This window comes from Mixophyes fleayi, chromosome 2 (genome assembly GCF_038048845.1).
Source record: "Mixophyes fleayi isolate aMixFle1 chromosome 2, aMixFle1.hap1, whole genome shotgun sequence".
Lineage (NCBI taxonomy): Eukaryota > Metazoa > Chordata > Amphibia > Anura > Limnodynastidae > Mixophyes > Mixophyes fleayi.
In genome coordinates, this window is record NC_134403.1 from 273,033,852 (window position 1) to 273,322,209 (window position 288,358).

Here is a 288,358-nt window from a genome sequence, read left to right on the forward strand (position 1 = left end):
GACTCCACCAGAGGGCTCCCTGTCTGCCGGAAACCTGCCTGACCTACAATACCTAAGCCTGCCATACTGGAGGCTGCCGCTAGAGGGCCCGCTACCCGCCGCCCACCCACGCTATGTGCCCGCCGGACACGTGGAACACCCCTACCCCTACTAGGTCTAACTGAGGGGGAAGAACTGCGGGATGACCTAGCAGACACACCGCTAGAACCGGAACGTGGACCGGAGGGGACGCTGGACCTCGGGGAACCAGGAAGCGCCCGTGATGCAGGTAAGGACTCTGCATAACGGGCTGGGGCGCGAGGACTCTACTGGGCCTAGACTTGCTGCGGGGGACCTAGGGGGAGCCTAAATGTAAAACGGGGAAAACGTAGCAGGACAAGAGGGAGCAGGAGATGGAAAGAAAAATAAAATACACCTAGCAAGAACAGAGGGAGATGACAGAGGAGGGGGAGGGGGGGGGATGAAGGAGAGGGAAGGGGGATAAGAATGTAAGGGAAAAGGGATGAGAAAGAAAACAGGACAGATGTAAAAAACCTGTAAAGGGGAAAAAATAAGTTAAGCATAACACAAAAAAATAAATAAAAATAAAAATCAAACAATAAGAAATCCATAAAGCAGACAACCGAGAAAGTTACAGCAAGGGAGATCAATACAAGCCTGACTCTCTTGCTGAGAATCCGGAAGCAGGAAGGGCAGAAGCCTCTGCACACTGACTTATAACTGTGTATAAGTCCCAACCCCTTCCTGCACTCATTGGCTGAAACTTACAGGAATCCACAGATAATAGGTTCTTTGGTAAGTCACTCACCCGCATGATTTTAACTGCATTTAGTCTGAGGGACACACTTCTCTTAAGTCCATTAATAGCAAAATAACCAAATTCTCAGTTTCGAAGGGCAGGGTCTGAAAAATTAGGGGCTTTGCAACCTGTCACACAGAATTGTATGTAACTATTACCAGTGCTTTTTTTTGTAAGAGAAAAGTTGCTGGAACTCACATCACTTAGTCAATCACTGTACACACACCCACCCAAACGTCAGTTGTATAACGAAACATAACGGTCGCCGCCTGCAGTAAGCATGACCACACGACCAATCACAAGCTGAGCAGCACCACAAGCCGAGCAGTGCCATCACAACCAGTGCAGACGAAGTACGCATGCATCGCACTCGACACACAAGCAACCTGGGGTGGAGAAAAGAGGGGTGTGGCAGAGGGAGAAGAGAAAGGGGAGTGGGAAAAAGCAATATATGCGGTACAGACAATATACTTTAGTGCTAGTGAATTTAGCAGGTGATTACAGCTTATTTTGCAGTTTTTGATGTTATAGCTCATTTGCTTTTGTTTATAGCTCTGATGCATTTTACTGGTATATATACACGTAATTTCTGAACATTTGTGGTCACTCAAATACAAATATGTACCAGCAGCATCTCACTAGTATTTAGTATTCTAGTGACTGCTGAGACCACAGAGAGCACTCATGTAACTGCCATACAATAAAGAGATCTTGCCCCCTCAAAGCTGCTCTATATCTTAAATACCCCCTACAGCCATTTTCACTACCCCCTCTTACAGCCATTGCCCCCCCTACACCCATTTTCATTACTTCCCACTCTGCACTCATCCCCTCCTACAGTATCACCCCCCTGCAGCCATTTTCCTCACCCCCCCCTGCAGCCATTTTCCTCAACCCCCCTGCAGCCATTTTCTTCACCCCCCCTGCAGCCATTTTCCTCCCCCCTTTAATAAGCACTAAAGAACAGTCTAAAAAACATGAAAAATACATCTATATAGATGGAGAGAAATCCAGATTGGGGACATCCCCAGTGGTGGGATTCAAATAAATTAACAACCGGGTCTCTGCCCTAATGACCATTTTAAGTATACAAAAATATATATCGAAAGGTAATATTTCATGCATTTAATACTCTAATAAGAACAATAAAAGAGGTGCACAAAACTAGATTATGTTATAAGAAAGAGTTTTAAAATATTAATGAAAAAATATTTAATGATACCTGACAAAAAAACTATAATATAAAATATAAAGTACCAACAATGGAAGTTACATGGCAACACATACATTGAATCACAATAGGAATTAAATTTAAATATATGCAATAAAAGAGTACACATTATTAAGACATTACACAGACAATAGCAAAGTATTTTTTTTTTTTTTTTTTTTTTAAAGTACCCTGCTCCCCCCACCAAAGAAAAGGGCTCTGCAGAAAGCGGTTCGCCGAACTCAACTTAAAATTAGGTATCTGTTCTAATGAACTGGTACGAACCTGCTGAATCTCACCACTGAACGTCCCCCTAATATGTAATAAACACTTCTTGTCTGGATAGCAATACTCCTTCCAATACATGGGAAATAAATTCTCTCCTGGATAGAATAGTGATTCAGTCCATACTATAGATAAATATTACTTCAGTAGATAAATCCGATATGAAGGTTAGGAACTCATTCATAAGAAAAAATAGGACGCTGACACTTATAGTCTTATCTTCCAGTGGTTGAAAAGTTCTGTGATATCTTTACCCAGAATCTGGGCATAAAATATAGATCTTGCAACCAGCACTTGAAATTCCTGAAAGAATCTCGTCTTGTATAGGAAATTAATTTGGTAGGCTTCTCCACAGCATCGCCGCAGCTAGACTACTCCTGTTACCTGTATTTTAAAGGCAGAGCCCTAGGCAGGCAGTTTGATAGAAGGCAGAAATGTCCAAACAACTGCTGCACATGCCAATCCTGTATATGGATAACACCAGCTCGATCTAAAAAGTAATATAAAGCTTCCTCCACTGTCAATAATGACGCGTTTCATTTCTCTCAGGGATTTTTCTCAAAGCATAGTGGAGTCCTATTTATCATTTCTTAAAATGATTTTACGGAAGGATACACAGGACTGCATCAAACAAATTCTGGCTACATCTGTCTTAGTAGACCAGGTTCAAAGATTTGCTCTAAACAAAATTCTCTGGTAAAAGCTATGGTGAGTTTAAGATATAGGTGACTACCCAGTGAGCACATCATATAGATAAATCATAGTAACAAAAACAAGTAATGTGTGCTTGTCACAAATATTATACAATGTTATTAGCAGATATTAAGTTTTTTTTCAGCGGTTTTGCCTTTAATAAATCTAGGGTTTGAAATAAAACACAAAAAAAAGCTTTGGTTTCACTAAACTGCACTTTAATAAATTTCACCCCAAATGTCTGTAGGTGTAAAGCATTTTGATAACCACAATTTCTAATATTTGACACAAGCCAAATAAGACATAGCACATATTTGTGAATTTATTGGTAGAAGCAATTATTAAAGCTGTGATCTTCCCATTAGAAAAGCAATGTGTGCTGCAGCTTGGGTACTGGATACAAAGTTTGAATCACAATTTAGTGCTTTAATGCGTAATAATATAAATATATTACGTTGAGTATAAAGAAGTGGTATTAGCTAAAGACTTTTTTATATTAGTCTATTATTATTATTATTATTATTATTATTATTATTATTATTTGTAATGGTGGTATAGGAAACATTGATATTTAAAAATAGCTTTCAATCTTTTGTAGTACGGTTCTGTACTACAGCTAGTCTTTTTTTAGTAGTGTCTGCTTTTTATTCTTGAAAAAAATGGTTTCTTGTCTTCCATGAATATGCCGTGATGGATGTTTTTTTATTATAATCTTCCCATTCAAGATTTGACTAGAAAGATCACCGACCCTTAGGTAGTTTAGGCCCGAATTGTTAACATTCCTTATATATACCAATATTTAGCAGTTATACACTTAAGCACATGGTACTTGTTTTGGTCATCACATTGGTCTGTATATAAATAAAATATAAGCCATGCTTAATTGTATCTCTTAAAAAAGAAAAGAGTTAAAGACACCAGTCTACAAGTCTAGTGATGTCACACAGAATAAATATTTGGTAAACATGTAGGAGAGGAATTCATGAAATCATCAAGCTTAGAAAAGGAAAAATGAAGCTACATGCCAGGCTCCATACTCAGGCGCCGGCTGGCAGGTTTCAGCCCGGGGGGCGCACTGACTCGGCCGCATCGCGTGACAAGTGATGCGGCCGCTGGTAAAATTAACCTATTACTGCATCCGTGGGGGATGCAGTAATCCATGAAAGGAGAATACCTGGTGGTTCTGATTGGGATTACCTGTGATGTCTAATTCTGCTCCAGTCTTGTTTGAACTTCTAGAATTTGACCCTGTTCTGTCCACTGCCTCTACTGACCAGAGTCAGGACTGCTGAGCATAATCTCAGATCCTTGTACTGCCACTTCTTAACGCCCCTAATCAAGCTATGCATTCAGATTTGAAGTGTGGACCCATCAGGCTGCGTGTACAGCTTTGGCAAGCTATTGTTTATCGCAGTTACTTTGCCCAGTACTTAAAGTGGCTCAACTGGGGTCACAAATGGGGCTAGAGCCCATCTGCCCCCACCAAAATCAACCTACTCTTGGTCCTAAAGTGAGGCCTGGGTAGTTTGTACCCAACTCAGCCTGGTGCTCCTGGCCCTGTCTTTTCCTTATATGTGGCACTTCCACAGCCAACTTGTACTCCTGCTTCTACATGTACTCAGCTCTGTCTCAAGGTTCAGGTGCTATGGTTACTAATGAAGGGATAGCTACTAGTGGTGTTCCTTGAAATTTTGATCTTCTTGTTACCTGCATGCTATGTATGAGGGGCTACCACAACTGGGCTTACCACCTGTTACTCCAACTACCCTGCTGAGGCCTCTCCTGATACTATGTAAATATGTTGGGTCATACATGTGTATATACATATTAGGGATGTGCACCGGCGACTTTTGGTGTCTCGTGTTTTGTGTTTTGGATTCGGATTTTCGTGATGTTTTGGGTTCGGATTTGTTTCGCAAAACACCTGCCGAAAGGTTTTGGTTCGGATTTAATGTTTTGGATTTGGATTTTTTTAAAAAAAAAGCACAAAAAGTTCAAAAATCAAGTTTTTGGGCTTATTTTCACTCCTACGCTATTATTAACCTCAATAACATTCAATAACAAGCATTTCCACTAATTTACAGTGTATTCTGAACACCTCACAATATAGTTATTAGTCCAAAACGTTGCAACGAGGTATCTTTCTGGACTGCGTAGTGGAGTGGTCCCCACAATATAATAAGAAAACCATCAACTGGTCTTAATCGCACCAAAAAATGTACCTGGACTGCGTAGAGGAGTGGGTCACCACAATATAATTTAAAAACCCTGAACTTGTATGATTCGCACCAATAAATGTATCTGGACTGCGTAGAGGAGTGGTCACCACAATATAAATTAAAAACCCTGAACTTGTATGAATCGCACCAATAAATATATCTGGACTGCGTAGAGGTGTGGTTACCACAATATAATAAGAAAACCATCAACTGGTCTGAATCGCACCAAAAAATGTACCTGGACTGCGTAGAGGAGTGGGTCACCACAATATAATTTAAAAACCCTGAACTTGTATGATTCGCACCAATAAATGTATCTGGACTGCGTAGAGGAGTGGTCACCACAATATATATAATAAGAAAACCATCAACTGGTATGAATCGCACCGAATAATGTACCTGGATTGCGTAGAGGAGTGGGTCACCACAATATAATTTAAAAACCCTGAACTTGTATGATTCGCACCAATAAATGTATCTGGACTGCGTAGAGGAGTGGTCACCACAATATATATAATAAGAAAACCATCAACTGGTATGAATCGCACCGAATAATGTACCTGGACTGCGTAGAGGAGTGGGTCACCACAATATAAATTAAAAACCCTGAACTTGTATGATTCGCACCAATAAATGTATCTGGACTGCGTAGAGGAGTGGTCACCACAATATATATAATAAGAAAACCATCAACTGGTATGAATCGCACCGAATAATGTACCTGGACTGCGTAGAGGAGTGGGTCACCACAATATAAATTAAAAACCCTGAACTTGTATGATTCGCACCAATAAATGTATCTGGACTGCGTAGAGGAGTGGGTCACCACAATATAATAAGAAAACCATCAACTGGTCTGAATCGCACCGAATAATGTACCTGGACTGCGTACAGGAGTGGTCACCACAATATAAATTAAAAACCCTTAACTTGTATGATTCGCACCAATAAATGTATCTGGACTGCATAGAGGAGTGGTCACCACAATATATATAATAAGAAAACCATCAACTGGTATAAATCGCACCAAAAAATGTACCTGGGCTGCGTAGAGGAGTGGTCACCACAATATAAATTAAAAACCCTGAACTTGTATGATTCACACCAATAATTGTATCTGGACTGCGTAGAGGAGTGGTCACCACAATATAATTAATAAAAAACCCTCCACGGCTCTGAATTCCAAAAAAAAAAAATCTGGATACCGGGGCCACAATATAATAAATATTTACACCCTCAACTGGTCAGAATTCCACCAAACAAGTATCTGGACTGCGTAGTGGGATGGCCCCGGTACTAAATTTGATATCGGGGCCACAATACCTCCTCCAAGTTCCAAGTGTAGTGTTTATAACATATTAACACTACACTAATTCTAGCATGTCAATACCTCTTGTTTTAAATAATTACAGGGCATTTAACTTTTGATTAAATTTTTTGAATTTGTTGACATTTTCTTTTACTTTTTGAACATGGCAAACGACTGTTGAATGGTCACATAATGCCAAAAAAAGAGTTGCAAGATGGAATTGTCCTTGGGCCCTCCTACCCACCCTTATGTTGTTGAAATAGGACATGCACACTTTAACAAACCAATCATTTCAGCGACAGGGCCTACCAAACAACTGTGGCTGAAATGATTGGTTTGTTTGGGCCCCCACACCAAAAAAACAATTCATCTCTCCCTGTACAAACTAAACAGGCTCTACTGAGGAAAGATGTCGTCCTCATCCTCAACCTCTGATTCCTCTCCCCCTACAGTGTGTACTTCCTCCTCCTCACACATTATCAATTCGTCCCCGCTGGACTCCACAACCACAGGTCCCTCTGTACTATCTGGAGGGCAGTGCTGTACTTCATTGAGGAATTGATTATTCATTTTTATAAACATCATTTTTTCAAAGTTGTGAGAAAGCAACCTCCTTCTCCGCTCACTGACCAGGTTCCCCGCTGCACTAAAAACTCTTTCCGAGTACACACTGGAGGGGGGACAACTCAGGTAAAATAGAGCCAGTTTGTACAGGGGCTTCCAAACTGCCTTTTTTTCCTGCCATGAACAATATGGACTGTCTGACATGTCTATTTGGATGGTGTCAGCAAAATAATCCTCTACCATTTTTTCAATTGTGACAGCATCCAATGCAGCGACAGTAGACATGTCTGCAATGGTTGGCAGGTCCTTCAGTCTGGACCAGATGTTATCAGCATCCCCACCAGCGGCTCTTTTAGGAAAACTGAGCTTTTTCCTCGCAGCCTTAGATGTGGAAGAAAATGAGGGTGGAGCTGTTGGCATGTCACGGTCCTCTTCGGAGGACAATCTCCTGACCAGAAGGTCTTTGCACCGCTGTAAACTTGTGTTCGCTGGAAACAGAGACACAACATACGCTTTAAACCGAGGATCGAGCACAGTGGCCAGAATGTATTCCTCTGACTTTAAAAGAGTGACCACCCTCGGATCCTGGCAAAGCGTACGAAGGGCTACATCCACAAGAGCTACATGCTTGGTGGAATCGCAATGGTTTACCAGCTCCTCCCTCACTTTCTCCAGCTGCTTATGCAACAGCCTGATCAGGGGAATGACCTGACTCAAGCTGGCAGTGTCGGAACTGACTTCTCGTGTGGCAAGTTCAAACGGCTGGAGAACCTTGCACAACACGGAAATCAGTCTCCACTGCGCTTGACTCAGGCGCATCCCCACTCCTTTGCCTATGTCGTAGGTGGCTGTGTAGGCCTGAATGGCCTTTTGCTGCTCCTCCATCCTCTGCAGCATATAGAGGGTGGAGTTCCAGCGCATCACAACCTCTTGTTTGAGGTGATGGCAGGGCAGGTTCATGCTTTTTTGATGTGCATCTAGTCTGCGGTAGGCACTGGCTGAATGCCGAAAGTGTCCAGCAATTTTGCGCGCCACCGCAAGCATCTCCTGCACACCCCTGTCACTCTTGAGGTAATGCTGCACCACCAAAATAATGGTGAGGGCAAAACATGGGACGTGCTGGAAATTGCCCATATTTAATGCCCGCACAATGTTACTGGCATTGGCTGACACCACAAATCCCCATGAGAGTCTAAGTGGGGTAAGCCACTGGGAGATAATTTCCCTCAGTTTCTCTAATATGTTGTCAGCGTTGTGCCTCTTATTAAAGCCTGTAATACACACTGTTGCCTGCCTTTGCACGAGCAGCCATTTTGTAGATGCTGCTACTGATGCAGCTGTTGCTGTTGCTGCGGAAGGCGATGCATCTACCCATTGGCTGTCACAGTCATATAGTCCTTCGTTTGCCCAGAACCACTTGTCCACATGTCCGTGGTTAAGTGGACAGTGGGTACAACCACATTTTTCAGAGCACTGAGTACACTTGATCGTACTTCTCTGTACATTTTTGGTATCGCCTGCCTAGTGAAGTGGATTTGGTACCGGGGACACAATACCTCCATCAACCCTCTATATCCCACTCCACTGATGGCGGACACCGAGCGCACGTCTAACACCAACATTGCAGTTACAGCCGCAGTTATACGCTTTGCAATAGGGTGACTACTATCGTATTTTGTGGTCATGGCAAACGACTGTTGGACGGTCAATTGTTTTGTGAAAGACTTAGCGGTCTTACGACTTCCCCTCTGGGAAGATGACCGACTAACAGCAGCAACAGCAGCAGTTGCAGAAGTAGGCGTAGCGCTGCAGGATTCCTCGGATGAATCCCGTATTGGAGAGGACTCAGTCTGGCTGCTGACTATGGCTGCAGGACTGAATCTGATGGAGATCGTGGAGGAAGTTGACGAGGAGGGTGTTGCTGGTGTGTATCCAACTGGACCACGGGATTTAGGTGTCCCTGTACCGATGACGGTCCTAGCCCCAGTTCCTGAACTAACCACTGAACTATGAAGGTTATTCAGGTGACGTATAAGGGAGGATGTCCCTAGGTGGGCAAGATCCTTACCCCTGCTTATTTGAGCTTTACATAAGCTACATATGGCCATACATTGGTTGTCCGGATTTGGATAAAAATAACTCCAGACCGAAGAGGTGCATTTTTTGGTCTTCTGACCAGGCATGACGATGGGCTTTTTCATCCCATGGACATCAGCTGTTTCCCCCCCTGGTGCCTCATTTACAATAACCACATCACCATCCTCATCATCAAGTTCCTCCACAGCGCCAGCTACATCATCAATAGCCTCCTCCCGAGCCACCTCTTCCCGTACAGTGATGGGAAGGTCAGACTTGACAACCACCAACACCCTTGGACTTGCCTTGGGGATTTGTGATAATTTCTCTTTAGAAGGCAGAGTTGTTTGCTGTTTTGTTGCTGACAGCATAACTCTCTTCAATTTTTTGTAGGGGGGGAGGAGGAGGAGGGCTAAGATCCTTGGGTGAAGATGGACCACTAGTCATGAACACGGGCCAGGGCCTAAGCCGTTCCTTGCCACTACGTGTCGTAAATGGCATATTGCCAACTTTACGTTTCTCCTCAGATGATTTTAAGTTTCTCTTTTTGCTTTTTGAGAACTTGGGTTTTTTGGATTTTACATGCCCTGTACTAGGAGATTGGAAGACGACGTTGATGGCATTTCATCGTCTATGTTATGACTAGTGGCAGCAGCTTCAGCATTAGGAGGAAGTGGGTCTTGATCTTTCCCTACTTTATCCTCCAAATTTTTGCTCTCCATTATATGTAGCACAAGATACTGCAGAATGTGTGAACTTGGTAATATTGCAGTACCAATGGGCTTATACTGCAGGATTGGTTTTGCAAATTTTGTTGTAATTTAATTTTTTTAAAATTATTTTTTTGTACTTTTTTTTATAACTTTTTTAAAAAATTTTAAACACTTGAAAATATTGGGGAAATAACTATGCCCTTAGAAGCACAGAGCACAGGACACAGGACCACTGGACTGAACAGGACACAGCACACAGGACCCAGCAGCACCACTGAACTCAAAATTGACAGAGCACAGCACACAGCGCCACTGGACTGATACTGCAGAACACAGCACAGCACAGCACAGAACTAAACAGCACAGCACGAGATCTACCAGAACAGAGGACCACCTAACACACCCTCCCTCTACCCTGATCAATGCCCGAGTGAAGATGGCGGCGACTAGCGGGGAATTTATAGGTTCCGAGTATCGCGAGATCCGACAGCGGGATTATGACTCTGAGCCTCGGTTTCAATTTTTCATTTGGCGCCAATACCCGGATCTGTCTCGGATCCGACTCGGATCAGCAACGTTCGGGTGGGCTCGGATTCAGGAAATCCGAGTGCGCTCATCTCTAATACATATATATATATATATATATATATATATATATATCTGTCTATCTCTATCTATCTAGATATATAGATAGGTAGATAGATAGATAGATAGAATGCAGAAAGAGATATCAATAGACAAGAGGAATCCTTAATTGTATTTTTCATTTTCCATTTTGTTTTATTTATTTGTTTATATTTTTTGGGGGGAGGGGGGGATTTGATTTTTACTAGAGTCTTGAGTCACTTATCATACGTGAAATGTGACAAAATATCTGTGCTCATGAATAACTAAAACATATGTTATTCAATAGCAGCATCTATTGTGTATAGAACTCCCTGACTGCCACGTATAAGAATTCCTCTCTCCTGAAGCTGGTTACAAACCTGCTTCTTATGCTTAGAAAACAGGGGAGGAGGGGAATTCCAGAGTCAAAAGGGATAACTGTTAACGTCCAGATGGACATTTCATACCGGGAGTTTTTCATTATAAAACACATTGTATAGTTGTGGTAAATGAGAAGTACTTGATGAAGTGACAGGAGGCAAAAATGCTTATGCTATCTTTAAAAATAATAATGTTAACAGGAGACTCTTCCGATTAGTTTAATTCTTTTTTTTATAGGTTTGTTATCTCATTTGTATGGCTATAATTTATATATGAGGATGCATCTGCCTGAAGAGTGACACTTCCCCCACAGCACAGCACACGGGCCACCTTGTATTTCAAGGTATAGCATATAGTCTAAAAGTTTAAAAATAAAACAATACATGCAAATGTTTAAGCTAAATCTAAAATTTTAATTAGATTAAGCTATATTAAGTGAACCTGCTTATTTTGTATACATGTGGAATATTACAATAATGACAAGAGAGCAAAACATTCTACATACGTGATTTAGTTTACATATAGAACATGAAAAGTTGTACTGTGTGCTAACAACTTTTAGGGATAAGTGAAACTAAAAACGATACCACAAGTGGAGATAACATTTTCTTCTGGAGAATTCTGACTTTGCAAAGTTAGGCTAGGTACACACTAAAGAATTTTCCAACCGACATGTTATCTACAATGATTTTACTAATGACTGAAGGTCCGATCGCTCGGGCAATTCATGTGTACACACTAGACAAATTTAAAACGATTAACGAAAGACCGACCGACTGAGCAGGGACTTTTAACAGCCATATTGTCGTGTTAAAAGATTAGAATTTGGTACACACGGAAATGACATATGTGGTCACTGTAGTTATATCCCGAAGAAATTTACATAATGAGTCTAATTACAAATTGATTGACGTGCGGACACAGCACAACCTGGGAAACCTACAGGCATCAGCAATTTACATACACACGCCTCCTGCAGCTCGAGGAACTATCGGGAGCAGGTCATGGATCGATTGGAAATTTATACACATTACATGATCGTAAGGTGATTGGACCGAGATTAATAAACAGTACCAGCAACCAAATGAACCGACAATCGGCACTTTGGAGAGATCAATTAAACACAAACATAAGAAATGGCAAGAATATGTGTAAGTTTACAGTTAGTGATAACCAGTATTAAAATACTGTACAACTCACTTCCCAAGCAGGACTTTTGTACCTGCAATCATTGGCGTCACTTGTTTCTCAGATGACCTGACAATCTACAGATATAGTATCTCCTATAGTGGACAAGCATATGATATAAAATTACAAATGACACTTAAAACATCTGTTTTTTTATAGTTATACTTCTTCATGTTGGGGACAAAGGTAGTAGATGCATTTTGTATTGATTGTATATTAAACATAGAAAGTAGGGGAACAATTATCCCCCAAAGAGGAATTTTTATTTTGTGGAATAAGATTTAGCTGAGAAGATATCGGGCATATATAAAGATGCTCCTAATTTTACATGGAGCCACATAGTATTTACTCCATACAAGATGACTCATACCACCACAGAGGTCAGAAAAGGTGGTACCTACTAAAATGTTATTGGAGTCTTGTGTCATGCAAGTAAAGAACAATGTGCATATGCAGTATATGCACATGATAAAATCAATTAAAAAAAAAGAATAACCTGGTTAAAGAGGTATGTGAGGGTGTTTATTTAGAATAAATTATTTTGTTTCCTGGTGTGTGTGTGTGTGTGTGTGTGTGTGTGTGTGTGTGTGTGTGTGTTTTTAAGCATGTTTTCAAGGTGCATTACATTTCCCATTTAGTCCTTGGTTCTACAAGTGCATGCCCTGACATCCATGTGCATGTTGGCACTTTTAACACTCTATGGTGCCCAGGACATGCTGGCATCAGTAGTGCACCATGGATAAATTATATAATTTCACTTTAAATACAGGTGATTTTAGAAAAACATTATACATTTAACTATAAATAAGGCTCCAAGTCTTAAGTATTGCACTAGGAGGACAGGATGGATTTGAAATGGATAAAGTTATCCTCAGAACAGGACTTTCTCCAGAGCACTCAGCACAATAGAAGAAATATATGTTCCATGTATATGACTGTCCCATGTCTAGGATATCTGCTATGGTGTGCATGTAGATTTATTTAGTGATACACACATGTAATGCAAAAAGCTAATTCAGAGGATAAAAGGGACAGTATTTCTTGGTGAATTAGAATCTAACTTTGTGAGTGGGTAATTGATGAGATTAGTTATAATATGGTCATTAAAGGTCATTAAAGTATTTGTCTTCATGTTTGCCTCTCTTTTACACCATCATAATACTGTATGTTATTTCCTGAAGCCTCCCTTTCTGCTTGCTGTTCACCTAAGCTTCCAATAGCCACCCCACAGATGGTATGACTGCCCATAAAACTTCGAACTTCTTCAGCTGGATATATTCTGTATCAGAGCCCAAATTGACTATAACTTCAAATTGGATTTTATACATCACTTTACATACCCTGTGGGCCCCCCATCTTCTACATAGACTAGTAGGCCTGATCACAGTTTGAAAACTGCCAAATCCTTATAATTCCTGAGCTTTTGGAGTGACCTCAATGGGGCATACAACCTGGCCTGGCCTGGTTTGTACCAGATATAGTCATGAGCACAATGTCATGCCTTTGTCCTTTGAACTGACCCTGCTACTTTTAAATATCTTGTCAATTACCTGTTCAAAGAGCTGCTCAATCAGTTCATAGTTGTTTACCAGGACAACATCCTGATATACTCACAGTCAGGAATCCCATCGAAATTGTATTGGCATGTGTAGGCCAACTTAAACTGTTCAAAAGAAGATTTCTCCATTTTTGTGAGCAGATGTCATTGGAGGTCCTTGGTCATGTCGTTCCTCCATAAAGTTTGCAAATGGACACTGGCTTATACCAAGAGACAATAAAGTAGTAAAACTTTATGGGCCTTGCAAATTACCACCACTAATTCATTCAGAACTTTTAAAGATTGTAAGCTTATATCTCAGTTCTAATCAACAAAGGTTACCCTTTCCGTTAGACTACTGAGGCTTTTTTTCTTAGAGATAGATGCATAGGACAAGATCCTATTCCATTTCTGTGCCTACTACTCCCAGAGACTGTTGCCAGTGGAGCAAAATTATGGAGTAGGATACAAGGAGATCTTTGCCATTAAATCAGAACACAGAATACAAGAACATTTAATACTTTAAGGCTACTAAAATGGCTCAACTTCTGGCATTGTGCCCACTTTGCATGTTTTCAGTCCCATGGGATGTCCCACCCTGGTACTATATTTTAAAGCCGATGTTCTGTGACAACAGATTGAAACACCTCTCCCCAACTTTCCAAACCTATTCTGACTGAAGGCATTATCATTGCCAATCCTATTGAAGGCTGTTTGGTATTATAGCGGCCACCAGGAATGTCTGCAGAAAATTAATCTTTTATGTTACAAAATCTGCAAGGGAAAAACACATTGTTATATTCATGTAGTTCTTTGCTTTGGTTTGTACAGTCATAAACTACTGCATAAGTAGTCTGCACTACTGCAGCAAATAACAGTGGATTGCATCATAGCAAACAGTTTCTTTGAGCGTTATCCTATTTATAATTATGGTAAATGAGGACAAAAGGTAGGCAGTAGAGACTTCTGTGTAGGCTACACTGCAGCCATCCTTCCAACCTGTGCACATATAACGGTATAAAATATGATTTAAAAAACTCCCTTAGGCCCAAAGTATCTAATGGCATTAGTTTTCCATAATAAACTTGTATCTGTGACCAGTACACAACCAGTTATATATTCCCGGGGCACACTATGACTGTTACAGTCTTCACAGAATCAATGTACAGTAGAATCAATGTTATACTGCAGGGATCGACAAACCCCCGAGACGCGTGCTAGATATAGCACACCGACCACTTTAGTCTGGCACGCCGGGCTCCGCTGCTATTTAGCTGAAGTTGTCAAGGATGGCCAAAGCACAGCAGCTCCGTTGCTGTCATCTTCAGCTGCTTTAGTGAAGCATCTCCCATCGAATGAAGTATGTTGAGTGCAGGTAAGTATGAGGGAGAAGAGGGACTGGGGGCACAGTTATGAGGGAGAAGAGGAACTGGAGGCACAGCTATGAGAGAGAAGAGGAACTGGAGGCACAGCTTTGAGGTCGAAGAGGAACTGGAGGCACAGTTATGAGGGAGAAGAGGAACTGGAAGCACAGTTATGAGGGAGAAGAGGAACTTAGGAGACAGCTATAAGTGAGAAGAGGAACTGGAAGCACAGCTATGAGGGAGAAGAGGAACTGGAGGTACAGCTATGAGGGAGAAGAGGAACTTAGGAGACAGCTATAAGTGAGAAGAGGAACTGGAAGCACAGCTATGAGGGATAAGAGGAACTGGAGGTACAGCTATGAGGGAGAAGAGGAACTGGAGGCACAGCTATGAGAGAGAAGAGGAACTGGAGGTACAGCTTTGAGGGAGAAGAGGAACTGGAGGCACAGTTATGAGGGAGAAGAGGAACTGGAAGCACAGCTATGAGGGAGAAGAGGAACTGGAGGTACAGCTTTGAGGGAGAAGAGGAACTGGAGGCACAGTTATGAGGGAGAAGAGGAACTGGAGGTACAGTTATGAGGGAGAAGAGGAACTGGAAGCACAGCTATGAGGGAGAAGAGGAACTTAGGAGACAGCTATAAGTGAGAAGAGGAACTGGAAGCACAGCTATGAGAGAGAAGAGGAACTGGAGGCACAGCTTTGAGGGAGAAGAGGAACTGGAGGCACAGTTATGAGGGAGAAGAGGAACTGGAAGCACAGTTATGAGGGAGAAGAGGAACTTAGGAGACAGCTATAAGTGAGAAGAGGAACTGGAAGCACAGCTATGAGGGAGAAGAGGAACTGGAGGTACAGCTATGAGGGAGAAGAGGAACTTAGGAGACAGCTATAAGTGAGAAGAGGAACTGGAAGCACAGCTATGAGGGAGAAGAGGAACTGGAGGTACAGCTATGAGGGAGAAGAGGAACTGGAGGCACAGCTATGAGAGAGAAGAGGAACTGGAAGTACAGCTTTGAGGGAGAAGAGGAACTGGAGGCACAGTTATGAGGGAGAAGAGGAACTGGAAGCACAGCTATGAGGGAGAAGAGGAACTGGAGGTACAGCTTTGAGGGAGAAGAGGAACTGGAGGCACAGTTATGAGGGAGAAGAGGAACTGGAGGCACAGTTATGAGGGAGAAGAGGAACTGGAAGCACAACTATGAGGGAGAAGAGGAACTTAGGAGACAGCTATAAGTGAGAAGAGGAACTGGAAGCACAGCTATGAGGGAGAAGAGGAACTTGGGGCACAGCTATGAGGGAGAAGAGGAACTTGGGGCACAGCTATGAGGGAGAAAGGGAACTGTGGACAAGGCTATGAGGGATATCAAGAACTGGGGACAGAACTATGACATATAGCATGAACTGGGTGCACAACTATGAGGAATAATATGAATTGGGGACGCAACTATGTGGCATAAAACTGGGGAGGATACAGTTTTGAGGCATAATATGATCTGGGACACAACTATGTGGCATAATATTAACTGGGGGCACTATTGTGTGGTATAGCATGAACATTTATTTGCTGGTAAAATTACTATTAATATTATCATGATATTAGCGTGAAAAAATAAAAATAATTAAATATATATGTAAAAGAAGTGGCGGTATGGCATGCCACCATATACAGCACACTTTGACATATATATATATATATATATATATATATATATATATATATATATATATATATATTGTAACAAAAGGAGGCATTTAGCTGACAATATGCAGAGAAAGCAGGGAAGTAGAGTAAAACATTGGCACAGTTATGTACCTAGGTGGAGATTAAACCAGGTAAAAACATATGTGTAGTTTAAAATTGGTTTACTTACATGATTTAAAAGCTGCTTCCTCTCAGCAAACAGACAGGGTGGGTCTGATAGTCTAAACAGAGCCAGGGATGGGCGTTTCCTTTTAAAGAGAAGGTGGGTGTGTCACCTGTCCATCAAGCTAGGCCTGTGGGAGGAGTGTCAGGTATAAAACCCTGCTTGTTTCATTGTTCAGAGAGATCAACGCTGGGCTAGCTGGCTGATCTGGACAGAGAGCTGGACTATGTATAGTAAGCGTTGAGGGTCTCCATAATTGCTGTGCAAGTATACGGTGTCAAAACATTATTACCATCCTGACAATAAAGAACCATAAAAAGGAAGAAGTTGTACGCGTGTGCTTCTGCAGTAGCGGGCTCTTGCCACAATATATATATATACTTGTATATATATATATATATATATATATATATATATATATATATATATAAAATTATCATAAAATCATGGTTTTTATGTAATTTGTTTAAGTACTAAAACACAGTGCCATAAAATAAGAAAGCAGCATTTTTCCTGTAAGTGCAGTGCACTTTAAAGAAAATTCTACCATATACTTACAACGTAATGGCAAAGAATGTCAGTAAAAGAAGGGCTCGTCCGGGATTTGAACCCGGGACCTCTCGCACCCTAAGCGAGAATCATACCCCTAGACCAACGAGCCAGCTGCTTACTTTGCTTTACAGATGTGAAGATGTCTGCCACATCACTATGAGAATAGTGCCTGTATCATATTACAGTTTTAGCACAGACTGAACTTAAAGAAAACTGACCCCCTTTTTCTGGTTTTGGTTTTGGTTTTGGATCTGGATTAACTTTGTGTTTTGGTTTTGGCAAAACCGCCCTTGCGCATTTTGGTTTTGGTTTTGGTTTTGGATCATGTTGGGTTTTTTTTCTAAAATCTCTATTTTTTCTTGCTAAAATCACATATTTTTGCTTTTTTTTTTCCCTTACATTATTATTAACCTCAATAACACTAATTTCAAGTCATTTGCAGTCAATTTTGACCGCCTCATAGGTCACAATATTATCTTGATACACTTTCAAACAAAGACTGCAGTGACCTGGCTGGATGGTAAGCGACAGAGCAATGACTCAAACACACGGCAATTCCTAGCACATCTAGGAAACATTGCCACACAGCAGTGTCAGTAAAGTTGTGGAATTAGCAATGGAACTCTCCTCTTTGTGTTTTACCTATATAACACAGTACAATGTGACTGCAGATTTAGAGGTCAAGCCTGTCAGACCTGTTATTTGTATTTCAGCAATGACAATTAGCAATGGAGCATTGGAGCTCTCCTGAATGTCACTGGAGACTTTGAAGAACACTGCTACCCCTCCTCTTTCTATTCTACCTATGACGCTGCCCAACTGCACTACAGACTGCCAAGAACTGTGCTACTCCTTCTGTGTCCCTCTGTGAAATGGCGCTGGGTCGCCATGGAGGGTTGTACTTATAGAATCTAAAACTCGCGAGACCCGAGATCCGGCGACGTAACAATGACATTTTGCCTTGTTTTCAATTCCGAGGGCGCGCGAAGCACCCAGCCGGCCTGGCTCGGTACTCGGATCTGCTAAGTTCGGGTGTGTTAGGTTCTCAGGGAACCGAGCCTGAGCATCTCTAATGAAAAGTAAAAAGATTCATTTGTATAGAAAAAGTTGAAACAATATCATTATTTATCTATCAAAGTTTTACTTGTTACATATACTTGTATTATTGTTGTATATCAGCATAGTATTTAGAATGTTAAGAAAAAAGAAGTTAAATGCTTTTAGGAAACAAAGTTAAAAAAAATCCATTATTTTTACTGACATAAAATATACACATGGATTTATGACATTACTGTTCACTTCTAAATAACTTAAAAATACTCATAGAGTCGGTTCAACTAACGAACAGTGTTCAGAAATGATTAAATAATGCATTTTATTGATTTACAGGTATATACAGGGCTGCCAAGAGGAATTCAGGGCCCCGGTACAACAAATTCATGGGGCCCCCCTCATAGTCGAGTAAACTTAAAAAAATTGCACTGTCTTTTGGGCGCGCAAAATTTTTCAGGGGTGTAGTCATACAATTGGGGGCGTGTCAATGCACCATTGGGGCGTGGCTAGCACATCAAAATCACTAGGTCCTGAATTCGCCAGAGCGTGAAATATGTCCCAGCACTCCTGACTTTCAAGACATCTAGCACCACAGTGTAGTATAGAAAGAATGCAGTGTGTACACAAAGAGTTCAGTCTTGGGCTGCACCTTACATTGGGCACAACACTCACCAAAAAATGCCATTGTCCCTACTAGAATCACAACATTTCACACACTCTGCTGCTCTCTCCTACCTGTTCTTCTCACTTTCACCACCTGTGGCTGCTGCTTTCTTTAGTTGTGGCTTGTCTAGATCCTGGAATGTTGGAGGACCTATTTGGAAAAAAAATGGCTACATTTAGAAAATTACAGCCAGACCCAGCGTTAAATCAATAGCACCCACGATTAACCATTAGGCCTTCCTCCAGCCTCAACATTAAAATCATAGTATTCACATTTAATAAATAAACCTATTTTTCTTCCTGCAAACAGCCCCAGCAATACCTATTTCCCGCAACCATCACTGCCATTAAATAATTCATAGTCACATTTAGTAAATAGACCTCATTCTCCCTAAACTCACCCCCACATTCAATAGCCCCCAAACCACCCCATCTTAAATTAATAGTCCCCACTATTAAATTGCCTCACCATCACCCTACAAACAAAACAGCACCCATTAATTAGCCACCACCTACCTCACACACACTACTTTGCAACAAGCCCCCTGTGCCATTACACACACATTACTGTGCCCCTTCATCACAACTACACTATGCCCCCTTAAGCTCACACTGTGCCCTCCATGCTGCTCTCCCCCCTTCTTTTTCACTCTGTGGCTCTCACCCCCTTCTTTTTCACTCTGTGCCTCTCACCCCCTTCTTTTTTACTCTGTGCCTCTCACACCCTTTTTTTCACTCTGTGCCTCTCACCCCTTTTTTATACTCTGTGCCTCTCACCCCCTTTTTTACTCGGTGCCTCTCCCCCCTTCTTTATAGCACTTTCCCTTTCTCCTTTCCTCCCCTTGCCTTTCCATTACTTTACTTACCTTTTGTTAGCTTCTTTCTTTTCTTTTCTTCTGTCTTCTCTTCTTTCTTCATGCTTTGGCCTGGCTGCGGCGCTCCTCACTGACTGTCGGGTGTGACTTGATGATGTCACGCCCGACAGTCAGTGTGAATGAAGAAAAAAAAAATTAGTAGTGAGGGCCCGGGTAAAATGTACCCGCCCCCTCTCCCCTCTCTGCGGCCCTGGGTATATAATAATATTTGCTAATGTATAAATGACAAATTGACCTGGTTGTAGTAAGTCCAATAGGTTGTATGTGAAAATAAAATGTGTAAGGTGAGTGTAGGCAAGCCTCCAATAAAGCTTGGAAGGGCATGGGCATTGACAGGATGCTAATCTGTGAAAGAATTTGGGTTATATTTTTTTTTCAGAACAGGAGTAATAACTACATGCTTGATTGATGATGTCTTATCTGTGAGGAGTTTTTATGTTCTCCCAGTGTTTGCGTGGGTTTCCTCCGGGTGCTCCGGTTTTCTCCACACTCTAAAAACATACTAGTAGGTTAGGCGGCTGCTATTAAAATTGACCTTAGTCTCTCTAGGTCTGTGTGTGTATGTGTATGTTAGGGAATTTAGAATGTAAGTTTCAATGGGGCAGGGACTGATGTGAGTGAGTTCTCTGTATAGAGCTTTGGAATTAGTGGCACTATATATAAAGCTGATGGGGTTGATGATGTTAGCTAAGGCTGGGATGAGCACATGAGACAGCAATCAACTCATTTATGGGGGTATCTAGCAAGAAGACAGGTAGTTGGGAAACAGTGATTCAAATAAGTTACCAATGCCGTTTTGAAAAATATTCTAATATAGTGTAGGTGTAGGTGTTATATAGAACGTAGAAAGCAAAAATTAGTAAAGAATGGATTTTGAATTATCTAGGTAGCAACTAGTTGGTGAAAATGGAAAAACTGAATGATTTTCCTTAAGCTTGTTAATGATTTTAAGGGGTCTAGAAAAGAATCTTTGACAAAATTAAAATATACTCCCAAGACTCTCTGAAGTATTGTAATTTAATAAGATGATGTTCTGTATTGGGAATGCAGATACAACAAATGTATATAGAGAGTTCTAAAGTATACTGTGTGGACACTAGGGTTGGAACTGTAGTTCTCTAGATCCCCAGCCCTCTAGGTTCACGGATCACACAGGTAAGGAGTCGAGAAAGAGATAATAAAATCTTTATTTATCAAATATGTACATACAGATTAAATGCAACTGCTTCCCAAGGTGAAATGTATTCCCCCACCAAATATAACCAATTCCCAGTAAGTTCAGCAGTGTCAGTAAAAACCCCAACAAAGTCCACAGCAGGTTGCCTCTCAACTCAGAGCACCATCAGACAAAAATTCCCAGCAACACAGTCCACAATTGAGCAATCCAAGATGGCCAGCGGGGCAGGGGTTCTGATCCAGTCGGTGTGTCCGTATGTCTTGCTAGTGCCAGCCAACTCTCCACTAGCTTGGTGGGACTCTAGGTATCAGTCTCCCTATCGATGTAGGCTCATCAATTCCCCAGAATCTGCGAGTATCTCCCGGTGGAGTGATGACAAAACAGTCCTAGGGGTTCAGTAGCCGATCTGGCTGAGCAGGCCCTTGGTTCAAACAATCCTCTCTGGCACTGATAGAGTATACTCAACATCAGCCCAAATCCTCTCTCTCCAGATTTCCCAGCAACAACAACAACCGATCCTTGCCCTCTCCCAGGGCCAACCCCCGGATAATGTTCCATTTTCATTGGTGAGGGATTGAATCTAGGTGGTAACAGGGGTGGAGGTGGAATATTACTTCAGCAGTAGCCCACCTGCTGTTTCCCTGATATCAAGTCTGGTTTCGAATGTGCTGGGCCAATGGTCAGTCAATGGTCAAAATCCCACCACATGATCTTAGATAGAATCTAGACCCTCCTGTTCTTAATCTCTTTCATTACTTTCTGATGTCACAGGGTCTACAGCTGTTCCATACTTCCTGTGGGCTTCCTCCTCCTCCCTGGTCACCAAAACAATGCTGGATCTGGCCACCGGGCGGCATTTAATAACTGGTTGGGACAATATCGCCCAATTGGCCCACTAACTGACAGACCAGGTTGGCCTGTTTTTTCCACTGTGGTGCCCGGTCTCATCACATATACCTTTAACAAAGACATACTAGACCTTTCCTTCTGGGTCAGATAATTTTATTTAGAGAAAAAGGATTCCTTCCTTATTGTCACCCACAGGGACACATTAACCCCATAGCAAGGGAAACATGTTTATTGTCCCTATAAAGCAAGGAAGTTGCAAATAAAATGTATGGTTAAATTTAGTGGTTGCAAAAATAAAGAAGGACAGACTTATGATTAAGTGCTTTTTTACTTATTTCTGTCGATTCTGTTCTTTATAACAAAAAGTAAAATAAAAAAATATTGAACTCTACTACAAAAACAAATACCTTCCTACTCTGAAAAAAAGTTATGTAAAATTTCCTTGGGTAAATAAAGAAAAAAAAATGTAAAATTTTGCTCTGTTCACAAACACATTAAACACCTCCAGTCATTAAGCCATTAAGCAATGTTGTATCAATGGAAATGTTATATTCATGGGAGAAAAAGGACTGTTACTACTAACATGTAGTAAATATTTATATTTGCATACAAGTGCTTAATTATGTACTATGTATCCATGATTAAACTGTAAATTTGCAAGTAATGCATATATCATATTGTACCACTAGAGGGCACAATTTCTCTAGAATTTGCTTTAAAATGTAATCTACAACAGCTGTAGTATAGAGAGTATCTCTTTAAGGGTACACAGAGATGCACTAAAAATACATCTTTTTAGGAAACAACGGAGGGTGCTTATGAAGAGCAAAACACCAGCTAAACAGAGTAAATGCAGCTTTATCTGTACATCTCATTTTGTCCCAGTGGATTACTTATAGTGGAAAACAGCACAGACTTGCTAGCACTGGGACTGGTTGAGGATTCGGGTGGGAAACGCTGCCTTTTGTTAAATTATTTTTATTTATGTTTTACCTAATACACTTCGCATTGACATTATTTTACCGCTGACACTTTTGTGTGTTATATATATTACATTACTCAGAGTGCCCTTGCAGATATGCTTCTCCGCTAAATAGGTCCATTAAATGTATAGAACAAGATGTTTGCCAGCCTTCCGCAGAGCAGTGTGTTTCTAGGCACATAGTGAGCAATGTAATAACAGCCACAAACACAAAAATGACACATGTAATAATAAAATCAGTCCTGACTTATTTAAGCCATAAACAAGACAAAACTGAGCAGTATGTTAGGGAAAAGCATGAACATTTATTTATTTGAAAGGGATCGTACTAAAAGGGTAGAAGTTTAGACATTGATGTGATTTTTGTACTTTTGCATTTTTCTGCCTATTATTTTTTTTGGGGGGGAGGGGGTGGGGGTGTTTTTAGGCTGTTCCCAGATTCAGAGAGGAGGCATACAGAATGAGTGTGCAGGGTGGTTCATCAAGTTGGACTGGTGCAACATCAAGGTATTTGGCGCTGCACCTTAGTTGTGCTCAATAAAGCACACAGATGTAAAGTGACCCAAACACAATATAAAAAAAAAATCTGCAAGATGCACCCTTTTCTGTCCACTCACTGAGATACATACCTCAAAGTGTATTAAAAGCTTAGGATTGATATGACTAAACCTGATGTTCCAAAACAAATATGTGGAGTGATTCTAGACTTTCAATATTTTTTAGGGGTCAGCCAGGCATATTTGATGCAGGTAGACTGACTTATATGAACATACACTATATGGACAAAAGGATTTGGCCACACCAGTTAATTAATGATTTGAGGTGTTTCAATCAGACCTGTTGCCAGAGGTGTATAAAATGAAGCACTTAGTCATGCAGTCTCCATTTGCAAACATTTATAGTACAAAATTGATCTTTCTGAAGAGCTCAGTGACTTGAAGCGTGGTACTGTGATGCCACCTTTGCAATAAGACGGTTCGTGAAATTTGATCCCTGCTGGATATCTCACGTTTAACTGTAAGTGATAGAAAGTGGAAGCATTTAGGAACAACAGCAACTCGGAATACCACATAAAATCACAGATTTGGGTCAAGTTACAGACCAGTGAGCCGTACATCAGTAGTAGGGAAATTAATGGAAACACTCTTAAAAGAAAGAGTTGTTGAATAGCTCAAATCCAGCAACTTACAGGATCCCAAACAACATGGATTTACTGGGGGAAGATCATGTCAAACAAATATTATTGACTTTTTTGGCTTGGTGACTAAAGTAAATGATCAAGTGGGGCCATAGATGTAACTTATTTAGACTTTAGTAAGGCTTTCGACACTGTCCAACATCACAGACTGTTAAATAAACTTGAAAGCTTGAGATTTGATTCTCAGATAGTTGAATGGATACAATCTTGGTTGCAGGATAGAGAACAGAGAGTTATAGTAAATGGATTCACAGGAGGAGAAGGTTACCAGTGGAGTACCTCAAAGATTTGTACTTAGACCAGTGTTTTTTAATATCTTTATTGGAGATATTGCAAATGGTATTCAAGGGAATGTATGCCTTTTTGCAGATGACGTAAAGATATGCAACAGGGTAGATACATCAGGAGGCGTAAAAAACATGAACGATGATCTAGGTAGACTAGAGGAACGGTCAAGAGAGTGGTAACTACAGTTTAATGTCAAAATATGCAAAATCATGCACTTGGGTCTCAAAAATCTGAATATGTATTAATGGCATAATAATGAAAAAATAGTGAAGAGGAAAGTACAGATGCTCACTGACCCCCGTGTTTTGGCTTTGGTTTTGGTTTTGGATCTGGATTAGCTTCGGATTTTGGTTTTGCCAAAACCGCCCTTGCGTGTTTTGATTTTCGTTTTGGTTTTGTGTAGCTATTTTTTATTAAATTTAATTTTTTGGGGTAAAATCACATAATTGTGTTATTATTTTGTACCTACTTATTATTAACCTCACTAAGGCTAAATTCCAGTGATTACCATTCAATTTTTACCATCTCTCAGATCACAGTATGCTTTTCATACACTTTCAGCCAAATACTGCAGCGATCTGGCTGGATGGTAAGCGACAGAGCAATGGAACAAACACACGGCAGTTCCTACCACATCTAGGGCACATTGGCACACTACAGTGGCAGAAAAGAAAAGTGGGGCAAGATGGTCCTTGGATCATGAAACCAGTTATGGTTCATTGGATTGCTCTACCTGTTTCTTGGATAAGTGAGGTAATTCTACAACTAATACATGGCAACGATCGCTGTCCACCTGTTTCTTGGATAAGTTAGGTAATTCTACAGCTAATACATGGCAACGATCGCTCCACCTGTTTCTTGTATAACTGAGGTAATTCTACAGCTAATACATGGCAACGAGCGCTGACCCCCCCGGGATGCGTGCTTCTATCAGACACACACCAATCCAGGGTGCCAGACAATGCACTAAAAAGAGCCATTGAAATTCATAGCAAAAAGCCAGTTCATCAGTGAGCTTTGAATCAGCCCCAATTCCCACAAAATTATAATCTAGTTAGGTACCTTTCATGTAAAGTGCTGATTACAAACACAACAAAACACATGTAGGAGAATGTGGCCTATAAAAGGGTGACTACTAGACACAGACATTGTAGGGATGGTTATATAGGCATGTCTGCCTCTCAGGACATTCATGCACTCCCGGAATCTGTGCAGATATGTCCACTGCCCCTTCTGTATCACCAGAAGGGAAACATCACAGCGTTTTTTTGGGGACTGCCCCACTGCACAGGCACTGTTGGATGTGTGGGACATGAACATAAGGACAGTGTGCCCAGAACTTGCCTTTCATACCATTCGGTATTTTATGGATTATTTCCTGGGACCCACATCATTGGGGCAATCTAGGAGGCCTGGAGCCTAATGAACTGCTTTAAGGATGCTATTTGGCTTGCCAGGAATCGTCTCATCTTGAAAAGGGAGAAGATGACCATCCAGGACTGCCGCAGAGACTATAGCACCATTGACAGTCCTGAGGAAGAGGAAGATGATTAATTTTCTGTCTCCCTCTTCACCTTCTCCCCCTATGTGTCTGTTTATTCAATGTCACACTGTTGAATTTGCCTGCAAATTTTACAGACAAGCCTGCTTGTCTTCCTCTTCATCATTGACTGTTAGCAATGGAGCACTCGTCTTTGGGTTTATATTAGACCATACACTTTGTAGTGCAAATTCAGAAAAATACTGTGCTACATTAGGAGTTCAGCACTCAGGCAATTCAGTTTTTTTAGAAGGGGGTATATGACACCCCAAACACTTTGCAGTGCAAATTCAGAAAAATGCCTGCTCTATACTGCTCTATTCCTGCTCTATACTGTGACCTAACCCTTCTCTGTCCCTCTCTCAAATGGCGCTAGATCGCCGTGGGCGCGGGTATCTATTGATTCTAAAACTCGCGAGAACCAAGATCCAATGACATCAGAAGGACGTTTTACCTTGTTTTGGAATCCAAAAAGGCGCGAGAGTAGTATTCGAATCCACAAAGTTCGGGTGGGTTCGGTTTCAAGGAAACCGAACCCGCCCATCTCTAGAGGAAAGGGATCTAGGAGTCACTATTTCAGGTGAATTAAAGGCAGGTAAACAATGTAACAAAGCAATGAGGAAGGCAAGTCAGATGCTTGGTTGAATAGGGATAATAATCAGTAACAGAAAGAAAGAAGTAATAATGCCACTGTACACGCCATTGGTACGGCCTCATCTAGAATACTGTGTTCAATTCTGGAGGCCATATCTCCAGAAGGATATAAATATACTAGAGACTGTACAAAGAGGGGCAACTAAAATGCTGCATGGCCTATAGCACAAAACTTACCCGGAAAGACTCAAAGATCTTAATATATATAGTTTGGAGCAGAGAAGGAAAAGGGGGGACATAATAGAAACTTTCAAATATATCAAGGGTTTGAACAAGGTACAGGGAAATATTCTTCAAAGGAACAGAAGTGCTAGAACACGAGGACATGCACTGAAACTGGAGTTAAGTAGGTTCAGAGGAAATTTGAGGAAAAACTACTTCACAGAAATGGTAGTGAATAAATGGAATAGCCTTCCATCAGAGATGGTAGAGGCTATTACAGTAGAGCAGTTTAAATATGCTTAAGATAGACAAAAGAATATCCTTATAAAGAATATATGATCAAATATAGTTTAAGGTACCATAGGTTAATAACAAAAATGGGCAGACTAGATGGGCAAAGTGGTTCTTATCTGCTGTCAATAAAGATTCTAAGGCGCATGGTGCGTAAAAGTTGCCAATGCTCTGCTGATTCCATTGCTCAAGAGTTCTGAACTTCCACTGACATTAATGTAAGCGCAGAAACTGTGCAACGGGAGCTTAATGGAATGGGTTTCCATGGTTGAGCAGCTGCATGCAAGCCTCATATCACCAGCACCAATGCCAAGCATCGGATGGAGTGGTTTAAAGCACACCGACAGTGGACTGTGGAGGAGTGGAAACATGTTCTGTGGAGTGACGAATCACACTTCTCTGTTTGGCAGTCACATGGGTGAGTTTGGAACGTTACCTACCTAACTGCATTATGCCAACTGTGAAGTTTGGTGGAGGAGGGATAATGGTATGAGGCTGTTTTTCAGGGTTTGGCGTAGGTCCCTTATCTCCAGTGAAGGGCAATCTTAATGCTTCAGCATACCAAGTTATTTTGTACAATGCTTTGCTTCCAACTTTGTGGCAACTGTTTGGGGAAGGCCCTTTTCTATTCCAACATGACTGTACCGCGGTGCACAAAGCAAGGACTACAAAGACATGATTTGATGAGTTCGGTGCAGAAGAACTTGACTGGCCCTCACAGAGCCCTGACCTCTACCTCATTGAACACCTTTTGGATGCACTGGAACGGAGATTTCGAGCCAGGCCTTCTCGTCCAACATCAGTGCCTGACCTCATAAATGCTCTATAGAATGAATGGGCACAAATTCCCACAGAAACGCTCCAACATCTTATGGAAAGCCTTCCAAGAAGAGTGGAAGCTCTTATCATTGCAAAATGGGACCAACTCCATTTTAAAGTATATGTATTTGAATACAATGTCATTACACTCCCTGTTGGTGTAATGGTCAAGCATCCAAATACTTTTGTGTACGTAGTAGAAATACCCATGTAAGAAAATATTTAAATACGCAAAATTGACACGTTAGGGGAATTCCTGCAGCGAGGTGAGTACTTTGCCTCAGGCAGCATATTGTAGGAGGCACCAGTAGGGGGCAATAATGCTAAATACTAAAATCACATAATTTGGCTCTTTTTATGTTCCTACATTATTATTGACCTCAATAACATTATTTTCAGTCAGTTCCAGTCAATTTTTTGTCCACTGCTACCCCTCCTGTTTCTGTAATAGCAAGGCACTGAGCAAAGGGATTGGAGACTGGAGAGTGACAAAGAACACTGCTACCCCTTTTTCTCTGTGAGCAATGGCGCTGAAACTCCTGGGGAGGGAGGTACCTATGGAATCCAGAATCCGCGAGATCCGACGATGTAACGATAACGTTTTGCCTCCATTCAGATCCAAGAAAGCGGGAAAGTACAGAGCCGGCCTTGCTCGGTACTCGTATTGGCGACGTTCGAGGGGGTTCGGTTTTCGGAAAACCGAGCCTAAGCATCTCTATTTATAACAGGGGAAATTTCCTCAGGATGCTTTACTTTTGGCATCACATAGGACTGATGGTAGCGCTCACCTATGCTTCTCCGGACAAGCGTTTTTCCAGATGCCCCAAACAATCTGAAAGGGGATTCATCAGAGAAAATGACTTTACCCCAAATCCTCAGCAGTCCAATCCCTGTACCTTTTGCAGAATATCAGTCTGTCCCTGATGTTTTTCCTTGAGAGAAGTGACTTCTTTGCTGGCCTTCTTGACACCAGGCCATCCTCCAAAAGTCTTCGCCTCACTGTACATGCAGATGCACTCACACCTGTCTGCTGCCATTACTGAGCAAGCTCTGCACTGGTGGTGCCCCGATCCCACAGCTTAATCAACTTTAGGAGATGGTCCTGGTGCTTGCTAGACATTCTTGGGTGCCCTGAATCCTTCTTCACAACTATTGAACCTCTCTTTTTGAAGTTCTTGATGATCCGATAAATGGTTGATTTAGGCGCAATCTTACTAGCAACATTATCCTTGCCTGTGAAGCGCTTTTTGTGCAAAGCAATGATGACTGCATGTGTTTCCTTGCAGATAACCATGATTAACAGAGGAAGAACAATGATTTAAAGCACCACCCTTCTTTTAAAGCTTCCAGTCTGTTGTTCTAACTTAATCAGCATGACAGAGTGATCTCCAGCCATGTCCTCGTCAACACTCTTACCTGTGTTTAACAAGAGAATCACTGACCTGATGTCAGCTGGTCATTTTGTGGCAGGGCTGAAATGCAGTGGGAATGTTTTTGGGATAAAGTTCATTGTCGTGGCAAAGAGGGACTTTGAAATTAATTGCAATTCATCTGATCACTCTTCATGACATTCTGGAGTATATGCAAATTCTCCCCTATACCATGCTGCTACTGTGTACCAGACCTCTGCTTACTCACTCTGACTATGGCTCCGGATTCTCCGTTATACCATGCTGCTACTGTGTACCAGACCTGTTTCCATCCTAACTACGACTTTGGATAGTCTCTTGCACCACCTCTGCTTGGCTACATTTGCATATAGTGATTCCACTTCACTCATCATCTGCCACGGCCTACCATCTTTTCATCTATCACGTCAGAAGGCTGACCTATGGACCGCAACCTGCGAACTCCCGGCAGCAAAATTCTTCCCACCTTGCGGAGGTTCTTGGTGAAGACCAGGGGGTTCATTAGACTCCGTATCTTGGGAAGGCATGTGCTAACTTTGACTGATCACATAAGCACATCTTACGTGATCCCTTAGGCATATTTGTATTCCTAATAGGTACTTTTAACTCAACTCTTTTGATTCTTCTGTGGATTTATATCCCGACCCCCTTACAACAGTGAAATACTGAGACTCCAGTGCTTTGCTTTGAGGACTGTAATATTGTCTTAGATGCAAGTGTAGACAGATGGTAGTCAGAAGGCTCTCTTATTCAGGGGAAGACAAATTTTGCCTGTTTAGTGGATGAGAAAGGGCTGGAGGATGTGTGGCATTTGCAGCACCCAGGGGAGGTGCGATTCTCCTGTTTCTCAACGTCTAACCATGCTTTTTTTCCAGGACTGATTTGGGTCTGGTGTCTAGAAGGTTGGTGCCCGCTGTTGTTGATGTTACTTACCTGTCTAGCTCCCAGAGGACAAATATTTTGGAAATTTAACCTCACCTCGCTAACCTTCTGGGTGAATGCTCTGCTCTGCTGTCCCAATTTTGAAACTAATACAGCCATGGTATGCTTTTAAAGCTTTTTCTTAGGAGGTCTCTCATCTCTAGTGTTTACTCTTGTAAAATGGAGTCCAGATTGCACGGGGATAGTTTGGAGCAGGAAGCCCAGCGCCTAGAGGAGGAATATATCATCTCACGATTGGCGGTTGATAGGCGGGCTTGGCTGGTTGCTCAAAGGGAGTGGTTAGACTATCTTCCAGACAAATCTAGGCATAAACTTTTGTTTGTTAAACATGCTCAATACTTTGAGACTGACAAGTGTGGCAGGTTTCTGGTATATTTGGCTAGTTCTGAAAGAGCGGTGACTTCGATTGCAGGCATTGTAGATACTTTGGGTTGCATTAGGACTTTGGCTGCGGAGATTGCTAAGGTGTTTTATGATTATTTTAAAAGATGCATATGCATCCTAATGGGAGTGCTCCAAGTGTAGACAAGGTCCCTATTGAGTTGTATAACAAGCATCTGGGGATTTTTGTCCCCCATCTGTTAGATGCATTTAAGAGCTTGTATGACTTGGGCTTCTGGTCAATTTGGATAAGTCTTATATATCTCCGCTCAAGGACCCTGCTCAACTGGCAGATTGGCTACTTGAAAAGTCAAATGCATGCCTGAAAGCAGTTGCCTCTTGCGGTCACAGGCCAAGTCAATCTGGTAAAAATGATCTTACAGCTAAAGATCTTGTATGTCTTACAGCATGCACTGGTGTATTTTCTGCAATCTGTTTTTCGAACAATTGATCACTACATTTCATTCCTTGTTAGGGCGGATAAGTGGGCCCAAGTTAGGTTTACTGCATTATGTAGAACTCGGAGGATGGGGGGAATTGCTTTACTAAACCTCTGCCTTTGTTATTATGCCGCTCAGTTGACTCATATTAGGATATGGCTGCTGTCTCGGGGAGATACTGACCTGCATGATTTTTTTGTGCTTGAGATGGGTTCCCTGTCTTCTCGGACTCGGTTTCTCCAGCTGGTAGACATACCACATGTGATCCTCCTTTGGTGTCTCAGGCTGTCAAAATTTGTCAATGTTTGGTAAAAGTCACTGCTGGCACTGGGTATAACCCTGAACCCTCCCCTAATTTTTGGCATATGCTGTGGGACTGTCCATTGGTGTTTTGCTCTTGGGGTGAGATTATGGACTGTGTGGTACAACTGGGGTTGGGAGCGTCATCCATAAGTCCTAGACTGTATCTTTTTGGCTTGGACTTGGCGAGAAGGACACAAACTCTGAAGACAGCTTTTCACCACGCTGTTTATGCTAGCAATAGTTATTATCACCAGGAAATGGATGGCCTCGGAGCGTACGGTTGTGGGTGATTGGATTTGTCTTGTCAATGACTTTGTTCTGGAGTGGCATGTGGGGAGTGGATCCCTTGGTATAATTTATCCCGCGCAGTTACCCAGCCACTATTTATTTATTTCTTCCTGACTGCATTCGGGCCTCATCTTCCTGTATTGCTTGCATTTTTTTATCATTTCATATCTATATGCTGTTTTGTGTGGTGCCCTAGTCGGGTTGGCAGTGCTCTTTTCAGCTACAATGTTGTTTTGTATTTTTCCATTTACTGCATACTGTCACGGGCACTAGGAGTCTTTGCCCAGGATATCACCAGATGATGTTCTTACCAGAGGAATATAGCTGGTACTATGGTCCTCTGGTAGCAGGGTGACAACGGAACAGGAGAATCAGCAGATGGTGAGAGAATGCTCAAGGAAAGTCTATGACTAGCAACTGGTAATGACTTAGATGTATGTACACGAGGAACCAGATGGACAAGTAAACGTGAGGAGAGTCAGTGGTCTGCGTATAGCAAGTTGTACCACTGCTATAGTGAGGAGGAATGTCCAGGAGTAGAGAGGAGGTACTGAAAGTCAATGGTCTACGTATAGCAAGTTGTACCACTGTCTATAGTGAAGGAATGGATTCCAGGTGCAAGTAGGTAACGGGGAAGTCAGTGGTCTGCGTACCGCAAGTTGTACCACTGCTTATGTGAGAGGATACTTCAAACTGGTGCCAATGGGAAACAGGAGTCAGTGGTCTGCGTTCAGCAAGTTGTACCACTTCTATATATATGTGAGGAGCGGCACGAGGAGATGAATGGAATACAGAGGATACACGGGGCACACGGAACTTGATCCCACGATGATAACCACAATACAATAATAAGTGACAAGCGCTGCTTGAAGTATACAAAGTCACTATAGAGATCCAGGTAATAGGAAACAAAGTCAATAGTAACAATAGCTTCAGTAGATGGAAGACTCCGGAGATGAACACAACACAGTCCAGACGGATATGCAATATAATAGCAAAGTCAATGGAAAATATGCATACCGCGGTTCAGGAGAGCAGGCTGTCAAGGAGACGTGCAGGGATACCTGAATGGCTGAACGCCGGCAGGAGGAGAGACCACTGGAGGATGGAAGCGATAATCAGGTTGGTGCAGCGCACGGAAGGTAACCGGTAATCAACGGAGCAATACTAAGGAAGCAGTAGTAAGTAAAACTGGAAACATGATGAACACGGGAGAGTTGAGGCTGTCTGGTATCCGGCAGTAGTAGCGGAGGCAGCGGAGGGAAGGCACGCTGAACACGGGAGAGTAGAGGCAGTCTGGAATCCGGCAGTAGTAGCGAAGGCAGCGGAGGGGAGACACGCTGAACACAGGAGAGTAGAGATGGTCTGGAATCCGGCAGCAGTAGCAGATAGGAATCAGTGGAGAGCTGACACGATGAACACAGGAGAGTTGAGACGGTCTGGAACCCGGCAGTAGTAACGGAGGCAGCGAAGAGCAGACACGCTGAACACAGGAGAGTTGAGGCGGACTGGAATCCGGCAGCAGTAGCATATAAGAATCAGCTGAGTGCAGACACGATGAACACAGGAGAGTTGAAGTGGTCTGGAAACCACAATCGTAGTAGACAGGAATCAGCTGGAGCTGAATACACGAGGAAACACAGGAACACCTTCAGAGGCTCATGGGGAATGAGACTCCAAGATCAGGCAACTAGTTAATGATCACAGGTGGTTTAAATAGGGAGGGTTGCCTGATCATCCAATCAATTAAAAGCAACAGGTACTGAAGATTTCATAAGGGCTGCACATGCGCAGACCCTCAGGATGGCGGACGGCCACGGTTCCTGAACACAGGAGAAATGGCACTCACAGTCCGGTGAGTGACACATACTTAATTGTTTATACTTTTTGCACTAATTTGTTTATTGTTGATCTTCATGACAGTTGTTGTTGCCAATGCAAGGGCTTAGTTTAGTATTAATATTATGTGTTAAAAATTGAAAACTCTCAATAAAAACTTTTCTAATTTAAAAATATATATATGAAAGATTTTTTTCAATAGGTTTGTACCATATTCTATAGTTTCAAAATCCTGGGAAGTCAGTGTGTTGAGTCAATAAGTACAATTGTCCTTTTTTGCAGTGGTTTTTTTTTATTGGCAATATTGATTTCCTTTAAAAATTGTATATACAAACTCTGATTGTTTATATTTTCATAAACTTTTATATCTTGCCATTACCTTTCAGAGCATAGTTTCTACACTTTATGAGGACAAGAACAAGTATTTGTTCTCTAAAAGTACTGCACAAATATGTTTGCTTGGTCTCGCTGTATATATATTAGGTCACACAGAGCTAAATGAAAACATTGCAGCCAGACCTCAGATAGACTCCTCCATGACAAGAATTGTGATGCCAATCTCTCCACATGCATACAGAGGGAAGGAAAGCAAGAGCATGGAGTTAAAAGAATAACTACGTTATCAGACTTCCGCTACCCACCACTTAAAGAATAAATGGAGACTACGAGCAAGATATTGCAACTATTGCAACTTTAGGCGGTCGTCAATTAACAGGCAAAGGTACTACAGAAGTGAATCCGTAGTTTATATTTTCTGGTATACTTATGCCTTCAGACTATATATCAGCTTCATGGTTGCCATGGCCATAGTAATGATGGAATGCATGGAATTCGCTGTTTGTTATTTTTTGTGTTTAGGTTGCTGGAATTATTTCCATGGTGTATGTTTTAAGGATGTGTTACAGAAATAAATTGGATGGAGATGTTATTCTTCTGTTTTCTGCTGAGTCTGAATACTCATCCAGGCCAGAGCCGTAACTAGATTTTTAATGCTCCGGACAAGAGAAAACACTACCTATTTTTAGCAGAGGGGCGCCAGACATGCTAGCACCAGCCCTGTGTCAAGCCCTCTCTCCTATACATTTTTTCCAGTCCTCTCTCCCTTATCCCTCTGCCCTCTTCTCTCCAGCGTCCTGTCCCCTCTCCACCCCCCCTGTTCTCTCCAGATCTGTTTTATTTTGCACTGTTCTCTCCATCCTCTTCTCCCCTTATCCCACAATACTTCTTTGCCTTCTTCCTGGCTCCTCTCCACTGACAGTGTTGTGACACGCCGTTTCCTCTGTCACTGAGCAGGTGCTGAATGTGGTGCTACAATGTGGCAGCATTGCATTCATATATACCTGGGGTCTGCATCTTGGGCAAACAGTAGGCGGCTGTGTCGTCTCCTCAGGCTTATGCCCTGGGCGGACACACCATCATCATTATGGTCCTGTTTTAGACCTTACTGCATCTGTTTTAATCTTCTTTCCTGTATGTCTACCTGTCCAGGATAAGGTACTAGAACTTCCTAACTTGCCAGCATTTGCTCTATCTTCCTATGTGTGTTTCCTATGTGTGTTTCCTCACCAAGATGTGTTTTATTCGTAATTCATTATTCTTGCTCTTGTTTAGGAGTGTCACTATCCGGACTCCTGGACCACTTTGCAGGTATTGTTGAGTAAACTTTTAGGAACAAGGTAACAATTATCAGGAAATCTCACTGCTGATCAAGGTGTGATTATCCAATAATAGTAAAACAAACACATGAAAGAAAAATGTAGTAAGGTTTTAATCTTGATTTATTACCATGGTAAAGGCTGAAAAGAATGACTCATAATTGGGCAGGTTCTTGAGAATGAGCAAGACAGACACAGGCTTGATAGCCCCCTCCACCTTCAACCTCAGCTCGTTTATTGCTCCGTTCTGCTATAGAGTTCGGATTACATGAAAATTAAATAGTGAAAAGACTGCCGTGACCCTTTCAAACAGCCAAGTGGAGCTGAGCTTAGAAAATAGAAGACCTTAAACATTGGGGAAGGAGGAGGGGTGAAGGAAGCCTGATTTTAAATTATGGACGAGTTCATTTTTACCTACTGCGTATTTACCTGCTGTAGAAGGGGAGGGGGTGCTGCAAATGAATTAGCCTACGGCAGCCTGAACCCTTAATCAGGCCCTGCTGCTGAGGTAATGTTCCAACACACTAGATGTAATCCCAATCCATCCAGGTTATCAGTAACCATGGTTCCACTTCTTACCATTGGCTCTGTCTGTTTATAGTGCTGAGCTTCAGTAAAAATGCAGTGGAATCTTTCTGGGCACAACACATCTTTCTAGTTACATTAATGTACGTGTGAAGATACCGGGTTTTCTGGCCCAGTGCTACCCACTTCACGCTGGCTGGCCACCCACGGGTGCCTTCCTATGCCAGGGAACTCTACCCAGTACTTTATAGCATATATATAGTTACTCAGGCAAATGCAGTTAGAATAGTACAACAGTACATTCATTGTCATACAAACAACACTAGATTATTATGTACACACAGTAAATAAATGCCAGGCAGGTTTAACACAACATCTGTCCATTACCCCACTAGCTTAAGGAGGCACAGTCACCTGGCTGTCCTGACTTGACGACCCATGGATCTCTCTCAGCTGCATATGTAGAGGACGACAACTCAAAACCAGATCTTGCACCTTTCATGAATGAAATTCCAGAATGAACACCACCTCCACCCCTGGAGTGGCTCCTTATATCTAGGGTCAAATTTCCACAGTGCTCTCCCCTCCCTCTGCAAACCCCTGTGTCTCTCTCTTTAAAACATTGGTAGGTCCTGGATCAGGGGGTTGGAGGGGGGAGTGGTGATGAGCTGTGCTTCCACAGAAGCCCCCTGCTGGGATGCAGACAAAACATCTGGACTAGTCCTATGGAGAACAATTCATACTAATTGGCTTCCCCCACTTCCAAAGATAAGGTAGCAGTCAGCCCCTCCTAAAATTAATCCCTTACACTACTTTGTGATGTCACAGGGTCCCCAGCTGTTCCATGATTCCTGTAAAGGATGGGGGAGAATGAATGCAGCTTTAGCCCCCTCACCTGTATCCTGGAAACCACCTGATCATTTTGTCTTTCATAAAAGTTTGCCATTTTACAGTCTTGTCCTCTGCATTGATCAGGGATACCTGTCCCTGTTTATAGAGAAACTCAGTCACTGTTACTGCAGATTTGAGCAGAAGAATTGCATTTTATTCCAAACATTTTCTCTGTTTTAAGCCTAGATCAACTAAGAAAATGCTTACATTACCAGACAACAAGTGGTACTATGTTAAAATGACAGGTTCATGTGAATCCTTTTTAACAGATGGGCTGTAGAATATCAAAATATATGTAGTAGCAAATAGAGAAACTGCAAAATTGTGTCAATAATGTCAGCGGTACAGTGCATTTGGAACAGGTGTAGCATGTTCAGGATCAATAGGAAACATAACTGTGTGGCCAAAGTGGACATAGATACAATCACTCTGGTCAAGATGCCAGATGTGACCTTCTTAAAAATATTTTTTTTCTCTGTTTTCAAAATAAATAGACATGTTAAGAAATGTGCAGCAGAAGTTATTTAAGTACCTTACTCATCTAACTCATGATGTAGTACAGATAAATCTAAGCAAGATTAAGGTTGATAGAGCTCCTATTGTGTTTCCCCGATAATAAGACACTGTCTTATTTTTTTTGAAGGGCCAAAAAAATTTATAGGGCTTATTTTCGGAGTGGGTCTTATTTTAATTAACATTGACAGCAATTTCAATAAACAGGTAAGTGTGAACAAAAACACCTACCTTTATTAAAAAATGGTCATGTCATCTTCTTCAACAACATGATCATAAGTGTCCATACCCCGAATTCCGGCCTGGATTTCTTGCACCTCCATTTCCTGCAGAAGAAGTGGACCCAATCTGTCATGTCCAGCAATATAGCTCTCCTTAAATGAGCAAGTCTTGTGAAGGTAGCCTGCTCGTAGTGCAATGGCGACACAGCTGTCAGTAATTTTATCCCATGACTTCTTCACCCAAGTCACGACCTCTTGCAGGCTTTGCTTCACAAAGTTTCCACGCTGATTTCTTTCCATTCTATTTGCAATGTAGTCATTAACTTCCATGCGCAAATGGTCCTTGAATGGCTTGTTTATTGCAATATCAAGAGTCAGGAGATAGGCAGTCATTCCTGTGGGAATCATTACTTGATCTATTCTACTCTCTGCAACAAAGATCTTCATGTCTTTAGCGCAGTGAGTGCTGGCTGAATCCCAAACTAGCAGACCTCTTTGGTCACCTCGCAAAACAAGTGGTAGTATTAAATCCAGCAACTTCCTTATAACTGCTTGTGTGCACCAGGCTTTTTCGGTTTCAAGAACGTAAATGCCTGAAACATGTTCAAACTTATCTTTCTTGCCCTTACTGATGGTTAGAGGTGTGGCTTTCTTTCCATCCAGACGAATTGCCAAAACACAGGTAACCCGTGCACCTTTGTAGCCAGTGGTGGGAATGTAGATTGACGTGGCACCCCTATGATTAGCTGTCATTTGAGATCCTTGAGCCATAAACACTGCAGTTTCATCCATAGCAATCATATTGCAGGTTTGGTATTTAGAAAAGTCAATCCCATCAACAAAGGACTTGAATGCAAGTGCACGTTTAATAACTTCAACATCTTACAGCTTAAACAGTGTTGTTGATCTTCTTAGAGACAGTTCATATCGCTGAAGGAAACCGTCCAACCAGTGTTGTGTTGCTTTCAATCCTTCTGGGACAATTTCGAACTATGGTGCCATTGCAAGGGCGAATGCTTGAATATCAGCCCTGCGCACAACCAACGCCTTTGCTCTCCTGGCAGCAATCCATTCACCAATGATGTCTTCCAGCTCAGGATATAAGGATTGCCGACCTGATCCAGACCTGCGCTTCTTAGCTTTTCCCTCATCCACCTGTTGACTGAGCTTATTGTACTCCGCTCGCCATTTTCGGACCATTCGGAGATCCAACATCTTTTCTTTACAGAGAGCTGAAAGATTCTTGCCCTGTGAGTCCTCCACAATTGCTTTCTTATACTCAATGGTATAGCTCTTCCTTTTTGCACTCATGTCTGGGGGTCAAAACAGGATAAGAAATAAAATGATGACTGTTATGCTCCCCCAGTCCTGCTTTTTCCAACATCATGTCCCCTCAGTCCTGCTTTTTCCAACATCATGTCCCCTCAGTCCTGCTTTTTCCAACATCATGTCCCCTCAGTCCTGCTTTTTCCAACATCATGTCCCCTCAGTCCTGCTTTTTCCAATATCATGCCCCCTCAGTCCTGCTTTTTAATACTTTATTTACTGTTTCTTCACTTTCCTCCTTTTCTGTACTCTCCTCCGCGGCGCTGCTGTAAATTATGCTGGCACGCACGGGGGTGGGTGCGCGCTCACTGTGAGACAGTGAGCGCTGCAGCTGTGATTAGATGCCACTGTTAAATGTTTAACAGCGGCATCCATTTCATGCGGGGGGGGGGGGCGGAGCTGGGTGCATTAGATTGAAGCGCAGGGACCGGACTAAATGGGGATTTAGGTAGGGATTATTTTCGGGGTAGGGCTTAATTTTGGAGCGTATGGGGAAAGTAGGTGTAGGTCTTATTATCGGGGTAGGTCTAATTATTGGGGTAACACAGAAGGTGGTTTATCCCCATGAGTGCTAGGGGATCTTTTAGTAATAGAAATACCATTATGTTTTAACTTTATGGACTCCTTTGTAAAGTGTCAATACTACAATACTGGTAAATAGTAGATTTGGTTCCAATATTTAAGAAAGTAACAAAGTTAAGGTTTGTAAGGTGTGTGTGAGCCCAACAATAGTACTGACTAAAATATTCCAAGGGATTTTAAGAGCTGGAGTAGAAATTCTCATCTACCTATTGTTGTAGAATATTCTACTCCCATGATACAAGGAAAATATTATGTATTAATAACCTTGAATATTTATTTAAAATAGAAAATGCATGTCAGAGTATCAATCCAGAAATGTTTCCCTTGACTGCATCTTATATAGACACATTGTACACTGTGGCATCACATACAGCCAATGATAAACAAGTAGCAATCTAATTGGGCTTATTTAGAGTTGAATATATTTGTTTTCCGACTAAATTTAGGAAAAGAAACATGCAAGTAAAAGTGTACTTACATGTATATGTTGAGTTAGACACATCTCAAGATATATCCAACTTAAAACAGTAGAATACAGAACCTTCTTTCTTTCAGCCTACCCGTGTCTTCTGCACTCCTCTGGCTCCTAAATCCATGTGCGCCTAATGAGCACTGTTTGCTGTGTAACTTTTCCCGCTCATACTGTGTCATCTCTCCTCTATTTATCTCAACTCTGCCTCTTCTCAATAGATTGTAAGCACTCACAAGCATTAACTGCCCTTCCGTCTGTCGGCTCCAACTCATCTACCATGTATGTTTTTGTATCTTGTTCTATGTTCATTCTGTTTCCTATATTGTTAGTATTATGGCACCCTATAACAATCTAGGTAGACTAGAGGAATGGTCAAGAATGTAGCAACTATAGCTTAATGGCAGAAAATGCTAAATCGTGCACTTGGGTCTCAATACCCCAAAGTTTGGATATGTTGAGAGGGACCGCGCTAGCTCACTAAGTGTAAGTTGCAGCCTTTGGGAGAAGTGTGGGGATATGTCCCAATCCCCGATGCGATCGTGATATATAAAGTTACTCCCTGGCGCAGAAGTGTAAATGTTACTTGACAATTTGTGTGATCAGTGTACCTTGTACATATGCTTTTCCTATAAATTTCAGATAGGACAGTAAAGCGTTTATGCAGCACATTTAATGGTACAACATATTTCCAGCGCACTGGATACAAATAAAAACATGAGCAAAGCAAAACAATTGGTTACAGGGTCCCCTTATAACCGTTAAAGCATTTAAAAGGGCAAGCCTTGCTTCGTAAATTAGTACATTGCTTCTCCTAGAATGAGTCCATATATACAGTATGTACTATCAACACATATATAGCCACATTGTCAGATGAACAAGGGTTAATCTCCTTTAGGTAAATACCTCTGAGAATAAACCCGCAGTTGTCTTCCAGAAACAAACGGGGGGGGAGTTGTGGCCACCGCTATAAAGATCAGCCTGTTCAGTATGATAAGCGATTTAATCCACCACAAATGGCTGTTCAATACAATGTTGCTTTCGTCTGTGTAATAAGTAGGCAAAGTCCGTTTATAGTATCCTTAATTATGTAATGGTAGTTCCTTAGGAGCTGCTGGAGAGACTAACCTTAGCTTCGGTGATTACCCAGGGTCCCAGTCCTCTGGTCTCAGTCTCTTACCCTATTCCAGCTGTTGCCCTGACGTCCTCTCAGTGGTTAAGGTCCTGTACGGCCGTACACAGGTCCTTACAGTGGGGCGTCCAATGTCTGAAGATGTTCTGCGTGTGCGCGCGCCCTTGGCAGCGTCTTTCCGTGCAGTGCTGGAGATTGTAGATTTAATTAAATATAGTGCAAAGTTTGTTCCAAATGTGTTGACCCTACGCGTTTCGCCTGTCAAGGCTTCATCAGGGAACAGTCTGTAATGATTAACTATATGTCTTGCCACCTACACCTATATAGGGTGAAGTGACGCCCATATTACTTTTCATTGGCTATTCGTTTTTGATTGGCATCTCTTAGGGCAGGTTTCTGTTAGTAATCCCTTGTTGCCTTTCCTTCTTTTTGTATAGTAACAAAAATGATATAACATAGTTCAATAAAATTCAACTCATAATGGACATCCTTAAGTTTTTGAGACCCCAGTTTCCTAACTGTTAGATTGTCTCATAAACATGTTTCTTTTTCTTGTAAAGATGGTAAGGACAGTTGACATTCGTACTGCTGGAGTGACAAAAATTTTCTAATTTTTCCTATGAGAATTTTGCTGGGCTTAATTGATTTCATAATCTTAGTCCGCATACTTCCAGTATGTATAATGTCAGACCAGCTTGGCTCTTTCAGGGAAGAGCCCTGAAACTAATAGTGTAAGTTGAATGAATCTTCTAAAACCTTTATTGCTTAGATAGTGTGAAGTTTTATTGATTCATATGTATAATGCAGTCATAAATACGATCAATCCATATAGAAGGGGGCAGATATTTCAAATGAAACAGTTAATATCGAAATCAATATTGAGACCTTTAGGTGAAAGAGTTTTTAGATTATAGATCCACTTTGTCTTATTTGGGAAATATATTTGATGTGGTCTCCTCCCCTCCATTGTTGATTTAACTTGCAGATTCCAAGGAATCTGAGTAGTGAGGGATCATTGTTATGATGTGTAAGAAAATGTACTGGGATGCTGTGTGTAGTGACCTGGTTTTTAATGTTTCTCAGATGTTCGCAAATTCTAGTAGAAAGTTTTCTGACAGTCCTTCCTATATATTGGTAGCCACAAGGGCATTGCAAAAGATAAATGACCCCTGTCGAGTCACAAGTGATTTTGTCCTTTATTTTAAAGGTTTCACCGGTAGTATGTGACTGGAAGCTTGTTATAGGTTTGGTGCTTCTTTGTGTACTTATTTTACATGCTTGGCACCTGTTACAGGAATAAAAACCGGTGTTTTATCATTGAGCCATGTACTGCTCAAATTGTTCTTTCTCTCCGGGGAAATAGTACTGTGGGTCAGGCTGTTCTTAAGGTTCGATGCCTTTTTATAAACAAATTTCGGCTTTGATGGAAGTATTTTGTTTAAATCTTGGTCACCCAACAGAATATGCCAGTGTTTGTTGATAATGCTCTCAACTCTTATAATCCCTATTGAATGTAGTGACAAAGGGAAGGATGGTTGGATTGGGATCCTGGTTATCTTTTGAAAAATGTTTGCTCTGAAAGAGTTGCTCTCTCTCTTTCTGCCTAAGCTCTATATATGCATTTTCTACTTGTTTGCTTTCATAGTTTTTTTCAATGAATCTGTTCTTTAGGATGGTAGCCTGTTCGTCATACTGTGCTAGTTCTGAACAGTTTCATCTTAAGCGAGTAAATTGTCCCTTAGGGATGTTGTTTAACCATTTTTTGTGATGATTACTTGAAGTGGGTATGTAAGAGTTGCAATCTACCTGTTTGAAGTGAGTCTTCGTAGAGAGGTGGTTATCTTCAATAAAGATTTCTAAATCCAAAAAAACTATTCGCTGTTCACTAATCTCACCGGTAAATTGGATGTTTAAGTTATTGTCATTGATGTGTTGAATGAAGTCTGATAGTTGTTCCTTGCTCCCTGCCCAAATACAGAAGATATCGTCGATTTACCGATACCATTTTATGATCTGATTTTGGAAGGGATTGTTGCTCCAAATGGTGATGTTCTCCCAGTGGGCCACAAACAGGTTGGCGTAAATGGGCGCAAATTTTGCGCCCATAGCAGTTCCGCGAACCTGTCTGTAATATTGCCCACTGGACCAAAAATAATTGTGGTTAAGCACAAAGTCTATGCTTTGTACAAGGAATTCTATTTGTTCTGGTGGGAGCTTAGATGAATGTTCTAGAATGGTTTTAACATGATTGCATCCTGCCTGATGGTCTATAATTGTGTACAAAGACACAACATCACAGGTCATGAGTATGTATGTAAGTATGTAAGTATTCGGGTTTCCATTTGAAGTCTTTGAGAAATTCCAACAGATGTCCTGTATCCCTTAAGTAGCTAGGTTGTTGGGTGACTAAAGGTTGAAGAAACCAGTCTATATACTGAGATAGGCTAGTAGTCAAGGATCCTATGCCCAAGACTATAGGTCTACCCGGTGGGTTGCTGGTTGACTTGTGTACTTTTGGAATCTGGTAGATTACGGGTAATCTGGGTTGTTTAATCAACAGGAAACCATACTCTTGTTTATTGATGATACCTAGCGAGAATGCTTTGTTTAGATGGCATTCAAGTTCCTGCAGGTAGATTTTCGTTGGATCTCCTTTAAGTAATTCATATGTATTTGCATCATTTAATTGTCTTTCTAATTCCTTTAAGTAGTTCTCCTTGTTTAGAACAGCTATACCTCCTCCCTTGTCGGCAGGTTTTATAATGATTTGTCAATTCTTTTCCAATTGCTTGAGTGCCGTTTGTTCCGATTGACTTATATTGGTAAGTGTATATTTCTTTTTAATCATGAGTTGTTCAAGGTCATTCTCTACTAATTTTTGGAATGCATTTATAAAGGGACCTTAAGAAAATGTGGGGTAAAATTTGGATGGGGCCTTGAGCGAAGTGTGTTGGAATTTGTCTGTGACATTACTCTGATGATTATTTATGATTGCTTTTGAAGGATCTGCGTAATATTTCTTTAGAGTAAGTTTCCTTGTGAATCTCTGTATGTCTAGGAAGGTATTAAATTTGTTGAGGCCTTTGTCTGGGGAAAACTTAAGACCTTTCTCAAGAACGCCCATTTGTGGGGCAGTTAACTTGAGGTTGCTAAGATTAAATATCCCGATGGTTTTAGGGTTTACTTTCTTATTTTTGGTCTTGCCCCTAGATTTAATTCCTCCTCTTGTTCCCCTATATCCCATAGTTCCCTTCTTCTCTTCAGACTCAGTAGTTGGACTCTTGGCCTGTTGTTCTAGGGGTGGGGGAGACGAGTTTCTTGCTAGCTCTAAAAAAAAATCTAGATTCTGCTCAACTTCCTGAGTATTCGGTCCTTCTAGTACTTCTGTTATTGCTGAAGTGTTCTTATGGAAACCTATTTTATCAATGAAACTTTGTTTTGTCTTATTGATATTTGCAAGGGCTATTTTGCTCCCTTTTTGATATTGCTGCCTTGCTAGCGCCGTATATTGACCTTTCCTTTCCTTTCTTGGAAGCTTCGTAGTGTAGATGTTTCTAGGATCCAATGGTTTGTACGTTCTGTAATGGCTATTTCTTGTAGGAGTTTGCTTAATGAGGGGAGATCTAGTGTGATATTGTTGTGTTGGTTTTGTATTAAAGGATTGCTGTTTTGGGCCTTGGTAGGGATGTTTTGATTTTTGTTGAAAGTCTCCCTTTCTAATTCTATTATTCTTGATATGTGGTTGTAAATTATATTTTGGAGGTTTCTTAATTGGACTCTCCTGCTGGTGTTTATAATCCCTTATGTCTCTGAGAAATTTTTTCTCTTTGGTTTTAATAGTTTCTTCTTCTATTTTTTGCAACTTCGTCTTGGTAATGTCTTCTAGGTTTTTGTAATCTTCGAACTGGTTTATTGGTTTGAATTTGCTTTCTAAGAGGAGTATTTCCTCCTCTATTCTTTTGAGCGATTTCTCTCTGTCATTAATGATCAATCTCATTAAGGAAAATGAACATTCGTTTAGGATATTGTTCCAGTTGTCCTGGAACTCCCTATTGTCTAAATTGATAGTAGGTTGTTTTACAATTCTGAGCCCTCTTGGAATGATCTTATTTTCAATATATTTAGATAAGGTGGTTTTTTCGCACCCTTGTTTTATTTCGGAGGTTAATAACCTTTCATAACGTAAAAAGTTTGCACAGAATGTGTCTTCATTTACATCGGGTTCTAATACTCTTTCTTCTGTGGAAAAAATCTCCCCTAGCCTATGAATCCTATCTTTTCTCTGAGAAAGTAACATAGCTGGGTGACTCCTACAGGAAGGGTAGAAATGTACAGTATATGTGTATATGGTGTATATAGTATAGCTTGCAGCGGTGCCCAAGGGACTTAAGATAGAAGTTTGGATATGTTGAGAGGGACCACGCTAGCTCACTAAGTGTAAGTTGCAGCCTTTGGGAGAAGTGTGGGGATATGTCCCAATCCCCGATGAGATCGTGATATATAAAGTTACTCCCTGGCGCAGAAGTGTAAATGTTACTTGACAATTTGTGTGATCAGTGTACTGTCCTATCTGAAATTTATAGGAAAAGCATATGTACAAGGTACACTGATCACACAAATTCTCAAAACCCCAAAGGCTAAATATAGTATTAACGGCACTTTAGTGGAAACTACTGAGGACGAAAGGGATCTAGGAGTGACTATTTCAGGTTACTTAAAGACAGGTAAACAATGTAACAAAGAAATGAGAAAGGCAAGTCAGATGCTTGGTTGCATAAGGAGAGAGGAATTAGTAGCTGAAAGAAATAAGTAATAATGCCACTGTATAGATCATTGGTATGACCTCATCTAGAATATTGTGTTCAAGTCTGGAGAGGGATCTCCAGAGGGATATAAATACACTAGAGTCTGTACTAAGAAGGGCAACTGAAATGTTGCATGGCCTAAATCCCAAAACTTACCTAGAAAGACTGAAAAATCTTAATATATATAGTTTAAAGCACTGAAGAGAAAGGAGGGACATGATAGAAACTTTTAAATATATTAAGGGTTTTAATAAGGTACAGGGAAACATTCTTCAAAGGAAGAGAAGTATTAGAACAAGTGGACATGCACTGAAACTGGAGGGAAGTAGGTTTCTCAAATTTGAAGAAAAACTACTCCACAGAAAGGTGGATAAGTGGAATAGCCTAATATCAGATGTGGTAGAGGCTAATTCAGTAGTGAATTTAAACATGCTTGGGATAAACATAAGGATATCCTTACAAAGAATGAAGGCTCAAATAGGGTTTGAGGTTACCGTAGGTAATAAAAATGGGCAGAAAAGATGGGAAAAGCGGTTCTTATCTATCTTAATATTGATAGGTGCATGTGCCATTCCACCTCTGGCCCTTATGAGTTTCTGTATAAAAATTCCAAGATATTTTAGTCTTTAAATAATCAATGGTTCAATATATATCTAAAATCTCCCTGGACAGAGTGACAATAGAAACTCAGGAGAATATGAATCCATTTGACTAGCACTAAAAAATAGTTATGACTTCAGTTATACAGTGGGAGCAGTAGTCAAAGTGGAAACTTAGAAGTGGCGGTATGGAAATTTGGAAGTGGTGGTATTAAAAAATGTAATGGGAATGTAAGTGAATGAAATTTGATAGTTTTACAATGAAGGCAGTAGGAGAAGTGACGGTATGGCATACCTTCATAAATACACCCCCACTTTGACAACTGAGTGGGAGTACAGTCTTTTTGCATCTACTCAGTATTATAATAGTCAAGGTGAGAAGAGCAGGCAACTATCAGACACCTAGCATGAGAGAGGTCATTTCACTTATGGCCGTGGAGATTGTTTGACTGTATCTTTGTTTAGATAAGCAATTAGCTGAGTAGATGCATGAGCTGGCTGGTAACATAAGACTATGGACCCCTTTATATTTTGTATGTGTTGCAGAATTTGGCTAAATTGTTATTTGTAGAAGTGCAGGAGCAGGTAAAAGGAGAGGCAGCAGCTTGGGAAGCTTGTTGGTAGTACGGGTCAGGTTCTTCAGACTGTGCAGCTGCTGCAACTCATACTTTTTATTAAAATGAGGTCTGGAAGACTGATTGCAGATTTTGTTAACACGTTTTGGACAATAGATCAGTCCACATACTCTCAGGCTACCAACCCTTCTGGCGACTGCCAGAACTGCAGTATTTCCAGTATGTGTCTGTGTGGTACACTGGCTTGTCTAAAAAAGAACAGTCTGTAAGGGAGAAAAAGGCAAACAGGAGGACATTAGGGAAGTGAGGACCAAGGGAAATGAACTGAGTAAGAGGAAGCAGTAAAATTAATTGAGATTAGGAGAGAGACTATACGCTATAAAGCGAAGGAGTGTTTTGCTGGTGGAAACTAATTGAAGAGATGTGGGACCCAATGAAAATGAGTTGATAAAAGGTCATATGAATCAATATTGGTGAATTTAAAGGACGAGGTAGTGGAGTAAAGGGAGTGTGGACTAAATGTAAACTACAGACAGATGAAAGGAGTCAAGCAAAATGGGGAAATGAATGCATGGAAGGGCATTAATAAAGCAAATGGCTTTCGGTGGCCAGAAGAGTCAATGCAGCCTAACTATGGATGTCTAGTCATATGCAGTAAATGGTTATACAATTATTTTTCCTCATAATTCAAATAACTTGGAATTTGGATTACAAAAAGTAATCATGCTGAAGGTCATTCATGAATATGCAAATTTGAGCACCTGCAGTACAATTACTTTTTTATAATGTTTTCCTGTTATGTTTGTGCAAATACGCAAGTTATTATGGGAAACACATGGATCTGCTCATCAATATGGTGCCATCTGTGTGTGATACAACATTTTGCAATATCTGTTGGAAACTGATCAGGGTTGAAATTGGGCATGAATGTGAATGTGTGTTTTGGTCCAACATGTAAAAACAATATTTTCTTTTGTTCTACACAATATGTAAATGCGATTTGAGGGATTGATAGGGTGTATTTACCTGGGCATTGTCTGTCTTGTGAGCAGATACAGTGGGCCTCATTAAAGTAAGTTGCTTTTTTAAAACGAGCACAGAACTAGTGCATATATCTGACTGTATTCAAATCCAAGCATATCTCAAGTTTTAATTTGAATCTTGCTAAAAAGTACTTGCTGTACGTAGACAGACATGACAGACTGCAATATCCGCACATCTGTAAGTACAATAGATGGTCACATCAGTCCATGCAAAGCTTTTATTTTATTATAAAATGACAACTCTTAAGACTATAATCATTTATGCAAATATTTCTTTTGAAATATACTAATTTTTTTAATAATTATTTTTTACATAAGCAAACAATACCGGCAAGCATATGTGTAATTTTTAAATCAAAGACTATGCCATGTCAGTCATCACTATTAGTTGACAAGTTTTGCCTTTAAACACATTGCCGTTTTAAATTTTGCTGACAAAGTTGCTGAATATCTGCGATTTGCTAAAATCGGAGCTTAATACATTTACCCTCTGATGTCCAATCGCTCTCTTGATTTAAGATATAAATGAGACTGAGGCAAGCAGCATTTTAGCAGAATTGTTTTTTTAAAAAAAAATAAGATGAATGAATTGTGTGGTCCTATGGTGGTAGTGGGTCAGATGTAGAAGTGATGTCTTTACTCTTACTACCACATGCATTTCCAGCAGGACCTGCAAATTGCGAATGTAGGTGTAAACTGATAGGGGTCAGTTCCAAAAACTATAATGTTGGTGTATTCCTGTGTATGCATGATGTGATTAGGCAAATGCACAAATAGAAATGTATTGTGAGGGGCGCATGTCTGCACTTTCATTCATTGAGTTATTTTATTGGCAGGACCAGAAGCCTGGAATTTCCTGGTAAAGCTGCGATACATGTGGGAAATGTAAACCATGTATATATTACATTTTGAGTAGACTATCGGGTAGTTGACTTTAAATGGTGCCCTGAGTGTAAGTCTCTACATGAATGCACATATTTATTGATTCTGAAAATCTAACATTTTCCTAGACACATCTTCAGAATGAGTTTTAATAACAGATGTATCAATGAATCATTATTCTTATACAGCATAGTGAGTCACATTGTCTATAATACGTTGGCAATTCCATTTTGCATGTGACTTTCCGTGATGCTTTGTATAGAGATATAAGCTAACTAACCAGGTTTAGAGATGCTAAATGGAAAAAGAACTAGATAAAACGTGTCTGCTTCCTCTCCATTTTGGTTTAGCTGAATCTTATGGGACACATCACAAAAACACAGACCTTGTTTGGTAATGATAGGGGTTGTAGTTAGCAATATTTGTATATTTCATATCAGCATTATGATAAATTATCTATCGAGTGATGTAAATAGACACTAAATGACTTGTATACATAGAGTTGATGCAAAATTAAACAAATTACAGTTATCTGTAATACATTTGGCTCTGATTTCTTATACAGAAAACAGCAAAGACATTCTACTTAGGTACATGGGTTTGAACATGTATACAGACTTCCGCTATAAGCCATGGCTTTCTCAGTGGATAGCCCTCTTGCATACAAATAAAGACACATAGAACAACTCCAGTGGAGATCTTGTATGTTATGTGGCTCATTCCATCCTCCTCTGTAAACGCTGCTTAGTAACCATCCAGTGGAGAGAAAAACACAGCCCTCCTCCCCTCTAAACCCTGATTCTTGCAAACAGTACCAGGTCTGTATCGATAGACTCAGCTGGAACTGTACATCTGAGCAGTATCATCCTATCTACAGATCTCTAGGTAAGGACCATTAAACTCAGATTGTATTTGCATCCTGTATACAGTGCATGTACTGTCATTATCATTTATTTGTAAAGCTACAACATATTCTTCAGCAAAGTGATTTGAGTGAGTACGTGAAATATGTTGCATTCTCTGCATTTGTGTTTAAGTTTGCTGCAGGGGAATGTTGTCCTTGTGCTACTACTTCTGTGTCTCTATTCCCTAACAATTGAAGCTAAAGCATCATTTAGAGTAAATGCTGTTTCCACTAACACTGGCGTTATAAGATTGACCAATAATGTAGCTGTCACTAGATTGCAGGACTTGATTTTCCAGTCACATAAAAATGCTCTGTCTCACAGCTTGACTGCAGTGGGAAGCAGAGGAACAGTTTATCTATGGAAGGGTTAACAGCAATGAAACAAGCATGCACCTTGCTGGCAAGTTCAGAGAGTATTCTGGTGCAGAGTTCAAAACAGCTGCAGTGATAAGTTCTGTATCCCCATCTTGGCTGGAGGGGGGAAAGATGCATTGGGTTCCTAGGCAATAACAGGACAGGTGTGCCCATGATTAAAAACAGAACAGTATAACAATGATTGACAGGGTACACTCTAGCAATGCAAGTATTTATAAACCATACATACAAAACAAGACATATATAAAATCCCATACTGCTGGGATTTTTTAGGCAGTTTCATGCTCAAGGGCATCTGCACAATGTATTGTTCATAAAGAACCTCATTTTTCTAAAGCAAAGATACTTTAATAGAGCGATGCTAAAACTACTACTTAATTGCACCGTGATATCATTGCAATTTCTATATATTAATAATTTAGTTTCAATGGTTACGCTGAAGGGACCTACTACAAATATATTTCATATAAAAAGGATTAGCTATAAAGTTACATTAAAGGATGAAACAATTCTTTCCCCAGACTACAACATCATTAAAGTTTAATTCTCCTTGTACTTACCTGTACTGAGGACCTCTTGTGGAGAGCTTCACAAATAAGGTAGAACCAGGGGAGAGCAGAGATACAACTCCCTGAGAGCTCCTGTTTGGGTAATTGCTGCTACCATCCAATCCAGGGCCAGTGCAAGGTTGCTTGGCGCCCTGGGCAAAACTTAAACTGTCTGCCCCTTCTCCTCCCCAAAAATCTCACTTCCCAGTCCCTAACACACTTGACATTTCTAAAATAAAATTAATAACTCTTACCTCCTCCTGGCAAGCAGGTAAGGCTCCAGTACAGATGCACTGATGCCCAGATACACTGAAGCCTAGATGAACTGATGTCTAACGCAGAATGCTGTCCAGACTTCACTGCTGCCCAGGAGCAAACACAGGATATCTAGAGGGGAAGCTCCAAATGTCAGATTTCAGAACAAAACAAAAAAAAAACTTGACATCACTCACACACTGAGTGATGTTACACACTGACATGTCCCCGTATGTCCCACAACTTTTCTCACACATGCCCATCTGCCCACTAACTATTCTCACATATGCCACCCTTGCCCATCAGCTTTTGTCACTACCCACATAACACCAACTTCACTCACATACCCCCCTGCCCACCAGCTTACCTCTCACATACAGCACCCTAGCCAGCTTTTTGCTCACCAGTTTTTCTTTAAAATGCCCTCCTTGTCCACCTGCTTTGCCAAACTGCTTTCCTCTCGCATACCCCTTGCAAACCAGATTTTTTTACACAAACCATGTTGTCTACAAACATTTAATAAACATCTTAATGCTTAATGGTTGAGCAACAATTTTTTTTTTTAGTATTTGCTCACTACTTGGCTCTCTTCTGTTGCTGTCTATTAATGTATTCTGTAGATATGATATTAAATATACAAACACATGCAAATAAAAAAAGAAAGGTAATGTAAATGATATAGATAATCTAGACCGTTCTATAATTATTTGCATTTGTTAATGTATTCTGTAGATGTAAAATTAATTATACTAATAGAAAGCAACAAAGGAGAGCCAAATAGAGGGCAAATAGTAAAAAACATAAATAGTTCCTCAACTATTCTAGAGTAGCCTCGGCTTGGTGAATAACAGCAGTGCTTCATTATGCATCGCTGCAATTTGTCACCGCACTATTATTGTACATAGACCCTATAGTCTCTAACTTTTCTGTAGCATCCTTTCTCCCTCCCTCTTTCTATAGCATCCATCCCCACTCTTCTATAGCATCCACCCCCCCTTTCTATAGCATTCACCCCCCCTTTCTATAGCATCCATCCTCCCCCTTTCTATAGCATCCATCCTCCCCCTTTATATAGCATCCATTCTCCCCCTTTCTATAGCATCCATTCACCCCTTTCTATAGCCTCCATTTCCCCCCTTTCTATAGCCTCCACTCCCCTTTATATAGCATCCATCCTCCCCACTTTTTATAGCCTCCATTATCCCCCCTTTCTGTAGCCCTCATTCTCCCACTTTCTGCAGCCTCCATTCTCCCCCCTTTCTGCAGCCTCCATTCTCCCCCCTTTCTGTAGCCTCCGTTCTCTCACTCCTCCCTGTTTTCTGTAGCCTCCTCTTTTCTATATCATCCATTCTCCCCCTTTCTGTAGCCTCCGTTCTTCCCCCCTTTCTGCAGCCTCCATTCTCCCCCCTTTCTGCAGCCTCCATTCTCCCCCCTTTCTCTAGCCTCCATTCTCTCACCCTTCCCTGTTTTCTGTAGCCTCCTCTTTTCTGTACTCACCTTAGCTTCTTCATTTTTCTTCCTTGTCAGTCTCTACTTTCTAGATTCTTGCTCCTTTCTTTTTTCTGCTGTCTCTGTCCGACTCCTGTCGGCTCCTTTACGTTGTGACATCACATTTCAAAAGACTAAAGAAAGACGCTATATTTCATATAGTCCCATAGTCCAAGGAATGTGTTTTTATTGGTTGATAACAACGTATCTCTATACATTGCTAAGCCTCATTAGCTAAACTCACCAGCAACCATCACTGATTTCATAATCGACATATACATTTAATATAATTGTCTTTTGCATCCACATTAGCGTGGGTCAGCATGGTGAACACAGCACCAACCCAAAGACTATTATTTAAAGATTTATTAACCCTATATTAACATGCTGTTTTCTGCCAGGGTGCTATAACAAAGTGGACAGCTGAACGCAGATTAGAGTGCCATTTTTACAAAACACCACAAGCATATGACTCTCACCTTTAGGCAGTTTTGTGACAGATATTTCTGCTCATTCTTGCATCATGCCACACTGCTGACTTTTTCGAAGACACTTCGGGCTAGATTTACTAGGCTGCGGGTTTGAAAAAGTGGGGATGTTGCCTATAGCAACCAATCAGATTCTACCTGTCATTTTGTAGAATGTACTAAATAGATGTAAGCTAGAATCTGATTGGTTGCTACAGGCAACATCCCCACTTTTTCAAACCCGCAGCTTAGTAAATCTAGCCCTTCGCGTTTATATTTTTGCTGAAATTGCTGCTCATTTTTCGTCGCACACTATGGAGGTGCGAGGGAAAATGAGCGTGTATTTGTACCGTAGTAATGGTAAAAATGCATAGCCGCAATGTTCTTAGGAACATCGCGGCTGATTGAATTCTCCCCAAAGAGCTGCCAATTATGTGCATTGTGTAAAGGTGAGTTAGAGTCAACAAAGGTCATTAATTGAATGGCAAATGCACCTGGCTCTGCTCATGGGGACCCCGCCAGAATTAGCTCTTCCTAGCCAAGGGCTTTGCCCTTGTGCCCAACGGCCTATGCGTGAGCCGAAAGCCCTTTAATAAAGCTTGCTGACACATACACACCAAATGCACATGAAAATTAGCAGTTTGGTGCAATGAAGCACTGTGTGAAATTACTTAATTAGGGGTCTACTGGAGTTGCTCTCCATGGTGGTGTGGTAAATTATTCATTCCAGAGGGTAGAGGTGGAATGGAATGGAAATATTAGTAAAGATGCATAATATTACTATTTATTTATATTTATTTACAAGGAGCCACAGATTCCGTAGCACCAGACCATCCTACAAATACAGATAGGAGATAATTAATACAGAAAGCAAATCAGAGGGTAGCACAGATGAGTGTGAGTAAAAGTGTGGGACTGTCAGACAGGGCCGGAATGGGACTAAAAATCAGCCCTGGCATTTAAAGCACACAGGCCCACGTGTTGTGGGCTCCATGCACTATAGTTGCACACTGATGCTGGCGCAGTGTGCGTTGCTGGTGCAGTACAACATGATGTAGTATGAGTGTGTGTGGGGGGGGTAATTATTCCTCTTAATGACCCTCAACGTTACATTGTTAGCACCCATATTACATCAATAAATACCATGACAATACATTATTAGTACCCAAATTACAGCAATAAATAACCCCCCACACATACTCCTACTACATCGATACCCACCCACATTACAGCAACCGGCATCACCCCCACATTACAGCAATCAACATCATCCCCCACATTACAGTATCCAGCATCACGCCCATTCCAACAACCAGCATCACCCCCACATTACAGCAACCGGCATCACCCCCTCCCCTCCACATTACAGCAACCGGCATCAACTCCCCCCCCCCGCACACATTACAGCAACCAGCATCTCCCCCACATTCCAGCAACCAGCATCACCCCCCACATTACAGCAACCGACATCATCCTCACATTACAGCAATACCCTATCATACTTATTAGCAATACTAAGCCCCAAACACACTACAACATTGCCACCACCACGCCACCCCATACTACAGCAATACCACCAATTATACAGGCGCCACTGTAGGAAACCAATGTTTTGCTTTTTTCAAATCTCCCACAAAATAGCAACAACAGAATACTTACACACATATATAGGTAACAGGTATCCTTTTCCCTCAATTAAATAGTAATGGCAGAATTTTTATGAATCATTCCACATGAAGTAAAACTCTAACAAATATATCAGAAAAAACATAACTATTGAATGATCATTTGAACCCACGCGGCCGCATTAAAAATATTTCCATCTACAGAAAAATGTCAGAGAAAAATATTTTTTTATACTACAGTAACTGGTTATGCGCCCTTTCTATTCATTTTAAATAACACAGTATATTAATTAAGGGGGATAGAGGAGGTGGGTGAGAGATAATTGGATGTGATCCATCAGTTTGATTAGATAGGAAACATTTAGATTATTTACCTGGAGACATCTACCCTCTTGACTCACAGGCAGGGCTGACAAGAGGAATTTTGGGACCCAGTACAGCAACTTCTTTGGGCCCCCGTCATATTCAACAATGAGAGACTTGCCTTTGGCAGAAGTTCATATTATGTCACACCGTAGTGCCCCAAGTTCATATTATGCCACACCGTAGTGCCCCCCGGTCATATTATGCCACATAATATTACCCCAAATAACATTATGCCATACAGTAGTGCCCCCAAATAACATTATGCCATACAGTATTGCCCAGACAAAAAACTCATTCACAAATAAAAATTGGTACAGCATATCAGATACTAGAGTGTGAGTCCCAGGAGCAGCTTAATACACCATTTACAATGCAAACAAAAATAGATACATTGACACAATCCCCAAAAAAATTTTTATGACAAGCAGTGTTTTTTCCTCTTAATTAAAAGTCTCTGTACAGATAAATATGCAAGAAAATTACAGCGCAATAATGAGCAATGCATAGTGTTTTAAACATCATTGGATACACACTAGTGCCTCCAGTTCAACAAAGGATGGTTAAAAACACATTGCTCATGAGAAAATATATGAACTTACCTGATTATGGTATCCTGTGTTCTGTATTCTTACTGGGCATGCTGGGCAATGAGGGATCTGCAGCTGTCAGCTCACACAGCCAGTCGGGAGCAGGGACCGAGGGCAGTGGTCAAAGTGGAACTTTAGAAGTGGGGGTATGGAAAATATAAGTGAATGGAGTAGGAAGGCTTGATTTTTTATTTTCTTTTAACACTTGTCCCCTCTGTGCATTCCCATTCTTCATTACTACTTGTGTTTTATGATGGCTGCTTGTCTGACATTCCCATTCTTAAGATGTCTCTCCCTTTACACTTTCTTTTACCTATGCCCCTGCACCATCTTCTCCTTTGTCCCTGTCACTTTACTCCCTGCACCCTCTTCCCCCCTGGCTATCACCCCTCTTCCTGCACCCCCTTCCCCCCTGGCTCTCTCACCCCTATTCCAGCACCCCCTTCCCCCTGGCTCTTTCACCCCTCTACCAGCACCCCCTTCCCCCCTGGCTCTCACCCTTTTCCAGCACCCCCTTCCTCCCTGGTTCTCACCCTCTTCCTTCCCCCCTGGCTCTCACCCTCTTCCAGCACCTCCTTCCTCCATGGTTGTCACCCTCTTCCTTCCCCCTGGCTCTCACCCTCTTCCAGCACCCCCTTCCTCCATCGTTCTCACCCTCTTCCTTCCCCCCTGGCTCTCACCCTCTTCAAGCACCCCCTTCCTCCACGGTTCTCCCCCACTTCCAGCACCCGCTCCCCCCTCTGGCTTTCCCACACTGGTGAAAACCCTGCCCCCCCGTGTGAAAATCTGCATACCCCCGCAAAAAACGCAAAAATCACGACACCCCTGCGACGTCCGTGCGAAAATCTGAGCACCCCCCTCCCGCAAAAATCGTGGCACCCCCCTCCCGTAAAAATCGCGGCACCCCCCTCCTGCGAAAGTCACGGCACCCCCCCCTCCCCGCGATTCCCTCCCTAGTCAGAAAAAAAAATAAAAACTGTGTCCACATTGCAGGGCACAGTGCACAAGATAAGGAGGGAGCAGAGGAGCCCTCATCCGTCGCGCAGCAGAGATGCAGGAATCCAAGAAGTGTCGGCCGGTCCATCTAGCCATCGGCCCTGCTGTCAAAGTTTACATTTTAGAGGGAGGGGTGACGAGAGACAGTAGGAGTAAAATGGAGATGGTGGGCAAAGAGGAGGTGATGAATATTAAATATTGCAAACATGTAAGAAATTAAAAATGAAACACATACACACAAAACAACAAATATAATGAAAGTGGGTTTTAAATATATAAGAAATTCATTTTAAGGTCTAATAGAAAAATTAAAAAATGTGAAATATTAAAAATACAAATAATAAAAAAATGTAAACTAAAAGAAATAAAAAATAAAAAATATTAAAAGTAAACAGGGAAAAAGGGGAATGAAAATAAAATGTAATATATAAAAATATATACTATTGTATAAGAAATTATAAAATATAAATTTTAAATATATAAACAAATATGTTTAAGATGTATGAAATGTTATAAATGGATGAGTGCAGCTCAGATATGATGTATAAATGGAATGACTTATGTGATTAATGATAAGTGTATATATGTAACGTAATCAAAAATAATAGTGTAAATCAATTAATAATGCATTAAATAAATCAATTAGAAAGTGCACATAAGTAAATAATGCGAATAAAAAATGCAATATAGGCAGACCTTATTTTGGTAATCAATTGCATTTCACCATTATAGTGTAGTTTCCCCTGTGGTTTCAATTCAGACTGGCAGAATGAAAAATTGGTTAATTTGAAATCTTGGGCAGCTTTCACATACCTATTTGTTATGGTGTCCTTGCTCGCAGCGTTTAGGGGAACATAGCAATATATAGCAAATATTACTAGGTAAACCTATGTAGTATTCACACGTTTCAAAATTTCAGGGAGTGGTTGTTTTTGGCGCATCTGTTTGTAGGATGCATGTGCAACTTCCCTTAATATTGGTGGTATGCACCAGATGAGCATATCCAAGGGGATATATATAAGAATGTATCTTGCTACTGCTAGTTGGGAACTGGTACCTTTATGTAAATAAGAATATCTTGGACCAGTTGTGTTATTGAATGGTGATGATATTTACAAGGTGTTATCGCAGTGAAAGCAGAATGTCTTTATTATTGAACACGGATCACACATATAATAAATGGTTGCAGTCAATGGTTAACAATGGTTAACAGTAGGCATAGTCCATAGTCCATAGTCTCTGGAACAGACTGGAGGGACAGGGCCCTCTCTAGAAATAGGCTGGAGTGACAGGACCCTCTCTGGAGCAGGCTGGAGGGACTGGGACCTCTCTGGATCAGGCTGGGGCGATGGTACCTCTCTGGAGCAAGCTGGAGGAACAGGATCTCTTTGCAGCAAGCTGGAGGGACAGGGACCTCTCTGGAGCAAGCTTGAGGGACAAGGACCTCTCTGGAGCAGGCTAAAGGGACAAGGATATCTCTGGAGCAGGCTGGAGGGACAGGGACCTCTCTGGAGCAGGCTGATGGGACAGGGACCTCTCTGGAGCAGACTGGAGGGCAGCTGTCTTCAAAGTAGGTTTAGAAAGCAATCCCAAAGTACATTTGTTTTCTGAGTCCAAAGAACCCTCGGGGGCCTGATTCATTAAGGATCTTAAATGAAGAGGTATCTTATTTCAGTCTGCTGGACAAAACCATGTTACAATGCAAGTGGTGCAAACTAGTTTTCTTTTTTGCACATAAGTTAAATACTGACTGTTTTTTCATGTAGCACACAAATATCAACTTTAAATTTCAGTGTACAAATAAGCTATCAAGTATTTGTGTGCTACATGAAAAAACAGTCAGTATTTAACTTATGTGCAAAACAGAAAACTAGTTTGCACCCCTTGCATTGTAACATGGTTTTGTCCAGGAGACTTAAATAAGATACCTCTTCATTTAAAATCCTTAATGAATCAGGCCCCTGAAGGTGATTTGGATCTACGTAATGGGCATTGCACCAGGAGTGCTCAGAACTGGCACAATAAAAACATATGTGGTTAAGCCTTTAGTTCATGTATTCCTCCTCGGACAAAGTGGGACATAGGTGGCCTGCAGGCTTGGAAGTCTCAGTGTTAAGGGCCATATGCAATTGAGCAGGTGCAGGACAACCATTTTTTTATAGCAACTGCACGGAACATAAATAGGAAACTGTTTGAGCAACTTGAATAATAATCTAAAGACTTGTGAAATTTGAGAACTTTGTAGTATATCAATTTGAAACTGAGGGATGCCAGACACGGTCTTTATTATTGAACACGGATCACACATATATTAAATAGGTGCACTCAATGGTTGAGTACTTATAATCCATAGAAGAAGCAGGTACAAGAAAGCAGGATTATGAGGTATAGCTTGGAAACTGCAGGTGCTAGATACACAATGGTTGAAATGCAGGATTATCAGGTTAGCTGGGAAGCTGAAGCAGGAAATACTGGTGTCCAGCTATACAGATGAAGTGCACGAACAAGGAGACTGGATTACCAGGTTTAGCCACAGGAGCAGGAAACACTGGTGTCCAGGTATACCAGATGAAGTACAGGCAGAAGGAGACTGAATTACTAGGTTAGCCAGGAGGCACAAGGCACTTGACGATCCATGGGAGAATTAGCAAAGCAGGGTCAGGTAAGCCAGGGGTCAGAAGCTGAAAGATCAACAACATTCCACAGAGTAAACAGGAGCAAGGTTAAAGATCCTGGGATCTGGGTCACATGAGGAGGTGCAAATTTTAGGAACAAGCAAAGCAGGAGTTAAATACTAAGAAGCAAGTCAGGATTTAAAAAGGAGGTTCACAGAGAAACTAGCAGCATATAAGAACAATTGATAAACTGGCTCAGATTGCTGAGAAAGCAGTCTCTTAAAGGCCCGACACAGGTGTTTAGGTAATGAAGGCTTAACCCCTTGCAGGCAGGATCAGACGAAGGCAGTGCAGCATCTAGGGAGGAGATACTGAACTGCAGTCTGAGGCAGATTGTGACAAAAGATCTATGTATGTCTGTGTTTAAGATGTTCAGTGTGAGAGTTTTCTGTTTAGATACCCAAGATGGAATGGTCCTATGTCTGAGCTGAATTCAAAGCAGGCAGAAATCCAGGATTGAGCAATGTTGAGATGTAGACAGGCAGAAATCCAGAAATGGGCAATGTCCAGGAGTTAGGCGACTTCCAGTGAATAGTCAAACGTAAAGATCAGAGCAGGCAGCATCCAGAGCACTGGTAGTCAGTTTAACGATACTGACTTCCCCTACAGCACTACAACGACATGGCAATTCCGAGTACTCGACATGAAAAAAATTACTTACCGTGACACAGATGAAGTGATGTGACGACCCTATGTGTTGTCGACTAAGGAAAATGACGTTAAGTCAAAACGCAACTCCTTTTAAAACGACGATTGCTGGAACTGTAAGTATTATTTTAGGGGTTAGGGTTAGGAGTTAGGGTTAGGATTTAAGGTTAGGGTTAGGAGTTAGAGATAACCTTTACAAGCCGTGTCCGTCCACAGGTGCTTTAAGAGGAGTTGCGTTTTGACATGATGTAATTTTCCTCAGTCAGCAACACATTGGGTCGTCACATCACTTCATCTGTGTCATGGCAAGTTGATTTTTTTTTCATGTCAGGGTAGTATTCTTCGGAATTGCCATGTCGTTGTAGTCGCTGTCGTGGTAGTAAGTATCCTTAAATGGTACTACACCCATAGCCAGATTTGTATAAAAAAGTTCAGGACAGTCAGCAATCCAGAGAACAGTTCAATAAAGATACAGAAATACAGAAATGTCAGAGCAGCCAGTGATCCAAATAATAGTCAGAGTTTAATGCAAAAAGATCAAGCAGGATGCAATCCAGAGAATACACAGAATCCAATGCAGAATTGTAAAATATCGAAATAGAAAACAAATTGCAAGAGTCCCACATAAACAGTGTAACTGCACCTATCACAGACAGTGTACGTCACAGACCGTGACGGCATCCTACACTATAAAGCTCAGGCAAGCAATGAGAAGACAATCAGAGAGCAAACCCCAGTGTGCACATGATCATATTGCACTAGCTGCCTGTCTGCTCCAAGGCATCCAGAGCAACTAAGCAGCTGGAGGAGGAAGGCTTTTGAGTGGCGCACATTTGCACGCAGAGATCCTCACACTATACCTGTGAAATTAAAGAAGTCAATATTACTATTATGCTTTGTTTTGAAGTGTTCAATCAGGTTTTGTGTTTGTTTACTTTTGTATGGTGTTCGCCTGTTCTAGCATTCGTTTGTGTTGTGGTCAGGCTGTGCAGCCTACATATTTAGTATGTTACTAGGTATGCTATATTAGTTTGGTTGGTTAATAGGGCTACTATGATGTGATTAGTGACTGACCTGTTTAGTTTGGGTAAGAAGTAAAGAAATTGGAGTTTCCTTTGTTTAGTATATACTTGCCAACTTTGGCAGCAATCTCTCTGGGAAGGAGGACCGTTCTGGGGGCGTGACTATGCAAATAATGTCTCTTTAGGCCACAACCCTCTGCTAAACATTCCCAATTTTGGCCTGTTACAGCAGCACCTCCACCAACTTCACCAAATTAGAGAGCAGGCTGCGGGAGGTTGCCCTGGTCTCCCGGGAGTCTGAGAGAACTCCCAAAAATTTGGGAGTCTCGCGGACATTCCAGGAGAGTTGGCAACTATGGATTACTCTCTAAGGGGAATATTCAATTGTTCGGCTTGATGGCCGAAAAACTCGTGCTCTAAAACTATTACCGTTAATACGGTAAAATTGCGCTTAAAAACCATTCATACGGTAATTTACTCGCTGAATTTCAGCTCACAGTCAAATTCAGCGAGTAATTACCGTATTAACGGTAATAGTTTTAGAGCGCGAGTTTTCCGGAGGTCCGGACGAACAATTGAATACCCCCCTAAGTATTCATATTCGTGTTAGTTTGCTTTTAATTTCTAATATGTTAAAGTAATACACTTGTGCATGAGCTTTCTTATTTAGGCTATTGCAACCTGCTATCTGTTTTGTCTGCTTCTCATCTTTCTCCTTTACAGAATATTCTTAGTTCTTCTGCGGATTGTTTTACCCTCCCCTTAATTTCTTCCTACTTGCAGCCTTCTGAAATTACTTTCGTAGCTTCCTGTTAGCCACTGCATAACCTAGAATGCCCTTATTCTCACCTTCAAAACACTACACTCAGCTGCATCTTCTTACATCTCCATTTATTCCTGTGTGTGCTCTTCACTTCTCTGAAAGATTCTTGCGTTCTATACCATATTCCAGGACTGCTAACTGAGACCATGCAACATTCTCCATAACTGTTCCTAATTTATAGAACTCCCCCCCCCTTGTCAACTATGTCTGAGTGAAATCATTCCTCCTACATCAGCAGGTATTTACCTGTAACTTTTTCTTAAAGTCTACCACTAGTTAACTGTATTCTAAAATCTACCAGTATAACTTGTCGTTTGTTCCTGTACAGGGTTCTATTTCTACTTGTGTAGTGTTATTCTTAATATTATTTTTGATTTTGTGAGCTGAAACAATATTCAGACAATCAATACTAGCAACTTGTAATATTTGTCATTCCTTGTGATTTAATAAACTGCTTTCTAATGAAGACTGAATCAGACCACAAAATGACTTTCTCTACTGCGTGTAATTCACCGCAGCACTTTTATAGCATTCACAGTGCATCTTGTTTTTTTATGTTTATAGTTAAATTTTGATTGCTACAGTTGATATTGTGCAAAAATGTTGCTTTATAACAAAACGGTTGTTCATTTCTTTAAGTAATTGTTATAGCTTAAATCCAGGTCAACAAAAAAAGAGGTTTCACCTACATACTAGTAATAATAATAATAATTTTGTAATATATTAGAAGTAGTAGTTGTAGTAGTAGTTGTAGTAGTATTTTGTTACACTTTAGCATCCAAATCAAGCTCTTGAACCCAGGTGCAGCTCTTAGAACATTTTCTCACAATGGGCCTGAGTCATTAAGGAGAACAAGGATAAATAAAAGGAGTAACTTTGAACCATGGCAAAACCATGTTGCATTGGAGGGGAAGGTAAATTTAAAATTGGGGACAGATTTATAGTTGGGGTAGGGCATGTCCTAGATCGACTTTAAATCTCAGTATAAAAATAAAGTTATCAAGTATTTGTGTGCTACATGACAAAAAAGACAGTATATTCTTTATGTGTAGAAGAATAAACTAATTTGCACCTCTTGCATTGTAACATGGTTTGTTCAGGATCAAATGTACTCCTTTTTATGCCTTGCACTCCTTAATGACTCAACGTGTCTAATGATTTTTTTTATTGACATCTGCAATCTGAAAATTATTGTAAATTTCCAGCTACTCTTCTTAATAAATATAAGCAATTAATGATATAAATATATATATATATATATATATATATATATATATATATACATATATATATATATATATATATATATATATATATATATATATATATTATGCTAACTTATTAATGTTTTTCTAATGAACACTTAAAATGGGTGTGTAAGAGGGAAGACTACGGGTATGATTCATATAGGCACGCATCCTGAATGCAACCTGCGTTTGGTTTAAAACGCGCATATTCCAGCTTTGCGCACACCCGAATTCAGCAAGGCACGGATCTCAGGATAAAACAGTAAAAAGATTGTGGGGAGGGGGAGGTTAATATTTTTTGCTGCGTTAAATGCATTTATTAGGATGTTCTTAATGTCTACTTAACATAGAATACATTTTTGCAGTTTCTTCTGATTGCATACACATGTTATAGCATGCATATAAGACTGTCATCACTAGTGATCATAACTTAGACTAGCCCTGCAACTGGAGCAAGAGACACAGCAGAAAAATAAGTAACTTTGCGATGCCCAGAGCTTGCTTCGGACATGGTTGTGTGCGCTTGAGTTTGGTATGCCCTTACTGTAAATTGGCTACAGCCAAAGGCCCCTTCTCTGCCAAGTTCATTCGGAGGCTGTAATTAGTGTCCTTTGCATACAAAGACAGGGCAGACATGTTTGCGTTTACTGGCGTATGTCCTGGTTATGGGCATGCGCAAAGTGATTTTGCGCATGATATGCTCAAAATCGTCAGATATGTGCCTTGATGAATCAGGCTCTACATGTTTACAATGTTTTAGTAAGACAAAAAAATATAAACTAGTGACACATTTATATGATAAATATATACATACAGAAACAATAGTTGTGTTCGCTCAGAGATACTTCTCATTGACTTTTACATACGTCTCTCAGAGCATCTGGTCTCAAGTAGTTTCCCATTGCTAAACTTATAAACCTTAGAGACCCTCAGATATATATTCACACTAATAATTTACCATGTATAGATTTCAGCATTGTATCACTGATGCTAGCCAGACGCCTTACATAAAAATGCTACATCTTAAATCAGAGACTAAATACTTCAAAGGCTTTGTCTCTGTTCCTGGCAGCTCAGATTCCCATAAACTCATCTAACTCACATTGCAAATAGGTCATTAAAAAGAAATCCACACACTCGCTGTACATACCAGACATAGAAATATTTACTGGTCTCTTTAGAAACAACATAAAAGATTTAACTTAACTGATAGCCAAGATACTCTCATACCTTGGTTACAAAAACAATAACAAACAGCCAATAAACCAAGTACCTCTTACCAACATAATATGGAATGTGCAACACATAGAGGATAAAATTGAAACATTTAACACAACACATAATATTTTCCACATTTGTTAATATTCTATGCCTAAATAGGCAAGAGTTATTTTAAATGATCTTTGTTTGTGGATATGCACACACATAGAATGTCTCAATAAGGGTATGTATGCAATTGCATTTCTCCTACAGCTATGGCACTATACTATATTTTTCTTTTATTGCACATGTGGAACAGATTTATGTGTTCACAGCTAACCATTCTTATTACAGAATACTAACATTGCAAATTTCCCCAAACATTTTATATTTCACCATCAAGGCACCACATTGGGTACACTCAAGTATTCTAACAGGTTAAAACATGGTTTAAATACTGAACTAATTCAATTCATTTAGCAAGGCTACTCATTGTATCCTACATCTATCTGGGTTTAATAGTTCTAGCAGACAGCACAGGAAAATCCTATTTTTTGCAATGTTATTAAATACTTGACTCTACTATTCTTGTTGAGTCGATAATTATTCATCTACAATTACTGAATAACATGAATTGAATAACAGTCTGATATCTCTTTGAGCGTCGCTTATATTTTAGAGTGTTCTAAAGTCTTATTTTGGTGTGCCATCAACATCATCTGTAAACCACACAATGACTTTATTTGCTGCAGATTCCATTACCATGTGTCAGGGTGAGGGCCTTTATAAAATATGAGATGACAGGTTTAGGGCCCAAATAAAATATTAAACTGATCATTTTGAATGTACATGATTTCCCCTCAGAGAACTTTGAATAGTTGGTTTCCGGGAGTCTGTCATGGGAGGTGGGCATGATGGGGATGGGGCTCCAAAATGTGCGTCATTTTGGACCCGGCCCCGTGACATCATGATTCACCTGGAATCTCAGCGTTTGAGAGCTAATTCTGCCCACTTCACTAGGAAGTGGGGCACTTCCTAGTGAAGTGGACAGAATTCGGGAGATTGCCACACTCACCCGGGAGTCCGGGAGACTCTCGCAAAATGCGGGAGTCTCCCGGACATTCCGGGAGAGTTGGCAAGTATGATAAAGGGGTGATACTGAGGCGATACTAGGTTAGACATTGAGGTGACATTTTGATTGTTCCCACCTTGCACATTTTGCTGGACATTCATCAACCCTCAAACTATCTGTAGATTGATTTTATGAGAATGTTTTTAAATCCACAAAGTGTGTGTGCCCCTTGAAATGCACTTGGCAGACAAGTGGGAACATTTGCATACATAGAGAAGCATTGCAATCTGCAATTTTTGAGATTCGTACATGTTCCTTAATGTGAACTGAGAATGTGATTACCATAGAAATCAGTGGTCTTAATGTTCAGGCTGCATTCACTACCTGAACAGACCCAAACACAGGAAATACCTATGTGACCCTTAAGTCTGTGTCACACTCAAGAGGTACTCTCAACAAAAAGCTGTCAGTTTAATCGCTCACTCTGATATGCTGTGAGTGGTTCGCATTGATTTTGATTGGGCAGCATTTTCTCCTAGCATTTTCTCTATGCTACACACTGTGGTATTAGAAATATCAGCTACAAAATCACTGGTGTGACGGCCTGAAGCATGAAATCATCGATTTCAATGGAACATTATTTGGCTGGACAACAACTGTGATTAAAACACTAAGAGAAAATTGCCAGTGTCACACAATTGTTAATGTGACAGTGCATTTGTGTGCGACCTGTTTTGTGGTAGATCTAAGGAAGCTGTTTCAGGTGTAGGGCATATCTTAGCTTTAAAATACATTTTTGGTGATTACAGTACATTATCATGCATTGCAGCTGTTATTCCTGCTTATATTATACAAAGTGATTTACACTACAATGTATGATTATACTCTCTGGCCCTAGGAGACTTCATATATCTGTCAGGGATTTGTAAATATACATATTTACCATGATGTTGCTATTATAATTTATATAGAGCCCAGAGTCAAGGAAAATATTGGAAATTGTTCAGTAAATATCTACTTCATTTTGCATTTGGCTACAAAATTTTGCACATTTTCAAGCAGAATTTCCCTTTCATGTTCCCAGACCTAGCCCAAACACACCACGCACCAGAATTTATATGCAACTTCCCTCATTTCTAATAGACACTAAAGGGTTGATTCATTAAGGAATGCAAATGCTGATACGTGTAGTATTTTGTGCAAAAAATGCACTGTGCATACAAATCTCAAAAACAATCACCATAAATTGAAACCACTGAAATCACCTTCTTTTCAGTGATAAGTAAAGAACAGGTGATTCTATAAAAGATCAGTTTAATAAATTGCTGAGGAAATCACAACTCTTGCAGGGTGTCTAAATATCATACTATTCTGTATTCTATCCCATTTAACTAGTGATGGGAAACTATGTAATGGAGCATTTCCTATTCATTTTAAACTGCCCATTCGTTTTAGTGGGATTTCTACATGTAGTGCACCTGCTGGAAATACCATTAATATGTCCATTGAAATGAATGGGAAATGCTGGGAGTTTTTTTACAGGTGAAATAATTTATTTTTCTTTAAATCTACAGAAATGAAAAAAAAAATCCTTGTTGTTTAGACTAGATTGTTGGAACAAAGTTATGCTGTTTCTGGTTTCAAACTGCCTCTCTCAGTGGACTTCCTCTTCCACAGACCGCTGTGCCCACTCCCTTGATGATTGTTGAGGTCTCCAACCTCAACAATTCACCTTCTCCTCTCTTTGACCACCATCTACTGTCTTTTAGGATCTCTTCACCCCTCTCACTTTCCCCATTGTCTAAGGTTATTCTCACCAGGTGTAATCTTGACACCATTGATCCTACCATGTTCTCCTCCTCCCTGGTTTCAAACATTTTCCCCATCACCACTCTTTCTTGCCCTGATGAGGCTGTCTCCTTCTATAATCACACCTTTACCACCGCACTTAACTCTGTCGCAACGGCAGTCACCATCAAGCTTCGTCAGTCTTGCCCCAACCGTGGTACTCAAAACTTACCCACTATCTTCAAAAATGCTCATGGAGTACATAACGGTTATGGAGAAAGTCACGCATTCATGCTGACTTCCTTCACTACAAGTTCATACATGCCTCTTAGTTCAGCCCTATCACTTTCTAAATAATTTTTTTTAAGGCTCTTATTTCCTCCTAATCCTCCAAACCCCATCACTTTTTTGTCACCTTCAACTCTCTCCTCTCTCCTCCCCCTCCCATTCCCCTCCTCGCATTCTGCTATTGAATTTGCTACCCACTTATCCTCCAAAATTTAGTTAATATGTCATGACATGCCATCCCACGAGACCCTTCTTGCCCCAACCTCTCCCCACTCCCTACCCACTTTGTCACCCCTCCCACCCTCATTTGTGGATGATATCTCCTTCCCCTCCTCCCTTGTTGCTAGCCCACTCTCCTTCTCTGCCTTCACTTTGGTATCTGTAGATTAAGTCCACATCCTTCTCTCCTCCTCATCCCCTCCACCTGCCCACAGGACCCCATCTCCTCCCATCTTAATCTTTCCTTTGTTGAATGAATATTATGATAAGAATATGTTTATACTATAGTATTTTTTAGATTTATTTTGCCCGGAATTGAAAAAAAAAATATAGAAAATTGGGTGACTTCTCTCCCTCATTTTAAATTGGCACTCTTGGGTTTAAATATAGAGTGTGTATTGTGTATCTCCCATACCTTGAAAGTGATTGCTATTACCAGTTGAAATGCGTTGGTGGGAGATTTTAGCTTGAAAAGACTGAGGATCCAATTCCAGTATAAAGCATTCCAGAAGAAACCTATGGTGTAACCTATCTGTATGGTTGAATTCTGGGAAAGTAACATCTAAAATCTGCAAATAAAATGCTCATATTATTCTCTGCTCTGGTAGGAGTACCTCTGTATACTTTCATGTATTTAAATTACACGTTTTGTTTAGAATTTGATAAATATATTTTTAAGAAAAACAATATCACGCTAGGAATCTGCATCTTTTTATTTTGTGGGTAAAATATGGATTATAACCCTGGACTATAACACCACTGATACAACCTATTGGAGAAAAACTACATAAAGAAACCAATGCTGGCTTTTTGTCAAGATATTCTCTAGTAAGTCTATGACCATAAGAGTGCTACATGTGAATTCAACATTTTTTACTTATACAAGTTTCAAGGCTGATAACCAAAGAAAACTTCTATTAAGTCTTCACTTCAAAGGGATTTTCTTGTGGATAATCACAAACTATTTATTTATATAGAAGTGTGAGATTTCTATACACTGTTGCAATGTTTTGTTTTTTGGTTTTCTTTTATATGTTTGGTGGGACTATGAATCTATGAATGAAGCTTACAATACACATTTTTATTAATTATGCATCACAACTGATATAGCAATATCTGTACTTTAGGACAAGACTATTGCTGAACTTTCTCTGAAACCATATATAATGTCACTAATGACCTTCTCTTCGATAATTCCAAACGACACTTCCCCTTTCTTATCCTTCTCAATCTCTCTGTTGCCTTCAATAAACTCCCTCCTTTTGCAAACTCTCAAGTCTATTGGCCTCTGTGACACTGTCCTCTTCTGGTTTTCCTCTTACCTCACCAACTGCTTCTTTTCAGCCTCTACACATGACTCCACATTTCTCCCTCTTCCCTTACCTGTCGGAGTTCCCTAAGGTTCCATTCTTGGCCCCCTGCTCTTCTCCCTCTACACCTCCTCCCTTGGTGTCCTCATCTGCTCCTTTGACCTCCAGTACCAATGCTGATGATACCGAAATCTATCTATCATCCCCTGACCTCTCCCCTTCCCTTATGTCTCGTGTCTCCTGCTGTCACTCAGCCACCTCATCTTGGATGTCCCAGCGTTTTCTTAATTTAATATTTCCAAGACTGAACTAATCATCTCCCCCCCCCCCTTCCAGGGCTTTCCCACCTAAACCCTCCCCCCACTCTATTTCTGTTAGTAATAGTACCCTCCTTTCTGTCCCTCAAGATTGATGCCTTGGGGTCATTCTTGAGTCCTTCCTGTCCTTCAAAGCTCTCATTCTGTTCCTATCAAAAGTCTGCTACTTCCACCTCCAGAATATATCCAAGATACGGCCCTTTCTCACCACGGATGCTGCTAAAACTCTTATTCACTCTCTTGTAATCTCCCGCCTTGACTACTGTAACCTCCTTCTCTCTGGCCTACCCGACTCTCACCTTGCCCCTTGCAAGTCTATTCTAAATGCTGCTGCCTGCCTCATTTTTCTGTACTGTCGCTCTATCTCAGCTGTCCCCCTACACCAGTGCCTACATTGGCTCCCCATGGCCTACATAATTAAATTTAAACTCCTCACCCTCACCTTCAAAGCTCTCAAACAATCCTCCTCCGCTTACATCTCCAACCTCATCTCTACCTACACTCATCGCTGCCCCCTCCGCTCTGCTAATGACTGCCATCTCTCTACTTCACTGATCACTTCTCCCCACTTCCGCCTCCAGGACTTCCCACGCTCCTCCTCAGCTATGATCTGCCATGCTCCATCAGGTTCACCTCTACTTTCAAAGGCTTTATGTGTGCCCTTAAGACTCATTTATATATTCAAGCCTATCAGCCTTCCTCCTCACTTCCTTTACCTGGCTTCTTTCCACATTCCACCAGTCGGTACCACCCCATTTGTGTCTCCCCCTTTCCTTTAGGATGTAAGCTCTCATGAGCAGAGCCCTCATTCCTTGTGTATCCTTGTCTTCTTTTAAATTTCTATCACCCGCTGTACCTCTTGGCCTGCTTCCCTAGCCCTGTCCTCTTAAACATAGGTCTACTTCCTGCTGATTATACCATCACTCTCACTCACTGTCCCTCATATAATTTGATCTACATTACTGTGTTACCTGTATTTTTATTCATTCAGTATGTCGGGTCTTGGTATTTTGTTTTTTATGTATCGTGTTATGTGCTATGGATCACTGCTTTCTGTAGATGTCATGTGCAGCACTGCAGACCCTTTGTGGTGTCTTATAAATAAAAGATAACAATAATTTAAAAAGGTTGGAAAATCAAATTCCATCAAAAATATTCGGTTAATTCTAGCTGTGATCCTGAGGAAGACAACACAAAACAGCTTCCAATTAATCAAAGGACTTGATAAATGGTAGACACATTTATGTCATTGCTCAATTAGTCAAAATATATTTCTAAACACTATTACTTGCGAGAAAACTATTTAATCCTTTATTAACCCCTTGGCATTTAAGGGAGAGTGGAACTTTCACTATGCATGCAACACAAAACTGCATAGGGTGAGATGCATTTGCCCTGTAGTTCCAAGCTTACAAGAAAACCCCAAGGATCACTGCCAACTGTGTCACCATCGGATCACATGAACGTGCCTATTGTGATGTCACAACGTTCTCGCGCAGGCACTCCTTACACAAACAGTAGTGAACATACTATTTCAGAGCGTTATCTCTCTATCCCTGGTTCAGAAAAACATGGGGAACCCTCACTTGGAAGGAGAAAGTCCCTTCTTTCACAAGAGGGTGCTTCCATTTTATAATTGCTGGGTAATCTTCTTTGATAATCAGGCAATAAATTACATTAAATTATATGGGAGGGCAGCTCTAAAAGAACTTCAGTCTCACCCCCAAAACGTTGATATCCCAGCTCCAAAAGGGGAGTCCCCTCTTTTATACAAGGTTTGTTATGTTTAATTTTTTCCTGCTGATCGCTTTGGATCAGCCATCAATAAAAAAAAACATTGAGGTAGAAAAGAGAATAGTGGCAGCAGAGATCTTACGCCTATGGCTCCAAAATAAACAGGGATGGACTGATTTGAATGAGTTCCCTCATTAAAATACATTAAAATAATCTTTTTTTATTTTTTGCCTAAATAAAACAATATGTTTTTTTTTAAAAACGTGAGCAATTCACTTACAAACTACAATGCCCCTATTTGTCTCTTGTTTCGTTATCAATCATGATAACAAATTATTTATTTATTTTTTTTAAAAAAAAAGCACAATATTTGTGTCAATACTGGGGTACGACTTTTTTAGAAACAAAATTTCTGCGCCCTCTTGTTGTGGAATATGCAGAGGCACCCACTTTTAAAAGAATGGAGCTCCCTTATTCAAACCAAGAAAACTCTTTTATTTGTTGTAGAGATGAGCGCACTCGGATTCATGAAATCCGAGCCCACCCGAACGTTGCCGATCCGAGTCGGATCCGAGACAGATCCAGGTATTGACGCCAAATTCAAATCTGAAACTGAGGCTCTGACTCATAATCCCGTTGTCGGATCTCGCGATACTCGGATCCTATAAATTCCCCGCTAGTCGCCGCCATCTTCACTCGGGCATTGATCAGGGTAGAGGGAGGGTGTGTTAGGTGGTCCTCTGTCCTGCTATATCTCGTGCTGTTCAGTGCTGTGCTGTGCTGTGCTGTGCTCAGTCCAGTGGTGCTGTGTCCTGTGCTTTGTCCTTCTGAGGTCAGTGGTGTTGCTGGGTCCTGTGCTGTGTCCTGTTCAGTCCAGTGGTGCTGTGTCCTGTGCTCTGTGCTTCTAAGGGCATAGTTATTTCCCCAATATTCCCCTGTGTTTAAAAAAATAAAAAAAAGTTATTTAAAAAAATACCAAAAACCAATTAAATTTTTTTTTAATTACCACAAAATTTGCACAACCAATCCTGCAGTATAAGCCCATTGGTACTGCAATATTACCAAGTTCACACATTCAGCAGTAAAAGTCCAGTGGTACTGCAATATTACAAAGTTCACACATTCTGCAGTATCAGTCCAGTGGTGCTGTGTCCTGTGCTCTGTCCTGCTGAGTTCAGTAGTGCTGCTGGGTCCTGTGCTGTGTCCTGTTCAGTCCAGTGGTGCTGTGTCCTGTGCTCTGTGCTTCTAAGGGCATAGTTATTTCCCCAATATTCCCCTGTGTTTAAAAAAATAAAAAAAAGTTATTTAAAAAAATACCAAAAACTAATTAATTTTTTTTTTAATTACCACAAAATTTGCAAAACCAATCCTGCAGTATAAGCCCATTGGTACTGCAATATTACCAAGTTCACACATTCAGCAGTAAAAGTCCAGTGGTACTGCAATATTACAAAGTTCACACATTCTGCAGTATCAGTCCAGTGGTGCTGTGTCCTGTGCTCTGTCCTGCTGAGTTCAGTGGTGCTGCTGGGTCCTGTGCTGTGTCCTGTTCAGTCCAGTGGTGTTGTGTCCTGTGCTCTGTGCTTCTAAGGGCATAGTTATTTCCCCATTATTCCCAAGTTTTTAAAAAATAAAAAAAAAGTTATAAAAAATATTAAAATATTTTTTTTTTTAAAAAAAAGTAATTATAACCAAATTTGCAAAACCAATCCAGCAGTATAAGTCCATTGGTACTGCAATATTACCAAGTTCACACATTCTGCAGTATCTTGTGCTACATATAATGGAGACCAAAAATTTGGAGGATAAAGTAGGGAAAGATCAAGACCCACTTCCTCCTAATGCTGAAGCTGCTGCCACTAGTCATGACATAGACGATGAAATGCCATCAACGTCGTCTTCCAAGCCCGATGCCCAATCTCGTAGTACCGGGCATGTAAAATCCAAAAAGCCCAAGTTAAGAAAAAGTAGCAAAAAGAGAAACTTAAAATCATCTGAGGAGAAACGTAAAATTGCCAATATGCCATTTACGACACGGAGTGGCAAGGAACGGCTTAGGCCCTGGCCCGTGTTCATGACTAGTGGTTCAGCTTCACCCACGGATCTTAGCCCTCCTCCTCCTCCCCCCCCTACAAAAAATTGAAGAGAGTTATGCTGTCAGCAACAAAACAGCAAACAACTCTGCCTTCTAAAGAGAAATTATCACAAATCCCCAAGGCGAGTCCAAGGATGTTGGTGGTTGTCAAGCCTGACCTTCCCATCACTGTACGGGAAGAGGTGGCTCGGGAGGAGCCTATTGATGATGTAGCTGGCGCTGTGGAGGAACTTGATGATGAGGATGGTGATGTGGTTATTGTAAATGAGGCACCAGGGGGGGAAACAGCTGATGTCCATGGGATGAAAAAGCCCATCGTCATGCCTGGTCAGAAGACCAAAAAATGCACCTCTTCGGTCTGGAGTTATTTTTATCCAAATCCAGACAACCAATGTATGGCCATATGTAGCTTATGTAAAGCTCAAATAAGCAGGGGTAAGGATCTTGCCCACCTAGGAACATCCTCCCTTAGACGTCACCTGAATAACCTTCATAGTTCAGTGGTTAGTTCAGGAACTGGGGCTAGGACCCTCATCGGTACAGGGACACCTAAATCCCGTGGTCCAGTTGGATACACACCAGCAACACCCTCCTCGTCAACTTACTCCACAATCTCCATCAGATTCAGTCCTGCAGCCCAAGTCAGCAGCCAGACTGAGTCCTCCTCAATACGGGATTCATCCGAGGAATCCTGCAGCGGTACGCCTACTACTGCCACTGCTGCTGTTGCTGCTGTTAGTCGGTCATCTTCCCAGAGGCGAAGTCGTAAGATTGCTAAGTCTTTCACAAAACAATTGACCCTCCAACAGTCGTTTGCCATGACCACAAAATACGATAGTAGTCACCCTATTGCAAAGCGTATAACTGCGGCTGTAACTGCAATGTTGGTGTTAGACGTGCGCCCGGTGTCCGCCATCAGTGGAGTGGGATTTAGAGGGTTGATGGAGGTATTGTGTCCCCGGTACCAAATCCCGTCGAGATTCCACTTCACTAGGCAGGCGATACCAAAAATGTACAGAGAAGTACCATCAATTGTCCTCAGTGCTCTAAAAAATGCGGTTGTACCCACTGTCCACTTAACCACGGACATGTGGACAAGTGGTTCTGGGCAAACGAAGGACTATATGACTGTGACAGCCCACTGGGTAGATGCATCCCCTTCTGCAGCAACAGCAACAGCTGCATCAGTAGCAGCAACTACAAAATGGCTGCTCGTGCAAAGGCAGGCAACATTGTGTATTACAGGCTTTAATAAGAGGCACAACACTGACAACATATTAGAGAAACTGAGGGAAATTATCTCCCAGTGGCTTACCCCACTTAGACTCTCATGGGGATTTGTGGTGTCAGACAATGCCAGTAACATTGTGCGGGCATTAAATATGGGAAATTTCCAGCACGTCCCATGTTTTGCCCACACCATTAATTTGGTGGTGCAGCATTACCTCAAGAGTGACAGGGGTGTGCAGGAGATGCTTGCGGTGGCGCGCAAAATTGCTGGACACTTTCGGCATTCAGCCAGTGCCTACCGCAGACTAGAGGCACATCAAAAAAGCATGAACCTGCCCTGCCATCACCTCAAACAAGAGGTTGTGACGCGCTGGAACTCCACCCTCTATATGCTGCAGAGGATGGAGGAGCAGCAAAAGGCCATTCAGGCCTACACAGCCACCTACGACATAGGCAAAGGAGTGGGGATGCGCCTGAGTCAAGCGCAGTGGAGACTGATTTCTGTGTTGTGCAAGGTTCTCCAGCCGTTTGAACTTGCCACACGAGAAGTCAGTTCCAACACTACCAGCTTGAGTCAGGTGATTCCCCTGATCAGGCTGTTGCAGAAACAGCTGGAGAAAGTGAGGGAGGAGCTGGTAAACCATTGCGATTCCACAAAGCATGTAGCTCTTGTGGATGAAGCCCTTTGCACGCTTTGCCAGGATCCGAGGGTGGTCACTCTTTTAAAGTCAGAGGAATACATTCTGGCCACCGTGCTCGATCCTCGGTTTAAAGCGTATGTTGGGTCTCTGTTTCCGGCGGACACAAGTCTACAGCGGTGCAAAGACCTGCTGGCCAGGAGATTGTCCTCTGAAAAGGACCGTGACATGCCAACAGCTCCACCCTCATTTTCTTCCACATCTATGGCTGCGAGGAAAAAGCTCAGTTTTCCCAAAAGAGGCGCTGGCGGGGATGCTGATAACATCTGGTCCGGACTGAAGGACCTGCCAACCATTGCAGACATGTCTACTCTCGCTGCATTGGATGCTGTCACAATAGAAAAAATTGTGGATGATTACTTTGCTGACACCATCCAAGTAGACATGTCAGACAGTCCATATTGTTACTGGCAGGAAAAAAAGGCAGTTTGGAAGCCCCTGTACAAACTGGCTCTATTTTACCTGAGTTGTCCCCCCTCCAGTGTGTACTCGGAAAGAGTTTTTAGTGCAGCGGGGAACCTGGTCAGTGAGCGGCGAAGGAGGTTGCTTCCTCATAACGTTGAAAAAATGATGTTTATAAAAATGAATAATCAATTCCTCAATGAAGTACAGCACTGCCCTCCAGATACTACAGAGGGACCTGTGGTTGTGGAGTCCAGCGGGGACGAATTGATAATGTGTGATGAGGAGGAAGTACACACTGTAGGGGGAGAGGAATCAGAGGTTGAGGATGAGGACGACATCTTGCCTCAGTAGAGCCTGTTTAGTCTGTACAGGGAGAGATGAATAGCTTTTTTGGTGTGGGGGCCCAAGCAAACCAATCATTTCAGCCAAAGTTGTTTGGTAGGCCCTGTCGCGGAAATGATTGGTTTGTTAAAGTGTGCATGTCCTATTTCAACAACATAAGGGTGGGTGTGAGGGCCCAAGGACAATTCCATCTTGGAACTTTTTTTTTTGCATTATATGACCAATCAACAGTCGTTTGCCATGTTCAAAAAATAAAACCAAATTTAAACAAATTCAAGAAATTAAACCAAAAGTAAAATGCCCTGTCATAATTTAAAACAAGAGGTATTGACGTGCTCTAAAACTACTGTATTGTTGTTTATATTTTATAAACACTACACTTGAAAGCTTGAGTCTTTCAATAAAAAAGTAACTGTCCATTGCACGAATATTTGCAACAGGGACAATTTTAGGGTTAAGAAAATCAACTAATAACACTTCAACGCTGTCTGTCTTTATAAACACTACACTTGGAAGTTGGAGGAGGTATTGTGGCCCCGGCACCAAATTTACTACCGGGGCCACTCCACTGTGCAGTCCATATTTAGGTGTATCAGATATTAAACAACGGTGACAGTTGATGCCCAATTTTTTAATTATATTGTGGCCTCGGTACCAAATTGTGTACCGGGGCCACCACACTACGCAGTCCATACCCTTTTTTGGTGGAATTCTGACCCGTAAAGGGTTTTTTAATTATATTGTGGCCTCGGTACCAAATTGTGTACCGGGGCCACCACACTACGCAGTCAAGATAGATAGATGCGTATCATAGATAAAGTACATTCAGTGGTGTGGGGCAAATTGAAAAATATTCAAAATGCACTGACATTATCAAAAACAAGAGGTTTTCACACGCTGAAACTCCAACATGTATATGATGGAGAGGATGGAGGAGCAGCCGTATGTGCAGTGTAATGCAGACCTGTTGAAGGTTTTTTATATATTTTATTCTGGTGCCCAGTGCCCACTACTCTACGCAGTCCAGATACTATTTTTGGGTGTAATTCTGACCTGTTGAAGGTTTTCTATATATTATATTGTGGTGGCCAGTGGCCAGTCCTCTATGCAGTCCAGATACTATTTTTGGGTGTAATTTTGACCTGTTGAAGGTTTTCTATATATTTTTTATTGTGGTGCCCAGTGCCCACTACTCTACGCAGTCCAGATACTATTTTTGGGTGTAATGCAGACCTGTTGAAGGTTTTCTATATATTTTTTATTGTGGTGCCCAGTGTCCACTACTCTACGCAGTCCAGATACTATTTTTGGGTGTAATTCTGACCTGTTGAAGGTTTACTATATATTATATTGTGGTGGCCAGTGGCCAGTCCTCTATGCAGCCCAGATACTATTTTTGGGTGTAATTCAGACCTGTTGAAGGTTTTCTATATATTATATTGTGGTGGCCAGCAGCCAGTCCTCTATGCAGTCCAGATACTATTTTTGGGTGTAATTCAGACCTTTTGAAGGTTTTCTATATATTTTTTATTGTGGTGCCCAGTGCCCACTCCTCTACGCAGTCTAGGTACATTTATTGGTGCGAATCATACAAGTTGAAGGTTTTCTTATTATATATATATTGTGGTGACCCACTCCTCTACGCAGTCCAGGTACATTTATTGCTGCGAATCATACAAGTTCAGGGTTTTTAATATATATTGTGGTGACCCACTCCTCTACGCAGTCCAGGTACATTTATTGCTGCGAATCATACAAGTTCAGGGTTTTTAATATATATTGTGGTGACCCACTCCTCTACGCAGTCCAGGTACATTTATTGCTGTGAATCATACAAGTTCAGGGTTTTTAATATATATTGTGGTGACCCACACCTCTACGCAGTCCAGGTACATTTATTGGTGCGAATCATACAAGTTGATGGTTTTCTTATTATATATATTGTGGTGACCCACTCCTCTACGCAGTCCAGGTACATTTATTGGTGCGAATCATACAAGTTGATGGTTTTCTTATTATATATATTGTGGTGACCCACTCCTCTACGCAGTCCAGGTACATTTATTGCTGAGAATCATACAAGTTCAGGGTTTTTAATATATATTGTGGTGACCCACTCCTCTACGCAGTCCAGGTACATTTATTGCTGCGAATCATACAAGTTCAGGGTTTTTAATATATATTGTGGTGACCCACTCCTCTACGCAGTCCAGGTACATTTATTGGTGCGAATCATACAATTTAAGGGTTTTTAATATATATTGTGGTGACCCACTCCTCTACGCAGTCCAGGTACATTTATTGGTGCGAATCATACAAGTTGATGGTTTTCTTATTATATATATTGTGGTGACCCACTCCTCTACGCAGTCCAGGTACATTTATTACTGCGAATCATACAAGTTGATGGTTTTCTTATTATATATATTGTGGTGACCCACTCCTCTACGCAGTCCAGGTACATTTATTGGTGCGAATCATACAAGTTGATGGTTTTCTTATTATATATATTGTGGTGACCCACTCCTCTACGCAGCCCAGGTACATTTATTGCTGCGAATCATACAAGTTCAGGGTTTTTAATATATATTGTGGTGACCCACTCCTCTACGCAGTCCAGATACATTTATTGCTGCGAATCATACAAGTTCAGGGTTTTTAATATATATTGTGGTGACCCACTCCTCTACGCAGTCCAGGTACATTTATTGGTGCGAATCATACAAGTTGATGGTTTTCTTATTATATATATTGTGGTGACCCACTCCTCTACGCAGTCCAGAAAGATACCTCGTTGCAACGTTTTGGACTAATAACTATATTGTGAGGTGTTCAGAATACACTGTAAATTAGTGGAAATGCTTGTTATTGAATGTTATTGAGGTTAATAATAGCGTAGGAGTGAAAATAAGCCCAAAAACTTGATTTTTAAACTTTTTATGTTTTTTTCAAAAAAAATCCGAATCCAAAACCTTAAATCCGAACCAAGACCTTTCGTCAAGTGTTTTGCGAGACAAATCCGAACCCCAAAAATAATGAAAATCCGGATCCAAAACACAAAACACGAGACCTCAAAAGTCGCCGGTGCACATCCCTAATTTGTTGTCTATTGGTCAATTGTTATCAGCAAAAAATCATATTTATGTAAATTGAAATAGTAGCTTCCTATTTGTACTCCTGGCAATGCACAAAATTAACTGATACAAGTAGGGTACAATTCTTGTCAGGAGACCAGCAGCTATTCTGAAAGGTATAACAATCCCTCTTTTCCAACGGCTTGCTAAATTTTAATTCAGTAAGTATATGAAAAATGTACAAATGTTTCCCCTATTGAGCCACCTTCTTAAACTATTTCAGGCTTTGTTGAGCAAGGTAATTTCCCACTGTTGCTCCAGTTCTGCTTTTGCTTCGCCATTAAGTGGAATGTCATTCTGGACTGTATATATAAGTTAATATTTTGTGGCATAAATAGAGCTTGGGTAATCACGGTAGGACTGAGAGCACTTAAGCCTAAAATCCAAGAAAATCAATGAAATTTCACAACCAAATGCGGAATGATGAAAATATTTAACAGAATAGTCCAGAAACACTATTAGTTATGTTCCAGTTCTGGTGCTCACGTGCACATTATAGGCACTTTTGGCGTGACATCCCCATATGCAGCCAGCTGCGTATGGGGATGCACTGTGTGTTCTGATACCTTTCTATCATAGCCAGCATTATCTTTTGAAGCAGTTTGTGCTACAATATCTCTTCTGTAGGATTGTACCAGACGGGCTAGACTTTGTTTCCTACGCACATCAATGAGTCTTGGGAGCCCATGACCCTGCCGCTGGTTCATCGGTTGTCCTTCTTTGGCCACTTTGGTAAGTACTAAACACTCATACCGTGAACACACCACAAGAAATGCCATTTTGGAGATGCTCTGACCCAGTCGTCTAGCCATCACAATTCCAATTCCAATCTCTCAGATCCTTACGTTTGCCCCTTTTCAAAAACAGACTGTTCCTAATATATCCCACCACTTTACAGGTGCCATTGTAACAAGATAATCAATGTCATCTACTTCTCTTATTAGTGGGTTTAATGTTGTGGCTGATTGGTGCATGTCTTCATTAATGATTGTGGGCTAATTTTGCTCCTTTATGCAAAAGAAAATAAAAATGTTGATTTTCAAGCTGAAATGAGATTCAAGGGGTGAAGAATTTGTATTTTGGGGGGTGTTCCTACTTAGTGAAGGGCTATAAAACATTTTTCCCTCCAATCTGATTTATTTTGTCCATGTTCTTGGAAATCGTGGAATCCAGGCATCTGCCTGTACTTTCAATGAGTTTCCGTTTCTGCTATTTCCTAAAATCAGAATGATGACACCTTTGTCTGCACAAGGCAAGTCTTGTAGTCTCATACATGACTTTTAATGCGCCTTAAAAATAATAATTATATAATATTTACACGTAAAAAAGTAGAGTGACTAAAAAATCTGATTATCTGCCTCATTATCTGCCTCATCGGGAGTGCTTATACACAGGAAAATTCTGACTGTGCGGGAATCTATTTTCAGACTAGCGATATTTCTTCAAGAGATTCTGGGGATTTTATAATTAGCTGAGATTGGGATGATACATTGAAAAATGATAAAGGCAGTGTATGAGTTTCTACATAAATGAAAGGGTAATTAAAAATGAATTAGTATGTTGGTTATTGTGCTTTACACATTCATGATACAAGAAGAAAGATGAAGCTGCTGCTGACACACTCAGTGATTCTGGAATAATGCAGATTGCAGAGATCTGTGTGGGCGGACAAAGTATTGTGAGTGAAAGTGTTTATTGTAGGTGCAAGAAAATGATCTTTTCTATTAAAGAAAGCATATCATTAAAATGTTTTCTGTATTGGCTCCATAAAGAATATTTTGCCTTTCTTGCATCATTATAGTACAAGTCATTTGAGTGTATGAATTTTTTTACACGGAGAGAGATCCTGAACTATCTTAAGTTGGCACTACCCACGCCCAGGTCACGGAGTCTAATGTGATGCAGGTGTTCACCAGTGAGCCTCACAGGAGGTATGGGCTTTATTATGTGCGATACTCAGATCGCGGCCTCTAGTGTGTAGTTCGTGTAACAGCACTGAGCAATGGAGGACCGGCCACCAGGAGGAATATGAAGTCACATGAACAGTGTAACACAGAAAAATCAATAGTAAAAGCCAAGAACAGCATACAAACATAATGTGTTAGGAACATGTTTTAAACACATGGGAGCAAGAAATACTGTAGTGACAGGCACTAAATAGAGATATATTCCCTCTGGCAAATTATTTAGTGTGCCAAAAACTTAAGGTGTGGGGTGGAGGCCTATGCAGTCATGTGACCGCGTCTATGAAAAGCTGAAATGCGGATAGTGCTAAAGGAGTCTCACTGAAAGAATAGGATAGCTCCTCATTACTGACACCTTCAGAGCACCCATAAAAAAGCACTATCTACCCTTGAAACTAAGTTAAATATTTAATTTTACAAAAGGAAATAATTGTGTCACAATACGAGTTACATTGCTGCATTCATCTGCATTCAGCAAGGAACACTCCAATCCAGCCAGCTCCTTCCATCTGTGGGATCTAAGTTTTGTACTCCCTGCATTCACCACCATCTTTTTTTTACAGTTCCCGTAATAACATTCACAGAAAAATAAGCCACATGGCCTCACAAAACATTTTTGAAAAAACACACTTTGTTTCTGCCTTTCATTTGACACTTTATTAACACAATACGTATTAAATAAGATTTAAAGTATCTGAAATAAAACTGTGAAATTCATCATAGTTTTATATACCTATTTCACAGGTTCCAAAACTGCAGAGGATATTTGTATATAAAATGTTATGTTACATTGCTCAAGCAATTTTTTTTATTACTTTCATGAAAATTGTTTTGTTTGCAATAAAGAAAACAGCTCTTTGCTGTCCTTTGAGGCAGCTACAGTAAATACTCTGTATAATTGTATTATATGTTTCCAGGAAGAAAGGATTACACAGGTTCAAAGTGAAGATGATGATAAACAGATAGAGGACTGGGATCTTGAGATAAAGGGGTTCAATGGACAGAGGCATCTAAGTGCATAAAGGCCAAGATGAATGAGCCTTTGGGAGCACATAAAATTGTTATCTCACAATAACAGCTCTGCAAAGATACATCTATATTATATTATGGTCAGACAAATTTACAGGGGTAGCATCTTATTTGTACACTCAATAAAGTCTGCCCTTGATACAGATGTTCCTGTCCTTTATATAAAGCCATGCTGCAGCCATTTTAAAATGGTGGAAAAAGAGTGCTATATAATTCATAAGAGATTTCGTCAATCTGTCGACGCTGAAACTGTCGACAGTCAGACAGTTGACACCAAAATGTCATAAATATCGACAGGTTCAGTGTGTCTACTTGGTTAAAATTGCTGGTGCTGATATTGCTGTTTGAATGTCAACATTGTGACTGTAAGCTTTACTACCTGTAGAGTGTCACAATGGGCCTGATTCATTAAGGAAAGTTAAGCAGAAGTAAGTAAGTAAGGCAAAACCATGTTGCATTGAAGGGGAGGTAAATTTAAAATGTGATGGCAGATTTATATTTGGGGTAGGGCATGTCCTAGATCAACTTTAAATTTCAGTCTACAAATAAGATATCAAGTATCTGTGTCCTACATTAAAAAAACCACCAGTATTTTCTTTATATGCAAAATAATAAGCTAATTTACACCCCTTGCTTTGCAACATGGCTTTGTCCAGAAAACTTGAGTAAGAAAATTTACTCAATTTTTTGCTTAACTTTCCTTAATGAATCAGGCCTGTAGACACACTGAACCTGTCAACATTTCTGACTGTTGATATTTTGGTGTCAACAGTCTGACAAGTTCAGTGTCAACAGAAGGTGCATTTAAGCGCACAATACTGCACGCATGATACTGTCTCAGTGTATTCTTAGATAACTGCAATAGCCATTATGAATGCTTACTTTATATTTTAAATACACTTCCCTAATAAATGTTATTATTATTATTGTTGATTTGTAAGGCGCCCCAGTGCCAGACAGTGGGGATGGGGCATTTAATATAACAAAATAAATGTGGACTTGAAAACAAAGGGTAAGAAGGGCCCTACTCATGAATGGACACTGACACACAATCTAGTGGGAACAGGAGACAAGAGAAGAGAGTGTGGTTCAGAGTATATATTATAACAGCTGTAAAGGTGTACCAGTCTGTGAGTAGTATAGATGGGTGTAGGGTGAGCTCTAATAAAGTTGTAAGTTTTCAGAGAGTGTTTAAATATATCAAGGTTGGGGGACAGTCTGAAAGGGTATGGTGGGAATTCCATAAGTGGGTTTCAGCACTGGAGAAATCTTTTAGGCAGTAAGAGGTTATCAGACACACAGGTCAGTGGGAGATCTCAGAGGGCATGAGGTAGAATGTTTTGAGATGAGGTTGAAGATGTATAAAGGGCTGGTGCCATTGAGAGCTTTGTAGGTGCAGTTAACAATAGGATTCTGGAGGATATAGATAATATGGAGAGGAAAATTAGTTTTGCAATGACATAGAGAATGGATTGAAGAGAGACTATAGGGGTAATGAGAATGGCAAATAGGAGGACGCAGTACATGATGATAGAATGGATGAGTTTGGATTGCATCTTAGGTAAGAAAAGGGTGTATTCTAGCAATATACTCAATATGGAGGTAAAAAGGACTGGGAGAAGGACTGTATGTGAAAAGTAAAGCAGAGGGTAAAAGCCAAGTGTTACACCAAAGCAGCGGGCTTAGGCACCTGAGGAAATAATAGTGTTGTTGAAGGAGAGGGGTGACAAGGACTCTGTGAGGAGAGAAGATGATAAGCTCTGTTTGGGACATGTTGAGCTTTAGGTAGTGGTGGAACATCATGTTGAAATAGCAGAGTGACAGTTAGTCAGATAAGCAGGTAGAGAAGTGGAGAGGTCATGGGTGTCAGCAGCATAGGGTCAGGTAACGAATAAAATATCATAATCTTTATTGCAAACACACAAGTATAAATAAGGTTATTGCTGGAGAGGCAAATACAGGTAGCACACAGGCAACATGTGTCAGGATTCAGTATTTTGTATAAATAGTATTGTGTCTTTATTCCAACGAATAGCAAGGTAATAGTTAACCCTGAACAGTGCACTGATTACAAGTATGCATACACAGTATTGAGTCCTTTTTGCTAGAGAAGCAAATACAGGTAGCACACAGATGGCATAGTATTCAAGGTGTGTAGATACACAGTATAGCCAGATCTAGATACTTTGTAAATACACAGTATTGTCAGGTCAAAATCAGAGTCACAGATGTACAGGACTGTCAGGAGCAGGTTACAAGGTTAGCAGAGAAACTGGATATCTGGGAATGTAGCAGAGTGACACCATAAGCTCCCTCATGGTTCCATGATCTGGCTCAGACTGCTGGGAGAGCTAGGATTGTAATAACCAGCCACATTTGCAGTTTAGCTGAGCATTGCAACAGAGTGACTTAACTGCTGCATTGCTGGAACAGCAAGAAACCAAAATGCAGCATCACCACTGGTTAGAGTATGGTACTGCATCATTGTTTTCAATCCACAGAAACCAGGACTTTGGTCCCGACTGGTGGTAATGGAGTATGACTGATCTAATTAGTTCACCAAGAGAAGATAGGGTTTTTGAGTCTGGTACTAGGGAGGGGGAGTGTGGCAGTTAGGGTGTCTGACAGCAGGAAAGTGGAGTGTGGCAGATGGGGTGACTGGCAGAAAAAGGCTGTAAATTGGCAGATGGCGTTTCTGGCAGCAGTGAGGGGGAAGAGTGGCATTGAGGGTGGCTAGTAGCAGGGAGTGTGGCAGATGGGGTGTATGGAAGCAGGGAGGGAAGTTATGGCAGATAGGATACCTGGAAGCAGGAAATAAGAGTGTGGCAGATGGAATGTTTTGCAGCAGGGAGTATGGTAGATGGGATGTCTGGCAGTAGGGAGGGGGGAGTGTGGTAGATGAACTGTCTGGCAGCAAGGTTGGGGGAGTGTGTTAGATGGGATGTGTGTCAGCGGGGTGGGGGTCAATGTCACAGAGGAGGTTCCTGAAAGCAGGGAGAGGGGAGTGTGGTACATGGGGTGTCTGGCAGCAGGGAGGGGGGAATGTGACAGAGGAAATGCCTTGAAGCAGGGAGGGGGCGTATTATGCATAGCTTGCCTCACACACACACACACACACACACACACCTTCTATTATACACACACACTTTATATACACACTCACACTTCCTCTCTCATACACTCATTTCTCATATACACTGGCTTGCACTCTCTTGGTCACACAAACACTGGCACACAAACTCCTTTACAGTTACCTCGTCCTACTTATGCTAACTCCAGCTTCCCCTGGGGTTTGGACCATGTCTATGCTCTAATTGACTGAGTGACTGTGTGTGGCCAATAAGCCAATCGGAGCACAGCAGAGATTGCTGAGGAGATTTTGTTTGAGCAGGAAAATCCTCAGTTCTACAGAGCGGCACAGGCTGCTCCTCCATTTCCTCTGCCAGGGTGAAGTGCGCCATCTTTGCCCTGTCCCTTAGCGAAAGGGGGCTATACTGTCAGCCATTGGTGCCCACCAGGGATTTCACTGGTGCCCTGGTGGGCCAGTCCTACACTGTAAAAAATGCAAACTCTTAGTAAATTTATATGAAATTGTTAAAATAATTTAATGATTGGTAACACTCATGTGGATATCATTTTTATGTTCACTGTGTTGTGGCACATTGGGTATAATATGTAAATGTAAAGGTAATAATAGTGAAAGTGGTTTATGGCATGTGGGCAAGTATTGTTTTGCCTACGTCAACTACAACCCTAATGCCAGACACTCCAAAATCACCCAGTACAATATACTCTACTCCTGATCTTGCCAATTAATTTACTATTGAAATTATCTGGGTCGAACTGATATTCAAAAACCCATCCTTCTCATTAATTAATTCAGCCCAGATAACGGCAATTAGAGAGTAAGTGGGGTGGTCAGGAACAGAGCATTTTGTACAGTTAGAAAGGATCATTGTCTAAATACAACAGCAATAGTTTAATGGGCAATGTTGTTCAAAACAGTTCAAGAGCAGTTAATCAGCTCTCTTCTTTGTGTTATAAGTCCAGGTAGTAGTAAATTAATTTATTCACATTATTAATATTGTTCCTCATTTTCCTTCATTCCAATTATTCTCGTTGTTAGTTTTAGAATCATTTTTAAATGCTCTCTAGAAGTAACTCTTATAAATTAACATGTACAGGTCTCCATTAGGTACAGTAGACTGATGTTTCCTACTGCATATATGGGTCCTATTATATCTGCATTCAATTTAGATTTGTTTCTTAGAAGCCAATCTGTGTATATAGCATACTGCCTTGTGACTACTCTACATGTTGTTCTATGTTTACTATATATTATTTTGTTTGTGTGCTTATGCAATTATGTGCTTTACTTTAAAACAAATACTATCCTATAAAATACTATATATAGTGTTGTAATATCATATTGCCATCAGATGTTAGTAGATAGTTTGGTTGGCAAGAAGCAAGATTAGGGGCCATGTATTCATTGCTGCCCAGGGCCCACTTTATTCTTACTATGCCTCTAGCTGAATATGATTTTCTAGTGTCCTTTTTCGTAGGTAACCGGCACTACTGAATTTGTATTTTTCTTGAATATAATCCAATAATGCAATTAATAATAATAATGCAATCTTCATCATGCTTTCATTTAGCTCCATGATTTCAAGTGCACCGAGACAGGCACTGGACTAGCCAAGAAACAATTAGTCCTACCACAGTGGACTAGCTGACTTCTCCAATGATGTAGGGTTACGATCCGCTACCTAGATCATTATTATTATTATTATTATTATTATTAATTTTTATTTATAGGGTGCCACAAAGTATCCGTAGCGCCGTACAAGGACAAACAATGGCACAGTACAAGGTGAAACAGCACAGTACAAGTAACAGTAAGCACTATAACTCTGGGGGCTCAGGCACAGCATGAAAGAGAGGGAGGGAGGGGAAAAGTGAGTACAGGCAGGTAACTATGGCCCAAGAGGGTGGGCACGGATGACAGGTTGAGAGTCACTGAGGGGAGCGGAGAGAAGCGAGAAGAGACAGAGGGCAGAGGGACTGAGAGGAGGTGAGCTGAGTAGCTGGAGAGCGCAGTTAAAAGTGATGGAAACAGAAGGTAGGAGAAGGTAGGAGAAGGTAGGAGAGCCCTGCTCAAAGGAGTGAACAATCTAAAGGCAGGCTTAAAGACCACCACCTTTCAGAGCATCAAAGGTGGTGGTCTTTAAGCCTGCCACTCCACTTTTGGAAAGAAGCAAGCAATTGGGTTACAAGTCCACAATAAATATCAGCGGCCCTCTGAACTTTTGCCTGTGAACCTGATGTTAAAACACTGCAGCAGGGCGCTTTGATAGCCTCCTAATTTCTATTCATTTCAGGAGGAAGGTCTGCATGGCTTTAGCTCTCTGACCAGGATTTAAGTCATCTTGGGGGAGTCCATACTGACAGCAGGTCTTTTCAAATGCCAGCAAAAAAGTGTCCAAATCCCCATCCTTCTCAATAACAGGGAAATGCACTGGACAGGGTCTGCAGATACCAGTCTCTCTGGTTTCTGGCTGGAGTTGGAGTTTGTCAAGCTCCAGCTGGTATCTCCTTTCTGCCTATAGTTCTGTAGCTTCTCTTTCTGCTTGGCGTTCTGCGGCCTCCATGGAAGAGCTAGTCTCTCTGCAGCCTTTATAACAGTGTGTCTCTCTGCAGTGCGCTATGCAGCCTGGTGCTTCTGCTCTGCAGCTTTTCTCTCCAGAATTTTTTTATAAACTGCATTTTGTCTGTAATGTCCGCTGGCTCCAAATATGGACTGATCACTGTTGTTGACCTATTAATGTCTTAAATAATAATAATTGTATTTATATGGGCATGGTTTATGAGCAAGTATTGTTTTTCCTACTTCAACTACAACCCTAATGCTAGACCCTCCAAAATATATAGCGTGTTTCTTCCCATAGCAGCACTTTACATCTGCAGATTAAAACAAAAAAAAACATGATACAATTTTATAAAAGATTAATTGGTGTACAGAACTGAGAGCTAGTTAGGCACGTGTGTTTTTTACATAGAGGCATCAATGAAATGTTTGAGTAAACAGATAAGACTTTAGTCTGTGTTTGTAGATTTCTTGAGTAGGGACTTCAGGGACCACATGAGACAGCGAGTCCCAGAGAGTAGGAGCTGCAAAGCTAATAGCTTGAGCCCTAAAGTAGGTATAGGAGATTCAAGGTACTGTTTGCAGTTCTTCATCTGCGGATCAAAGTGAAAATACACAGAATCAGAAGCTGCTTTAAGTACCCAGGCTTTGTATGTCAATAAGTCAATCTTGAAACACATTTGCCATCTTCCAGGCAGCCAGTGAAGGGAATTGAGAACAGGCGTTCTGTGGCAGGAACAGGGCTGATTAGTTAACAACCCAAGTAGAGTACATTGCAGTAGTCCAAGCGTAAAAATATTATCATTCATTCATACAAGACATAAAAATTATTGATGTTTCAGATAAAGTTGTTATCATGGGGAATCATGATATTTGTTTTATACATACAGCAGACTCTCTATGTGTTATTTGCAAACATCAAAAAATACTGGGCACTGCTTTTTTATTTGCGCAGATGTGTCTAATTGCCTGATATGCATATTTCAATATGTTTACACTAGGGATGAGCGCACTCGGATTTATGAAATCCGAGCCCACCCGAACGTTGCGGATCCGAGTCGGATCCGAGACAGATCCGGGTATTGGCGCCAAATTCAAAAGTGAAACTGAGGCTCTGACTCATAATCCCATTGTCGGATCTCGCGATACTCGGATCCTATAAATTCCCCGCTAGTCGCCGCCATCTTCACTCGGGCATTGATTAGGGTAGAGGGAGGGTGTGTTAGGTGGTCCTCTGTGCTGTTTAGTTCTGTGCTGTTTAGTTCTGTGCTGTTTAGTTCTGTGCTGTGCTGTGCTGTGCTGTGCTGTGCTGTGCTGTGCTGTGTTCTGCAGTATCAGTCCAGTGGTGCTGTGTGCTGTGCTCTGTCCTTCTGAGGTCAGTGGTGCTGCTGGGTCCTGTGCTGTGTCCTGTTCAGTCCAGTGGTGCTGTGTCCTGTGCTCTGTGCTTCTAAGGGCATAGTTATTTCCCCAATATTCCCCTGTGTTTAAAAAAATAAAAAAAAGTTTTTTTAAAAAATACCAAAAACTACTTTAATTTTTTTTAATTACCACAAAATTTGCACAACCAATCCTGCAGTATAAGCCCATTGGTACTGCAATATTACCAAGTTCACACATTCTGCAGTAAAAGTCCAGTGGTACTGCAATATTACAAAGTTTACACATTCTGCAGTATCAGTCCAGTGGTGCTGTGTCCTGTGCTCTGTGCTTCTAAGGGCATAGTTATTTCCCCACTATTCCCAAGTTTTTTAAAAATAAAAAAAAAGTAAAAAAAAATAAAAATTAAAAAAAAAAAAAAATATAATAATTATAACCAAATTTGCAAAACCAATCCAGCAGTATAAGTCCATTGGTACTGCAATATTACCAAGTTCACACATTCTGCAGTATCTTGTGCTACATATAATGGAGACCAAAAATTTGGAGGATAAAGTAGGGAAAGATCAAGACCCACTTCCTCCTAATGCTGAAGCTGCTGCCACTAGTCATGACATAGACGATGAAATGCCATCAACGTCGTCTTCCAAGCCCGATGCCCAATCTCGTAGTACCGGGCATGTAAAATCCAAAAAGCCCAAGTTAAGAAAAAGTAGCAAAAAGAGAAACTTTAAATCATCTGAGGAGAAACGTAAAGTTGCCAATATGCCATTTACGACACGGAGTGGCAAGGAACGGCTTAGGCCCTGGCCCGTGTTCATGACTAGTGGTTCAGCTTCACCCACGGATCTTAGCCCTCCTCCTCCTCCCCCCCCTACAAAAAATTGAAGAGAGTTATGCTGTCAGCAACAAAACAGCAAACAACTCTGCCTTCTAAAGAGAAATTATCACAAATCCACAAGGCGAGTCCAAGGATGTTGGTGGTTGTCAAGCCTGACCTTCCCATCACTGTACGGGAAGAGGTGGCTCGGGAGGAGGCTATTGATGATGTAGCTGGCGCTGTGGAGGAACTTGATGATGAGGATGGTGATGTGGTTATTGTAAATGAGGCACCAGGGGGGGAAACAGCTGATGTCCATGGGATGAAAAAGCCCATCGTCATGCCTGGTCAGAAGACCAAAAAATGCACCTCTTCGGTCTGGAGTTATTTTTATCCAAATCCAGACAACCAATGTATGGCCATATGTAGCTTATGTAAAGCTCAAATAAGCAGGGGTAAGGATCTTGCCCACCTAGGAACATCCTCCCTTATACGTCACCTGAATAACCTTCATAGTTCAGTGGTTAGTTCAGGAACTGGGGCTAGGACCCTCATCGGTACAGGGACACCTAAATCCCGTGGTCCAGTTGGATACACACCAGCAACACCCTCCTCGTCAACTTCCTCCACAATCTCCATCAGATTCAGTCCTGCAGCCCAAGTCAGCAGCCAGACTGAGTCCTCCTCAATACGGGATTCATCCGAGGAATCCTGCAGCGGTACGCCTACTACTGCCACTGCTGCTGTTGCTGCTGTTAGTCGGTCATCTTCCCAGAGGGGAAGTCGTAAGACCGCTAAGTCTTTCACAAAACAATTGACCGTCCAACAGTCGTTTGCCATGACCACAAAATACGATAGTAGTCACCCTATTGCAAAGCGTATAACTGCGGCTGTAACTGCAATGTTGGTGTTAGACGTGCGCCCGGTGTCCGCCATCAGTGGAGTGGGATTTAGAGGGTTGATGGAGCTATTGTGGCCCCGGCACCAAATTTACTACCGGGGCCACTCCACTGTGCAGTTCATATTTAGGTGTATCAGATATTAAACAACGGTGACAGTTGATGCCCAATTTTTTAATTATATTGTGGCCTCGGTACCAAATTGTGTACCGGGGCCACCACACTACGCAGTCCAGATACTTGTTTGGTGGAATTCAGACTAGTTGAGGGTTTTATTATTATTATATTGTGTGGACCACTCTATCTATACCACACTACAACTCTATATACCACTCTATTTCATACTTTAATTCTATTTCATACTTTAATTCTATTTAATACTTTAATTCTATTTCATACTTTAATTCTATTTCATACTTTAATTCTATTACTAATTACCATAAAGAGGAACAAAATAAACCAATTTTACCAAAAGTATAATATGACTTAGACTTACAAACACTACACTTGAAAGATCGTGCCTTTAAATGAAAAAGTCAGTCTTCATTGTACGACTATGTGCAACAGGGACAGTTTTTTGGGTTTACAAAGTCAAACAATAACACTTTGACCCTGTCTGTCTGGGATCTCAATGACGAATTGTCTGTACCATGTTTGGAGGAGGTATTGTGGCCCCGGTATCAAATTGGGTACCGGGGCCACCCCACTATGCAGTCCAGATACTTGTTTGGTGGAATTCTGACACGTGGAGGGTTTTTTAATTATATTGTGGCCTCGGTACCAAATTGTGTACCGGGGCCACCACACTACGCAGTCAAGATAGATAGATGCGTATCATAGATAAAGTACATTCAGTGGTGTGGGGCAAATTGAAAAATATTCAAAATGCACTGACATTATCAAAAACAAGAGGTTGTCACACGCTAAAACTCCAACATGTATATGATGGAGAGGATGGAGGAGCAGCCGTATGTGTAGTGTAATGCAGATCTGTTGAAGGTTTTTTATATATTTTATTGTGGTGCCCAGTGCCCACTCCTCTATGCAGTCCACGTACATTTATTGGTGCGATTCATAAAAGTTCAGGGTTTTTAATATATATTGTGGTGACCCACTCCTCTACGCAGTCCAGGTACAATTATTGGTGCGAATCATAAAAGTTCAGGGTTTTTAATATATTGTGGTGACCCACTCCTCTACGCAGTCCAGGTACATTTATTGGTGCGATTCATAAAAGTTCTGGGTTTTTAAGATATTGTGGTGACCCACTCCTCTACGCAGTCCAGGTACATTTATTGGTGCGATTCATAAAAGTTCAGGGTTTTTAATATATATTGTGGTGACCCACTCCTCTACGCAGTCCAGGTACAATTATTGGTGCGAATCATAAAAGTTCAGGGTTTTTAATATATTGTGGTGACCCACTCCTCTACGCAGTCCAGGTACATTTATTGGTGCGATTCATAAAAGTTCTGGGTTTTTAAGATATTGTGGTGACCCACTCCTCTACGCAGTCCAGGTACATTTATTGGTGCGAATCATAAAAGTTCAGGGTTTTTAATATATATTGTGGTGACCCACTCCTCTACGCAGTCCAGGTACATTTATTGGTGCGAATCATAAAAGTTCAGGGTTTTTAATATATATTGTGGTGACCCACTCCTCTACGCAGTCCAGAAAGATACCTTGTTGCAACGTTTTGGACTAATAACTATATTGTGAGGTGTTCAGAATACACTGTAAATTAGTGGAAATGCTTGTTATTGAATGTTATTGAGGTTAATAATAGCCTAGGAGTGAAAATAAGCCCAAAAACTTGATTTTTAAACTTTTTATGTTTTTTTCAAAAAAAATCCGAATCCAAAACCTTAAATCCGAACCGAGACCTTTCGTCAAGTGTTTTGCGAGACAAATCCGAACCTCAAAAATAACGAAAATCCGGATCCAAAACACAAAACACGAGACCTCAAAAGTCGCCGGTGCACATCCCTATTTTACACCCACTTCTCAATCAGTTGAAACACCCCAGTAAAAAGAGATGTTTGTGGATACCATTGGCTGCTTTATTATTGGCAACTGATAATGATTCTGAAAATAGTCACACGGAAAACGAGCATGGTAGAAATAGTAAAAGCGTCACTACAAAGTCCAGCCTGCTTCCACTTTAGGATTAGTTCCTTCATTAATTTTCACCTTTTCAGTTTTCTGCCTAAAATGTGGGTCGATGTATGTTCATTTATGTTTTAAACTAATCTGAGTGAGGGAACATTGTGACTGTCTTTGTTATAGGTGGCATTTATGTATGATTGAATGAGTGTAAATGGACAAGGTTTGGTTTTCACTTCCTCTGACCAACCAGAGACTTCAAGTCACTTTAATAAGGGATGCCACCCTAAGTGCCCCTTCTTCACCCTGGTAGCTCATATTAATCCCCACAGCAAAATTAAATCACATTTTTTAACTTCACTGGAAGGAAGGTGCACTTATATTGACATAGCCAGGGGGAGCAGGGGGAACACCAGTCTTATCTACAATAGTTTATTGTAAATGAGAGCCTTTTACCATTATGCTTAGTTGAATACAAGGACAAAAAACACTGCAGTTTCTGTCTAGGTACACACTGGAGATTTTTCCGCCAACTATTGGGCTAACCACCCGATAAACGACCGCTCGGCCACATATTGCGTTAGTGTGTATACTGTAGAGATGCTCACTGACCCCCTTATTTTGGTTTTGGTTTTGGATCTGGATTACCTTCGGGTTTTGGTTTTGCCAAAACCGCCCTTGCGTGTTTTGGTTTTGTTTAGCTATTTTTTACTAATTTTTTTGGGGTAAAATCACATAATGTTGGTATTATTTTGTACCTAAATTATTATTAACCTCACTAACACTAATTTCCAGTCATTTCCATTCAATTTTAAGAGAGGTAGCATGCACAATTTATAAAGCCAAGCAGTTCCACAAGGAGTGGCACTTTTGTGGCTGAAGTGCAAGGCCAACATGGCCCTCCCTAAACAAGCTAACAATGGGCTTGTTAGAGTAATGGCAGAAACACACATCAGTGCCAGGAAAGATTAATGGTGCAAGATGGAATTGTCCTTAGGCCCTCCCACCCGCCCATATGTTGGATCTTTCAAAGGACATACACACATTAACAAACCAAGCACTTCAGCGACGAGGGCTGCCACTTTTGTGGCTGAAATGCTTTGTTTGTTGGGCCCCCACTAAACCAGCTATTAATGTCCTAAAGGCATGGTAGACCCACAGTGCTGTGAAGTAAATTCTACACTGTCAAGATGATGTCGTCATCATCTTCAGCATCATCCTCACCCTCATCAGGGCGTACATCATCATCACAGACTATTAATTCATCTCTGCTGGAATCCGCCATTAGAGAAGTGTCAGTACTTGGATGTATTTGCCGGTAAAGGCTTTCCTCATGGAAGATGTAGTTCATTTTGATGAACATCATCTTTTCCACATTTTTAGAAAGTAACCTCCTACGTCGATCACTGACATGGTTCCCGGCTGTGCTGAAAACTCTTTCTGAGTACACACTGGAGGGTGGGCAGCTTAGGTATTGCAAAGCAAGTTTGTACATAGGTTTCCAAATGGCTTGTTTTTCCTCCCAGTATGGAAAGGGACTGTCTGACATTTCCATTTCAATTAACTCTTGAAAATAATCCTCCACCACCCTTTGCATGTTAATAGTAGGATCGGATGGAATTATGGCCGAGGTCACACTATTTTTGGTAAACCAGCCCAATGTCAAACTGTTGTGGTCTGGCACCTGCATCATCCCTGCTTCTCTTTGGAAAGTGCAATTTTTTACGAGCAGCAGCTGCCTGAGAAACTGAAGGAGGAGATGTCGTCAAGCCAAGGACGAGTTCAGCGGTCAACTTGCTGACCAAGAGCTCCTTGCATCTGTTCAGATCTCGGTCATTCGGAAGTAAAGAATCGATGTAGGTCTTAAACCTAGGAGCAAGCACAGTCGCCAGAACATAGTGATCCAACTTCAAGATTTTAATAATTCTTGGATCATTGCGAAGCAAATTAAGTACTTGACCTACAAGGACAACATACTTTGCGGAGTTGCCTTCTTTCATCTCCTCCTTCAGTTTGTCAAGCTGCTTTTCCAAAAGTCGAATTAAGAGAATGACTTAACTCAAGCTAGCAGAGTCTGCACTCACTTCACATGCCACAACTTCAAATGGTTTCAGTACCTTGCACAGCACAGAAAGGATTCTCCACTGTGCAAGACTGAAATACATTGCCCCTCCTTTCCAAATGTCATGGCTTGTGCAATACACTTGTATGGCTTTGCGCTGTTCCTCCATCCTCTGAAGCATGTACAGGGTGGAATTCCACCTTCTTAACACCTCTTGCTTAAGTTGGTGGCAGGGCAAATTAAATTGTTCTTGGAGCTGCTGCAATCTCCTACATGCTGTGGCAGAATGCCGGAAATGCCCCGAAATTTTACAGGCCACCGAAAGCATCTCCTGCACCTCACTGTTATTTTTCAAGAAGCTCTGCACCACCAAGTTTATTGTCTGAGCAAAACAGGGAATGTGATGGAATTCACCCAGATGTAATGCTCGCACAATATTGTTGGTGTTATCAGAAATAACATATCTTGGGGAGAGTCCAAGTGGTATAACCCATGTATTAATGACATCCCTCAGTTTTCGTAACAAATTATCAGCTGTATGCCTGTTAGTGAAGCTGGTGATACAAAGAGTAGCCTGCCTGTGAGAAATGTTACGTAGTGGTGTACATGCTGCTGCTGTTCCTGCTTGTGAAGGCGAATGACCAACCCAGTGGGCTGTCACAGTCATATAATCTTTGGTTTGACCACTTCCACTTGTCCACATATCTGTGGTTAAGTGTACAGTGGGTAGAATGGCATTTTTGAGCCCAATTAGTACATTTTTAGGAACGTTCTGGTACAGTTGATGAATGTAACGGGGACACAAAACATCAATTAACTGTGAAAAACCAGCTGCGTTTATAGTGAATATTGGAAGCAGATCTAACACTAGCATAGTCGCCATGGCGTCCGTGATCCGCTTCGCAACTGGGTGACTGCTGTCATACTTGCTTTCTCTAGCAAAAGATTGTTTCACAGTTAATTGTTGTAAAGTACTAGTGCCCTTTTTCTTGGATGCTTATAGGAGGAAGATTCACCCCCAGCAGCAGCAATAGCAGCAGCAGTGGGACTAATGCTCAAGAATTTTTCAGAGGAATCAATTATAGTGCAGTCATCGAGCCTTACTAAGTTGGATGCAGGGCAAACTCCGATCGCTAATGAGGATATTGATGAGGACGGTGTTATGGGTGTAGATTGCAGGCGTCGGGATGTAGGTGAGAGAAGGGTCCTAGCTGAGGATGGACTTGCTTGTTGTTATTTTTTTACCATAACTTTCAGCTTTTCCCAACACCTTGCCATGAACTTACGTCAAATGGCGTAACATGGATTAGGTTCCAAGATGGTTAAGGTCCCTCCCTCGACTGACTGTGGCTTTTCATACACTACAAATGGCTAGACAACTGTTGTCAGGATTTGGGTAGAAATAATTCCACACATAAGAAGTGGCTTTTTGGTCTTATGTCCAGGCATGACAATGGCCTTCTTCTTGTCACGTGCCAGAACTGCTTCCACTGGTGCAGGACTTACACAAACAACCTCATCCTCATCAACATCCTCATTAGCACCCTTGTCGGCTACACAAATATCCCCCTCATCCTCTTCTAATTCCAAAGTGGCATCCTCAATTGGTGTATCACCGGCTATACTCAGGTTGTTCAGGCACACATCAGCAGAAATGCTGAATGGACCCTTCTTCATTGGTACACTATCAGAATGGTCCCGATTACACATACCACTCGTGGATGGACTTTCCTCAGAGATTGGTGTCATTTCTGATTCTGAGCATACATTTTCCTCTAATGCCTTACTGTTTTCTTCCAGCTCGGCTTTCACACGTAACAGTAGTTTTGCACCATTTTTGGTCTCCGAATTACTCGGTCTTGCTTGTTTACAAGTGACCTTACAAGAAGAAGCCTCAGTAACATTTTTAGATCTCACTCATAGAGAAAGGCGAAGGCCTCATTCTTTCTTTGCCACTGTGTGTGTAGAATGGCATGTTGGCAATTTTTTTTATCGGCAGTTAACTTTTCCTGTATTACAGCTCTTTTTCTCTTCAACACGGTAAAAGGTGTTTTTTTGTTTGATTTTTTTCCCTGATTTCAAAAGACTATGTACTTTTACATAGGCTTTGCCAGATGATGTACAGGGAAAACTGCCATCAGGACTGGTGGCAACAGCTGCTTGCTGCTCCTGCTCATCTGTATACTGCTGTGAATTCATTTTAATAAGACCCTACACTTTGTAGTGCAAATTCAGAAAAATACAGTGCTATATTAGGATTTCAGCACTCAGAAAATACAGCTTTTTTATAAGGGGGTATATGAGACCCTAAACACTTTGTAGTACAAATTCAGAAAAATACAGTGCTATATTAGGATTTTAGCACTCTAAAAATACAGCTTTTTTATAAGGGGTTATATGAGACCCCAAACACTTTGTAGTGCAAATTCAGAAAAATACAGTGCTATATTAGGATTTCAGCACTCTGAAAATACAGCTTTTTTATAAGGGGTTATATGAGACCCCAAACACTTTGTAGTGCAAATTCAGAAAAATACAGTGCTATATTAGGATTTCAGCACTCAGAAAATACAGCTTTTTTATAAGAGTGTTATGAGACCCCAAACACTTTGTAGTGCAAATTCCCAAAAATATCCACCCTCCTATTTCTACTGTATCACTTTGCCTGCTCTATACTGTGACCTAATCCTTCTCTGTCCCTCTCTCAAATGGCAATAGATCACCATGGAGGCGGGTATTTACTGATTCCAAAACTCCCGAGATCCGACGACGTCACAATGATGTTTTGCCTAGTTTTGGAATCCGAATAGGCGCGAGAGTACCGAGTCGACTCGGCTCGGTACTCGGATCCCCGAAGTTCGGGTGGGTTTTGGTTTCAAGAAAACCAAACCCGCCCATCTCTAGTATATTTACACGATGAACGACAGTCATTCCAAGAAACGACGATTGTCGTTTTCATTCGGCTGGTCGTACTGTTTAATAATCTCGTTCCAATCACCTTCCATTCATGTAGTGTGAATGCACTCACGATCACTCATGATCTCCATAGAGTTTACATAGTCATGGCAACATATTAACTAAAATGTGGGTTTAATAAAGTGGAGATGTTGCCTATAGAAACCAATCAGATTCTAGTTGTCATTTTGTAGAATGTATTAAATAAATGTTAACTAGAATCTGATTGTTTGCTATAGGCAACATCTCCACTTTATCAAACCCACAGTTTAGTAAATATTCCCCATGGTCTTTTCAGCCGATGCTGGCAATGTACATATCATGGTGACTAAATGTAGAGAGTGCTGTAGATGGAATTATTTGCTAATTCGTTCTATGAAATTCGTTATGACATGTGTATAGCTATAACAAGGCTTTTAATGAGTGTGACAGGAATGGATGAATGTATGCATATTGTGCTGTCATTCTCTAAACGACTATATGACCAGATGAAGAGCACAGATCTGAAGGTAAATTTTGTGTAGGGATGTGCACCGGCCACTTTTGGTGTCTCGTGTTTTGTGTTTTGGATTCGGATTTGCTTGAGGTTTTGGGTTCGGATTTGTTTCGCAAAACACCTGACGAAAGGTTTTGGTTCGGATTTAAGGTTTTGGATTCGGATTTATTTTGAAAAAAACATAAAAAGTGTTAAAATCAAGTTTTTGGGTTTATTTTCACTCCTACGCTATTATTAACCTCAATAACATTCAATAACAATCATTTACACTAATTCCCAGTCTATTCTGAACACCTCACACCTCACAATATTGTTTTTAGTCCAAAACGTTTCACCGAGGTAGCTTTCTGGACTGCATAGTGCAGTGGTCCCGGTACACAATTTGGTACCGGGGCCACAATACCTCCGCCTTCAAATGGTCTGAATTCCACTGCACAGCTGCCTGCTCCTACATCCTCTGCAGCATATACAGGGTGTAGTTCGAGCGTGTCAATACCTCTTGTTTTTGACGATGACAGGTCATTTTCATTCATTTATGATTTGGCAGCAACAGTCAACGTTGTTTAATATCTGATACGCCTCTATCTGGACTGCATAGTGGAGTGGCCCCGGTACCCAATTTGGTACCGGGGCCACAATACCTCCTCCAACTTTCAAGTGTAGTGTTTATAATTTATAAAAACTACAGTAGTTATAGCACGTCAATAACTCTTGTTTTAGACGACCATGGTACAGAGCATTCATCTTTGAGATCCCATCAAGTATGTGAAAGACAGACAGCGTCAAAGTGTTATTTGTTGACTTTGTTAACCAAAAAATTGTCCCTGTTGCAAATATTCGTGCAATGAAGAGTGACTTTTTCATTTAAAGGCTCAGCTACATCAATAGCCTCCTCCCGGTGTACAACATTGACACCTTGATTATCCAAATCTGGATCTACACTGTGGGTGATCCTTCCAACATATGCAGAGGGTGTGCTGCATATGCTGGATGGAGTCACCTCTTCCCATACAGTGATGGGAAGGTCAGGCTTCACAACCACCAACACCCTTGGACTCGCCTTGGGGATTTGTGATGTTATCTGTTTAGAAGGCAGAGTTCTTTGCTGTTTTGTTGTTGTTGCTGACAGCATAACTTTCTTAAATTTTTTGTAGGGGGGGGAGGAGAAGGGCTTAGATCCTTGGGTGAAGCTGGACCACTAGTCATGAACACGGGCCAGGGCCTAAGCCGTTACTTGCCACTACGTGTCGTAAATGGCATATTGCCAACTTTACGTTTCTCCTCAGATGATTTTAAGTTTCTCTTTTTGCTACTTTTTGAGAACTTGGGCTTTTTGGATTTTACATGCCCTGTACTAGGAGATTGGGCATCGGGCTTGCCAGACGACGTTGATGGCATTTCATCGTCTATGTCATGACTAGTGGCAGCAGCTTCAGCATTAGGAGGAAGTGGGTCTTGATCTTTCCCTACTTTATCCTCCAAATTTTTGTTTTCCATTATATGTAGCACAAGAGAGCGTACCCCTAAGCCACACACACTCGGCAAAGCCTTTAAAAATTATATGCGGCACAGGAGAGTACCACTGGACTTATACTGCTGAATCGGTGAACTTTGTAATATAGCAGTACCACTGGACTTATACTGCTGAATCAGTGAACTTTGTAATATTGCAGTACCAATGGACTTATACTGCAGAATCAGTGAACTTTGTAATATTGCAGTACCACTGAACTTATACTGCTGAATCAGTGAACTTTGTAATATTGCAGTACCACTGGACTTATACTGCTGAATCAGTGAACTTTGTAATATTGCAGTACCACTGGACTTATGCTGCTGAATCAGTGAACTTTGTAATATAGCAGTACCACTGGACTTATACTGCTGAATCAGTGAACTTTGTAATATTGCAGTACCAATGGATTTATACTGCAGAATCAGTGAACTTTGTAATATTGCAGTACCAATGGACTTATACTGGATATTTTTTTTTAATTTCTTTTTTTATAAAAAAAATTTTTTTTTTTTATAACTTTTTTTAAAAAAAATTATAACTTGGGAATAGTGGGGAAATAACAATGCCCTTAGAAGGACAGAGCACAGGACACAGCACCACTGGACTGAGCAGAACACAGCACAGCACAGCACAGCACAGCACAGCACAGAACTGAACAGCACAGCACAGCACGAGATATAGCAGGACAGAGGACCACCTAACACAACCTCCCTCTACCCTGATCAATGCCCGAGTGAAGATGGCAGCGGCTAGCGGGGAATTTATAGAATACGAGTATCGCGAGATCCGACAGCGGGATTATGACTCAGAGCCTCGGTTTCAGTTTTGCAATTGGTGGGAATACCCGGATCTGTCTCGGATCCGGCTCGGTTCGGCAACGTTCGGGTGGGCTCGGATTTCAGATATCCGAGCCCGCTCATCTCTAATTTTGTGTAGTGTGTATGCAGGATTCGCTCGTCCGGTCAGACCTTCAGTCGTAGGTAAAATCGTTGCAGATAACAGATTGGCCGGAAAATTCTCCAGTGTGTACCTAGCTTTAGGGTCTGATACTGAATTAAGAGCAAAGCAAAAACAATGAGAAAATGTGCTCCTGGACAAAGCATGTTACAATCCAAGGGCTGCAAATTAATGTTTTTTTAGCACGCAAGGAAAATACTGGCTGCTTTTTCATGTAGCACACAAATACTTGATAGCTTTATTATAACAATGAAAATTAAAATTGATCTAGGACATGCCCTACCCCAACTATAAAACTGTCCCCATATTTTAAATGTACCTCCCTATCTCCAATGCAACATGATTTTGCCAAGGTGCAAATTTACTCCTTTCTTATGCTTTGCTCCTAACTCGGCATCAGGTCCTTAGCTTCAAAATCTATGCGCTTACCCATAAACTTGAATTTGTGCAAAAGGAGACATGTGACATCGCAAAAAAGCATTTGCATATTAGGAAATCACTCTTTCTATTAATAGAGAACAATAGTCTACACTCACTTGCACCACGCATATAAACATATCACATTTTGTCAAAGCATGGGAATATTAGCAATACCATTTATAAGTTATTAGTAGCTCTTTTAGAAAATTAATTTTTTTATTTTATAACAGCCTTGGTTGCAGCAATGATTTATGTGGTGTTATAAAATTATACAATCCTATTTAGTATCACCTAAATACTATGATCTACAAAGGCCAGGTAATGCTGTCACACTCTTGGTATAATGCCTCTTCTGATTAATAAAGAATTTTCATGGAACAGTTTGTTCTTCTCAGTCTGGATCAGACTGGAGGTGAATTTGCAGGTAGGGCACTGTATCTTAGCATCAGATTGAAATGCCACTCCTGAGTCAGCAAAGGAACAGTGCTCACAGTGTCATCGTGACTTCAAATAAGCAGCTTTTCCATTTGCTCCTGACTGCACGTGTATAGAAATAGTTCCAGGAGTCAGTGAGGACAAATATAAAACCTGAGACACCAATATAAGGGAGGACACGCATGCAGCACAAAGCAGTTTTCTCTATGTCCAACTATTAAAGTGCTAACTGCTGCTTTTTTATCTGTGTAAATTATAACTGATACATAGTAAACTCAATCTTAGCAGATCAGTAGCTTGTTTACAAACTTGCTTGTTTTCTGTTAGAAAAGTTCCAAGAAACATCTAAGAAATGAATTACAATTTTGATATTAAAAACTAAAAGTCAACTTTATGAGATAAAAAACCCTGTCTATGAAAATTCAACTTTTTACATCATAAGTAAAATATTCTATTGAACCTCTTATAGAGAATAACTGTAGACAGCACTGATACAGTCACTAAGGGCCTTATGTGAGTCTGATGCAATTTACATTTACAGTGTGAGTGTAAATTTAATTCTACTATTTAATATTATTAATATTAAGTCCAATCATTTAAATATATGTGTGACTTGGAATGGTACGCAAATTGCATACTCTTCATAAGATACACTTATCTACATTATGGGGCTGTTGCAACTGATACATTTTAAGTGCCCCTTCCCCCGAGCATCTTAACCAACCCTAGTGCTGCCAACCTAGGCTGGTATTAGCATAATCGGGGAGACAGAAAGCATAGGGCCCCCCCCCCCCCCCCCCAATTTACTAGTACCAGCACTATGCTTTTCCTGTCAGGGCTGGTGGCACTATAGCAGGGAAACTTGCAGTGCTGGGTCCCCCTTCCATAATGCCAAACAAACCTAGGCCAGTAAAACTGGGGCCCCCATAGGTTAAACCAGCCCCGGGCTGAAAAGCACAAGGGCTCTTCCAAAACCCCTGGGATGGTGGGTGTGGGCTAATAATGATTAAATAAATATAAAAATCAATTTTGTCCATGGTGCACTATAGGTCCAAGGATGCGCAGGTTGCCGTTAAGTGTTTGGGCATGCTAGTGCTTTTAGTACAAACATTTTTTATTTTATTTTTTTTATTTTTATTTATTACACTTCTTGTTTGTCACTTTCACTTTTATGTTGATTGCTTCACGGATTTTTAGGGCTGCAGGTAGGCCCTTTTGGGCTCTGTGTCCCCTAAGATCTAGGGGAGGCTGTGCAGCCTTTTGGTTCCTGCCCCCCTGAACCCCATCGTTTGCTCATCCTTTCCGGGGGTGAGCCAGTTGTCGAGCCCTGGGTGAAGCCTCGGTGGATCCCAGGGCTGAAAGGGACCCCCCTAGCCTTGCGGCGAAGGGGGTCTGAAGACCCTTGCCCCCTAAGGGTCCATTAGGATCCGGGGGTCGGGGACTAGGGCCTATCCTTTTTTGAGGAGGGCCAAGAACCGCACCCTAGTACACGTTTTTTAAGTTTAGCACTTTTTTACGTTTATTAGGGCACGAAAGCACTGTTCCCAGGCTTTCAATAAAAAATAAAAAATGGGCGTCTGTGGGGGTTGAGGTGATCAAGAGGAGGAGATTCCTAAATTTGCCCCTTTATGGAAACACCATTGTTATTAAAGTAGTAAAAATGAAAACATGACATTGTTTAATATAAAGCAAATTCACCTGCCAAAGTATGCCTTATTGCCATTTAGACTTTAATCCCATAGGTATGTTGTGCATCCATTTTTACGGGGTCACTTTATGTTCAGCTGAGTAAAAATTAGATAGAAATTCATGAAAAAAAGGCATGCTTGTAAACTATAATTGTAACTATGCACATAATCGTTTCAAGAAGTCAGAAATGCCTATGAATTAAAATTGAATTGCTATTTATATGTATTCAGTCAGGTAGCATGTATATATGCCAAAGATGCAGGGCTCTAGAATAATTACTGGCACAGCGGAAGTTAGGGAACATGTGAGTTTGAGACCTGTTTCTCAAATCCAAGACTGTCAAATTCATTGACCTTCTCTTTCTCTCCAAGCACAGGACACCTAAGGAGATTTTAATTGTACAGCTTTGTATTTTAAGATCACATGTGCCGCTCTAGTCCCTGCTCCCTCACATAATCTGATAAGACACTCCCCTCATCTGCTTCTCCAGCAAACCTTGTCTAAAGCAACATTAGTTCAGTATTGTGATTGCCGGCCTTCAGGAGCAGCTTGTCTCTCGGGACTTCAGGTAGGAATGATCTCATACCAGTTTCCCTGGCAGCTTGCATCTTGGTCATATACTATACCTATAACACACGCTGATTGCTTTAGTCATATATATTTGTACAGATATATTCTTACCGGAGGACAAGATATGGAGTGATACTGACAGTGATGTTCCATCCTTGTTTGTATCTAGTGTCATCTATACCAAGTAAATGTTATCTGACTGTGGCTGAGTCACAAAAGTGTAATTGGAAGGTCTCAAGTAGACATTTTCAAACTTGTTCCATAAAATATTTTTTCTTTATTTGGCTATTAAATTTTACATGTTTTGCCAGTGGAATTTGGCCTTAAATGTCCCCAGTCCTTCCCCAATTACACCACACAGCAGAATGAATTGACCACTGTCACCCCAGCTCTCACGGAATGTATAAATACGATGAAGAATGACATTTGGTGTAATGCCACAACAGCGGAACTCGAAGATCGAATCGTTGGAACTTTACACCTTTACAAAAGGGCAGGTGCCGCGGGAAAATTCGATTTATGCAACATTTCACCACAACTTTTCTTATTTCAAGTTGCAAGTGTAGGCTGAAAAACAAACCAGAGTGCAGATCCCTTGACAATGCTACTGTAGTTTGGTGACATAAATAGAGAGTATATGCAAACATTATTAAATTAACATATGTGCCACGTAAAGTATAGATTTATTCATACCATGCTAATAAAACTATTATCTATGCTTGCTTAGCATGTAAAGTCACATACTACTTTATTTTCTTTTAAAAGTTTCCTCTTTATCTCTTTGAAGAGCTGGTAATGCTACATTCATGATATGAGGAGATATTTATATGCGTTTATTTAACAACTTTCGATGTTTCTGGGTGTTAGAGTAGGTGTAAAGTATTTTGCAAAGTGGTCACAAGTTTGTAAGACATGTCTTGCCTGTTTCTCCATAGTAATATATCAGATTTGATTTAAGAATGCATTTTTCTGGAGTAGACTTGTACTTAGACATGTCATGTAATTTGCAATTATTTTTGTTCGTCTTCTATAACAGCATTTTAGTGTTATGCTCGGGCACTTCTGAAATGTGCTTTTAAGCGTAATTATCAAAGTGGCTTAATTATCTTTATAAATGTACTTTGAAGTCTTTGTATAGTTATATTGTTTAACATCCTATAAAACCTTTATATATGCGCAATTTCCCTTTATTATTGTATTATTATTTTTAATCTGTTAGGAGAGCCCTGTTTGAAACTTGTGTGAAATGTCAGAATCCATTTTGCCATTTGCAGTGTAAACGTTTGCATCCATGTATAAATATGTGTAAAAAATTTATTAAAAACAATGAAAATTTCATGCTAGAACCTTTTCTGAAGTCATTTGGAGATATTCCATTTATGTTGGATTATATTGTCTGTTATATATAATTTGAATAAATACATTTGTTTTTTTTAAATCAAGTAATCTTTATTGTAGAGTTTAGACAAAAGACATAGTATAATAGTATAATGAAATAAAGCAAATTAAATAAAAAAAACAAAGGAAAGTAAAGGCCCCGCTCGCTCACCAAGAAAACCAACTAAAGTGCTATGTTCTGTGGCATATAACCAGTCTTGTAAATGTGATAATTGAGCTGCTATATAATAAAATTTATGATTGGGTAACACCAGGCCACCCTCCTCTTTAGATGTACAAAGAGTATTCAGTTTAATTCTGTGCTGGCTTATCACTCCAGATGAATGAGGAGAGTAAAGAATTAATGAATAAATACAATTTTGGAGGCAAAAAACACTGTCGTATTTAAGGAAAAGCAAGTGTTCTTATTTAAATGCTGATGTCTTGGTAGCATATTGGTTTATGGAGCTTACAATACATTGGCATAGCAGCAATATTTTTGACCATTGACAATAAGACTGGATCACTGCTATTTATGGTCTTTGATGAAAGCTTTGGTAAAGAAGTAAAATCTTTCCATGTATTTAATTAAACTTTACAAACTATTCTCTATAGATAGCCTTCTTTCTAATGATAACTGGAATTTGTGACAGGGATGATGTGATTAATATTTGATTATATAAAAGCAAAATCACATCTACATTTTAACATATGCACTAAAAATATATGATTTCAGTTTGGGCTGCCATTTTTTAACAGAAAGTACTCTCTCTCGCGCGCGCTCTCTCTCCTCTCTTTTTCTCTCCCGGCTTCTCTCTCCCTTTTCTCTTTCCCACTCTTCCCTCTCTCTCTCCCTTCTCTCTTTCTTCTCTCTCTCACTCTCTCTCTCTGTCTCTCTCTCTCGTTCTCTCTCTCTCACTTCACTCTCTTTTCTCGTCTCCCTCTTGACTCTTTCTCTCTTCTCTCTTCTCTCTCTCCCCTCTCTCACTTTTCTTTCTCTCTTCTCTCTCTCTCTTCTCTTCCTCCCCTCTCTCTTCTCTATCTTCTCTCTCTCTCTTCTCTCCTCTCTCTCTCTCCCCCCTCTTGCTTCTCTCTTTCTCTCTCTCTCACTCTCTCTCTTCCCTCTCGCTTCCCTCTTTCTTTCTCTCTCACTATCTCTCTTTTCTCTCTTCTCTCTCTCTCTTCTCTATCTTATCTCTTTCTCTCTCTCTCTCTGCTCTCTCTTCTCTCTCTTCTATCTCTTCTATCTCTCTCTATTATCTTCTGTAAAAGTTTAAGGGTTTAATAATTTCTGTTCTTTGAAAATCAGGATCACATGCTTTGTTTAAATCCCCCCTAAACAACCATCAGGACCAGCATCAGACTTTGACAACTATTTAAAACTGATCTATTAAAATACAGTTCTCCTGCAGGCATTAGATGGTCAACACATTTAAATAAATTGCACATGTTTTGTTGTCATATCATTTTGACTTGTATCTAAAATATTTTTTCCTCTGAAAGACCAGTGACCACCACAAATTCTTGTGAAACCTTTACATGAAATTATAAGACTGGTCCTTTCCCTGGACCAGTTGTAGCCATGTATTTTACATAGTGCCCGCCAGTGGACATAGGGTGTTATCAGATATATTAATGCAGTTTATCATGTCTGGGGAATCTGTTTATTGGTTAGGCAACACAACAGGTATAATTTTGCATCACCTGGATATATCACAGCAGACTCTTGTTCTTGATTGCATTACAATGACAGATGTGCATTCATTATAATATGGGAATGCTGACTATTACAATGCACATTTTTTTCTAAATACATGTGAAACACAGTGTGTTTGTGCACATGTGAAAGGGCTCTGAGTCCTGAAAGTGTAATCCTTGACAGCTGAATTCATCTTCTCCTAGCTTAGTAGGGCCTCAGTTGCTGCTCAGTGCCTCAAGTTAATCCTGAAAGGCTATTGTAGAGTTCTTTTAGCATGAGATGAGCCTCTTAAACATTAAACATAGAAAGCCTGGCCAGAGTATTCCCCATCCCAGCAGCCACCTACCTATGATTTACTGTAAGAACACCTGCATTAAATAAAAATGTATACTAGTCTGAGCTGGGTGGACTACACAGTCAAGCTATGCAGTGCCCATAGCAGTGTTAATGCATGACCATTAAGCACTGTCACTTAAGCAAAGTCATTAATATCTATAGAGTGTCACAAATGGTCCTTATCAGGGGAGGGCTGGCAAATTTTAGTCCGGGGGGCAAGTTTCAACTCAGCAGCCTATTTTAAAAGAAAATAATGCAGGTGGCCCAATGACCAGTCTAAAGTAGCCCACTTTGGGACCGAGCCGGGGGGCAGATGCCCCCCCAGCCCAGCCTGCCCCTGGCCATCATGCATGTAAGAGCTCACAATCTGAAATAATAGACAAACTCTGTGAGACATGAGGACAGTTTAGGGTGGTTGGAGAGATGAGGTTGAGAAGGAATAAGGGACAGAGAGAATATGGTTCTCTAAAGAGTTGCAATTTTTAACACAGAGCATTTGAAGTGTTCTATAGCTAGGAAAGAAGCTGGTATAGATTCAGACTGCTAACTATGATCCCTTCCATCCTGCACAAAATGATCTGCTCCTGAATTACACACATATTTCTCATTTGAATGAGTTATTAACCAAATTAATGAATATGGTGTTGCTTGGTGTTTCATTCAGCCCAGGTGAGTGCAGTAAGAAATGAAGTGGGAAGAATGGATCATGTTGCTCCAAATTAAACAGTTATTGTCAGAGAGTCTGAGTCCCACAGCACATTTATGAAATATACTAAAGTCATTCCCAAGTCAGTACACAATTAATATTATTAATATATTAATGAAATTACTAGGTAATTTACTGCTAATGTAGGTATCCTAGAGGTAAAAGGTCAGACCGTTCAGTGAATTCATATACACAGTGGGCCTGAGTCATTAAAGAGAGGAAAGCAAAACAAGGAGTAAGTTTGCTCCTGGACAAACCATATTACAATACAAGGGGTGCAAATGAGTTTATTATTTTGCAAATCAGTTAAATACTGGCTGTTTTTTCATGTAGCACACAAATACTTGATAGATTCATTATTACACTGAAATTTAAAGTTGATCTAGGACATACCCTACCCCAACTATAAATCTGTCCCCACATTTTGAATTTACCTCCCCCTCCAATGCAACATGGTTTTGCCCAAGTGTAAAGTTACTCCTTTTTATGCTTTGCTCTCCTTTAAGACTTAGGCCCAGTATTTTAAAAAAAAAGTTGTTCACTGGCTTTGTTTATACACGTATCTCTAAAATATCAACATTTAAATGGAATTGTAATATTATATTAATCCTGTTATTGTAATTAACAGTTTCTTAATTATTGTAATGTATAATAGCTCTTATTAAAATTATACAGATTTGATTGCACTGAAAAGCAGACATTTTTCTAATATGAAACCTAATCTTACAGCGAGTAACTCTACCTAAAATATGGTTTTATCCTTTGCAGATTTTACCCTGCTCATGTCCTGAATTGGAACATTATAAACAAATGTGTGTTTTCATTTTTAAATAGTATGTTTTCTTTTATTCATTTCAGGTTGGCTCTTACAGCAGTTAAAATGCCAAGTGCCAAGCTGGCTGCATTCTCCCCAGTTGGTGAGTCAATTTTGTTTTAAGTAGATTTTAATAAGCCTACTGAACGCTAATTCCCAGAGCCTGGAGAGCATAAAAATTCAGCAGTTAGCACACTCGGGATCAAGTTTAGAAGCCATGACCCTTTTGAGAGTACATGAGTGTAATCATACACTCAAAGATCTCTCTGATTCATGCCTTTTATTCAGTGTAGTGATAGCGTCACGGTAGATATCACAGCCAGTGACTCCAAGCCACCTATTTAGAAAGTAAGCCGTTTTCTTTACTTTCTATTTAAACTCAGATGGTTCATGTTGTTGATTTACAATGACAATCACAAAAAGTGTGCAAATTGTATTGAAATATCATGGTGACATCACCTAACAGAAATTTAGCATTGTGCCTTTACAATTCATAAGGTTTTTATTTACTCAAGTTATAACCTTGCCATACTGTACTCTTTATTTATATAGAGCCAGTTATATTCTGCAGCACTGTATAGAGAATATGTAATCATTCATATTAGTCCCTGTTTCTTTGAAGCTTACATTCTAAATTACCTACCAACATACACACATAAGCCAGTTAACCTACTAGTATGTTTTTGGACTGTGGGAGGAAACCGGAGTTCCCAGTGGAAACCCATGCAAATATAGGGAGAATGTTAAAATTCCAGGTAGGGCCATGGTTGGAATTGAGACCATGCTACCAGCACTGTGAGACAGCAACGCTATCCACTCTGCCACCATAGGACTTCTATTACAATGTTTGCCATACTTTCTGACTTTTCACTCTTTTCCTCCGGGAGATCCTGAAGGGGAGGTGAAATGTGAGGATGGACAGGGGCGGATCGTGGTTGATCATGCAATTTTGTCCCTAGGGCGCAATAATATGACCTTGTCATTTTGCCATGGGGGACAGGGCCAAAATGAAGCGATTCGCCGAGAATCGCTTCATCGAAGCCACATCCTGCCCAAGTCACTAGAAATAAACGTTTTTGTGGAGAGATTCTTTCTCTGCACACTCTGGTAGCAGACATATTTGTGGCTCCTTGGACATTGGCCTCTGTGTTAACCTTACCACTACACATTCAGCACAGCTTCAATCACTGCATATGTATATGGTATGTATACACAAAGGTGCTACACCAGTACTATTGAGTCAGAAAGGGTAGAGGGTGAATAGCAGACATATATATTTATAGATCCACTAGATATATTCTATAAGAAAGCTTTATTAAAATGTTACCTTTAAATGTTTTGTTAGAGTACAAATTAAATTTTTAGTAGAGATACTGTTGTTTTATAGCAATACTCCTGTCTTGTTCCAGTAGAAAGTCCAGTTCAAAATATTATTTATGTAAAATAGGTATCTAAACAAACTTGTATAAATTTGAGAACACATACAATCATTTTAAGCAGAGCTGGCAAATAGAATGGGTGTTAAGAAATGCATCCAACATGCAGAATTTGAGGAAATTTATAGTACATTTGGTCAGTTCTGAAAATAGTGACATGTCTAGCGGCAATCATTTTCATGGCAAATCTGGAAATTAGGGAAGTTATAAAAACTTTATAAATACAACAGGTATATTTTCAAATACAGTTTATGAAAGTGGTTTTACTCATAAAATGAGTTTGTGTTTCAGGACTGGCACAAGCATTTGATACCACCTAGGGAGCACCACAACTGTCAGAAGCGACACATTGCCTTTTGACATTGCGTCACCCACTCTAGTGTTACACCCAGGGGCGCAGAGTTAGGGTGGAGCAGGTACAAAGTAGTAGGGCCCAGAGTTGTCTGTGTAGAAGGAGGACCCACCCACCTGGTGTGGACATGCTTTATATTTGGGCTTTGGAAGTGTCCCCAAGAAGTTGCTGTACCGGCCTGAAATTCATCTAGGCGGCACTGGTTGCATCCCCACTGCTTACCTTAGCAGGTGGGAGGTATGGGTGGCATCCTTTCTTCCTGGGATTTAGAGTTTGGTGCCTGGCTGTGGTATCATAGGCAAGATTCACATTCCCATCATAGCAATGACATGAAGGAACAGCAGTCAGCAGCTTCCCACGGCTGTGTCTCCTTCGTGTCAGTGGTTGGTGCTCTGTGTTGGGGTGCCAGTGGGGCATAAAAAACACTAGATGAGTGACATTATGTCACTCATTCAGTGTTGTATGTGCACTCTAACCAATGGTGTCCTAGACAACCACCTAGGTCCAACTAATTGTAGTGCCGGCCCTGGTGTGCGTGTGTAATAGGTCTTAAATAAAACATATATAGCTTTGATTTTGTGTATAGCACATTTTTATCTCCGTCTCCAACTGCAACTTTATCTCACACCTACAGAATTCACTGTGTCCACTATTGATAAAATGGGTCGTAAGACGGAGGAAGATGGTTGTATTTGGAAGAAGCAAACAAACAACATACGTGACACCTTTGTATTCATGGAGGTTCTAGGATCGTAAGTAGAAGAGTTTATTGTTATTGTCAAAGCAACACACATTGATTGAAATGTATTGTGGGTACATCGTACAGCTGTGTGTCTTCTGCTGTGCAGTGGTGGCAGAGATCACTATTATATTCAGTTTTGCTCTGTCCCTTGTTAGTAAATACAATATAATACAGTTACCAGTCTCTGAATTACTTGGAGATTACTAGTTATATATTGCCACCATAATTAACTAATGTGTCCATTAATTTATGTACTTATTTAATTTATGTTTACAAACCATCGTGGTATTATATATACCATGTGTTTTATATACCAAATGCGTCCAGCTCTGCTTCTCTACCATATGCGTGAGTGCGATAAAACTTTGTAAATCATTTATTTTCATAGGGAAAAATGCATTTACAACTAGGCTGGTGCAAATAATACAACTGTCTAAGGCGTATCCACTTCTACATTCAGGTTGGCATCAGCTCACAATTCCGTGAACACGCTCTTACTCTACCATACCTCCCAGTGGTCCCTATTTAGGAGTGACATCCTGATTTGCGGTGGGGCTTAACAGGAAATTGTGCAGAGTTTTACCCAAAGGTCTCTATATGTGGGCGGAGTTGTGCAGGAAAGGGCTGGGCTTAGTTTGTCCCACTTTCTGGATTCTAAATGTTGGGAGGTATACTGTACACAGCCTATGTTAGAATGCCCCGTTACTCCTCGTTCATGCTTCTCCAACCGCAAGCGAGGCACAAGTGTGGATATGTGCACCTCTGCATAGGCATAGGTACTTGCAGGTTTTTTCATGGGCGTATGCAGAGTAAAATCACGCAATTAACACTATGAAAATGGGCATACATTCTCTCTGCATCAGGCCCACGGGATCCTTTTGTTTCATCTACCTTATTCCACCACCCCCAAAAAGATCTGAATAGATGTAAGGTGAGTATATGGCCATTATACACCAAGCCATTAAGATGTCATTAGTAGGCCAGATATATATCTTAGTTTAACTATTTTTTCAGAACATAAATAAGGCCCATGGATTCATATAAACTATAATGAGGATGATAAAGACCCTAGTTTGTGCAAAAGTGTTTGTAATAGCCACAAGTATACCCTCAGTAGAGGTTCATACGGTAAATATAGTTAGATAATGTACAAGCCTTTAAGATTCAAAGTGAGCTATAATAACTTTATGTCAAGATATTTGGCTGCTAAGAAGTACACACCTTTAGTTTTTTTTGCTTTTGTTACCAACATCCAATTATATACACGTTCTGTAGAATTTAGACTTTATGTGAGATGTTATCATGACTATGTGGACTGGTTCAGTTCATCCTAGTGCAGTCTTCTCTGCTAAAATCATTGAACATCTGACTGCCATCTGTTATTAGAAATCCCAACAATCCTATTACACAGTGACGTATTAAGTTAAGTGTCTTAAAATGCTAAATTGCTGACGAGCAGCCTAGATGTTGTTCCTAGAAGTATTTGGCGAGGATTCTAAGCTTCAAGGAACTGTCATCAAACACATACACCTGATTAGGCGTGGTTAGCTGGCTAAAATGTTTTAATAAATAATCATATGACATTTTAGTGTTAAGGAAAGAATACAAACTCCTGTCTTAGTAATAGTGCAAATACTCGGCAAGCGATGTCATTAAAAATTGTAAGCTAATGACTAACAGTAACATTATATTTGTTGATTATTATTATTTTATTTTTTTATTATTATTTATTTATTTATAGGGCGCCACTAGGTATCCGTAGCGCCGTACAGGGACAGACAGAAATATGGTACAGGTTGAGACATCACGGAACAGTTAACAAAAAGCACAGTAACTCGGAAGCTCAAAGTACAGCTAGATGACAGGCGAGAGCCCCAGCGGGGTAGCTAGAGGGGTAGAAGGGCCTCACGGAAGAGACAAGGAGCTGGAGAGCAGAGTTAAGGTGGTGGAGAACAGGAGGAGAAGAGGCCCTGCTCGAAGGAGCGTACAATCTAAGGGGAGGGTAGGACGGAGAGAAACGCAAGGGTAGGAGGAGGAAAGGGGGAGAGCGGAGGCAAAGACGGAGGGGGGGAAAGGAGAGCGACGAGGAGGGAGGTAGGTGGGAGACTGGAAGGAGGGCAGTTAAGTGGGGGACTGGAAGGCTATAAGGAAGAGGTGAGGTTTGATTCAGTCTTTTTTTAAAAAATATTTTACAAGGTAACTGAAGGTGCTATTTCTGTACAATATATTCACAGTTAGACGAACCACAAAAAAATACAGACCCACACTGCTACATACTGGTCCACGTAAAGCATTTAAAGGTACACACCCACTTCGCAGTCTTTGGAATCACCCTCGGAAATGGGGAACATGCCTGAATTTGCTTATTTCAAGAAACTCTGGAAAATGAGTGTGGTGGAAATTGTTATAACATCCCAAAACCCAACCTACTTCCACGTTAGGACCATCCCATTATTAATTTAAGCTTTTTAGTGTTTTTCCTAAAATACTGCTTGGTTAAAATTCATTTATGTCTAAAATTATGTCTGAAGTAAATCCTGAGTGTGAGAGGAAATCAATCCTGCAAAGCAAAATCTAATTTTTCCATTTGGGTACAAAACTAGGCGCATTTGTGTCCCTAATTCATATTGAGGAAGGCACATCCCAATCCACCCAACTCTTCCTACCAGCAAATGCAATCATTTGCAAATGTTAAGCTGCTTTCAAAGCATGTCTATGTGAGCTGTTTACATGTTTTCATTCGCATGTTTTATCTTCCCAATGGAAATGTTTACTAAGGATTTTGTGCTATCACATTAGAAAACCAAATAGGTTCTGACACTAATTTTCAGTTAACCTGCTACGTAATATTCTTATTTCCAAGTACCTTAAGTCATCACAAATGTATTTATGTATGTACTTTACACTGGATTCAGCTTCCCACTACCCGTGTACTACCTGCTATAATTTCACTTTATGAAGAAGACAGTGGTTGCCTTATTTCTGCTCCGGATAGCGATGTTCTAACATTGAAGTAAAATGTAAAAACAAAAATACTAAAAAAGAATATAAAGTTTATTTTGGGTGTGTATTACAATATTAGAAAGAGCAAAGTCTTATTTATACGTAGTCTATTGCTATCCATATCTGTTGGTTCCACTCAAAGGTTCCAGTGGTCTGCAATCTACTGTCCCATTATTGCTTGTCTGCTTAAAACATACAGCGGTGTTGACAATGCCATTCCCCTGTGAACTTCTAATTCATGAGACGGAGAGTTCTAAGGGTAAGAGGCATTGAAAACACTTTTGATCATTTAAAAGAGACCAGCTGTAGTAGGAGACAGATCGCTAAGTGGCACTATGCCATCTCTAAGGTGGGTATAACTTTGTACTTTAGTTTATATTAGTGAACACAATTCAAAACTACATTTTTCGTTTTGGATGAAGTTAATGTTATCCTTTAAAGCCACCATAACAGTATTTTTTTTATTTTCCTCTTGTATTTGTATTTTAGAGATAAATCTAAGAACATAAAACAGTCCAGTCCCATTATTATTTGCCTAGTTTTTTTGTTCATTCATTATTAGAGAACTTTTTTTTATTAAAAGTTGTTGCCTTTGTTCTGTTGTAGACCACAATTTTATCTTATTACAATACAGAAACTTTTCATCATCTGACTTAACCTGTTTTCTATGACAGTGTTCCTAAGAGTGCAAACTCTAGGGCAGTGTAGGTGAAGAACAAAGTTTAAAATCATTGTAGGACACTCTTCATACGTAAAAGAAACAAAGTGCAATACACAGATATATATAGTTATATAGCAGGTTGAAAAGGACACGGTTATCCTTTTCTAAACTCTAGCTGTGTTGATCCAGAGGAACGTCAACAAAAACCGTAGCAAGGGAGATTTATTTCAAATTCCTTCCTAAAAACATAATGGCAATTCAATTGGATCAATCACCCCAGCCATATAATTAACTTATTATAGCTACTGATAGAGTTCATTGTAAGAAATGCTTGTAATACATTGTTACATCCATCTAGTGAATCTGATATCACCACCTTGCTAGGGGATTCTACAGCCTGATTACCCTTACATTGATAAACCACATTCTATTTTGATGGTGAAAACATTTTTCCTCCAGTTGTAGTGTATGTGTTCTTATCACATGTCATGTACAAACCTGTAGAAAAATATGTGGATTGTAATTTGTATATGTTAAATATGAAGAATCACTTTTCTATGGCTTCCAACCATCAGTAAATTTACAGTACTGAAAAAGTTTGGTAAAATTTGTCTCGTAATAATAATAAGAACACTTGTCACAATTTGTCAATAAATATTTTCAAAGTTTGACTACAACTCATTATTCCAGCATCGACTTGAATTCCCAAGACAGACAAGCAGCCTGATGCTTTCCAGCTAAAAGCTATAAACTGAGTTGCAAGCACGTGTTAGAAAGAGTCAGCGTGCACATAGCATAGCTTGATACTATTAAAGCCAAGATCATTGCTATGCTTAGATCGCACAACCTTGGATACACAGATACTGAAGCTTTGACGATGGTCGCTTCATATCACCCAGAGAGAATGACTCTGGTATCCAGGCAACACAAGGACTATTATCATTACTGGAAACTGTGCTGCATTCATTTCAGAGCAGTGTAATTTAAAGGGGAGGGGGGAATCAGACGGCGGGGGTTGTAATTATCAGCTTTGCTAACTCTCATCTGCTGGGTAACTGCTACTTAACATCCACCACCAGGAAAACAAACATTGAGCAAATTATCATTTGAAAGAATAGCACTTATCTAGTCTTCTAATAGCAAACAACCCCAAGCTCAATGATTACTTCATTTTTAAGTCACTTTTGTTACTTGCATCACATTTCCTTGATAGCCACTTTACTTATTGCCGCATATGTCTGAATTTCACAGGTTTGGATCCAATCACCCCTGTCCTTTTAAACCTGTCATTCTTTTGAATCTTATGTATTGATCTGTATGGATTAAGCGCTCCTTTAGGACTTATTTCCGGCTGGACTGTGTACTGATATTTTACTAACCTTATTTAGCACAACAGCGCTCTGCGTTTTATTGATTAGTACTGGCTCTCCTTTATCTATTATTGTTTGTCTTTTTTTATAAATGCCTTGTATTTGGTGTTTTGTTCCAATTGTTTGGAAAATTGGAAAAAAAAGACTGTGAGTCTGATTTGCCCTGTGCATCTAGATGAACAAATAGCAACATGTTGAAAGTAGTGGTTAAAGTATGTGTTAAAATGTTTGCAGCGAAATTGACCTAATTGTCTAAGAGGAGCTATTGTCTAAGCAGAAAGTATGGAACACCTTCAAGTTTCTCCACCCTTGTAGCTCATTTAACTATCTAACATACAAATGTTTTCATTTTTGTCATTTTTGCAGTTAGGCTTGTGCAAAATTTGCAATTAAATTATTATCCATGTAGAACGTTCCAATCTTTCCATCATCTAAATCAGGTGATTGCCCTATTACCAGGAGCATAACATGCAATCGCTGGACTCCATAGCCACAGTTTGGTGGGATTAGTGATGCTGGTACATCTGCTCAAGTGTTCTGCCACTGATAGGCTAAAGGTGGTTGACTGCATGTGTAGAGCATGTAAGGGGGGTGCTGAATTGGATGGACCAGCATTGTGGACTCTCCTCACTGTCAGGCCACATAGCGGCCGCGTGAGACCACCACTGCCCTTAACAAAAGACACAATCTTGCTGCCATGGAGCAACTTATAACCAGGCAAAATTCCAGAGCCAAAAAATCAATTCATACATACTGACTTTTATCTCCCAATAGAAGTTGTGTATGTGTTATGAAATAACAAGGCAGACACACTGCACTCCTAAGTTGTAACTGAATTAACTTAATCAATTCTTACATATTAAGGAAAAAGGCATTCTTTTTTATAAAGTGTCCCTCTTTAGGCACTGGAAATTTTGTGAGGTGTACTGTAAACAGTGTCACTTCTACTCTTGGCCAAACTGCTTTTGACACCTGTGAGAGAAGCAAATATCGTACATTGTTGAATTATTGTTGAATACTGTAACTTTTTGTGGAATTAGAGTTTCTTGGCGTCTAGGGGTGGTTCCATATTTATTGAGTCAACTGATGGTTACTACTAATATAGAAATCTAGTGAAAAGTGGATGAGGTGAGGGGACATTCAAATGACGAGATATTACATTATAAAAAAGTAGTTTGAGGTAAGAAATAAACTTTGAAACTAAAAGGATTATCATTATATAATTAGCTTCATCGTTATTATATTTGAAACACATGTTTTATTATCTTGAGTGATATGTTATCTTCTTCGAAGAAACAGCTTGGGATCTTCAGGCCGACTGGCAATATATTTATACAACATTTTATTAATGGTGCACAGAGAAAATAGCATTTGTGTAGTAAGATCCAATGGGGCAAACAGAACTATGCCGATTTACCGTATTAATTACATCAGGATATATATATATATATATATATATATATATATATATACCTTACGTTAATTTAAATCTCAGTAGTGCTACGATTAAGCCAATCAAGCTAGAACAATATTTTTTTATGCTAATTATGCTGTTGAATAGATTCAAGGAATTAGCAATAGTGTATAGCAAAGTACGTTAACCATTAAACATTTACCATCAACTTCTGGACTGCCTATCAAGCTAGAGGGACATTTTTAAGACATAAACTTAAGGAGATATGTAGTATAAGTGCTGGGTCACTATTGCATCTGTTAATGCAGAAATGTATCCCACAACCACATAGAAATTGAATATTTTTTTATAAATATTGGTGAAAACTCCCTGAACATGAGACACCATGTATTTCCCAGACTCTGCTCATTTATTGGGGAAGACATAACTGTTTAAACAGATGATTGCAAACTGAGTACATAAGCTAACCGAGTTGACAAAGAAATGATTGGGTAAAAGTAGGGCAGGGGAATGCAGTTAATTTGTTGATGAGGCTTTACCAGGGCAATCCAGCTTTGTAGATGCTAAAGGTCTCTTGCATAACTCTTCCTTGTATAATTAGGATTTCAGCTTTAACTTCTGATACACTGAAGTACTTTACCGAAAATTACCTTTAAATCCAGGGCTTAGAAAATGATGCAGTGGACACATTTACTTCATTGACCTTCTCATATTGTTAGTGTTAGATAACAATTCCAAAATCCGTTCCATGAAGCCTTTAAATGTTAAACAACATCTGCTCAAATAGCATGCAGTAACTATGAACCATATATACTATATCTGTGGTGAATTGTAGGCCTTTTAAACTATGTGATATTTAAAGTAGGGAGGATCCTGAAAGTCAAATGAAGAATATATTAATTTTATGAGGGGAAAAAATGAAGTCCCATAGACTATACCCTTTATAGTGTGTTTACAGATAAATGGTGGCTCCTAGAATCCTTTGATGCTTATAGTACAGTTTTGAGTGTTTTTATTACATATTTAATTAAAGAAAAATGCCTAAGAATGTTAGGTGACCTAGAACATAAATAGTACTAAATAGACTAAATAGACCATTGGTTCCCGGTCTTTTTTAGCTTGGAAAACACCTCTTGTTCTAATTAATTTACCGGCCTTTTCATTATTTTTTTTGCCTGAAACACCTGGGGCCTGATTCATTAAGGATCTTAACTTGAGAAACTTCTTATTTCAGTCTCCTGGACAAAACCATGTTACAATGCAAGGGGTGCAAATTAGTATTCTGTTTTGCACATAAGTTAAATACTGACTGTTTTGTCATGTAGCACACAAATACTTGATAGCTTATTTGAACACTGAAATTTAAAGTTGATATTTGTGTGCTACATGAAAAAATAGGCAGCATTTAACTTATGTGCAAACCAGAATACTAATTTGCACCCCTTGCATTGTAACATGGTTTTGTCCAGGATACTGAAATAAGAAGTTTCTCAAGTTAAGATCCTTAATGAATCAGGCCCCTGAATATTATTTAAAAAATGTTAGAAATAGAACTGGAATGAAAAAAATATCCAGAGTTAATCTTAGCTATTTCTATTTAACCTTAAATTAAAAAATATCTCACATATTATCTATATATTCTTTTTCAAATACAATTCACCTGTCATACCTAAATCCTGGTGACAAAACTGGCCAAGCATTGTGAAATACAAATATGTCCTGAGACTCTGGTTCGAAACGGCTGCTTGAGACAGTCACACAGGAAAATTTGCAAAAATAAAGCACAAGCAAGTCAAATAAATCTATATTTGGGTAGTTTAAAGTAGGAGTATGCAGAATATATAACTATGTCAAAGAGTGATTAGAACAGGACAATGTTAGCTTCCTAAGAGGTTATAAAATTATTAATCTACCGATTGTTAGTTAGAAAGCTAAATGGTGGCTGTAAAAGTGGATGTATTAGGTTTTGGATGAGATCATTTTAATACGTCAATATGTTTTGTAGCTATTTGCTCTTCTCTGTGCAACCCTGGAAATATACACATTATGTAATGGTCTCCAATGTATTCTGCCCTTTTCTGAAGTAGTGAATAGAATTGTCTCTGCCTCAATTAATCTTTTCTTTTATAGAGATGGTGTTTTGGTGCTGCATTAGATTGCTTTTCCACAGCTATCCACAATTTCAATTACCTCCGTCCATAGGGAAATCGCTTTTGTGTTATGAAATACATCTATACCAGGGCAGACGTATTGCACTTACAGAGTGCAGAGAAAGGCTTTCAGACTAGGCTTTTTAACAATGTCATCTTTTGTGAGAGGCAGTCACATTGCTTCCTCAATAAAGTTATCAGAGATTACATATAGAATGCACAAAAACATCTAAAAGGCAAACAAGTATAACAGTGATATAGCATATTGAATTACTGTATAAGTCCACGAGCAATAAGGTCTGATGCTGAACACTGGAAAAATGGGAAGTACCCGTTAGCCACATGTTGTTCAGTAGCAGCTTTTTCCCCCAACATCCCATGCACTTCTAAATGAATAGGTACTATGGGGCAGGAAATACCCCTTCCAGAAACACCAGTGGCCTGTCCTTGGTGTACTAGATGATTGGCAGAATGGCCAGATCTGGGGAAAACCCTGTCTCCTAACAGCAGATGTTAGGGAACTGATGTTTTAGAATCTTCATGGAGGGGAGAATCTGATAGTTTAGGAAGAATGCATTTAAATAATACAAATGTAACCCATCTCGTATTGTGTACTTTAAAGTAATAATAAACCATTTAAATTGACTTCCTGAGCTTAGAATTAAAACATATAAAGTAGGTACCCAGGTAAAATATCTCCATGATAATAGAATAATCTGCTATTATTTAATCATGCCAGTGGCCAAACAGAGGGCCTGAATCATTAAGGAGAGCAAATCATAAAAAAGGAGTAACTATGTACTTGGGCAAAACCATGTTGCATTGGAGGGGGAAGTAAATTTAAAATATGATGGCATATTAATAGTTAGTCCTAAATCAGCTTTAAATTTCAGTATAAAAATAAAGCTATAAAGTATTTGTGTGCTACATGAAAAAACGGCCTGTATTTTTCTTATGTGCAAAACAATAAACTAATTTGCACCCCTTGCATTGTAACATGGTTTGTCCCGGAGAACATTTACTCTTTTTTTTGCCTTACTTTCCTTAATGACTCAGGCACAGAGAGTTTAGCAATCTGTCAAATCCCTAGCCAGAGAGAAAATATACCCCATTCACAAGTAGAGTATATTTTTTCGTTTGCATTGATTTGAGTTTGAGTGAGAGCTGCCTTACCAAATACAATATAGATGGGACACTTATTTTCAATAAGTATTGTTGCAGGTATATAACTTTCGGGCAGCAAGAGTTCTAGAATTAAATATAGACAAATGTGATTAAATTAGAAAGTAGCGGAGATCACCTAAACAGATATGTTTTATGGGAATTAGTGAATGCTTGAGGTTAGGGGAAAGTCGTGTTGCACATCAGAAGGAATCTAATAGAGTGGAAGCAGGAAGAGATGAGTGAAATGGTGGCAGAAATTTGTGACAATTAAATTTTGCGGTGGAACAGGCCAGTTTTACAGAGGTGCACATTGCCTAAGATAGTATTCGACTTTTGCTACGCTACTCTTTACTGTATTTATACATTTTATATTCCGCTTTTATCAAAATTTATAGTCTATAATATCCGGCGATGTGTTGCGTGGACATCACACCGGGAACATTGCCGGCAATTACGGTAGAAACCTCCGCTCACTTTTCCTTGCACTTCTATGAGATTTCTGTTAAATCTCCACCACTCACGGGTGTTCCGGAGACACTTTGCAGCTAATTGAATTCCTCCCTATAAATAGAGTAAGAATCACGATTATGTCCATTCATTCTTCCCTGGTGTTGTTTGAATTCTGGGTGCGACAAAAATGATGTGGGAGAATTCTGAATGTGGAATGAGGAAACTATTATAACATTTTACTCGTCTCTAGATACAACTAATATTATTCAGGCAATAGTTTGCTTTAGTCCATGTGAATATTCTTCTAATGCTTACATGTCTTCTTTACTTCAGAAAAGTCATTGATGTAATGGAAAAATAATTGCCTAGCTTGAACGTAATGTGTTCACCTGTCACACTTCACAGAAACATTATGAATGGATCTCTATATTTTTAAGTGAAAAGACATGAAGATGTAATATGACATGTGCTTTGTACGCCAGCTCTGAGATGTATTGTACAATAAACAAAGGATCTACACGTGTCCTTACAATGCTTATCTTCCTTGTCACATGCAAAGAAATACTCTGATCTACAGTTTGTAAATAAGGTGCTGCTTAATTTTGAATATCTAAGGTAACTTATGAATACTGCAGAAGCAATGTACCATACAAGGCAGCACTTGGAGAAACATAAGCAAGGGGTCAATGGTGGACATCAGGTGGCCCATGGACTGCAAGTGGAGAGCCTTCATCTGAGGTCCCCAGTCCACTGCTCCTGATCAGACGTATTTTCTGCTTTGCTATAAAGCAAAGAATGAGAGCAGTGACTTCCGCATCACATAATCTCCTCTGCACAGTCCAGGGATGTGACGCAGCCCATAAGCAGAGGAGGTAGAGGGAGTGCAGTGTGCATTGGGATTAGTGATGCAGGTGTGTAGGCCATTTCTGGCCCTTTTTTTTTGCGACTATTGAAGTAAATCAGGTTGCCCATCATCAGGGCTGTACAGAGAACTCACATCAGCCCCTGCTCCTTTGGAGCTTACAGTCTATATTCCTTAACATACACACAAAGATTATGGTTGGAGCACCCGGTGGAAACCCACACAAACATGGGGAGACTATACAAACTCCAAGGCCATTAATTAGAGAGGTATTGTCTGTTCACTGCTGCTGTGAACGGGTACCGTGCACACTAGTGCGCATAGCATTGGAGTTGTTGAATGGGAGGGAAGGGGAGGAGTTAAGAGGGAAATCTAGTGCTTCAGAAGCATTAGGCACGCACCCAGGACGTGACAACACCAACATCATGACACGGCCACACCCCTATCATCACTTGCCTAATTAGGAAGTCCTGTTGAAGAGTGCTATGGTTAAGAAACATATAAAAGTCTCTGCTGTAACAGACACAGCAGACACCAACAATGAAAGTGTCCCAGACTGTCTATGATTTATTTAAAATAAACTAATGACCTTTCTATACCAATCATTAAATAATACACTATCTACATAAATGTTTATCGACAAATTTACCACATGTTTAATATCTAAATCACTTTCATGCAAATATTTGTATATATCAATACAGTAAAGTTGCATTGACCAGGGTTAGAGCACTTAGTTGTCTTTATCTTCATTTCCTACTTTTCCACTATGTCACCAGTTTTCAAGTTGGTAGCGCATCTTGCAGCCAATCAAGTCATCAGAATCCTCACAGCAGCACACGATACTTCCGGTGGTAATCTAAAACGGTACTTTATGAGTTGAGTGTGCTGATCATGTGGGAGGCAGTGTCCTTTCCACTCATGTGATTATATTAATGACGACAGAAATGCAGGTGACAGGAACAGTATAATGAGTGAGCATGGGAATGGAGGAAAGCATAAAGCTACAGACTGACAGTTAGATGGTAATAAGGAGCTGGATGCCCAACAGCACAAAATAGTGATGTGAGGGTCTGTCAAACTAATGTGGAGGATTGCAGTGTCAAATGCACTTCAAAGTTCATACAGCTGACTTGTTTTTCGTTTCTTGCAGAGGGGCCTTCTCAGAGGTTTACCTAGTAAAGCACAGATCTACTGGACAACACTTTGCCCTGAAGTGTATCAAGAAAGTAAACAGTTCAAGAGATCGGAGCTTGGAGAATGAAATTGCTGTGCTAAAAAAGTAAGACTTTCCTATATGCATGTTTATGTATTATACTGATTTAATGTTTTTGCAGACAATTGACATTGATGTTTAGCCATCTTTTGTTTGTTTAGTAAGTAAAGGCAACCAGTGTATCTTAATCTGTTGCAGAACTTTAACTCCAGACATTTGCCAACCTAACTTTTGTAAAGGGTAACATTATCTCCAGTAAATCTTGGTCATTAAAAAGAGAAATGTATTGACTACAAATGTTGTAAATCAGTTTTCCAGTTTGAGCATTCTACTTCAAAATAACCCACAATACACTGCGTGTGTTCAAAAAATAAATAGTCAGGATTTATAAAATTTTGACTAGACTAGATGGAAAATCTAGCCAATAGAACAATTTTCGCCCTGGCTAGCCTTGGAATGCCCAAATAGCATGTGATGTGGATAAACCACAAATAAAAACTAAGGAAATATTAGGATAACAGAGCTAAAAGCATAGTGATCAATAGAGCATCATTTTTTGTGTGTTTATGGCAGTCCCATGTATTTCAGCACTATCCATGTTGACAACACATATGGGGCGACATAGGATCCATAGTCATATTTTATTTGCAGTTTTCCAAACAGTAGAGGATACAAGTAGATTCTGAAAATTAATTCATCTGGATAAGCTCTTACATTTACTTGTGTACAACGTTATTTTAAATAATTGAAGTTATTTTTTTTTCACCTCTAGTTGAATATATCCTTGATCTATTGTCAGAAATTCATGACAAATTGATTTTCTCTCACGTGTACAATACACTCACCTTATTCATTTCTACTTTGTGCTAAATCAAACAAGCTGAACAAATGTTTTGTCCTGTTCTCTTCAGGATTAAGCACGATAACATTGTGACACTTGAAGATGTCTACGAGAGCTCTTCACACTTCTACCTCGTCATGCAGCTGTAAGTGGTGTGGTGACATGAACTGGGGAAATAATTGTTTCATGTTTCAGAACTCACTACAAATGTTCGGGACATATAAAAATGCTTGATGAATCCCAGCTTAATGTAAATATTCTTAGTTATTATAAGTTCCTGGAAGATTTGTGTGTGTTTCTGTGTAGGTTTTTGTGTATGTTTGTGAATATTGTACATGCCTCAGTGATGTCAGGGGTTCCTAGTGAATTGCTAAGCTATAATCTTATGAATATTGGTTAAGCCCAATCAAATTACCTTCTCTGCTGTGTCCAGGGGGTTGCATTAAAATTGATAGCACTGAATATTATGTTTGATACTTCTGAGAACAAATATTCAATTACTTTGCAAGTAGTGAAAATTCTATTTGCCATTGGCAATCAGATCAACAGCTGTGAGGATTTAAGACCCACAATACAGTACTTAGAGGTAGTCCATTTTCTGTCCAAAACTAAATATGTATTAAAACAAGTAATATACTGTACATTGCAAAGATAATGTATCCCATTTAGCTTTTAGTGCACACGATACCACACCAATATGCACCAAATCATGGACCAAATCCACATTTTGGTTGGTCCACACCCGCTTTCCTGTAGACCATGACCCATCTAGTCACCAAAAACTGGGACTGTCAAAGGGAAATTGGGAGTTTTGGCAGGTATGCCATATTCTGTACATTACATACAGAATCCTGATGCATTGACAATCATAGGTGGGTATTGCTGTAGATTCCATTGGCACATAGGTGACACATAAACATGTGGGAGAAACTTGTGATTACAGCATAATGTATACTAATGTAATTTACTTATAGCATATAATTGTGTCCTGTAGGGTATCCGGAGGAGAACTATTTGATCGTATATTGGAACGTGGAGTGTACACTGAGAAAGATGCCAGCAATGTAATACGTCAGGTTCTTTCAGCTGTTCAATATCTCCATGACAACGGAATTGTCCACAGGGACTTAAAGGTAAAAAGATGTAAAAATTATCTTTATAGTCACAGAACTATATGCTATTGAATACTGCTACATCCACGCAGTCTAAACTTGCTTAATATGAATTCAATAGACATACCTTAAGTGGGTTGTCCAAATGCCCAAAACACCTCCATTAGTATAACTTGTACCCCCCATGGTAAATATGGGGTTCCCCCTCTCCCCCTTCCCTCAAACACCAACTTAACTTGAATCCGGGAATCCAATTGCGCCATAGCCTACATTGCTGGAGAGCTCAGAGGATTGTCATACTGGGCAGTGAGCTGCTCCTGCCTTTAAGTAACTGTGGGTTTCTGGTAAAAGGTCCCCCTGTTTGTTACATAGAAGGGGGAGACGATTATATTACGGATGGACTGTCCGAAAGAGCACAACCTATTTAAATGAAGAGGTTGCAAGTTTATCAAGCTACATATTTGTAGAAAGCTACTGTAGGTCCTTAATACACTTTTAGAGTCTGACGTACAGTTGGATGCAATTTACATTTAAATTGTAAGGGTAAATTGCATCCCGTAATTTGCATAGGTCCGTGCAACTTTGAATACTATGCAAATTGTACAGACACACCTCTTTATCTGCCTTACGGGCCACTTGAGTGTATCAGTCCCAGCGGCCCAAAAGGCAGATAAATTATTAAATAAATGTCCCCCAGCCCCCAACCAAAGAGTATAACCGACCTTAGTACTGGCAGTCTAGGCTGGTAGTAGCAAAATCAGGGGTACAAGTAAATGTGGAGTCCCCCAATTTTACTATTATTAGCATTAGGCCAGTCAGGACTGGTGGCACTATGGCAAGAAAACCCGCAGAGTGAGGTCCCCCTGCCATAATGACAAACCAGCCCTAGGCTCTAGGGAGATGATAGCACTAGGGTCCTACCCACTCCCCTGGCTGGGTGTGGGGTAATAACAATATAGTCATTGTTAATATGAATTTTATCCCTGGTGCACTACAGGTCCCAGCATGCTCAGGCTGCCTTTAATTGTTTTAGCCAAAAGCGTTTTTTTCTGATTTTTCACTTATGTTTCTCCATAAAAAAAATAACAGTGCTACAGATGTTCATGTATATGACAAACATGTGAAGTGAAAATTACATTATAATGACTACACCTGCAATAACATAAACACAAACACAAACAAGGCTGTTTTAGTTTAGTGCCACAATTCAGATTTTTGTGTGTCTCATGCAAACGCAATGATATGGTGGGTGGTTTATTAACTGCTACAGATACATACTGCAAAGGAGAATGTGAGACAATGATACCGCAGCTGCCTTGCCCTACATCATCCTAATTAGTACAACAATCACCTACATTTTTATAGATACAAAGTATAATATGTGAGAGGACAATCTGATCAGCTAAAAAATATTTTATTTCAACACCGTTTACACTGTAGGGATTACACTTTCTAAACTTTTGTGACTTGCAGCCAGAAAACCTTCTTTACCTCACTCCTGATGAAAACGCCAAGATTATGATAACTGATTTTGGGCTTTCAAAAATGGAGGAAACCGGGATCATGTCCACTGCCTGTGGCACTCCAGGATATGTTGGTGAGCATAATATTTCTTTTTAAAGGATGTTTTAAAGCACAATCATGTTGATAAATAAACACTCAAAACTACACCATTCATGTGGCTCCAACATATTTTATGTATATCAGTTTTAAATGTAATGTAATACAAAATACAAAATCAAGACTACATTGTTACACCTTACGTCAAAAAGGGTGAAATGATAAAACAGGTCTCCTGCATCATAAATATTCTAAATCTGTTATATCTACACACCTAGACAATGGATGCTCTTTATCTCTGATTAAATTTTCTGTTCCTGTAAGTTTTAGAAAAGTTTTTTAGCTATGCATTTGTTTCAGATGAAGGACTGGTCATGTGATCTATGTTCTAATATAAGATTTGTCCATGTTCTTTTTCTAGCTCCAGAAGTCCTTGCACAAAAGCCATATAGTAAAGCAGTGGACTGCTGGTCTATTGGAGTCATAACCTACATTCTGTAAGTACTCTGTTGACATCTGAAAGAATTTGCATGTGGGTTAGATATTCTGTTTTTTTCATTTTTCATTTTAAAACAAGCAAAATGAAGGTCATTCAATGACTTAGGATTTAGGCAAAGTCTGACAATGCGAGGGTAATGACACCCAGTCACACTACCAAATTGATGAACAACACAAGATCTGTGGCCAAATTGATCACAAGCATGGATAGAGAAGATGTACAGATGTGATTGTTTGTCGGTTGGGCCCAGTGTCCGGATTTTAAGGGGTCCCTTTATTTTCATTAACTTTGACACGCACATAGTGATGCAATCTCCAGCCAAATGGAAAAACAAACCTGCCCAATCAAATACGATTGACTTGTGACTAGCACAGCTGTCATTACACTATGATTCCTGGCTGACAATCACAAATTATGATATTGATAGATTAATAATTACTATGTTTTATGGCCAGTTTAAGGATTCCAGGAGGTAAATATATCCAGCTGCCAGTTTCCGGCAGGTTTGAAAAGTGGAAACGTTGCCTATAGCAACCAATCGGATTCTGGTTACCATTTATTTAGTACATTCTACAAAATGATAGCTAGAATTTGATTGGTTATTATCGGCAAAATCTCCACTTTTCAAACCCGCTGGAAACTTAGCTTGATACATTTACTCCCAGATGTCATAGAGTACAAACTTCTTTACCTTGAAGCAAAGGTCGCTGACTGACTTCTCTCTTCAACCTATCCACTTCCATCCAATACAATGGCTCTGCATATTTTCTTGTTCTTTTTAAGTATGTGTCACTAATGTATGCAGTTTTTGCTTTGTTCCTCTTGCATACCTGTGTTTAAGCAATTCAGTAGTGGTAGTGACCAGTGCAACGTGAGCACTAAAACATTCATAACACACAATTAACAGAGCTATGTGCACGTTTATGAATGCCAGTCTGCTTCAGAATGCAGTGAGATGAAGAAGAGAGTGAATGACACTACTCCTGGAGGTGGGAAAATTAGTAGGAGAGGGAGAAGGTATGAATGATGGCAGTAGTAGATTAATCAGAGAGGGATCTGTGCCTCTATGTGAAACAAGGTTCATACATCTAACTAATTTCTATTTTCACTTAGGCTTTGCGGATACCCCCCATTCTATGAGGAAACGGAATCTAAACTCTTTGAGAAAATTAGAGACGGCACATATGAATTTGAATCCCCATTTTGGGATGATATTTCCAAATCTGGTATGTATATATTTTATCATATTTACTGTCTCTTTCACTTTAAGGTTGAATAATTCAATTTATAGAGCAATTATGGTGAGATTTTCTTTATTCACTCGTGAAAACAAAGCATGTGTACACCTAAGTAGTGAAATATTCAGCATCTGGAACACACCCAATCTATTACATTTATTGGGTAAATAAATACGCCATTCTCCACCAACAATCTGGTTGTCTATGAGTGACATTTTTATCAGTCTGTAAACTGGGTTAAATCTTCATTATATTAACCATAATCTTATATCTCATCTTCCAGCAAAAGATTTTATAAGCTGTCTGTTGGAAAAAGATCCCAAGAAACGGTATAACTGCGAAAGGGCCCTCAAGCATCCATGGTAAGATTTTGATTCCCTGATCCCACTGGCAGAGCAACATGATTTTATTGTGAAATTGGTTTAACAACATGAACAGCTGTTAACAGAGAAAAGAGTGGCACTTCTCATATCAATGCTACATATCTATTCTAAGTGCCATATTAAAAAAAACCCTGCTCTGCCAGACCAGAAATAAATTAGTCTATAAATGCAGTCTAGCAATTTAGAAACATCTCAGTATTATAGTCGTGTCTAATAATTATGATCATCTAATTAGTGTTTGGCAGTGGGAATTAAAAACAGTTAATAAATGGTTTTCTTGTAAACTGCTTTCCAAAAATGTTTTGCGTGTTAATTTGCCTGTTGACATAGATAGCACTGGGTGTGCAAGTTTTTTTTTGTCCAAGCACAGACATAAAGTTATTCTTATGGCTTATTAACTTAATTTACATGCATATATCTTTCCATTCTCTATGCTATTATAAAGAGGTCATTTACTACCTTGTACTTGATTTAGTCTCAATTCTTCAAGCATACATTAATGTCTGAGAAAGACATAGTTCAGGGGCGCACCCAGGATTTTTAAGGGGGGGGTTAAAAAAAATTATATAGAGAGCTGGTGCATGCGCAGCAGCTCCATTTCGGCGGCACTGCACTGAACGGCTGTCAAAGAAACGTCCGCGGCAGTGCTGTATTGTAGTGCAATACAGCACTGCCGCGGATGCTTCTTTGGCAGCGCCATGGCTGCTGTATAGTACAGTGTCGCTATGTAGGAGCACTGCTGTTCGCGGAGGGGATTCATGTGAAATGTTGATCTTACAAATCAGAGAACCAGAATCCCCCTCTGCGTGCGCCCCTGTAGTGGGATAGTAGACTGTAGAGATGTATCAATCTCTGTAAGCCATGACCCATTTCCTAAACAGCCTGACAGGGCAAGCAGGGTGTTACATAAAAATATTTTCATCCTCTGCAGGATTGCAGGAAATACGGCATCTCATAGGGACATCTACCGCTCTGTGAGCATCCAAATCAAGAAGAACTTTGCTAAAAGCAAATGGAGGGTGAGTTGATGCAACTCTTAAGTGAACTTTACTTGCAAATATTGCATATATCTGTAGCCTAACCTATTAAAAAAAAAATATTATACACTAGTCTTTGAAGGTTGAGGTGAGCTGACTTTCCTATGAGTGAAGGGGTGACATGGGAACATCTTTAAGTCATTTGCTGCCACTTGGAAGGTATTAGAAAGCCAGGGCAGAGGGACAACATTCTGGCTAGGTGAGCCTTAAACCCTAAGATTATGTAGCCCATATTAGCACCAGTTTACTGCATAATATTTAACATGAAATAGTTTCTTAATTCTAACCTTGGTAGATATAAAAAAAATAATGTTAAAAAAGATGTTTATTCTGGTTGAATCACATTATTTAAAGCAATCATCGCAGAGAATGGGGCTGTACTTAGCCAAAGAGTGATTTGGCCTGAGGAATCCATGAGCCTTTATACATAATGGGCCTCATTTCATCATCAGCTATTTATATAGCGCAACTAGTTCCGCAGCGCTGTACAGAGAATTCACTCACATCAGCGCCTGCCCCATTGGAGCTTACAGTCTAAATTCTTAAACATACACACAAACAGACCGAGAGTGACTAAGGTCAATTTAATAGCAGCCAATTAACCTACGAACTTTTTTGTGAGTGTGGGAGGAAACCTGAGCACCTGGAGGAAACCCATGCAAACACAGGGCGAACATACAAACTCAAAAAAGGCCATGGTCAGGAATCGAACTCATGACCCCAGTGCTGGTAGGCAGAAGTGATATCCACTAAGCCAGTGTGCTTCCCATTTGAAGTTACGAGCAAAGCAAAAAAAAAGGATTAGCAAGATCCACGTACACTGCCAACCCATCTGCCAGCACATATTAAATTTGTTTCCCTCCTAGTAATTCAGCATTGTTTTGCCAACATGCACATTTGCTCTTTGTTTTGCTTTGCTCCAAACTCTAAATGAATTCCAATGTATTTTTCCATAGCATTAACAACTCATCAGTGAATAGAAATTAGTGGGTCTAGTCTATCTTGTTGTCTGTTGTTGACAGCAATATTCATTGAAATGCAGATTGGCTTTGCCAGTTAGTATTACTTAGTAGTTACTAAACTATGGGAGTCAGGGATGGGTTTGGAAAAATTAATTAATGTGAAATGTGGATCTTGTTAATCAGAGAACAGTAACAATGATTTTGAAGCGCTAAATGGTTACCCGAATTGCATATTGTACACACAAGATGTCTTACTCATATTTTAAAAAAATAGAGTACTATATTATACATAATAGACATTTATATCTCTTGCAGCAAGCATTTAATGCAGCAACAGTAGTTTATCACATGAAAAAAATGCATATGCACAACAATCAGAACAGCTCTGGATCTGGATCCGAGGTAAATATTCGAATACCTACCATCAAAGTGTCTGATGCCACAAGACCATCTACCCCCAACACCAGCAGCACAGAGGAAGAAAACACAAATGAAAATGATAACTTGCCATTACACATATCCAGCAAAATGTGTGGAGCTTTTGTTGAAACTAACCCTGGTATAAAAAAAGCAACAATGAAGCAACCTTGTGCTACTCTCCTGAAAGATACCAGTCCAATGAATCAAAGCCACCATCAAACGGAGCAAAGTACTGAGTCTTATATGAATTCAACTGGCCAAAAACCAACTGAAGGGCAACTTGTTCTCAAGCCAAGTCAAGCAGTCCAGAATAATCCTTCAAGTTTTAGGAAATCACTCAAGAGCGTAACTCAGAATATTGCTACACAAACCAGCCCTGTGCACAATATCCCTGCTGAGTTAAATCAAACATGCACCATGAAGGATGGACACTCGCAAACAAACCCTAAGACACAGACCAGTCATGCTTCCAAGGCTAGCACTGTGAGTAAACCAACGCAAGTTGACACAAATCTGAAGGAGGTTCGGCAACATAACCTGAAACCTAAAAACATTTCTCAATCTCTTGATCTTCCCTCGCCACCAGTTCAAAAAATTGAAGGACATAGAAATTCATTACAAAAAACACCTTCTACCAATACTTCTTCCAAAAACTCAATATCACCAACTACTTTTAAAGCAAACACCGTCCAAAAGCCTGCTCCACAACTAGGTCTAAATCTACCTTCTCAGAAAACCTCTGAACAAGAAGCCAGTTCTTCAAAGACTCCTTCCAAGAAAGTCAATACCCAATCTTCTGTTCAAGAACATACAACCAAGAAGTACAGCACACCAGAGAAGTCAAACTTGGATTACAATATCTTGTGCATGGAGATCCCTCAGTGCAGACCCTTAGACTTATCAAACAGTACTGTTAAGAATGATAAGATTTCAGTTCCCACTAGCCTATTTGTGGCTGCTGGACATTCAGGGGAAACTTATGAGAAAGGAAAACCAATTTCCTGCTCGGAAACTACCGTGACAAAGAAAGGTCACAAGAAACAGTAAGTCATTCAACATAATTTGCCAAATTACCATGATAGAGCTTTATATATACATAACCCACCAATACTAAACATTTTATATTAAACTTGCTCCTATCTCTAGCAGAGTGGCTAGAGTCAATGCTAAGAACCTGTACCATTTGGAAGGAACTCCTCTCCAGAAGCCTCGTAATTGCTCATTCTCCGGTGACGGCTGGCAATAGAATTTTGAATTTCTTTACTGCTACTCTGGTGCCATCTAATGAGAACTTTCAATCCAAAATGTATCAGCAGCAGAGAAATCCAAAATGACCCAAAATGATCAGAGAATGGACACCTTTGGTTCTGCTAGTTGGGGATAGGTGTCTCTATTATTAAATATTTGATATGGGTGGAAATATCCTTTTTATGCTTTAGCTCAAACAATATCCATGTTTCCCATAGTAAAAGCATTTTCTAAAAACTCTTTACATGACTGCCATAAAATACTTTTTTTTAACTATCCAACAAATCACTGGGCATCATTTATGCTGTGCACAGCAATGGTACTGCCATGCACCATCAAGCTCACATGTTTACCAGGCAGGATGGTGGGGTTTGTGGAGAGGCGGACGTTGGCACTGGCTGATGGCAGAGTAATGGCGTCTCTTGAAAAGGACAAAGTACGTACACCAATGCACCTAGTTTTGTAGCGCAGTTTAAAAAAGTTTTCATTTTGCAGAGCGTGATTAATAAAATGAGATAAAGGGGTGGTAAGGACACATTTTTTGGGTGTTCCATTTTAGCACAAGCTATGAGACACTTTTCATTTAATGGGGCACATTTCATCTTTTAAGCGGGGAAGCTTAAGGTACACTTTGCCCAATGTATTCAAAAACAAAAAAATGTGCCACATATAATAAAGACAGCCCCATGTCCTCTCACTATCATAATTAATTTAAGCTATAATTGTGACTAAACCAAGCATTATTTTGGATGAACGCAGAAAGGGGTGAATCTAAAGCAATAGAAGTTTGGATTTTTGATGGGACATTTACACTTGTGCACAAAGCTCCTTTTCCCATTGCACCTTGATGTACAGAGGGTAGACTGTCTATGTGCACCAAGGCAAAACCAAGGCGCACATGAGGTTCAAAGTGAGATCGGTTATTTGTGCACATGTAGCAAAATATTTTAACCCTAAATTTAAAAAAAAGGTAATTCTCATAAGTTTTACAAGGAATTCCAAAATAATTAAAAACACAGACAAAGATGACAAAAGTATTAACCAAGAGAGCCCTGTAGATCTTTTATGAACTAATACTGTGATGCTGTTTGCATCTATTCTACTGCATTTTATGCTGGGTTTTATGGATTGTTCTAGAATTCATGCAGCAATATGACACCTTATGCCGGATGTACATATACTTGTTCAGGCAATTGAGAGGACCTGGCTGGATTATAGTATTCCTTAGGGATAGGCAAAATAATTTGACAGAGCATGTGCAAAAATGAGACTTATTTTTATCAGGATTGAATACCTTAATAAGATAATATGGGTAGGATTGTACACTTATTTCATTGGGAAACCTGGACACCTCTTAGTTGCATAGTAATTTGAAAGCACGTTAATAGCTGCCCATAAATGTAATGTAAAAATGCAATTATAAACTCAATGTAGAAACTTAGGACACTTGAAAGATAACCAGTTCCCCTTGGTACATGCTAGGTGTTGTAAAATAGGCACAGATGAATGTAGGAAAACTCACTGCTCTCTGCATTGTATCATACACATTTCACTCTTTTATTCTATATGAAATATTCATCTTGCTTGTAAAAATGATATTAAGTTATTAACAGCACACTTTCTCTTACATTATTGTTTCTAAATCATCTGATCTGTACTAATATTCACTGAAGTAAAGCTGCTTAACGTAGTCATAGAAACTGTCTCTTTCAAAGTTATATCCAGACAGTCATTTATTCTCACATTCTAAAATTGCTCTGTACAATAAATTAGTCTGTACCTCTACCTGCCGTATCTGAGCGCCCTTACAATCCCGTTAAAATGAATGGAGAGCTGTTTCAGGAGGTTGTCTAAGCATCAAAATACTTCAAATATGCTTAAACAAAGTCCATCTGGATGTACCCAATCTTTCACAGATTAGCATCACAGATCACCACTAGTTATTATGTAATGACAATAAGGGTTAGTATTATTTTAGGGTGTAATTAGTACCTACATAGAGCCTGATTTTGAGCTAGGAGCAAAGCAAAGAAAAGGAGCAAATTTGCACCTTGGTAAAACCATGTTGCATTAGAGGGGGAGGTAAATTTAAAATGTGGGGACAGATTTATAGTTGGGATACAGCATGTCATAGATCAACATTAATTTAATAAAATAAATCCATTTGTACCCTCAACATTGTAACATGGTTTGTCCAGGTGCAAATTTGCTCCTTTTCTTTGCTTTGCAAAACCAGGCCCATAGTCTTCATTTTCAGAGAATAAACTGAGGTTACTTAAACTCATTAAATTTAAGTGACAATGAAGAACAAAGAATAAAAAGATTGAAAATAAACCCACAGATATACCACATTTAAATAGCCATGAATATCAGTCATGAATGTTATCACTCAGCTGTAAGATGCATAACTGAAGGTCAGAGTGTATTTAATAATGTGCTGTAACATCATCCAGCTATACAATTACTGCTGGAATATAGAAATTCTCTCTGGAATGGAGATATGCTCAATACAAAAGTCCTTTTCAATAAATAAGCCTTCAACAAGCATTTGAACAAATGCTCCCTTTTCAAGCTGAGTTTCAGGGACAGATAGTGGATGACAGTGATGTAACATTTATTAGAACCATACAGCTAACCAGGATAACCACATCATGTCCATAGACAAAGCAATATATATATATATCCACACAAACATGAATACTTGCGGTAAACGAACCTGCTGAAACTTACCACACACCACAAGTTTCCTGATAAATATTAAGGACTGAACAAATTCCAGGAGCATCCAGTCTCCAAAATCTACTGAAGTTGCCTTGTTTAGCTGCTCTAAGAGATGCACTACAAAACAAGTATCTTGGGTGCAACTTTATGCAACCCATGGTAGTGGTGGTGTTATTGCTGTCTATAGAAAATATATGCCTATGAATAGCCTGAATTTTCAAGAACTGGTTGTTAGTGTCTGACTGATGTCAATCATTGCTCACAACCAGGATAACTTTGTCAATTCTAAACACAGATACTTTACATACATAGCAATAACTGATAGACATAGGGTCATTCAGTTTCTAAACCAGAAAAAGACAGTAACAAACATCACACAATCACACATCACACATCATTAAGCATAAACAGGAGTTCTTGGGGTTATCCTGGCAGATAATAAACTAATGTATATTGTGCTTTCTTTAATACAAAATTCCTTGTACTTATGCTTTGGTTGTCACTCTGCAGGCCTTTCATGAACGGCATTACAGCTCCAGTGAAAGCCACAAACTACACGCACTGCGGCAGTGGACAGACAGGGGTCTGCTCAATCATGTGACCAGCATGACAGTGCATTGACTCACTACATTTCATTGTAAGTTGAGCCGGTTTATGTGCAAAGTCAAAGCCAATCACAAGCTTTTATACTCATGTACAGTAATTGACAGTTTTTGGCCTACTGACAGTATGTTGCATTGTTGTTTATTTATTTTTATTTCAACCCAATACCAACAAGTGCTATTTTAAACAAATATTTGGACAGTTTATGATATTTACAGATGAACTGTATTCAAGCAGAGAGAAGTTCTTGCCAGTTATTGATCTTATTTCGACAGTAAGGCATGAACTGATCTATCCATAGCTGTTACTAAATATGTAACAATAAATATGTTCACTCCTCTGGTCAAATTTACATATTGCAAATATTTACATTATTGGCAATGCGCAATGCAGTTGGACAGTGACTGCAGGTATATGTGCATAGTCATTTGCTGAAGAGGTAAATTCTGTCTAAATTAGCTACCCTGCTGACTTGTGCCTATTGCTAGTTGCCCGGATCAAGTCACAGGATTGGTTCTTGTGTGGCCAGCTTAATGGTGGAATGGTTTGCATACATGTCATAATATTTATTAGACCATTTTATTTGTAATCAAAGGAAGCAATTGGATCTGCACAGTCTTACTTTGTGCAGTAATCTTAAATCCTGGTATTTTGTCTGAATTCTTTAAAGATTTAAAGTTAATGAATTATTTCAAGATTTCAAGTAATTATCATAATCATTCTTAACTTTAACAAAGGAATCTGTTTCTTATCCACAGAAGGGCTACACAGTTACTGGTGTATTAAAGCCAAACATTGATCACGCTTCTAAGGGAAGCAGGAAGCTTCTTTCGTTTCCTCTTTGGGAACATCATCTGGATAACGAGGGCGTTTTCTGAGAGACAAAGCAGTGGTTTTTGTCAAGCAGGGGCTGATCACTCATCAAGGAGATATCATTACCTCTGCAATATCTCCGTGGCTAGGCTTGATAACCATCTACAAGCAATCATGGAAACCACAGGGAGAAGAAACCTATGTGTTTGATCAAGACACTTCCTTGTAAAACATATTTACAACTGTAAATCTTACTGGCAACATTGCCTTGTATATTATGTGTTTGAAGGTGTGGCATTTTATTATTTTTGTGCTTTGAGTTTATTGAGTTACAGTGACAATCATGAGTTATTAACAGCTTCACATTGCAATGTAATTTGACACCTAAAATTGAGAATTTGGAGTTCAAAAAGTTCTGTTTTGAACATTAAACTGTAATTTCCATTTTAGAGTATATTTTGCAAATGACAAAAAGCATCTATTGTACATGCTCATTTCTATATATTTGTGCTTATATGGTAACACCCACTTGTGTCACAGAACTTATCAATAATTTTTTTAATTCAGTGGCAGTCAGTAAAACTTACCTAGAGACAGTGATGAAACTACCACGGAGTAGCCCATCCGGCTGCTATAGGCATAGTGATTGGGCAAGGAGGTTCATCCGCTCCAGAGCAGAAAGCCCAAACATGGCTTAACTGCACATGCTCAGCCTCTGTCCTCAGCCCAAAAATTTTGCTATGTGTCGTCCCTGCCTAATGAGGATAATTTTAACGCTTTTGCTTGAACAAGCAATATTTATCAATAGACAAGGAGAAATACATATTAATATATGTGTTCAAAGCATATGAATGAAAGAAAGTCTGTAATATTAAAAAAAAAAAATCAAAATATAATATTTTAATTTCTGTAGTACTTTTGAAATTGTACTGTACGTGTAAGACTGTACCAGCAAATATTTTGGTACTAATACTAACACAAAACATATCTCTCTGTAACAGGCAACATAGTTGTGTTATCAATAGTAATGGCAGCTTAGCTCCAACTTGTGCCAAGAACTAAGCATTGCTCTTCTGTAGTATTATAGCTCAGGCTTGGAAGCAAATAATGAAAAACACAGTACAAAATTGAGTTGGGTAACTCATCAGCAAAAAGACTAACTAGCTGCTTTTATGCCTGTTTTCTTTATAGCTATCAAACAATTTTATTAAACATTGCTATGTATGCCTTTGTAAATATAAATGCAATGGTTCTGCTTCTGTAATATGTATTAATGAATAAATATGACTTTTTTTATGTGAAAATTTGCTGTTTCATTCAGTATCTATTTATAGATGTTACTACCACTATATAAGGAATACAAAGCACTGTCAACTTTATTTTTTGTAATCCCTCCCCCAGCCAATTCATTAAATGGAACTGTTCTTGATTTATTCTTAAAATATTCCTGAAAGACTATGATTTCTATTGATATATTTTTCTCCCATCATCAACAAAAATTACACAAGAGTGACCACCTTTCCCCATCCTTCCTGACAAAGCCATGCCTAGTATGCCAGGTAGGTGCACATGGGCACGACAGTGGTGAAACTACCATTGGTGCAGCAGGTGTGGTGCCTGGATCCCATGAAGATCATTGGGCCTGCTGCATGGGGAACTGGCTAGCTGTGGGCTCCGGTTCCCTCCTCTCCATTTCCCTGCATCGGGGCCCATAGCTCGCTAGTTCCAACTCTTGGCACAGATGCACACATGTAGGCAATTTATACCACAACCGGGACAGAATAAGTTGTATGCATGAACTGATTTTCATATAAAGGTGCATTTCACATCACAATCTGCAATTCTGTTTAACAGAGTGTTCACATCACTACTGTGTTGATGGTATGCCCTCCTCTTTCCACTATCTCTCAGTCTGTGCACCCTGCTTGCCTCTATTCTGCTTCTAGCATCATGACGCTGCCCCTGTCCATTGCAGACAACTTCACAATCACATTAATGGAAAAGTCATTGCTTCCAACACTCATCTCCAGAAATGTTGCTGTGAACATTCTGATGATCTGATTGGTAACGGTTTGTTCTATCCTTGCCCAATTCAAAACTGGGAACATATGGATATGCAGGAAATTAAGAATGATAATAAAAAGGTGGTCTATCCCTAGCCAAAGACATATTAAAATGACTGAACTCAATTGTTTAACAATATTTAATAGAGAAGTTCCAATGATCTGTGCTCAAAGATGATTTTACTCTCATGGGTAACTCTCAGTGGGAGCTGCTTGAGTATAAAGATATCCAAGCGCTATAAAGTAATGGATTCCGGAAAGGATGCCAGAATTTCCAGTGAACCATGACCACGGACGAATACCATGCATGCGCACATGACAGAATACTCTGTACAACAGTAAGCGGTGTTGCAGATTGGGCCGTTCTTCATGTAGGCAAAAAGAGTGTGAAATTGTATGTTATCCAACGCATTTAGTTCCGATCATGTGACATCCTTAGAGAGTATGTAGTGTAGCAGATCACAGTCTCCTTAAATAGGATATCGGTGCTGTCAGATAATTGATTGCACATGGGTTTCATTGAGAGAGTCTCAGAAATTGTGGCTTGTAATTAAAGACACCTGTGTCAGCAGTCTTGTGATTGGTGGTAGTAGCCCTGTAAATTTGATATGGTAGGGACGAAAAGCACTTAAGCTTCAGAAAGTATAACCATGCAGTATCTTTGCAATGAACTTTTGGAAAAACAGGGTTCTTGGTAGATAATTGTAACAAAAATTGATACAACTGGAAATCAAGAAGGATAACAGTAGGCAGTAATTGGTCAGAAGTAACATAAATACCTAGGTTGTTAAATATTGAAGAAAAATAATTCAGAAAGAGTTAACTTAGCATTATGGGTTATGAATTATTAGCCAATGGGTTAAGGGAGGGGCTATGCTAGGGAAGGCTTATAAGGGCTCTCGCACTGCTGAACGCCTCTGGAGGAAATCTCGTTCCCTGGCCTACTTCCTTCCCTATAAATTCATCCTCTCCTCTTTCTGCTCCGCCCTCTCCCTCGCTAAACAATTCTTTTTCAAGTACCTCATTTCTTCCCAGTCCTCCAACCCCCGCCGCCTCTTCGCCACTTTCAACTCCCTCCTCTCTCCCCCCCCTTCTGTCCCGCTCTCCCTCTCTGCTACTGACTTTGCCACCTTTTTCTCTTCCAAAATTGAGGCCATCCGACTTAGGACCTCCTCCTCCCCCTCTCCCGCCACCCACACTGCCTCTCCTCCCTCCAACAACCAACTCTGGAGCTACTTTCGTCCCACAACTGGGGAAGAAGTTCGCTCCCTCATCCTCTCCTCTCCTCCCTCTACCTGTCCTCTTGATTCCATCCCCTCCCACCTCCTTCGCTTTCTTTCTCCCACTGTCTGCTCCTACCTCGCTCACCTCTTCTACTTATCTCTCTCCTCTGGTGTGTAGTCCCCTCCTCCTTTAAACACGCCCTTATCTCTCCCATCCTTAAAAAACCTAATCTTGACCCCACCTCTCTCGCCAATTATCGCCCTATCTCACTCCTCCCCTTTGCCTCCAAACTACTTGAGCGGATTGTCTGCAGCCGCCTCGCCAGTCACCTCTCCGACTTTTCCCTCCTTGACCCCCTCCAATCCGCCTACCGTCCTCTCCACTCCACCGAAACTGCCCTGGCCAAGGTTATTAACGACCTCCTATCGGCCAAATCCAAGGGTCACTTCTCCCTTCTTATCCTCCTCGACCTCTCTGCAGCCTTTGACACTGTGGACCACCCCCTCCTGCTGCAAACTCTTCTCTCTCTTGGCCTCTCCGGATCTGTCCATACCTGGTCCACCTCTTACATCGCTAACCGCTCCTTCTCTGTATCCACTTCCGGCTCTTCCTCCCCCCCTACCCTCTCCCTGTTGGTGTCCCGCAGGGCTGTGTTCTTGACCCTCTACTTTTTTCGCTCTACACTTCCTCCCTTGGTGCTCTCATCTCCTCCTTCGGTCTTCAGTATCACCTGTATGCTGACGACATTCAACTCTACATCTCTTCTCCTGACCTTTCTTCCGCTGTCCTCTCTCGCGTGTCTGACTGTCTCACCGCCATCTCCTCCTGGATGTCCGCACGCTTTCTCAAAATCAATATCTCGAAAACGGAACTCATTATCTTTCCTCCGTCCAGACTCCCTTCCCACCATGACCTCTCTATTGTCATCAACAACACCACCGTCTCCTCTGTCACCCAACTCCGCTGCCTGGGGGTCACCCTTGACTCCTCTCTCTCTTTCGCCCCCCACATTCACTCACTTGCCCAAGCCTGTCGCTTCCAACTACGCAACATTGCCCGCATCCGTCCCTTTCTCTCTCAGGATGCCACCAAGACCATCATACACGCACTCATCATCTCCCGCCTGGATTACTGCAACCTCCTCCTCACCGGCCTCCCCTACTCCCATCTCTCCCCCCTCCGCTTTGTACTCAACGAGGCCGCTAGACTCATCTTTCTCTCACGCCGCTCCTCATCTGCCTCCCCTCTCTGCCTTGCCTTACACTGGCTCCCCTTCCCCTACAGAATCCTTTTCAAACTCCTCACCACCACTTACAAGGCTCTCTCCCACTCTACTGTCCCCTATATCTCTAACTTCCTCTCCATTCACACTCCTGCTCGCTCCCTGCGCTCAGCCAATGTTCGCCGACTCTCCTCCACTCTTATCACCTCTTCCCACTCCAGAATCCAAGACTTTTCCCGTGCTGCCCCCCTTCACTGGAATGACCTCCCTCGTTTCATCCGCCTCTCTCCTACTCTGTGCTCCTTCAAACTTGCACTGAAAACCCACCTCTTCCTTAAAGCCTACCAACCATCCACTTAACCCCTTCACCTCCACTCGCTCTCCCCTCTGCCTCTTCTGGCTCCCCTTGTGTCTTTCTGTTTTCTCTCCCTTAGGATGTAAGCTCAAATGAGCAGGGCCGTCTTCCCTCCTGTCTCCTCACCTGTTCTTCTGCTCCATGTTTATTGCTGAACTTGCCTGGAGTTTCTGAAGTACTGGTATTTTTGTTTATTGTTTTGTGCTGTTTCACCCTGTATAGTGTACTGTTTGTATGGTGTACGGCACCGCGGAAACCTTGTGGCGCCTAACAAAAAAAAAAAAAAGGGCTATATTGGTTAAGTTGAAGCCGGTTCAATCCCTTCTCAACCATTTAAATTTTGCATGTTGGGTTAATCCAATGGACAGGGTTTTTTGCCATAAACTTAAAGAGCTACTGCTGGTGTTGTTAGAAGTCACCATTTCGTTAGGCTTTCTGGGAAGATAAGGGAGGATTCGGCTATGTTGCATCTTTTCTTACAGCAATTCAATGGGATTCGCTTGTGGGCTCCTCCTGCCTCTGAAGAGAATATTCAGTTGTTTACTGATGCTGGGGGCTAATCTGAATAGTGAGTGGTGCGCCGCTCCTTGGCAACTTTCGTGGCATCAGGAGGGACTCACAAGGAATCTTCTTTTGTTGGAATTGTTTCCGATTGTTATAGTGGTCGAATTGTGGGGTGATTGCTTGCGGGACAAGAGCATTATTGTTTTAGTGTGATAATTTAGGGGCGGTTCAAGCCATTAATAATCAAAAGGCCACTTCTCTTCCCGTGCTAAGGCTGCTAAGGCATCTGATATATAAATGTTTGTGCTTCAATATTGTTTTGTTTTTACAGTGAGGCACGTGGCGGGTTCATATAATGTTGCAGTGGCGAAGTTCCATTCTTTAGCACCAGCAACTAATGCTTTGGGAGTCCCATGCCCCAATTCTTTTTGGCAAATTTCCAGGCCCGAATAGAAGATCTTGTTGGGCATGCAGTGGCCCGTCTACTTTGAGGAAGTATAGGGAAGTCTGGTCATGTTGGAAGAGTTTCAATTCCTCAAGTGATTTCAGAGGTAAGACAAAAGAGCACCGTGTTTTGGATTTTGTTTGGAATGGTTTTGCTTCTGGTAGATCTAAGGCCTTCATGGTGTCGGCCCTGGCGGGCATTTATTTATTTTTACATATGAAGGGGTACCGGGATGTTTTCAAATCTTTTCTGGTTTGCAAAGCCTTAAAAGGTTGGACCAGGCTCTCTCCCCAGCTGGGAAGGATATGAGGAGGCCCATTGATGGGGGCTTTTGGTTCACTTCTTGGGGATTGTTTCAGGTATACCTATTGATACTTATTTGATACTTATTTGAGACTTCTTTGAGACTTCTTTGTTTTATTAGGAGCTTTTAGAATTGAGGAATTTGTTGCCTCTTCAAAGTCCGCATCCAGTTTACTTCTCAAGTATGTGGTTGCCGGTGGTGATTGTTTAGTTTGAAAATTGCACAGGTCTAAAACGGACCCGCTCAGCAAAGGGTGTTGGATCACTTGGCAATGCAGGGACAATGTCTCAGTTTGATCGGTGCTGTTAACTTCGGTTTATCTAGGTATGGATCCCTCCACGGCAGTAATTAACTGCAGCATCATGATGTATCTCCCCTAAATTCCAATTTAAGGTGGTTTTTTAAGAAATGTGTAATTAAACTTGGTTTGAAGGATGCTGATTTCACTACTCACTCTTTTAGGATAGGTGCCGCTACAGTTGCAGCTTCCGAAGGTTGTTCGGTTCAGACTATTATGGCTTTGGCGTATGTTGGGGCACAACAAAAAAGGTGGAAATCAGCTTGTTTTAAGAGATATATTAGTGCCTTAGGGATAGTTTTTGCGCTGAGAGAGGCTGACCCATGGCACGCATCCCTTGTCTAGTTCAAAGGAGGCATGTAAAGATTTGTCTACTTTTTCCCCTAAGAACAGTGTGGCTAGTGGGCCATTTCTTTATATTTTGGGCCAGTAAGAGTGTTCCTGCTTGCAGCTCGAGCCTTTTCCCTGTGGTTAGTTTAATCAGGTGGTTGGGTTTTAGGGGGCTTCGCTGGGCTGTCCTTTTAGATATTCTCTTTGCTAATGAGGCCAAATTCGAGTCTCCTGATATGTTTGTAATTCACTTGGGGGGTAATGACCTGGATAAATGAAGAGACCTCATTAAGCACGTTAAGTTGGATGTTGAGGTGATTAGATCCTGATGGCCCTTAGCTCATTTAGTATGGTCATATATTATCCCCATGTTACAGTGAAGAGGTGCTGATAATCTGGTCTCAACAAGACTGGGTCTAAATTTAATAGAGTCATTGGGAATTTTTTTTATAGGTTTAAGGGGTTCAGTGGTTATCCGGCCATTAGAGCTAAATTTACGCAATTCTATATGGCAGATGGGGTTCATTTGCCTGAGGATGTCTGGCTTATTCCGTTGAGCAATTTTTTGGGGTTTCTTGTTTGGCTTTGAGAGGTCAATTAAACACAGGATCCCAGGCACAATGAAATTCTCATACCATGTGAGATGTGTACAAATAACTTCTGGACTGAGCAGACAAATACAATAGCTGTGAATTATATTCCTAAATCAATTCAGCATATATATCAATTGTACAAGACTATGCTATCCACAAGGATAATGTAGCAAAATAATAGTATATGACTATAATTAGGTATTTGAAATAGCAGTGTATTAAAATCATACATATGAAATTACAGTGAAAAAAATCATCAGTGCACTGATAAAAGCAATATTGGTTCTCACAAGTTTATTCGCACAAATTGTGCATAAGCAGTTTATGCCCTTTGACTCAGAACTGGAAAAAAATAGTGCGACCCAGGTACACCTATCTACTGTTCGGAGAAGTCTGGCCAGAAGTGGTCTTCATGGAAGATTTGCGGCCAAATGCCAACCTTCGACGTGGAAACAAGGCCAAGTGACTCAAATATGCACAAAAGCATAGCAACTGGGTGCAGAAAAATGGCAGCAGGTGCTCTTCACTGATAAGGCAAAATTTGAAATATTTGGCTGTAACAGAAGGCAGTTTGTTCGCCGAAGGGCTGGAGAGCGGTACAATAATGAGTGTCTGCAGTCAACAGTGAAGCATGGTTGAGGGGCTGCATTTCAGCAAATGTACTTGGGGATTTGGTCAGGATTAAGGGTGTCCTCAATGCTGAGAAATACAGGCAGGTACTTATCCATCATGCAATACCATCAGGGAGGCGACTGATTGGCTCCAACTTCATTCTGCAGCAGGACAATGACCCCAAACATACAGCCAATGTCATTAAGAACTATCTTCATCGTAAAGAACAACTAGGAGTCCTGGAAGTGATGAAAGTAGATGGACAAAGGAATGAAAAAGGTGAATTGGGAGGGAGTGTTATTTTACTTATGACTGTAATTTTAAATCTACATTTAAGCCATCAGGTTGGGGGTCTTAAGATGATATATCCATTTGGTCTCTCCCGTGCTTCTCAAAACCTCTTTTGATGTTTCTCATAAGTTCATATATTCTGATTTTAAGAGGGTGGATTGTCCTTCCTATGTGTCTATCGATTGTAAGCTTACGAGCAGGGCCCCCTTACCTCTTTTTCTGTTTTACCCAGTATTGTTTATTACTGTTTGTCCCCATTAGCTGGCTGACTGATCACATGATCATCTTGCATCCAAACCTAGCACACCAGGTATGTCCTGTTTCTTCCAAATCCACCAGCCAAATCACAATGAATATTGTGATGTTGTGGTTTACATCATCTTTAAAGGGGTGTTGAAGTGGAAAAATATTATGTTTGAGCTCTCAATGAATATTATATTACATTCCTTACACACCAATTTGCTACAAACTATTTCCTTACACAAGAATGCTTCTGATACATAAGTGTAACGAGCAGTGTAGAAATAGGAAAAAAAATAGCTATACTGACGCAAAGTCAGAAGCATAAATACTTTTTCCCTGTATTTGTATAGAATAATGCTAAAGTTAACTGAATAATGCTACGATTAGCGAGACACGCTTGGGGAATGTAATGTACAAAATTATGCAATTTAAGGGGGAATTTCAATCCAAAATAACTTAAACAGGGGTATTATGGTTGTGTGAAGCTATTAAACTAAGCTTTGCTTTAATGCCCTGCATGCATTAAAACACTGACTATAATAATACATGCGCAAAAATACATGCTTTTACTAGTGTTTACATGTGCTAGTATGCAGTGTCCAAATAGCTGAGTATGCAGGTTAAGAAGTGGCTACAGAGCCCGGAGGTAATGGGGGGGCCAGTAACCACTGCACTCCCCACAACAACTGTAGTTCTGCCTTCACTTGCACTCACTATTAATTCAGAGCATGCGCAGTGAAGCCCAAGGGACCACAATGCAGTGCTGAGTCCCTGCGAATATGGGAATGGAACCCACTGGTTCCTATGACCACATAACCACTAGTATTGGCACTTTGTGTAAGGAGCATTTACATAGCAGCCCTGATTTTTGTACACTGCATACTAAATTGACTTGCATTCATTGCAAATAAACACATGGGGGTCAATGTGTATCCTCCATTAATTCCCCATGACCACATGTCAAAGGTATGTTTGACATGTGGTGTCACTGGCATTTAATGCAATACCAGTGTGCAAATAACGTAAGGCATGTCAACTTACCAAAGATTATATAGAAGCCTTTAATGTCCAGTGACAGTCCCTGCTTTCTAAAAAAGATTATCTACTTCTCCTTACCTTTTCTTATTCTTTAGGCTTTGTAAGGTAAAAAGAGGGATTTGTTTATGTACAATTGTATTACATTACAACCATATACAGTGAGAACTGTACTAACACACACCATTTAAACACTAAGCAATTCAGCACTCATTTGACCAGCACACAACAAATGGTTGTTAGAATGTAATGAAACATTTTTGACCATTAATATTTGCTTTTTAAGCAATAATTGGGACCAATCGGCAATAATCAGAACTAGTAACTAGTAGCAAACATTTCATCTGTAATCAGCACAAATTTCATGACTGAATTTTTTTATTATGCCACATTCTCCTATTCACAGCACCCACCATAATGCAGCATCACTTTGACCAGTAGACAGCACATATTTCATTAATTGTAATGGACCTGGAAGTGTCCAGTATTTTTATTAATCTTGAGCAACCAGTACAATAAATGGTTTCAATAAAGGACACTGGTTCATGATCTCCAGCTGTGTTAATCAAATGCCAAATATTAGCGAGAAAAGCAATATGTGAGGCACAGAAAAGAGCAGGTAGGGAGGGAGAGAGGCTGATACCTGGAATGAAGATAGGGACATATAGGAACAGAGAAAGGAAATATATGAAGGAAAGATAATGGATAACATGGAAGATATAATGGAGATATTTTGGATAGTTTTAATATAATATGGACATATGAGGGAAAAGTACACAAAGGAGACATGAGGGACACAGATGAAAGGTAATTTGACACAGGAGAGGTGGGGGACACAGGGCGATAACCTTGCATCATTTAATATGTTTTATATTATGCTATATAGTGTTAAAATGCATCTAAAGTTAATTTCACTCTGTCAAAATTCCAATATCCCGGCCAATTATTTCAAAGTGAGAGTTCCATACCAGCATTTCTAAATTTCCACTTTGACCACCGGGTATGGCAACCACATTTTTTTGTGGGCGTACATATGTCCTGATTGTGATTCTGGTGACCACACTTGAGAACTGAAGCCTACACAATTTAGCTGTCCAACTGCAGAGTGTTATTGAAAATTGTTTTCAATTGCTGGAAAATAGGGGAGTTTAAACATTGCATTTAATTTTAACTGCACTTATATTTTGATCTTTTTGTAAAAATGTTGGTATGTATTGCAGTAGCAAATCATTTATCTACAACGTACCTTAATGACTATTTACAAAAAGGTTGTTGCAAGATAAGGCAAGATCTCACGTAATTACTTAGTAGGATTCATTACACAAAATTTTCAATACCTCACTAAACGGTAATTACAATTTAAAAGACAAGGTGGTGCCACATTTTCATGAGTCAGACCACTATCCTGTAATTTTCAGGTTTCATTAAAGCTAACGAAGATGTAACCCATTGTAACTAGCTAAATATGCATCACATATGACATGTACATGCTCTGCATTTATGTTTGGCACAGAGTATAACAAGAGTATATTACTGTAGGATGTGCTCCAGTTGCCACACTTGTTGCCGTCAGAACGTTCAAGGTCTTCTCGGAAGCATCTCACATATATGCATAATTAGTGGAGACAAAGCCGTAGAAGTCTCTGAAATACTGCATATAGCTTTTCTAATTCATAGTTATGTAACAAAGATGACTTCAATATAAAAAAACAAGGTCAGACGCACTACAATAATAGTGCCGGCATGACTGTAAAAAGTGTTTACACAATATAGTTGTTAAAATTTTAAAGTGCTACGAAATACCCTGGTGCTATATAATTTTATGTTGATGAATATACCCGTAACACACTGTTATTGTGTATGTGGCCCTGGGATGCATGTGTGGGTAATACATCTGCTCACCTTTACTATCTTCTCTACCCTATCTAGATTTTAGGTGTGGGCATAAGTGACCAGAGGTCTCGCATATCTAGGCTTCACAGAAATGTCTGTTAAGTGTGGACACAGATATTGTTGTGTGGTGGTGCCAGGTAACAGATTTCACAGTAAGCTTGGTGCCAGACCATCTCTATATTGCAAAACTGAACTCTTTGCCTCCAGCACAATATTTGGATTGCAGATAATAAAGTAACTATACAGCTAATGCGTCCTCCTGCACATTTTCGTCCTCCTGCACATTTTTTAGGTGGTTGACAGCTTTTATTTAGAAAATATACTTCTACTTATTCCTGCCACAGTACCTAAGGGGTGACATGGTTTTAATATTAGAAAGTCACATGTACAGTGGTGCTTAGCCGGATCTATTCTCTCTCAGCAGTGTTTCACTCACCCCATCTCTGTGTGGGTTGTCACTCGATTCTGGCACTGTCTATGATGCCCTCTCAGCCCTGCTCACCCCTCTTCTGCAGGGGTGAAACTTCACATGTTTGGGCTCTGACACTCACTTGATAGTGTACTCGCAGCCCCTTCAATGAACACTGTACAGCATCTCTGCTTCCAGCAAGATGTCTCTGGGTTACTCACTCAGATGTTGTGTCTCTCAGTCATACTGTTGTATCCTGTATTAATGCTCTCCCCTCTGTCACACTGCTACATTCTATCCCATTTCTCTTGTTTGTGAAATGGGACAGGGTTGTGGGGATGCTATATATAACATATTTCATCTGTCAATGCATGGACTTCTTCAGGGATTAGTCATCCACTCCTTACCACCCCCCTTCCCCTCCACACACCAACATTTCTATTCCCCTCATACACACTCTCTACCCCCCTGCTTTTACCACCTCCTACACTGACCCCCTTGACCTGTCCCAACTCTCTCTCCACAGGAAAACAAGGAAACACTCAGTGACAGAGAGGGCAGACTCAGAGACAGAGCGGTCAGACTCAGAGACAGAGCGGTCAGACTCAGAGACAGAGCGGTCAGACTCAGAGACAGAGAGGTCAGACTCAGAGACAGAGAGGTCAGACTCAGAGACAGAGAGGTCAGACTCAGAGACAGAGAGGTCAGACTCAGAGACAGAGAGGTCAGACTCAGAGACAGAGACAGAGAGGTCTACAAGGACAACAAGTACAAGAATAATTGATATCGCTATAAGGAAAACTGCTACACTCTTCCTTCCCATCCTGACTCTCTCCAACAACACCAACTCACCACAGAAATCACAAAAAACTGATCGCACCTAACAAAACAGGCGAAACAAACCCAGGTTTTGCACCATATGGGTAAGTCACTCCCATCCGTACCCCTTTTAGTCTTTTCTCAGATCCACCAACACACAAACATTGAGCCACAGAAGCCCTAAGTACTACAAAGCAACTACGAAGTCTCCAAAGTGAAAGGAAGCTCCTGTCACCACCACCCCTAGTGTCCTAATGTCAGGTCCACATGTTACCAGGAGATGTGAATAACCACAGAGGGTGTGTAACATATAAAGGTCCCATCCACTTAGATAACAATGACACTGCATATAGACTTAAAGGAAAATTAAAGGACCACTCAACATGATTTTTTTTCCTTCATATCAGCCATGAAGGTAATTTACATTGTTTAGTGTTAACCTGACATTCCACTCCACTTTATTTAATTGAAGCTCCTTTAGGACATTGTTTGATGGGATCTGGTACAGATCAAAATATGGAGAATGCAGTCATCTGAGTTACTGTGACATCACTGACCTTGCACCTGTGTTTTAACCAATCAATACAGTGCATTTCTGCACAGCAACTCCACAAAGCTGTCACTAAATCTTTGTTTGCTTAATTAGAGAAGAGCCTCCCTTCTACCATGGTAACCTACTGCAATGGAATGAAAAATATCATAGAGGATATATTTAGTTAAAAACAAACTAAAACCTAATGAACTGTGATACAAAGGTAGTAAACTATTAAATAAACATATCTGCTTCACAGTAAAAGCCAAGGCTGTATAATTCCCTTGTGGCTAGTAACACTTTAACACTTATGTATCACAGGATGTTACAGTTTAGATGTAACTGTTTTCAATGTCTTTGTTTTCACTTTATTTTACAATAAAGGTTATATTTTATGTTATGAATAAGGAACAAGGTTTTCACATTTTTTGGTAATTGTGTAACAAACATATATATTTTAATAATTGCAATATATTAGAAAAGACCCCAAATGATGAATGATCACTTTATTTTTTATGAAATACATACACCTTGTGATATAAATAAATATATAAAATATTTAAAACATTGACCATACAGTTTTAAACAATCTTTCAAAACAGTACACGTTGTATGGAAAATAACATAAAAAAGTGACTTCTAATACATATATATAGGTGACATCCTGTAACAGTAGTAACATTGCTTAACGTTGTTGGATACAATGTCAGATATACAAATTAAGAGGACATAAACATGTTCTTTTCTTATTTTCCCCACTTGTTTTTACTGAACTGATCAAAACTATTAAGACCTCAAACTAGTACTTTACTGGTTAAATCAACATGGAAAGTTGCGACCAAGGCAAATTGGAAACAAAAAGTTGGTGATGTAAAATGTGGTTTTATTACAAGTATTGCTCTAATTGTATCACATATAAACTGTGCAAGCTACAATGGAAGCACAGTTGAAACATAAAAGAAATCAGACTTTTTGCTATTTGCAACAAAAGTATAATATATTTGCAGAGTTCTTTTTATAAATAAATATTTACATGTTTTAAATGTTTTTTTTAGTGTTCTTTATTCTGTCTTTTGTTATTTTGCATGACTTTTTATAAATATCAAATAAGCTTTTTCACTAAAAGTAGCACCATATTTTAGAAAGTCTTTGTATGCAATTCAATATACTTACACTATCATAAAAACCACGTTAGCTTAGATTGGAAACCAAAGTAGTAGTAGTAGTAGTAGTAGTAGTAGTAGTAGTAGTAGTAGTTGTAGTAGTAGTAGTAGTAGTAGTAGTAGTAGTAGTAGTTGTAGTAGTAGTAGTAGTAGTAGTAGCAGTAGTTGTAGTAGTAGTAGTAGTAGTAGTAGTAGTAGTAGTAGTAGATTTCATATGGCAAATATATGGGATGGTTTACAATTTATAGTACAAATAAAATATGAGAACATTAAAAGCCACTTAGGAGTTCATCCAAATACAAACTGAAACAAGGTGGAGTGCATTTATACAGGACACACAACTTAAAGGGAACATGTGATATTCTGATGTGCATTAGGAAGTATGCTATACCTTATAACACGAGAGTTGTAACATTGTAACCTTTGAATACTGAAGTGATGTTGTCACAGTTGTCTGCTATTTACTAAACACTTTGTGTTTTTATGCTAACAATGTAATGTAATATTATGGATATATTATACATGTAATATATTATATATGTATAATATATAATATTTTATATATTACACAAGCAATATACGGTGTAAACATGACCACTATATTCAATCCCAGCTAACACTAGCCCACGGGAACTATCTATTTGGACTTGGTATTCCCATCTCTTATATTGTCCACCTCCAAACATTGAGCATGTTTCAGCCTTCACGTCTGACTCACAAAAGTCATTAAAGTAACCTCATCATATCTTCTTTTATTGGATATTGGCCACACAACAAGAGTGTTTCTGTAGAATTTGTGTTACTAGAATTTCTCCACATATCCTTTGAGGGAACATAGGGATGATACGTGTGGCTAGATTTACTAAGCTGCGGCTTTGAAAAGTGGGGATGTTGCCTATAGCAACCAATCAGATTCTACCTGTCATTTTGTAGAAAGTACTAAATAAATGAGAGCTAGAATCTGATTGGTTGCTATAGGCAACATCCCCACTTTTTCAAACCTTAGTAAATCTAGCCCTAGGTGTTTATTACTTCAGAAGTTTGGTAAACAATTTGCTCAATTGATGCAACCCCTACACCAATAAATATCTTTATATCTTTATGTTGCCTGTTATGTACTAACATGGTGCAAAAGGTACAAATAGACAGTCACCTATAGTAAGCAATCAGTCATGTGCTATTATTGTCTAACTTAGTGCTTTTGCTAATTGCCGATTGGTTGCTGGGTTGACTGCACATTTGCATATGGGCATGAAAGCTAGAAATATGAATTGTTTGGGCCTTCCATACCAGCAGTGACATGAAGAAAACTAGACCTAAAGATTTATCAGAGCAGACACAGGACATTGGAAATGTAACATTATTTTTAATCCCTGCAGGTTGCATAGAAGACAGCTCTGGTACTGATGTAATCACGGATGTCCCTGACCTCATCTTCCAAGCCCTCAAGCTCTGAAAATTTGTCCATCACAGATTGCCGCCCCTCTAGCAGTTCGCTTTCAATTTCTGAAAGGAAGAAAAAAATAGCCTTAGAAAGAGGCATCGCTATGATTTTGGAGGTTAACCAACAGCATCAGGGATCATCTGCTTAAATGTAATTAAACGCACATAAGTCTGAGAATCAAATTGCTTTGTCACTAATTACAATAACCAGAATTCCTCGCATAATAAAAGGACTTATTCAAAATTTGGGAAAGCAAATATAATTAAATAATAGTATACAAAATGCAGCCATCAGTCAAAAAATTATATTCCTTTTTTTTTAATATGTGTCGCTATATAGAGACAAAATGTTGCCAGTAATTGTTTATCTCTCTATGGACTCAATAATATAATTAGCTTTTTTACTTCTGCGCATAACCACAAAGCACTAGTTACGTTTACGACCATATGTCGACTGAGCTCACGCCTGCTTGCCCTCCCTTACGATTATAAAGGCAGGGTGGGGGAAGGAGGATGAATGTAAGGGTGTGTTGGAGCAAATGTGACTTATGTAGACTGAGACTCAGATGCCTGTCAGGTGAAGGACAAACTTGCAGGTGCTCGATCGCTGATGTAAGTTACAATTTGATAGTGATGACCATCTACTTAGCTGCCACCCTTCCACATAAGTGTAATGTGTAATGCTAAGGTTACAAACACCTGTGCTGAGTCATGATTCAGAATGACCCTTATCCAGTGTAGCACACACCACATACTTCATATGTTTTAAACTCAAGATAATCAGTCTGTGTTCTTAGCATGCTTTACTTGGGAATATGTCTCCTGGAATCACCAAACCCAAGCCACCTTTAATAGATAATATTAGTGAACAGGATGTGCCGTGGGTGCTTCCAGTAGAGAATGGGCTGTTATGGCTGTAGGTAGTTACACCATTGTGAATGTAGCATTGCAGGTGCTTGGACACCAATGAGTCATTTGTCAATTTACTTTCCTATTTTACCATGCATAAAAATATTTACTTTCCTTTTAATGAGAAAATAACACAGAATTCTATGATGGTCGGAGAACATTATCTTCCATCTGAGTATTCGATCTTAATGTAGGAGAGCAACCATATTGCTCATTCTGGTGGGGATTGCCCTCTGTAGGCTCATTCTGTCCATGAAGAAGAGCACATCTCTTTTTTCTATTTTTGCATTAAAAATATATATATAGCTGGTGTGCTTTAATTAATACATTTGGGAGCTGTATACATCCCTCAATTCTTGGTGGTCTGTTTACTTAGCAGAAGAAGGTTAACAAAATTCAAAGGCCTTTTCATCACAGACTGGGCAGCTTCAGAGTAAACAGAAGGAGCCTATGACTATCTTAGAAGGAGCAAATTGCTCACTGTCTCAGATTCTTACACAAAATGTGTGGGAAGCTGGCTGCTGAGAGTGAAAACAGGAAGACGTCAGACACTGTCATTCAATATGTTGCTCTCATAATAAGCTGCTATTCATAAATTGACCTAAAATATTAACCATTTTGCTTTTCACAGAGGAAAGTATCATATTAACAATAATAAAACCAGTTAGTGTTTGTCACAGTTTAGGAAGAATGTTGCTCTATGGGTCCAGCAGACATTAATACAGATAGAGTTGTAATACCTTTCATCCTCCTGATCATTCCCTCTGACTCTTGGAAAAGACGGTCTGCCTCAATCTTGATGTTTGCAACCTTCTCACCCTGAGCTCCGAGGTTGGACGTTTGACCTAAGCGGCTTTTAAACAGGGCATATTTCTCCTTCACAGCTTCTAGACCCTGTGTGACAGATATTAAATGTAATTATCATATAACAGTTTCACATAATCAAAACTAGTGTTTAACACCCACATTATATATAATTCACTTCTTCTAAACTGCACTAGAGAAAGGACGTTTAGAATTGGTTGCTATGGGAAAAAAACAAAAGATTTTCTATGCAACAGTTTTCACGTTGAGTCCTTCACACCAATGAGGTTTATGTTTCAAAGAAAAATGCATCAAAAACACATGTTTAAAGAAAAAACATTATTTTTTTAACCACATGTTTTCCATGCATCCTGCAGGACTTTATTCAATTATAAGAATGAAAAAAGCTGTGTAAATAGATGAAAACTGCGACCTGAAGTGTTTTTTGTAATTGTTTATTGACAATAATGGTTGCGTGGTTTCCAGGCGATAACTAGAAGTTAAATCACCACAGTGTTTACTCAGTGTTTATTTAATCCACTTACTTTACAGTAATCACTGCCCATTCTACTTAATACTATATATATATATATATGTATATATATATATATATATATATATATATATATTTATTTATATACCCACATATACATATATATATATATATATATATATATATATATACACATACATACACATACATACACACACATAAATATATTAATATATACATATATATATATATATATATATATATATATACATAAAACAAAAAGATAGTTGCTATCAGCGCTTATCCTTAGCACTGCATATCTGTATATACAACAAACAATGTGTAGAAATTTGCAGGCTGGATTATTGTCTGATGCTACACCAGGTGCAACATGGAAAATCGAAGGTTTTACTTTTCTAGTGTTTAACAGCTGTCATCCACCAGCCTTTCATGCTGCTCTTTCTGCCAGTGTTTTGTGGTTCTACATGAAGATCCAACTGTGTTGGCCCAGAGGGATGTGTTGATTCATGTTTTCAATTCTCTGTGTAAGTTTTCGTATATACAGTAAAACAGAGTATTGTTTCTGATGTCATTCAGTGCAATTAACTGACTCGTACAAGGCAATTCATGCAAGGAATGGTGCCAGTACCTTTTGCGCATCCATAGCCTTTCCGTGGGCTCCCTCCGCTGCCTGCTTGGCCTGACCAGCCTGCCGTAGACTTTCTGCAGTTCTCTCACGCAGTTTCTCTACTCGCTGTGTGAAGACCTGAAGCTGAGCATGCACGTCTGTCAGCCCACTCTCTGCAGGGCCAAGAACTTGCTCAATCTGTAAAGATAATTCATTCTGGTCAGTTTGGTGCAGTACTAGAGAAAATAAACTGTTCCACAGAACATTTAAAAATATATGACACACTTTCACTCTTCAGTGGCTGTAAATGTATGCTTTTTAGTTATTTTGTGTTGTTAGAGTAAATAATAAAACATGTCTTAAAATACATTTACTATTCTCAGCTTTCATACACTAAAATATATAACAACATAGGGCCTGATTCATTAAGGATCTTAACTTGAGAAACTTCTTATTTTAGTGTCCTGGACAAAACCATGTTACAATGCAAGGGGTGCAAATTAGCATTCTGTTTTGCACATAAGTTAAATACTGACTGTTTTTTCATGTAGCACACAAATATCAACTTTAAATTTCAGTGTACAAATAAGCTATCAAGTATTTGGGTGCTACGTGAAAAAACAGTCAGTATTTAACTTATGTGCAAACCAGCATGCTTATTTGCACCCCTTGCATTGTAACATGGTTTTGTCCAGGATACTGAAATAAGAAGTTTCTCAAGTTAAGATCCTTAATGAATCAGGCCCATTGTTCTGTTATGTGCACAATTGGTGGAAAGTTACATAATTACAGATAGGAATTATTTAAAAACACTGCTCAAAAGTGCAAGTCTGAACTAAAAATGCGGCAGTCAATCAGCAATTTGTTTGACTTTCTACAGCAAGTTAGACAATGAAAGCAAATATATGATTGGTTACTATAGTTTCATTGCAGATTTACACCTTTAAGATATAGTAACCCTAGGTCACATACAGGTACAAGTTCGCTTCATCTGACTCTTCTCATAATCGCTTACAATTTATGAACATTTCTCTTTGTACCCCAGATATACTAGCTCTAAATGGTTTAATTGCGTTTATGCATCCACAGAACTACAAAAGCATTTCCTCCTCAGAGCAAGTGGCCAAGGATGATTTGAAACACTGGTCCCCACATAAAGCTGCCACACATATTATTTAAAATGGTAAAGATATTGTATTTTAAGTGTCTACAGCAAAACCTAATTTTACCAATTTAGCTATTGACATAACAGGACTATACTAGTAAAGGAAAAAAATCCCATGTTTTTATTTTATTTACACAATCCCACAAATCTATCCCCAGGCAATGCCAGCTTAGGATAGCTTTGTTGATTTGTAGATCGAAACTTTATTGTTCTTGGAGTAATGACTGAAACGTCACTTCAGTACACAACCTACTTTTTGACCACAACTTTATTTATTTAAACATTTACTTTTTTCTCTAAAAGGGATATCGAAACTATCTTCTATGTACCACAGTGCACCTGGAAATGCACAATTCCACACAAGTGTAACTGCAAAGTGAAAAAGTGCATCCCATTAAAAGTATAGGACAAGAAGACCTGGGGCTAGATTTACTAAGCTGCAGGTTTGAAAAAGTGGGGATGTTGTCTATAGCAACCAATCAGATTCTAGCTTTCATTTATTTACTACTTTCTACAAAATGATAGCTAGAATCTGATTGGTTGCTGTAGGCAACATCCCCACTTTTTCAAACCTGCAGCTTAGTAAATCTAGCCCCTGAAGTCTGCTGCTTCTGAGGTGAGAGAATAGTAAAGTGCTTTTGTGGAAGAAAAAGGCTGTGTGTCCTCTCACAAAGGAGCAAATGCTTCTGTATATGCACCCTATCCATCCCTTTGTCTCATTTGAGCACTCTTGTACATTGGTGCAAAAAGTAGACACACTCATGCACCTATTTCATACTCATCAAGGAATGTCTGTGATCTGTCCAACTCCTCAGATGATGCAAATGTTTGCACCCGACAGACACCGCCATCTTGGCTCACAAATGACTCACACTCCCCATAAAATGAGCACTTTTGTGGTTTGTAAATGACCCTCAACATGTTTTATAGAAAATAGTTGTTTCATCTGCTTGTGGTCTAACAGAGTAACCTGACAGACTAGCTATTGTCAGCATTTACGTCACCCAAGCAAATAATGACTTGTGTAATAGTACAGTTCTAAAGTAAAAGATTAAAGGTTACCATTACTAGAGTAATGCTCAAGGCCTACAATTATCTTAATTATGGTTTACATCTGCCTTGTACTGTCTCACCTCCTGCATACGATCCTGGATTTGCTGCAAAGAGGAGCTTGACCCGCGGATTTTGTCCTCAGCCTCCTGGAGGGCTTTCTTTGATTGTTTTATATTCTCTACCACACCATCCACATTATCTTCAACATCTTTTGCTTTCTTACTAAGGGTTAGGAAAGAATAGAGAAAAAAGTATTGATTCACGTTGCACTTATATTAATCAGGTTTGCATATACCTGGTTGATATGTGATATACAGCAAGCCAGCACCATCATATTAAGCAGTGAAAAAGAAATATTCAGTGAGCGCAGCCATAAAATAAGACATACATACAATGTATAGGGAAATCAATAAAAATCTGCATTTGTTTACGCAGTGTCACGTGCAGTAAGCTACAGTTGTCAAGACGACGGTGGCTTAGATTCCGAAGGCACACTATCATTCCTATTTAGGGTGAATATAAAGATATTTTCGCTTTTCATTAAATTTAGAATTGCTATCTCTGGTCTAAGTAATACCACAGATAGCAGGCTGGAGATGACTTTATTCCTGTCAGATGTGTGACAAGAAATGCACATGTTTTTATATAGATTTATGTCCAATAGTTCACTTGAATTGCTGTATAAAACTCAGTGTGTTGTATTTGCAGTCTTTTTTTGGGTCCTCTGGTTTCCATCCCACAGTCCAAAAACATACTAATAAGTCAAATTGCTTCTGACAAAATGGACCCTAATGTGTGTGTCTCTGAGTTAGGGAATTTAGTCTGTAAGCACCAATGGGGCAGGGAATGGTATAAACTATTCAATATTCTCTAGAAAGCACTGCAAATTACGCTGGGGCTTTACAAATAAGCAATAAATAATATGGGGCAGCACATGGCTAACTGGTTAGCAGTTCTGCCTCACAGCGCTGGAGTCTTGAGTTCAATTCCTGACCATGGCCTTATCTGTGTGGAGTTTGTATGTTCTCCCTGTGTTTGCATGGGTTTCCTCCGGGTGATCCGGTTTCCTCCCACACTCTAAAAACATACTAGTAGGTTCATTGGCTGCTATCAAAATTGACCCTATTCTGTCTCTCTCTCTCGGTCTGTCTGTGTGTATGTTTGGGAAATTAGACTGTAAGCTCCAATGGGGCAGGGACTGATGTGAATGAGTTCTCTGTACAGCGCTGCGGAATCAGTGGTGCTATATAAATAAATGGTGATGATGATGATGATGATGATGATAATATTAGCATGGCTCATGTTTCCATTATATTTCCTCTCACAACGATGTATGTACCTTGCTTCCTCAGCCTCACTCTGCAATTTCTTAGCTCTGGCAATATCCTCCTTTGTCTTTGACAACACCGCATCTATATTCGGTAACTTTCCTGCTATGCTGCGGATTTCATTCAACTTTCTCTGGAGAGAGGATGCATCAACTGGTAGTTTGAGAGACAGAACATACTCGCTGACCTCTTGGATGGTGGCAGGATCAGTTGACGGCTCTGAGGACAGAAACATTGAAAATGACCCATTAGTTTTCACACTTTACCTATTGAAGAAAGAGGGTGAGGAGCAAGACTGAGTTCAAATGTAGTCATTATGATAAGACAGACAGACAATCCTTAGCCAGTCTAAAGAATTATTTAATTTAACAGTTATTTATATAACACCTACATACTACACACTTTACAGGGAATATTTAATAATTCATATCAGTCCCTGTCCCAGAGGTCTTTATAATCTATATTCCCTACCACACAGACATACACTAGGATTCATTTTGTCAGAAGCAAATTAACCTACCAGAATGTCTTTGGAGTCTGGGGGGGAAACTGGAATACTGATCACTTCTTACCATGTTTGCTACCTTGCGAAACTATGTTCAAGATTTCAAGTCCTTACATAGACATAGAGTTGTTCTAAAAGAGAATGTTTATGGGCCTGATTCATTAAGGATCTTAACTTAAGAAACTTCTTATTTAAGTCTCCTGGACAAAACCATGTTACAATGCAAGGGGTGCAAATTAGCATTCTATTTTGCACACAAGTTAAACACTGACTGTTTTTTCATGTAACACACAAATACTTGATAGCTTATTTGTACACTGAAATTTAAAGTTGATATTTGTGTGCTACATGAAAAAACAATCAGTATTTAACTTATGTGCAAAACAGAATACTAATTTGCACCCCTTGCATTGTAACATGGTTTTGTCCAGGACAACTGAAATTAGAAGTTTCTTAAGTTAAGATCCTTAATGAATCAGGCCCTATGTTCTCATTTCCCAAATACTCATAGACATCTAATATAAGGCTATTTCTGAGTTTGAATATTCAATATAATATAGAGCAAGCACCTCAACCTAAGTTAGCTTTATAGCTCGCCAAGGGCATGATATGGACACTTGATGTGGCACAGGGCAACAGCATCAATTGTCCCTATCTTAATTTGACACTGTGTAAAAGTGACATTAAAAGGTGAATTATAAATGTGTAAAAATAGTATGACTGCAATATATTTTTTATTTATGCTAATGTGCCATGGGCCTCATTAACAAAGAACTCGGAATTGTGAAGATGTGACCCATAAGTAAATCCTAGACGCAGTGAGGCGCAGACGCAACACAGTCAAAAAGGGCTAAAACTGTGCGGCAGGAATTAGGTGGCGCAAGTAGTTAGCTAGCTGCATGAAATGCTCGCAGCTCGGTAGGGTATTACGAGTGGGATGCAACTGGGGTTGCATGCTATTCGTTATACCCTCCCAAGTTGCGGCACACTCCCACTCCTACACTTCTTAGACAGACTTTCTGTCCGACTCTAAATGAGGCCCACAATGTGTAATCTTATCCGCCCTTCTACTTTCCAATTCACCTTCACACCAATGTCCTCTAGGATCATTGTGTACTAGAGAAGCTGTCAGTGACAGTATTTAAAGCTCATCTGAAGATCGCATGATCTGACAGTAATACCTGGCACACCTCTGATCTGCCCCTGCCAAATTATCTGCAGTCCCAAGCAGGTGAATGCAACTAACCCACTCAATCAGACTTTTATAAACTGTCTGATTTATTAAAAGGTCATTAATGCTAGCCAAGTGCTAAGCTACTTTATTTATAAGAAGGATGACAATTGATACACCTCATGTGTAATCTAGAGCTCCCTCCATATGAATATGAATATATATAAGGTATGGCATGTCTTGTGATACCAGCTAGAGAGCAGATTTCAAGAATATATCCCGGCACCAGCATTTAGTAAAATCCTGGTATATACTGTGTGCAACTCTGCACTATTATTCAAAGAAACACAAGTTTACATTTTACCAAGTTTCAAATACATCTACTTTTATTTTGCTTTAAATATGCCCAAGAAAATGTGTGACTTCGCTTGTGTGATTTGTATCAGTTCTGCACTAGCTTCACTTTATTCAATAATCCTCCCAGCCCATTATAACAAGTACAATGTGCTACCTTTAAAAGATCTGTTGTAAGAACAGAACTAAGAACTAGCATGTTGCACAATTCTTTTTCAAAATTGCAATTTCTCTAAGGATATAAGCCTATAAGCCTTCTTCCCTCTAAATTGAGAAATCTGGAAAAGTAGGAGTTAAAAAGGTTAATTCTGTGAGGATGCCACCTGAAGGGTTCAATTTGCAGTGTGCAGGATTATTTCTAGCACGTTCCTTAACACTATCATTTCCAGATTGCTAAGCTTAGAGGGGACAGTTCCTGTAGATCATGTAGATCATATAGATCATGTGAAGCAGAAGACCAGGACCCCCATAGGACACCTATTTTGGCCAATCCTTTTAGGTTCTCGGTTGCAATAAAACAGCTTTAACATCATATTACATTTGTTCTATTAATCTAAATATATCTAAATATATCAGAAATGTAATAGTTTTCATGTAGTAGAACTAGGGTTATGGGAAAACACAAGAGACCTAAATAATAATAATTCAAAATATTTATAAATGATCTTTTCAGGGCATGGGTTAAACAATACTGGGTAGAGATTTCCTTTCTAAGCTCCACTAAGCCCCTGTTACTATTCTGAATATTTCTAATGGTTCTTTTTTTTATATATAAAATAAATTCCATTTTAAGTTTGGTGGTCCTCCAGTGTGACCACCTGTTATCTCAATACAAGTACCTTTACATATATATACTGCACATTTTTAATGTAAAGGAAAAAAGCAAATTCAATCTACTGCACACTATATAGCATTTACAAATACACACATTTTGCAGGGGGTAAATACTTGATTCAAAACTTTAGCATGCAGCCCAAGCTTAGATCACCTATATGTTAGAACTATGTGTTGGCAGGCTGAATACTTAAAAAAATGATGTCAACCTGTGGAGACTATCAGGGATTTTTTAGTGGGTTGGGGGCACAAACAAGCCTTGGAGGACAGCATCTGACCCAGCGGCCACCAATTTATTTTACGCCAAATAATTTAGAGAAAAATAAGTAACTGTCCTATTGTTACGAGATCTAGTTCAGCAAAGTAATCCCACAAAGGATACCCTGTTATTAATATGATAAGCTGACATTGTAAAAGTCAGCAGCTTGGCTTAGTGTTCAGACATGTAGTCTGATTAAGCAGTCTGCACAGGTAGCACCTGAACCTGGCGCACGTGGCTTAGATAGATTATTATGTCTGCAGGACATCTAGTGCATTGCATAGTGTCTGCTTAGTGTAGTGTAATAGGTGCAAAGGAATACTGTCTGTAACTGAAAAATAAATTAGCAGTGAATAGTTAGTATTATTTTTCGCTTGGGCATTTCTAATTAATTTGGAAATGTAATTATGTTGTTAGGATGCTCCATAGGTATTCTTTATATTGTGATAAAGCCTTGTAAATACTATTTTAAATTGGAATGTTTTCATCATTAGGCAGTTTTATCATGAACACTTCAGTCACTGGAGCACTGGCTACAATATAAGTGTTTTCATAAATGTACCTGTCTCTTAACCATAATGGGCCTCATTAACAAAGCACAAAATTGTTCCCAGTGCAGCTCTGCAGATTTCTCTTCCCCCCCCCCTAACTAGGTACACTTGTAGGCTGCAGACATATGTTGTCAGTGTAGAGTAGGAGTGCACCTTGCTATGTGTTAGACAGTCTATCTAGGTACAATGCTGTAAAAGCAAAGGTTTTCTGCGCTGCACCTCCAGTGCACTTCATAAATGAGGTCCAGTGGTGACAGCTAATTTATGGGCTGAAATGTTACATATCTCTCTACTGTTCTAATTTAGGGTTTCGGGAATCTCCCCAAAGACCTGACAGTCAGGACCTTTGTTCCAATTGTCGGTAATGTCGGGAGGTGTGTCCCTCTCATCATGGTGAGCAGAAGCTGTGTGCACCTGTGTGCACCTGTCACTGGTGAGCTTGGCAATACAATGGTCTATTTCAGGCAGAGTGCTTGGGGGCAGTCTAGAGATTCAGAAGGGACAAACAGCCCCCCAATGTGAGATACTTTGCGTGTGTGCTGTCACACTGGGATAATATTAGGTGGTATGCCAGCATTCAGCCTATCAATTCATTATGTGCTGGTGACATCAATTTGGTAGTGCCTCATTAATAACTTGTCTCCAGTGAACTAAAAGCCAACAATATGGCTGCCCCAGCATGAGTAGCATAAGCGATGGATACAATTTAAGGGCCAATACAGATGCAGAATACGACATAACAATTCAGACAACCTTGTACTTTCAATGTATAGATTGATACCACACTACAACATGGTTAAATTGAGTCATCTGAATAAGACTATAAGGGGGGTATTCAATTGTTTGTTTTAACGCGCTAAAACCAAAAAAAAACGAGCGCTCTAAAAAAACTTCATATTATACGGTAATTTTGCGCGCGTAAACAATTAATACGGTACTTACTCGCTGTCAGCGGGCTGAATTTCAGCTCGCTGCTCAGGGAGCTGCGAGATGAAATTTAGCGAGTAATTACCGTATTAACGGTAATATTTTTAGAGCGCTCATTTTTTTTGGGTTTAGCGCGTTAAAACAAACAATTGAATACCCCCCTAAGACTATAAGACAGATTCCTCCACCTTATGTATCAAATCTTCCCCACACATGGGCAGAACTCTGCATTTCTGTCCCCCCCACTCTGCTCTGAAAAGCATTGCTGGGCACCCCTCACTTCTAGGCCCCCTAGTGGCTGCATCCCTTGCATGCACTGTAGTTACGCCACTGTCTCCATGCCTTCTAGATTGTCAGGTAATTTAGGCAGGGCCATGCTTACTTACTGTTTCATGTCATTGTAATTTGTAACTTGTGATTGTAATTTGATTGTGTTGTCATCCCTTAAATGTACATCACTGCATAATATGTCAGCATTTTATAAATAAAAATAATACTGATAACAATAATAATAAGTACATTGCATACAACATTTGTAAAGCGCTGTATATTATGCTAGCACTACATAAATACATGTTATTAGTAACATACAGAAAGGCATGTGTATGAAAGCGTTGAGCAGTTTATAGATACTGTACCCTTCTCCTGAATCTCACCTGTCAGGAAGTCTCTAACTTGCTGTATGAACTGTCGGGTGCTTCCTATATCCTGTTCCATGCGATTCCTGGTCCGGGTTACTTGCTCTGTCAGATGTTGGGCATTATCTTTCATCTGATTAGCCGCTTTTTCTGCTTCCCGTATCTATTAAACAGATATTATATTATATGACTGCACAATTTTTTTCAACTTTAGGCACCTAAACAATTGTTAGGGGGAGAATTAATTAGCCATATGGAATCTTTGCTCGCACCTTTGCAATGTTTTCTGCACCATAATTGCGGTAAATATGCGTAGAAACACAAAGGGGGAATTCAATTGGCCGAGTTACTATAAAAAGGCCTGTACACTAATACTGTTATTACGGTAATAGTGCGCTGAAATGCCGTTATTACGGTAGATTCAACGCCGGCTTTTTGCTTGCAGCTCCCTGAGCCGCAAGCAGAAAGCCGGGTTAAAGTTACCGTAGTAACGGTAGTAGGTTTAATGCTGCACTACTTTGGGGGAAATTGAATTCCCTCCAAAGTGTGAGGTTCTTATGGAGTCTCACAGCTAATTGAATTGTAAATCATGACGTACGGTGTTTTGTGGTATTTATTCACTTACAGAACAGGTGCCTTTTAAAATACCTTGGATTGTTTTTTGAATTGTTAGAAATATCTGTTTTTTTACAAATAAGCTAACATTTTCACTGAAAAAAACAGTGTGCTAAATATTATTTTTACAAATGTTTAATTCAAGAGTACAGCTTCTAATCTCAGAAATAATGTTCTACTTGACTTCTGCCCATCTTAAACGAGAACCCTGACTAGCCTACCAAAAAATTTAGAAAAACACCCTTTTCCTTACCTAGTAACTCCCGACTACCTGAGAATCCCTATTATTGGGTTAATACCCATCTTCTGGGTGTGTAACTATCACAATTTTCAAAGCATCTAGTGCAACCAGCAAGCCCATTACCCTGCCTCTAGCGATACTTAATTTACATATGTCTCCAGGCTCTGTAACCTGAAGTATATCATGAGTGGCAAAAATCCATAGGTATGTACTTGCCAAACGGCAATATCCAAAGTGGCAAGCCCTCACAGTTTTACTATTTGATTGACGGTGGGTTTGATTTCAAAATATTTTTTAGATTTAATTTCTCCTTTAAACATGGAAGTAAGAATCAATTGCTACTTTCAGTTAGTAAGCTGTGTTGCAGTAGTAGGTAAATATACATAAGATCCAGGGTATCATGTACCATCTGTGTGTTCTTCAGGAGTTGGCTGTTGAGGTTTTGGAGATCCTGGGCAGTTTTCTCTGTGTTCCTCAGTGCATTCATGGACATAGGCAATGCACCTCTGCAAAGGGATCCCACCTTGCACAATGTAGCATTGTTCCTTTGACATACAGTTCCAGGGCAATTCTCGGGTGTACAGGGATCTGTTCTCATACCCTCGCAGATCTATAAGAATGAAAGTTGTTAAAATGAGATTGATTCTCATACAGTACCCATAGTTATTGTGTTGCCTCAGCATGCTCTCATGAATCATATTTTGTACAGAACACATAAAGTGATGCAATGGAGGTAATACAATAGCACTACAAAGCCTTTGCACAACATTTTCTTGGGCACTTTGGTATTGATGCCTTGTTCTGGCTGTGTTATATATTGAGTATATAAGAGCAAAATAAAATCATGCAAATGTAGAAGATGGCTTTGGATTTTATAATGATCAAATCCATAACAAAACCACAACCACAAAAAAATACCCATTTCAAACTATATGTATTTCCTTTAAATAATTGCTATATATAGGTATGAGATCTCTTATTCAGAAGGTTCTGCTGGAAACCCAAAAAATAATCATTGCTGCTCCTCAGTGACAAGGTCCTACTCACAGAAATGATCACATCTGCCTCCTCCTACAGTCCTTGATAGGCACACTGCTAAAAAATGTACTGAGCGGGGCAATGCCAAGGGCAGCGTGGACAAGGACAAGGGTATTTTTAAATGTAATGTGGCATATTTTTGGCATAGTAAATGGAAACCTCTGAGTCCCAAGCATTATGGTTATTAAATCCCATACCTATATTTAAAAGCTGTGATATAACCACAATGGAAAGATTACCATAACATTATTTTACTTCCCCATTCTCTTGCTAACAGACAAAATATAACATACTTCTAGGGTGCAAGTGTTTCATAGATAGTATGTACACTTGATAAATGTATGTTCTGGTTGTCATATGTTACTCATGATGGATGAGAACTAACAGATATATTTACATGCATCTAATATACAGATTTAATAAAATGTTGCATCTACCCTGAGACATTACCCTGTTGATGGTTGGTGTGAGATTTGGGTAGGACAGCTCCTCCTTCAGTGTTTCCAGGTCAGACAGTGCCTCTTGGGTGTTCCCTTCCAGCCCATTTACCCCTCTTCTACTCTCCCTGGATTGGGCTACAGTTGCCCCAGCTGCTGTCACTCTCTCTGCAGACTCCAATGATGACTGGTAAGCCGCACTAACAGTCTTAAATAAACCTAGGAAGAAAGCAAATTCATGATTCATGTAGAATTGTTATGCTCTGTGAAAAGTAATTTTCATCCATTATAACACACTGGAGTCATGCCCATGCTGGGACAGTAAAGCAGGTGACACACAGGACAACAATGTACCTGAGGCGTCGGTGGACATGCTGTTTCCTTGCTCAGTCGTTTTACTTGCGTAAAGCCCGTTAACATTGTTGACCTTAACCCTCAAGGAATTCAAGTCATCTGAAAGAGAACCAAAACCTTCCACAACAGGCAGGTCAGGGTTCACCTGCCTGACGTCACCTCTGCAAAAGACAAGAAAGAAAAACTTCTATTTCTCTTCTCGCAGTCGACCACTGGGCATTATGAGTTATCTATAAATAGTACTTTAAATGAATTCAAATCAAGGTCATATACATTGAAATATAACAAGCATTTCAGCATCTGTAATATTTATCATCTTGGAACAAAATCTTAAAGTGTTTGTTTATAAGAATTTGTAGACTGTTAAGTAATCCTGTTATATACTATAGGGGGTAATTCAATTCCCCCAAAGTACCGCCGCGTTAAACGTATTACCGTTATTATGGTAATATTAACCTGGCTTTCTGCTCGCAGCTCAGGGAGCAGCGAGCAAAAAGCCGGCGTTAAACTACCGTAATAACAGTAGTATTACCGTAGTAATGATAATAGCATGAATTACCCCCATAGATTGTATGACTAAAACACATTATATAACAGTATGGGATGTGTATTTTTGTACATCTTATGTATAAATTGGAGAAAAAAATCTATGTACTAGCAATTGGTCTCAGTTTTTTACCTCATTTTTGTCAGTTGGTTATCCATGCGTAAGATCTCACTGTCGGAAATACTCGATTCACTGGACAGCTTCTGGACACGCTTAAGTTCAGTTTCAATACTAGCTATCTTCGGCCCAAAGTCGACATCAAACTGCCCTACATGTCCGACACTAGTGTTTCGTAGCGTTTGCATCTGGGTACCAAGAACTGTAAGCTCATGGTCATAAAACTGGAAGCAGGAGTGGCAGGGCCTGCAGTTGGGGAATGTGTCAGTGTATCCTCTCTGGCAGGAGTCACACCTGGCTCCCACAAATCCTGACCGACACAAACATTTCCCGGTTGCCTTATCGCAGCCATTCTCAAGTGTTCCTTGGAAGTCACAGTTGCATCCTGAATTTAAACAAGAAGAAAATGGTTGGCTTTCAAGATTCAGCAAAAGTACTATCCAAGAATGTCTCTGATATTACTGACTGTTACTACTGGTTTTAGTCCACTAGCTTCCAAAACAACCTCATATATAGATACATTTGCTATTACAGGAAGATGAATGCAGACAGGTAGAGAAAAGTTGAAAGACTATGAGTGGGAACAGTGCCGTGAAGATACAGTTTAAGAATATTGTACCGTTACAGTATGGTCCCCATATACCCTCACTCTTAACCAAGCAGTATTTCATGAGAAAACAGAAAGTTTAATTAATGAAGACTTTGAAGTGATGTTTTGACTCTTTCCATTTTCAGATGGATCAAGAAATATGGAAAACTAGGACAGACTGGTTTTCTGGGGTATTATCATCATTACCATTTATTTATATAGCGCCACTGATTCCGCAGCGCTGTACAGAGAACTCATTCACATCAGTCCCTGCCCCATTGGAGCTTACAGTCTAAATTCCCTAACATACACACAGACAGACAGACAGACAGACAGAGAGAGAGAGACTAGGGTAAAAAAATTTTATAGCAGCCAATTAACCTACTAGTATGTTTTTGGAGTGTGGGAGGAAACCGGAGCACCTGAAGGAAACCCATGCAAACACAGGGAGAACATACAAACTCCACACAGATAAGGCCATGGAATTGAACTCATGACCCCAATGCTGTGAGGCAGAAGTGCTAACCACGTAGCCACCGTGCAGAAATATAAATACATTGGTGTAAATAAAGAAGCAGTGTGCTTGTGCAATTTTTACGGTTTGTAATTGTGCCTTAGCGGCTTATCCCTATGCCAGCAATGTACTACTTATAATTTTGGGGTGAGTAAAATAGATTCAAATGCTATGGGACTCAATAGTATAATTTACTGCCTGTATTATACATATAGGTAGTTGTTCAGTTATACTTTGTCTTGTGATACTATACTGCTCCCTGCGTTGTTCCGTGTTACATATTATATTTACCACATCTGTTTTAATTAATAAAAATGCTTGTATGTGAGTGTGACAGTACACTTTGGTATATTTGTCATTTCACATACATTATTTGCCCAAATATAATAAAAAAAATCTATTATTTCTTTTTTTCCTATTCTACTGCATAAACAGGTTCTAATGGCTGACACCAACCTCGGCATCCAGACTGTAGGGTTCCATACATCTTGTCTGGGCACTCAGTACACAGCCGGCCGCCAAAGCCATTTCTGCACAGACATTGGCCAGTGACCTGAACAGAATAGAATAGGAGCGTGTAAGCTGTTAGCTGCACAAAATCTGTCACATATCAGGCAATAAACATCTGTTATTATGTGTAAAGATCTGTGTATCATAAAGCGGTTCTAGTAAGATACAAAACACTGCTTCTGATTTCCTTACATATGTCAGGATTACATTTTGGATAATGACTTAATAGGTCTGCTAAACGTATACATGGCACAATGGTGACCTTAATAAAATCCAGCTTGTGTCACAGAACCATGTACTATGTTTGATATAACTAGAAGCTACTACTATTCATTTGCCCCATATTATATGTATTTATGTAGGTTTTGAAGATCAACTATGTAAAAGTGCTGTGCAACAGGCAGCCTGCGGTCACATGTGTTACACAAGAGGCTCACCTCTGGCCCAACTCTTGTATTTTTCAAACCCTGATATCTGATGCGCTCAGGATTATTTTTGCAATGCTATTCACTTTAGACAGTGAAGGAGGACCCCATGGAAACACTAGGGGCTAGATTTACCGAGCTGCGGGTTTGAAAAAGTGGGGATGTTGCCTATAGCAACCAATCAGATTCTGGCTATCATTTATTTAGTGCTTTCTAAAAAATAACAGCTAGAATCTGATTGGTTGCTATAGGCAACTTCCCCACTTTTTCAAACCCGCAGCTTAGTAAATCTAGCCCTAGAGCTTTGCTGCAGTGTGGTGAATAATTGACTATGACTTTAGTTTTATGTTTTATATGAGAGGGCATATAGCATTTTGCAAACATTATGAGGTATATTTACTAAACTAGGGGTTTGAAAAAGTAGAGCTGTTGCCCATAGCAACCAATCAGATTCTAACTATCATTTTGTAGAATGCACTAAATAAATGAAAGCTAGAATCTGATTGGTTGCTATAGGCAACATCTCCACTTTTCCAAACCCGCAGTTTAGTAAATATACCCCTATGTGGTTAAAAGTGACAAAGGGTGCAGACTTACCCCTTATATGTCAGTTTACCACAATGAGCATATATTAATCATGTCTACATATTTATAAGTATTTATACATGCAGATGTATATCCATATTTAAATTAATGTTAATCAGTTTTATAGCCAAATTCTGCAGGTTCATTAGCCCATGTTCTTTATGCCAAGTATACTTGTGTGAGCTCTCCCATTAATCCAAGTGGTCACGTTTAAAAAACACTGTGCAGGGCATTAAAATACATCTTACCTTACCTTGCTACTTTACACTCACAATAAAAACACACAATACAGCAACCTCTATACTATCTCTGGATTAGCAGAGTTCAAATATACATTTGCTTCGCTAATTTTAAAGCAGCAATCCCATGAAAAATTAGGTGTGTTGTATTAGCATAAATCACTGTGGCAGGCTATAAGTGGAATCTGGATGTTTACCACTTCTCATTGGTTTGCTTTTTCAGGCTGTTTAATGATTAATAGTTCTACAGAGTGTTATGGACTACCACTACTATGGCAACCACAGTTACATGATGTAGCGAGCAGAGAGACTTACTACATCATGACTCCCTGCCCCTCTGAGCTCTATCTGCAGTGTGACATCCTCCCCCTCCTTTTCTCCCCTTGTCAACACATGACGTGCTGAGAGCTGTGTGAACCAGTGCCTGTTTTTGGTAGCCATAACTGTTTTCAAGAGAAATTTTAAAAGGAGAGAGCTGCTTTTACAGTGCACCCCCTTACACACACACACATTTTATTATGGCAGTCCTTCATATGCTCTGAGAGATCTGTTGTAAAGCAGACGGCTGATGGAGGAAAGACAGTAATGCCCAACATCCTGGGCATGCAATTTAACTGACCATCTCCCTGATAAAAGAGTTGCATATCTTAAGCATCTGTACCCATGTACACAGGTTTATATAAAGATTTCACTGAGTATAAATATCAACATGACTTATGAATGAATGGCATTGTATTCTGATACCATATTGTCATCCATAAGAGGTGGGAATCCTTTGTATAAACGGCTGTGAATAATATCCTTATTTTTGACAATCCATGCAAGAGAGTGACAAATTGTATATACTTAAATTCACACATTTGTTTATATACTGTCTGTGAAAAATACATACATGCTCTATCCATCATTGCTGTATGTCTCCTGCAAATGTTCCTCAGTTAGACAATACGGTGAAAAAAGTACAGAGCACTACCCTGACCCTGGACCTGCCCCATGCAGCAGCCTGTCAGTCACACATAGAATGTTCGCCCATGACAAAGCTGTGTACATAATTAAATAAGAAAACGAACCCAGTGGTAATTAAAACAATGGCAATTAAAACACTAAACTGTTTTTACTTTCCTTGTCATAAAACTACTACTAATGTATATTTTGGAATAATGCGCCCCTTAATGTGAGATATAAGGATAATAGAAGCCACCATGGAGTTAAGTCAGCTGTATAAAAGTACTCATGCTTTTTTATGGTCATGTAATTTATTGGTGACTTCTAATATTCTTATATAGTACTGCAGAGGGATGTATTATCCCCTATATTATCAATTCTGCACATGTGAAATACTAACAATGGTTGATGTCACCCCTCACCTGATTACACTGGAGACTGTAAGAGTTCCTGGGATGACAGCCACACATCTGACAGCCCCTCCCACTGGCAATGTTCCAGTGGTGGGAGGAGCACTGGTCACATCGCCGACCTGTGACATTGGGGAGACACTGACACTGTCCTGTTTCACTGTTACATGGCTGGTCTCTTTCAGTTCCTTGTAGGTTACAGTCACACTCTGAAATAGAATGTAAGATATAGTTCACAACAGGGCTAGACTAACATTTGTAGAAATTAGAGTGGTCTATAATAAAATTTGAGTTAAGTTTATGATTAGGCTTAGAATAGGTTTCCCTCTTGAGTAGGGATACAACTCAATGTATTTTTAAATTTAGAACTTCCTGAGCAGCACAGTGGTTAGCATTTCTGCCTCACAGTGCTGGGGTCTTGGTTTGGTTCCGACCAGAGTCCATATATGTGCAGTGCTTGGTGTGTGTATAAGCTGAATGACTAACTATCCTCTATATAAATACGGTTTAATATTTTGGTTATAAGTTGATGCTAGTATTTAGTTTAGTTTTTTCTTTTTACTACACACTTTTATATATTTTGCACAAAATCAGCGTTTCAAAATTAAAGTTTAAGGGGTAGATTTTTAACACGGATTTCTGCTCGTGGCTCAGGGAGCTGCAAGCAAAAATCAGCATTCACATTACCGTACTAACGGTAAAAATGCACATCAACTAGCGTTGCTCTTTAGAATTAAATCTCCCCCTAAAAATAGGAATTTAAATTAACAGTATATAGAGCTTTACCTTACCAAGTATATAGAGCATCTACATACTGTGCTGTATTCAGGTAAAATAGAATATGTTTAAAGATGTTTACTGCCCTCTGGTGGATATCCACTAATCACAGTAATGTAGAAGAACTGGAGGGAATTTGTAGATTTAACATAATTGTAAGCCCAACATTTTAAAATTATTGTTACACTGGGGGAATAACTTGCATAGTTTGTTAAATACAATTCTGAAAGAGGTTAGACCACAAAAATAGAAAGATTCTGGCAAGGCCTCTCCGCATCACTTACTGGTACAGCCTTGTGGGTTGTCAGCGCTCAGGAGGTAATAACCTGGCTTGCACTGGTCACATCGCTCTCCACCAACATTTTCTTTGCAGATGCATCGTCCATTCGTAGGGTCACAGCTACCGCTACCTACACTGCCCTCTGGATCACAATCACAGGCTGGAAAGAAATGAATTGCCCACAGTTCAAATGAGAATTAACTGTATATATTAAATATATGCAATAAAGAGGAAGACAGTAACATGCTATATTTAGTCCATAGTGCAAGAGATGTGATGATAGAGTTGTAGAAGTGTCAGCAGGGTTATTATACTGTAAGACAGGGAACTCACAGATACAGGCATCCCGGTGACTGATGTCCCGATGTGGATTCCTGTAGTAGTCGGATCTACAGCTTTCGCAGTTCCTTCCTGTAGTACCATCAGCACAATCCTTACACACACCCCCACTCACTCTGCCGCTGGCTTCATATACGGCGGGGTCAAAGTGGCACTTGTCAGAGTGATTGTTACAGTTGCACCCTGAGATGGAAAAAGTGATGATTATTTTAAGAGTAAAACCCTAACACAGAATCACCAGGTAGATCATCCATCTACTGTCAGCCCTGTACTAATTCCTTACATTAGTGAATACCTATAGACAATAGTGCAGTATCATAGATTATATATCATACAGCAGGCAGTTCAATGGAATTCTTATAAGAGTAATATGCTGTTCAATACAAGGGTAGTAACAGTGTTGTATGATTCACCATCCAAAACTACAAGCATGCCTGTAAAAATGTATGCACTGCACTGTCTCTGGAGTCCCTGGAAATGATTGTTAAGCTGGGTACACACTACAGAATTTTCCACCAACTTTTTATGCCGATCGATTTTACATGCGATCGATGGTCCGATCGCTCGGTCCATGGACTGCATACACACTAGCCTTGTTTTAGAAGATAAAGGGTAGAGCGGACTTCCCTTTAGCGACTTTTTACAGCCATGTTGTCGTGAGCAATGATTGCAATTTCGTACACATCAGTCGGAAGTTTATACACACTACACAACGGAAACGAGATTGGAACAAAAATATTAAACGGTACGACCAACCAAATGAGGCGACAATCGTCCATTTGGGCAGACTTTTGACCATTGTGTCACTACACACACTGACCCGACTTTTGAACGAGCGGTCGTATGTCGGCTGATTGAGCCGATTATTGGACGAAAACCGTGTAGTGTGTACCTAGCTTAAGACAGTTGCAAATGTTGGCATTTAACAACCATATTTGGGGGTAAATGTATCATCCTCCGATTTTTTCAACTCGCCGGAAATCGGCGACTTTGCATTGATAATTTAAAGCGGCAATGGCTTGTAAAGGCAAACTTGCCTTTACAAGCCATCGCCGCTTTAAATTTTACCGGCAAAGTCGCCGATTTCCGGCGAATTGAAAAAAACGGAGGATGATACATTTACCCCTTGGTGTTTATTCCATTTTAGGTGAATTTTTAGATCAAATATTCATGAGATTAGATTCTAGCGAATAGAAAGGCCGCACCGGCATTCCTAGGAACACGATAGGCTGCATTTTCATGATTGTTGGTTCAGACCACAACATGGTTAATTCTACTGTGTCAAAGTAATGGAGGACATTTCCAAAATCAGTCACACAAATTCATAATCCATCAGAAAGAACATTATATAGAATATGCAATGGAAAATATAAAAAATTGTACAGCGCAGCCATAGACCATATGCTAAGTTCTCAGCCTGTGGTATCTGTGCCATAATGAATACCTCAGCTCAATTCAAAGAGTACTTTAGTCTGTTAAATATAAAACAAAATAATATTAAATTGATTAGGAAATCATAAAACATGGAAAACTAATCAGAAGGGGGATTTTTCAAATGTTTATATGTACAGGGAGTGGTTTGGTATAAAAGTAATCAGAGGATCAGTGAGTACTTTGGATACATTTGTACAGGGGGTGTTTAGTATAAATAAACTCACTAGGGGGAACTACGTGTCAAAAAACAGGAGAGGATTTTGTTGCATACCATTTAATCCACAGTGTAATTCACACAATTGCCACAAGATGGCGATAAAATACTGACTTCAAATAGTTAATTACCATGGCCGCAGTTCTATTTTTAAGAGTAAAAGTGACATTGTTAGCTATTTAAAGGTCAATGGGTACTTATAATCTACCATGCCAGAGCACATCTGATTAGAGAATGTTATATCAGATGTTAAACTTCTTCCAGTTATTAGATAAAGACACAATGTCACTTACAGCAAGGTGGCCAACGCTATCAGTTTATCAGTGATTCATCTAACAGCTAGGGTTGTTTTTAGATTTGAATGAGCCATGAGCAAAAGCAAAGGATAACTCCCATTTTCGTCGGAAATAGGGATTTTTGTATAGCACTAAGGGCTAGATTTACTAAGCTGCGGGTTTGAAAAAGTGGGGATGTTGCCTATAGCAACCAATCAGATTCTAGCTTTCATTTATTTAGTACCTTCTACAAAATGATAGCTAGAATCTGATAGGTTGCTATAGGCAACATCCCCACTTTTTTAAACCCGCAGCTTAGTAAATCTAGCCCTAAATCTTAAGTGTCCCAGACATTGCAATCCCCCAATGTCCAGTTTTCATGAGCAATTTGATACTCCAGGTGCTGGACTGCAACATGCATCTCACGTCTGCTCTTTACTCTACTTTCAGGTCGGCCAATGACCTCACACACAACTGATGTAGGTCAGCAACTATATTTTTCATGCTGCCAAATCAAACCTGATCTGATTGGATCTGATTTTAATATGGCAGAACTAGGCCATACACTTTGAATTGGATGACCTCCAAATATTTCACTATACCATACACCTCGAAGGTCACAATTTCAGTGGTACAGGATAGATTTTTGATGCCTAATACTTGCTCACACTGTGATGCTTCAATGCTGGGAGGTATGCTATAGGAGTTCAGAAATGCACACACTCCAGGCCACAACTGTGACACTAATAAGCTATTGCTTAAATGTTATTTTTAGTAATTGAATTACACTGGATAGCCACAAAGTAAGATACAAATAAACAGCTAGGCAGCTGAGAAACAGGGATATTACAGCTGTGTGAAACAGGAAAAGGTGCTTAAAGTAATAAAACGGAAGTGAATCACGGTTGGCAGAAGAGAGCTCAGATTTTGGATAAAATGAACACACCGCTGCTAGTAAAAAGGTAGTGTATATAGTTACCTAGTCCATAAATGTATACACCCCCGTAGAATACTGTCTACTTATGTACAGCTGTATGGGAGACTTACGTTTGCACACGTTTGGGTTGCTTTCATCAGCCTGCCTCCAGGGCAGATCATTGTACTGATCAGCACAGCGCTCACAGTTTGTTCCAGCAGTATTATGTTGGCACACACATGTATCATGCACCTAAAGGAATAAAATACAGAACATACATTCATTTGTAAGTGGACTGGGGCCCAGAAAGTTCTGTATTTTGAAACCATGCAGATTCACATATATTCATCATTAAAATCCAGCACCAAACACAGATTCTTAATTCTAAAGATTATAATTTAACACATGGAAAAACCATAAATATAGAAATAATTCCATTATGAAGAATGTTATAATACAAGTTTTAATGAACAGTAAAAATCTTTTATGAACCACAGAATATGTGGATGCACAATGCATTAAGTTACACACAAATGTGTCTATATGTCTGCCTAGTGTATATATAGGTGCACTACCTGGTTTGGAAACTACCCCCAGCTGAGGACATAGCTTCAAGACGTGCCTAATATCACTGTAGGATCAACTGCTGAATTTCAATGTATGAAATACTGCTACTTCAAGCAATTGTTGTCTTAAATAAATCATGAGATGAAGTTAATATAAAGCTTTATATGGTCTTTGGTCCAACTCCCAATGTCTGGCACTTCTGAAGATGTGTAAAAATCAGACAAAGCCTCTGAGGACACGGTGTACAGAGGAAATCACCCCCCAACCCCCACCACAATTGTGCACTCTCCTCGCCTTGAAGCTCATTTTTGTGCATACGTGACAATAGTCAGATGGTTTCTTGCCTCTATCCCCCATTTACTAAAGGACGTCCTGACCCACCCTGTTGCAGGTAAATATTGTATTCTGCATTCCTTGACATGTCAACATGCTAAGCTATACAAATGGACACATTCACCCAAAAAGAGGCACATTACATCACAAAAACCATTTGCACTGTCAGCCTTATTTTTGTAGCTGTGTAATTGACCCTTAGTATATTGAGCAATCTTTGTAAGAGATCCTTTGTTAGTAGGGTATTCTTTCTATGACTTTAAGTATCATGGCCCCTGGGAGCACTGTTCCAATGGACTCTGCTCTATATTAAATATGCAGAGAAATATTGTTAACTGTGCAGAATAAAATATGCCCAGAGGATTTACCGAGTATCAATTGGAAAAGTTAAAATAAACTAGGGATGTGCACCGGCGACTTTTGAGGTCTCGTGTTTTGTGTTTTGGATCCGGATTTTCGTTATTTTTGAGGTTCGGATTTGTCTCGCAAAACACTTGACGAAAGGTCTCGGTTCGGATTTAAGGTTTTGGATTCGGATTTTTTTGCAAAAAAACATAAAAAGTTTAAAAATCAAGTTTTTGGGCTTATTTTCACTCCTAGGCTATTATTAACCTCAATAACATTCAATAACAAGCATTTCCACTAATTTACAGTGTATTCTGAACACCTCACAATATAGTTATTAGTCCAAAACGTTGCAACAAGGTATCTTTCTGGACTGCGTAGAGGAGTGGGTCACCACAATATATATTAAAAATGCTGAACTTTTATGAATCGCACCAATAAATGTACCTGGACTGCGTAGAGGAGTGGGTCACCACAATATTAAAAACCCTGAACTTTTATGAATCGCACCAATAAATGTACCTGGACTGCGTAGAGGAGTGGGTCACTACAATATCTTAAAAACCCAGAACTTTTATGAATCGCACCAATAAATGTACCTGGACTGCCTAGAGGAGTGGGTCACCACAATATATATTAAAAACCCTGAACTTTTATGATTCGCACCAATAATTGTACCTGGACTGCGTAGAGGAGTGGGTCACCACAATATATATTAAAAACCCTGAACTTTTATGAATCGCACCAATAAATGTACCTGGACTGCGTAGAGGAGTGGGTCACCACAATATATATTAAAAACCCTGAACTTTTATGAATCGCACCAATAAATGTACCTGGACTGCGTAGAGGAGTGGGCACTCCTCTCCATCATATACATGTTGGAGTTTTAGCGTGTGACAACCTCTTGTTTTTGATAATGTCAGTGCATTTTGAATATTTTTCAATTTGCCCCACACCACTGAATGTACTTTATCTATGATACGCATCTATCTATCTTGACTGCGTAGTGTGGTGGCCCCGGTACACAATTTGGTACCGAGGCCACAATATAATTAAAAAACCCTCCACGTGTCAGAATTCCACCAAACAAGTATCTGGACTGCATAGTGGGGTGACCCGGTACCCAATTTGATACCGGGGCCACAATACCTCCTCCAAACATGGTACAGACAATTCGTCATTGAGATCCCAGACAGACAGGGTCAAAGTGTTATTGTTTGACTTTGTAAACCCAAAAAACTGTCCCTGTTGCACATAGTCGTGCAATGAAGACTGACTTTTTCATTTAAAGGCACGATCTTTCAAGTGTAGTGTTTGTAAGTCTAAGTCATATTATACTTTTGGTAAAATTGGTTTATTTTGTTCCTCTTTATGGTAATTAGTAATAGAATTAAAGTATGAAATAGAATTAAAGTATGAAATAGAATTAAAGTATTAAATAGAATTAAAGTATGAAATAGAATTAAAGTATGAAATAGAGTGGTATATAGAGTTGTAGTGTGGTATAGATAGAGTGGTCCACACAATATAATAATAATAAAACCCTCAACTGGTCTGAATTCCACCAAACAAGTATCTGGACTGCGTAGTGTGGTGGCCCCGGTACACAATTTGGTACCGAGGCCACAATATAATTAAAAAATTGGGCATCAACTGTCACCGTTGTTTAATATCTGATACACCTAAATATGGACTGCACAGTGGAGTCCCCAAGTGTTATTAGTTGACTTTCTTAACCCTAAAATTGTCCCTGTTGCAAATATTCGTGCAATGGACAGTTACTTTTTTATTGAAAGACTCAAGCTTTCAAGTGTAGTGTTTATAAAATATAAACAACAATACAGTAGTTTTAGAGCACGTCAATACCTCTTGTTTTAAATTATGACACGGCATTTTACTTTTGGTTTAATTTCTTGTATTTTTTTAAATTTGGTTTTACTTTTTGAACATGGCAAACGACTGTTGATTGGTCATATAATGCAAAAAAAAAAGGTCCAAGATGGAATTGTCCTTGGGCCCTCACACCCATCCTTATGTTGTTGAAATAGGACATGCACACTTTAACAAACCAATCATTTCAGCGACAGGGCCTACCAAACAACTTTGGCTGAAATGATTGGTTTGTTTGGGCCCCCACACCAAAAAAGCTATTCATCTCTCCCTGTACAGACTAAACAGGCTCTACTGAGGCAAGATGTCGTCCTCATCCTCAACCTCTGATTCCTCTCCCCCTACAGTGTGTACTTCCTCCTCATCACACATTATCAATTCGTCCCCGCTGGACTCCACAACCACAGGTCCCTCTGTACTGTCTGGAGGGCAGTGCTGTACTTCATTGAGGAATTGATTATTCATTTTTATAAACATCATTTTTTCAACGTTCTGAGGAAGCAACCTCCTTCGCCGCTCACTGACCAGGTTCCCCGCTGCACTAAAAACTCTTTCCGAGTACACACTGGAGGGGGGACAACTCAGGTAAAATAGAGCCAGTTTGTACAGGGGCTTCCAAACTGCCTTTTTTTCCTGCCAGTAACAATATGGACTGTCTGACATGTCTACTTGGATGGTGTCAGCAAAGTAATCATCCACAATTTTTTCTATTGTGACAGCATCCAATGCAGCGAGAGTAGACATGTCTGCAATGGTTGGCAGGTCCTTTAGTCCGGACCAGATGTTATCAGCATCCCCGCCAGTGCCTCTTTTGGGAAAACTGAGCTTTTTCCTCGCAGCCATAGATGTGGAAGAAAATGAGGGTGGAGCTGTTGGCATGTCACGGTCTTCTTCAGAGGACAATCTCCTGACCAGCAGGTCTTTGCACCGCTGTAGACTTGTGTCCGCCGGAAACAGAGACACAACATACGCTTTAAACCGAGGATCGAGCACGGTGGCCAGAATGTATTCCTCTGACTTTAAAAGAGTGACCACCCTCGGATCCTGGCAAAGCGTACGAAGGGCTACATCCACAAGAGCTACATGCTTGGTGTAATCGCAATGGCTTACCAGCTCCTCCCTCACTTTCTCCAGCTGCTTCTGCAACAGCCTGATCAGGGGAATGACCTGACTCAAGCTGGCAGTGTCGGAACTGACTTCTCGTGTGGCAAGTTCAAATGGCTGCAGAACCTTGCACAACACGGAAATCAGTCTCCACTGCGCTTGACTTAGGCGCATCCCCACTCCTTTGCCTATGTCGTAGGTGGCTGTGTAGGCCTGAATGGCCTTTTGCTGCTCCTCCATCCTCTGCAGCATATAGAGGGTGGAGTTCCAGCGCGTCACAACCTCTTGTTTGAGGTGATGGCAGGGCAGGTTCATGCTTTTTTGATGTGCCTCTAGTCTGCGGTAGGCACTGGCTGAATGCCGAAAGTGTCCAGCAATTTTGCGCGCCACCGCAAGCATCTCCTGCACACCCCTGTCACTCTTGAGGTAATGCTGCACCACCAAATTAATGGTGTGGGCAAAACATGGGACGTGCTGGAAATTGCCCATATTTAATGCCCGCACAATGTTACTGGCATTGTCTGACACCACAAATCCCCATGAGAGTCTAAGTGGGGTAAGCCACTGGGAGATAATTTCCCTCATTTTCTCTAATATGTTGTCAGCATTGTGCCTCTTATTAAAGCCTGTAATGCACAATGTTGCCTGCCTTTGCACGAGCCGCCATTTTGTAGTTGCTGCTACTGATGCAGCTGTTGCTGTTGCTGCGGAAGGGGATGCATCTACCCAGTGGGCTGTCACAGTCATATAGTCCTTCGTTTGCCCAGAACCACTTGTCCACATGTCCGTGGTTAAGTGGACAGTGGGTACAACCGCATTTTTTAGAGCACTCAGGACACTTGATCGTACTTCTCTGTACATTTTTGGTATCGCCTGCCTAGTGAAGTGGAATCTCGACGGGATTTGGTACCGGGGACACAATACCTCCATCAACCCTCTAAATCCCACTCCACTGATGGCGGACACCGGGCGCACGTCTAACACCAACATTGCAGTTACAGCCGCAGTTATACGCTTTGCAATAGGGTGACTACTATCGTATTTTGTGGTCATGGCAAACGACTGTTGGACGGTCAATTGTTTGGTGAAAGACTTAGCGGTCTTACGACTTCCCCTCTGGGAAGATGACCGACTAACAGCAGCAACAGCAGCAGTGGCAGTAGTAGGCGTACCACTGCAGGATTCCTCGGATGAATCCCGTATTGAGGAGGACTCAGTCTGGCTGCTGACTTGGGCTGCAGGACTGAATCTGATGGAGATTGTGGAGGAAGTTGACGAGGAGGGTGTTGCTGGTGTGTATCCAACTGGACCACGGGATTTAGGTGTCCCTGTACCGATGAGGGTCCTAGCCCCAGTTCCTGAACTAACCACTGAACTATGAAGGTTATTCAGGTGACGTATAAGGGAGGATGTTCCTAGGTGGGCAAGATCCTTACCCCTGCTTATTTGAGCTTTACATAAGCTACATATGGCCATACATTGGTTGTCTGGATTTGGATAAAAATAACTCCAGACCGAAGAGGTGCATTTTTTGGTCTTCTGACCAGGCATGACGATGGGCTTTTTCATCCCATGGACATCAGCTGTTTCCCCCCCTGGTGCCTCATTTACAATAACCACATCACCATCCTCATCATCAAGTTCCTCCACAGCGCCAGCTGCATCATCAAAAGCCTCCTCCCGAGCCACCTCTTCCCGCACAGTGATGGGAAGGTCAGGCTTGACAACCACCAACATCCTTGGACTCGCCTTGTGGATTTGTGATAATTTCTCTTTAGAAGGCAGAGTTGTTTGCTGTTTTGTTGCTGACAGCATAACTCTCTTCAATTTTTTGTAGGGGGGGGGAGGAGGAGGAGGGCTAAGATCCGTGGGTGAAGCTGAACCACTAGTCATGAACACGGGCCAGGGCCTAAGCCGTTCCTTGCCACTCCGTGTCGTAAATGGCATATTGGCAACTTTACGTTTCTCCTCAGATGATTTAAAGTTTCTCTTTTTGCTACTTTTTCTTAACTTGGGCTTTTTGGATTTTACATGCCCGGTACTACGAGATTGGGCATCGGGCTTGGAAGACGACGTTGATGGCATTTCATCGTCTATGTCATGACTAGTGGCAGCAGCTTCAGCATTAGGAGGAAGTGGGTCTTGATCTTTCCCTACTTTATCCTCCAAATTTTTGGTCTCCATTATATGTAGCACAAGATACTGCAGAATGTGTGAACTTGGTAATATTGCAGTACCAATGGACTTATACTGCTGGATTGGTTTTGCAAATTTGGTTATAACTATTATATATTTTTTTTTTTTTAAATTTTTTATTTTTTTTTACTTTTTTTTTATTTTTAAAAAACTTGGGAATAGTGGGGAAATAACTATGCCCTTAGAAGCACAGAGCACAGGACACAGCACCACTGGACTGAACAGCACACGGCACAGGACCCAGCAGCACTACGGAACTCAGCAGGACAGAGCACAGGACACAGCACCACTGGACTGATACTGCAGAATGTGTGAACTTTGTAATATTGCAGTACCAATGGACTTATACTGCTGGATTGGTTTTGCAAATTTGGTTATAATTATTATATTTTTTTATTTTTTTTTTTTACTTTTTTATTTTTTTTTACTTTTTTTTATTTTTTAAAAACTTGGGAATAATGGGGAAATAACTATGCCCTTAGAAGCACAGAGCACAGGACACAGCACCACTGGACTGAACAGGACACGGCACAGGACCCAGCAGCACTACGGACCTCAGCAGGACAGAGCACAGGACACAGCACCACTGGACTGATACTGCAGAATGTGTGAACTTTGTAATATTGCAGTACCAATGGACTTATACTGCTGGATTGGTTTTGCAAATTTGGTTATAATTATTATATTTTTTTATTTATTTTTTTTACTTTTTTATTTTTTTTTACTTTTTTTTATTTTTTAAAAACTTGGGAATAATGGGGAAATAACTATGCCCTTAGAAGCACAGAGCACAGGACACAGCACCACTGGACTGAACAGGACACGGCACAGGACCCAGCAGCACTACGGACCTCAGCAGGACAGAGCACAGGACACAGCACCACTGGACTGATACTGCAGAATGTGTGAACTTTGTAATATTGCAGTACCAATGGACTTATACTGCTGGATTGGTTTTGCAAATTTGGTTATAATTATTATATATTTTTTTTTTTTTTTAAATTTTTTATTTTTTTTTACTTTTTTTTTATTTTTTAAAAACTTGGGAATAATGGGGAAATAACTATGCCCTTAGAAGCACAGAGCACAGGACACAGCACCACTGGACTGAACAGGACACGGCACAGGACCCAGCAGCACTACGGAACTCAGCAGGACAGAGCACAGGACACAGCACCACTGGACTGATACTGCAGAATGTGTAAACTTTGTAATATTGCAGTACCACTGGACTTTTACTGCTGAATGTGTGAACTTGGTAATATTGCAGTACCAATGGGCTTATACTGCAGGATTGGTTGTGCAAATTTTGTGGTAATTAAAAAAAATTAAAGTAGTTTTTGGTATTTTTTAAAAAAACTTTTTTTTATTTTTTTAAACACAGGGGAATATTGGGGAAATAACTATGCCCTTAGAAGCACAGAGCACAGGACACAGCACCACTGGACTGAACAGGACACAGCACAGGACCCAGCAGCACCACTGACCTCAGAAGGACAGAGCACAGCACACAGCACCACTGGACTGATACTGCAGAACACAGCACAGCACAGCACAGCACAGCACAGCACAGCACAGCACAGCACAGAACTAAACAGCACAGAACTAAACAGCACAGAACTAAACAGCACAGAACTAAACAGCACAGAGGACCACCTAACACACCCTCCCTCTACCCTGATCAATGCCCGAGTGAAGATGGCGGCGACTAGCGGGGAATTTATAGGATCCGAGTATCGCGAGATCCGACAACGGGATTATGAGTCAGAGCCTCAGTTTCACATTTGAATTTGGCGCCAATACCCGGATCTGTCTCGGATCCGACTCGGATCTGCAACGTTCGGGTGGGCTCGGATTTCATAAATCCGAGTGCGCTCATCCCTAAAATAAACCATCTGTATATTTCCCTTTTATTGGTGTCAAGAATAGGTTTGGGGCATTTTTTGAGAACCGATGTACAGAAGAAAAACAGGCGTGTTTCCTAAATGTCTTCGTGCAGGATGGTATTTTCATTTACCTGAATATCTCCAAATTCATCTCTTCCTAGCTCGCTGCCTGGTACACATCGGTCGGCATGGCCATAACAGAAGCAGCTGCCATGAACGCGCATATTATCGATTGCGTAGAAGGCGCTGGGCTCTCGAAATCTCCGGGGTGGCAGGTGCGTTAGCTGAGTGAAATTAATTCTCAAATTGGTGAGCTCTCCAAGCTCTGAAAAAAGATTTAGGGAGACATTTGTTTAGACTTAGTAAGTTGTGCTAATATATTTAGTGTAAACATGTAACACATCATGGAATGAAAATATAGACCTATGATTTTATACAGCAGACTAAATTAGAGCTTGTTTGGACAAGTGGAATCTTAAATGCCACTTTAAACGCAACACGAGAATACTACCGGCATGGGATCATTCAACTCTGTGTCTGCACACGTCTTCTGTTCACATGCCAAAATGCTAGCACATACCGTATGCACACATTTCAAGTGTTTTGGGGTGGGTCATAGTTAACATGCGAACAGCAGATGTGAGCAGTCAACTCGGTCATTGACGTCTGAGAGTGGTCATATTTTGATAGAACTCAGGCTGATTAAAAGTATTAGTGTTAATCAGATCAAATAATTATTTTACTGCAATTGGAAACAAAACAGAACCAAAGAGTGGATTTAGGGTCTTGACCAAGCGTATATGACAAAATGGGAGCAGCACGGTGGCTAAGTGGTTAGCACTTCTGCCTTGCAGCACTGGGGTCTTGAGTTTAATTCCCGACCATGGCCTTATCTGTGAGGAGTTTGTATGTTCTCCCCGTGTTTGTGTGGGTTTCCTCCAGGTGCTCTGGTTTCCTCCCACACTCCAAAAACATACTGGTAGGTTAATTGGCTGCTAACAAAATTGACCCTAGTCTGTGTGTCTGTCTATCTGTGTGTGTCTGTCTGTGTCTCTGTCCGTCTGTCTGTCCGTCCGTCTGTCTGTGTGTATGTTAGGGAATTTAGACTGTAAGCCCCAAAGGGGCAGGGACTGATGTGAGTGAGTTTTCTGTACAGCGCTGCGGAATTAGTGGCGCTATATAAATAAATGATAATAATAATAATAATAACTTAATTAATTGTGTGTATACAGCCTGGTTGCATAAAGGTTGTTGAATTTCTTGTAAAAGGAACCATCTGTGGCCTATGATCATAATGGCCTACAGCAATAAAGTAGAATGGATGCCCAATGAGGGTTAGATAATATTTTTTGGGCGATAACATGAGCCTTGTGTTAGTATGTCCAGTATCTTTGACCTTTTTACTTGCCAGTCTTTTTATTGTGTTTCTGTACTGAGTGTATGTTGTGGTAAAAGGTTCATGGTAATTTAGATTGTAAGCTTGCGAGCAGGGCTCTCTTACCGCTCTGTCTGTGTGTCTTACCCAGTATTGTTTTATTAATGTTTGTTCCCAATTGTAAAGAGCTACGGAATTTGCTGGCGCTATATAAATAAATGTTGATGATGATGATGAATTTAAACACTACCATCATCGTATGAGAAAAGAAATACTTTGAATTCTTACGGTAGATTTGTTGACTTTTAGATACAGGAACTGAGAAAGTCATTGCCATTGGGCTAAATCGTATCTAGAAAAAGGAAATCAGAGAGACTATTAATATACAAGTAGATTTACAGCCTTCCACTATCCACATGAACTCTGCTAAGAAACAAATGGCACCCAAGCAGATTATTAGCTGAGTCTGACCTTTCCTGCTGTGGTGAAAGTGCAAACTAATGTGAGATGAGATATATCATACTGGTTAATTAACTGTTCACACCTAGTTTGACGAGGACTGCAATAACCATGTACATATAATGCAAATTAATGAGCACTATGCATTTCACCTCATATTACGAGAGCCAATACAATGCCTAAGGAATTTGCATTTTGAATGTAACTGCTTGTAAATGGCATTGCAAAATGTTTATTTCAATATTTGTAAATGAATTTTTTAAAACACTGTTACACCAGACCAGTGGTCATGTTTACAATGTTTACAATAACTGCCAAATACAATGTTAGATACCATCATAGCTGCACTGACAAAAGTGAAAATGCTATTATCTCCAGCACAGAAGAAGAAATTTGACACAGTTGAAGAGATTTTTTTCTCTCAGTATTACCTTTCCCCCATGTGTTGGGTTCCCCTGCAACTCCTGACACCGCACATCCTCTAGATTATGGGGACGGTCTCGTCTTATATGTGGGAAGGAGGCAGCACAGTCATAGGCTAAGTACTGATACACCTGCCATGACTTTCCAGAGTCTGAAGACCGCTCAATCAGCATACCAGCTGGCCGGGGGCTCTGTAAGGAATGAGTGAGAGGAGGAGGGACAGTTAATGAGGAAAGGCAAGCACCAAGATTGAGAATAGAAAAAGAGCAAACTAGCTTATGTAAAGCTGGATATAGCGCATTTTTGTAACCCATAGCAGCCTATCCCATCCTATCAAACATTTGCTTTCATTTGCCTGGGGTTCTCAAGGATTGGGATCCATCATTTCTGTGAAAGAGCTTCACCATCCATGATTTTTAATTTCTTTATAGTTGTTATTATTAATAGGTATAATGAATCAGGATTTTGACTCTCATAGAAACTAATCATATTAAAACATGTTTAGTAACTTTAAGTTAGTTTTATATAATAAGTTCTCAAAGACAGGATCATAGGATATATCCTTTAACAAACAGTGTTATGGCTACTAACACAAATGTTAAAGTAAATTGGCACTATACTAAAGTCAGTGGTATACTCTTGCAGTTATCTGTTAGTAGATGAACAGATCGTATGGTGTTCAGTGGATTTACTTGATTGGCAACTTTTGCAAGGCAGAAGAGAGTTAACTACACCAGTCCTTCCACATAAAACCACCTATGTCCTGGGACTATTAAACCTTCTACCATGGCCTGTGAGTACATACCTTCCTACAATCTCAACATGAAAATCAGGACAATGTAGGCCATCTAACCAAACTACCCCTCTATTGCTAGTACAAGACTATTTTTTTGAAACTGTAAACTGGAATTGTTGGATGGTCTGTCAGTAACCTACATCACACATGGGAAGGACTTGGTGGCAGGAAGGATGGACCTACACAAGTTGCCAGGGAAATGTTCTTTGTTACAGCTAACAGCAGGTAACTATGTTTTCAATAAGAAATATTAGCTAAATACGGTTCCTTGTAACATTACTTTAGTTTAGCATAATATAAACCATGATATGTACTTTCATTCGAGCCAAAACGTGTGTGTGCGGTAAGTAAAAAAACAAAACTTTCAACTGTGTTTTTTGTCTATTTTACTCCCATTCAATGGGTTACAAAAAAAACCCAATCAAATAAATTGAAAACTCAAGAGAAAAATAGTAGACACAGTAACAAAAAATAAAATACACATAAATTTGCTGCACGTTCTTGACACAAGCGCTAACACTATAACTCTGATGTCTGCATTACATTTACTAGTTCCTTTGGGCTACAAGTACAACATACTTGTTAGATGTGATTATTGCTAAGCCTCTCTATGAATACTGAAGGAGAGTAAGTTCATTGTATGGTGGATTTTTTTTAAAAGGAGCAAGCTTAATAAGACGATACCATATATACTTTAATTCACTATTTGTATACAACCGGTAGTCCTGGTGGCACTGCAAACAGAATAACATTTTGAAGAAAACATGAAAACATGTAGTTATTTTCAGCCTAATTAATCCTTTTTTTGGCTGCAGGGATTTTTGATGCTAGCATTAAGCAGTAATAATCTTTTGAGGGTGCTTCAAAAAAAATGAGACACAGGTATTGCCCCGTCTTGTGTGTGATCACATGTCTTCCGTGGAGACTGAAAACAAACATGGCACTTACCCTGAAATCCAAAGTGACATCACTGAGCTGAAACTTCCTATCCAGGTCAAACTGCAAGGAAACCGGATCAACTCCTGTGGAAAGCATAGTACACATTTATCGGATTACTCCAAATACCAAACTAAGACTGTGGATTACACAAATAAAGGATGTTTTTGCATTTTTTTTATGAATCACTTTTAAGCCATTTGACCAGTTCTGCTTTTTCAGTATAAAAGTTTGGTTCTTTACATATTTAACTATTTAACTTCTAGGGCTTTGCATTAGCAACATCGTTATTTCAGAAGTCCACTTACACTGCCTGTGACCAATAAGTGTCTGTATCCAAAATGTTATTTCTAAAAACTAGCTTGCTTGGTGGTAAGCTATATTAGAGATTCAAACCCTATATCTAAAGTGAAATTATGTGATTTTGGCAGAAGAAAACCCTGAAAAATACATTTTAACCTCTCAAATGGCCACAGAGGGTTATTAAAAGAAACAAGTTGAATGTATCAATTTTTTTCTTATAAACCTGTGTTTGATCCCATAACCTTCCTGCATAAGTTTGACAAGAATCTCGCACCACTATCCTGTGTGTTGTAGGATCTTGCTCTTTAAACTATTCAACTCTCAAAGTTTCCCGCATCGGATACAGATACAAGCGGGAAATAATGACCAATAATAAAAAGGTGCTCTGACTCCTACCAAAGCACTTTCAAAAGTTTTGTATGCATCCATAGACATGACCATGCAAATTAACAGGATTTTGGAGGCATGGGGAGTTCATTCCATAAAAAGGACTCCAAAAAAGGGATAAGGTGACCAGAGTTTATCTTAGTTTAACCTTATCAATAGGACCGTATGTTGGCCACACATACAGCAATATTGGCATATCAGCAAACTGGCCTACTATCACTGTGCCTGAGAGAGCAAATGGAATATTCAAGAATGAGTTGAAGACAGTCATTTTTGAGAAAATCAGAACATCCATTCAGTCAATGACTTCTGATAGCTGTGAGTGCAGTCATCTGCCGACCCCATAAACTGGTTTTCATGTGATAGAGCCGGTTGGTCAGAGTGCCAAACTACCGAATTGTCCAATTGGGCAACTATATTCAAAGGCAAACTGATAGAACATCCTTTAACTTGACACGGAAGCTGATTGACAGGATTGGCTGATATGTGGACAAACATTACTCTTTGCTATCAATAATCTGCAAATCCTTGCATGAGTTTCTCTGTTGACTGTACTCTAAATATCTGCATGTGAATACTGTATTTTAGAAGGAACAGACATGTTGGGAAAATGTAATGAAAACATTCCATACACCATCATGTACAGGAGAGTAGTGGAAAGGAAATATTTATCTCCAAGGTTCTTTTAAAATATTCTCCATAAATATGACTGAGTTTAGCACCTTATACTTCAATAGGGATTTACTTTCTTTTAGAACATACCATTTTCAGATTGCCACCAACGGAGGTGACCGATTGGAGAAACTACATTAAGGATCCGGTGACTGAGTGCTGAAAACGGCTCTCTTGAATCGCAGCGACAACATTGCAATCCGGCCTGAAAGAGACATGAAAATGTAACCTTTATTGTAAGATCTGAACAGTCATGTCTTGGGCTATTTACAGAAGGAACAGAAAACAAGAAAGGAATAATGTTGTATAATATTGTACAATACAATTGTTCATTGTAACAATATAATCTAGAACTTCCCTCAGGCATAAAGTTAACTTCAAATTGGATATCATCTACAATGTAAGATGTACACTATTAGTAGTTGAACTGGGAATTTAGAAGTGGTGGTATGGAAAATGTAATGGGAATGTAAGTGAGTTAATAGTGTTACAATGAAGGCAGTAGGAGAAGTGGAGGTATGGCATACCACTGTATACACCCCCACTCCCACTCCTGTACATACACCATCTAGCCTATTTTATTTGGAGTCACTCACATGGTAAACGGAGAATGCAAACATTTTACAAAAATCTACAATCACACATCTGATGGATTTCAATATATTCATTTAGTCTGTAGGCAACAGCTTTTAGTTAATGGCTAAATGTATCTCATACTTGCCAACTCTCCCGGAATGTCCGGGAGACTCCCGCATTTCGGGTGAGTCTCACGGACTCCCGGGAGAGTATGGCAATCTCCCACATCTGCCCACTTCCTAGTGAAGTGGGCAGAATTAGGGCCAAAATACTGTGATTCTCCCAGAATCGCAACATTTAGCCCCGTCACCACTGTAATTTGCGTCATTACATCACAGGGCTGGTCCAAAAGGAAGCGATTTTGGAGCCCCGCCCCCTGCACGCCCACCTCCCCCTCTGCAGCTCCCGGAAGGCATAGACAAAAAGTTGGCAAGTATGAAGTATCTCATAGACATCACTAATGGCATTGGCATATTTATATGCATTATACTGACATATTGGACATGATAACAAAACAGTACTAATATTACAACTGTGAATGACAAAATTACAAAGTATTTCAATTTTATCAATGCGTTAAAATATTTTTCTCTCTTGTTTCTCATTAAATCATGTGGCTAAGACAGCCTATATTAAATGTTATGATATCCTGTTTAATGGAATAAAGTTGAGAAAATCTGGATTTTGTCCCTTTCCACTTCAAAATATGCCAGCTCACACACAGACAGTATTGGACAGAAATCCAACCTCCGACACCATTCACTATTTGTTTACCCAGTAGACACCCTTACTCTATCACTCATTCATTCATGAGAATCATGTGCCCAGTTCATCACTGAGACCATTGTGTTCAGGGCAATGTCACAGTCAACTTTACACATAGAGCCATGCCTTTGTGCATAGTTTCCAAACAAGCCAAAATGGAAAACAAAACAAATCTTTATAAACAAGGTATAGACAACTATAATAATATAGGAATGCACTCAAAATGGCATAATACTAAATAGTTTTTTTAAAAGCCACTTTCTTGCATTGATGAATTAAAAAAGTGCAGAGAAATATCATGAAGTTACTCTGATCGAATTGGGCCTCATTTAGAGTTATTTAGACTCTGAATGAGGCCTGTTATATGTATTTTCCTGGCAATGCCATAAACGTCTGAACAGTTTTTTCATGATGATGTAGCCAAAGAACACCACTATTCTCTCTAATTAATGATATTCAGTACATTTGGAGTGCAGATATGAGCTTACAGATATTTCCAGATATAGACAAAAATCCTTTCCTTAAAGCAGTCCATGGCTGGCTAGTTCTGATATTAAAGCTTAATGTACATTTTATAACAAATGGCTATGGCTCAGCCAGTAAAAATAGCTATGTAAAGATGCATTTTTACCAAAACACTGAAAAAAGTGACATATTTTATTATGTACACCAATACACATTTGTATTACTTCATACATTCCATTTAATAGACAATACCGTAACATAGTTTTTATTTATAACAGTAATCATACTAATGTGGTATTTCAAACAATAACACTTGCAGTATTGCAAAAAAGAAATAATAATCCACATTTTAGGCAAAAAAATGTAAATCAATACAGCATGAACATTTTTTGTACATTTGAAACAAAATTACAAAATGTAATAACTGTAAAATCTATTTAATAAAATGCATCTAAAAATAATTTTACATACATATCACTCAATGCAATTTCTGTGGTATAAGCTGAGTTTATTTCAGAGGAAGAACATGTGTATCAATAGGCTTCTAGGTCTTTAGAGTGACAGGGTGAAAGTTATCCAGGGTAATGAAATGAAATTTATCAAGGCCCACAAACAAACCTTTGTAGTGGCTTTTGTCTGCATCCATTACTTCAACTAGGTGAAAGGTTACTGGGTAAAAAGTCAGTCTGTACAAGGAGCAGCCTTGTCTGCAATTGCAGTGAGCTGCTTGCTAATAATTCCCACAGACACAGCTGGTTTAGCAATGTACCGATTTAGATTTCTCAAAAAAAGAGTTTTGACATTTGAAATATTTGTGCCATTATGCTGTAAACTCTGTGCATGTTGTGCAGGTTAAAATGAAAAAACGGAATTTCACCACATTCTTTTTGCAAATATATGTGTCATTTCCTGCAAGTTCCATAATGTGAGCATTAGGGCTAATCAGGGCTGCCAGTAGAAACTCTGGGGCCCAGTACTAATTAATCTGGCAGCTCCCCTCTCCCCTGCATACATGCCTCATTCCACTTCGTCATACATGCACACCCACCTGCTCCCTCTTTGCGATACATGCGTCCTCCTCATCACAGTACCCTCTGCCTGATTACAGTACATGCCTCCCCCCACTCCTTCTTCAAAGTAAATGTAACCCCTCCCCCCAATCACAGTAAATGTTCCCCTTCACCCACATTCCATCAAGTAAATGTTGCCCTACCTCCCCCCATCTCATCCCATAACAGTAAATGTTCCCCTCTCCCTCATCCCATCACAGTAAATGTCCTCCTCTCCCCTCTCCCCAATCACAACCCAGTAAATGTCTCATTCTCCCCTCCTCCCAATCCCATTACAGTAAATGTTCCCCTCTCCTCTCCTCCCAATCCCATCCCAGTAAATGTCCCCCTCTCCCTTCCCCTCAATCACATCCCAGTAAATGTCCCCCTCTCCCTTCCCCTCAATCACATCCCAGTAAATGTCACCCTCTCACCTCCTCCCAATCACATCACAGTAAATGTCCCCCTCTCACCTCCCCGCAATAACAGTATATGTTTCCCTCTCCTATCTCCCCCTACCCTCCTCTATCAAAATAACAACTAATTAACTTACCTCCTCCTCGATGCTGCAGCTTCTGGTCACTGATAGACAGGGAGCACAGCAATTATGTCACAGCACAGCAAACTCCCAGCCTATCAGAGCCTGGGAGCCGCAGCATTGCGGAGCAATCCAGGGGGTCCGGAGAGACGGAGAAGTCTTTTCGGGCCCTTCACAGATGTATCGGCCGTACCCCCCCCCCCCCTCATGGTGGTCCTGGGGCTAATAGAATTGTGAATTACTGCAGGGCAGCTGAGAGGGGGGACACAAAGTACCTGGGCCCTTGGTAGTGGTGATTAGGTGGAAGAGCAAATAGTGGGATGGGGAGAGTGACTGCATGGACTGATAGTGTCTTATTGCTTTGCGTGTCATACTGCCGAAGCTGCACTCACTGCCTGGGGATTGATGGGTAACCTTCTTGGAAGCCATGGTTATTTGCACTCAAACATTTACATAAGTACCAGCCGGGTATAGTTGCGTGGGAAATATGGTGGCAGAAAAATGTGCTAAGATTCCCTTTCATAGCCCCAGGGTCTCGTGTACTTATATTTAAATGTTTCCAACTATGCATTAATTGAAAATATATAACCTGGTATATTCAATTTTCACTGCTGCACATTGCAGAGAGACAGCTATACTAAGTCAGTACATGTTTACCTTATATTTCTACACTACATAGGGATCTATTTATCAAGCTCAGAATAGCCCTAGATATAAAATGCTACTGTAGTGCAATCATCGGCAGTAGTCCCCATTAAAAAGATTTGGCAGAGAAAAGTTTCCCCATACTTTGCTAGGATAGCGGCAGTATGTAAGAGAGAGAAAAAGAGAGAGCGTTTACAGCACTTTTGTAAATACTCAGCAGTAGCAGATAGTATATACAATGAAGTGCATTATTACCTCTCACCTTGCTTCTACTCAATGCCAATGATATTGGAGGAAGTCAGGTAGTATGAAGGGTCAGCAATTGATTGAAGCACTTGTGGGGGAAGGGCAAATATATCCGATAATAATGCAGTATGTCCTGATAGCATTATATGCATTATTATAGTATATCAACATTTAATTATAATGCACCACCAATTCCGCTGTGCTGAACAGAGGATATTTTTGTCATTTCCATCAGTCTCTGCCCCATTGAAGCTCACAGTCAATATTCCCTACATAGGCAAAACGAGGGGGGGGGTTCCTAGTGCCTGAAAACCCCCCTTCAAGCCTGCGGCACTGTATAATTGAGGTGGCTGGACCCTGCCCCTGCTTCACATGGCTCTGCTTGAAAAGGGAGAGATGTGTGCACCTAACAGTAGTCCACGCAGCATTGCCCATGTATATTATGGGGATAGGAAGGGTTGGAGAGCAGCCAAGCACTGTCTAAAATTATAGCTACGCCCCCATGCATGCTGGTCACGCCCACTGGTGGCGTGGTGTGGAAACCTTCCTCTACAAATCCTGCGTTTGCCCCTGCCCTAGCACACAGACTAGGTTTAATTTTGCTAGCAGCCAATTAATCAGAGTGTGGGAAGAAACCAGGGCACATTAATATTATTACTAGTATTATTATTATTATATATGGTTCTACATTCTGGAAATTAGCAATTAAAATTGTGGCTATTACATCTCATCTAATAAAGAATTTTACTATTTTCATTTCTATAACAACATGTATGAACTATTGTGGCTCTAAAATTATGAATCAAGTCATATTCCAGACAAGGAGACATTGATGGTGCCGATTCCAAGACAGCATTCCTTTCCTCTGCCTCATTTACTAGAATATCATCACATAGACAACAAATATATCAATGACCCAGCAGGATTGACCTCAATCAGCTGGCTGCTACATAATGCTATTTTCACCATATCCCCATAATAGTAAGAGAGAAAACTGAATCACTCATATTGCAGTAACTTCCATAATAGTATAACCTTTATCCTAATATTTAGAATTTTTATTACTTCCAAACAGTTTGTACTGTACTAGTACAAATTGCAACAAGAGGTGTTTGTAATACCATAATTTGTCTTTGTGATAATATTCAAAACAGATTGTTTAATTATTAATTTGCATTCTAAAAGGTTAAACATGATATTTTATAGCCAAACTAAAACTGACAGGCCTGTGATTAACAGGGGCCTGTTACCTAGACACATGAATTGCATTGCCACATTATCGGCAGCATCAAACTATTGTTTTGTTTTTGGAGTTCACCAAAAAACAGAAATGCTAAAACTAAACCCAAATATAATCATGTCATGTCAGTAGTCCATAATTTACATGCATTTATGCCATACTTCCCCACTGTACTGGGAATTAAAAAATATATGTAAAAAAAAAAGGGTTGTTCAAAAACGGTAGAAGGTTGCACAGTGCACCCTGGAAATGTTTACAACATTGACACTTCTAGAGCTCAAAAAAAGTATTTCTTTGTAATCGGGGGCAGTATGTATATCTATATTATCTATATGGATATATATATATATATATATATATATATATATATATATATTTTATCAAAGGCATAATTTACATCTTCACTATCAGGGACAGTATGCACTGGTGCCAATGTGCATTCTAGTGCTTGTAGTTCTACAAGTGCCAGCATGCAAAACCACTCATGGCCTGTCAGTGTATGCTATCACCACCAACGGCGAGGGGTACTCGGAGGGTCCCAGTGCTAGCATTGGACACGTACTTTCTTGGTGCGGGGGCCGGATGCAATGTAGGCTGTAAGGGGGCGGGTTTAACATTTATTTATTTTTACACTCTCTGACAGGCACGATTGTTCAATCAGCATGTGTTTTATGCAATCTCACCTGTCAGTTGCAACTTTTTTAACAATAAGCATTGGTTTGCTATGAGGTTTGGTAATCCGAAGCTTAATAGATGGAACGGTTTGCAAACCATCCATAGGTGAGAATCAGGAGTGTGATTTGTGACCTTTCGGTTTCAAATACGGTAATACGCTTTGATGTGCCATTTGGCCTCTGTAAATCGCATGTTTTACAAGCTGCACATCAAAGTGCATGAAAGACCTTACCACCAGTGCTTTAGTTAGAGCGATAATGTACTCATTTTAAAATTATGTGGACATTTTTTGTTTACATGTATCTGGTCAGGGTTCCAAGCAGTTAAGTATATAAACTAAAGCTCTGATTAACTTTTGCCCTGACAAAATCCTTTTGCCCTTTGTAGCTTAACGCAGTGTCAATCAAAACTGTGACTCGCATGTTAGCTGCTGTGAGTTTGTGATGGTCCACATAATGAGATGACAACTCTTTCTCATAGCCGCAAGAATCACAAGATGACAATGAGTCACATTGAACTTCTGTATACCAGTATATGCCAATAAAATTCTAAATCATCATATTAGGCTTGTGAATGCATAACTTGTTCTTTGTATCTTACAACCCCTCTCACAAAATATTTGTTTTTCATGCTTTGATCACTTCCCATAACATAGCATTGTATACTTGCTCCTACTGTTATCCCATTCCATTCTCCGCTTGTCCCAACTGTTATCCCATTCCATTTTCTGCTTGATCCAACTGTTATCCCATTCCATTCTCTGCTTGACCCAACTGTTATCCCATTCCATTCTCTGCTTGACCCAACTGTTATCCCATTCCATTTTCTGCTTGATCCAACTGTTATCCAATTCCATTTTCTATTTGATCAAACTGTTATCCCATTACATTTTCTGTTTGATCCAACTGTTATCCCATTCCATTCTCTGCTTGATCCAACTGTTATCCCATCCCATTCTCTGCTTGATCCACTGTTATCCCATTCCATTTTCTGTTTGATCCAACTGTTATCCCATTACATTCTCTGCTTGATCCAACCTTTATCCCATTCCATTCTCTGCTTGATCCAACTGTTATCCCATTCCATTCACTGCTTGATCCAACTGTTATCCCATTCCATTCACTGCTTGATCCAACTGTTATCCCATTCCATTCTCTGCTTGATCCAACTGTTATCCCATTCCATTTTCTGCTTGATCCAACTGTTATCCCATTCCATTCCCTGCTTGATCCAACTGTTATCCCATTCCATTCTCTGCTTGATCCAACTGTTATCCCATTCCATTTTCTGCTTGATCCAACTGTTATCCCATTCCATTCCCTGCTTGATCCAACTGTTATCCCATTCCATTCTCTGCTTGATCCAACCATTATCCCATTCCATTTTCTGCTTGATCCAACTGTTATCCCATTCCATTCCCTGCTTGATCCAACTGTTATCCCATTCCATTCTCTGCTTGATCCAACCATTATCCCATTCCATTTTCTGCTTGATCCAACTGTTATCTCATTCCATTATCTGCTTGATCCAACTGTTATCCCAGTCCATGCTCTGCTTGATCCAACTGCTATTCCATTTCATTCACTGCTTGATCCAACTGTTATCCCATTCCATTCTCTGCTTTCTCCAGCTCTTATTCATTTCCAATATCTGCTTGCTCTAGCTGTTGTCCCATTCCATTCCCTGTTGCCCTAGATTTTTTCCATTTTGCTTTATAAACTTTACTTTTCCTCATTCTATCGATTTCCAGTAACTTTTTGCATATAATTTGGCAAGACAGATAATATATTATTGGAATTCAACAAAATAGTTGCAGAACACAATCATTGGAACTTATTTTAAAAATACCAACCCGTGACCACCCAACTCCCAAGCTTTGGCAAAGCAAAGAAACTTTGTTCCCCAGACCTCCTGGTGCAAGACGGTTTTTAAGACACAGTATTCCTACTGATAATCCAAAGCAGAAAACATAACTATTCTCTATACTGAATCTATGATAAGAATAGGATTAAAAATTATGACAGTATTTATGCATACACTTACTGCAAAACTGTTATCGATTCTAATGTTAAAGACAAAAAAATACTTAGACTGTACTTCACCTTTCTCAATTCAGAAAAGTTAATTGAAAATATACTTGTCACTGTGACCCAGGAGAGGGCTGGCAAATTTTAGCCAAGGGGACAAAACTTGACTCAGCAGCCTGTTAGGAATATATTAAAGGAAAAATAATGCAGGTGGCCCAGTGATCCAGCCCAAGGTAGCCCAATATGGGACCATCCCGGGGGGCAGATGCCCCCTGCCCCTCTGCCCCCTAGCCCAGTCTGCCCTTGCTGTTAGCATATATACCTTTCACCCTTTTATTTCAGTTGTGCCAAAGTGGAAAAAAATGTCCTTCCAACATATCAGGATAACTACTATCCAAGCTGTATTAAACACACAATGAGGATTGAAATAAGGACATCGAACTCCAGATGTCTGCTGGCAACTATGTGCATATTGCAAAATGTAAATAGTACATATAAAATCAATATAGATAAAAGCAGTGGAAACAAGCCATTACAGCAAATTTCAATTCAATTTCAAAGACTTTTCAAAGTCTTTATATAATATAAGATTTTGCTGTTGTTGCTGTCTTTCAGTATAATCCATATCTGTTGTAATCCATACACTGAATACAGTGGCAGTGTATCCCATGACAATGAATAGAAGCGATTCGGCCTAGATGATATAAAGACTTTGGTAAAAAAACATAAAATGAAGCTAGAAAGATAAACCAATGCATTATGCGCATTCTGCAAATTGCCGATACTCAGCGACTTTGCAGGTCAGATTTTAAACGGCAATAAATTTACAGGCAAACCTTGCCTGTAAAGACATTACTGTTTTAATCTGGGCGACTTGCAGAATGCGCAGAATTATACATTTACCCCCTGGGAGGCAATTACAAATTAAGAAATTAAATTTATCTGAAGTGTAACTATTTTAAAATGTAAATATAAATAAATAAATAAATAAATAAATAAATAAATAATCTCTGGCGAGTATAGCCAAGGATTCAAATACACTCTCCAAACAGTCACTGTGTGACCCAGACAGCAAAATTAAAATAACTGAGCGAGGAGGCAGAGATCTGTTCATTGTGTGGTGTACATGATGCTGGCACAAGCCACACACGATTCGGAAGCAGGGCCCCCTCCTACGATCACGTTGCGCCCCCAACCACCTGCTTTTCTTCACAGTCGGTATGTGGGGCGGCATTGTTTCTTGCTGTAACATCATAGCCAAGTGCCACACTGCCAGAGTAACACTGATATGGAGGAGCAGCAGACATCAGCTTCACGTGAAAAATACAGTTGATAATAAATATCAGCTGAATAAAGTAGTATGTGAGGCACTCCTGTCTAGAAAGACTATCACTATAAAATCAACTTTATTGATAATTGTTATTAAAAAGATTGTTGTTTAAATATCCAAATGTCGTATAGATTGGCGAATATAAAAGATAGAAGTGAAAAAGATTGAATTGTGGTGTTTAAAGAATTAAAATTGACCCATAGGGAGATACGGTTATCCTTGGTAAGTATTAGGTCCGTATTAAAAATACAATACGTGAGAGCTGATGCGTTCTCTATTCACCTTTATAATTAGTATAAGGACCCCATACAATTGATATCTTGTGTCAAATTACAGTAACGGTTCATAATACTTGCAGCTGCCCTTGTTGTTATAAAAGGGTTATTTTGGCCTCATATAAATTGGGTGCTTTTAAATATACACTCACATATATAATTTGGAATATTCTCATATATTCTAGAGATATGCCATATGTTGCGGGCGGAGTTTAATATAGATGGTATTGGTAAAGGGGGGGTTGGTAGATCTAAACAATTGTTCCACACATAATATCATAGCTATTTATTATTAACCTCATGTGTATAAAGATGGATACATATACATCTTATATGGTGTATCCTAGGTTTATTTCACATCCTTTATCCAGGAAAAATATTTGCACCAGGCTTATTATATAATTGATAGTGAGTATTTTATGTAGTTGTTTTCATATAAACACTGTGTGTTAAACCAAAGATGCCTATATGATGTATATAGAGGGGTGTCCTCTAATGAAGGCAATCTCTCTATAATATAGCTCAGCTATGGGATCTCCACATATAAATAATCGTGGATGCTTTTCAATATCTATTGTCTCACATGGGCCCTGTGTACTATGGAGAAATGCCTGTAAATATCATAGCAATAATGGTATCCACAAATGAGGGCAATTTCTCTCAGTAGTAGCCCAATAGTGAGATAGCTTCACATGTAAGAAGCTGCTGGCTGCTACTCATTCTTGCCAGCGTCAACACTCCATGTGGAGGCGCCGCAGAGGCATTAAAAACAATGGATGATTGGCATTATGTCACTGTAACCAATGGAAGCAAGTTCATACTAACCACACTATAAGAGCAATTGCTGTATGCTACAAAAAAAAAATCAATTTTTAATGGCTATTAAATCATTTTAAACATGTTGATAACCACTGTTCATGTATTATGCCTCATAGCTACATTTTTTAGCATATAAAGGTACCGGTATGTTAGTTCTGACATACATCCAGCTTTCTCAGGAATTTTAGTGAGATAGATTTAGATGCAGAACTGTTTTAATTTGCAAGCTGAAGCCCTTTGTGCTATTTCAACCAAGTCAAAGAAATACCAATATGAAAATTGCTTTTGCATGAGTTACTACAATACCAATGGGAGGGAAGAAAAGGAGCTAAACACTAGTAGTAAAATTGCACATTCTGAAGTATTAGTGAAAACACCAAAGACGACAAATATTGTTTTCAAATGGCTGTTATTATTATTATTATTATTATTATTATTATTATTTTTATTATTATAGAGAACTATATTATATTATATTATAAAATAGAGACTGCATTCCATTTTTACATGGTTAATAGCAAAGTATTTATGCTCTACTTTTCCTCTCCAACATGACTTATTCTACAGGTCTGTTTTTCATCACCCTGCACACAATACTTTGATTATGGTATTCTGTTGTTCCAGTCAGTTTGCAAAATTAAATGTTGGGGAATATTTCATGTCAGCTGGTTATTCATTTAAAACTGTACACTATGCTTCTGATTATAGTCATGTTTAAGTAGCACCTACATTTACAGTGATCAAATGAACATTATAGTTGTAAGTAAACACAGCTTTATATATTATTGCACACAGTGCTGTCGAAGTCACCCCCCACCCCTGAGCTATTGGATCAATGTCTAATTTGAACACACACAAGAGGTCCTGTCGTTCTTATCCTGGGACCCGATAGAGTAGTCGGAGGAAACCACAAACTCAGGCCAATAGCTGTGATTTTCCGACTGCATTTATCAACATGTCCAATAGTGAATTGGTCAAGTTACAGCTTTTTGGGGACCACAGATGCTGCAATATTCTACCATGATATTACCGCAGATAAGGCAAAGTATATAGCCAGCATAACATTTGATAACAGAACAGATCAGTAACAGATTGACTGAATAAAAGTTTAGGTGAATCCTTCTGCTCAAAATGAAATGCTTACAAGCAAGAACTTAAACCTACTTCAGATATCATTTTATACCATATTTGCCACAAATTGCTGCATGTGTGGTCCCAAAATCAACAACAATCCCAATCAACATCTGAACAGATATCAAATAGGACTGGTTAGAAATCGGTCAAAGTTGACTGAGAGCTCCGTACTGGGCCACATAGGGTCATCATCTATCACTCTGTACTTGTCAAAGATATATTCAGTTTGGTCCCCTACATTTCTATGTGTATGGACATCATAACGTGTGAGGGTCTCAGAGCCAACAAAACAAGTTTTAGATTAGTTAGTTCGTTCACATTGTCATTTTAGGGCTAAACTACACTAGCAAAATTTGTTGCATGACCAACCACATCAGAAAGATCACATGGAGTGTAGTCCATACATGCAGATTCAAGGAATACTGCAGTCTGTTTAATATAAGTGACAATGTATTAGCAAGGAATAAAACATATATAAAATTAATCCGAAGGGGTATTATTAAACAGCATAATCCATAAGGAGTGGCTTGGTATAAATTTACTCAGATTTACTAAATTTACTCAGAATTAGGGGGGTACTTTGAACACATTTTCACACATTAGGCGGCACTTAGTATAAAAATACAAACCTTACTTGGTGAACATCTACCATAACACAGGGGCACATGTTAGAGAAGTTTGGGAGACCCTCTTGTAAACAATGGTTCCCATTTGGATCTGCTAAAACTGCACTAGCCCAACAGAATTGCAGCATCTTCCGTCACAAAGGGGCATATTCAATCGTCGCAGGTTTCTGTGGCATTAAAACTACTACCGTTATTACAGTAGTAGTTAGCTGGATTTCAGCTCGCGGCTCAGGGAACTGCAAGCTGAAATCCAGCGAGAAAACTACCGTAATAACGCACTTTTCCACGCACTTGTACCGTAATAACGGTAATAGTTCGCGGAGCGCGAGATTTTTCGGCGTTTCCGCAGACAATTGAATATACCCCAAAGTGTTACAAATTATTATTCAGATGTAACAAACACATTATTGAAGACAAAAAGAAATCCGGAAAAAACCTGTTATAAGCATAACATAAACCAGTGTACCCCAATTTTAATGTTTTGCTTTGCTTATATCACGGTGGGTAAAATTTACTGAATTATGGAATGTTTAAATCTAACTCCTTTTCTTCATTCTTAATTTTGTTATTATTATTTATTCTGTTTAGTCGTACTCAATTAATTTTCACCCATATGATCTCAATATGTGAATAAGTCACTTAATCACATCAGCTGAACTTTCCTGAACTAACAGAAAGAGATTATCCAGAAATGTAATGAAATGGTATCAAATTAGCTACATGTAGTGTCGGAGGAAGCACAGTCATCGACTCTAAAATTGTGAGCTTTGCTAATTTAAGATTACTTAACTGTAATTAGTTAATAACTCATTTCAATTGCTAATATTATTTTAGGTCTATATTTAAAAAATAGTTTATTAGCTCAAAATGGAAAACAAAAACCAACATACTCACCATCAACATAGATGTCATCCAGCATGTCATTAATTCCAGCACTAAAACCTTCAAAAAGTCTCTGTAGTCTAGAAACAATGTCATGGTAAAAGTTTCTATCCTGTAATCCATACATTGTTGGTGAAGTATCAGTGAGATTATTATCCACAGCAGTTAATGTTCTCCCTTTGTATTACTTCACTCATCTCTGCCTCTGGTCTGTATAGGTTTGGAGCCACAGCCCACACTGATTGGCTTAAACTTGACCACAATATCCAGGTGGCGTTATCAGAGGGTGGGGTGAGTATAGATACTAATAAACCACAGTCTACCTATTAACTTCTGTACTTTTAAACGAGTCATAGCATTTGATCTGTTTCCAAGGCTTGAGCTCCTCTCAATTATTGCCAGTCTGTGATGGGTATTGTTTAATTGCTTGCATTTATAAGATTTTATCCAGAGGAGCCCACAGTTTGCTATCACAAATGCAGTCATTTTCTCTAACCAGTCAAGTCATCAGGAGATGGAAGATTGTGCTGACTTGTAGGGCATACTCATCCTAACATACTAACCCTGTCTCTCCGTATATACACTTCTCCCCAATATTTATCTTAGGTGTACCTCAGCATACATTGACCATATATTACGTACGGAAAACTGTCTACGATCATTGTGCAGAATAGCCTTGTGCAGCGGTACTGAAGTCTGGATTGTGGTATAATGAATGCAGTGGAGACACAGGAATGTGAACAATGGTTTCTCCTCGTTGCACTGGGCGCTAGATTTAGTTACAGTCCAATTACTATCTGAACAGATATCAAATAGGACTGGTTAGAAATCGGGCAAAGTTGACTGTGAGCTCTGATGATAAATTACCTGACTTAGTACAATGCCTGGGAAAATGGTGCACATTCAGGGATACAGTTCTCTACGTATGGGGGGTAGAGTGGTTAGCATTGCTGCTTGGCAACTCTCGGTCCTTAGGAATAATTATGACCAGGGTACTATCTGTGTTTGTATGTTCTCCTTGCATGGGTGTGTTCTGGTTTCCTTCCACAGCCCAATAACATGCTGGTAGGTTAGCAGGTTTCTAACTAAATAGGCTGTAGTGCGTGTTTGTGGTACAAAGGTGCATTTTTGGTAACACCTGACCACTCCAATGTTCAATGAGAATACTTTTTTAATATCTAATACCTCTCCTTTTTTGATAGTAACAAGATCGATATTATTCAGTTTAGTACTATTGAAAGTACATTGCCTGCTAGCATGACAAAATAGAATTAAGAACAGTTAAAACTAGAGATGGGCGGGTCCGGTTCTCCGAGAACCGAACCCACCCGAACTTTGGGTATCCGAGTACCGAGCTGAGCAGCTCGGTACTCTCCCGCCCATTCCGAATCCAAATCGAGGCCGAACGTCATTGTGACGTCGTCGGATCTCGGAGCTCGGTTCTCGCGATACTTCAACTTTATAAATACAGGCCTCCACAGCAATCCATCGCCATTTGACAGAGGGAGAGAGCAGGGTGTAGTCATAGGCTAATTAGAGCAGGGACAGAGAATACAATATTGTTCTTGCAATTGCTCTAACCAAAATCGCTAGTGCAGAGAGGAGGATAGAGGTTTATTATTTTTTCTTCATATTTGGCACTCCCCAGCGCTTTTGGGGTGTCCCCCATAATTGTGCATAAATATTTCTGGCTGTCAAAAGTCATATCTGTCAGCAGTATCTACTAAATAATTTTTAGCACTCCTCAGTGCTTTTGGGGTGTCCTCCCTAATTGTGCATTAATATTTCTGGCTGTCAAAAGTCATATCTGTCAGCAGTATCTACTAAATAATTTTTAGCACTCCTCAGTGCTTTTGGGGTGTCCTCCCTAATTGTGCATTAATATTTCTGGCTGTCAAAAGTCATTTCTGTCAGCAGTATCTACTAAATAATTTTTAGCACACCTCAGTGCTTTTGGGGTGTCCTCCCTAATTGTGCATTAATATTTCTGGCTGTCAAAAGTCATATCTGTCAGCAGTATCTACTAAATAATTTTTAGCACTCCTCAGTGCTTTTGGGGTGTCCTCCCTAATTGTGCATTAATATTTCTGGCTGTCAAAAGTCATATCTGTCAGCAGTATCTACCAAATAATTTTTAGCACTCCTCAGTGCTTTTGGGGTGTCCTCCCTAATTGTGCATTAATATTTCTGGCTGTCAAAAGTCATTTCTGTCAGCAGTATCTACTAAATAATTTTTAGCACTCCTCAGTGCTTTTGGGGTGTCCTCCCTAATTGTGCATTAATATTTCTGGCTGTCAAAAGTCATATCTGTCAGCAGTATCTACCAAATAATTTTTAGCACTCCTCAGTGCTTTTGGGGTGTCCTCCCTAATTGTGCATTAATATTTCTGGCTGTCAAAAGTCATATCTGTCAGCAGTATCTACCAAATAATTTTTAGCACTCCTCAGTGCTTTTGGGGTGTCCTCCCTAATTGTGCATTAATATTTCTGGCTGTCAAAAGTCATATCTGTCAGCAGTATCTACTAAATAATTTTTAGCACTCCTCAGTGCTTTTGGGTGTCCTCCCTAATTGTGCATTAATATTTCTGGCTGTCAAAAGTCATTTCTGTCAGCAGTATCTACTAAATAATTTTTAGCACTCTTCAGTGCTTTTGGGGTGTCCTCCCTAATTGTGCATTAATATTTCTGGCTGTCAAAAGTCATATCTGTCAGCAGTATCTACTAAATAATTTTTAGCACTCCTCAGTGCTTTTGGGGTGTCCTCCCTAATTGTGCATTAATATTTCTGACTGTCAAAAGTCATATCTGTCAGCAGTATCTACTAAATAATTTTTAGCACTCCTCAGTGCTTTTGGGGTGTCCTCCCTAATTGTGCATTAATATTTCTGGCTGTCAAAAGTCATATCTGTCAGCAGTATCTACCAAATAATTTTTAGCACTCCTCAGTGCTTTTGGGGTGTCCTCCCTAATTGTGCATTAATATTTCTGGCTGTCAAAAGTCATTTCTGTCAGCAGTATCTACTAAATAATTTTTAGCACACCTCAGTGCTTTTGGGGTGTCCTCCCTAATTGTGCATTAATATTTCTGGCTGTCAAAAGTCATAACTGTCAGCAGAATCTACTAAATAATTTTTAGCACTCCCCAGTGGTTTGCGCTCAGAATGGATTCAAAGCAGTCCACATATGATCTGAATGAGCAACCAGGTTCTGTCACCAGTCCTGATGTTAGTGTTCCCAGTACGTCATCTGGCCAAGGCGATGTCAAACAACAGAGTGTTTTCAAATTAGTGCAAAAAACAAAAACCCAAAAAAAATTTACTGTATTGAAGCGAAAAAGAAGTGTAACTGAGCAAAAGTTAAGTGACGATAAAAAAAAAATTGCAAGCATGCCATTCTACACACGCAGTGGCAAAGAGAGAATGAGGCCTTCACCTTTGGCTATTAGTGGCAGATCCCAAAAAGTTACCTAGCCTACAATTGGTGCACAACTACTGTTACGCGTCAAAGCCGAGCTGCAAGATAACAGTGAGGCATTACAGGAGAATATTTGCTCTGATTCACAAATGACAACAATCCCTGTGGAGAGTCCATCCAATAGTGGGATGTCTAATCGTGAGCATTCTGCTGATGTGTGCCTTAATAGCCCGAGTGTAGCCGGTGATACCCAAATTGAGGATGCCACTTTGGAATTAGAAGAGGATGAGGGGGAGATTTGTGTAGGCGACGAGGGCGCTAATGAGGATGTTGATGAGGATGAGGTTGTTTGTGTAAGTCCTGCACCAGTGGCAGCAGTTCTGGCACGTGACAAGAAAAAGGCCATTGTCATGCCTGGGCATAAAACAAAAAAATCCACTTCTTATGTGTGGAATTATTTCTACCCAAATCCAGACAACAATTGTATAGCCATTTGTAGTGTATGTGAAGCCACAGTCAGTCGAGGGAGGGACCTTAACCATCTTGGAACCTCGTCTATGTTACGCCATTTAACGAGAGTTCATGGCAAAGTGTTGGGAAAAGCTGAAAGTTCTTCCCAAAAGAATACAAGCACTCCCTCATCAGCTAAGACCCTCCGCTCACCGACATACCGACGGCTACAAAATACACCCACCACACCATCCTCATCAATATCCTCAGTAGTGCTCAGAGTTAGCCCGGCATCCCACTTAAGGCTGGATGACTCCGGCACTATTATTGATTCCTCTGAAGAAAGCGTTAGTCCTGCTGCTGCTGTTGCTGCTGCTGGGGGTGAATCGTCATCCCAGAGGCAGGTGAATAAAATGAGCAGTCCTACATTTCAGCAATTAACTGTGAAACAATCATTTGCGAGGGGAAGCAAATATGACAGCAGTCACCCAGTCGCCAAGCGAATCACAGACGCCATGGCTGCAATGTTAGTGTTAGATCTGCGTCCAATCTCCACAATAAACGCAGCTGGTTTTTCACAGTTAATTGAGGTTTTGTGTCCGCGTTACAGAATTCCATCGCGACACCATTTCTCCCGTAAAGCTATTCCACAACTATACCAAAAAGTGTGTAAAAATGTAGAGATTGCGCTGAAAAATGCCATTCTGCCCACTGTTCACTTAACCACAGATATGTGGACAAGTGGAAGTGGCCAAACCAAAGACTATATGACTGTGACAGCCCACTGGGTTGGTCATTCACCTTCACCAGCAGGAACAGCAGCAGCATGTACACCACTACGTAACATTTGTCACAGGCAGGCCACTCTTTGTATCACCGGCTTCACTAACAGGCATACGGCTGACAATTTGTTACACAAACTGAGAGATGTGATTGATGCATGGCTTATACCACTCGGACTCTCCCCAGGGTATGTCATTTCAGATAACGCCAACAATATAGTGCGAGCATTACAGCTGGGTGATTTCCAACATATTCCCTGTTTTGCTCACACCATCAACTTGGTGGTGCAGAGCTTCCTACGAAATAACCGTGAGGTGCAGGAGATGCTTTCGGTGGCCCGTAAAATTTCAGGCCATTTCAGGCATTCAGCCACAGCATGTAGGAGATTACAGCAGCTCCAAGAGCAGTTTAACTTGCCCTGCCACCAACTTAAGCAAGAGGTGGTAACTCGGTGGAATTCCACCCTGTACATGCTTCAGAGGATGGAGGAACAGCGCAAAGCCATCCAAGCATATTGCACAAGTCATGACATTGGGAAAGGAGGGGGGATGTATTTCACTCTTGCACAGTGGGGAATCCTTTCAGTGCTGTGCAAGGTGCTGAAACCATTTGAAGTTGTGACATGTGAGGTTAGTGCAGACTCTGCTAGTTTGAGCCAAGTCATTCCTTTAATTAGACTATTGGAAAAGCAGCTTGAGAAAATGAAGGAGGAGCTGAAAGCAAGCAATTCAGCAAAGTATGTTGGCCTTGTCGATCAAGTACTTAATTCGCTTCACAATGATCCTCGAGTTATTAAGATCTTGAACTCGGATCAGTACGTTTTGGCCACTGTGCTTGATCCAAGGTTTAAAACCTACATTGAGTCTTTACTTGTAAATGAGCGAGATGTGAACTTTTGCAAGGAGCTATTGCTCAGCAAGTTGGCCGCTGAACTGGGCCTCGGCTTGACGACGTGTCCTCCTTCACTTTCTCAAGCTGTTGCTCGTAAAAAATTAAATTTCCAAAAAAGAAGCAGGGAAGACACAGGGGGCAGACCAGAACAATTTAACATCTGGGCTGGTTTGAAGGATTTTTCAAAAAAATGTGTCACTTTGCCCATAACTCCATCCAATATGAGTATAAACATGCAAAGGATGGTGGAGGATTACTTTCAAGAGGTAGTTGATATGGAAATGTCAGACAGTCCCTTTCCTTACTGGGAAGAAAAGCAGGCCATTTGGAAACCCATGTACAAACTTGCTTTGCAATACCTAAGCTGCCCACCCTCCAGTGTGTACTCTGAACGAGTGTTCAGCACAGCAGGGAACTTAGTCAGTGATCGCCGTAGAAGGTTACTTCCCAAAAATGTGGAGAAAATGATGTTTATAAAAATGAACTACATCTTCCACGAGGAAGGCCTTCACCATCCAAGACATCCAAGCACTGACTGTTCTCTAATGGCGGATTCAAGCGGCGATGAATTGATAGTCTGTGATGATGACGTACACACTGATGAGGGTGAGGATTAAGCTGAAGATGATGCTGATAACATCTTTTTAAAACTTTCTATGTAAGTGTAGGGTGCAATCTACCCCCAAAGAGGAAAGGGACTTGTGGCATTTCCATATCACATACCATCTTGAAAGGCTGCTGTTAGGGCAATTTATCCTTAAGGGTAGGGTGTCATAGACAGAGTGACCCTAAACTGGCTTTGTCCATTTTTCATAATATTGTACAGTCTATAATGGCTGAATTTTTGGGTATTTTATACAAATGGAGGGGGGCCTAGAGAGACAGAAACCAAACTGGCTTTTTCCATGTCAATTAATATTGTACAGTCTATAATGGCTGAATTTTTTGGTATTTTATACAAGTGGAGGGGGGCCTAGAGAGACAGAGTGACCCCAAACTGTCTTTCTCCATGTCAATTAATATTGTACAGTCTATAATGGCTGAATTTTTTAGTATTTTATACAAGTGGAGGGGGGCCTAGAGAGACAGAAACCAAACTGGCTTTCTCCATGTCAATTAATATTGTACAGTCTATAATGGCTGAATTTTTTGGTATTTTATACAAGTGGAGGGGGGCCTAGAGAGACAGAGTGACCCCAAACTGTCTTTCTCCATGTCAATTAATATTGTACAGTCTATAATGGCTGAATTTTTTGGTATTTTATACAAGTGGAGGGGGGCCTTGAGAGACAGAAACCAAACTGGCTTTTTCCATTTCTTTACATATTTAACTATAAGTGTAGGGTGTAATATACATTCAAAGAGGATGGCTGCATTGCCAATATGCATAGATGGAGAGGAAGACAATCTGTTTTGTGTGTAGAATAGGCCTACCAACGAAGAATTAAACTGTTTTTTTGGATGATTTATTACCTCAACAATTAGATTACTTGTCTCTAAAACAGTTGGAGCACTAAATTGGGTTAATTTAGGCCCAAAACATGGATTTTCCAAAAAAATAGCAAAACAAAACCAAACAAAACCAAAACCAAAACCAAAACACGCAATGGCGGTTTTGCAAAACCAAAACCAAAACCAAAACATGACGGTAATCCAGATCCAAAAACGAATCCAAAACCAAAACACGGGGGTCAGTGACCATCTCTAGTTAAAACACACTTAATAGAGGCTACGTATGAAGCACAAAACATCCACTACACAGTGCAAAATGGGGTCACTGTGCACTTTGGTTTGTGCAAGTGCTTCTAGATATCAACAGAGGCACATGGGAGTAAGATTACGCTGTTGTGATGGCGCAGTAGTTTGCACAGGACTATACAGGCGATCCTACAAATCACAAATTTTACACAGCAGCACAGAAAGCTGTTCTTTTGCAGAGTGAGACTACTGAGACACACCTGGCTGTGTGGAGGGGTGTTCTGCTAATTCTACTAGCAAAATGACTCATCCTGTTCTTTTAACAAGGCCCATTTTGTGCATTTATAAGATCTCCGAGCAGTGTAATAAAAAGCTTCACACAGTCAGATTTGTAACACAATCCGCTCCATATACCCTCTGTTCTCTTATATTTTAATTAAAACATAAATGAGGCTATCCTGGTCAGTATTTTAGGAGCAAAGTGGAAAAGTTTATTTGAGTGAAAATGGCCGTACTAAAGTACACCTCGAGGTCTGCTGGCAATCCATCCAGGTGCACTGGTGCAAAATGAAAACAGCTGGCAGCTCAGATTAGGTCATACTTGCCAACTCTCCCGGAATGTCCGGGAGACTCCCGAAATTCAGGCCAGTCTCACAGACTCTGGGAGAGCTGGCAAATCTTCTGCATCCGCTACTGCCGTCGCACAAGGATGTTGCGATGAATCGCGTCATTTAGGCCCTGCCCCCTGCGACAAACTACATGTTTGTCCCGGGGGCGGGGCCAAAATGACGCGTTTGAAAATGTCAGTTGTCTGCTTTAAAAAAATAAGTTTATTTTTTAACATGTACAGTTTGAATTTTAGGAATGTCTAATTTTAGGACAGATTTGCAGCACAACACGTCACTTGTGATGAAATCGTCTCAGACATAGTACAAATCTGCTGCAATCCTGGAATCATCACGTTTTGTACCTAACAGCTGGGAACAAGTGAGTCATAAAAAAAAAAATCAATGTTGAATTCATAATAAAAAAAAAGCAGCCTGACAAAATACAACATTCCTCACACGGCAGTTACAATGCTAAGTCTGTTTTTTATTATATTCTATACTTTTTATTAGTTATGGTAACTGTGAAGACGACTTAATGGTTTAATTTTAGTTTACTTTTTATTTCAGGATGTATGTTAAAGCTTTTGACATTTTACAGCTTTATGGCTCTACAAAATTATTTCTAATATCCATAATAACTTACAGCAAAGGGTGCATTATTCCTATACACAAGTCTTTCTAAGATACACAGAAGTGATGACCTCAGAACTCACAATTTATACAGATTTTAATTACAGGGGCCTATACATATATCAGGATCACTGGTGTATTATAGAGCGATAATTGACCAGGTTCTGTAGCTCCAGGCCCGAGAACAAAATAGATAGATTTAGAATTTTTGAGCATAAAATCCATTAAAAAACAACAAAAAATGTATATTACTTGATGACATTATCCATGGCTAATGGTATGAAAATACTATATATTTTGTTATTTTATTCATATCAAAACTAATTTTATATTTTCCATATACATAACTCAGACATAGGGGTATATTTACTAAACTGCGAGTTTGAAAAAGTGGAGATGTTGCCTATAGCAACCAATCAGATTCTAGTTACCATTAATTTAGTACATTTTACAGAATGACAGCTAGAATCTGATTGGTTGCTATAGGCAACATCTCCACTTTTTCAAACCCACAGTTTAATAAATATACCCCATATTGTTTAAAATGTAAATGGTACTGATGTTCGGCAGCACGGTGGCTCAGTGGTTAGCACTTCCGCCTCACAGCACTGGGGTCATGAGTTCAATTCCCGACCATGGCCTTATCTGTGTGGAGTTTGTATATTCTTCCCGTGTTTGCGTGGGTTTCCTCCGGGTGCTCCGGTTTCCTCCCACACTCCAAAAATATACTAATAGGTTAATTGGCTGCTATCAAAATTGACCCTAGTCTCTCTGTGTCTGTGTGTGTCTGTCTGTTAGGGAATTTAGACTGTAAGCTCCAGTGGGGCAGGGACTGATGTGAGTGAGTTCTCTGTACAGCACTGCGGAATCAGTGGCGCTATATAAATAAATGGTGATGATGATGATGATGATGATGTTTGCTATAAAATAAAAACTTTATCTTGGTGTAGAAAGCATGTATATACTTTTTACTTTTCTCGTTTTATTGTATGCCAAATTTAGTTATTATTAAACTGCAGATAACTGTAGCTCAATAATACTGTCATGCTGGTTCAATGTGACTATTTCAATCCATAACAGAGTCAGCTGTGTTTGGCTCTAAGCAACTCCTTTCTGAAGCCAGGAGTCTAAGCACGTACCCACATCCAGCGCTAAAGCTGCAGACTGAGGTTGTGAAATTCAAACTTCAAAACAACATGATGAGATTAACACATTTTACCAATACTTAGAACAACACACCATATCAAATCTGCCAGGACCATGTTTTATCAAAGTACCCTGTCTCCTATATAGGTAGGGGTGAAAGATTCTGAGTAAAAAAGAGAAACGTCAAGATATTGTCATATTTGTACACAAATGTATACATTAACCTATCTGCTATGGGACTATGGGGCATATTTATCAACAGGCAAAGATTCTTATTGTCAGCAAAAGCTGGTGAGAAGATCGTTATAACATCACCCAATATAGGAAAATAGTAAACACCGGCAATAGCATTGCTAAGTATTTTTATAGCGAACCCTATTAAACAAACTGATGGAAAACACAGAACAAAACCATTTAAGAAATGCTTTATTATTTGAATAAAACATTTCTAATGTATAAATTTTTTAAGATATTTTTTAAATACATTTTATCTATTTTTAAACTATTCTTATTTTTTTTTAGAACTCAAAGCCCAAATGTAGCTCAGCATGCGCAAAGCAGCAACAAAGACTGACTCAGAGAAGCAGTAAGTTAACCCTTATCGCTCCAGGCAGTATTGACAGGTCAGCTGGGTATCGCTCAGCTTCTTCTGCAATATATTTTTTGTTAAATCGTGGCAATAACTGACATTTTATCGCTGTGATAAACAGGGATTAAAAAAATAGGATATATTTCCACAATACCTAAATAGGTCTCTATGCTTTGTCTTGAACAAATGAACATTGCTGAAGATCAATAATACTCTTCATCTCTCTGGGATTGTTAGTTTTCATAAATCGGATAATGATACTAGAGGGCTATCAGGAAGTTGACATGTTATAAACAGTATCCCGGTAGTTGACAAAAATATACCCTAAAAAAGTAATAGGTAAGAACAGTATTAAAAAGTAAATGTGGATATATGACCTTTGTTTCAAATAGAGGTGTGTCTGACACTCCAATATTCCGTATGAGTTTGAGCATATCACTTCTCTGGAGACCCTTCTCCTCCACTATTAAAGTTTGTGGCTTTGCTTGCCTCCATCCCCTGTGCAATCAATTTCAATTGGATAGTTTTACACAGTAGTCTTGTTTTTTTAGCCATATCCTCTGTGACATTTGGTCAACTGCCCAATATCACTGCCAATATCGCAGCATATATGTCCAGCTTTACGACATAGAAATTTAAGGGGCTGCAATATTAACTAGAAATTATATTACAAAGACAGTCACTATGCATTACATTTATTGTGTGGCAGAATCATGGATAACACAGTATGTAATAAAAGCTTATTTATAATAGAATTGCACCAAATCTTGACGCTATTGCTTTTGAAAACGAAAGTTAAAGATAAAATGCAATCATTTACGTCCCTCCTGAATGGTATTAATAAGCATTACTGTTTGGATTCGGTTTGATATTCAGCAGAATCTTTTGTAAAATGATGTAGTACTAAGTTGATTCCTATAAAATAGATTGATTATATTCTTACATTAAAATAACATTAATACTCTCACAGATCCAACAAGCATCAATCTGCAATGTAGAACATGCCACTTTCATAAAAGTCTCTGAACCTTAGTTTTGCAATCATTGTACACATTTCAAGGATTCAACAGTGTAATAGAAGAAAAGAAAAGCGCCTATCTGAATTGAAGACCTTACATCTTGGACTAGTGGTTATAAGGAACTTGGTCTCCCATATGTCATTGTAGGGATTGCCTACTAAGTAGGTATCCAAAACTGTTCATTGGACATCACCAGAAGAGCCATTTTGCAGATCCAGTGAAATGTGGCATTCATGCTTTTTATACTTCACATAAAAATAGTAATTGTAAGGCCAATTGTCATGACTATGGTGATAGCATCTGGGTCAAGGGTTATAGGAGGAATAACTACGTGTTTACATATGGTGCTCGGTTGTAGAACTAATCTCCTGTATGGAAATAGCTATGATCATTGCTCCAAGTAATCACACACCGTGGCTTCACCAACAAAATGTTACCCACCTACCGTCTACCTAATTATGTAGTTTACAATTTGCCCTCCAAATTGAGACCATAACTCCAAGTTAAGAGTCATATGGTTGCAAAGAGCAGATCGTCTAACCCCATATGTCTTCAGTTTCCTCTGGTTCAAGTCACATCCCAGCTAAATAACATGAGCAAAAGTAATCAAACACATCTGTGATTCACAAGGCCTTGATATTGCTGACAGCTGGTGACAGGTAGAAACCAACTCCTACCAGGCCAATAAACTGATGAATTATTAAAATACCATATCCTTTCCAAGAATTGCCAAGCATCACAACTATGGACATATCATATGTCAGTATATTTATATCAAGACACACAACCTCATTGCTGACTCTGGGCATTTGTTGCTAAATTTGGAATAGATGGCTTTGCCTACATGACTTCTTTGATTGTGTTTTGGCGTTTTGACAATAAGGCTGTCTTCAAGCATATTCCACGGTCACCTTGTTTTATATACCTGTAGTCAAACTGAATTTTTTCCTAGGTTCATGATATTCATTCTTCAAAGAAATAGGGAACCAAATGGTTTTCTGCCCCTAGTACTGCTTTTAAAGTGCATTGCTCATATTTCTTGTACAAGATCACAATCACAAATGGAGGCCAACTGGAACATCCACCTGCTTTATGCTTTTAATAATTGATCCCCTGGTGTGTTCCATTTGGTTAGTCTCCAATATTACAGATGCAGATGTGTGCCTTAACCTTTGTAAATAGTCTTTCTTTGAGGATGACCTGATGCCCGTTTTTCATCATCATCATCACCACCATTCATTTATATAGCGCCACTAATTCCGCAGCGCTGTACAGAGAACTCAATCACATCAGTCCCTGCCCCATTGGAGCTTACAGTCTAAATTCCCTAAGATACAGACACACAGACAGAGAGAGACTAGGGTCAATTTGTTAGCAGCCAATTAACCTAGTAGTATGCTTTTGGAGTGTGGGAGGAAACCGGAGCACCCGGAGGAAACCCACGCAAACACGGGGAGAACATACAAACTTCTCACATATTATTTTTATTAGCCATTCTATTAAAATTATTATTATAAAGTGCCGACATATTAGATAGTGCTATACATCAGTAACCAAGGTTAAAGCAACCATTTGTTGCATGTTTGTGCTCTTCCATTGGTGTGGTATGGTTGGAATACGGAGAGATAGTAGAAGGTGGAGACATGAAACCTAAAGTTGTGGCAGCAGCTCAGGAGGCCACCAAAGGAGCTCAGCTGGCCATCAGTGGGGCCCAGAGAAGGAGGTATCACACTTGTCTTACACAGATTGGGGCTCTTGCAATTAAACTCTGAAGGATATACAAGGGTAACATAAAATAAAAGAGCTCTGCCTGATAATACAAACAAATGTCTGAATAACACACAAGGAAGCCACAAAGATAAAGCAATGTATTTTGTAAAAGATACAGAAGAGCCTAACTAGTCCTCTGATTGTCGACAACCCATAAAAATATGTGCAGTTATATTTTGACATTGTAAGTTTTAGTTGTCACATATACTAAAGCTCATCCAAATGTTTCACAACATCTTTGTTTCAATAGTACGTTCCCTTCTAAACACAATTACTTCTTGTAGCATTGGCAGTGTTAACAATACAATTGAAATGCCTTTATTCCTAATGTCCTTGGTTTTCAAAGCACATTCCTTTCAAAAATGTATCCCTGACAAAATGTTCTTGATTTTTAATTGATCACTATGTAATGCTATTTATCTCTTTTTTTATATTGTTCCCATCATTTACATTGTAACTATGTTACATCAATAACCAACACAGAAGTTCAGGAAATTCAAATCTTAGTGGAGGACAGTTACAAAGCACAAAAAGGCCAAGGTGCAGCTCAAAATCCTCTTCGGTGCTTTAAGCCTCTCTTTGCATAGGTACACACCGATATCCACCAAAGCACATAGGAACAATATGGAGGTAATGGCAGAGGAGCAGAACATTGCAGTGGCTTATGGGGGTGGGCAGAGTGTGGGTGTTACTTGCTGAGAAGCTGCACCATAGTAGAGGAAAAATTAGATTTCATTATGTGGAGTGAGATAATCTAAATGAGATCTAGATGTGGAGCAAGCACATTTTTAAATGTTTTCCTTGCTTTGCAGAAAGGTGCAGACACAGTTCTACTGTGCAAAACATTTCTCCTTAGCTCGCTTAGAGCTAGCAGAGTTTGGGTCTCACTTTATAGTTTTAATGATATGCACTTTCCACCTTCCAGATGCACTTCGGTTGAGAATTGCATTACTTACCATTATTTGCTTAATATAAAGAAAACCCTCAAACACCCAAAAGTACAGCATATAATAAAGTCTCCATAGTCAATCACTCTTGGTATAAATTTATGCCATAGATTAGGCTAAACCGAGATGTATTTTAGGAAAACAAATAAAATACTTTAATGAAATTGGTAGGAGGTTGAACTTTGTGCCTTTTGAGCTTTTTCCACCTATACCAAATCTTTGGCACTTTTATGGTTTGCAGAGGCCTATCGCAAAACAGTAGAGTAGTTTGCAGGGTACCTCCACTGCCTCATTTACACTTAGCTAGAAGTTTACACCTTGTTATAACCATGTTGTTCTCTAGGGCGGAGGGCAAATTTAACATATGTGAATAGACTAAGAGTTTGGAGGAAGCGCATCTTATCGTAACTCTGAATTGCATTGTAAAAATAAAGTTGCCCAGTACTTGTGCGCTATATTCAAAAGCAGGCATACAGCATGGAAAAAAACGTATTTGCTCACAATGTACCCTTTAGCTGGATTTGCTCCTCACGTTAAATAAGGCGCTCAGTGTGTCAAGTAAATGTTACATATGCTTTAATTTTTCCTATATTTTATCTTTTTAACAGTTTAAAATAAACATCTTTTTTGCAAACACTTTTAGTATATGTGGCGCTGTCAGTTTTGTAACATCAACATTTACTTTTACACTTCCAGCTACTGTACAATCAGAGCCATATTTGGAGATGACCATGTCCTAAGTATTGTCCTTTAATATCCTCTAGAGCCTAGACTATGGGTTCCCAAACTGTGCGCCTAGGCTACCTCGGGTGCCTCTGCGATCTCACAGGGGTGCCTCAGCCAAGGCCAGTGGTAAGCAAGGCGGGGGAATACTTGGTAATTATTTTGGCTTAGGGGTGCCTTGAAAAAATTATGGAGACCCTAAGGGTGCCTTGAGCTGAAAAAGTTTGGGATCAACTGGCTTAGAATGTAAGCTGTCACATGTAGGGCACTCTCTAGCCTCTGTCTCATGTCTGAACCTATTTTGTCACACCCCCCCCCCCTATGTATTTGTTCTGTTTTATGTATATATTTGTATTTTATATGATTTGTCAATCTGAGTATCTAGCGCTGCAGAGTTTTGTGGTGCCTTAAACAATGATGTCGATGAGGAATATATCCTAATTTAGTGACTGTGCATCCCATATGATCCTAACCCTCTTTCAAACAAACTAACAAAAATACAAACCCTTTTTTATTATTTTCCTGCAGGGAAATAGGCAGTTGGTAAAACAAGAGACGCAAAAAGAACATAAAAGAGGAATAAAATAAATACAATTAATAAAAAAGTAAAATAAAATGTTATAATTCTCCATGAACTGTGCATTCTCTGCAATTTTGGCATGCTACAGGAGCAAATTAATACTTTTGGTGGTTTCACATACTGAAAGCAGCCATGCAGTATTACAATGCAAATTACTAAAACAGATAAAATATGTTTGATATCAAAATCATGCTCTGTTACTACATTACTCAGTTCGATGTGTAGTAACATGACATTTTATAAAACAAGCAAATATTGGGTTAAGTATTTATTGGCTCTGATTAGAAAATAACATCAAGCATTTTCAAGCCCAACCCTAGGCCTCAGGCGTGTGTAAGCTTTCAACTTGCAGCTTCTCATGAGAAGGGAGTTTTATAAAACAGACGTTATAGAGCATTAATATGTGCGTGCAGAATAATCTCATCTTCTTTTTCATGTTATGGAACATGTGGTAGGTCGGTTTGTGCTTTAAAGTAGGTCTATCATATAAAATGAACACAAAATCTATTATAAAAAACTAAAACAAAAAGAAATAAAGAAATTAAGTGATCTAAGCCCAGGCCTGGCCAACCTGCGGCTCTCCAGGTTTTGTGAAACTATAAATCCCAGGATGCCCTGCCAGCTATTGCCTGCTATCTACTGGTAAAGCAAGCTGGGTCTTGAAGTCTCACAACACCTGGAGAGCCTGGCATAGTCGTTTGCTAACTCATAAGACAGAAACCAGACCTATGGTATTTGCAAAACGCACATAATGGACCTCATTTAGAGTCGGACGCAAAGTCCGTTTAAGGTGCATCCAACAAAAAAACACTATCATGCATGTGCAGCAAGCACCATATCCGCCTGCATCTTGGCCGCAATTAACACTTGCAACAGCTTGTGACTCACTTCGAGAGAATGGGCGGAATGCAGAATTGTGAAGGCATGACCATGTAAATACATCCTAGTCGCAGTGAGGCGCAGACGCAACACATGTCAAAAAAGGGCTAAAGCTGTGCGTCAGGAATTAGGTGGCGCAAGCGGTTAGCTAGCTGCAGAAGCTGCTTGCAGCTCGATAGGGTATTAAGAGTGGGACACAACTGGGGTTACTTGCCACTCGTGATACCCTACCAAGCTGCGGCACACTCCCACTCCTACACTTCTTAGAAGGACTTTCCGTCCGACTTTAAATGAGGTCCAATATGTGCAACTGGGTAATATTTGTTACAATACATGTGTAAATGGATAATGAGTTTGCCCTCAGTTGCTATCGCCATCTTCACACTACAAGCATAACACGGACATGGAAAAGTAGCCTGTTGGCTTTTTCTCCTTTATGTTAACGGCCAGTGGTCCATGTGGGATCACCGCAGGAGTGTTAAAAGCACTGGATAAGTGACATTAAGTCACTCATTCAGTGCTTTCGGTGCCCCATAACCATTGGCACCCTTGGAAAATTGCCTAAAGGTAGCGCCAACCCTGGATGTTTCCAGTAAGTGTAGATGATTAGAGAAACTTGAAACTGGAACAATGTCTGCTGAGTCTGCTGCAGCTTGCAAAACAGCACCCTTCCATACAATATATTTTGGCACAGTATCCAGACAGCACACATGGAGGACGTGGGCTTGTGTGGCAAACATTGACCTCTGTGTCTGTTACAAAACTGAACTGCACATGCAGGGCCAAGTGGCTACATGCCAAGAGATTATTGACCATTTATAGATGAGTAGAGTCCTAAACTTAAGTAATGTATTCAAATGATTAAAACCCACTAACTCTATTTATAGACAACACAGTTTGAAGAAAATAGTCAGCAAAACTTGCAATGAAATAGGTCAAAACTTTAATTTTAAAATATAATGAGAAACATAACTCTTAACAGCAAACAAAATTGATTCTGAGGATACAATAAATAGACTTAATAAAACCTAGATATATCTAGTGTGATGATAGCAAGCAGGGTCTAATCTTATCCTAGCTTAAATACACCTTGTTAAAAATCAAAATGTATTGGAATATTGTCTCCACCTTCTATAGTAAGCAGCAAGACAGACCCCCCAAGTATGCAGCCAATGATTATAAGGTGACTGATATGGAATAATAAGCTCATGTAGCAAAGGATAAGATGTTCTTATTCTCCTTCAAATTTATCATCCCCATGTACAATGTGGGTCCAATATTTATGAGACTGCAAGGCAATCATTAGATCTAGATAACTTTAGGTCCTGTGCATTGCATTTCCCCGTAGCAGGGGGTAGATGTATCAAGCTGCAGGTTTGCAAAGTGGAGATGTTGCCTATAACAACCAATCAGATTCTAGCTATCATTTATCTAGTACATTCTACAAAATGATAGCTAGATTCTGATTGGTTGCTATAGGCAACATCTCCACTTTTCAAACCTGCCGGAAACTCGCAGCTTGATACATTTACCCCCAGAATGCTAAATGGAGAAAAATAATCCCAATAACATGTCAAACTGGTTTTTATATTAAATAAAGAATGACGCAGCAAGATCTAGCTTAGCAAAAAAAAATGTTATTACCAATATCTCACGTTTGTCCTTTCACCAAAACCCTATTTTTATTATGAGTTCACTTGCAGATACCCATCGATTAATAAATGAATTAAAAATGTCAATAAGAGTGTGCAGCAATATCAACAAATGCTTAGAACAACCTTTTCTCCTTTTGTTAAAATACCCAAAATTGGATTAGTCTGCTGAAAGAATGCAATATATGAAGGTGTTATTGTCCAGATATAAGTTGTTACCTTATGTGAAGCAATAACTGAAGTATGACTATTTAACCTCTTTCTAAAACCAATATTTCCGTTCTTTTACAGAGCTATATAAAATCAGCATTTTCATTTTTGACCCCCCAACAAATCATGATGCCTGGCTATGTACCTTTAAGCTAAGCAATCTGGAAACAAAAGCATTAAAAGTTCAATGTCATTAAGGCAATAATAGTCTACTGTTTGGAGCAGCCTTGCTTTACAGACTTTTTAAGTTCCGTTTTTAATTTAGCTTGCCAACTGAAACACAAGGCAATCACGTTAACTGAATAGACCAGACGCGTTTTACAAAATAAGTCTGCCATTACTCCCTTGTAACTCTGTGCAAGGGGCAGTGTCCTTTGAGCTATTTTTTGTGAAATGTCCAGTCCTATTTGTAAAGAGGTCTGAAAACCAATCCCCTAGTCATACAACCCATATTAAATCTTTATCAAGTGTAAGTTATGCAACTATACAAAAGGTTACACATTAAAAATAGATAGCTATATTTAAAAATTTCAAGGAAGACAGTCTAGCTCAACAGTACTCAACTTTATTAGAGGCTGTATTACCTGAGCAATCTCAACGCACAGATTACAAATGCTAGAATTGACACATATAACACATAAAGGATAAAAGTATATTTTTGATTGTGCAATTCTGAAGTATGACATTAGAATAGTATATATGCAGCCATTTTAATGTAAATACTTAGGGATTGATTCATCAAGGAACTTATATGCAATTTTTGTGCGTATCGCACGCAAAATTAATCTGCACATGCCCAAAACCGACCATAAACAACTAAACACAGCAAAGTTGAATTAATTTTAGAAAGCAAAGGACACTTACTACAGCCTGTGTTTTCTGGGAGGGAACGAGGCGTTTGCCTGTAATCAATGTACAGTAAGGGCATGCCAGACTTGAGCACCTCCAATTCAAGCTTTGGATATCTCAAAGTTACTTGTTTTTATACTTTATCTCTTGCTCCAGCTACAGGTCTAGTCTAAGTCCAGATTACTAGTGATGACAGTCTCATATGCACGTGTTTGCAATTAGGAGCAAGTGTAAAAATATATTTTATGTTCAGTAGACATCCTAATAAATATATTTCATGGGGAAAAAATATAAAAAAAAATTTTTTTTCTTTAAACTGTTTTGTCATTAATGTCTATCATCATCATCATAATTTATTTATATAGTGCCACTAATTCTGCAGCGTTGTACAGAGAACTCACTCACATCAGTCCCTGCCCCATTGGAGCTTACAGTCTAAATTCCTTAACATACACACACACACAGACAGAAACACAGACTAGGGTCAATTTTGATAGCAGCCAATTAACCTATTAGTATGTTTTTTGGAGTGTGGGAGGAAACCGGAGCACCCGGAGGAAACCCACGCAAACATGGGGAGAACATACAAACTCCACACAGATAAGGCCATGGTCGGGAATCAAACTCATGACCCCAGTGCTGTGAGGCAGAAGTGCTAACCACTAAGCCACCGTGCTGCCCTATATTATTAACAGTTTGCATTAAATAAATAGTTTGTTTTGTACGTTCCTTTGCGCATTTATATTCCACATAGGCATTGGACGTACCCTGAAGCGTATTGTGTAGAACAGCAAAGCAGACCTACACCCAAATTCATCAGCGCAAGTATCTTCAGATCCATTCCTTATTGAATTCAGGAGTACGCAGAGCTGGTTTATGTGCATTGTAATACAAACGCGCCTTGCACTCAGTATGCATGCCTTGATGAATCAGGCCCTTAGACTGCACTGTTTTAAATGAATCAAGAACAATCAACAAAAAAGATTCTCAAGTATAAGAAAAAGGCATATGTTTCAGAGTACAAACAAAGTCCAGTCACTTACACTACACACATTAACTCGCTTTAGTCCAAAACACTTCGGGGCATGTTGGCGCCATATAAATAAGTGATGATTATCATAAGAACTATAATTTAGCCAGCAATCTTGGGACAGAGCCAACAGCAAAATAGTTTTTGGGAGATTCTAGGAACAGCCCCATACAAACATTTTCTGATTAATCTGATAGGTATATATATACAACATTAGTAGTAAGTATGTATTTCTGTTTGCCTGTTCATTACCATAAACAGCAGGTCAAGTTATGCTCAACAAAATTAAGATCAGCCTTGAAAAGCCTCCTTGTAAATGCATAGCTTTCTCTCTACCTACCTCGCCATAGGGAGTGCAGTAGGATTCTAGACCTTTCATTCCGCAGGTTGACGAAGCTCTCAAATAATTTGTTCTTCCAATAAGAAGATCTCCCACTGCAGGGTAACATGCTCCACGGGAGCAGTCTTGCTGGGCATTCACAAGGAATAGACAACCTATAAAAGATTCAACATCAGCTCTAGTACAATAGCGTAAATCCATAACAAACATCCAATAAAAGCAAGTTCAATATAATTATTAATAGAATAGAAGACAATTAATTATCAGAAGACCTCCTGGGATACTAGAAAAACCAAGACTAATGTGATACAATCTCTCTCCGATAAGACATATTGGCCAGTGTATAAGATACTTCATAATAGTTATTACAATGCACCAGATTGATTCTACATTGCTACAAGTCATTTTCTTATCTGTAGATATATAAAATGATATATTTAATAATTATAATAAAAAATAAGAACTTCATTGCCCACATTTTCATCATTCGAAAACTCATATGGTTGACTTTTAATAAAATGCTGAATAATAGTAATAAAAGGAAATACTTTTACAAAAATAATGTCACATTTAGCAATTTCATGAGCATTGAAACAAATACTGTACTTCCAGTTTGGCAATATGAAAAGACCGTCACCTGCAATCTACAGTATATTTTTCCAATAACGCTCACACCTTCCAGTAACACAAATGCCCAGAATAATATAGTTTAGGAGTTATTAACTCCCACTGATGTCTGTATCAGTCAGATCTTCTAGGCTGAAACTAAATTAATTGTTTTGCTGTCATTGTTGGTGATAGGACAAGTTACGATAGCCATTTGCGGATTTTGCGCTAGTTAAAAATGCAACTTGCATAAAGTATTTTTGCACTGCGCATGCGCAATCCATATTTTGAGTTGCATTTATCTTGCACTTGGGGAAGCAGGTCAAGTGCTGTGACATTCACTTTCATAGCAACCCAAGTCTTGTTGTAATAAAGACTGATTAAAATTGTATTCAGCATCCATCAGTGCTTGTATATTTTTATAAAAGGTAAATGTACTGTCTTGTCTAACAACGATACCTCGGTGGCGCATGCAGGGGGGGTTTCTGGGTCTCCAAACCCCCCCCTCCACTAAAAGTGCCCTACATATCGGCACTGTAGTATACAGCAGCCGCGGTGCTGTCTAAGAAGCGTCCGTGGCGGTGCTGTATTGTATACAGCACCGCCGCGGACGTTTCTTTGACAGCGCCGCGGCTGCTGTTTGCTACAGTGCAGCCGAAACGGAGCTGCCGCGCATGTGCGGGCACATGCGTGGCAGGTCTCTAGGAAACCCCCCCCCCTGAAAAATCCTCTGTGCGCCCCTGTACCCATATGTAGATGGTATCAGATTCTGCCTTCCCTTTGACCAAGAGAAATGATCAGGGTGGTCAAGTATGGGTGACAGCTTGGCTCCATTTTACAATTATTTCTGAGGCAATTCAGCACTTTCATATATTAAATCAACTTTAATCAACAAGCACTGAAGAAAATAATCTATGGCTGGCTGGCACTTTAATGGCAACGGTCCAAAAAGGACAGATCTAGCTAAAACATTAATTAAACAGTCAAGAGAAAGAAGCCTGAGCTTAAACATTTGCATAAGAATGTTAGCGGGGATTCCAAGGTCTTCTGAATTCACCCATAAATGGCAACAATACCTATACTAATAAACAATAACAAAAAACATATAATTCAACTGACTGAGGAAACAACCAGTAGTGGACATAAATATTAAATAAATTAAATATCATATAAAATGTTCTGTGAGAAACATTGCCTAATCTCAAAAGTGTAAACCATTTCCTGTAAGCAATATAAGCACGAAATCCAACTATGTATTATTAGTAGAAAATGATCCGCCCTGGAGGGATAGAAAACAAAGCATAAAGTCTTACCTAAAAGTATAATGCTTAGCCACATCCTTTGTCCTTGAACTCTACACACCTGTGGATGAAAGGCAAAAGAATACGTTAATTGAATGAAGAATTCTCTGAATTCTCTTTTCTAAAAAGAAGACTGTATTTTCATAATAGTCTTATAATATACAAGTGATGGCAATACATGTTTATACTCTTATAAATAATATCCATATAAATTGTAGCAAAGTATATACAGGTAAAAAGTAGAGCAACACCATGGCTTTGCTTAGTATAGCACAAGCTGAATGTGGTCAGACTTAAAGGTGATCCCTTGGAGAATAATATCTGAGGTTGTACATGTTAGGCCACACTAACCCCACTCATTAGGCCCACCTAAAGCTTTGCCAAACGCAGCCTGTGGACAGAATCTGCACTCTCTCTGCTGTGTATGAGGGTGTGGGAGGATAAGGTAACATCTGCCACTAATCTTGAAATGCTGCAAGAGAGAGAAACCTTTGGCTAAGGATTATTATTATTATTATCCTTTATTTAAAAGTCTCCCGTATTACACAGCGCTGTTCATTGAGGGGGATCATGATACAAATAAATATCATACAATGCAATTGAACAGAAGGTAATGATGGGCCTGCACAAATAAGCTAGAGGTACGGGGGAACAATTCATACATAAAGTAGCAGAATAACAATTGTAGCTGGTGCGGCTACTATAAGGCATAAGCATTATCAGTCACCAATATTAAACAAACCAATGGTGACTGGTTCTTTACGATGAAGTCTGTGACATTTTTAAAAACATTTTTAAACAAAACATTAAAAAAACTAAGACATGTTATATAATTGTAGAGTGCCACTGGTACTTTACTCAAGTGTCTGTGAAAAATGTTGCCCCCTATCAATATGAGCTTATACGTCTATTATCATAGGAGATATCCACTAAGCTGCAAATGATTTCAAACAACAGACCTTAGTTGTCATGGAAACACGAACTAGGCTTTTACTTACTTTCTTATTTAACAACTATAGTTTTCTACAAAAAAAAAGTCCTGCATCAAATCACACAACCATAAGTATCCTCAACATAGTCTTTTACATTGTATCTATCTACATTTCTAGGATCCGACAATATATATCCATTGTTTGTCTCCATAAGCTTGCCTGGAAACTCCCTGCACAGGAGAACATGTCTCCGTAAACACCCAGTGGATCAGTTTTCTCTTTATACAAAAATGCAGCCTCAGGTTAATGAAAAAAAAAATGCAGAGAAGAACTATGTATAACTTGTAGCACTGTTGTAAGACTCACCTGGACTTTCACTTTTCTCTGATATGCAAGTCTGGGAGCTTGTTTTTTTCCTCCACCCCAAATACAAACTGCTGTTCTCTTCCGTGGGCTCCCTTTTTAAACTGTGGCTCACCTACAAGCCTCCGCAGTGTATGTGATAAGGGAGTGTGTCATTATCCTCATCAGACGCACACACCCAAATATGGTTACTCATCACATACCATATCCTAGACACAGCATGTCTGTATCACAGTCCACAGGTACAGCACTATGCCCAGGACTGAGGCACACTGCTAAACATCAGCCTGAGAATAGACTGCCAGCATTTCTGGCATTGTGACAATTAATCGTTATGTGTCTACCACTCGCTCACAGGTGTGAACAAAGCTATAACACTTAGGAGCTAACCATAAGTTAGAGGAGTTGGAATGTACAGTATGTTTCTTTAACATCTAGAAATTACATAGGGCTACAAAGTTAGGGACTTGGTGTGAATTTTCAGTTCTGGCTGAGGCTCTACTGCATTAACTTTTCCCATGTATAAAAGGGCAACAATAGCCTTGAATGTGAATTATGCTTAAGAATATCTAACCTTTATTTCTGGAGAATTGCTCAGTAAAACAGATAGCAATTTTGCAGAAAACAGCAGAGATTGATGATGACACATTTCTTTTAGGGAATAAGGATAGCTACCTGCTTTTGCAATAACTGGCGGGTAGACAACAGCCTCCCAAACAACTGTCTAGCAATCACAAGACCAAGATCCAAGACCAAGAGAAGTTAATACACTTTTATTCAGATTCCCTTTTTACTGGAAAATGAAAACAGTCCAGACTCCAATTAATTTTACGGTGCAAAGTATTGTTGAAGTTGGAGGTCTATGAAGGAAGGTAGAGTCCTCTTGTTATTACTCCTCTTACCCTTTTGTCCATGATTAGACACTTATAAAATTTGTGCTCTAAGGAAGATGTAGGAAGACCAGGCACATTCACCTGAACTATACTTTCTGTCGTTAGCTCATCTGGAGTTATGATCTCCTGTACACTGGGACTTGGTAAGGCAGAACTACTTATGGTTCTAGCTCTGAGATGATTAATAGATTATTCTGTGTGCTCTGGAAGGATGACCCTCAGAATTAATAACATTTTTCAAAATAAAGGTATTGCTTTTTAAAAGCTGAGAATGCATCCCTGGCTTTGAACCGAACCTTCATCTCTTTGATGAAGACTGGGCCTGAAAGATGCAAGCATACAAAATTAGAGTGTTCATTAGTTCTAGGTGGTAAGAGTGCAATGCCAACTGAGTGACTCTACAAACCACTAAGGATTGACTCATTATCAGGACAGCTGTAGAAGAGGCTGGTATTAGGTTCATTTGCAAATTCCTGTTCTTTCCTCTGTCTGAGGTATTGCAAGATTGAGTAGATTGCTCCCAATACACTAACAATATATTAGTTTTAACCTCTTAAAGTTCAGAATCTGAGTTAGTATCTGATACACTGTTCTCCAACAAGCACTTTTTAAATTATATCTATTTTTATTTAAAAGCCCAAATGGTTATGCCATTCAGGTGTTTTTAAATCAGACTTATTAGAATAGCTTTCCTGCGGGGAACAGTTACAACTGTCCTTTACTTTTACACATTTTTACTTTGTGGAATAATTAGCTCCTCCTTCTCAGAAGAGGTGTGAGAAATGGCAAGAAAGTCCTCTATTGCAGCTGAGAGAAAAGAGTACATTTTGCACTTTCCAGATGGACTTTGGGGGAGAAGACAATTTTCAGGTGCACTTTGCCCCATGTAAAAAAAAGCTTCAAACACACATTTAAGGAAAGGGTTGGTTCTAAAGTGTAGGCAAGTTTGACTTTGATATGACGTTTACATTTTTGCATAGTGCACTTCTGCTTGCCCACAAACTTAGGTGCGCTTAAATACACCTCTGGAAAGTGCATTGGGAAGACCATCAATCTAGGTGCATCGGTGCAAAAGCAAAGGGTCCAACTAGTCCACTGATGGAATATAAAATATCCTTTCACTAGATGTTCTTATATTCGATATCATGACCAATTAACAGGGATATTCTAGCACCTAAATTTGACTTGTGTTTTCTGTGGATAAGGAATAGATGGAAACTAGACATGACACCAAACTTACCTGTCCAGATCCTAACATATGCTGTTGATAATCAATAAATACAATATAATTTTTTGCAGTTGACTTGACATAATCTGAAAACTAATGAAGCGTCCCATCACAACTAACTCAATTTTGCAGCAAGTGACCCAAGTGACGACAATGCCAGATAATGATTATACCAGAATCTTATTATTATTATCGAGTAGTTTAGAAAATGTAGCCATAAAATTGGTCCATTGGCCTGTGTGTGCTGTCATCTTCTGACCATACTAACAAATCACAATAAATCTGTAAACGGTTGCTTGAACTGAGACAAACGGTTGGATTTCATCTGATTTGGATACCCATATGTGAGGCCAAATTGAACAATGTGCCTGTTGCTTGACTCTCAGATCGAACAGCAGAATTCACACGACCACTTTTTCAAAAAGTGTCTCAAGAAGCCAAAAGAAACCTACTGTAAACTTGCAACCTTAAACGTGGAATAAATGAAAACTGTAAATGTATTGATTATTATCTATCAAAGTCCAGCAAACATGAAATAAAAGCCTACTACCATATTGTCAACTTTAAAAGATTTAGGCAAATACAATTTTACATACATAAGGATAATAATATGAATGTCTGAAAAAAGGAATATATCTTTTTTACTAGATAAAATATGCTTTCTAATCAGGTATAAGCATAGTATTTTAATTAAAACATGGCACAATAATAACTATAACAAAAATGGACACTTAACAAGCACCTATTCTGTTCATATGATACTATACAGACCAATAATCTTTATTCTGTAGCTCTAAATCTCAATGGGCCTAATTTTGGGAATAAAATAGTTAATGTTACATTTATTCTAAGGCATAGCAGCGCCCTAATGACATACTGTAAATAATGTGCCCTCAAGGTATAAAAGATCTCATGGTCTGACTGTCTGATTTCCTGTACTGCTCAATGTGTAATATCCATATTACAGCACCTCCCAGGGTGTGTCAGTTGTCTGTACTCAGGTATAAAAAAAAACTCTACTTTAGTTCACATAGTTTACAGTAAAGTCACTTCCCTGAGTAACCGCAAAACAAACAATTCCATGGAAACAAACACAGTTTAGCTAAAGATTTCCCCAGAAAGAGAATAAACTAAAATCATACCAGTGTTATTTATACCTTAATTATTATATTAATGAGCATCATAAAATAACAGGATTATATGTAGCATTCCCAGTCAAATGTTAATGTTTAACTGAGTTGCTTCTCTACCCTTGTGGAGCTAAAGGCATGTGCTCTGGGCACCCCAGGTAAGAAGTTAGTGGCTTCTGCCAGTGCTCCATGCCAGAGGCCGATGCATAGTGAGGCAGTGCCACAGTGAAATTAAAGTGAATGAGTGAAATTTACATTACTCATTAGGTATTTTAGGCAACCACCTAGGATCAAGTAGTGGCAGTGCTGGCCCTGGCACCAAGAACTGCACACTGACAAAATTTTGTAGTATAGCATCAGCAAAAGCCTCTATTATATGTGCAGACTGCATGCATGTGACCTTACTGACCAATCTGAAGCCACAATATGGAGCTTGTAGCTTCCTATGGTTCCATTGGGTCAGACTCTCTTAAAATCAACAGATTTGGTTGGTTAATACTTTAAACCAGCTGAATAAGTTGGGACCTATCTCACAGAAATTGAGGAAACACATAGAAAGAACTGTTGCAGCATGCCCGGGGCTTTGTTAAACGGAAGTAGCAGCTTAGTTAAACTTTAGCATTTAACAGGGAGTGCATCATACTGAGATGGTTGCTCTTTTGTGTTGATATTATGCGAGAAAAAAAGCAGCAAGAGTACTGTAGGCAGTTCAGTGTGCAATGCCATGATCTCAGCTTATAACTGAAAATGAGCAACAGACGACTTATCTTTGTAGTCAGCTGATCAGAAAGCCTGTCATCCTACTCTTCTGCCCGCCTGCTCTACAAGGAAAGATGTAGTAAGGCGAGTGCACCGAGGGGTGGCCTGACCAATCGAAGCTCATGGAGGGAGAGAAGCATTGCAGCCATGGCCACTAAACTCGCCAGGGAGAAACAGAGTCACCAAAAGAGTGAGTACAGTAGAGATGGGTGCTGCAGAGAGAGACAACATCAGAGGGGGCAATGCCATTACTGGGAAACTGAAAGTGACAGGGATGTCTGTAAAGAGCTGCCAGTCTTACAGAGAGAGTTGTCTGTCTTACATAATGTGTTACATAATGCACTGGACCATACATTAGGCTTAGTATCAGTACAGCAGCCTACCTCAGCTAGCCATGGAGCCTTGAACTGCCTAACACTGCTAGGACTGCTCCTTACCTTGTTGCTATGACTATTACCCACATCATCAACTTTTTAAAGTGAGAGAAACTTTTCTTCAGTACTCTTATTATCATTGTGTTCATATTACAGTTATTGTAGTGACCTTCACCACTGAATGTTGCTACCTCAACCTGTTCTGACTCAGAGAACGGGATTAAAACCAAAGATTAATTATTTTGATCCAAGTGCTCTTCCATTTCATCCTGTGTAATTATTGAGATTTTAGCCAGTTTAGAGTGAGAGATGGTAACATGAACTATTAGGGGCCATGGTAAGTGGCATGGTGAAAAAGACTTTAATTTCCTGCTTTTGTAGAGTAGTGGAGCCCAAACTTGCTGGTTACTCAGGACAGGAAGGACGAGGTCCCAGGCTCCCCCAGCATTTGTTCAGGAAGTGAGTGCATGGCAAGAGGCCATGAGGATCAGGTTAATGTTTAAGGGAAAGAAGCCTTATATCTGGAGAGAAGGGAGAGGATTACAGGAAGCAGTGTGGAGCTAGTAAGTTGGATTATCAGCACCCAGGTCCATGACCAGAGGCCGCATGGAGACAAGTGTAACTAGTGTAAGCCATTTGTAAAGAGTTCATGTAAAGCCCTGAACTTGGAGTCAAGTAACCCTAACGTGGGGGGAGGGTTGTGTATAGCAGTGTGGCGGCAATAAGCGAGTCCCTGGGAATTGGGCTGTGTGGTTGAGAGAGAGAGAGAGAGAGAGAGAGTTCCTGGAATATTGGGATGGTTATTATAGCAGTAGCATAAAGTCCTCCTATACAGAGAGGGAGGTCACTGTGTCTTGACAAGTGTGGCTACATGGAGTGGAGGAGTCCCTGGATTAATGGATAGCAGCAAGGTGTATAGAGTTTGTGATTGCAAGCAAAGAGCAGTGTTATGAGTAGATGTGTGTATTATGCTTGTGTGCAGGGGAAGATGAGTGTAAATAAAAATATTCACTGTTTATCATGAGATGTTCTGGCACTCAACATTTCTATTAACTTCTGCACTGCACTAAACATGATATCATCTGTGTCCGCTGCACAGAATTATGTGTTATGGGGTGGGCCCTCTGCTCCTTCATTGTCCTCACTCACCAGCTAGTCAGGTCAAAGAAATTACGCAGTACTAGGGGGTCTTCACAATGTTATTGGCCTTCCAGTTATGAGGATGTTTAATAAACGTGACAAGTGTTTTTTCCCTTTTACCAGATATGTGTGTCATCACCAGTCATTTAAGTAGGGCAGAATTTTCCAGAGTTAACCACTGGTAGACCTCTGCAACCTTGAACAGAGAATATGACTCAGGTGGAGGTACTACATTAGTGTAGAGGTAAGACGAACCTAACTCTGAAATTTACCACCTCTCTATGTACGTGGAAAAGGGGCTAAACTTGGAATACTTATTTTAACACAATCCTGCAATTGCAGGTTTAGAGCTAATCTTTAGATTGCAAGCTCTAACAGGCGGGGCACTCTGTCCTGTTTTTCCCTGCCTACGCCTATCCTGTCCACCTGTGCACCCTGTCAGTCACCTCTGAGTTTCATTCTCTGTATGTTGTGCCTAAATTCCTCTAGATTGACTGTATGTAAACAAGCATGTCCTTTAAAGAAACTGTTACAGCATCCTTTAACTGAAAGCTTTAACCAACAAGGGCCTGATGCATAGAGATGCATATGAATAAAAAAAAATGCTCATACAGATGTAAATATCGTGTATTAAGGTTCATATACTCAGTTGGCTGCATCTCATGATATGTGCAGCTTTGCACCAGTAGCATTTGTTCCAGATTCATGTCCGACATGCACTTATACCAAATTATTCCAGATTCATGTCCGACATGCACTTATACCAAAATCAACACGTTTGTGCATTGCATTGGTCTTTAACTGCACCACTAATATCTCAAATTTTGCTTGAGAAGAATGCCTCTATTAGATTAAACTTATGCAATGTATGAAAAAAACTCTGATTAAAATAACATTTATTTGCATCAAGTGTGTATACTAGTATTCTATCATTCTATCAGATATGCTGAAAAATAAAGTATTAAAGTATTACTGTTATCATTTAATTATGATGAGGTTCCACAAAAAGAAACAGTGCTGCACAGTCATTCCAGACCTAGTGCTTCCCCTGTCCTACTTAAAAGAGCGCATCCACCCGACACCTAAAGAATTTGAACCTCCCCTCAATGTCATTATATGCTTTCTAAGTGTAAAAGGAACGCTTCCTTGAAGTCAACTGCTGTCTTCCCCACTTCACCTTTGATATTTTTTTCAAACTCTGGCTCCGATCAATATTAAAAGCTGTATGCTCCCGGATGTGACTAAAGGGGTATAAGATATAGGTGGGGAAGCCCTTTAAAATTAATAGGAGACCTAGGTGGTCAAATTGTTAACATCCAAGATCCAAGAGATAGAAGTGACCTATTGAAACAACTGCAAGAATTGTGCACTCCACTTAAATCACCTTCATCCCCATGGAGTATTACATTACTGATAGCTGTATCGTAACATCCAAATCAAACAGTGGACTGAACTCATTGTTTCAAACTCACTACTATACAGATATTTATTGCAAGCCACCAGGGGTTTTAATCAACAAGAGTCTCATTAGCCCAGTCCCAACTATTTTACACTATAACATTTCTATTTTCTGTACAGAGGCAGTTTTACCTATGGTCCCACTGTTTCACTTTCTTTAGGATCTATTTTTATATCCAATGTAAATCTGATTTGCTTGATTGTTAATTGTCAACCACTATTAAAACCTAGCCCCTTCAACACTTTTGAGACATTTTGCAACACAGGGGCCCTTTTGTGTGCAATCAATACTTATGTTGTGGTTTAATATTAGACAGTAGTCCTCAACTTGCAAGAAGAAGCTTCCTTCCCCGACTACAGAACCCTTTCCCTAAGATCCTTAAGGACTGCACCTACTTACCCATCTGTGTATATAAAGCTCATAGTCTGATCAACCACCATACTCATCATACCAGCATGGATTATCCCCTAGTACACAGCCTTCTGGGATTAAACAAAAATGTATACATATACCACTATTATAAATGATCTGCTATTATTATAAGCACCATAATTGTATTTATTTCTGTGCATACCGCTTAATATTCATTATCTGTCTATATATAAACAGATAGCCTTTACTTATTAGGTGCTCTGTTTATACTAGGTTGTTTCAAGTACCATAAACCTAATACATTGCTATATGGATAACAAACAGGTTCAGCACTATAACAATAAGCCTCTTAGTGGCAATTTAACTAAATGTCAAAATTGATTTAGCTTAATGCTTAAAAACTCTCTCTACCTTGAAAATGCTGTCTCACGTAGCACGTTTATTCATTTATGCTTCTGATTGGTTCTCTACAGCATGTGGCAGTGTGTACATGTACTTGCATCTCTCCAGTCATATCACACTGGAATATAGCTAATTAAGCACACTTACTATTTAGCCTGATTAATCCAAAATGTGGCCTAGCACCCACAAGTAGTAGCCAAACTTATATTTTAACAAAATCTTATTCACACATATTCCTTACTTGACTTTCTAGCACAACCCAGGATGCTCACATAGCTACATGTTGTTACACCTGTTTCCCCCTATTTTTCACACAGGGCTATCTACTTTACTATTGCACTTCCTGTTATTACTGTTATTACTAGTAATAACTTGCCCTTTAAAGAAGCCCAAGCAGATTATTACCTAATGTTTAAGTCCTTGTTACATCCGTAGTATCATTTAAAATAAAGATTCTCTGATGCGATCGCTGTGGTTCCAAAGCACATAGTTTTTATTCACAATGTAGCACAAGGCAAAATTTGGCATACATACGCTTGCGCTGTTAGCACTATCACAAGCTTCAATAAGAATGCTCTGGTCTCCAAAGCCAGAGGTGAACAATTTATACACTGTACAGTTGTAAAAAGCAGTGACATCACAAAGAAACACAGTTACATAATTAAATTCCACATTCATTGGTCGATGGGTCATGACCTTCCAAGAACTCAATGTGCCATTGGCTGATTCCTCTGGTCGTTGTTACTTGAAGTGGCTAGGTCAGGGCCGTAACTAGGGCTGTGCGACAGGGGCGACCGCCCAGGGCGCAACGCTGAAGGGGGGAACTGAATTGGAAACGTTCTAATACAATTCCGAACAGAATGATACCAAACTCAATGTAATTTAAATGTTGGAAACATCAATTAGCCTCTTCACCACTTTATTTTATATTAAAAGATAGAAATACATCAAACTTATTTAAATGCTTTTACAATAATAATTATGTTGTGTATTAATCGCATTGCGACAGATTGTTGTATACAGAACTTATTTATTACAACCTTCATCCAATTTTTAAACTTTGCATCCTATTAATATAACTTTCTCAACCATCCACTGGAAAACCAACTCATCCCATGCTACCTACTCCTACTTAAATTACCACTCAGACCATTTTTACCTCTAAGCAGTGGTGGAACTATCATGAGTGCAGGGTTGTCTGGCAGTGCCAGGTGCCACCCCCCCCCCCCCCCTTCTAAGGAGGCTGCACCACACCCAGCATTGAGAAGAGACAGTTTTCCTATGGGGCACTAGACGCACTGCTCCGCTCTTGTCTAAGTTATACTAGTTCTGCACAGAAAACTTGTCATGTTTATACATGCTACAATCTACCACTTCACCTTTGTCGGGCAGTCTCTGTCACCTGTACTCTCCCATTATCCTGGCCATTAACAATACAAATTTGATTGGAGTGAGGACTTAAAGACATATTTTGAACCAATCCCCCTCTCCCCTTGTTTAATAAAAGCGACCAAGATTTCACCAACTGGAACAAACATTTAAACTCCTGGATAGGCAAATTAAAATGGTAAAAATGAATATACGACTTTGTGATATCTACCTTTCTCAGCCCTTGCCAGTCAGCACGCAAATTCAGGTAATTAGTAGTCTCTAGAAGGCCTGTAACAAATGTATTTGAAACAACAAAAAACAAAATTAAGAAGGGCAATATGACTGAACTTCACCTGCCTAAGTAGATTTCTAAGTTGACACCACCTACTGAACACCAAAATATGAGTGGATATTGAAAATGCTTTCATAAGAGTCTGCTCCCTGGAATTCATCCATTGGCTCAAGAAGAAGCAAAAACTTCATGTTTGTTTGTAATGTTGCCAGTGAATTCATACCAGTGAGGAAAACACCCTTAGCTGGGATGGTGGTTACCCTCCGAGGGATTAAACTCACTCAGGCAGACCAGAATATATACAAAATTAAGGCTTTATTATGACAGCACAACACTATAAGACGTTCACAGGGTACATATTAAATGGTAGCGTGTACCCCCCAGCAGCCTCTTGCAGTCAGCACTCCAAAGCAACAATCTCAGTATCCTTCAGAGTCTTATCCTCTTACAGTCAAGTTAGACAGTTTCTATGTTGTTCAGCCTGGGATACTGGCTCACACAGACCCTATTTTGGTAGGGTTTCCTCTGGTGACACCACAATGCCTGGCCAAGAGTCCTTTTTGCTGGTGTTACATAGGATCCTCCAAGATAGAATGAAACCATTGACATACTGCTTTCAACATGTCCCAATCCCCCCCCCCCCTTTTTAGCAGAGGTCTACAGGGGGAGGCAAATTTAAAATGTGGGGACAGATTTGTAGTTGGGGTAGGGGGCATGTCCTAGATCAACTTTTCAGTGTAAAAATATAGTCAGTGTCTTCCTTATGTGCAAAATGATAAACTAATTTGCACTCCTTGCATTCTAATATGGTTTGTCCAGGAGAAAATGTACTCTTTTTTTCCTCTTACTGTCCTTAATGAATCAGGCCCATGTCTCTGTTACCGAGATTAAACAATAGAATAGCTTGACTGAATTAACAAAGGGGTGCAATATTAAATCAGGGAATGACACTTCACGCTTGGGTGAAACATTAAGACATTTGACACATTGGACCTGATTCATTAAGGAAAGTAAGGCAAAAAAATGAGTAACTTTGCACCTTGGCAAAACCATGTTGCATTGGAGGGGGAGGATATTTAAATTGTGATGGTAGATTTATAGTTGGGGAAAGGCATGTCCAAGATCAACTTTAAATTTCAGTGTAAAAATAAAGCTATCAAGTATTTGTGTGCTACATTAGAAAACAGCCAGTATTTAAGTTATGTGCAAAATAACAATCTAATTTGAACCACTTGCATTGTAACATGGTTTGTCCAGGAGAAAATATACTCCTTTTTTACCTTACTTTTCTTAATAAGTCAGGCCCATTGTATCTGCAGCATTACAAAGTCTGAGTATGTGATACATTTTGATACAATAACATTTATATTGATACATATTAATACGTTTTCCAATACTATTATAGCCAGTATGGTACTGTGGAGGCACATTGCACTTCATCTGTAAATTCTAACTTAATTACCTCTTAGATTACCTATTGACCTAGATAACTAACTTGGGCTGCCAGCTAGCTATATTAACAGTCACTCAGACACTGTTCTGATTACTAAAAGCCCATGCTACACCTCACAACAATGGACATTTGAGACAAATGGTAATTACCTTAATTAATTCAAATACCTTAGTTAATACAGCTTTCCATCCTGTCATGAAATATGGATTCTGCTTTTCACACCACATGGCAACAGTCTTTATATTTCTAATACATACAATATTGCAAGTAATAACAAGGGCAAAATGTACCTAATAACAAGAAATATCAATACACATAATACACCAATGCACTGTTCTATATACTTAGACTGGGCCAAGGCTTAAAAAGTACAATGAACTGTGAGAAACGGGTGATGAATGAAGACTGAGATGAAGTCCTCAGTCAAGTGGATCCCATTTCGTAACAATAACTTTGCACTTTGTAGAAAAATAAGAGAGAACCTCAATCCCTTACACCAGATTATATCTGTTTATGCTGCTGAATTTAAGCCGGACTCCATTGAGGACAGAAACGATGTGAGCTTACTTTCCCAATAAAATAGGAACAATCTCTCTGTGCTTATCCATGCAATTACATCCCTGGATACTACTGTACTAGAAGAATACGAAGTTAACTGTGAAGCGGATCTATAGATCTCTCAAGTGGAAGAGACCTGTCCATAGAATCTATAGATAAGAATATTGATAAAATAGCACAGTGGCTTAGTGGTTAGCACTTCTGCCTCACAGCGCTGGGGTTATGAGTTCAATTCTCGACCATGGCCTTATCTGTATGGAGTTTTTATGTTCTCCCCGTGTTTGCGTGGGTTTCCTCCGGGTGCTCCGGTTTCCTCCCACACTCCCAAAAACATACTAGCAGGTTAATTGGCTGCTATCAAAGTTTACCCTAGTCTCTTTGTATGTTAGGGAATTTAGACTGTAAGCTCCAATGGGGCAGGGACTGATGTGAATGAGTTCTCTGTACAGCGCTGCAGAATCAGTGGCGCTATATAAATAAATGAATGAAATATATAAATAAATGATGATGATGATGATCTGCTGTGTAACCGCATAGCAGACTGCAAGTAATTGGAGAAAAGTAACAAGAAGCTGCTCTAACAGACGCAATACACTGCACATGTCCAATATTTATGTGGAATATAAAATCACAGCAGAATGCACAGAAAAAAATGCAATTATCCTCACCCATTAATAATATAGTCATTATTGAAAAAAAACTTTAAAAAAAAGGGGGTTTTTGTCTCCATTTTTTTTTGCACAAAACATATTTATCAGGGTGCTATTAATGTCTTCTGTACACAAAATGCATTTCAAAGTTGTTCTTGATTGCAAACACATGTTCTAGCATGCATACGTGACCGTCATCACTATCACTCATAGCTTTCACCTGACCTGTATCTGGTGCAAGTGATAAGACTAGGGTTGGATTAACCAAAGCTCTAACTGGGCCAGAGCCCAGGGGCCTCGGGCATCTGTGGAGCCCTTGAAACTACTTTTTTTTCTTTTTTTTTTATAGCTGTAGTAGTGCGGCCGGCAGCATTATTCATCGGGCCGGGGGTGTCCCGACCCCGGCTCCGACTGTCAGCTGGTCAAGGAGGGCAGGCAGCTAATAGCAAATGTTATGCTGTTAGCTGCCTGCTGTCACTGTAGTGTCACTGTAGTGCGGCGTGCAGTAATCTTACTGAGAAGATCTTGTGAGAGTGAGACTCATAGTCTCACTCTCACGAGATCTCAGTAAGATTACTGCGTGCCGCAGAAGCACTACAGGGAGTGATGGTAGAACGCCTGCAGCCTGGAATAGGAGGTAAGTGGAGGAGGGGCTCATATCGGGGGGGGGGGGGGGTCAGTGGAGAGGGTCTCACAATATCCCTAGCCAGGGAGCCTCCATTCCCTTAATCTGGCCCTGGATACGACTGAAAAACACGTATCTGAGAGATGCCCGGGTGTTGCTGCGTGCATTCAAGCTTTGCACACCCTCTTTGTACATTGACTACATGAATATGCCCATACCCCTCTCTGTTCCACCCATGAAGTCATAGACTGTTGTAAGTGTGCTTTACGTTTGAACATGAATTGGATGTTCTTGTGGTAACAATTTCTTGGCATGTGCAGAGCGAGTTTGCACAAAATACAGCATGTATCGGCATTTATGTTCCATAATGAATCAGGCCCTTAGTAATGCTAGAATTTGTGACTTATGTTTTTTTAGGGAGAGGTACAGTAAGTACCAACATGCTCACAAAAACAAAGCTCCTAGAAAGATTTTTCGTAGCTGGTCAATAAGATATGGCAAAATTTAAATGGGCAATAAACAGATACCTGTACTGCTTGATAAGGGTTTAACATGTTCTGCTTTTTCTATGTACCCTGGACTTTAATGATCAGTTATACAATGTTCTGGCACTTTCCAACCAATCTCCATTCTTCAAAAATTAATCTCATCACTAACTGCTCCCTATTCCAAATGTCCTATTTTGCCTCTAAAGATGAGAATTAATGATGAGCAAAGTGTTCAAAACTGTTCCTAGGAATATTTTCCTCATTCTGCATTTCAGCACTGAATTGTGCATGGTTCGCCAAGGCAATTTGGCCTTAAGTGTTCCGAGTGGAATTTTCCTTCTCATTTTAATTCCAATTAGAATAACGAAACAGAGCAGAATAAATTGACACCATGGTCGTTCCAGTTTTATTCATAGACTGTATGTTCTACAAAATAAAGAATCAACAAAATAGCCATTACATGGAATGCAAAGTAAAAGCGAAACTGGACGATTATATGTTAGTGTCCAGAACTCTTTCTTCTAAACAGCCACGCAAATATCCTACCGCAACTTTGCTCATCTCTACCGAGAATTTATCAGAAAACAAGGATGATATTTATAATGCCTTTTTGATCTTTTAAGGTTATTGTCTATTCTTACCCTTTCTAATCTGTATGATCTGTGTCAAATTATGAGCACCACACAAATGTAATTAAGAAAAGACAGTGCCACCCTAATGACACTAAACAAATCAAAAAGTAATGGCAAGGTGTTTATTTTTGATTGTGACTTTGCTTTGACCCCGATAATCAACACATGTTCATAAGTCACAATAACTTTCATAAAAAACTTGTTACGTAAACATGTTTCTAAATTGTAATTAGCATAATCTAGCATAGCTCTTCCTGGCAAGGGCCTTATCTGTGTGGAGTTTGTATGTTCTAGGTGCTCCGGTCTCCTCCCACACTCCAGAAACATAATGGTAGGTTAATTGGCTGCTGACAATGAATTTAGACTGTAAGCTCCAATGGGGCAGGGACTGATGTGAATGACAAATATCCTTTGTACAGCGCTGAAGAATTGTTATGGCTAATCATAAAGGTGACAGCAGATATTCTCGCCAGTATTTTTTATTTCATTCCAAAATATAACCATATTCCCAGTCAATTAGAGGGTTGTGCAATTTCTACAGTGGAACCCTTAAAATGACTGTGTATTTAGAAGAGTTGATTAAAGAAAAAGGTATAGTCTCAGAATAAAGACAAATAAAACCCTTAAACAAATTTTTGAAATAAAAGAAATTGACCCTTAATATAAAGGTTGTCCATTCTAAAAGGAAAGGTAAGGCTAGGTACACACTGAAGAATTTTCCCGACCCACGTGTTATCACAAACGATTGAACCTACGACTGAAAGTCCGATCAGTCTGAAGATTCATGTGTACACACGGATACGATTTACCTTCAGATCTGTGCTCTTCATCTGGTCCTCTAGTTTTCAGAGCAAGACAGCACAATATTCATTTATTAATTATTGTCCCATTGTCACACTGATTAAAACCGCCTTGTTATAGTTATCCACATGTCCTAACGAATTTCGTTAGCTTCTGTGACTCTGAAACGAAACATTCTGTCTCAGAACGAACAAATGATTTATTCCTTCTACAGCATTCTCTACATTTATTCACTGGGACATTCATCGCTAGCATTGACTGAAATAAACACGACTCTGTAAGCTCTATGGAGATGGTGAGCATGAGTGCATACATACTACATGATCAGTCGGTGATTGGTCGGAAAATATTAAACAGTACGACCAACCAAATGAAACGATGATCGGCACTTTGGGACTACTTTAGATCATCGCGTCACTATACACACTCACACAATATCTGAACAAACGGTCGGATGTCGGCCGATTGGAGGTTTTTCGTGCAGTCATTGGGCCAGTGTGTACCTAGCCCAAGGCGGCAGTTTCTAGTCTCTTGTCTATAATCACATTAAAAAATGACTTGACAACCCTAAATCAAGTAAGTCAGATACAAGGAGCAGAAGTTGAGGTAGCGGAACTCTGGCTGGTTTTTCCTTTTTCAGAGGTGACTCTCTGGAAAAAAAATCCTGGATAACTTGAGTTATCTCCTCTTATTTTTTCTGTCCTGTGATATCTAGGCCCACAGCCCTTTCAGAGCTAGGGTGGTCTTAGCTTATAGCAGCTCTTCTTTTCTTTAAAGCTCAATATGCTTAGCTGGTCCCTGAACTTTTTCACAGGCATTCACAAAAAAGGGCAGATATAATCCAGACATCAGACAAATTGATAGGCAGCAGATCAACTGGCATGATTATAACTATGACTATCCAGAAACAGGGAAGTCTAAAGCAAGGGTCAGAAATAATCAGTAAAGGTATTTTTCCTGTGTAACTGGCAAACGTTTTTGATTTTGTAAAATAACTCTAGAACAAATTTTTGAACGTTTATATAGATCAGGGGTCAGGTAACTTTTTTACCTTTTACCCCCAAATATATTTAGATACGCAGACATTACCCCCTTGATTTGAAAGGAAGGAAATCATATATTATTAATTATCGGAATTCCAAATTTTATTGAATCAATTAAAAATGTCTTTGAAAGCTTCAACTTCAAAACTTCAGGTTTTGGAGAAATGATGTTGCTTCATTTTTGATACGAGAACATCAATATTGGGGCATTGTGATGTCAGAGCTATACAGTCTTCAGCGTCCAATCGATTTCTCTGCTTTGCTTTGCTTTTATGTTCGTTAGAGTGGAAAATCCTTGTTTGCAAAGGTAGGTTGTTGCAAAAGGCAGCAACTTTATGACTGCCTCCTCATGTGCAATTTTGAATGTTTTTGCAGCTGTTGACATCCAAAGATATGACAGATCTGCTTTGTTTTCAAATGCAAAACGTGCTTCATTATTGCATCGAAGCTCAAGAAGTGCCTCTGCCAACCCTTGAGGCTCTTCTGGTACAACAGCAATTTCACATTTAAAAGGGTCTACAATCCAACTGACAGCATGTGAATCGGCAGCATTACCCCCAGGAATTTAATTTTTACCTCATTTGGGGTAATTTACCCCTGTTCCCTGACCACTGATATAGATGATAGGTGTCGCAGAAGGTGTCATTTGCACCTCTGTAAAACCATATTGCACTGCAGGGAAAGAAGGGAAAAGATTCTTAATTCTAAATTGCATTGTGTAACTAAATCTGCCCAGTATTTCAGTAGTCTGTCTGCATCTTGGCTTCTAGCAAACCTGTTGAGAAACAGAGTTCTCTCAGAATCTTTGTTAAAGGGTGAAGGGCCTGTTCTCACACACTAATACTCTCTTTGTTCTCTCACTGACAGCCTTGCTCCTTCTCTCTCTTGGGCAAACTGATTCGATTGTTCCAGTAAGACTGGGTACAAACTACAGAAAATTTCTCCCTATGCGATATAGTTAGCGGATTTACTAACAACTGGAAAAAAAGTCCTGATCAACATGCCAAATCATGTATACTAACTAAACATGTTTTACAAGATTTCCTTTCAGATCTGTGATCTTCATCTGTGATAATAATCGGCTGAAAAGATTGTGACTCTGCACACTCAATAGAGATCTATGGACAATGCTGATCGTGAATGTGTACACACTGCAGGATCGGAATGACATTGTTCCATCGTTGAACAAGAATTTTAGTCCAGTTTAAAAATCAAATCGAATGATATGATGAGCTTTGGAACAATGGTCAAAGTGTGCTGGTATACAACGGTATACCATACCGTCACTTCTGCCACTGATTTTAATTTAGCATCTGATGTGCCGCTTGTCACATCTATATAATGTGCGGCCGCTCCCCCCCCCCCCCAGCAGTACGGCCACAGATTACATAGACGTGACAGGCTGCACATTCACCGTATGTATCTTTTACCTATGTTACCTCTGCTGCGTAGGTACTCAGCAGCAGAGGAAAGTGAAAGTATGCGTGGCACCTGTCACCGACTGAACAGAAACATCAGCAGAAGTAAGAAAATTGGTGACGCAGAAGTAGGAAAATAAATAAGAGAGAGAAGAAAGCTTCAGGAGCATAGGTAAGTTGAACAGAGGAGAAGGAGGTGCAGGGAGACATATGCGAGGGACAGGGGAGAAGAAGGTGCAGGGAGACAGGGAAGAAGAAGGTGCAGGGAGACATATTAAAGGGGCAGCGTAAAGGATAGTACAGGGGGATGTGTGCCAGGGACAGTGGAGAAGACGGTGCAGGTGACATATGACAGGGACAGGGGAGAAGAAGGTCCAGGGAGACATATGAGAGGGATAGGGGAGAGGATAGTACAGGGGGATGTGTGACAAGGACAGGGGAGAAGAAAGTGCAGGGAGATATGTGAGAGAGACAGGGGAGAAGATGGTACAGGGGGATAGTAAGAGGAACGAGGCAAAAGATGGTGCAAGGGCATAGGTAAAAATCTGTAGTGTGTACTCAGCCTAACTTACTGTCACAAAGAATCATGAGTGATATAATTCTACTGTTAGTGTAATGCAGCCAGACTGTTCAACATTGCATTTCAGAGGCCATTTTGACTAAGAGCAGAAACAAACAGCAGCAGTGCCTAAAGGTAATGTGTGCCTTACAGACAAAGATAATAGTCCATATCATTAGATATTTCACACACTATTAGTATATAGGCAGTCATGCCAGTTAGTAAGTGTTACTTCCAGGTAGTACTATTATCCATGCAGTTCCAAAATCCATATTACATTACCATTGATTAATTCTGTTTAACCTGTGAGTTTACTCTGTACTCTATACCTACTCTAAAAACACAATAGCTTGTAAATATCATAGGACAGCCAATGGCCTAAATTTCCCAGTCTCGTCTCTTTCATTGCAGCAACATGCTGGCCAATATAGCAGATGCTAGAATCTATCAGCAACAAGACATTGCGCACACCTAGAACTTCAGCTACACCATGTTACTTGTTCCCTGGACCCTATACCAGTGACCAGTGATCGAGAGAACCACCATCAAAGGTTCTTATATATTAGACATCACAAAGAACAGAAAACTGCACACAGAACTGTGATGAAAACTCCACCAAGGCAGTGTTTATTTCAGTATATAGTGGCTGATTTATCAACAGGCAAAAAGCAATATTACAGCCGGAAATGATGATGACAACACTGCACTGGAAAGTTCTAATTTGCACAACTACAGAGATGGGTTTGGTGAAGCAGTAAGTTAAACTTCACAGCACTGAGACATTTTTTCCTCCTTAAATTGCGGCAATAAGTGATTGAAAAATCATTCATATCACTGCAATTGGTGTTCTAGTGATAAATAGACCCCATAAACTCATTCCTGGTGAGTTTTCATTCCAGTCCTGTGTGCAGTTTGAGATATAAGTCTATCTGGGACATATATAGGGTCCATACACACATTCGTCTTTGGGAACTACCCTGTAAAATCTCTCTGCGCCCCCAGGGAAAGAGCTTGACGGAAAAAGTAATACTTACCTACTACCACTTTGGGATCACCCCTTCGTTAATTTCATTTTTTTTAATTTTTTTTTTAAATATTGCTTAGTGGGGATTGATTTATGTATTATAGAACTCATGACAGTGAGTGGCTATTGGGACTGTGAATATTACAGTGGCATATATTTATTGCTTTGTTTATCACAATACTCCTAGACATACACCTATAATGCTCTTTCCTGTGTAAAGTGTGTCTGGGAGATGCAAATAGAGTCTCATTAAAAGTGTAGGCTAAGATCTGACTTCCATCACCTTCAAAAATGTGTCAAATTCAAATCCTTTTGCAAGAGTAAAAACGATCTGTGGTCCCCGCTAGCCACAAAATGCTGAAATATTAAAGATATATGTTACAGATATAAACCATCAAGGTAAAGTACATTATTCTGTGGTACCTTGATAATTCACTGCAACGTTGTTAAAAAGTAAATAATTACCTCTCCTTTCCACTACAGACAGCTGAGGCTCCTTTCACAGCTTTAGAATAGTGTTCTGATGGGATCTCATACAGGTTGAAACAAATGATTCTGCAAGTATTTGATCTACTTTGACATCACATACTATTCTCACTATACACCTCTTCTCTGGGTGCACTCATCAGCTCCTTCGGCCTCAAGTACCACCTTTATGCTGATGACACTCAACTCTACCTTTCCTCTCCTGATCTCTCTCCCTCCCTTCTTTCCAGGGTATCCGCATGCCTCTCTGCCATCTCCTCCTGGATGTCCTCTAGATTTCTTAAACTCAATCTTGCTAAAACTAAACTCATTGTCCTTCCTCCCTCTCGTACCTCCTTCCCTTCTGACCTCTCCATCACTGTTGACAACTCATCTATCTCCCCTGTTCCCCAACTCCGCTGCCTAGGTGTCATCCTCGACTCCTCTCTCTCCTTTGCCCTTCACATTCACTCTCTCGCCAAATCCAGCCGTTTCCAGCTTCGCAACATTGGCCGCATTCGGCCCTTCCTCTCCCAGGATGCCACCAAATCTCTCATCCACTCTCTGATTATCTCCCGCTTGGACTACTGCAAACTTCTCCTTATCGGCCTCCCCCTCTCTCATCTCGCTCCCCTTAGATCTGTACTTAACGCCGCTGCTAGGCTTATTTTCCTCTCTCGCCGTTCCACCTCTGTATCCCCACTCTACCAAGCCCTTCACTGGCTCCCCTTCCCCTACAGAATCCTTTTCAAGCTCCTCACTCTGACTTACAAGGCCCTCGCCAACTCCACTGCTCCCTACATCTCTAACCTGATCTCTATTCACACTCCCTCCCGCTCACTGCGATCGTCCAACGATCGTCGCCTCTCTTCCCCTCTGATTACCTCCTCTCACGCACGTATCCATGACTTCTCCCGCGCCGCTCCCCTCCATTGGAACAAGCTCCCCCGCTCCATCAGAACTTCCCCTAATCTGTCCTCTTTCAAATGAACATTAAAAACCCACATTTTTTCTTAAAGCCTTCCAGTCTCATGCCTAAACTCCCACCGGTCGGCTACCTCTCTTTCTCATCCCTTCTTCCCTTCTCCCCCTTCCTCCCGTCTCTCCGTCTCATCCATGTGTCTGTCTGCCTTCCCCTCCCTTCAGATTGTTTGCTCCTTTGAGCAGGGCTCTCCTACCTTCTGTTTCCATCACTTTTAACTGCGCTCTCCAGCTACTCAGCTCACCTCCTCTCAGTCCCTCTGCCCTCTGTCTCCTCTCGCTTCTCTCCGCTCCCCTCAGTGACTCTCAACCTGTCATCCGTGCCCACCCTCTTGGGCCATAGTTACCTGCCTGTACTCACTTTTCCCCTCCCTCCCTCTCTTTCATGCTGTGCCTGAGCCCCCAGAGTTATAGTGCTTACTGTTACTTGTACTGTGCTGTTTCACCTTGTACTGTGCCATTGTTTGTCCTTGTACGATGCTACGGATACTTTGTGGCGCCCTATAAATAAAAATTAATAATAATAATAATCACTTCATCTGGTTCTGTATGTCCACAAAGCTGTCACTGAAACTCCTTCCCCTAACATGGCAACCTTCTCACGTCCAGCAAAAGCACTGCAAAAGCACTGCTGGAAGGGCAGTACATTATGTCACTCATTCAGTGCTTTAGGTGCACTCTACATACTGGTGCCCTAGGTAACAACCTAGGTTTGCTTAATAGTAGTGCTGATCCTGAGCTTACTGCAGATTAATAAAAGTGAGCATGGTGGTCAGATTTAAAGAAGTATAAATACTCTAGTTATGTATATTACACAGCTCAGTGATAAACAACCTTTGCTATATGTTGATGTCAAAAAGGGGCTTTACTTGCTCTTTAAATATATAGGAACTGATTTAGTTGGACACAATTCGCATCATCGTTTTTCATGTTACTTAAACATTTGTCACACTGGGCGAGCACACTTGCCTATTCTCCCAGGATGTTGGGGAGTTCTCCTAGACTTCAGTTGGAGTAGGCCATCCTCCTGGATCCCAACTTCCCCTCTTGTAAAGAGGTCGGGGCCTAGATAATGCATTTCGGGTCATTAGGCCTCACAGAACGGGCCCTGATGATGCAATTTTCACCCTCACAGTGGCACCTTATGTTGCACGATTGTGTCATTGCACATGGGGGGCAGGGTTATGATGGCGCAAATCGTGTCATCAAGCCCCCCTTGCCTGTTACAGCTTGTATTCCTAAGGATCAATTGTGATCCCAAAACATTACTGTAAAATTCACATTAAACATATTGTAAATAAAAGGAGTTAAAATAAGCCAACCTAGTGTAATGTAAGACAGCAGCTTAAGTAGCAACAAGTGTTAATGCACACAGCGGTCATAAATTGATTATATGTTGGGAAATAATATACTAGACAGTTAGTTATTACCATGATAAAGTTCAACCCAAACAGTCTGCGTTGCTGAAGTATCTTAAAAGTGAAAAGGAAGAGACAGTTCTTTTACTCATTGAACCTTATAATACTTATTATAAAAAATAATCATATAAGAATATTACTCAGTGCTGAACTAAGTACACGTGTGTTTTGATTACGTCCACAAATTAACAACATATGCATCCCTCCACACAAAGTAAATTAGTATACAATGCTAACGTTCATATTCTTAACCAGAAGAGCTACAGTGAAAAGTAGAACGTTCGTATTTAAGTCGTAAGGTGCCTATATACATACTATGATTTGGACAAACAATTAGGCTGTTCTAGATGTACCTAGCTGCAAACTGCAGCGTGTATGGTCCCTAAAAGCTTGCTGATCCCATTGGGATCTAATGAAAGGTGACCGATAGAAGCAGTTAGTTTTGCCTTTTTGGACCTGGAAGTTCAGCCCAAGCTCAGTATGGAGGAATATTTCTTAAGATCAAATAAACAGATAACAGGCAACTTGGTGTTTAGGCGGAGCCCTGGATTGTCCAGTATATTGGCACGTTAAAGTACTGTAGACTAAATGAGAGTTGTAAGGAGTAGATCTGTTGGTAGATAAGAGTGGCAGACTAGGTGTTGTCTTAACAGGCAAACATGGGAGTGTTAGTTATGTAGGGCCTGACCATTAAGAGATGTAAACAGCAATTTTGTGTGTATAATTTGCACAAGTATTCATACCCAGAACCCGACAATGCTCCACAGAATGCAACAACATTCAACTAATCTTCCAGCGCAAAGCACACTCACTACAATCTACGATTTCAGGGATGGAATGGGGTGGGGAAGGGATGAATGTCATTAGTCAATATACAGTAAGGGCATTCCAAACTCAAGCAGTGTCCAAATCAAGGCATCTCTCAGGAACTTTTATTTCAGCCATATCTCTTGCTCCAACTACAGGCCTAGTCTAAGTGCTGATGACCAGTGATGGCGGCTGTGTATTCATGCTGTGACAGGTTTGCAATCAGGAGTAACTATAAAAATGTATTTAATGTGACCTGTCCTAGAGCCAGCGGGACACCTTCTGGCATCAGCTGTGGGATTGCCCTCGTGTGGCTACATTATGGAGGGGTCATGCACTGTATAATGAAACTCTAATTCCATCTATTAGTCTGGGGATGTGTATATTTGGTTTAGGCCTAGCTGAAAAGATACATAAACTAATTTGACAGCTTTTGTCCACTCTCTTTATATTGGCTAAAGTTGCTATTGTCAGGAAATGGATGGCTCCAAAACATACCTTGGAGACGTTCCTTGGAGACTGGATTGATCTGGTCAATGATATAGTTGGCCACGAAAGATACATGTATTTTATATTTATATTTATCTGGACATTGTTCATCCATTTTCACTTATTAGTGGATATCAAGACAATTCATTCAGCTATATTAGGAACATTTGTCTACTGTGAAGGTATCACTATACCAATATTTAACAGGTTTTAAATCAGTGGACCAAAAAATCTATGATGTGGTGAATCATTGGACATTTATCTAGATTTAATTTTGATTGAGACCGGCCTCTTTTTTACGTGTTATAATTCAAGTTATTTATGTGTGTGTGTGTCATTTTTATTAACATGTATTATTAAATATTCAGATATACCATTCCTAGTTTTGTTTTGAATATTTCTGCCATAGCGAGATAGTAGCTCCAATTTATTGAAGCGCTGTTATGTGTTTTTGATCATTTTCCTTTTAATAGGGGTTGGCACCATACTCTTTCTTTATCTACATGTATACGAGCCGTAACAAAATAGATAAATATGAGTAAATCTTGTAAATCACCATTTGTTATTGAGAAACCTCAAGAGTTGGAATGCTCCTAATAGAGTGTACTGTCTGGGGGGGTTATTCAGAACATCATATGTAGATATATCTTATGTTTCATTACGCTCTGTTCTTTATGGCAAATAGAATTAACACCACAGAATCAATATGGTTATAAAGTTTTATTCATTCTTCATTAACTATAAGATATTATCGCTGATATCTTTGTACTGTACAATTTCTTATATGTACACTACTAGACTTAATGATACCTGTATGATCCGCTATGTGGGTGATAACATGTGACTATTACTGTTTGTCAGAAAACAAATAAAATTTGTTTGACTTATAAAAAAAAACATTTAGGAGCAACTGTAAAAATGTTTTATGTTCAGTAACATCAAAATTAATGTATTTTTTGGGGGGGAAAACCGCCACCTTTTTTTTTTTTAATGTTTTATCATTAATGCCTATATTATTAACAAGTGACATTAACTGAAGATTTTTTTCTTGTGCGTTCTTGTGAGTTTATACTCCACATATTTAAAATAACAGTACATTTGATAAACAGATCTATTTCCTACCAATTAGCCCTGACATTAAATTAATAGCATGCACATTTTGGATCGAGAAAGGGTTCAGAGAAGGTCGACAAAATTGATAAAGGGTATAGAGTCTTTAAGTTATGAGAAAAGGTTAGCCAATTTAGGCGTGTTTATGTTAGAAAAGAGGCATCTAAGAGGGGATATGATTACTATGTACAAATACATTAAGGGTCAATACAGAGAATTTTCATGGGAACTTTTTACCCCAAGGACTGTATACACTACACTCGGTCACCCCCTCAGGTTATAGGAGTGGAAGTTTCACAACCAGGGTGTTCTTTACAGTAAGGGCAGACAAGATATGGAATTCACTGCCAGGGAAGGTTGTGATGGCAGATTCAATTGATATGTTCCAGAATGGGTTAGACATATTTTTAACTGAAAAGAATATCCAGGGTTATGACCGTTAATTAAAATGAAGAATATTGGATCCAGGAAGAAATAGGACTGCAATATTGGGTCATGAGTGATTTTTCCCAATTAAACAGATTGGCAGTTGCTTCATCTGGATCAATTTCAAATATAAAATAGGGATCGCATAAGATCCAGAATAGGTTGAACTTGATGGATTGGAGTCTTTTTTCAACCTCATCAACTATGTAAATAGCATAAGCTAGTTTTATTCACTAGCATGAAAATAAAACAAAACATAAACAAAATCCTTGTCATTTGGTTTCTAACTAATACATGGGTACCTCTTCTCTAAAGTGAGGGGCCTAGTGTCCCACACATAAACAAAGCAGTAGAACTTACAGATCAAAACTGCAGTCTCTCTCAGGAGCCATCTGACCTCCTCCCTAGACAATAAGAGGCTCACTGGACTGCCTAGCAGCCTTTTAACAGCACCCTGCAGATGCAACTCCTGATTAGTCAACTGTGAGACTGGGAGATCAGAAGACTCGGACTGGGCCTTTTGCATGGAGCCCACCCTTCTCTCTCTATACATAACACCAGGGACCCTTACTGGCTATTCCTGAAGCTGAATACACTCTTTGGGTTGATCTTTTATTAGAGATTTGAAATGCATCTTTGACATTTCATGATTTTGAAACCCTTCCTTTCTCCCCTCACTTTTCTACAACCCCCATTTAAAAAAATAAATAAATAAGTATATATATATATATACACATGGGAGAAACTTTTAAATTATTCACAGCGATCTGCATTTTGATCTTTCACCTGCCTAAAATTACAATTCCAATAACGTTTCAGGTGTAGAAGTTTCTACTTGATGTCAGTGAGTGCATCTTCTACAGCAATCTATACAATATCAGTTCATTAATATGCATGCTGGCAGTAAGTGTGATCTATAAAATCTATCACCAAAAGGAAGTGAGGGGATATAAAACACACTGTTCGCACTGATAAATTAACATCAGTAGCGGTACTTGTGCCTTTACTAGATTCCTACATGTTTATTGTGATCAAAGTCTAAAGAGAATTGACCCTTGTTCACAAGTAAGACATGTGGAACTGGAAGTGACAATGGTCACCCAGCCTGGGATACATTGGCAGATACAAATGACCTGACCTAGAAATGTGAGGTTATTTTAGAACTAAAGCTCTTAATTTAATACAAAGTACAAAGAATCTTTTGGGAATTAAGTTTAGGAAATGCTTTGAAAATTAAATATAAGATAAGTAGCTAATAACAATATTTTTATTAACTTTTATTAGCATCACATCTACCAGTAAGTAAAACAAAACAAAAATTAACTCATTCAACATGTAAATGTAAATTTTTTTAATTTATTTTCTACATATTGCAGCCCTTCAAAAGTATGCGACAGCTGTTTCTTTATAGGCTCTTCAACTCTGACCAACGCAATAGTTGAAACACAGTGGGTTAGTTGTCATTGCCTAGGACATCAGAAAAGAATATTGTGCAAGATTTGGTGCTTTACATTTATGGCAAAATTCATTACTATTAATGAATTTAACTATTACTACCCAATTAAGTATTAACTATTACTGTCCATTTCAAGAATATCTATCACAAGACATGATGTTCATACTACAGTGACATTTTACTACTGTTTACAAACATTGTGGCTAGTTAAACGTTAACTTCTGTCTGAATGGCTTATCTTAGTTCAAGATGGCATCTGAATTTATAGCTTTAAAACCATTAATAAATGTACGATGTCATCAACATGGCAAGCAATGTTCAAGGACAGTGTGGGGTGATTGTTTAATCATTTCTAACATTTTGGTCAAACATCTGATTTTCATTACACTGCTTGAGATCGATCTATGTTTATACCATAACATAGCCAAGCGGAATTATATGGCCAAAGCAAAATTTTGACATTTACTACCTGTGAAAATTTGGCCTTAAGTGCTTTGCAACCACACCACAGAACAGAATACACTGATACCATCATTATTGCAGGAGGGTAAATACATATGCTAATTCTTATTCTTCTTCTTATTATTATTATTATTATTAATCTTTATTTATAGGGCGCCACATGAGGTCCACAGCGCTGTACCGAGGGAAAACAACAAGACAGTACATAGTGTAATAGTACAATACAGTAAACAAATAACATTATATCTCTCAACACCGCTACTGAGTTGCAAGGGGTGTATTGAGCGCATGCTGAAACCTGTGCTCATTAGCGTGGGTGCAACTAACAGGCTTAGATCCATTAAAAGAGGTACAAAGACAATTGAGGAGTGGAGTCATTAGGCAGAGAACAAAAGGAGAAGGTGCACAGTGCAGCTGGTGAACAAAAGTTATAGGTAATGAGAACAGGAGGGAAGAGGGCCCTTCTCACTAGAGGGAAAGGGGCAGACAAACTGTAGACACATGGGGGTGAGTCAATGGGATCTTAGTGCAAAAAGCACGAGTGGGAGAGATGGAAGATGAAAGAGGGTATGGTATGCTACATGGTGAAATGGTTAAATGGAGGACTGGTAGGCTTTTCTAAAGGTGGAATTTCAATGACCGTTTGAAGCTATACTGGCTAGGGGATATTTTGCTAGAACGAGGGACATCGCAGAGAGATCCAGGAGGATAAGCATGGATAAATAGCCCCTGGATTTGGCTGAGAGAAGTTCATTGGTGACTGTGGTCAAGGCAAATTTTGTGGATTGAAGGGTTGCAGAAGATAGATTGGAGAGGATCAAGGATGTAGCTACCAGAGAGGTAGCTGCTGAGATGGTTGTAGACAAGCTGCTCAAGAATTTTGGAGGCGAAAGGGAGAAGAGAAATTCGATGGTAGTTGAGAGTATGGTGGGGTTAAGATTGGGATTACAGTGGAGAGGAGAGGGGGCAAAGGAGTTTGTTGAAAATGGCAAAAAGGCAGCAGGGATTGGAGGACTGTGAAGAGATAAGAGACTTTAAGAATTAAGCTTAGCGAGGGAGGGGCTGGAACTGTAGGATGACAGGATGCACTTGAAATGATGGAAGTCTGCCAAGGAACGTTTCCTCCAGTGAAGTTCGTCATTTTTTAAGGAACCAGGTAAATTTGGATTGTCAAGGTTGGGGTTTATTTAGAGCGTCGAAGGTGAACAGAAGAGGCAGGGGCAGCAGAGTCAAGAGTGGTGGTGAAGGTGTGGTTGGTGCAGGTTAGAGTTTCAAGTGAAGACAAGACTATAGCAGGATTAAGAGCATCAAGACTACATCAACAAAGGGTAGATTTGAGAAAGGTGCAGGAGATGAGCATAGATTGAAGTAAAGGAGATGGTGATCAGAGAGTGGAAAGGGAGAGTTGGAGAAGTCAGAAAGAGTATTTTGATGGGAGACAAGGCAAAGAGAGTGACCAAGACAGTGGGTGGGGGAAGAGGTCCACTGTGAGAGGCCAAAGAAGGTAGAAAGGACAAGAAGTTTAAAGGATGCTGGGTCTGTTGGGTTGTCGATGGGGATGTTATAGTCAGCTAGGATGATGGAGGGGAAGTCTGAGGACAGGTAATGGGGAAGCCAGACAGCAAAATTATCTGTGATGGCATCTTTGATTTGTGTCTGCACATGTGCAGACCCATCCTTTTATGTTATCCTATTCCTCTGCATTCGTTAGTGCCCTCTAATGGCCAGGATATATAAAGCACCTGTGTTGATTCAGTAATTGCCAGATCTTTGAGTCTTTTTCTGCCAGAGTGGATGTCACTTTTCCTGGCTCCTGTCATCCAGTCTCCTGCTTCCAAGCTATCTGGACCTCCGTATATACCTGTCGTAGATTATTACACCTTTGCTGATCCAGTCTCCTGCTTCCAAGCCACTTGGATCTCCGTGAATACCTTATGCATATTATTACACCTTTGCTGTTCCAGTCTCCTGCTTTCAAGCTACCTGGATCTCCGTATATACCTGCTGCAGACTATCATACCTATGCTGTTCCAGTCTCCTGCTTCCAAGCTACCTGAACCTCTGTGTATACCTGCTGCATATTATTACACCTTTGCTGTTCCAGTCTCCTGCTTCCAAGCCACTTGGACCTCCGTGTATACCTGCTTTTCTGTGTAAAAAGTATATTACAGAAGTGGAAGCTGCTCAAATCAATTTATAGGCCATAGCAGGGGCTTGAAAGGGTGGGGTTATCCTACAAGGAACAAACATACAATTTTTTTCCCCCCAGCACACTGCTATAGCCTGCAAAAGACCTGCCATTTCTACTGTAGATAAAAATGCAAAAGTCTTAGCTGCACACATTTGCAAATGTATGTTGAAGCCACCTGCCACACCAAGGCGCTTTTGCTTATAGGGTGATCCTAACTCTAAACAATGAGAGTCCCATATATTTGGGCCATACATATGTGTTTTTAAATTGAGAGCTAACTTACCAAAGAGGTACCCCAGAAGCCTCCAAACAGCAATTCAGTGCCAGTACCCCCTCTCAGCTACTGACACCAACATGCCTCTCAGACAAATACAGAAGTGGAAGCTGCTCAAATCAATTTATAGGCCATAGCAGGTGCTTGAAAGGGTGGGGTTATCCTACAAGGAACAAACATACTAAATTTTTTCCCCCAGCACACTGCTAGGGGAGAAAAAGTATATTACCCCACTGGCATTTTTGCCCAACTTATTTTATTATTTAATAAAAAGTTGATTTATATTTATAAAGGAATCCTTACCATTGATGTAGACAAAATACAGTGTACTGAATAGTAATAATTAGGGATGTGCACCGGCCACTTTTGGTGTCTCGTGTTTTGTGTTTTGGATTCGGATTTGCTTGAGGTTTTGGGTTTGGATTTGTTTCGCAAAACACCTGACGAAAGGTCTTGATTCGGATTTAAGGTTTTGGATTCGGATTTATTTTGAAAAAAACATAAAAAGTGTTAAAATCAAGTTTTTGGGTTTATTTTCACTCCTACGCCATTATTAACCTCAATAACATTCAATAACAATCATTTCCACTAATTCCCAGTCTATTCTGCAGAATCAGTGAACTTTGTAATATTGCAGTACCAATGGACTTATACTACAGGATTGTTTTTGGATATTTTTTTAAATTTCTTATTTTTATAATTATTTTTAAAAATTTTCGTGCTGTGCTGTGCTGTGCCCTTCTAAGGGCATTGTTATTTGCACAGCACAGCACGAGATATAGCAGGACAGAGGACCACCTAACACAACCTCCCTCTACCCTGATCAATGCCCGAGTGAAGATGGCGGCGGCTAGCGGGGAATTTATAGGATCCGAGTATCGCGAGATCCGACAGCGGGATTATGACTCAGAGCCTCGGTTTCAGTTTTGCAATTGCCGGGAATACCCGGATCTGTCTCGGATCCGGCTCGGATCGGCAACGTTCGGGTGGCCTCGGATTTCAGATATCCGAGCCCGCTCATCTCTAGTAATAATAATAAAAAACCATCAAAGATGACATATTTTCTTAGTTACAGATGAAAACACAGAATGATTGATTGCATTCCTTTTCCTAGGATACACCTATTAAATTCTGGTGTAGTTATTTATTTGTTAGATATACAAATAAAGTATTTCTGAAAGGTCCCACAGTTGGTTAGTGCGTTGCAAGCAAAAGCTTCATCATGAGGATCGAAGAACATTCAGAACACATTCAAGAAAAGGTTATTAACAGCATCATTCAGGAAAAATATAATAAAAGATTTAAAATACTTAATTAGTAATATCCACTGAAGCACTGTGAAGTCCATCATTAAAACATGGAGAGAATGTGGCAATTGTAAATTTGTCTATATCAGGCAGGCCTCCAAATCTTAGCATCTGTACAAGATGGGCACTTGTTAGAGAGACCAGCAACAGGCATATGGCAACTCAGATAGAGTTACTGTATTCATTGAAAAAGATGGGAGAAAATGTCCATAGGACAATGATAGCCGCGGCACTTCACAAATCTGCATTTTATGAGAGAGCGGCAAAAAGAAAACCATTGTTGAATAATTTACATGTTGCAGATCCAAATGTAATTATTTAGCCTTAAAGATAGGTGCTGTGTTTTTTTATGCGAAGCCTAATACTATGCCTGATTCCAGGAATACTATACCTACTGTGAAGCGATGGGAGCATAATTGTATCTTCTATATATTATATAATATATAATATGTGAATTCTTCTTTTCTGTAAAGACAAAATATAAGGCAAAATGGATGGAACAAGACATACTACTGTAGTATCCAAATAGCCATACAGCTGTTACTGCAGCTAAAGGTGCTTCGATCAAATATTAAAACAAAATGGGTTTTGTAATCAATTATCTTCTGTTTTTTCTTGTAATAAGACACTATTGAGATGTTCTTTTTTTAACCATTAAAGTAATCTGTGTTTATCAGTGATTACCCCAAAAATCCATATTGATTCCATAATGTAAGAAAATACAATGGTTTTATTGCATCATGAGGACCCATGCCTAGAACATGACACAAATGGACACAACACTTGTCTAATGCCCTCATATGGGTATATATAGGAGCTGTTAGTTACCAGAGTTACGACTTAAGATGTTCAGTTTGACTTTGATTAAAGTATTGACACGGACTGCATGGTGTGGAAACTTTCATGTATTTCGGCCGTCTGAGTACATCCACACACCCACATACAATGACTCCAAGCCATGGAGGTTACAGCCCTGGTCAACCACTGTGTAGTGTTTCAACTAATTTTATTTCTGTTTACAGCTGATATACAGTTCTTTATGTATATTTTAACAGCTAACCAGTTTCGATATTTCGGTGCTGATGGTTCACCCATAATGCATGCAAAGTAATCATGCTTTACGAGCCCCCAACATGTTTGTATAATGTGTTTCTCCACAGTTTGGATCTCATCTCTGTCCCAGGTTTTTCTCCGCCCTTCTTTACAAACTGAAAGGAAGCAGAGTGATCCATTACAAATCTGTGAAAAACAGAGAAGACAACATATTTTTGTATAACAAAACTGTGTGCTACACTGACCTTTGGAAGCCTTGACTTGGAATTGGTCCCATTTTTACAGGTCCATCTACCGTCTCCCTTCAGACAGGGCAGTGTCGACCAAATGCATGCCCACTTCTCTCACTGTTACATGGGGTTGCCCGTCACTCTAGCTGGACTGCTTCTAAAATGAAACAGATATGTAAATGACCAAGATAAAAGTTAAAACCATGCATTAGAGGCAAGATTTCCAACTTACTTAAATTCAACCAGTTTTCTCCTCTCGTGATGCATTAAAAGTTTGCTGATCTTGACAAGTTGGAGGGCACCTTCTGGGAGGCAGTAATACTGCCGGTGCATCCTGATGTCATGCCCAAGGAAGTCTGCCAATTAATCCAATTCTGTGTTGTTTGGTTTGGGGACATTTGAAAGAGTGGCTATATGCTTTCGAACCTTCGTGGAAAACAGGGTTTGGGGATTTTAGCTCCACACTCTCAGGCAAAGAAGTGTATGCAGTCACAGCCTCTGAAATGTGACAATGCAGCTGGTCTGGCAAGCATATAGACATTTTGGGTAGCCACTTCACATTCTTCACGCTTCTCTGCAAGAAGTTCTATTGTGCTTACATTGCTGGTGTCAGCAGGATTGTAACTTTTTATCCCTCGTTTCCTCCAGATTTCAATCCGCGTGAAGTGCTTCTTCTCAAGCTCGAAAAGTTCTAGGGCAATATCTTTGTGAAGCATCCCTAGAAGACAAGGTAGTCACCAGCATCTTGGAACCTTCATCTTCCCTTCTTGGACTGAACAAGATCATCTGTGCCAATCTTACCTTCCAAAGATCATCCTGAAGTTGCGTAAATTTTCAGCCCTCCATCATTGCTTAGCACTCTACAATGCTCGTTATCTTTTGCAAGCCATGGCCAGCCTTCAGTGCCAGTAAGAGTGTCTAAAATGTACCGTTTTATTCATTTTTTTCACATTCTACACAGAAAAATGGTAAGCTCACCCTCTCTAGCTAAAGTCAACATTTATTTTACTAAATGCTCTGCTCTGGTGTACTGTATGCGACTTAAAAATAGCAAAAATATATGCAATTTCAACTGTGGATCTGACAGGTGTGACACAAACATTACATCTAACCACCCAAATTAATAACAATTGTTGTAACAAGTGCAACTGTTAACTAGGTTACTGCAATTTTCAGATGATTGGCACAGCCCTTGAGAAAACACAGACATGTTTGCAAAGGACAGCACAGTCAGATATATATATATATATATATATATATACAAGTTAACCCGTGCATGATACTCATGCATTCTAGTCAAATCAAGCTACTTAAGGTGTTAAAAAGGTTCTTGTCATGCATTTGGGCCTAGCCCAGGCCTCCTCAGGGGAAGAGCGTTACTTCCCGACGTAAGCGCCCTTTTTTAACGTGGTTTTGTCCACATGTCACCACCTCATCATTCTTCTCCATCACCTCATCCTTCATTTTCATTGCCACATCTATCCAGATGTCTATCCAGACACAGGGATCTCTCTCAGCGGTCCTGAGTATCACACTCCTCTCACTCTGTCACCCCCGGCAACCACCAACCACTCCCCACTGTCACCCCCGGCAACCACCAACCACTCCCAACTGTCACCTCTCCTTCAAGAAATATATATATATTTTTTTAAAATCTTTATAAACACTTTTAACAATTAACAAAAATAAAAACATCTTAGTATACCAAATTTCAGCCCTTTCTGAATTTTTTTTTCCACACACACTAAGAATTTAGTAGGTCAGTGTATAACTCCGCCCAGCAGGTGGAGCTGCAGCTTGGTTTTATTTTTTCCACACACAGACAGTCTAACACACGCCACTAGACATTTATATTATAGATATATATATATATATATATTAAATAAGATAATGTAACTATGGAGAATAAAGGAATTGCCAAACAAGTGGCATGCTATGCTCAACTCTATAAATTGTACATACCTGTGCAATAATTATGTTGCTTTTCTACTTTCCCATGTCCAGATAACAAGCTATATATTAAATATTAAGAGCTCATCCAGGTCAGAGTTTTCTTGCATTACACCCAAAGCAGAATGCAAAGTAAGAAAACAAAAATACAGAGATGTACTGTTCTCTATGCTGTGACACATACGTATATAAGGTTTAGCTTACATCCTTAGTCACTGGCTTTACTCAGTGCACAAAAAAGGGTGTGGTCATCAATGTTGGGGGCGTGAACACTCCAAGCTGGGGGCATGGTTATATTACATGGGGGCGTGGCTAGTACTTTTAAAGTGCTAGACTGTCCTACAAAAATTTTGAAGTGCTGATCACCATGGTGATGTCCCTGCTTATCATGATCAGCGGGGACATATCGCCCAACTTCTCGGCAGTCAGTATAAACGTACTGTCAGGGCAGTCCCCTCGAATGGGATCTTGCGTTGTGTTCAGCACCACTTTACCCTTTATTTAATCTGAAAGTGTTACGCTAAAGGAGTGATAGGCAACCTGAATGGTGCCCTCTAACCTTTAAAAGTGCATATTATCCTTAAACTCAGAAATAAGTTAAAACAATAAATTTAATCAAAGAAAGAGTCACCTATCTGTAACAACATATCAGCAGGCATTTGAAATAAATGTTATATGATATAACAAACAAATCTGACAGTAAAGTAGAACATACTTGCCAACTCTCCAGGAATCTCCGGGAGACTCCCACATTTTGCAAGAGTCTCCCGGACTCCCGGGTGAGTGTGGCAATCTCTCGAATTCTGCCCACTTCACTAGGAAGTGCCCCACTCAGCAGCCTATTTTAAAGGAAAAAATGCAGGAGGCCCAGCGACCCAGCCCAAGGTAGCCCACAACAGGACCAGCCTGGGAGGCAGATGCCCACCTGCTCTCCAGGCCAGACTGCCACTTGCCCCATGTAACAATAGCTCTCCTCATACCAGACCCCACATAATATTAAGCCTCTTCCTGTACATACATTACATTAATCCCTGCTGGAGATATGACGCTGCACAGATTGCATGTCATATGACCGGCACCAAAACAATGTGGTTATGATGAATGTAGCTTCGGGAGCAAAGCGATTGAATGCCAGCAGCATGTTTGAATCCTTCCCAGCTCCAAAAGATTACAGTACAGTAATAGACCTGGGGCCCTATCATGCCTTCCCCCCCTCCCACTTTCCCGACATGCCCCCGTGGTCTCACCATATGGGCGGTCCTGATCACCACCTAAATAGTATAAATTAATATTTAATATATCATCATAATCACCATTTATTTATATAGTGCCACTAATTCCGCAGCGCTGTACAGAGAACTCACTCACATCAGTCCCTGCCCTATTGGGGCTTACAGTCTAAATTCCCTAACACACACCACACACAGACTAGGGTCAATTTGTTAGCAGCCAATTAACCTACCAGTATGTTCTTTTGGAGTGTGGGAGGAAACCGGAGCACCCAGAGGAAACCCACGCAAACACGGGGAGAACATACAAACTCCTCACAGATAAGGCCAAGGTCGGGAATTGAACACATGACCCCAGTGCTGTAAGGCAGAAGTGCTAACCACTACGCCACCGTGCTGCCCATATATTGGGATAGCTGTGTTAAAAAAAACTACTTAACTACACCAAACTGTCAGTTGCAGAATCCCGGCTCTTACCCAGCAATGAAGGACATTCCAGTGACACACGTGTTTGCTTACAGTGATCACAAATGAATAAAGCAGGCAGGGTCCAAAAATGGTTGCTGCCACTACCGACCACAGTTTCAAACAGAAGCGAGTGTGGGGTCATTCGTCATTGGCACCAGTGGGTTACAACCCTATTTATATGCTTTTTAATGCCAGTGGGTTAATAGCCTGAAACTGCCACCCATAAAATGCCAGGACATGCCACAGGTGAACTTAATTGGTTTACAATGTCCACGGTCAAGGCAAGTGATGGCCATTAAAAAGGTATTTCCCCTTTTATGCTTCAGGGGCCTGATTCACCATACATGTATCTGCCGATTTTAAGCGTATGGTACGCAAAATTATTCTGTGCTTGCCCAGAACCAGGAGCTATGTCCGTGAACGCAGTCCTGTCCACTGCGTCGTCAAATGCAAAGGACACTTACTACGATCTATAATTTCTGGGAGTGAATAGGGCAAGGAAGGGGCAGTTTGCCATAGTCAATTTACAGTGGAGGGGTGCCAAACTCAAGCGCACGCAGCCACGTCCGAATCCAGCTCTCACCACCTCAAAGTTACTTGTGTTTTTGCCATATCTCTTGCTCCAGCTACAGGGCTAGTCTAAATCCTGACCAGTAATTATGACAGTCTAATTTGAATGCTATAACATGTGTTTGCAATCAGGACCAACTGTAAAAATGTATTTTATCTTCAGTAGACTTTAACAGCAGCCTAATAAATGTATTTAATTGAAAACATTTTTTAACTGTTTTATCATTAATGCCTTATTATTAACAGGTGACATTAATTCAAGATGTTTTTTATTTTTCTGTGTATGCTTTTGTGAATTTATAATCTACGTAACTATTGAACATGTTCTGTAGCGTATTGTGTAGTAGACCACAGCAGACCTGCCCCCGATTTCAAAAGCACACTTGAGATCTGCGCCTTGATGAATTCGGCAGTACACAAAGCCTAAATACGTGTCTATAATTCTAAACGTGGGTTGCGCTCAGAATACGTGCCTTGATGAATCAGACACCAGGTGCTTAAAATTACATTACAAGATAAATGAGACAAAATTCTCAATAAATACATTAAATTCTGAAAAATACCCAATGATTTTAAAGTTAATGTAAATGCTAAACATAGATGCATCATACAAAGAGTTAATTCTGGTATGCAGGAATCTGGTTCAGTGCTGTTAGAAGAGGAAGGACATTCCCTTCTATCACCATAGGCAGGGGTTAGTGGGTTCAGTGCTTTCTGACGTAAAAGACATGAGCAGCTGCTGATGAAATGGTATAGATGGGATTAGCACAATCTGAACTCTTTGACTTCACTCTTCTCTCAAAAGTTTAAAAAAGACAACGATCACATAGACCTAAATATTTTTATTCACTGTAAAAAATGTTGGGAGCATTTAACTTCAGTAAAAGCAGTATAAATGTCAGTTGTAATTTGCATGGATATATATATATATATATATATATATATATATATATATATATATATATATATATATATATATATATATCACTACACAAACAAAATAGGCAGGCAAACTGTATTATTGAATTTGAGGGGAATGTTGATTACTTCAAAAATAATTTCCTCCTGACTACATTAAAGAAAGCTGAAACTGCATCCACAAAGTTAAGACAGTGTCCTGATGTGATCTGATACAGGTAGAAAATTCTGCCATGAGTTGTTGTGCCAACAGTGATCCTGCCCCTGTATATGAATCTATCGATCCACACAGTGCATTTCTGCAAAGCAAGTCTGTCAAGTTGTCAGTCACTCTGTCTATGCTATGTTACAGAAGACTCTCCATGGCAGCATGCTGCAGAGGAGTGAAAGAGAGGATGGTGGCTATACTTAGCTGTGCATAAACACATTACAGTTATTTCATAAATATATTATAAAGGTTAGTATTAGACAGCATTTGATATCAATATTCATTTATATAGTGCTAGCATATTCCGTTGCGCACTTAAAAATGTATAGTAATCAAATTGTTGCTTTACTTGCTCTTTAAGACTATTCCATCGGAGGCAAATCATTCTTAAAAACAATAATTACATTTTACATTTTATCTTAGGCTTACAGTTCTGAAACAGTATTTATAGCTACCATTTATGTTAAGCTTTGCATGTATTTACTACTTTTCTGTTTAGTATTATTTGTTGTTACATTTACCTTTCAGTATTTCACCATCAGGTGTAATCTCTTCAGTTCGAGTCATTCCTTTATCACCAGCCTTCAAGGTGGCTATTAACAGAATTATTGCTAGTGCTGCTTTCCCTAAAGGACAGGCAAACACACAAACACATTCTCAATCCAAATATCCATAGAAGTAATAATCAAAATATTTTTAATGTGCAGTAAGATATTATGAAGACGCAATAGATGTGGCTCATAAGAGATGGCACAGTGGTTAGCATTGCTGCCTCATAGTGTTGGGGCCATGGGTTTGATTTTAAATAGAGCACTATCTATTTGGATTTTGCATGTTCACTCTATGTTTGTGTGGGGTTCCTCTGGGTGCCACTGTCCCACCCACAGTCCATGAAGAGAATTCAGCTATTAAACTCCACTGGAGCAGGGACTGATGTGAATGATTAAAGCATTCTCTCTAAACCGTGTTATACATACTTGTCAACTCTCCCTGAATGTCAGGGAGACTCCCTGAAATAGGGGTGATCTCCCTCACTCCCTGAAGAGTCTGGCATTCTCCCTGATGCTGAGCCAGTACAAGATGTGGTTGGCTTCGCCATCTGTGGCATGAAGACACAGTTCAGAAATTGTGTCTTATGTCCATGTATTGATGCCTATGGAGGTGGCCATTTTCATGGAGACCAAGATTTAATCAAAGACTGACAGGTAAGACAACATGACTTCAGTAATGGAGACAGAAATGTAAAAGACACTTCAGTCTCTAAAGATTCATTAGCTGCTTTTCTTTAACGCATGTCCTGGAGACTCCCGCATTTCTGGGAGAGCAGGGCAACCTCTCGGTTCTCGCCCCCGCAATAGATAAGTGGCAGGGGCGGGGCTTAATGACGCAAATATTGCACAATCTTAGCCCCGCCCCCTGCTGTAATTGACCAAAAATTGTGATGTAATTCATCAAGCCCCATCCCCGCATGCCCACCTTCCCCGGGATCTCCCTGAAGCCAATTAGGAAAAGTTGGCAAGTATGGTGTTATATGCTGGTGCCTGAAAAAGAAAGGATAATAGTAATGAAATCATTCTTATTATAATGTATTCATACATCTGTGTTTGTATGTGTACATAACTACATGTCTGTTATATCAGAGTGATCACTCCTGTCTAGACCAGATTTTGTCATCTTGTTATTACCCCAGTCCCATTTCCTTTCCCCGCCCACCCACCACTCTCATTGTGCCGGGGAACCCTCTTTCTATACATCTGTAGTTAAAACTATTGTAACAAACTATATTGGAAAATCATTGCAACAAATTAAGATTGTGTTGCATATCATCTAAAAAGTTATATATTTAAGCAATGAAAAATATATGCATCATGTAAATAAATATATTTTATTACAAGGCAACCAAATAATTGGTCTTTGAACTGTTGAATATAAATTGATATACAAGCTATTTTGTAATAGTAAGTGCAACTCTTAAGTAGGTCAAAGGTACAAGTGTGTGGCTTGCTGCAAGAGAAATTATTAAATTACATCATTAGCAGCATAACATGAGATATGAAAGCACTCAGCCATCTAACACCAATCTAACCTTTCAAGTCACACTCCTCTTGCTACACCTATATATTATGTACATCACATATATTGTGTGTGTGTATGCAATACTTGCATTTTCTTCCCTTATATACATGCAGCAATGTTAAACATAGCAAACTGAATATTGTACAGAACACTTGTATATGGTAATAACATATTATTGTTATGAAATATGCCTTGAACACATTCTTTTAGTGTGAGATATATGTTTATTTAAAATAGTGCTAAGGAAGCAGCTCCGTATCTAATGCAAAATATCTGCATGTACACAAACATTTCATGATATCTGTCAACTGGTAAAACATAGATCTTCTCATTGACATAGCTACTCAGTTGGGTGTTTACTTTTGACTAGGTCACCAAAAAAAGACCCTGCACGTTTACTACGTGACTACTTCAACATAAGGCATGGACACAATAGGAAACCCTACACCTTCCCCCACTGTCAGCTCCAGAGATAATTGCTGTGTGTAGGGGGAGCAGCGTGGGACGTGCATGCACACAGCCACCCGGGCTAGCCCATACAGCGTACTGGAATGGACTGGCTAGGTGTCTGCTCGCACGGGATGCCAAGAGCACTGCGTGATCAGCACATGCCCACACGTCCCCCAGCCAGGACTACAACAGCCGTGACGTCACAGTGTGGGCGGGGAGAACGGTTTAAAAGGATTTAGCCTCTCAACATGCTGGCAGATGAATGAACAGCTACCGAGCTTGTTGGGAACTTAGTTACTATAGACAAAGAACTAGCTTCATCAAGCCATACAGACAGGTAAACAAAACTGCTTTTCTTTTCGTTAGTTACATATAATGGACATTTGCTTTGGAATAGATATTTAATAACGTTATTTTAACGTTTGTAATGTTGGTATGCTTTTCTATTAAGAAGTTGTAGTAATCACCTTCATTATTTTACTAGTTAAAATAATAATATAGGCAATCCTCGGTTTATTTTGCTAAATGTATTTGTAACATGCAAAGACAACTGCATTCAGTGTATTGAAATCCGTGTAGGGCAAGTATGGTTATTTGGAAATGGTATATGTTCAGCTACTTATTACCTGAAAGTCAAGTAATTCTTATTTCTGGGATATCTGGTGCAGTTTTTGAGCAGTCTTACAATCATGTTTAGTATGGCTAGTGTAATGTTTGAAAGATAAATCGTTGGACGTATAATACCAGTGTTCTATAGCAATATAATTAATACAGCACTGATTATTATAGTAATTTTAACTTGCATAGTGATATTAGTTTAATAAATGCAATATATAAGATTGATATTAATGGTGGTCTGTATTCTCTTTATTTTTCTTATTGTAGGTGTAAGACCTGATCTCTTGAAACACAATGAACGAGGTGATTCCATTCATTAAGGAGATAATCAGCCAGAGGCCCAACAAAAAAATGGTGAAAATCTATGTGCTGGGTAGTGTGCTGGCGTTTTTCGGAGTGGTCATTGGACTGGTGGAGACAGTTTGCAGTCCTTTCACTGGAGGAGAGGACACTGATGTAGATGAGCTGAAGAGTTCGGCTCCACTGCCAGCTCCTGCACACCCACAAAAAAAAGAAGAGCTGCTATTGGAGAAGAGCAACCCTCAGGCAGTAAGGGGAAGAAGCTTGGCTAATCGGGGCCATGCATCCTAAGTGCATTCTAAGTGCATCCTCTTCATGCATTGACTGGACTACTAGAGTGTTGGTTGCACTGTGTGTTGTGACGAAGTGCAAGATTACTTGTGTATGTGGATGTGCTGCAACCTTGTGGACTATTGTATGACTATTGCTGCTGTGCAGCAGTATACACATGACTGAGTTGTGCCACTTGGTGGTACAATCATAACTGTCTATCTGTTTTTATATTAAAGACGTATATATTTTACCTTTTTAAATAAAATGTTTTATTTTAATATAATTATAGTTGCGTCTCTTAATATTGTCTTTGAACCTTGTACTGACCTATGTCTGAAGTAGATATAGCCATATGCAAAAAAAAATAATGGCCACAGATATAGGAAATGTCATGGCTAAAATTTTGCACAGCTGGTTAATTCATTTTTACATGGGATACTCATATGATTGCAGTAAAAGAGTATTTTTAATGTCTGTACTTCTTCATGCCTAACTTTATCCAAACTAACTTGCTCATGTACTACTGCTGAAAAGCAGAGCACGGTTCCTTAGAGCTATCGGGAAAAGTGTGGTTCAGCCCTTTGCTTTTATGCTTGGCAGTGGAGTACAGAAAGTCTGGGATGTTACATCTGATTACAACATGGATGGGTAACCAGATACTCTTCAGAGGCTGCATGGTGCTGACCTATAGCCTTCAAGAGGGTCGCACATTACCCTTAATCTCTGTAATGACTTAAAGTAATATCTTTAATCAAAGAAAGACACCAATCTGTAATAACATTTCAGCAGGTATGTTAAACAAGTGTTACAAGCTATAACAAATACATTTGACAAAGCAGGAAGTAGTTGGGGGTGCTGGCTCGGGGGTTCACCTGTTGACCATCACTGGCTTACACAGTCTTCAATATCTTCTCTCTAAGCTGGTTTTATCAATATGTAATCAATAAAAATCTAGAAATACTCCCTTTATTAAAATTACCCTTGCACACAACATTCAATTCTATTATATCTGACCATTTGCCTTAGAATAAAACACTTTGCTCATTCCTTTCACTGGGGGTTACAGTGTGTGCGTAAAGTTTACAGATAAGGAAAAGCTTAGATTTTTAAACATCAATGGGGAGTACACTTTTGCATAGATATTTTTCCATTACAAGCCAAGAAGGCTAGTCAAACGCTTAAAAACCATCTTAGAGATTTAATTCAATTGGTTTGTTCATTTGTTAACACTGCTGGATAATGAAAGCTCACACTGCAATTACATTAATGAAACATAGCAAGTTTTTAGTATTAAGCATAATCACCAAAGTAGTAACAAATGAACCTCTTACAAAATACAGAAATGCTATTGATTGGGGGGGGGGGGGGAACAGACCCAATAATGTAAGTTCTTTTGGAATTCACCAGACAACTTTTATAGGGTGTCCAAATGTCAGACTATTTTTCAACTAGTCTGTTTGGCTGGTAGTGGGAAAACTCTATAGACTGAGCACTGCACATTGTCTTCAATGGGGTTCATAGTGCACATGTGCAATCACCATTGGAATGAATGGGCCAGTTCATTTCAATGCTTGCACATGCGCAAAACTGGTGGTGTACCATATAACTGATCTTGATTGTTTGAAACCAGTGAATACTGGTGACTTCCCTTACGTATTTTCTAAAATTAATCTTTCACCTGGTCTATAATTATCAGTGCAATAAACTATCAATAATCAATAGGTCAGTTTACCTTTAATAGATTCAGGGATCAACCTGTAAATCACTGAAAACAGTGATATTGTTATTTCTATATTTAAGCACAATTGAGAACTTCTTTTAAATGTTATTAAGGAGCAATAGCAATATTTGTCATTATGAAAACCAACTGATAGGATTGGCTGAGGGTGCAACAGTTCTGTTTTTGAGCAAAGAAATAAATAGCTCATGTTATAAGCCCACATTGACATCTATCAATTTTACACAATTTGAAGGTTCATTCACACGTACCTGCTTTTTTGTTGTCTTGCAGTTTTCACGTTAATAAATGCATGAAAATAAGTGTCAATGGTGCCACCCCGTTGCATTTTTAAATTGAAAAACCACGATTAAAATTTTAGAATGCGTTGCAACCTATTTGTCATGCATTAACACATGCTGCCAGTACGGTAGATTGTATTGGTAGAAGTGCAGTATATAAAAATGACATGGATACATCATAAAAAACATGTCACAAAAAAAATATTTAAAGGTCATGTTGGTTTTCTTGTGTTTTTATTAATTTTCACAACACATGTGGGCCCTCAATGTGTTCTAAAGGCTGGTATATGATTAGAGTGGCAAACCATCTGCCTTGTCTACTCTCTGGGCTGATCCAACATACTTAGGAGATATGCATTGGTATTTCACTCAGACCAACTTTTTAAAACTGGTGGATGTTTTAAACTTGGTGGAACCTGAAAGAATAGAATTTCCACTGATTGTTTTTTTAACTGTATTAATTTACTCCATTAAAAAGGGTCTTGTATATTCAAGAGCAATTGCAGATTCCATGTTTGGCATCTTATCGTCGTTATCTTTCTGGCCAACAGAATAAGCCTAAGTACTTTTATTGTTTAAGCCAATTCACTTGAAATGACCTGAAAGAAGTGTTAGTGATTTACCATTTTTAGCTAATCTCTTAAGTTGGAAGAAGAAAAACGATGAAACGAAAGCTTAAACCCTCAGCATTCTGCTGTAAAACTACAATCCCCGTCATCCACAGTTCTCACTGTTGTGTGTCAAATATTTTCTTGGGGGGGCAGGGATACAACTGGCAAAGTGCCACGATCTGTCTCCGGAACAGTCCGTGGAGACACATTGCAACGGGAGTTTTACTAAAATCTCTGCTCATTTTCTCTCACGTGCTATAGAGATGTAAGGAGAAAATTAGTGGAAATATGCTACGCTATAGGTCAGCAATGTGCTCAGTCGGATATTAAGGTGATGTCCGCCGGCACCTGTAGGGTTGTACAATGCTAGCCTTGGTCAATGCATAGAAAGGAAACTAAGATTTCAAGACCATATATATAAAGACCATATACTTAAATAGAACAAAATCCCATAATTTAGCATGGCCAGTACTGCTAACATTTTAAATCAATTTTTGTCTGAATGAACAACTTGGAATGACTACAAGCAGTTTGACAGCCCAGAAAACATTAACTGCAAATCTTAGTTCAGCAAAAGTTTGTTTGGATGGTCTTATCTTGGACTATGATAAGCAAGTCTGTGAAAAGACCTTGAAATTGACCTAAGGACGTGCACGTTCTACCACAAGGAGAAGCAAAAGTATATATTACAAATAGCATTATCTGCTACATGATACTTATTGTAATTAATCATAAATCTATTTACAGATACATTTAAATCATTGTTGGCGCCACCTGCTGGTAAAGCAGAATATCTCTGATCAGAACTGGCTTGCTGAGTACATGCGATTTATCACTTATGACATGCATCTTGTTATTCTTAAAAAAAAAAATCACAAGGAAATTCCCCAAGGAAATTTATTGGGCCTGATTCATTAAGGAAAGTTAGTGTCACGAGCCGCGGCGGTACTCACAGCCGCTGCGGCTCGCTTCTGGCTCCCTCTGGCGTCCCGGTCGTCAAGGTGACGACTGGGACGTCATTTCTTCTTCCTGTCCGTCCGTCGCCAAGGCAACGGCTGAAAGCCTCTCGCATAGCGCTGCGTCCCGGCAGTGTTGGAAGCCGGGCGCATGCACGAAAACGGGCACAGCCTGTGGGCTAATTAATACAGGGGGCTGAAGTTACAGGCATTAGCCTGCAACTGTGTGTGTCTGTCAGGGACTAGCCCTGATTGGTCTGGCTCTATATTGCTGATTAGTCTGCAGGGGTGCATGCAAGCTCTGATTGGGCCATCTGTGTATTTAGGGCAATGAGGTCTGCTGCCTCATTGCCGGTTATAGCTTCTGTTGCCAGTCTGCTGACCTGCTCTGTGCCTTGTTCCTGTCTGTTGGAAATTCTACCCGTGTATGACCCTTTGCCTGGATTTGGACCCTGCCTGTGTTTCTCGTGACCTTGACCTCTGGCTTGAATACCGACCTCCCTGTCTGCTCATGACCCCTGACCTCGGCTTGTTTATCGGATCTGCTATCTGCTGCCGGCCCTTGACCTCTGCTTGGACTCCACTCCGCTTGCCTGGGTTCTCCCCAGCCGGTACACACTTCACGACCCTCTGTCAGTCTGCAGCCCAGCCTGTCCCCACCATCAGGGGCTCCAGTGAACACCTGACTGGCAGAGTAGACTCCGAGTTGTGTTGTGCCGGCTGGAGGGGTTCCTAACAGTAAGACAAAATAATTAGTACGTTTTCTCCTGGACAAAACCATGTTACAATGCCAGGGGTGCAAATTAGTTTATTATGTTGCACATAAGTTAGATACTGTCTGTTTTTTCATGTAACACACAAATACTTGCTTATTTGTACACTGTCATTTAAAGTTAATCTAGGACATGCACTATCCCAAATATAAATCTGCCATCACATTTAAAATTTACATCCCTTCCAATGCAACATGGTTTTGCCAAGGTTACTCATTTTTTTAGCTTTCCTTTCCTTAATGAATCAGGACATTTATGTTTTTGTATAGCTGAGCTGCTAAATCAACTTGTACTTGGCTTTCTTTTTAACAAAGATATATCTTGTAAAGTGCAAACTGAATATCCTTATTTGTATTTGAGATTTTGTCACAGAATTCAGAGTCCTCACTTTCCAAGCCTGTACCAGGTTTTTATAAGCTTTTGTTTAGAATCCCATTCAAGTGGAAAGAGGGCATATCTTAAGCATCAAATAGTGTCAAAAACCCATCCTTCTGAACAAAACACACTTTAAGCAAAGAAGAGACCACCAAGATTACAATCTGTGCTACAATTCTGGGCCTTTAGACTCACAGAATTGCAGAGCTGTTTATGCCGGCAGCCTGAGTTCTACTGCACACTTCAGCAAGCTGTGGAAAAATACTTGACTGGGAAGGCTGCCAATAAAGACATGCAATGAAGCCAATAATTTCGTATTTACTCTGTGCCAGTAAAAGAAACAGGCCTAAAAGTTTTAGCCTTCTAGAAGTGCAATGTGTTTGCTAAATTCTCCCCCCCTCTGCAGTTTCAGCCAACAACACCAACTGCTGCTAAGTATAAAAATAAAAATTGACCTGTCCCTTTCATCCCCATGTATGACTACATTATTGTCTTTTATTGCCTATAAAACACTAAATAATAGAAACAAACTTGGGCAATTACCTTTTATTTCTTCATAATAAAGACACATTTGCAGGAACTGTCTTTATTTTAAACTAAAAAACTGCTTGTTAGCTATAGATGAGCAAAATTGTGAAAATTATTCTGCAATATATTCACCTTATACCGCACTAGACCACTACATTTTGCATGATTCAGAAGCAAAATTTGGCTTTGTGTTCCCATTCTTACCCCAACCTATTGTGTCAGTCAGTACACAAATTGAATGCAACGCTTCAGTGCATTACTTGTAGCCTGGCGCATCACATTAGCAAAGAAAGTAACTGATAATTTCTCTCTTACAACTACTACACTGATTAGTGAAGGGCATTGTGATCTCGATGAAGATCCCCAACAGCACAATGACTCAGGGCCGTCTTTTCCATTGGGCACGATGGGCAGGTGCCCAGGGGCCCTGCAGGCAAGGGGGGCCCGTCCGAATCCCAAAAAAAAATAAAAAAAAAATATTTTTATATTTTTTTAATACTTACCTTGCGGTCACATCAGCGGTGATCTGGCTCCTTCCCTGGTCCCCTCTTCCGTGCTGTGCTCGCAGTGAATGCTGGGTGTGATGTAACGCCCAGCATTCACTGCAACCACAGCACGGAAGAGGGGAGAAGAGACTCAGCGGCGCGGAAAAAAGAAGAGGATCGGACTTAAGGTAAGTTAAGGGGGCCCCTATATATATATATATATATATTATATATATATATATGTAAAAAAAAAGTGATTATATATATAATCACGTTTTTTTTTACATACATATATATATATTTTTTACACACACACTATATATATATATTTATTTATTTTTAATTTATTTTTAGGGGCCCGGTACACTGCATTGCCCGGTGGCCCATAAAGTTGTTAAGGTGGCCCTGCAATGACTTATGGCTTTAATGAGGCATCATGGGCAGCATTTGAGGTCCATGAAATATTGCAACTTGACCACCACTGGCACATATTCTGTGAAGACAAAGGTAGCCATTGTATTGCCAACAAGTACTTGCAAAAAGTGACAATTATTTGGTTGTAGTTCACTGTTTGTCTTCCATTAACTTTCACTTTTTTTTTTAATCTGGACCATAGGTAACGTGAAGCTTTCAGTTCCCTTAACATTTAGACCTGTAGGAACAACTGTGGTTATTCCACTCTATGCATCTACTTTATTTAAAACTTTTTGGCTGAGTCTCCAAACAGGTTGAGACTAAATTGAACAATCAATGCTGTTGATGTCTTAAATATAAGGGTTATTTTGAAAGGTAAAAGTTTCTAAAATGGATATGGAGAAGTAAAATTGCAGTATTATCTTTATTTAAATATTGTGTATTACAGAAGGAATTTTATAGGAAAAATGTAAAATGTTTCAGAAAAAGAAGGAATAAATCTCTAGCTTATTAAGCCACTAATAATGTTGGCTGATAGATGCTCCATATCCCAACTGGCACCTTACTTTTCCTATTCACCTGGAGCAATTGAGTATTTCATCACATTGTGGCTAATTGTGTAGACCAGTGGTTCCCAAACTTTTGCAGTTCGTGGCACCCTTAGAGTCTCCATAATTTTTTTAAGGCACCCCTCCAAAATAATTACCGAACAATCCTGTTTTAGAAGTAGTTGGGTCAAAAAATTGTATGTAAGTATTTAGGTCAGGACAGAAATGCTTATTTAGTTGTATGCAAAAATGCCCCCTCTGCATCCAGACACTCTGCCCCCACTGCATCCAGACACTCTGCCCTCTCTCACGCTGCCCCCTCTGTCCCCCCTCCTCTGCCATCTGTCACGCTGTCCACCCTCCTCTGCCCTCTGTCACGCTGTCCCCCTCCACTGCCCCTCTCACGCTGTCCTCTTCCTCTGCCCACTGTCCCCCTCCTCTGCCCTCTGTCACGCTGTCCCAGCTCCTCTGCCCTCTGTTTCCCTCCTCTGCCCTCTGTCACGCTGTCCCAGCTCCTCTGTCCCCCTCCTGTCACGCTGTCCCTCTCCTCTGTCCCTCTCCTGTCACGCTGTCACTCTCCTCTGTCCCCCTCCTGACATGCTGTCCCTCTCCTGTCACGCTGTCCCTCTCCTCTGTCCCCCTCCTCTCACGCTGTCACTCTCCTCTGTCCCCCTCCTGACATGCTGTCCCTCTCCTGTCACGCTGTCCCCCTCCTGTCACGCTGTCACTCTCCTCTGTCCTCTCTCACTTTGCCCCTCTGCCACGCGCCAGCCATAGAAAAAAAAAACAGAAACACTTACCAATCCGCACGGCGCCGGGACCCAGCATCCTCCTCTCTCACGCAGCAGCTGTCACTGATATGACAGCAGCTGCTGCGTGAGAGACGAGGATGCTGGGTCCCGGCGCCGCGCGGATTGGTAAGTGTTTTTGTTTGTTTTTTTATGGCTGGCCCGCGGCACCCCTGAGACAGCGCCACGGCACCCCTGGGAGCCGCGGCGCACAGTTTGGGAACCGCCGGTGTAGACTAACCACCAGTTTGGACATAGCTTTGCAAACTAGCCACAAAAATGTACACAGCTTTGTCCACTAGCCACCAGGTTACACTCAACTTTACCTGTTAACCACCAAATTCTGTTTAGTTTTGCATATTCCCCACAAGACTAAATTTGCAGCAGGGCCTCTTCGTCTCTTATCGTTACACCACTGTACCGCCTCTCTCTAGTACAAACTGAAAGCAGTAATCATAGTACAATACTACATATTTCAGATTGCAATTGGGGCCACAATTCAGGCTAGTAAACATTCTATAGCTTGTTCATTGCAGTCCAATGGCAATCAGTGGCAAAATGCAGAAATTGGGGAGTGAGGAATGGATTTTCAATGATACATACTGTTCTTACCAAGCAAGGCCACCACCCACATACACACATACACATATGTAAAAAAAAAAGGCAACATTTGGTTATTTTTAGGTGGTGGCTTCATTTAAGTTTGAAATCACAGAGTAGTCAAATAGTTTTCTAGATCATGTACATGTTTGTTTGTTTTTGCTAGATTTGAAAAAGCGGCAATGTTCTTTTTGTAGATCGGTGGTTTCCTCCTTGGTATCTTCTCATGATAATAATAGCACCACTCTTGTTTAGTGTTTTATTTGTGGGGGTCTCGAGAACACTGACATGCGCAAGAAGCCTGCAGATCTGTAGTCATTGCGATGAGGTTCTATATGAACTGCACTGTATATATTACTTCTTCAAGTCATTTTCATTTGATGTCCACTTCTGGAAACTGCAAAGGACAACTTTCTACAAAGTCAACGACGGAAATCGGTATTAAAATCATAACAACCAATAAGACATCTGCTTTCGCTGTCACTTGTACTAGATGGCTGAACACTAACTTCTGACTGGTTGTTACAAATTTTGTGCAGACTTGCACCTTTGAGCAATGCTTGTAAATAACCTGCAATGTTTTTAGCAATAGTGTTGTAACTTTTTTCTCCAGAGTATCAACAACTCAGTAACCTTGATTTTTTTTTATCCATGGTCCCTTTTTACTAAACAAAAAATATTTATAACAATTATTTTTGCAAATACTAATATGTAAATTGGCAAAGTTACAAGTAATAGTCTGTTCCAAAGTGCAAAGAATAATTTCTTAATTTGCCCTTGGTATATCAAGGTTTGAAAGACCTGAAGTAGCCTTTTAAATCCCAGTTGCACAAGCCAAGATTGCCAATCTAAACAATGTAGTCCTAACAAAGAGCACAGAGGGAAGTATAAATAGAGGTTAGGAGTGTAGAAACAAAAATGCTGTGATATTAGCAAAGCTAGATTAACATAAATGAATCTCCTATTTAAACTGATCACCTAACATTTTTGCAATAATCTATGCAGTAGCAATCCAAGGTATTTAAAGGCCCCTGCTCAGAAAATGTATATGAATCCCACACCTGAGAGAGCTCATAGTTACTAGACTAAATATGTAACTACCGTATATACTCGAGTATAAGTCGACCCGAATATAAGCCGAGGCACCTAATTTTACCACAAAAAACTGGGAAAACTTATTGACTCGAGTATAGGGTGGGAAATGCAGGGAGAGGAAGGGAGAAGGAGAGAAAGAGGAGGGAGAGATAAGAGGTGGGGGAGAGAGAACACAGACAATATTAAGAGGAATTGAAAACTAGCAGAGTCAATCTTCTCAACAGTTACATTTATTAAAATCTGTTAAGCGTTTCGCTATGCTTTTTCAAGGCCTTTTTCAAAGCTAAATAGATACTTATAGCATAACAGCTACAGATAATATACCTACCGGTATATTAGTATGTGCAGCTCCTTCAATTCCAAGACAGTCTGTCATGAATAGGAGGTAGTGGATTATTTAACCCCCGCATATTGCATGCATTAGAGGCAGTAGGTTTAGAAGCACAGCAGTTATTAATCTGGGAATCTCTATTCCTCCTCGTGCAGATAGATACCTTGGATTATCAGTTGAGATATTTAACTATTATATTTACAAGAGGACAATTAATCCCCTGGAAAAATCTTTTAAACAAATTAAATTAGCGGTGTTCAGCCTTTTACTTACCTCCGCAGTGAAACGCATGTGCGTTCCACTGACAGGAAGTTTGGAACGCAAGTTTGCGTTCTAAATGCCGAACTTCCTGTCAGTGCACATGCGTTCCACTGTGGAAGTTAAAAGCTGAGGGACGGGAGAACAGGAGTTCACTCGTGTATAAGTCGAGGAGGGCTTTTTTCAGCACAAAAAATGTGCTGAAAAACTCGGCTTATACACGAGTATATACGGTATATAATAAAACTGAAAAGAAAGCAAAACATGTTAGTAGAAATGCACCCTGATTGGCTAGCCCCCATAGCAGCCACACCCCCTGCAGTTGTGTTAATTCTGTAGTATACCTATTAGTGTCAATATGCCAAAAATGTGCCCATTTCCACCTTCCACCCCTGAGGCTTCTGCCCTTGAGATTTTTCGCCATTGTACTGCCAAGTGGCAATATGTTATCAATGTGCTAATTTCTACAATCCACTCCTGACACTTTTCTCATATAGCACTAGGTTTCTGGATCTATAGGGAAATAGCTTTTATATGCTCAAATAAGTTGGGGTCCTCTGTGAATAGTAAAAACCTGTGAAGGAAGTTAAATTTGACTATTTGTGTTAGAGCAATGCGGGCTGTGACTTTGAATGGTAAGAGAATACCCATTTAGCGGGCAGTACCAGCAGTGATTCAGACCTGGATGACGTGGGAGAGCAAGCCTCCAACCATCCCTCTGGATAGTCTAATCAGGATTTTTCTTGAGCCATTTTTGACACTTTGAACCAACAAGTTCAACAGCTCACTCCCCTCACAGTCTAAATCTGACGGTTACTCATGCAAAGCGGAGTTGTGGCTGGAGCCACTGCAGAGATAATTAAGAAAAAAAAAAGAGAGAAGCCATTAACTATAGGGACAGCGTGGAAAAACAGTACATGGGGAAAGCAGAGGAATAAATGAGAGAAACCACAAATAGCAAAAAGGGAGCAGAGCAGAGAGTTGATAAAGGTGGATATGGCAGGGGATAAGAAAAAGGCCAACTGTCACAGTAGAGATTAAGGTGCACAATTACCAAATATCGTGTGTGACAACCGTTTGAAACCGCTGCACATCCCCATAAAGTGCCGCACTGAATGTAAAGCTGCCGGTGATGTGTGACGGTTTCAAAACACTTAATCTATTATCTGTTTAGTCAAAGCCGCCAAGACCGATAAGCTATAATTATTTATGATGGGGACTACACTTATTATTTCATGATAGGGGCGCCATTTATATTGCACACATTTAGCACTACAAGTGCCAGCGTGTACTTGTAGCGCTATATAATAACTGTTGCTTATCGGTCTTATTGCCAATTATCACAATTTAATAAAATAATATTGCCAAGACAGCTGAGCATTACTCAGCTGCGCCAGCGATACCGGGCCAGAGTGGTAATGGTTAATTGACCAGATGTGCGCATGTGTGAGCCAGCTTGTCAGATTTGGGCTTTCACTTGAACAGGCCTGTTCTTAGTAGAATGCATCTACAGATACACCTGTTGTGGTTGGGGTAATAAGTTAATTAAAAATAAAAGTTAGATAAACTTTAGTTTACTATGTGGTAATACATTCCCCAGCCAGCCCTGGCAGACACCAACTGAACTACAAGTGCCGCCAGCGGCAGATTGGGAATTTAAAGTTGCCCTCGAAAATATTATGACCTCATATTGTAGGTGGGGCCAAATCATCAGCAGACTCAGTCAAATCAACAGAAGGGTGTTTCAATCTATGTGCGATCTTGGTGCTGCCATGCCACCAGAGAGTGTGGCCAGCATGCTATCGCTTTAGACATTATTAGGCTGCCTTTTAATCTCTTACAACACACAAGCAATGCTTTATTCACCACTGTTGTGGTGGGCTTCCATTCACGAACACAGCAGCATGAAGCAGGACATAACACCCAATTGTCCCAGCAGTCCTGACTGCACGGGACAGGGTCAGAATTGTGACAGTTAGCAGACTGTTCTACTCTCTCCTACCTGTTCTTGCAGCATTGACTACCTGCTGTTGCTGGAGCCTTAAGCTCAGTTGCTACTTGTCTGGATCCTGGAATGTTGGGGCCCTGTTTGGAAAAGGGATAAGTACTATTAACATCCTGGAGAGCAGCAAATGAGCACCATATAGGGTATATTTACTAAATGGCAGGTTTGAAAAAGTGGAGATGATGCCGATAGCAACCAATAAGAAACTGTCATTTTGTAGAATGTACTAAATAAATAACTAGAATCTGATTGGTTGCTATAGGCAACATCTCCACTTTTTCAAACCTCAGTTAAGTAAATATACCCCTTTTACGGCTTAACCCTCCCAGACCCAACATTAAATCAATAGTAGCCACATTTAATAATATGTTTCCTTTCCTCAACTAACCTCCGGGTCTATGGCTAATTTTCTAGTGGCTACAAAAGCATGCTGGGATACCAAGCACCCGCATGTCCTGGAAGTTCCTGTAGTTCTACATAGCAAGCTAGACTTGGCCCTAGTAGAGATGTCCCATGAAGGAATGAAAACAGACCTGTGTACATATAACAGCTTTCCTTACCTTAAACTATAATATATTAATAGCATTAAGTGTAGAAATGCCCGAATGCTGACCAGGCTGGGGCTGGCTCCAGCTATAATAAGGGGACCCCACTCTCAGGGTGTGTGATGAGCCCAGTCTTGCAAACCGTGGTGCTGATTACAGATTTTGAGAGGATAACTGTAACCAGCCAAGGCTATGGTGCTGTTTTCAAATTTGGGGTAGAGGTAAGCTGTTTTTATTAATTTATTCACTTTTTATATACAGGTTAATCATCAGTCATCATCATCAACTTATGAGGCTGCAAAATTGCATATATTCTAAATTTTCCCGTAATCTCTGAACCTGGGTCTGACATAGTCCCTGAAAACGTCTCAACAATTCTTAACTGGAGGCTACAACCCACTGATCTGATATAGAACATTTCCTGGGATTTGCAAATTATTATTGTAAATATTACACTTTAGTCATTGCTCCCTATATGGCTCTCACTAGAAAAGGGGTGAATTATTGTAGTTCGCCAACTGAATCAGTAAACATGTTTGAATTACTAAAGCTTTCTTTCCATCCCCAGTGCTTACTTATACAGACACTTATCTTCCTTTCTACCAGGGTGTTGATGACTTTTCTACTGGAGTAGGGTCAGTCCAACACCGGCACAATAAATATGACAAGTATCACCCATGTGACTTCTTTGTCAATAAATTATCTCTAGAGGAAAGAAGCTACTTTATTAGAGACTAACAACTGCTACAAGTGAAGGAAATGAGGCATCCACTGGAAGGAGAACTTTACCTAATTACCATTTACACAGATCATAAAAATCACTAGCATTTAAAACCTGCTGATAGACTGAACCATTGAAAGACCCAATATGTTCTCTTTGAACAGTTCAATTTAATTCCTACCTACCACCCCAGTCTGTATGATTCTTTCTCTCAATCCTTTGAATCTTCAGAGCAAGAAGACATGCATGATCTTTTTATGTCTTTTATGTCATTGGTCCTTCAATATTGTGGCAGCTACATCCATCAGCACTTCAAAGATTCTTCCTGAAAAATCTAATTTTTCCAGAAATTTCTATCCAAAGTTTCTGACATGAGACAATAACTCCAAGTTCTCTGGTCATCCTGATAGTAATAATAATAAAAAAAACAGGAATTGTTCATCAGAACCTCTTGGTTGTCCAACTTAAAGAAGGATGTCTCTAATTTAATCTCAGCTTGTCCTATATGTGCTCAAAATAAAGTCCCTCAACAAGTTCCAACGGCTCTTCTTTGTCCTCCTTCTGTTCCAATAAGAGCTTTGGGCACATGTCTCCATGGACTTTCAAGAATTTCACAATCATTTGGGTAGAGGTTGTCCACCTTTATAAGATATCATACATTTGTTTCTGTGAAAGATTTAACATCTACACCTCTTCTTGCAAAGTTTTACATAAAAGAAAGCTATTGCCTCCATGATTTAATAGTTTTCATTGTGTATACCAAGGAATGCAATTTGTTTCCAAATTTTGGTTTTCTGCAAGCAATTTGATATTAAATCGTATTTCTTTCTGCGTACCATCCTCAGTCAAGTGGACAGACAGACAGGGTTAATGAGATGCTTGAACACTACCTTCAGACGTATGACTAAGCACACCAGGACTATTGGGCAGATTTGCTTTCTTAAGCGGAATCTGTACATAATGATCATAAGTCTATAAATAATACACAATTTTCTTAGTCTTTGGTGCTCACCGGAACTCCAAAATCTAATTTTGATACCTCTATCTATATTCAAGATATCTGTAAGGAAACTCATGCTGCGCTACCTCAGCTTGTCACAATATATGCGGACAGGTATTGTCAACCAACACCTCTCTTATGTCCCAAACATAAGGTATGGCTCTTAAAGATTAGTAGCTCTCATAAACTAACCCATGGGTTTATTGGGCCATAGTAGATATTGGGTTATGTTAATGCTCTTTATTTTCATGTTAGCTGCCTCCACTCTTCACACTCACAATGTCTTCCATGTGTTGCTTCTCAAATCATTGGTGAAAAATCATATTTTATTTAAAAGAAACATCCAACCACCAATGCGGATTAATCATCAAGAGTTTGGAATAAAGCAAATGTTAGATTTTAAGATGTGACAGGGAAAATAGTTTTTCTTGATTTGAAGGTTTATGTTCCTAAAGAAGATTACATCTATGTTTTTGACCTAATCTCGGTAAGGGATGTCCGGAGGTCATCGATAAGAGATGCTGTAATATGCTGCTCTTAGTGGTAGGGACTTTTGGGGCCAACAGCCTTCCAAGTCCATCTGTTATTTAAATGCCTGCCAGTGCTTTGTCTCCCCTCTTCTGTCATTGGGCGTGTAATTGAATTTACAAGGACAGCTCATTGCACACTTTGATGATTGATCAATTGGTATTATGCACTTATGTGACCTGCTATAATTCTTTGCTATCTTTCTTTTATATATTGACTACCCAGTACTGACCTGGCTTTAGTGAATATTTCTGTGCCTGCTGACTCATTGTATGTCTGATCTTCCATTGCCAACCCTGCATCTCTTTGACCATCCCTACTTGTCTGTGATTCTGACCTTTGGCTCATTTTCTGATCTAGCACCAATGCTGCCCAACATTTCCTGTGATTTGACTGTTAGGTTTGAGTCGCTGCAGTGCATTGAGGTAATTTAAAGGTGCCATATTGCTGAGGCCCGATACAGCGCATCCCTATGCTTTATCCCAAAGTCAGTAGACCTGACTTTGGACAGAATGCAGAGAAAAAGGGCTCTCTGTCAATCCTGAAATGGATGTCCTGTGCCACCTCACTGGACAGAATTCTTACAGTCACAGTCTAACTCTAAGAAGTTTTCACTTGCATGCTATCCAATAAGAGCTGCCAAATGAGTCCAATGCTATGTCTCTATAGAGTTCTAGAGACATCATTGGATAGAATGTAATCATTAATGTGTTAACACAGACCTAAACAAAATAAATCACCCTGTTGAGTGGGGCTACATTACTGGCTAGGAACTATATACTGTTCAATGTGGCTATATATTATATGCTGGCTAATTGGTCTATATACCTTATTTTGGTTAACAGGGCTATATATTTGTTGTACTGTATATTGGTCAGGATGAAATTCAATTCTTTCTTCTAGTCTTCCCTCATTCAACATAAAGTTCTCTGTTCTATCTTTATCACTTATTTTTCTATTGAAGTAACTACTTACCACTTATCTTCCAATTGGAGTACATTGTGCTGAAATACTTAACGTTAAATATATACACATTTAGGGGTATATTTACTAAACTGCAGGTTTGAATAAGTGGAAATGTTGCCTATGGCAACCAATCAGATTCTAGCTGTAATTTTGTAGAATGTACTAAATAAATGATAACTAGAATCTGATTGGTTACTATAGGTAACATCTCCACTTTTTCAAAACCTGCAGTTTAGTAAATATACCCCCTAGATTCTATTAATTCAGAAATAAGAAAATAAGTGAGAAATTTTGGTAAAATTGGGTAAATGTTGGGTGGTCAAATATTTACAAGACACATAAAGCATGATGTACAGGGTGTAGATTATATATCTCTGGCTGCAACAAGAGAATATACTTTGTGCATGGTATATTGTATTGTGAAAAATGTATACTGAATAAAAAAGGATACAGTATGGTGAAAACAAATATTTAAAATGTGTTTTATAAAAAAAAGTAAATACTTAAGTTAGGGACTGTTAAAAGAACAACCTGTTCTATAGATATTTGCTGATAGTGATTGCCATTTCATGCACTAGGACTAGGTTTTCACATGAAGTGACTGTGCTAAGTTCATTGAGTTTGCTGAGTTTGTCCCTTTGCCTATTGCTGACGTAATGTCTATGTTAGGTGCTATATGCTGACCTTGAAATAAGAATGTATGTGCCCTGCAGCGATGCAAAACTATGTAGTGTTAACAAGTTCACTATTTCTTACACAGGTAAAAGTCACATCTTAAATGAATGCAAATGTATCAAGCCTAGTCAATTAGGGAACTCTCCACAGGAGCAAAAGAAACATTGTGTGCTATTTACTAAAAATGAGCAAATTCTATAACAGTCAGACATTTTTTTATTGTCTATCTTGCACATGATTGATCAAAGCTTCTTTTAAATTCATTGTTAAGTGCTTCTACATATTACAATTTTGTTAGGTTAGTAAAGCTGGCAACATGCACACACAGTGATATTGTTGTGTGTGTGGTCTCTAACAAACCTAATATCAGAACATGTCTGTACAAGTATACAAACACAAAATAGTGCATGTGCAGTGTGACAGATTTTTACACAAATCAGATTTTTACATTGCAGACAGGGACTTATGTCCAATTCATGCCCATTATACAATACTACCAGGCTTCATGTAAAGTATGTTCATGTTATAAAACAGCTGGCTTTCATTCAGTCTTCTCAGAACACCAACAAGGGCCTGGACTCCGGTGATGTTGAACACTTTAAACACACTGTATAGACACAGCAAGGCTATTTTACAAAGCATGCAAGTGTGTATCAGTAAAGTCTGTGTGTATCACTGTATTACCAAAGGCATGTATTCCAATTACACAATGTTGTGTAGGTAACTGCTCATGTTTTTATGGAGTCACACTGATTAGGTGATACCAAAGATCAATGAATGATCACATTATTACCGCAGTTATTTTCTTTCAGCTACTACATTCAGATGACTTTTTCCTCTGTCAAAACGCATATTATAGGAACAATCATCATCATTATCAGCTATTTATATAGCACCACTTATTCTGCAGCGCTGTACAGAGAACTCATTCACATCAGTCCCTGCCCTATTGGAGTTTACAATCTAAATTTCCTAACATTTGATTTTCCTAAAATTTGATAGCAGCCAATTAACCTACTAGTAGGTTTTTGCAGAGGGAGGAAACCGGAGCACCCGGAGGAAACCCACGGAAACACGGGGAGAACATACAAACTCACACAGATAAGACCATGGTCGGGAATTGAACTCATGACCCCAGTGCTGTGAGGCAGAAGTGCTAACCACTTCACCAACCGTGCTGACAATGTCACTTAGCCAAAGTATGTAATATATTATGACTCTTGATAAACAAACCCCCCAACCTTAGACTTTCATGAGATGTATAATATATAATTGAGAGTCAGAAAAACAGTATTTGTGTAGAAATAAAAGGAAATGTTAAAATATAATAAGGGTGTAACACAAATTTGATAGGAGGTAGTACTTTGTGAGAAAGTTTTTGTTTTTTTTACATTTACATCACAGACCAAATATTGGTCCAAAGGGATTGTCAAGTGGCAAGATAATATAGTGTTATCTGCGCTCACCACCATCCCTTATGGTTTGTGAAGAAAATACTTTAAAGCTGCTTAAAAGCTGAGGTGTCCACTCTTCACAATAGAACAATAGTTAACAAGCATAAAGCGTTACACATTGCACTTTTGATATATACCCTAAAGTTGTATTTATTTGCAACACTATAAAATAAGAGCTATGTTAAGCAACAATGTCTCAATTGTCAAGAAATCACATCCAATGAAATAAAGTTCTCCTTGGTACTCAATATCTCAGTTCATAAATCTTAATGGTGTCATGTGAGCAGTTCAGTCTGTCATAGTAGAAAGAAGAATGCCAAATAGTCACAAATCTTGTCCACATTCAGGTACATAAAACAGTTTTGCAGTTTTTGGTCTTATTCCAGGGATATGTTACGTCAAAGAAAACCAAAATGTAGGTGTCTTACCCAATACATTGATGACTTGTAACTTGAGAACAGATGGTACTCATACAGGGGTTCCTGCTTGAATCACTTACTGAACCACATGCCTTCTTTATGTCCTTATGTCTGTGTGGGTAATCATGCATAGTAATGCATATACAAAGTGGCTAATTAAAGATGTGAAATTTATTAACAAAAATATTGCATGCAAATTCAGGTTAAAATGCAAAATCACAGAAAGTGCTTGCTGGGGTGGAGTGTTCGCTGACTTCAGACTTCCTCCATGCCTGCCACAGTGAAATACTTCCGGGTGTGGCTAGTGTTACAGTGATGTCGTTTTGTGAATCCAATGTTATAACATTAGCCTTCTTCGGGGATTGTTGGTCAATAGGACTCAGATAAATGATTAGGATACATAAATTAGGGCTTTCATGCAGAAAACAAAACAAAATCTTACTAGTACAGGGGCAGCAGTGCCTCCTCACTCCTCTCTGCTCCCTTCGTACTGACTGTCGGGCATGACATCATCACGTCCAACATTTTCAGTGAGGAGCGGTGCAGAGAGGAGCCTGAACTTGAAGAAAAGAAGACCGAAGAACACAGAAGAAAGAAGGCCAAGTAAAAGGTAAGTAAAGGAACAGAAGGGCAGCACTGGGATGAAAGGGGCAGTGTGATAAAGGCACAGTGTACTAAAATAGAAACTGTGTGATGGTAAAGGGGCACAGTGTGATTATGAAGGGGCACAGGGTAATTATGAAGGGGCATAGTGTTATGATGAAGGGGCACAGTATAATAGTGAAGGGGCACAGTGTGATGATGAAGGGACACAGTGTTATGATAAAGGGGATTAAATACGTTATTTTAACCCAACTACTTAAAAGATGGGACTACTCTGTTATTATTTTGGCTTGGGGTGCCTTGAAAAAATTATGGAGACCCCAAGGGTACCTCAAACTGAGAAAGTTTGGGAACCACTGTGTTAAGTCATTAAAGTGCAAACTAGCACATACTTACATACTCTCGGAAACTTGTTTCCGGGAGAGGGGCGTGACTAGGGGGTGGGGCGTGACCAAACACATCATTTGGCCCCGCCCCATGACACAAATGATGTTTCCGCAGGGGGGTGGTGCCAAAATGGCGCGATTCACTGAGAATCGCGTCAAATGAGGAAATTTTCGGTGAATCGTGCCATTTTAACAAGGGAATTCCGGGATGCGGGAGAAATACCAACTCTCGCGGGAGCCTGGGAGACTAACCCGATTTTCGTGAGTCTCTCGGACTTTCCGGGAGAGTTGGCAAGTATGAACTTGCACTAGTCTTCTTGGGAAACCACAGGTTGTTTTTCACATTGGTGGGGGTTGAAGGAGTGGGTTTACATAGGGGAGAAAGGGGAGAAGGGAAGTGTTCATGATATATATTATGTTAATAAAGAGTTCCAATGCTGCTTTCCTCCTTTGCTGCTTTGTCTGTTTCTATGAACTTCCCTTACACGTGCCTGTCTGAAAGGGGCAATCAGTAGCAGTGCAAGACCACTAGAGGCATCATGGGGCCCACAAAAGTCTCTCTCTCTCTGTGTCTGTGTGTGTGTGTGTGTGTGTGTGTGTTAGAGAATGGGGCAGGGACTGATGTGAGTGAGTTCTCTGTACAGCGCTGCGGAATTAGTGGCGCTTTATAAATAAATTGTGTTAATGATGATGATACTACTTGAGCGGATTAGGAATCTCCTCATAACATTCCCATTTGGCAGCTGCACATCATTCACAGTCTGCGAGGAGCACTAGTTCTACCTTGTTTTTATACTTACAGTGCTTTCCACTCTGACACTGACATTCCTGTATTCATTTACTCCTAAGTGCAATGTTTTGCTAAAGGTGATGCCTAAGTTTGAATTGTATTGATGTTGCCACAGACTAAGCTATGCCAAAATGCTTAATTCATTTTACTCTGACTAGTTAATATTCATTTTCAGATTGCACTAGTAAGGTAACATAATGTGGGAAACAACTAACTTATGACTAATAGAACAATGCTTTCTTTTAAAAATACATTTTAGTTTACCTTCATGAACACATTGAAACATGATATTGAAAATGCTGTTTATATACTTTTGAGTGGCTTAATCAGTAGTGACAAGAATATATGGTCTCCTCACACCCCCTTGTGGTTATTTGGCATAGAGTAAACACATAGGGCCGATTCATTAAGGAGCGAACTTAAATTAAGAAGTTTCTTATTTCAGTCTCCTGAACAAAACCATGTTACAATACAAGGGGTGAAAATTAGTTTTCTGTTTTGCACATAAGTAAAATGCTGACTGTTTTTTCATGTAGCACACAAATATCAACTTTAAATTTCAGTGTACAAATAAGCTATCAAGTATTTGTGTGCTACATAAAAAAACAGTCAGTATTTAATGTGCAAAACAGAGAAATAATGTTCACCCCTTGAATTGTAACATGGTTTTGTCCAGGAGACTTAAATAAGAAACTTGTTAATTTATGTTCCTTAATGAATCAGGCCCTATAATTATAATGAGTGACTGTGATGTGTTTTTGCAAAACCCTAAAATGTATAATCAAAGTCATAAAATCAATCTACCATAACTAAAATCTGTTTTTTGCAATGTCATGTGCATATATTTTCACAAATGCAAGCAAGTGAATGTGCATGTCTATTGGGGCAGGCAACAGTTTGCATGTTCTACTGGGAGGATCTGTGTGAATTAGAGTGTTCCTAGTGCAGGCTGGTAGAACAAAGTACCGTGAATTGCGCTGATATGCAAATCCAAGATTTTATTTTACAGGATAAGATTATTTACATTAGAGAGCCAAATTTATGGGGGCATCCCTGGTTAATAGTTTGCTGCAGGTCTTTTTCCAAGCAAAAGGACTGCTATTTTTACAGATTCTTAGGAGGTGTCAGTAATCAGTCAGTCATCCTATACTTTCAGCAAGCAGCTTTTGTACAATATAGGAACATTTGATGCCGGTAAGCACATCTACATGCATAGAAATACTCATGGAATGAAAACATATTCAAAATATTCAAATATGGGGCCTCCTGATTAATTGAGGGAAAATAAGTTTTCTCCTGGACAAACCATGTAACAATGCAAGGGGTGCAAATTAGTTTATTATTTTGCATGTAAGGAAAATACTGAGTGATTTTTTTCATGTAGCACACAAATATTTGATAGCTTTAATTTTACATGGAAATTTAAAGGTGATCTAGGACATGCCCTACCACAACTATAAATCTGTCCCCACATTTTAAATTTATCTCCCCTCCAATGCAACCTGGTTTAACCAAGGTGCAAAGTTACTACTTTTTTTGCTTCACTTTCCTTGATGAATCAGGTCCATGGTGTTCCTTTTTGTGATTAATTTAAGGCATACATGAGGCTGAAGCAATATTATGGGAGAAAAATGTAAATGTTCAATAAAGTAGAGGGAATAAGGGAGGAAATGCCTTCCTGTTGGCATTCAGCAGGAAGAAACAAACCATTTTTCCGAAATAAAAACGCACAGGCTGGTGTTGACATAAATAACGGTAACACATTTTTATTTAAAATTAACAACAAAT

General features: G+C 39.8%; 2 protein-coding genes and 1 non-coding gene across 5 annotated transcripts; 1 reads left to right on the forward strand and 2 right to left on the reverse strand.

Annotated features, from left to right (window-relative positions):
* Positions 1-17,395: 17,395 nt before the first annotated feature.
* On the reverse strand, positions 17,396-17,467 carry TRNAP-AGG (transfer RNA proline (anticodon AGG)). The gene has a single exon. It is a non-coding gene; the product is annotated as a tRNA-Pro (tRNA).
* Positions 17,468-49,511: 32,044 nt separating this feature from the next.
* On the forward strand, positions 49,512-138,004 carry CAMK1G (calcium/calmodulin dependent protein kinase IG). Of its 2 annotated transcripts, none has more exons than XM_075196219.1 (14): positions 49,512-49,614; positions 108,509-108,567; positions 110,887-111,004; positions 123,222-123,350; positions 124,196-124,270; positions 125,120-125,258; positions 126,711-126,834; positions 127,219-127,294; positions 128,410-128,522; positions 128,818-128,896; positions 129,849-129,936; positions 131,232-132,379; positions 135,816-135,942; positions 136,667-138,004. In XM_075196219.1, the coding sequence occupies exons 2-13, from the start codon at positions 108,531-108,533 to the stop codon at positions 135,904-135,906; spliced, it is 2,217 nt and encodes a 738-aa protein (XP_075052320.1). In that variant the 5' UTR covers positions 49,512-49,614; positions 108,509-108,530; the 3' UTR covers positions 135,907-135,942; positions 136,667-138,004. The 2 variants fall into 2 exon arrangements, with proteins under 2 accessions (XP_075052320.1, XP_075052319.1); XM_075196218.1 differs by lacking the exon at positions 49,512-49,614 and adding an exon at positions 103,450-103,530.
* Positions 138,005-150,384: 12,380 nt separating this feature from the next.
* LAMB3 (laminin subunit beta 3) lies at positions 150,385-226,462 on the reverse strand. Of its 2 annotated transcripts, XM_075196220.1 has the most exons (23): positions 226,301-226,462; positions 225,015-225,063; positions 223,096-223,250; positions 189,685-189,799; positions 188,245-188,318; positions 186,509-186,691; positions 185,907-185,970; positions 184,375-184,568; positions 176,051-176,171; positions 173,075-173,263; positions 172,746-172,901; positions 171,697-171,893; positions 169,027-169,123; positions 167,483-167,852; positions 166,804-166,964; positions 166,463-166,668; positions 165,381-165,584; positions 164,137-164,281; positions 158,891-159,098; positions 157,632-157,773; positions 155,355-155,531; positions 154,149-154,302; positions 150,385-152,562 (listed from the first exon to the last, which is right to left on the reverse strand). In XM_075196220.1, exons 2-23 carry the CDS (start codon positions 225,037-225,039, stop codon positions 152,423-152,425), a joined length of 3,477 nt encoding a protein of 1,158 aa, XP_075052321.1. In that variant the 5' UTR covers positions 225,040-225,063; positions 226,301-226,462; the 3' UTR covers positions 150,385-152,422. The 2 variants fall into 2 exon arrangements, with proteins under 2 accessions (XP_075052321.1, XP_075052322.1); XM_075196221.1 differs by lacking the exons at positions 223,096-223,250; positions 225,015-225,063; positions 226,301-226,462 and adding an exon at positions 202,899-203,036.
* Positions 226,463-288,358: the final 61,896 nt, after the last annotated feature.

Bases quoted from the DNA above. Each gene is read 5' to 3' on its own strand.
- CAMK1G (XM_075196219.1), top strand. From the start codon at position 108,531: ATGCCAAGTGCCAAGCTGGCTGCATTCTCCCCAGTTG. The intron at 127,295-128,409 runs GTAAGTACTCTG...ATTTTCACTTAG, and splicing joins GGAGTCATAACCTACATTCT to GCTTTGCGGATACCCCCCAT. The intron at 129,937-131,231 runs GTGAGTTGATGC...TATCTCTTGCAG, and splicing joins TTGCTAAAAGCAAATGGAGG to CAAGCATTTAATGCAGCAAC.
- LAMB3 (XM_075196220.1), bottom strand. From the start codon at position 225,039: ATGTGGCTAAGCATTATACTTTTAG. The intron at 159,099-164,136 runs GTGAGATTCAGG...TTCTGTCCTCAG, and splicing joins AGTTAGAGACTTCCTGACAG to AGCCGTCAACTGATCCTGCC. The intron at 157,774-158,890 runs GTACATACATCG...CCTAACCCTTAG, and splicing joins AGTGAGGCTGAGGAAGCAAG to TAAGAAAGCAAAAGATGTTG.